The sequence below is a fragment of the Leucoraja erinacea genome, chromosome 3 (assembly GCF_028641065.1).
Source record: "Leucoraja erinacea ecotype New England chromosome 3, Leri_hhj_1, whole genome shotgun sequence".
NCBI classification, from domain to species: domain Eukaryota; kingdom Metazoa; phylum Chordata; class Chondrichthyes; order Rajiformes; family Rajidae; genus Leucoraja; species Leucoraja erinaceus.
The window spans coordinates 85,170,444-85,417,323 of NC_073379.1; the positions used below are offsets into that span (position 1 = coordinate 85,170,444).

General features: G+C 41.4%; 1 protein-coding gene across 2 annotated transcripts; it reads right to left on the bottom strand.

Moving 5' to 3' along the window:
* Nucleotides 1-22,735: 22,735 nt before the first annotated feature.
* prdm6 (PR domain containing 6) lies at nt 22,736-243,177 on the bottom strand. Of its 2 annotated transcripts, XM_055633124.1 has the most exons (8): nt 240,953-243,177; nt 239,841-240,328; nt 233,760-234,064; nt 120,890-121,017; nt 88,437-88,561; nt 62,973-63,309; nt 54,487-54,663; nt 22,736-25,807 (listed from the first exon to the last, which is right to left on the bottom strand). In XM_055633124.1, exons 2-8 carry the CDS (start codon nt 240,310-240,312, stop codon nt 25,693-25,695), a joined length of 1,659 nt encoding a protein of 552 aa, XP_055489099.1. In that variant the 5' UTR covers nt 240,313-240,328; nt 240,953-243,177; the 3' UTR covers nt 22,736-25,692. The 2 variants fall into 2 exon arrangements, with proteins under 2 accessions (XP_055489099.1, XP_055489100.1); XM_055633125.1 differs by lacking the exon at nt 240,953-243,177 and having other exon boundaries at nt 239,841-240,566.
* Between the last annotated feature and the right edge of the window lie 3,703 nt (nt 243,178-246,880).

A 246,880-nucleotide genomic window follows, 5' to 3' on the forward strand; every position in this document is an offset into this window, starting at 1 on the left:
ATTTTGGATCCAATTTGCCAACGAATCATGGATCTCAAATGACTTAATCTTCTGGACCAGTCTACCTTGAGTGAGTGTGTCAAATGCATTACTAAAGACCATGTAGACAACATCCACCATCATTAATTACCTTTGTCATTTGGATGAACAATTTATCACAAGGATGCACAATTCGAAGGTGAGGCATCCAAACATAATTGATTAGTTCTTTTGATTTCAAAATAGTTGTGGGAGGTTGTAAGTTAAACCATTATAAAGATGCGATTTATCGTCTTGATAGAATGTACTCAACACAAAGTAGAGATTGAGTAGCAGTTTAACATCATGTCATGTGTTTATAGGTTATAATAATATACTTTTTAATGGACCAGTGGGGAACGTTGCAACATGGCTGTGGCTGGGGGTTTGGTTCCAGTTAACCTGGAATTGATAATGACTTGTTAAAATGGTTTGTCATGGTTTTAACAGGCTTAATGATTGAAATCGCCTTAATGAAAGCTTGTCAGATTGGCCTGGCAACGTTTGTTCATTGTTCAAAACTTGCAGGAGGGAAAGAATGAGACTCCCTGAAAGCCACACACATACAGAAAATATCAGCACATTTGAATCCAGTTTGAGGGCTATAAATTTCATTAACTGACCTGGAGCTCAATGTAAACAGTCTGAAAGTCTGCTGGACCACAGACTCAGAATATTCACTCCTGGCAGTCCTATTCCAGGGTATGTTCTCTATCAGCTGACAAATCATAGCACTGTCAACCCAATGCATAAAGCAACGGTTGGCTGGGACTTCAGTGCTGGAATGCATCTTTCTTTGCAAAATTCTGTCACTTCTTCATATTCTCTACCCAAAACTTTTAATATTTTTAAATATTTTGATACCTTTTAAATTCTAAACACAACTGAACAGAAAACCTTGCCAGCAATCAACCTTCTTTAAAAAAATTGTGATCAAAGACAGTTAATAACTAAATGAGGAGCCTAATGTGTTTATTAGGAGCCTACATTATTCAGTGCTAGTAAATGTAGGAAAAGGACAAGAAGGTGCAAGAGTTTGATACAGTTACTGCTTTTGTGATTTTCAAATTTATGTAAACGAGCCAATAAAACCTCTTCATTTTTAGAATAAACTATTTTTTGTAGTACTTCTGAAGTACCGCATGCGCTTTAAAAAAAAAGTTTGTAAAACTTTATTTTGTTTTCATATCTATTGTGTGCGAGGCAGGTTAATTCAACATGTGAAGGGACAATGACTTTGCCAGACTAACATTACTTGATCACTTTCCTTTTTAATTCCTATTATGGCCATGATTCCAAGTGACATCTCATTGCAGTTTCTTTGATCCCAACAATATTTTACAAGACAAAGGGCTTGAGTACAGCCTAACCAAACACAAGTGGAGGAGATGGCAATCTTCTTATGGATTGAACAGTGCTTCTAATTTGTTATTTTTTTCTGACTGCTTTGGACACATCGTCTTTACTTTATTATTTGCCATAGTTCATTAAGTTATGAGTGTTATTCTGTATACCTGTTTCCATTACAATTTTAGATTAATACGTCTGATTAAAAAAAATATTGTTATATTCTGTATTTCTTCCCAAGCCGACCTTTTTAAACAAAAATATTGATTTTTTTTTGTTAAAACATTGTTTTTATCTGGCAAATATATTTTGTACTTAATGGCTGTTTACAGTAATAGTGATAATCATTGACAGTTAATGTATCTAATCCCTCCAGTCCCATTTGGTTTACAAGATAAACTGCAGACTAAAGTCCTCCCCACATCTGGGTATAAGAAATCCTTTGCAGGACAAACAGAGGAATTACTTCTGATAAACAGAACAAAGCTTTAGAGACTAGCGTTGGCCCCAGGACTGTAAGAATATTGATATAAATCACTTGATTCTTAAAGTCTGTGGTAAGGATAAATTCCATTACAACAGACATTGGAGGCTTTCTACTGTCTCTTTTCTTTGTCTACAGCAGAACAGGACCTTACAACTGAGTAAAATAAGATGTTTAATGTGTACATATTTCACCTTCCTTGCATTGACCAAGCATAAGCAATTAAATGTTTAGTTTTTGTATAATTTGTCAAAAAGCCTTGTAACTGATTTACATTAATATGTCTCAGTATCCACACTAGATTTCAGACCAAATGGTTTGATTTATTTGTTTCAGTTATTTTGTTAAATACAACATACCTCAAACTCTACAAAACCACTTTAAAATGATGGTAAACTTTAGGCAAAGATAAAAGATAACCTATATTGTATTTTTATCTCATTGGATTCTGCTGTTTTTGACTCTTCATCTTCATCAAAGCCTGCTGCCCTGCACAATGTATTTGCGTTCTCTCATTGAGATTCACAGAGGAGGCACACATGCAGTCGTTCACAGAGGGAATGTACCATTTACAGCCTTGGACAAGCTTTGAAACCTATTATTCTCTTCACTACAAGATTTTCTTTGTTTCGAGTTCAAATATTGCCGACAAGTCGAGTCTACGTTTTATCTGTGGGATCTTCCCGTTAATATAGTGAATTACAGTGTAATTGTTAATTACACTGAACAATATCAGTGTAATAACTGGTCACAATGAAGAAATGGAATCTCTTGCTCAGATCCATCTGGATTTGTTTATGTATTAAAATATGTAAATGGCGGCCAAAATATTGCCTTGTCACTTTTCAGGCCATTAACTGCCCGATACAAAGATAGATGGGAAAGCATGTTGCGAGAACGCAAAGAGATCTCGACAGGTTATGTGATGGGGCAAGAAATTTGCGAATAGAGTATAACATGAGGAAATGCAAGATTATCGACTTTGGAAAAGAGGTTCCGATTTGATTGCACTTGTATCTGGCTCAAGCAATGCAACTTGGCTAACACCAATTTTAGAGTATACTCATTATGTCTCATGAAATGGTAATGGAAAGATTTACTCTCCTCCCCTCCCCTTCCCCCCCCCCCCCCCCCCCCCCCCCCCCCCCCCCCCCCCCCCCATCCAATATCAAGAATTTGCAGCTTTAATGCCCTGTATTGTTACAAGAATACCAACTGGAGGAAATGAGAAGAAACTATTTGGCAACACATTTGTGATTACCTTCCAAAAGTCAGTAATGATGACAGACTATTGACCCGGAGACAGATGGAAAGCACCCTGGAGACGCCCCACTGGAGACAGATGGAAAGCCTAAAGGGAAAATAAGTTAAAATAACTATATTGTTGTGACATATCCGTCTAAACTCTTTGGAATTTTAGAGCAATTAAGTATCAGCCGCAGTTTTTTTTTACGCTATAGAATGCATAATTAGAGGAGCAGAGAATATGCATTTATATTCCCTCCTGGAATTTAATTAGAACCCTTTTCCCCCCCAAAGGTTGGGGATGCAAACAGAAACCATTATTTAACTTTGGCACAAAGAAGGATAAATCATCGAACTTTGATCTCGGAGAGCAAAAGGCAGATTTCTGCAAAATTCAGTAGTTTCATCTGGTACAGAAAAAAATAAATGAAACAGGTGCAAATATCCTAATAAACAATTAATTAAATCATTATCAAGATATGGTCACTTTCCAACATTTCACAGTACATGATTTCTCCTGGAAATGATACATTATACTATTGTATATGTTTGATGAGTGATTTTAAAAATATATTAAAGGAAAGTCCTGTACATTTTGAATTTAAAATCACATTTCATGTGCAGTAATTAATAAATATGTCTTCCAGTTAGTCATTTTGTTTTAATTTGAACTAATTTTTATTTTATAATAATAATAATAATTATAATAATATAATAATAACTTTCTTTTATTTACTTTTAAATCCCTAAGTGGTCTTGCCCCGTCCTACCTATCTGAGCTTCTTCACCCTTATTCGCCCTCCCGCTCTCTCAGGTCAGATGATCAGCTGCTCCTGATTGAGCCAAAGACTAAGCGGAAGCTCAGAGGGGACCGTGCCTTTGCTGTGTCGGCTCCGAGATTGTGGAATGAATTGCCTCTGCACGTTAAACAGGCCCCTTCTCTAGCTGTTTTTAAATCACTCCTGAAGACATATCTATTCTCCATGGCCTTTGTAGACCAGTGAGGTGTTGAATTGTTTATTAACTTTATTTGCTTGGTTTTGCTGTGTTGTTCGTACTCGTGTTTTATGTTTTTTAATTTATTGTTTGGATTTTTGTATGTAATTTATGCGCCTCGTGTTAGTTGTATGTTCTGCTGTTCTGCCTGTTTTATGATGTCTTGCTTGTTTTCTTTTTTCTGTACAGCACTTTGGTCAGCTTTGGTTGTTTTTAAGGTGCTTAACAAATAAAGTTATTATTATTATTATTATTATTAATTGTTATATCTTGGGGAAAGAAAACAGAATGTCTTGTAATACTACATTGAATTATGTAGATTGAAGAAAGCAAGATTGAATAGTTTGGTCTCATCAGAGATTCTTCCTTTGTTTCATCAACCGCTCTCTCACCTTCTCTCTTGCTGACAACCAACTTGTTTTATCTCTTTCCGATGAATGGTCCGGGACCTGAAACCTTAGCTATTTCTCTTTCCACTGCTATCACCTGACCTGTTGAGTATTTCTAGCACTTTTTGCTTTTACTTCAGAGTTCGCAGGAATTTTGCTTTTCATGGTTCAATGGTTATAAGGAAATTATAAGGGTTTTTATAAAGGAATGCCCAATTGCTTATCCAAATATTGCCTTCCCCTATGTTAGCACAGCTGATAGAACTGCTGCCTCACCGTACCAGAGCCGTGGGTTCGATACTGGCCTTTGTGTATGTCGTCTGCATGTTGCCCCCGTGATCATGTGGATTTCCTCCTACATCCCAGAGACATGTGAGTTTGCAGGGTAATTGGCTGCTGTGTGTTGGGGGTGGAACGAGAAGGTGGGATAACATGGATAACATAGAACTAGTATGAATGGGTGATTGATAGTCAGTGTGGACTAGGTGGGCTGAAGGGCCTGTTTCTATGCTGTATCACTAAACTAAATTAAAATAAAATAAACGACACTCTGTTGGATGGTGAAGCTTGTGATGTTGCATTCTTTAATTCTCCATATGGTCTGGTTGGTGCTTCTTGACTCTCCAGGTAACATAGCTCATGTCTATTCTTCCTCATGTACTGCTGGCTGTCATTTACTTGCAGGTTATGTGGTACACAATGCACTGCGATAAAATCCTCCCACCAGTTGGTTTTCTAAATCGGAGCACTTATGGACTGGGGAAGACACTGGAATCTCGTTTGCATGTCAATGTGGAGGCCAAGTCAATGGATATTTTTAATCAGAGATAGATTAGATGTGTCGGGGGTTATGGGGAGAAGGCAGGAGAATGGGGTTAGGAGAGAGAGAGATCAGCCATGATTGAATGGCGTAGTAGACTTGATGGGCTAAGTGGCTTCATTCTGCTCCTATCACTTATGAACTTATGAAAACTAAACTTCAGTGACTTTTTGCATGTGATTGAAGCACTTGCAGTTGAAATGTCAAGGCACGACTTTGATAATGCCAATTAAAATTGTCCCAAAACAATTCAATAAGATTGCATTTGCCTGATGCTATATCCAAATGTGGCACCTTAATATTGCATTTCATGTATTGGTTACTACAGCCGAAGATACAGTTTGACCACTTATTTGACTGGAAGAAAGAAGACAGAGTCTGACCCAGAGGGTAAAAAGAGGAATTGACAAAAAAAAAGTACTGGACTTTTCATTACATTCCCAAAGAGAGCAGTCTTTGAAGAGGTTAAATAAATATTTATATTTCTTTAAGAGCTTTTGAGTTGCATGTTTCCAATTATTCACTTATATATAACCAAGGAGTGGGTAGTTTCTAATTGCTTCTAATGCTTTGCTATTCCACCTTAAAAATTGCTGTACAGTTTTCCAAAAAGGAAATTCCATGTTTTAAACATTTCTTACAGACTATATTTGCACGTGAATTACATTTTATATTATTGTTATCATTTTAAGCCTGAGGGTAAAATTACAGTGCACAGTTTTTCTTTTCCCATGAAAGAGTTGAATGAGATTGATGGCAAAAGTCAAAATTGTGTTTGCATTACAAATGTATTATGTATCACATGGGAATTGTTCCAACAAGTCATTGGCGTTTGTTTCTTCATAAATTATTTGCAAGTTATATCTTAACTATTATTTTACATTGGCGGAAGGAAGACATTCCAAACTGGGACAAATTAATGCAATCACAAAGAATCACAGATGCTGGTTTATACCAAAGAAAGACACAAAATGCTGGAATAACTCAGCAGATCGGGTAGTATTCCTGGAGAAGATAGATAGGCAACATTTTGGGTCGGCACTTTTCTAAAGAATGATTTTGGACCCAAAATGTAACCTATCCATGTTCTCCAGGTATATGACCAGACCTGCTGAGTTACTGTCACATTTTGTGTCTTTTCTCAAGTTATTGTAATGTTGGCGTTCATAATCAAATGCCATCTGTACCCATCTGTGCCAAGCTTCATCATCCTAGTAATCTCTGCATATAAGCAACAGATATTTTGATTTTTATCAAAAAGATAGTGTGAAGGAATATATTTATTCATCCAAGAGACAATAAATCCATGAACTGGACAAATGGTAACCATAAATTACCAGATTTCCGTGGCTCTTCTCTGGATGAATGAGAGAGGAATGGGGGTGAACATACATTCCTACTTCCTGAATCAGTCTTAAATTGGCAGGAATTCAGGATTGTCAGACATTGGAGAAACATTAAGCAGAAGAAGACAGAGAAGATAGTAAATAAGGTGGATAGAAATGACCAGTATGTCTCTGAAGCAGCTTTGACATGTAATTGGCCATGGGTTGTCTTGATGCTTCATTGAGCTGCAAGGAATCAACACCAACTCAATGGCTGAACTTTCTGAGCATTTTTATTTCTCATTTCTACCCATATGTTTCTTTATTAAGATATTATCATAAGAGCTTATTTGATGCGTATCTCCCAGCCAAAAATGGCTAGGTCAAGATTTCTAAACAATTCCGTGAAACACTTACAGATGCTCTCAATTACCGTTTAATTTAAAAACTAATCTCTCTGAAAAGTGCCACAAAATGTGGCCTAGTTTTCTCCAGCATATGTGGAATAACTATTAAATTATTAGATTGGCTGCTTTTTATTAAAAAAAAATTAAAATCATTTGATAGACCAAAAACATTATAGTATCAAAAATTCTACATTTTATTAATTTTACTTTATATAGTGATTCATAGGGTTTCTTCATATTTATGTATACTTGCACAAAAGGGATCCTGAAAAAGTACTTGCACTAGTTAGTCGGCATGGAAAAACTCAAAGCATTCACTAATGAGTTGTGGTTGCCCATTTTACTGTCTCCCCACCCTAATTTCTCTTGTCCACGAATGCATTTGTAAATGTGTATGGGCTTGGTTTGGTTTATTATTGTCACGTGCACTGAGATTCATTGGAAAGCATTTCTTCCGGTGTCATTCAATTATGTCGGATAATACTATCATGAATATAGTCAAGTGTTTAATTGTCATATTTACTGAAATAGAACAATGAAATACCTGTAGCAGTAAAACAGGTTTGCAAACACAGTACTCAATATATAATAAACAAAGAAAAAGTTCTATAAATTAAAACAAATTTAAAATGTAAAAAACGCAAAGCAAAACTAAAGCCCGAAGCCATACACAAGTACAAGAGATAGAGCTAAGAGAAAACATACCAGTTTGCAGAGTATAATTTTCAGTATTGTAACTTTATAGTTCCAGAAAAAGTCCAATGTCTGCAAAGAGGTTGGAAAATTGAGGCAATCCCCTAGCTTATGGGCGAACTGTTCAGAAATCTGATCACGGAGGGGAAGAAGCTGTTCATGAATCTGGTGGTACTGGTTTTCAAGCTTTTGTATCTTCTTCCCAATGCAAGGGGGTATAAAAGGAAATAAAAAGGTCCTTGATCATGTTGGCTGTTTTTCTGAGGCAGCGTGAAGTAGAGATCGAGTCAGTGATGGGGAATCTAGTCTGCGTGATGCACTGGGCTGAATCCATAACTCTGCAAATTCTTGCGGAGTTTCTTCAGAGCATTTCATGTGATGCTCTTGTGAAGATATTCATAAAGCAGGAGCCGATGCACCTCAAGCTACATCATTAGGAATGAACCATGCCATGAGCAACTAATGGCATTTAAAGGCTTTTGGATGGAACCATGTATGGATGCAGAGAGTGGAAGCAGAGTAGGCAAGTTTAACGACATTGTGTTTGGTATGGTCATTGTGGGCTGAAGGGCCTGTTTCTGTGTTGTACTGAACTATGTATCTGATGGATTTACAATTAACGAGAATGGAGTTACAATGGGAAATTTGAAAATTAAATTCCACCATTTTTTTAAATATTACCTTTTGTTATTTAATTGTATGACAGCATTTCATGTCCTTCTGCTTTGTTCCTTGCCGTGACATGCCCCGAGTCTTTGCCACAACTCTCCTTCACACTTCAACCCTATTTTAAATAACAGTTTGCATTTTGCACCATTTTGTTTTGAATAGAGGTGTTCTTTATGTTTACCTATCAAGTTTTATAAGAAAAGGCGAATGTGTTCCTGCAATTTCTCGGTACGTCTTTTCAGTATCCAAAATGTTTCACGAAGTGACTGTTGCAAAATATGTGAGTAGAGATGACAGCTTCTCCCTGTAGATAGGATTTATCAAAGTGGAATTTGTTAACATGAAGTGGAGTAATCCTGCTTGCATGGTCTTTGAACTCCTGGCACCAACGCACATTATGTTTGACTTGTCATATGATCATTAGTCCGACCTGAAACACATCCAGACATTCAGAATTAACATTATTAATAATAAAACCCAGCCTCATAATAAACTGCAATTTCCTCCCTAAATATACCCGGTAGTAAATGTTGCAATCCAGTGACATGAAAAGACCTCTGTAGTCAGCTTAGAAGAGGAAGGTGTCCACTTTAATGATTTTCCTTATAGGAAAAATATGGGGTAGAATGTTGTCCTCTGTTGCATGCATTATTCATGCAAAGTAATATTGAATTCTGTTTGTAAGTTGCTGTTTCATTCATGTATCAACAACAAAATTCATGTATCAACAACATGAATTTGGTGCATGTGACCGAGGACAAATTTCTGTCCATCTAGTTGCTAGATGAACAGGATAAAATATATATATAATAGAGACCATATGTATTCATCTGAACTTCTTGAACTCGTGTTTTATAAATCAGAAATGTGAATGTTTTCAAGATAGTCTTGGCTGACCGTCTAAAAGCAATGCAACTGGAGTCAAACTAGCACAGTGGCACAGCGGTAGAGTTGCTGCGTCAAAGACCTGAGTTAAATCCTCACTATGGGTGCTGTCTGTACGGAGTATGTACTTTCCCCCTGTGACCACATGGGTTTTCTCCGGGTACTCCGGTTTCCTCACGCAATCCATAGACGTGAAACCTTAACCAAGAAGGTTCATGAGTGGAAGACTAAAGACAATAAGGACCAGCAAGGCCTTTGATAAGGTTCCACATGGAAGGCTGCTCTGGATGATTGGCATCGAGGGAGAACTAGCTAACTGCATTCACATTTGCTTCATGGTAGGAAGCAGACGGTGGTAGTGGAGAGTTGGTGCAGGGATCAATGCTGGGTCATTGCCATTTGTCTTCTATACCAAGGATCAACAGGGAGGTTGGTTATCAAGAATTACACAAGATCTTGATCAGCTAGGCAAGTGGCCAACTGAATGGCTAACATAATTTGATTCAGATAAATGTGTGGTGTTGCAATTTGTATGGGTACACAGGGTAAAGAACTTCACATTGAATGGTCGGGACCTGGGGCGTGATGTAGAGCAGTGGAATCTAGGGGTGCTGGTTCCCTGAAAGTGACATAGCAGATATATAGGGTAGTGCAGATGACTTTTGGCACACTGACCTTCTTCAGTTAGGGATTGAGTCCCGAAGATAGGACTGTTACAGTTGTACAAGACATTGGTGAAGCTGCACTTGGAGTATTGTATTCAATTTTGGTCACCCTGCTATAATTCTCTATACTCTATGATTTTATATACTGAGTCACTGATAATTATACTGAGACAAAAGGTTAAACTTAGGTATTCAGCAGTTTTAATTGAGTTATGAGTTCTTGGTCTTCTACAATTATGAGTCTACAGAGAGCTGGATATTTTTTGCCTTTGCTGCCTTCAGGAGCCGTCTATGAGAATTTAAACATTAATGTCAATACATATTGAACTTTAAAGCTAAATCTATCACCTGTGATTCAGCAGAATTAAAGGGAAGCAAACTGGAGCAAAGGTCCTCTCAAAACATATAAATATTTGTAAGGATATAAATACCTGTATCCTCTTCACATATATATCCATAATGCTGTTTATGGTAACCTAAAGGATTCAGTTGTTCCCACAGGTAACATCATGGCTATTAATTAATGGTGGATATAATGGTCAAATGTCACTTTATAAAATGTTTTCCGTGCTATTCTTTCTGGTGCTATAGTTTCACGAATATGTCTATATTCCTAGAAATATGTGAATACATTTTAAGCATATTCTACGTAATGCATTTGCCCTTTACCATTTTTTGGGAAACTGAAGAAGGTGTTTGAGGTGCAATAGGTGGAGGTGGGTGCATCACAGATACATCCTCACATTACCCTCACTTTACCCTCATGTTACCTTATGTTATGGCCATTTCAGTTATGGAAATTGACTCTTCCAAAATTCACAAATCAATAACCAGAAATTTGAGATGCGGAATAGAATTAACTCTCCTGAAATTTATGTTACAAAACGTAAATAAATAAGCACATAATTCCTTTGTTTTCAATTTGCATTTCTTCACACATTAGTTGTTGACGCATCACCCCATTATGGGATAAATTATGATAGAGACCTTTTTTTGTGTAAGACAACCACCATAATGTGTCGTTTGTTTGTGCTGGGCTGGGGAGTATCTCTGTCACTATTAGAGTGTGCCTGCTGCAGTCACAGCACGATGATTAATCCTTTGTTCTGGTAATACTGGGGACAATGATGCAAGCATATGATAGAGGTGTTGATCGAAAGTGCAGTGAGACTTCAGGTGCTGTCAGCTGTGAAGGAAAGGGAAGGCTTAGGCTATTCAGCATTGGTCAGACAAACCCATTTTCAACAACACAAGTATTATTTTTGTACATTTGGTTTGGTGATTTATTTTTCTTCACGAGGTTCCCTATGTTGCTTAATCTCTCCCACACAGCAATATTTCAGGTCCATTGCATGCTTGTTGGATGTAAAGATAGTATATTTCAGATGTTTACACATTTATGGTGCAAGTTGTGCCTAAAGGAATATTCTTAATATTAACACATGTATAAGTGTTTAAGAAAGAATTGCAGATGCTGGAAAAATCAAAGGTCGACAAAAAATGCTGGAGAAACTCAGCGGGTGAGGCAGCATCTATGGAGAGAAGGAATAGGTGACGTTTCGGGTCAAGACCCTTCTTCAGACTGATGTCGGGGGGGGGGGGGGGGGGGGGGGGCGAGAAAATGAAAGGAAGAGGCGGAGACAGTAGGCTTTGCGGGAGTGCTGGGATGGGGGTGGCGAAGGAGGGAGAAAGCAAGGGCTATCTAAAATTAGAGAGGTTAATGTTCATACCGCTGGGGTGCAAACTACCTAAGCGAAATATGAGGTGCTGTTCCTCCAATTTGCGCTGGGCCTCACTCTTCCAATGGAGGAGGCCCAGGACAGATTGGGAATGGGAGGGGAAGTTGAAGTTCTGAGCAAGTGGGAGATCACATTGGTTAATACGAACTGAGCGGAGGTGTTGGGCGAAGCGATTGCCGAGCCTGCGCTTGGTCTCGCCGATGTAGAGAAGTTAGCACCTGGAACAGCAGATGCAGTAGAGGAGGTTGGGGAGGTGCAGGTGAACCTCTGCCTCACCTGGAAAGACTGATTGGATCCTTGGATGGAGTTGAGGGGGGAGGTAAAGGGACAAGTGGAGCATTTCCTGTGGTTGCAGGGGAAAGTACCCAGGGAGGGGGTGGTTTGGGTATTGACCAGGGAGTTACGGAGGGAATGGTCTCTGCAGAAAGCAGAAAGGGGAGGAGATGGGAAGATGTGTAGTCAGATGCCATATTGCTAAGCGTATTAATGTAACTGCATTGCTGAGAATCTTACTACATGCATAAATACCAGAAGTAAGCAGAGGAGGCAAATAATGATCTTATTTGGCATACAACAGTAATTTTCCCACTAGCCCAGGTGTTTTGGAACTTAATAATTCAGTTACTGAAATCCCTTGGCCATCCACACTGGAAGCTGCTCAGCACTGTTACTATTTAAGGCATTATCAACTACTTGTATAATTTTTCTGACTGATTTCTACTGGTTGTTCCTACAATACTGTAGCAATTTGGTATTTTTTAAAGCTCCTTGGAACTATAACCCCTGACACCTGTACTAATCAAGAATCTCTCAATCTCTACCATAAATATATAGATTGACTTGGCCTCCACAGCCGTCTGTGGCAATGAATGCCACAGATTCACCGCCTTTCAATTTCAATATTCAATGGTAATTCCAAGACCAATGAGGGCAAGGCACATTTACAAAGAAAGGCACGATCCTTCTGTGAGTTTTCCTTTAGGACAGGAACCAAAGCCTCTTTGGGAGAGAGGAAGGATGTGGAGGTCCCTGGTCCCCTGTTAATAATAATTGAGAGTGATGCATAAAGTTGTGATGGAGGATCAGTGATGATTAGCAGCAACAAGAGAGAAGGTTTAGCAATTGTGTTCAAATAAAAAAGGTGAGAGAGTGAGCAAATGGTGGACACTGGGATGTCATGGAAAGGTAAAGGTATATTCGGGATAAAATTGAAATATTAATTATTGGCGAAGGAATGGGAAAGGAATGGATAAAGTTTGCATTCTCTCTAATCCTCTCACCAAGTCTCGGGGATTGCTCTTTTCCCACACATATCTTCTTGATATACCTGAAAGGAAAACAGAAAGGAGCAAGTGAAATGTTACAACAGGAATACCAAAGGTAAATGGCAGAGGAACAACAATACAAAAACAACAGACTCAAACCACTGTACAAGACATTCTTCAGCTAAAGATGTACAGTGACATTAATTTGCAATAACTAGGTACACTTGTCAATCTCACCCGGAGTAACCTCAATGGAGAAATGACTGTGTCCCTTTAATATGAGCTATGTTTGTTTCATCGTTGATCTTTATGCTGACAGACTCCACAAAGTTTGCAAAATGCAATGTGTTTAAATGTTGGAAACAGGCCATCACATAACCTGACAACCTTAATGCTGAAAAGCATACACTCTTACCATTCATTCATTCCAAAACTGTTTGAAAATAAAATGTGAGAAATCTTAAGATAAATAAGCAGGTGAAAGAAGAAACGGTTTTGACAGGGGAAAAATCCTAGACTCATTTAGCAAGTAATCTAGTTCGGAAGACATGCTGGTGGGAGGAAAATGAATAGTGAAATATTGAAACCTATTGTTGATGCATATTTATCTTTTATATCTTGGACCTAATCCAAGTTTATATATCTTGGACTTAATTATCAGAACATCTCTCAAAGTCTCAGTTTAATTTTTTATTTGCCTTGTACATTACACTGACATTTAATAACTATCTCTCAGTATATCGTTGATCTCAAGCAAGATAATGTGCACTTAAGATTTCTTCACTTTTCAGTTAAAATAATAAGAAATTATTTGTTGAAGCTGATTATATGTTGTGTATTACGCTTCATGTAAAATTGCAAGCAATGGATAACTACAGTCTTTTGAAGATTGGCCTTATCCCCTGCTGAAGTATTTTAATGAAAGAATTGATCTATAATAATAAATTGAGTGCAAATAAAATATAATTTGTCAATTCAGCCTGTATTGATATAATGAAGTGCTGCACTTGCATTTGGTCACAGCCTGTCAGATATTGATGCTCGTGCTATCAGGAAGCAAACGGTATCACTTGTATTAGGTGAAGAAAAAAGGTTGAAATCCCAATACAGCGCTGAGTAGATCAGACAGCATCTGATAATAATCTACATAAAACTCAAATACCCCAAGATGTTGCCTGGTGAAATCTGAATGTTGACGAGACATTTGAAACATAGAAGTAAAAAAGGCGCTTTATGCTCAACTCAAAATCCTAGAAATTCCAGATGAATGCAGTTTTCATGTGCATTATGAAAGGATTCCATCGGAAAATACTCTGATTACAAGGGCTCTGTGACTTCTCATCCACATTCTCTCTGCCTCAGACTTGAGAGCAGGCCTGAACATTACTTATCTTTTTTTTATATTACTTCAAAGGGCAATAATCAAATGTGCTCTTATTGTCACATGTACAAAGTGCAAACACAGAGTGAAATTATTTTCTTATAAACAGTCCAGTAGAGTATTGCCATACCCAAGCACGTCCCCGATTAGCAAATGTACAGAAATAGTCCATTGATCCTACATGCAAGAGGCACCATGATTGATCTTCAGGTTAGATGACTGATCTTCAGATAGTACAGGCCTTTTACAACCCACATGGTAACCTGAATGAGAAAAACATATTGGTTCTGAGACCTTCATCAGAATCTAAGGGAACCCATCTGAGAAGGCATGTGAAGTGTGTGGAACTCATACTCCATCGCTACTTACTTAAGGTAGCTCCTCTATGAATTAAAAATAAAAATCCCTTAGACTGCTGAAACCACCTCTACCTCTAATGGCAGTAATTATCCTGAAAAGTCCTCAACCTTCCTGAAATCAGTGAGTTGCGTCTTCCTTATCCTCTGAGTTAAATGTTAAGGTTTCAACTTCCTCTGCCCTTAAAACTTCCCCTTCTCCACATATCTTTCTCCCCAAACTCTGTACTGTCACTTCCAATCCCACTCTCCTTGCAAGGGTGGAGTGCAGGAAGGAAATGACCCTTAACATACTCATGTTGTCAGAGCTATTCTGGAGTGCTTTGAACTTCAGGTGGTATAGAATTTTGCAATAAATTAGATCTCAAAATAACCATTCATTGATCCACAGCACACTGCCAGAGGAGTAAAGAATATCTTGGTGAAGGTCATAGTCAGAGAGACATAGAGTCTTACAGCATGGAAAGGCACTTTGGCCTAACTTACTCACACCGGCCACCATGACACATCTACATGAGTCCCACCTGCCTGCCATATCCCTCTAAACCTATCTTATCCATGTACCTGTCTAAATGTTTCTTTAATGTTGCGACAGTACCTGCCTCAAACACCTCCTCCGGCAGCTCGTTCAATACACCCACCACCCTTTATGTAACAAGGTTATCCTCAGGTTCCTATTAAATCTCCCCCCACTCCCCCCCCCCCCCCCCCCCCCCCCCTCAGATTAAATCTATGCCCTTTGGTTCTCGATTCCCCTACTCTGGGACAAAATACTGTGTTTACCCAATCTATTACTCTCATGATTTTGTACACAAGTCTTATAATATATGATATTGCATTTTGAAATTCAAAGTAAATGTCAATATCAACATGTTTTATAAATAAATGCACAAGAAGAAGAGCAGCAAATGGATAATGTTGAGTTTTGGATCATACAGGCATCTGGCAACATTTTATGTGTATGGACTTCCAGAAAAAGCTAGATACAAAGAATATAGAGGGAAATAGGCCAGCTAACCTGCAACAGTTTATTTAATTGAACAGAAATAGTCACGAATCTATGGGGCTGAGTGCACAGTAGCACTGCCCATCACTGTCCATCTACTTCCATTCATTAGGTTTTACGTTTAGGTTTGTTATTGTCACGTGTACTGAGGTAAAGTGTAGAATATAGTTCTCATCAATTCCATAGACAAAGTGCAATTTTATCTGTACCTTCCTGCAAGATGTCACTGAAGTGTGGCAAATCATTTTATGCTCTTCCCAGAGAAGGATCTGCCATTCACTGATACAATCGCTTGAGGAAATTCAGAGTGTCTCCAAGGATCCTCCAGTGCTTCTACGCAGCGGCGGTGGAAAGCATCTTGTCCGGGAACATTACCATCTGGTTCGGGAATTGCTCTGCCAAGGACAAGAAGGCTCTGCAGAGAGTAGTGCGTTCGGCCGAACGCACTATGGGAACTTCACTCACCCCCCTGCAGGAACTATACAACAGGAGGTGCAACTCCAGAGCAAACAAAATCATGAGAGACCTCTTCCACCCCTGCAACAGACTGTTCCAGCCGCTACGGTCAGGCAAACGCCTCCGTTGCCATGCAGTGAGAACGGAGAGGTTGAGAAGGAGTTTCTTCCCAGAGGCAATTCGGACTGTAAACGCCTTTCTCACCAGGGACTAACTGTACAGAACGTTTTTCCTTCTATTATTTATTATGTAAAATAATATGTGTTATGATTGTGTTTATAATTTGTTTGGTTGTTTTGTTGTTCCGCGAGCATTGCCACTTTCATTTCACTGCACATCTCGTATGTGTATGTGACAAATAAACTTGACTTGACTTGACTTGACATTTCTGTAATTAGTATCCTTTCCATCCTTAATAATCTCCTTGTTGTTTCTGCACAATCAAATTGAAAACAGCATTGTCATGCAAATCCCCTGCAGGAAAAGCAGTAGCTCCAAGTAGAACAGTCAGCATTTATCAATGGAACAGCGAGGATGGCAGTGGCTGCCTCTGAAGTGTTTAGCCCAGTCATGGAGCATGGGCTTTTTCCGTTTCCCTGTTGTATTGAAGGGCTTGAAGGGGGAATGGTAGATTTCTGCAATTGACATTTTCTTGATTCCATTTCATTTTCTTTTCATATGTATCACATCATTTCCGTTCCCCCACATATTTCACTAATATGTCATTTAGCATCTCTTTGATATGCCGATCAATTGCCCTCTGATTTTCTGACCACCCATCAACAAGAGTAACTACAAATTACAAATTAAACTCCACCTTGTTGAGCTGTGGGGGAAACTTAAAGCATGTAAGGAAATCCTACTTGGTCACAGAGAGGCCGCACACACTGCACCCAGAGGTCTGTGTTAAACTTTGGTCGCTGGAGGTTTAATGCTGTAGTGCTAACCACTGTGCCACCTATTCGCTGAGTTAGATTATAGGCATTTAATTGCTTTAAGTTTAAAAAAAAAAGGTTTAGATCTTAATTAATTATCTCATAACTTTTAATAATAAGTGCAATGTTTATTTTTGGAAGGTTTTTGATTAGGTGTGAGTGCCTCTGTAAGTTTTGCCAATTGATTCAGCCCAAAGCCTCTACTTGACTATAAACAAAACACGTCTGTGGGATATGTAATTGAATGAGTCAGATTGAAGCCGGCTTCAGGAGCCAGTTTCCAGATGGAAGGTTCTATGAGGGTCTGAGTGGATTTAACTGGGACACGAGCAACAAGCATGGACAGCACGCTCTTCAGAGGAAATATTAAGCTCTTGTTTTGAATATTATCTCCATTTGGGAACAATGATTTAGGGATCTAATAAAATCTTCTAATGCTCTTCTTACAAGTTATTCCAAGAAATTGGACAAGGTGACACCAAGATACGTCATGCATAGTTTGCTTTTTACTTTTTGGGGGGGGATTTAGCCATCAAGGTGAACATTTAATCTTCAAACTTGTCTTAACCACTACTTGAATAACTGCAGTCCTCTAGTGAAGGTGTTATCTTTATTCTGTCATGTAGAACCATAAAGGTATACAGCATTGAAACAGGCCATCAGTCTGCAGAAGGGTCCCGACTCAAAACAACCCATCTATCCAAACATGCTGCCTGACCTGCTGACAACTCAGATACATGCTGAGTTATGCCAGTATGTTGTGTCTTTCAGTGGAAATAGGACCTTTGGTCCAACTCGTCCATAGCGACCAAGTCTACATTATCTAGACCCATTAGCTTGTGTTTGGCCTCTAAATCTTTTCTGTTTGTGTATCTATTCAATTACAAGATCTCAACTTAACAATAATGCAAAAAACAGCAAGTAAGCATTTTGTGTGACCTGGAGCAGTACCTAAAAATGGTGGCGGCCCCATCCACTGAGTGCTGGTGTTTGCTTCAAGTCAAGTCAAGTTTATTCGTCACATACACATACGAGATGTGCAGTGAAATGAAAAGTGGCAATGCTTGCAAATTGTGCAAAAAATAAAACAAACTACAAACAGAATGGAACAGAATCACATATTCATATATTACATATTTGTGGGAGGGAGGGAAGAGAAAGAAAAAAAACAGCAATTTTAAAAAGACACCACACAACAGTGAAATGGTACAGTAAAGTTAATCCCTGGAGAGATAGGAGTTTACAGTCCTAATGGCCTCTAGGAATAAACTCCTTCTCATCCTCTCCGTTCTCACAGCATGGCAACGGAGGCGTTTGCCTGACCGTAGCAGCTGGAACAGTCCGTTGCAGGGGTGGAAGGTGTCTCCCATGATCTTCTTGGCTCTGGAGTTGCACCTCCTGTTGTATAGTTCCTGCAGGGGGGCGAGTGTAGTTCCCATAGTGCGTTCGGCCGAACGCACTACTCTCTGCAGAGCCTTCTTGTCCTGGGCAGAGCAGTTCCCAAACCAAATCGTGATATTTCCGGACAAGATGTTTTCCACAGCCGCTGAGTAGAAGCACTGGAGGATCCTCGGAGACACTTTGAATTTCCTCAATTGCCTGAGGTGGTAAAGGCACTGCCTTGCCTTACTCATGAGTGCTGCAGCGTGTGATGCCCATGTCATATCCTCAGAGATGTGGACTCCCAGATATTTAAAACAGTTCACCCTATCCACAGTATCCCCATTTATCTTCAATGGTGTGTACGTCCTCGGATGATGTGCCCTCCTAAAGTCCACGATCAGCTCCATCGTTTTTTTGATATTCAAGAGGAGGCTGTTGTCCTGACACCAGAGTGCTAGATCAGCCACCTCCTCCCGGTAGGCCTTCTCATCGTTATCTGAGATCAGGCCCACCACCACAGTGTCATCAGCAAACTTGATTATCGAGTTGGAGCTGAACCTAACCACACAGTCATGTGTGTACAAGGAGTACAGCAGGGGGTTGAGGATGCAACCCTGAGGAATCCTGTGCTCAGGGTGAGGGACTTCGATGTATTTCCCCCCATCTTGACTACCTGGTGGTGAGAAAGTCCAGGACCCAGGCACACGGGGGTGTTGAGCCCCAATTCCAGCAGCTTCTCGGCCAGTCTGGTGGGGACAATCGTGTTGAAGGATGAACTGAAGTCTATGAACAGCACCCTCACGTAGCCCCCCTTCTGGCTGTCAAGATGAGAGAGAGCGGTGTGCAGAACCTGGGAGACAGGATCGTCCGTGGATCTGTTCGGACGATATGCGAATTGTCCAAACAGACTTGGTGGTGGAATTCAGAGTTTTAGGAGATGCTGCTGGCGTAGTCTGGGCTAATGCATGCAGTACATTATGTAGGTGGTAGGGACTGAAGACATGGTGGAAGTAATCAAAGTTTAGGAAAACCTGATAGAAGTATATAAAATTATGAGGGGAATGGATAGGGTAGACAGACAGAACCTTTTTCCCAGGATGGAAATATTAAATACTGGAGGGCATAAGTTTAAGGCAAGAGAGGGAAATTTAAAGGAAATGTGCAGTTCAAGGTTTTTTACACAGAGAATGGTGGGTGCCTAGAATGCGAGTTGGTGGTGGAAGCAGATACAACAGTGTTTAATAGGCTTTTAGGTTGGCAAATGGACATGTAGTGAATGAAGCGAGATGGATCTCATGCACGTAGAGGAGATAAGTTTAATTTTGCATCATGCTCGACACAGACATGTGGATCAAAGGGCATGTTCCTGCGCTGTACAATTCTATGTTGGGATATGTTTCTCTTGATTGCATAGATTGTTTCTATAGAAAATAAAGTGGCTGAATCTGATTGAAATGCACAAGATGGGTAATGGGGTACAAATTGTCCAACAGTTTTCCCTTCACTTTCACTGATCCGTTTTGAACTTGCATTGGAAGCTTCTGCTGTATGAGCCAAGTTTGCAGTTCAGCCATTCATAGAGATTTACAGCACAGAAACCGGTGGCAGCACACATGGAGCAAGTGCACATCACAATGCCAGCTGTTTCATCTCCTCTTTTGCACTTAAGAGGCAGCAGAAATAGGACTTGACTGTCACTGACACCACTGCTCCATTTTCCAATCCATCAATGTGTCAATGCATTTTGCAGATAGATTGCTAAAATGATTGTACATGTATATACAAAGACAGAGGCGGCACAGTGGTGCTGCTGTATAGTTGCTGCCTTGCAACGCCAGAGAGACCTGGGTTCGATCCTGACTCTGGCTGCTATCTCTGCGGAGTTTATACCTTCTCCATGGGATCGCGAGAGTTTTCTCTGGGTGCTCCGGTTTCCTCCCACACTCCAAAGACGTGTACTTTTGTAGGTTAATTGGCTTCTGTGAAAATTGTAAGTTGTTCCTAGTGTGCAGGATAGAACTGTGAAAGTTGCCTTGGTCATCTCCTTTCACCCCACCAGCCTCTGCATCCTGCATATTATCTGCCAGCCCCAACAATAACCCACCCACACTCATCCTTTCTGCTCTCCTCCTTTCTCCAAGGACTGTTCTTTGTGAAGCATTTTTCAGAATGCACTGCCACTTTTGCCAAATTCCCACTCAGTGAATCGTAGACTCATACAGCACAGGGATGGACCTTTTTCAACGTACCTCTCATCCAATGCCAACTATAATGTCTTTCACCAATAATCCCATTTGCCTGTATTAAGCCCAATCCCTCTGCTCTTTTTCTATCCAAGTACCTGTACAAATAAATGCCTTTCAAACGTTGTCCAGGGGTGGGAGATTGCAACCTCCACGTGGTCCACCCTGTTTCGACGAATGCAGTCAACCTGGCGTGCACAAACAGAAGATCAAACAGAACAAGTTGTTTTACAACTTTAAGCTGTGCACGCCATACGTAAGAAGAAGAAGAATGTTGTCCATAATGATCCCCAATAGAAACATGTCTGTCAGGGTATATCTACGACAGGAAAAACACTAAACATTCTATTTTAAACTAACACAGAGAAGATAGTGTGCCTTCGTAGCATAAACAGAACTATTATATTTGTAACAGTCAATTTAGTCAGGAGTATTGCACTATTTAATTCATTTTTTATAATTAAGCAATAAATCTAAAGGTTTTCAGTTAATGCTTCTGGTATAATCAGAAAATGTACTCTCTTACACAGAAAGTTAGAATCAATCTCATATAATAATGTACAGAGGTTACAATGGCACCAATATGGTATAATCATATGATATTGCATTTCTAAGTACTGCTCTCCCCATAAAAATCGTTTGTATCTATATGGTATGTTTTCATAAATTATTATATAAATGTTTTGATTGAATTTCATGTTTACATTAGCTAAAAAAAAAGCTTAAAAATAGCTTTCATGGCACACCTAATAAACTATCAGTTGTAGTTATCTACCTGATGGTGTAAAATGTCAACTGCAACTATATGTATATAGGAAAGACATTGTTGCCATAGAGGGAGTACAGAGAAGGTTCACCAGACTAATTCCTGGGAAGTCAGGACTTTCATATGAAGAAAGACTGGATAGACTCGGCTTGTACTCGCTAGAATTTAGAAGATTGAGGGGGGATCTTATAGAAACTTACAAATATTGTAAGGGGTTGGACAGGCTAGATGCAGGAAGATCGTTCCCAATGTTGGGGAAGTCCAGAACAAGGGGTCACAGTTTAAGGATAAGGGGAAAGTCTTTTAGGACCAAGATGAGAAAAACATTTTTCACACAGAGAGTGGTGAATCTGTGGAATTCTCTGCCACAGAAGGTAGTTGAGGCCAGTTAATTGGTTATATTTAAGAGGGAGTTAGATGTGACCCTTGTGGCTAAAGGGATGAGGGGCTATGGAGAGAAGGCAGGTACAGGATACTGAGTTGGATGATCAGCCATGATCATATTGAATGGCGGTGCAGGCTCGAAGGGCCGAATGGCCTACTCCTGCACCTAATTTCTATGTTTCTATGTTTCTATAAATAAAAATTATTTGTGCCTTTTTGCCTACCTAGTTCCAAGTTATTAATCAAAATGTCATTTCAGTAAAGCTACTGTGTAAAAGTTACTATCTTAAATAGATCTACATTAGTTTGATAGCCATCAGATTAATTGAACATTTACATTTTTGAATGCAAGCACCATTTTCTTTCTTGCAGTTTTCACCGTGCAAAATAAAGTAAAATCACAAAAAAAGAAAATTTGAGTGTTTTAAAAAGTGTTTACTGATCAATAATTTATGATTATTTTCCGTGCCCTTCCCTCCTTCCCACCCAGATTATTATCACTCTCAGACCCATTAAAATATCTCTTCCATTCTGCAGCTTGTCCTTCTGGTTTAGCATCTCAATCAATGACAATGTGCTGGCAGTAGTCAAGGATTCAAACTATTAGTTATTAGACCAGTAAACATTAAGCCTTGTTGTGATTTGTTCAAGAAAGGGTCTGTGTCATGGAGCCAACATAATGCATCGATAAATAGTCATCTTCAAGTCATTCAATTTTGTTCTACTTGGAGAGAGGTTTATCAAAAAAGAAAAATATATTTATCTCTGAAATGGTAACACCTACTCCATGTGTATATATTAAATTTAGTTTGTTCTTTATTCATCTACCCTTTCTATAGAGTGACATATTAAAACATATGTACATCATACAAATCATATTAAAAACACAAGACTTTTTGACAATAATTAGTACAGCAATTAGATTTTTTTCTTTCGGTGATGTATTTCCTATAGGGAACTCTGTTAAAACTATTTATGTTGTTTTGAGCTAGAATACTTCCTGGCCATGTAGAAAATGTACACAAATGAATTTTCCTTATATTCCATTAGAAAATACTCAGAAAATAGTTTGTAGTAATAAAATATATTCAGGAAAAGTAATAATCGAGTGAAAATTTATAATGTATCATAAACCAAAAAATAGTCCATAATAATACATATTGCATCTATTTAACTCTAGTGCAGCTATCATTGATAAAATATGTATGGTGTTATTTATTTGAATTGTACATTAAGATTATATCATATTTTTTAAATTATTTCTAGATAGGTCTTTGGATAACTTGTACATTGTAGGAGGTTGATGTCCATGCCACCTCATGTCACAGGAGGGTTTGGATAATTGCAAATGAGCATAATAACAAATAACACTATCCATCAAGTGTGGTATTATTGTTTGTCAGCTAAAAATGGCATTTTTCCAAATATTATTTTTTTCTGTGTCTTTTTTATTTGCAATACCCTTACATGTTAACAATCTTCATTCCAAGCTGGCTTGGGGGTTATTTAACATTTTAAGAGGTACATTCTGAAAATGGCATGCCTTTATTATTTTTGTCCACCATGGGTAGGTGGACAATTATTTCCAGATGGCCAAGTAGCATTCAAAATTCTGATTGACTTTTCCATAGTAATTAATTAATGGCACAAATTAACATAAAAATTGGAATAGAAAAAAAGAATAACATTATACGAGGCAGGGAAGGATTCCTGTCAACCAAAAAAAATTTGCAGGAATTAACTGTACGGAAGGATATAACCTGAATAATCAATGCAGTTCCCATTTTGCAATAATGAAATGGGTCAATAGGGTACTCAATAGTCATTGACATGCAGCATGGAAATAGGCTCTGTAGCCCGTTTTGTCCATGCTGAACTACATGCTTGTATTTGCTTGTATTTTGGAAAATAACTGAAACCATTTTGATTTTCGAAATATTGTACTTAGTTCCTGTATTGTTCTATTCATAGAAAGTACATTGATAATATTTTCTGTTCTTAATATTCATAATTGGCAATGTAAAATTGTATGTTACAAATGCTAGTATATTCAAAGTGAACTTAAAACAACGAGCCAAAGTGCAGTGGTAATTACCAAAGGGCAAAAACGAGTTGTGATTTTAAAACCTCATCCAGCTTTTATTCCAACATGGAGTGTCCTCAGTTATACAATATTGCTCAATGGTTATGTAAAAATGATATAGTCCAAAACATGTGGCCAGTGCAGAGGTAACTCAAGAACTCTGATGTGTGCCTTTATGCATCTTAATATCAAGTATTCAGAATATAACATTCACAATTTTAATTCCTCTATAAATTGTTGTGATTAAATTGTGTACAGGATGCTGAGTCCAACAGAATAACTGGAAGTAAATGGAAGTTCCATATTCGTAGATGTGTAACCATTTTGATGTGTATATGGCCCATTCAAGTAATGTAGTTGATGTAATGTAATGAATGTAATTAAGTTTGAGTTTAATGGTGGATAACATTAATGGATAACATGAATTGCATCTTTCTGCATAATGTTATGTACACCCTAATGATTCTTAAATATTCATAATGTCACTCAATATATTCTCTCTGAATGCAGTTATGCTGCAAAAGTTTGATAAGGAATGATGTGACAGACCCACAAGTTTTCTCCCACACCAGTGTGTTATGTATATCTGACTTACAGATGAAACCAGAGTGACCAGTCTGTGTAATTTAGTCCCCCACCCACACAAGCATCAACTTCAGCACGAGAAGCAGACTTATACCAGTTATCTGATTCATCAAATTGCATTCCCTTTTAGCTGATTGTAACTGTTCTGTTAGAACATGAAAACATAGCCAGGCTTTTGTGTTTGGACGGTATGAGTGGATGTCGGATTACAAACCCCCTTATGGCTTATCCCTACATATATGATGTATTTCTGCCAAATTGTGAGTTTAACATAGACCTTTCCCATTATTTTACATTAATTTTAGTGCTTAAAGTAATAGGTGTGTTTCAAAGAATTAATCATGCAGGAGAGAATGTAATCAAAAGAAGCATTTCACCATCAGCCCAAATTTAGGCTGAATTATTATTCTGCCTGAGAGTTTATGGACAAATGTTTGTTCAAACTTACTTAGATGCATTGGCTTTCATAGCTCTGCTGACAGACATGTTGCCAGCTGTACTGCAGCAAAACATTAACATTTAACATTGCTTTGATGCAGTTTTACATTTTGAACGATTGAACGGGCAAGATAAACAAATTGTATGTTTCATTTTTGTAAAGTCAGTAATACTGAATTGTATGGAGTCTTAATCCAGGAAGGAAATGGTACCTTTGCATTTTACAATAAATCTGCGATTTCTTGCTCTTCTTGTAGACATCACCGTTGTGGGAAAAAAAGGATAAAAGATCTGTGTCCCTAAAGTCATGCTTAAAAAGGTGCAATAAAACAATGTGCATTTTCAGTCACAATTGCAGGTTACTGAACCCACTGATTAATATTTTTTTCTCACTTTGGTATTAAATAACAATTAAAAGGTTCTTAGAAATGTAATATATTCTGGGCATAAGAATCTCTGCAAGTCTCCCATCGTTTTGACTTGGTCCATTGATATGATTCGTATCTCTAATCATAAATAAATAATCTGTTTTTTCTTGGTTGGTTTCTCTCTCTCTCTCTCCCATGCCAAGATCAATATCTTTTAACATCTTACTTATTTTATTACTGTTTTTTTTTGGTTTTCTGGGGCTGATTGAAAGTTGCTCAGAGGAAATCTTTGGTTTTGCTTAAGTGTCCGTGACATTTAATCATGACTTTCCTTGCAGTTTAATTCCAGCCAGTCAATCAGTTAATCCACTTCAATTGATTCTGTGCTTTCTGTTATTGGTTTGCACTCGTTGGGCATCCGTTGGTGGCGGCTCAGCTGCGTGGCTTGTGTGAAGCTCCGATCACATTTCTCGCACCTGTGGAGGCAATGAGAAAATTGAGACAGGGAGCTGCATGTAAAGGGTGATGGCCATTTTCTCATCCCGACTAATCGGAACAGACACTTAAAAGTGGCTGCGGATTTTACAAGGCTCCCAGGGTCTAATTGGTGGCTACTGCCCAGCCTTGATGTAAGTGATGGGACAAGGTCTGCTTGATTCAGAACAGAGGAATCTGTCAATTGGCAGAGAGTAAGGTGATTTCTCAAGAGATGCATGTTCTGTTATGGTCCTGATCACTGTCAGTTCAAATAGATAAAGAACAAAAAGAGATTTTCAGGAGCATGCCATCAAAGGAGCAGCCCTGTCGGATGCTCAAGAGCCCGAGGAGAAATTGATGACAGGCTAAATCTCACCTTTCACTAATTCAAAATCAGATGGAGGAGGCTGCAAATGGCAAATCATGTTCAGGGAACTACTTCGAGCTTAACTACAGAAAAGTGTTTCAGATATTTAGGTGTTCTTGGCAATCTGAACATCAGCAAATTCTGCAATGTTCAAGAATGTTTGAAAGTCAGATTTTCATACTACAATAGGATTGTCTGAAAACCAGCAATTACATTTAATTTATAACATACATTTCCAAGGAATTTCTAAATGGCACAGTTTAAAGACACTTTGTAACATTTTATTTGTCGTTTGAATACAAATATTCAATGGATATCCTATTATTATTTTTGCCACAATGTAAAGGCATATAGGGAATAATGAAACTGGTCAGTTTATAATGATATTTTAAAATAAAACACCTGCTCAACGTTGCATAGATTGAACGATCTGTCCTCAAAATAACAGAATATAATTTAACTTTATTGCATACATATATATCATGCACCTGTGTGTCTGCGTGTGCGTATGTGAATGTGTACACATGTATGACTAGTCTTTGATGCATTTACATAATATATAAATGTAAAAATCTTTGACTGCTAAAATATACTCCCAAGAAATTAAATGGTATTTTGCATGAAATTGAATTATCTCCTGTGAGTGTGCAAATTAAATGTGGAATATATAGGTGCAGATATTCAGAGTGGATAAACCAGCATCACTCAATGCCATCCACAGACTATTTAAAGCACTATTTTTTAAATGAATTATTGCAAGGCAAACCGTTTAAAATATCTCTTTATCCCTTAATATTTTGCTTTACCTGCTCTGTCAAATTCTGTTACAATGGTTCTTCCTATGATGAGCATTTGTCGGCACTGGGCATGTACACGCTGGAGTTTAGAAGAATGAGGAGGAACCTCATTGAAACATACAGAATAGTGAAAGGCTTGGATAGAGTGGATGTGGAGAGGATGTTTCCACTAGTGAGAGAGTCTAGGAGTAGAGGTCATAGCCTCAGCACGTTCTTTTAGGAAGGAGATGAGGAGAAATTTCTTTAGTCATAGGGTGGTGAATCTGTGGAATTCTTGCTGCAGATGGCTGTGGAGGCCACGTCAGTGCATATTTTCAAGGCAGAGATAGATAGATTGATAGATGGATAGATTTTTGATTAGTATAGGTGTCAGAGGTTATGGGGAGAAGGCAGGAGAATGGGGTTAGGAGGGAGAGGTAGATCAGCCATGATTGAATGGCGGAGTAGACTTGATGGACAGAATGGCCAAAATCTGCTCCTATTCCTTATGACCTTATGAAATCCTATTATAAATATGGTAGGCCGAATGTGCCTGTTTCTGTAGCAAAAGATATACTGCTGGAAAAACACATCTTGCCAAGCAGCATTTGTGGAGTCCAAAGGATGGTTTATATGTTGTAAATGCAACACAATATTATATAAAGGCTGCTCTGGAAGGTTAGATCCCATGGGATCCAAGGAGAGATAGCTGAATGGATAGTAAATTGGCTGCATGGAAAGAAGCAGGGAGTGATGGTGGAAGGTTGCTTCTCGAACTGGAGGCCTGTGACGAGTGGCATGCCTCAGGATTTGGTGCTGGGCCCGTTACTGTTTGTCATCTACATCAATGATTTGGATGAGAACATACAGGGGAAGATTAGTAAGTTTGCTGATGATGCAAAAGTGATTGGTTTTGCAGATAGTGAAGATGGTCGTGAAAGATTGCAGCAGGATCTGGATCGATTGGCCAGGTGGGTGGAGGAATGGTTGATGGAATTTAATACAGAGAAGTGTGAGGTGTTGCATTTTGGGACCGAACAAGGGCAGGACCTACACAGTAAATGGTAGGCCTCGGGATAGTGTTGTAGAGCAGAGGGATCTAGGAGTACATGGTTCCTTGAAGGCTGAGTTGCAGGAGCCTTCATCAGTCAGAGTATTGAGTATAGAAGTTGGGAGGTCATGTTGCAGTTGTATAAGACGTTGGTGAGACCGCATTTAGAATAATGTGTTCAGTTCTGGGCACCGAACTATAAGAACTATATTGTCAAACTTGAAAGGGTTCAGAAAAGATTGATGAGGATGTTGCCAGGACTGGAGGGTGTGAGCTACAGGGAGAGTTTGAGTTGGCTGGGTCTCTATTCCATGGAGCACAGGAGGATGAGGGGGAATCTTATAGAGGTGTACAAAATCATGAGAGGAATAGATCGGGTAGATGCACAGAGTCTCCTGCCCAGAGTAGGGGATTCGAGAACCAGAGGACACAGGTTCAAAGTGAAGGGGAAAAGATTTAATAGGAATCTAAGGGGTAACTTTTTCACACAAAGGGTGGTGGGTGTATGAAACAAGCTGCCGGAAGAGGTAGTTGAGGCTGGGACTATCCCATCGTTTAAGAAGCAGGTCCATGGATAAGACAGGTTTGGAGGGATGTGGACTATGCACAGGCAAGTGGGACTAGTCTTCTTCTTCTTCTTGCGTATGGTGTGCACAGCCTAAAGTTGTTGGACAACTTGTTCTATTTGATCTTATTTGTTTGTGCACACCAGGTCGATTCCTTTCGTCGAAACAGGGCGGACCACGTGAAGATTGCAATGTCCCATCTCAGTGGGACTAGTGTAGCTGGAACATTGTTGACCATTGTGTGCAAGTTGGGCCGAAGGGCCTGTTTCCATACTGTATCACTATAACTTTCTATTTTAAAATTTGTAAGTAAAATAAGAAAGAGTCAATGGGAGTGCAGGGCTGATTTTGCTCATGAATTAAGAACCACGTCATTGTATTTTATTGTTAGTTTATCATAACAGAAAAGCAAAATAAAACTCAATATCCTGCTTCCCCTCCTCTCTGAAATAAACACATTTTTGCAGTCATATTACTCACGATGTTACCTTTACAGCCAGGTTTCATGATTATGAACTATTGTGGTAAATCTGCTTGGATCATCACTGTCTATAGATTCCTCAAAACTTCAACTAAATACAAAAATCGCAAATTAATTATTTCTTATAGAAAGCTGCACTCACTTCCGTGTACTCTATTCCATACAATAGATACTAGATTCTCACTTGTTATAATATCCCATGATTTCTTGAGGTTGACATGCATTGGGTGTTCACTTAACTGGAGTATTTAGGTGTTCTAGTTTTGTTTTATGGACAGGCTGACAATGTTCTTGCAGGCTTTTCACATGAACTCAAGACCTTTTGTTTGCCGAGAGAGATCCATTTTTGTACGTGATTTTACTGCCCCTTCAACTGATGCTTAACTCTGCCAGGGATCAGTGTGAGATGGTGCAGATGGAGGAATCTGTATAATCAGATAAGTGGCATGTACTTTGTATTCACTGAGCCTGCACAGCACTATGGCTGATAGGTTGAGGAAAGCTCGATGTTAAATCGCTTCATGTTACATCTTTGTGCACATGAACTGTGTGTGTATATTACGACTTACAAAAGGAAAGTGTTTTATCGAGTAAAATCTTCGATCAACAAAATTCTGTGCTCTGATTGTCTTTTCAAATTCTGAGGAAACCCAGCATTTTCGTATTAGATCAGACCCATTTAAACAATCTCCTGTACAAAAAGTGCAACTTGTTGCAAAATATGACTGTTACAATCCATAAGTTGTGAAACGCACAAAAAATTCTGCTCATGTCACGGAACTGCTCCATATACAAAAGGGATGCCATCGAGGTAATGTCGGAGAAAACTCATAGAAAGATAGAGTGGCAGAAGCTTTCAGTGGAATTGATAATTCTGATTTGTTCTAATGACAACAAATTCAGAAAATTATTTGCACAATTTATTCCAAATAAACAAACAAAAAATCAAACAGCTAGAAAGGCCTTCTCACACTTACAGTCCATCAGAATGTACCTCAGACTAATAGGGTAGAAACCTGTTGCTGGCCTGAAGGAAGAGACATTAGAGAGCTATAAATCAGTTTGCCTTATCTCACTGTTGTTTAAGAGGCACTGTCAGACTAATTGGGAAGACAAAAGACTCAACGGCTTCATGAAAACAAGAAGACATTTGTTGAAGCTTGTATGGGAAGCAATGTTGGATAATAAACTTGGCAGAAACATTTGGTCCATTTTCTACTGCCCTTATCTCCTGAAAATAATTTTCCAACCAGAGGTACAATAGTAGGCTGCACATTGCACTTAAGAATGAGTAGAATTGTTGAATTATAGAACAGTGGAGAAAGCTACCTGGCCCCTTGAGTCTGTATTAATTGAATTATCCATCTAGTCCTATTACTTTCCTTACACCACATAGGACTTAGTAATTTTGCTTCCAAATATTTTAGCATTTTTTTCTTAAAACCTATTACAGATCAGTTACCAATAATAACTTGTCTTTTGTTGTTTAATCTCAAAAGATGCTTGTGTGCATTAACATTTAGCCATAGAATTCCCTGTCCCAACAAAAAGACCTCCCTTTTCTTTATTCTCCTGGAATATTGAATCTTAGTATCCCTGATATCATCTCAATAAAGAACCAAGAAACTGCAGATACTGGTTTATGCAAAAGGACACAGAGTGCTGGAGTAAATGAAGGAGGTCAGACAACATCCCTGGAGAACATTGTTAGGCTATGTTTCAGGTTCAGACTGTCCTAACCCAAAACATCACCTATCCATGTTCTCTAGAGATGTTATCTGACCTGCTGAGTTACTCCAGCACTTTGTGTCCCTTTTATCATCTTAATAAACCTTCTTTGTACATTTCCATAACTTTTTAAACAGATGAACTGGAAGTCAACTCCCTCATTCAATAAGATCACAGCTGGTTTGACTATAACTTCAACTTCTCTCCTAGTATAACTTATCTCCTAGTATGGTCATATTAATCCACAGAGAGTCTATTAACCTCCGCCTTCATTGAGCAAATGGACTATAAGGTGGGAAGATGTAAATCTGTGAAAATATGACATTTCAGAATATCACTTCCTTTTGAGGAAAAGAATTCCACAGATCCATGAGTTCCAGTGAATGAGAAAAAAACATCTCACCTCATTGCCATCTTAAAAGGGCAATTGTTTAGTGTTAAGAAAAAGTTTCCTCTCAATACCTACCTTGTCAAGTGCCCTCATATATCCTTTCTCATTCTCCTAAATATAGACAGATAAAAGCCTAAACTGTCCAAATTATTTTCATATATCACCCTGCTCATTCAATTTAGGCGTAGCAAAAACTTTTTCTGAAGTGTTTACAACATATTTACATTCTTTTAAAAATAAGGAGACCATTACTATTAACAGTTCCCCTGATGGGGACTCACCAATAGCTTATATAACTGAAGCCAAACCACCCTAATTTTACATTACATTCTCCAGAAAGCAACAATAACATTCCGTTTGCTTCCCTAATTATATGCTAATCATCCATTCTAGTTTTTTACATATATCAGAAGTTCTAAATCCCTCTTCAACTCAGAGCTCTGCATTCTTTCACCATTTACATAATATGTTTATTTTTTCCTGCTAACTTGGACAATTTCACACTTTCCCACCTTATTCTACATTTGTCAGATCTTTGCTCACTCACTAAACCTATCTATATCCCTTTGTGAGCTCCTTATATCCACTTCTCAACATATTTCTTCTACCTATAATTGTGGCATCAACAAATTTAGCAATCAAACTGTGGCGCTTTCATGCGTTATTATGTTGTAAAACATTGAGGCATCAGCATGTACAGTACCTGTAGCCACTTGCAAAACTTTGCCAACAAGGATAATCCTATTTATGCATACTGCTTGTTTCCTCAAGCAGGAGACAGCTATTCTTGTATCCACACCCATTTAATACCTCCTCTACTGTGAGCTTCTGTTTTCCACAATAAACTTGTATGAAGTTGAATAGGGACACATATCAATATTGTGTGTACTTGATCTTCATCTTACTGTGTTTTACGAAGCTGCCAAGTGCATGGTGCTAACTTTGAATGGCTGCAATTGGGAGATTACTCTTGAGCACTGGTACTCATCTCAGACAGAAAAGTAAATGAACAGGAAAGTGAAAAGAACATTGAAAATGAATCACGAGTAAACGACAAAAATGTGGTAAAATATATTGGGAGGTTGTACAATTTGAACTGCTTTCCAATTCTCTTCAGTTTTGCTCGTGAAAAGATCATCTTCCATGAACGAGCTCATATTTTCCATGAATCTAAATTTGATATGGAAGTTATATTACCTTTGGACAAAAGTCTAAAGTATCCAACATCAAACTAATTGCACATTATACTAATTACCATACTTTTGTTTCCAATGATTCAAACAAAGAAAACTTGTATGAGGCATATAAAAGAAAGCTCATTTTATAATCTCCATTTTAATAGATTGCCCAAAGTTAATGATATGTGCATTGTTGGTATAATGCAAGGGAGGTCAATATACCTAGGTACTGTTAGGCTATCAATTCTAATCAATCACAATCAAGTATTCAACTAACCCAGAGATTTAAATAATTAAACATTCCATGCTTAAGCTTTTAAGCTTCCAAATAGAGTGGCAAATGAGCAGTTGGCAAATGTATTATAGGAATAATGAATAATGGGCTGAGTTGTGTTTGATCTGGACGTTTCTGTACTCATGTCTCTTATCATCCAAAATTGCAAATGAGCTCCAAACTGATGGCCCTCTGACACTTGGCTGTTAAAGGATTTTTAACTTGTTTTTAAATACCTTCAACGAATAGAAGCATTTAAACAATTTCAATGGATTAAATAATTTTAAATATTTTTAATACATGGGGCGGCAGAGTGGTGCAGTGGAAGGGCTGCTGCCTTACAGCACCAGAGACCCAGGTTCAATCCAGACTACGGGTGATATCTGTGTGGAGTTTGTACGTTCTCCTTGTGACCACACAGGCTTTCTCCGATTGTTCTGGTTTCCTCCCACATTCCAAAGATGTGCAAGTTTGTAGGTTAATTGGCTTCTGAAAAATATTTCTAATGTGTAGGATGCAAAAGTGGTATAACATAGAACTAGTCTACGGGTGATCAATAGGTGGCAAGTACTCGGTGGGGAGAAAGGTCTGTTTTCACTCTCTATTGCTAAACTATAAAAACCAATACATGTATTACTTCAAAAAATAACAGTTAAGTTATAAAATTAAAAGCATTTAGTTTATGGATATAATCTTTTTTTAAATACCACTTATTTGCACTTACCTTTTTAATCAAATTTCAATGAACGCAATTGACATGAATGGGTTACACTAAACTGCCAGCCGTAGCTAATGTAATGGTGAGGTGTGGGTGCAAAGTGCATTCAGTTTCACAGTTCTGCATGTTTGTGCTCTGAGATGAACTAACCCAAGCACATCAGCTCAGTTGCTGTTCTCTACTCTATAGAATTAGCTCCACATCTCACCAGTCGGTTCCCGTATGCTAAACTATTAACATAGAAACAAAGAAAATAGGTGCAGGAGTAGGCCAGCACTGCCATTCAATATGAAAATGGCTGATCAAAGAAAATCAGTACCCCATTCTTGCTTTCTCCCCATATTCCGTAAACATCTCTTTGATCATGGGGAGAATGTCACAACTATGCCTCGTCACAAATAAAGAGCATAAATATAATCTACCCAACGACTGTCTGCTCTCAATCATCACACAATGATGGATGGTGCCAATGAGGGTATCTAGGACTACCTATTCACCAATGGCCCGCACATCCATGCTCAGATGGGATGTAGCCAGGACTACTCACCTGTAGACTTCATTACAATCTTGGTCCAAATATGGACTAAACAGATGACTTCTAAGGGATGGTGACTGTCCGTGGTTAACGGGAGAAGGCAGGAGAATTGGGATAAGAGGGAGAGATAGATCAGCTATGATTGAATGGTGGAGTAGACTTGATGGGCCGAATGGCCTAATACTGCTCCAATCACATGATCTTAAGACAGCTCTTAATGCCAAGGCAACATAGGGACCTGGTGAAATTTAGATCAATGAAAATCAAGGGTAAACTTTCCATTGCTGGACTTACATTTAACAGAAAGGAAGGTGCTTGGAAATATATTGCTGCTCCTTCATTGTCATTGGATTTAAATCCTGGAATTCTCTACTGAAGAGTATTGGTAAAATTCAGTGACATTGAAACATAGAAAATAGGTGCAGGAGGAGGCCATTTGGCCCTTCGAGCCAACACCGCCATTCATTGTGATCATGGCTGATTGTCCCCTATCAATAACCCGTGCCTGCCTTCTCCCCATATTCCTTGATTCCACTAGCCACTAGAGTTCTATCTAACTCTCTCTTAAATCCATCCAGTGACTTGGCCTCCACTACCCTCTGTGGCAGGGAATTCCACAAATTCACAACTCTCTGGGTGAAAAGGTTTTCTTCTCACCTCAGTCGTAAATGGCTTCCCCTTTATTCTGAGACTGTGGCCCCTGGTTCTGATCTCGCCCAACACTGGGAACATTTTTCCTGCATCTAGTCCAGTCCTTTTATAATTATATATTTTTCTATAAGATCCCCCCCATCCTTCTAAACTCCAGTTTGGAGTTTGGGCGAGATCTTACATTACCCTTAAAATGATAATCTGTCTCCTCATTTATCAACCTGTTAAAATGAATGATGTTTTGTGACATATTTTGTCTTTTAAGTCCTCCAGAGCTTGCCAAAGTTATTAATACATTTTCCTATCAGCCCAGTTCATATGAAATTTGGTTTGCTGCAATTAACATGAAGTTTTATTCTTCTTCTGAAAATATAATGTCATGTAGATACTTGTGAAATATTTTCCTTTTCTTTTACTCTGCAGATGAGAAAGATTTGTTGTTGGTTGGATTTACAGTAAAAACCGGAACACATAGAAACATAGAAAATAGGTGCAGGAGTAGGCCATTCGGCCCCTTGCGTCTACACCGCCATTTAATATGATCATGGCTGATCATCCAACTTAGTATCCTGTACCCGCCTTCTCTCCATACCGCATGATCCCTTTAGCCACAAGGGCCACATCTAACTCCCTCTTAAATATAGCCTTAAATATAGTATATAACACGTATGAATTTCAAAAGTTACTAAGCCATTGTGGAAAGTAAAGTAAGGACTCTTAGTGGGGGTGGGGTCTAGGATGACGGTTAATTAATTACTTATTGGAAACTGAATATCATTACCTACTTAGAACAACTGCTGTTTTGCAAAATCTAGTTCGGATGAGTTAACAGTCTAATCATCTTCAGAATTACAGCATTGTGGAATCGAATCTTGTCAAATGACATCTTGTCAAATGTATCAAATGAACCTGTTCAATGAAATGAGCCCAAGAGCATTGTTCGCACAAAGACTTGTGTTTTATTCATTAGTGCATGTGTGCAATGCTATCCCCTTGGAGGCGTTATCAAAGTGCTGATGACACATTAGTGCAGTGCTGAGCATTTATCTGAAAACTGATTAGGCACTGAAGCTGTTGTTAAAATCACTGCCTTCCATCACGCACTCTCCAAATTCTAAAATTGTAATCATTTATTAAATGCAACACAGCACCTGAAAATTCAATTAGTGCCAATCACAAATCAAGTATAAAGTGTGATTTGGACATAAAAGTACAGAAATGGGATCATACTTGATATTTTCTGCAGGCACCTTTGTGTTGCTACTTTCAACGGTAAATTACAAATGTAATGCTAACAACATAACATCCTTTGTTGAAGGCTGGAAACTCTCAACTAACTGCAATACCAAGTACAATGATCTATCAAAAGTCATATAACATGGCACTCTTACACTTAAATACCCATCATTAATACTCCTTCAATAACAAATAAACTAATACAAAACATTTACTGTTTTCATAGATAGAATTATAAAATTATAAATGAAATTATAGAACTCTCCAACTATATACAGATTCAGTTTGAACCATTAAACCATTAAAATGCAATTTTAGTTTCAACTTGATTATTTACATAATTCTGTAGACTGAATTGGTTATTCCAACACACCAAAACATTAACCTCAATAATGAGCAGCTACTCTAGTAGCTACTCTAGTAATAGGAATAATTTGGTACATCATGGATAACATGATTACAATGACACCAATCTCTACTTTGGTTGCTACTTAATCCACTCTATCTTTGTACCTCTGATTTCACACTGTCTTGACCTTGACTCCCGTTCTGAGTCCCTGAAGGCAATGGATCCGTCCTCGTTCCTGCCGTCCCTTTTAAGATCATAAAGTCACCCATTTGATTTTCCTTTTCTGATTCATATCCAAGATGTTAAATTCTGCCACAATTATTTTCAGTCGGTCTTTGGTTGCACCGTTTGGAGGTGATATTAGTAAGTCAATATCTCCTGTAATATCCCAAATAGGATCAGCTCCTCCCAACTTTATCTCCTGTTCAACTGCCTGGTTCTCTTTAGAGAATGCAATTGTGTATTGTGTTCTATTTATTTGTATGGCTGTATGGCAACTAAAATTTCACTGTACCAATTGGTGCACGTGACAATAATTGTGAACTTGAACATGAACTTGAACTTGAGGGTAACCATCACATTTCTTGTCAGATGGGCTGGTATCAAATTACTTCTGCAACAGTGCCGGGACATCACTGATCACCACCCCGACTTTGTAAAGTGATGGCTTCACTGCACCTCAGTCCCATGTTGTACCTTCTCTCACTATCCCATGTTGTTGTACAGTTGATATATATTGGATGAATATAAGGGTCAGGAAGCCATAGTGTAGGTTCATGGGACATTGCTTATGGCCACATTTGGAGTGTTGTATGCAGGTCTGGTTGCTCCATTACAGGAAGGATGTGGAGGCTTTAGAAAGCATGCAGAGGTGGTTTACCAGAATGATACCTGGTTTAGAAGGTATTAGCTAGAGAGACAAGTTGGACAGAATTGGATTGTTTCCTCTGGAACACCGAAGGTTGTGGGGAGTTGCGGGAAGGTTGCGGAGTGACTTGATAGAAGTATATACAATTATTAGAGGCATAGATAGTGTAGACAGTCAGAACCTATTTCGCAGGATGAAAATATCAAATACTAGAAGGCAAAGCTTTAATGAGAGTTTAAAGGAGATGTGCAGAATGTTTCTTTACACAGAGTGTGGTGAATGTCTGGAACATGCTGCCGGGTTGATGGTGGAGCTAGATACAACAGTGGTAATTAAGAGACTTTTTGAAAAGCACATGGTTATATGTAATGGAGGGATATGGATTACGTGCCGGCAGATAAGGATTGGCATTATGTTTGGCACAGACTTTGTGGGCTGAAGGACCAGTTTCTATGCTGTACTAATCCATGCTCTATGTTCTAGAGCTATAATTTTCCAGAGGAGTTTTATTATAGCTGTAGCCAGTAACCTTAACCCGCCAATGCCTGTTAGACAGAGATGGCTTTGCACTTCTCAAACCTGCCTGACCAGTGGACTGATTGGGAGGTGTTAATGCACCCTAAAGCATTATCTCCTCACTGTGCAATGATAAAACGTGGTCCCTAATATGTTTATCATAACTCAGAATATCCAAGCCATGCCCATGAAATAACAACAAATTAAAAGAGAAAATGTTGGTTACACTCAGTAGGATCAATGGAAAAATAAACTTTCTCTGTTTAACTGTTTTCCTTTCAACAGCTACTGCTGGTCTGCTGAATATTTATCAACTAAGCCATTGATAATTTAAGCATGTCCCTTAACTATGGGAGACAACCCGACATAGCTAGCTCCACTGGCAAACAAACTTTTCACTTCCATCATTACTCAGAATATCCTTCTAGCTCATTTGTTCAATACCATTTTGGTCTATCTCAACAGAAAATGGCTGACATAGACATAACTTACAGCAGAGGGACTTGTCATAGCATCAATGATTATGATTATAGTTACTTCCTCAGTCGGTAAAATGGCCTTAAATGTCCTACATTTTGCTCAGGTGTCCAAAAGATTCAATCCAGAGATGAGTAGGATTTGGTGAGCATGGTTTGCTGCAGAATTGGATACAGGGATAATTTTTCGGAGGCTGGTTTACTAACAGTAAAAGTTGGGAGGCCAAACATGAGAGTACGAGTCCAATCAAGTCTGGAGATAGCAAAGCAATGTAGGAGCAATTGGAAAGGCCAGGCAGAGTTGGTTTTGGAAGTAACGGGCGAGTTATTAAAGCTGGTGCGCACCAGGAGACCAGTCAAAGCTGACCTCCAGTGCACGAGTTGGGCACAGTGTTTACATTCTCAGCTGACAAGATTGCACAGAAACCTGATTAACAGTAAAACTAGGTGTTGATTCCAGAATGGAGGTCACAGAAAGACTTACAGGTAATTAGGTAACGAACTACATCTTGATTACAGAATAAAATGACTATCCACAAGTCTAACTTAGTTGACCGTGGATCCAATTTTCTAGTTATAATGATTGGTGCATTAAATTCCTGAAACTTGGGTGCTGTCACTGCTGCATTCCATGTCTCTACTTTAAAGCTTTGTCTGCGGTTCCCAGTCACCACAATGACACAATTCACATCCCTATTTACTAGTTATTTTCTAGTTATTAGCCCTCACTATTCTTTCTCCTACATCATTAATATGACAAAATGTCTTTGTAGCAGAGTAGTTCATAAGTGATAGGAGCAGAATTAGGCCATTCGGCCCATCAAGTCCACTCTGCCATTCAATCATAGCTGATTTATCTCTCCCTCTCAACCCCATTCTCCTACCTTCTCCCCATAACCCCTGACACCCATAGTAGAGGTGCATGCCACTTGTAACAGAAGGAGTCTAAGGTCAGATCTCCAGCTTTGTCAGGGCTGTGAGGGATCAAGCAGTCTGGTTCAGTTTTACACCAGGCCTGGAGAAATGCGTTCATATCAAGACCTCATAACAAATGTATCTGAACGGCAAGCTTTATGCAGCTGATTTAATACCAATATGGAAAGATGACCATTATTTGATGAAGTATCCTCTTCACCTGTTTCTATTTGTATATCCTGAGGCAGGGATCTAGGAAATGGCCAATCTTGCAGACAAATGTTTTCTTAATTGCCATGAAAACAGTAGAAAATTGATCTTCTTTGAATTTTTGGCAACAGCAACCGTTGCAAAGCTCAGTTTATTTATTTTTCCTGGATTTCTTTAGTCATTTGGCGGCCATATTTCAGTTGTTTCTCTTATATTGTAACAAATGGTAGACGATTAAACCACTACTCATTGGGAGGAAACTCAGTAACCGAGGCAGATATTTTCAGGAGAAGTGGTGAGTTGATTTATTTGGCTATAAACAGTCACGGCTTTTCACAGTTTTTCTGCGGCAAGCTATGAGTGTAAAAGATGGATTGTACTCTTGGTACAGGCCCTCAACGACAGGGATCATATATTCATAAACTACAGGCAGTCTCCCCACAAGTTTCCAATCCATTAAAAGATGGAGACTTGTGGTGAATGTTTCCCACGGTTTCAGCATGGGCACGCCCAACAAGACCTTGTGTTGTGAGTGCACACTCACAAAAGCAACCCTACATGTTTAATATGTCTGAAGAACATTTGGCAGAGCATGCAAAAAATGCAAACCAGAATGAAGTGCCAAGTAAATGATGATAAATAGATATCGCTGCTGAGAGATCTGGTCAATGAGTAAAGAACACATGTTGATTGAACCACAGCTGAGTTTAGTTGCCTTCATATTTTTGATTTATGATTCTGGACAACACATAACTGCCTCGAAAAGGCGCTGAGGTCATTTGGTTTAATTTGTACATATATTATTCATAAAACAAATGTTGTGAAATGTTGCTGGATTTAGATGGCCCACTACGTTATTAGAACCGCCTTGCTATATAGTTTGTCACCTTTGCCCACTCTAAAATCCCGGCGGCCCTGTTCATGTGAAGGAATGTGACTATCTGTTTGTATTGGCCCACAAAGACCATAATTTAAAACTCACTAACATTAAATATGTTAAACATAGCTTTTAACAAAGTCTTTTCAAAAGCTTCAGTATATTTTTAAGAAAACATTTCTTCAAGAGATTGATATAGTTCTGTGAAAGCGGTAATAATAGTGCATTGCTGACATTTACGGCTTTCTCACATTAAATTGATGAAAGGATTGAAGTAAAGCTAAACAAAGGGAATGACTTGAGATCTGGGGCTGTGGTTCCTGACATTCCATAGTCCGGGCTTCCAAATGGGCATGAAAGAAAATTATAGATTGCAGTTTTCCAAAGCCATTGAATACACTCAAACAATGATAAGAGATTTCTGGAAATTGTGTTAATAAAAGCAGTCCCAAGGGACAAGTCTACATGTGTTCCATGTGTTACTTAATAGGGGGGTAGACACACCAATGCTGGAGTAACTCACGGACAGGCAGCATCTCTACAGAGAAGGAACGGGTGATGTTTTGGGTCGAGACCCTTCTTCAGACTCTTAATAGTATCCTTTTAAGTAATTCATCTTGACTTACCACTTAGGATTGATTTATAGGACTAATGAGACTTTTTTTCTCTCTACTATAATCACAGTGCAATTTTAGTTCAAATTAAACTGGCATCTGATGATCTCCCAGAGTCATTGAGGTCCTGATGTCAAAAAATGTCAATTTGTCTTACTTCCGTCCTTTGATTCTCATTATCATTTATCCAGTCGGTTTTAATTAGTCCTTTTGCATAACTTTCATAGATTTTCTCTCTGTCCTTTTTCATATCTCTCGTTTCCCACTCCCCTGACTCTTAGCCTGAATATGGGTCTCGACCCGAAACGTCACCTGTTCCCTTTCTCCAGAGATGCTGCCTCACCTGTTCAGTTACTCCAGCTTTTTGTGTCTATCTTCACTTCTGAACAATTCCTGTTTGCAACCTAAGTCAATCCAGGTAGAAAGCCTTGAAGAAGATGGAAAGCTGGGACAGACAGTGGAAAGTTCCCCATCTTAATGATGCTTCTTTACATTTGCTTATTCACATTACAGAAAAGGAAATTTGATTCCAAGCTAATATGCATTAACCAAATAGTTCTGCATTGGAACATTATATTCTGTACTGAACCATTTTGTTGTATAATTTAAATTGGATTGAGATTCCTGGACATGGAGTTGAAGTTAAAAAAATAATAACTTAATGACATTTGCAACTGATAACAATTTCACATTTAAGGTGATAAGCACCTGCAAAATAAAAATGTAGACTTCAATTGTTGGCCTGTGCTGTATTAGGTAATCTCTGACAGCTGCTGTCAGTACTGCTAAATAATGAAGGGAAAAATTGCTCAGAATTTCCTGGTTCTGATCACTGTAATGTGCCCATGCAATATTGCATGTCAACAGTGATTGTTATTTTAAGGTTCTAAGAGTTGTCCGTATGATTAACTGCTCAATGGGTTACAACCATGTCTTGTTGAAGGCTTCAGGGAGACCTTATCAAGAGCCCTTCAACAGTCTATGTATATTATGCTTGAGCTCTCCATGTCTCATGTATATCAGCATATACATCCTGTAATGTACTCTGCCGGAGGTAAAGAAGACATTGACCACCCTAGGTTTAGTTAGCAACAAGTTCACAGTGAAGTTTCAATGCAGCAAGATGCAACAGAAAAATAGCAAAAGTATTTAATGCAGTGTTTACATTCTCAGCCAGTTATTTACTCTTACTGTTGTTATGATGTGAAAATATGATAGATAATGTGCACACATCATGATCACATTAAAAGCACTGGAACTAAAGGTTAATCGGTTATGGGTGATATAAGTTAGAGGTTAATTGTGAGCCAGGATATTAGGCTGCCCTGCCTTTTGTACAGGGAGACCGGTGCCAGTGGATGAGGCCTTTGTTGATTGTTCCTTCTAAAGTTTACATGCTATGGCAAAATTCTACTCTCTAATTTCTGCTCTAAAAAGCTGACCTGGATTGTGTTCTCAAGCAGCTCAGCAGTATAGCTGGACTCCTCAACTCCCGATCACAACCTATTAATTCAGGCAAATAGTGGATTAGTGTGAAACCCATCTAACTTTGAGTTTAACTGCTGGAATTTTGCAAGAACGTTTATTAAATGTCCTTTGAATGTCAATGTATATCATGTTGAGAGTTAACACCAGATGCTTCACATTTCACAGACAAAGAGGAACAAAGGTGGCATTATGGAGCAAGGGCAGCACACAGTGGTGCAGAGTTATTGTTGCTTTACAGCGCCAGAGATCTGGTGTTCAATCCTATGTACGAGTGCTATCTGTTATGAGGTTTGTACATTCTCCCTGTGATTGCATGCGTTTTCTCAGTCATAAGATGTGAGAGTTTGTGCGTGAATTGGAAAATGTAAAATTGTCCCTAGTGTGGAATATAGAACTAGTCATAAAGTCATGGAGTCATAGAGTGATACAGTGTGGAAACCCTTTGGCCCAACTTGCCCACACATTATTGCATCTATTGCATCCGTTGCTCTGGGTGTCAGCTGATCTACATCGGTGAGACCAAGCGTAGGCTTGGCGATCGTTTTGCCGAACACCTCCGCTCGGTCCGCAATAACCTACCTGATCTCCCTGTGGCTCAGCACTACAACTCCCCCTCCCATTCCGAATCCGACCTTTCTGTCCTGGGCCTCCTCCATGGCCAAAGTGAGCACCACCGGAAATTGGAGGAGCAGCACCTCATATCTCGCTTGGGCAGTTTATACCCCAGTGGCATGAACATTGACTTCTCCAATTTCCGCCCTTATTGTCTCCTCCTTTCTCAGCTCTCCCTCAGCCCTCAGGCTCCTCCTCTTCCTTTCTTCTTCCCGCCCCCACCCTACATCAGTCTAAAGAAGGGTTTTGGCCTGATACGCTCCCTATTTCCTTTGCTCCATAGATGCTGCCGCACCCACTGAGTTTCTCCAGCACTTTTGTCTACCTTCGATTTTCCAGCATCTGCGGTTCCTTCTTAAACATGTAACCTGGGGTCATTGGGTGTTTCGGGTGTTTCAACATCAGACACCCTCACCCAGGCAACCCTGCCATGGTTAATCAGACCATGACTTGTGTTCAGGTGGCATTCGCTCCTCCCCATGGACCTCTTCTCCTGATCCAGAGCCATCTCGAGGCCTTCTCCGCTGCCTCTGTGGTGTTCTTGATGGCTCTTCTCCTCTCCATTCCATTGATGCCCAGTGCACTCAAGGCTTTGTAGAGCGATTGCCCTGCAAAACCTCTGCAGCCAACCTCGATGGGCATACACCTTGCCTTCCAGCCCTGCTTACGGCAGTCTGTGATCAGCTCTTCATATTTGGCCATCTTCCTCTCGTGGGCCTCCTCCAGATGGTCCTCCCACGCCACTGTCAGTTCCAACAAGACGATGTTTTTGGTCGCCTCTGAGACCAGGAGGATATCTGGCCTCAGGGTGGTCGTGGCAATGTGCTGTGGGAACTTCAACTGTTTCACCAGGTCTACAGAAAGCTGCCAGTCCTGCGCAGTCGCCAGGATTCCTGACAGATTCCTGGCTGCTGTGGTTCTTGGCAGCTGCACTCCGGCCTTCACGAAGGTGATCATCTGGGTGGTGGGTTCGATGGGCTGGGCAGGACATCATACACTGCCTGGATCAGGAACTTGATGCGCTGTGGTTCAGCCTGCCAGAGCTCAGTCCATGTGACTTTTCGGTCCATGGCCTGTTCCCACCTTGTCCAGGCCCCCTGCTGCCTCAAGCCAACTACTCTGGTACACCTCTCCTTCTCCACCACTGCCCTCATTTCCTCCTGGACCAGCCTGCGCCTCTCCTTCCCCTTGGCCTTGTCAAACTGGGGAGTTGGGAAGATTCTCAGACCCGCTCTTCCCCGAGTCACTGCTCCCACTAGGACTCTGTGGCGTACAAAACTAAAAAACGAAAACTAAATAAACAAAGTCTCAATGCCAGAGAAGAAGGCTGATGTGAATCACTGTGCATCAAACAATGTAGAAGTGTAGCGCCATTAGACAAAAATGTCATGCTTGTGTTGTTACTCAGTGAAATGGTGATCAATGCATTAGTCGTGGCATTGAGATATTTCCGGGTCGCACATATATTGGATGTGACCATCATTTGGACCTCACTGTCCATCTTCAAATCCACCCTAAAAACTCATTTTTATTCTCTGGCTTTCGACACTGGCTGAGACATTGCTCCTGTTTTTAGTGCTTTTAATGTCTTTTAATTTTTACTGTTTTATAGTCCTTTGTTTTACGTTTTTTAATGGTTTGTAATAACTTCTTGTCCATGAGTTCTCATGTACAGCACTTTGTGGCAACTGCAGTTGTTTAAAGTGCTTTATAAATAAAGTTATTTATTATTATTATTATTATTATTTGGTTGAAAGAGTTTGAAAAACGATGACTTCAAAGCTAGTAATAATGCTGTCTCTATAATGTCTGTTGAAGTAGATGGAACAACTTTGCAGGAATTCAAGAGAGAGGCTTATACGATTGAAACAATTGCTCTTACTAATTGTCCTTGGTCTGATGGATATGGTTGCAACATTTCACCAGATACAGTCAACTCTACCTTCAAACACCCCTTAATTCATCTGTATACATTAGCATTAAAAGTGTGCACTTGTAACTGTGAATCAAAACCTATCTTTAATGTTAACTTAAAGTGCCAAATGGCATGAAATGTTAAAGTTTGCTGCTATAATGCTTCTTAATACCTGAGCTGGGTTACTGGTTGTATTGTAGGGGCCCTATTTTATTCATGAGCTAAAGGTGTTGTTTACTTTACATCATTATTTGCAAATGTAACATTTATAACAGAGCCCCATCCTGACAGGTATAAAACATGTTAAAATTCAACCATTATGCATTTTATGCAGAATTATTTTTGCCACCCAAGGAGAAATGTTACATTCTGAATCAAGTGGGGAACTGGCAATGGGATTTCCATTAACTGTAACAGCTGAACCAATTTTTCACAACTAAGTACAACTAACAGCAGGAAATGAAATAAATAACATATCTAATGATTCCTTTTCTTTGTGTCTGGATGGAAAATCCCACTGCGGTTAGTTATCGATTATTGAGAATTTTTTGTACATAAATAATTAAAGTTGTCTATAATCAATCAACCCAGCTCTTTTTATTCAACAGGAGACTAAAGTAATAATTTATATCGCCTGCTTACGATCCTCCAGATGAAACTGCTCTATAATCAAATGCAAGATGATGTTCTCTGATTTTCTTTCTCACTCCATTACACTTGAGCACGACATGGTATTTTGCTTGGTCAGTCAAAACTGGGAATGAATATGGAGGGAGTTAAGATGGCACATCCTTATTGTATTTCTCATTAGTATTTTTAACACTCCTGTGTGATCATAGATGCAGTAGAATTCAATATTTCAGTGATAAATGCGATCTCACTAAACTGCCATTGTATTAGTGCAAAAAGTCGGATCCCAATTGGTGAAAGTGGTGATTTAACCTATAGTGGCTGCTGTGACCCTTCGAAGGAATAACCAATTAATTCCACACTTTTGCTCTTTCTCCACTGTTCTGCAATTACCTCCTTTTCTATTTAACCAATTCCCTTTTGAGAGTTACCGTGAAAAGTCTCTTTATCCTTTCAGGCAGTCAATTTCAGGTCACGGTATATTAAAATAAATCTCTGAATCTCATTTCAGATTCTTTTGCCAGTCACCTTAAAGCTGTGCCCACCAAACACTGCCTCTTCTGACATGGAAACTTTTTTATTGATAATAACATATTCAAATTTTACGCATCTCTAAATTACATCTTCTATAATTCCTCCCTCGGTATGTTCAAATCCCCACCTCACTTTTCTCCTTTAAGCTCCCCTGTAAAACCTAATTTTTTGAATAAGCTTTTGGCCACCTGCCCTAATAACATTAGTATTTGGATCATTAAATATATATGCATATTTCTTGATGAAAGTACAGCATGGAAACAGGCCCTTCGGCCCAGCGAGTCCACATTGATCATTGATCATCAGTTCACACTAGTTCCATATTATCTACTTTCTTATCCCCTTACTGCATACTAAGGGTAATATACAGAGGGAAATTAACCTACAAATGCGCACATCTTTAGAATGTGGGTGGAAACCGGAGCACCCAGAGGAAACCCACATGGTCACAGGGAGAATGTGTAAACTCCACACAAACAGCACCTGAGGTCAGGATTGAACCCTGGTCTCTGGCACTGTGGGGTAGGGGCTGCACCGTTGTGCTGACAGTAGTGGTTTTTAACACACCCGTCCACTCATCCTACAAAGCACCATGAGATATTTTGTTACTTTAAAAATGCTGAATAACTCTAAGCTTTTGTTAATATTTTAAAGAATAGAATCCTTGCTTTCCAGAAGGCTAAGGATTCTGTGATATTTTTTTAATAAACTGTACTCATTGTCCTTCAAAGATTTCTATGTGTAACCCCCAGAAGTGACTTTTCTGAACTGCAGATTGTTTCTGGAACTGTGCATTAGTTTATATAAGTTAACCTCTTTTAAAAAAAAATCCAAATGCATATGTTTATGGTTATTCAGAGAAATTAAAAGTTAGGTTTAAAAGAGAGAAACTCGAGAAACATGATCATGTGAGCCTCAAAGGATTTACTAGGAAGCAGCCACAAGATACTAAATGGTGTAGATTAGACATCCCATAAAGGAAGACTCACAGTGTATATATTTAACTTGTTGTACATCTGCCTGTAGGTGGCTCCACCACTGTACTGACAGGTTTGGATCTGATCTGGTAAGTCTGGTTCGATGCAGGCCACTCATTGAATAGTCATAGAGCCTTACGGCATGGAAATAGGCTCTTCGGCCTAACATGTCCATGCCGACCAAGATGCCCCATCTAAGGTGGTCCCATTTGCCCATGCTTGACTATGAAATACCATAACACAACACAAACATAATCTACACACTATAGCTCAACTGCTGAGCTTTGAATAACTTAAGGGCCTGTCCCACTTACGCGACCTTGGATCGCAAATTACGCGACCTCGTGGTCGCTTGAGGCGTACGGGCACTGTATGGCCGCGGGGGGGCGGTCTCACTTAGATGCGCGGAGGGGTATGGAGTTGTGTGGGGCTGGTCCCAACATCGCGCAGGACTCCGAAATTCCTGCTGTGACCGAAATTTTCGCGCGCCAACGGCCTGTCGGCCCGCGTACGCATGCAGGCTCATTGTGGTCATACGCAGCGTCTTGACGTCGTACGCCTGGCATGGCGTTGTGTGATGACATCACCGCCCGACGCTGTGTGACGCCCAAATTCAGTTGGCCCGCCTCCTGCCCAGCTGATTTGTAAGCATGAGGGCTGCTGCTAACAGAAGTCTCTGTTGCTGTTGCAGCAATGCAGTCTGCATCTCTTCCATGATGATCATAGAATAGCAGCCAGCAACCGCCTTTTATATGCGTAAATGATGTCACGTGCGTGCGAACTTCGCATGCAAGTGGGACAGGCCCTTTAGTCATTGCCACAGGGTGTTAGTTTTATACTGGGGATAGTGCGTAACTCAAATCAGCAGAAAATATATTTAATTTGGCATTTTGTTTGGCACAGACATTGTGGGCTAAAGGGACTGTTCCTCTGTTGTACTATTCTGAGAAGGGTCCTATACTGAAACATTGGCTATCCATTCCCTCTACAGATGCTGCCCGGTTCGCTGAGTTACTCTAGCACTTTTGCTGTTTTGTTCCAGATTCGATAACAGAAAGTAGGGAAACAAATTACCATGTATGGATGGCATAAGAAAGAAAGACGACAAAAATATACGAGGAAGGGGGTGATAATGTGATAATGAATTCAATATGTATCATCTGATCTGGTTCAATGGTGCTTTCGTGGTTCTGAACCAAAAGGATGAGATTACATTAAATTTAAAAATTAGTCACTGATGAGTCAGTGGCAATTTATTACTGGGATTAGTGAGCAAGGTGTTGAATTTCAGTACAAGAAGTAAATGAAAATCTAATCAGGGTTAATTTCAAAGGAAAAAGTAGGTGTGGAAGTACAAAGCTATGGTAGCAATAAAATACACAATGTAATTTTTAGTTTAAAAAGATGTACAAAAACACTTTTTTTTAAGGATATTGGGATGAGGATAGGTGATTGTGAGTAGCATATTTGTTATACTGATTGTTTTGGTAAGGGTGATTATAGGGTGATGGGTTGTATATATGACTAAGATATTGTATAGTATATGAGGGTTTTTTCTTTTCTTTTTTTTCTCTCTTTTTTGTATGGCTTTGTAAATATTTGATTAGTGTATAAATGTAAATAATTTGGTGTACATAGAGCTGCTGGTGTACATATGGTCTACATATAGCTGCTAAATTTGTATAAGATAATTACAACCAGTTGAATAAGGGGTGGGAATTAATAAGCTTTGGCTTCTTCCTGCTCCTTTTCGGAGACATACGATTTCATTTATTTATAGATATTGTTTATGACACTTTATAAATATTCTTGTTTTATTTTTTGTATGCTGTTTCACACTTGCTTTTCATTCTTTTATTCTGTTTGAAATAAAGAATTAAATAAAAAAAATAAAAAATAATAATAATAATTTCTATTAAACCTTGAAAAAAATCCATGAAACCAACAAGCTATTTGTTCTCTGTGTGCATCAGCACCTCCATTGGTCTCTACAGCTCCATTTTTTTCATGTCATCTCCCAACAAATGGAATGAACAGAAATTTAAAAGGCAACAAAGGATGAGAGCAATAGAATTTAAAAAAAGATGAATATAACGCGGTCTAAGAAGAAAAATCTGCAGCTTGATATCAGTTGCACCACTTAATGTCCATAAGTTGCTTTAAGAAATATTGTGGTTTTATGTTTGAAAACCTTTAGATTTATACCATGTAGTTAGTTTTAAATTAGTACACTTCTGCTTTTCACTTGTAAATGTCAACATACAAAACCTATTGTCTTTTGGGTCTTAATAAGATTGTGAGCATTTGCAATTTCTGTTAAAAATTGGTCAAGAATTTTACTTTAATGCATATCGTATCTAAGATTAGAAGTAAAAAAATCATTGTCACTTTTAGCAAGATTACACTGACTTTGCCACATCTAAATTTCAGTTACATCACTATGCTTTCCTACAAATGACAAGAATAGTGTGTTGACAAAAATTAAATAGAGCCAACAAGGTCATTCGTAAGTAACGTTTTCAGATTAAAAGAAATCTATTTTCCACTCTGACCTCAAAACCTCTTCAATTAATTACAAAAATCTATTTACACAGTAACCTAGGTAAAATCAATCAGATTTGTTGAAGTGTTTCCATGAATCTTCTTAAGGTTTACAGCATAGGACCAGCAGATGTGTGAGAAGCATTAGTATTGCAAACAGGTTGTTTGCTGAATTCCTTAAGTAACTACTTTTGGATTATGTTGCTGGTGCCATATATAGTACTGGAGGATGCAGGTAACAAACCTAGGTCCATGTTGGCTATATTGCTGTATGTCATTAAGTCGGAAATATTTATAAGAATGTTACCAGGACTCAAGAGCCTGAGCTATAGGAAGAGTTTAGGCAGGCCAGAACTATTGGAATAGTTTGAAAACTCAAAATATTCCTTGGAGTGCAAGAGGCAAACAGGTGTTCTTGTTGATGAGTATAAAAAGGTGTTTGGGGGGAATTGATAGGGTGAATGCAGAGTCTTTTTACCCAGGGCAGGGGGATCAAGTACCAGTGGACTTAGGTTTAAGGAGGGGAAAGATTCAATAGCAACCTGAGAGCAACTTTTGCACTCAGAGGGTGGTAGGTATGTGAAAAGAACTGTCAGAGGAGGTAGTTGAGGTAGTCACTATAGCATTATTTGGACAGGTACATGCATTGGAAAGGTGTAGGGGAATGTGGGCTTTCTTAAATGAGACATCTTGGTTGGCATGGACGAGATGAGTTGAATGCTCAAGGACTATGACTTTATGTGGCCTCAACTAAAATGTAATTTAAAGTTTCTATGTTCCTGTGAGCATAAGGATGAATGTTCGAGGCTTGATATTGAAATACCAGGTCTCATGGCAGTGAGTATTGCACCAAAATGCACCACATTTTATAATCCAACTAATTATGCACATTGCTGGATGATTCATGTGATTTATTTTGGAACTATTGTAAATAGTATACACTTTGTAGTGTTATTAAGCTTGGGATACAGTGTACTTGGTCCACATCTGCTTCAGTGTTCTAGGGATACAAATTTAAAGAATGCATGTCACAGAAAGATATCATGCCCAGGTGGCCAGGTTGACTAAATATATCACAACGTCTTTCTTTTTTCACCATGTGGAATGCTACAATTCAACAAAATGTCACTTTCCAGATTTCACATGGACATCCATGTGACACCTTATCACTTCCAGTGGGAGATTGTAACCTTCACGTGGTTCGCCCTGTTTTGACGAATGCAATCAACCTGACGTGCACAATCAAATAAGATCAAGTAGAACAAGTTGTCCTACAACTTTAGGCTGTGCACGCTATACGCAAGAAGAAGAAGAATTCCAGTTCAACTGGGAGAATTGTCACAATGTCCTTTGGAAAGGTGAGCTAACAGCACAACGCACTAAGAAGAGGGCATGCATTTAATTACACACAAAGGCACTTCATTACACATCATGTACTCTTCAAACTTCCAATATCACAATTCTGTTTGAAGCACAAGGCAGCAGGTGACAGAAAGAAGAAACCAAAACAACAAAAGGATATTATGCTTTATGTTTGAATAGATTATATTTGGCATTAGAAGCATAGAGTCAATGGGGCCTACATTATAGAAACTGACCCTTCAGCCTGCCCAAACTGACCATCAAGTACACATCTATCCTACTCTCAATTAGAGCATGAATGCATTAAAGCTTGCATCCGAAAAAACTGCAGATGCTGGTTTAAATCGAAGCTGCACACAAAATGCTGGAGTAACCCAGTGGAACAGGCAGCATCTCTGGAGAGGAATGTGTGACGTTTCGGGTTGAGACTTCAGTCTGAAGAAGGGTCTCGACCCGAAACGTCATTCATTCCTTCTCTCCAGAGATGCTGCCTGTCCCGCTGAGTTACTCCAGCATTTTGTGTCAATGCATTAAAGCTTTCCTTGTCTTGGTGATTCAAGTGTTTGTGAGAATACTCTGTTGTGCTGCTGCAAGTAAGAATTACTTTGTTCCATTTTGCGACTTATGACAATGACTCTCTCACTCTCTTTCTCTCTCTGGGTGAAAAAAATCTTCATCAGTTCCCCTCTAAACCTTTTATCCTTTATCCTAAACATATGCCCTCATTTTGAACACTTCTACTAAGGTTTCCAACTATATTCATTACTTTGCGTACCTCTCAGCCCCCCTTCACTCCAAGGAAAATGAATCCTTGCATGTCCAGATTCCCCTCATCATAGATCTGCTCCATCTAGATGACAATCTGGTGAATGTCCACTGCAAAATAAAATGATGCAGGGAGCAGGTGATGATGAGACTGGAGGTCACCACACAACTCCTAACTGGTCTTCTAATTTGAGGAACGACATCCTTGTTATTGAGGCAGTGCAGCGTAGGTTCACGAGATTGATCCCTGGGATGGCGGGACTGTCATATGAGGAAAGATTGAAAAGACTAGGCTTGTATTCACTGGAGTTTAGAAGGATGAGGGGATATCTTATAGAAATATATAAAATTATAAAAGGACTGGACAAGCTAGATGCAGGAAAAATGGTCCCAATGTTGGGCGAGTCCAGAACCAGGGGCCACAGTCTTAGAATAAAGGGGAGGTAATTTAAGACTGAGGTGAGAAAAAACTTTTTCACCCAGAGAGTTGTGAATTTATGGAATTCCCTGCCACAGAGGGCAGTGGAGGCCAATCACTGGATGTATTTAAGAGAGAGTTAGATAAAGCTCTAGGGGCTAGAGGAATCAAGAGATATGGGGAGAAGGCAGGCACGGGTTATTGATAGGGGATGATCAGCCATGATCACAATGAATGGTGGTGCTGGCTCGAAGGGCCGAATGGCCTCCTCCTCCACCTATTGTCCATGTTTCTATGTGTCTAACTCGGCATTGGTAGCATGCGATTCTTGTCTTCAGACATTAGACTTTAGAGATACAGCGCAGAAACAGGCCCTTCGGCCCGCCGAGTCCACGCTGACCAGCGATCACCCTGTATACTAGCACTATCCCACATACTAGGGACAATTTACAATTTTTGCCAAAGCCAATTAGCCCACCAACTTGGACGTCTTTGGATTGTGGGAGGAAACTGGAGCACCCAGAGAACTCCCACGCAGTCACAAGGAGAATATACTAATTCTGTACAGACAGCACCAGGATCGAACCTGGGTCTCTGGCACTGTAAGGCAGCAACTCTTCCACTGCGCCACCCTTTCATTCTTTCTATTTACTGATTAAGTCAGTCATGAAACAACGTTTTTCACTGTACCTTAGTACACATTCCAATAATAAATCTAAACCTATATGTAGTTTCCAACTCATCAGACCATGGTGCACATTATTAGATGCAGTGTTTGAAGGGGCTCCTACTACCTTTGATTCAGCTACAGTGTGGCCTTTTTTATCTCCTCCACTCAAAAGAGAAGTGTTCAATAGTTAATTAAAAACCTGCTTGTAGTTAGCAAAAAGCTGGTACAGAACCTTGAAGTAGACAAAATGGAGAAGTATCCAATTGTTAGAAACTCAATGTTCAACTCCATTGAGCTACAAGAGAGCATCCATTTTAAGCAGCAAATCACTCAGGTCAAGTTATTCTGCTCTCAAATGCCAATGACAAAACCAATGACTCAAAAACCATGTTTTCTCTATTATCTAGTCATTATCTGGGTATTGATCTTATTACCATGTAAATGTAAAGTTTTCACCAATTTTAGTGAGAGCATTGTAGCCCGACCTAAGATTTGATCAGAGGTTTATATAGGAAGATGCAACACTGTCTGGTTTTCTAGCCCCTGTTTTTTTAATTCTTCTCTGGTACTCCCAACAATGAAGAATATAAAATTCATTCCAGTATAAAATTAAAACATTATGGGGAAATCCATGTGAAAATCTGCATCCGGCACAAAATAAATGAATGATGCATGTCCATCAAAAGTAATGTCCTAGCTTCTGATTGTCACTAACAACCCAGTTGTTTTTAGCAGGGGGGTAACATTATTAAAATAGCTAATGCTGGGCAGTTGGAGATTAGCATTTGATTCTGCATGCTAACATTTTCCAAATTAAATGAGCCAAAGAATGTGGCACAATGCCCATGGTGCTTGTTTTTGACTACCAATGCATATCAGCATGAGTTATTCTAAGACTACTGCAAAGCTAGAACTCTATTTTGAGCTGCCCGGCACTGACCCATTAATCGCACCAATCTGATCAGAACAAAAAAGTGAGGCAGGGTGTCCTGAAGTTCTGGTTCAGTTTCTAGACACTAAGAACTCCATGCTGCATCCAGACTGCTACGTGGCCCACATTAGAAAAAACTTAATGACAGTGACACGCTGTCTCACGGCATTAGAGACCCGGGATCGACCCTGACTTTGGGTGCCGTCTGTGTGGAGTTTGCACATTTCCCCTGTGACAGCAATGGTTTCCATGGTGCTCCGATTTCCTCCCACATCCCAAATGTGTGTAGGTTTGTTGGTTAATTGGCCTCTGTAAAGTGCCACAAGTGTGACAGCATTGAACTGTGCAAGTGTGACGAACATAGAACTAGTGTGAATGCGTAATCGATGGTCAAAAGGTGGGCCAAAAGTCATGTTTTCCACACTGAGTCTTTTAATTCAATGTATGGATGGTAATTTGATAGATCAGCAGTGTTGATTAATCATTCCCTTAAAACTTGAAAAAGCTTTATTTCATGGGGAAAAAAATCATGACCCAAAAGATATCGTATTACTAGTTTCAAAATGAGTGAATTTACGTTACATTAAAATGATTCTGATTCTAATGATTGAGGAATTATTACCCGCACCATCTCCCAACCCACAGGGGAATAATGGACATTTGTCACTGCCTGGGAATTTAGACATCTACATTACTACTGACAGGAAACCACACCGTTTATCAGTAAACATTTACACTCAAATACCAAAGTGATTTACAGATTAAAATAACATTCATTAGAACGTCCAGATACTTATTACTACAGAAAGAAAAAAAAGGTATATTATTCTTTATGGCATAATTAGTAAATTACTGTCGATTTAGTGAAAGTAAATAAACTGAAGCAAAAATATTTTCTCAAACATCTGACTTCTGTTTACCACATTTTCTGTAGTTTTCAACCACAAAAAGTAAATCTTGAAACACCAAATTTGCAACACAAAAACTATCTTCATAGGAACTTCTTGGCAATTTTGACCAAAAGCAAGTAATTGCATTAATTTATTTGGATTACTTACTTAAATGGTTTTTCCCCTGTATGTGTCCGAATATGATTGTTCAATGTTGTAGCTCCGGCAAAGGCACGTCCACAGTACCCACATTTAAAAGGTCTGTCACTAGAATGAGTTACTACGTGATTCCTCAACTCTGAAGGCTGGGAGAAGGACTGAGAGCAATGTCCACATTGGTAAGGCCTGAAAGACAACCAATCAGTTTTCAATAATATTGGAGTTAGAAGTGATCTCTGCCATGAGTTCTATGCAAATACAATTAAGAAAACATATAATCCATTAAATTTCAAATTCAATAAAGTGATCTTTTGCATTAAAGTAACTTTTATTTGTGGAATGTCTATTGTTATTTCGTTACCAAATTTATTAATAATATTCAGACTTAAAATTATCTCATTTATTCAGATGCGGTCCATGTTTTTTGTAATAATAATCAAGAAGGCTGTGATCTTCCCTTGGACAACTAGTTGAGATCCTGGTACATACTGCACCATCGAGAGCTGTGTGACTGATCACAGTATGGTATGAACTGTGACCGGAATTCTTGAGAGGGTTGTGTAAGTTGCCCATATTACTGGTTATCAAATCCATATGAGTCTGTCAAGCGCCGTCTGCAAGGTGCTCAGCTGCAAGGAAGGCATGGAGCCCTCCTCCATCCAGAAGAAAGTAGGAGGTCTCTCCGTTGACCAGTAGTCGAGGAACAGCTTCTTTATTGAGAAGTGCAACGTACCTCATTCCAAATGACACACCCCCCCCTAGACATTATAACGATTCACGAAGGGTGACTATGTCGCTCGGTGCAGAGGTAAAGCATTTCGTTGTCTCTGTACAACACTGACCATGACACCCAGATTTGTTCCTGACTCTGATCTTGGCTATTTAATTATACTACTGTCAACTACGGTTTGTACATTCTGCCCTGTGACTGTGATATGCATGGGTTTTCTCCAGGTGATACTGGTTTCAAATCCCATCCTTCAATCAACGTGATGGTTTGTAGGTTAGCCCTGGCTTCTGTAAATTGTAAACTAGTCATTGAAATAGTGTGTAGGATAGTGCTAATGTCCCACTGTGATCGCTGGTTGGAAGGGTGACACTCGGTGGCAGACCGAAGGGGGTGTTTCCACTGTATCTCCTGAAATCTAAAAGATTCTCCCTATTATGCATGGGTTTTTCCAGGTGTCCGGTTTTCCCATCCTTCAAAGACGTGCTGGTTTTTTCTGATTAAATTGTAAACTGTTCTTGTGTAGGAAGAAGTCCAGGTGTGGTGGCACAGACTCGGTGGACCGAAGGGGGTGTTTCCACTGTATCTCTAAAATCAAAAGACTATTATATGGCGTTTTAGTGTGTTTTCGGAAGTGCTGAATTTTTCTGATTCAATCTTCTTTTGGGAAGAAGTAGGTGGTGGGAGAGGTTGGAGGAAACATAGACCTGTCTCTTACTGAAAGGACTAGAAACTGGTGCCACACACTTGGCAGCTGCATTCAGCTGTTCCCTAGTGGTACAGATGCAGCAATTTTAAGGACTTGGATAGCAGGTTCTTAAGGCCAATTGTTACCTTAATTTTGCTTCTAAAAACAAAGCAATTGTATGATGTTTCACTTCTTCACATTGTCACTGGAGGGCAAGCTTACCCTGAAAACAGTTCTTAACATTTTAATATTTAAAAACATTTCCAGCCAATATTTTTGTATTATTTGTACAACTTTCACATCTGGTTTTAAGTACATTTCAGTAATGGAATATTCATACTACTCTTATTCAAATTATGTAATGCAGATGGAGTGTTGTGATTAACAGTTGGATCCATCCTTTATTATTATTGCATTGACTTTGACTATTACAGTTTACTTATAAAATTGCTTACAGCAATAAAGCTGCACAAGTTGAAGGAGTCTCAATGTAAATAGTCTGTGTATACTTTGGAGAACAAGCTCTTGTCATTCCTCTGTAAATCTTGTGGATTCGAATTCCACTTACATTTTGCAGAAAAGTGTTCATAATTTGGTTGTAATGTAAGCTGGTAATGTCTTTCAAGAAAACCTCTGTCCTGACAAGGTTTCACAAACAATAAGAAGAAAGATAGTTTAATGTTCAATTGACAGTCAAGCATTATGCACCACTTTAGCATTTGGATGCCACCACAAAACTGGAGACACATTTCAACTTTACTTGCTTTTGTTTAACATAACATTGCAAGCCACACTGTGGTAGACCTGGATAAAGGCACTAGATATTATTGAGCATTCTGAACTCATGCAGCTTCACATACATCTATATTTATTGCTTTGGTTTCGAAGGACATTAGGACTGTTCATATTTAGTTGCAAGTCTATTTCAGTAATGACAATATTTTACACAAAGATTATCTGTAAATCCCCATCACTGCTTTCCAACAGTCCATTGCCAGTGTAGAACCTTTCCACATTTTAAATGGTGCACACTTTCATCACCATGCAACATATCAAGAATGTGGCATATCAAGGGTTGGACTGAAGAATCCACATAAACAAAATAAAAAGTTTGAATCTGGTGTACCATCAACAAGACAAATTGACAAATTTGACAATGTTCTGTGCTATATCACGGGAGTGAAGGATTCTCTATATATCAATGCACTTGTTAGACCATTATGTCTAACGTTAAATGTCACCAATGCTGACAATGATCCATAACCTCATCTTGTTGGAATCAGCATGAGATAAATTGGTCAAATGTGTCAAACATATTAGAAATGTTTTGAGATTACTGTTTTACCACATTTATTAATTTGAATAATAGCATAAAATTTATAATTGAAATCTGTGTTTTCTTTCTTATATTACTGTATTATAGATCCCTTTTGTTTTCTTCTGTGAATGCACTAACAATAATTTGCTTTATAATGGATATGAAAATTTTGAATTTTCGCTGCAAATAGCTAATATACACGTTTATGTCACCTTCAGGACTGGTTGATCTTCATTGCTACGGAACCCTGTGGTATGTGTTCTATTGCTTTTAAACATCAGCAGGGACTTTATAGACAAAGACTGTGAGAACCTCCAGAGAAACAGGGTAAGTATTGTAGATAAATCTGATCATTAATCCATTTTCTCTGGGGATATCACCAATATCCATAAAGGTTCAGGCAAGGGATTAGAAGTAACACATGGAAATTCAGTAGTCACATAGCTTACCAGAGTTTCTGGTGTCGCAATAGCATTAGGACTGACAATTATAAAAAATAGCAATTCACATGGGAACAGAGAAAGAAAGGCAAATACAGACACAGCTAACGAATAAAAATAAACATCATTCAATGCAGGAGTGACTATCTAGTTCAGCTAAATCTCACTCGCATTTCAAAGCCATAAATATTTGATATTGACAAACATTCAGACCATCTTTATTCCCCATGGAATCCAAGGTATCAGGCAATATTTATCTTCCATATATATTTTAAAAGGATTATTTTTCTAAATCTGAAATAAATTATGCCTTTCGGATACACCTAAATGTTTTAAAGCTGTGGCTCTATCATATTAGTATTAAGAAAATAGTTATTTGTGTGTAATGATACCGCATTTTCCCTTTATTTCTTCTGCAGTCCTGGAATGAATGAATATTGATGTTACTTAGGTGTATGACAAATTCAAAGTGGCAGTATATTCAATCACTGTGTAATAATCAGAATAATTTGCTGATCAGTAAAAGTTAGAATTTTCCAGTTTCAAATTCAAAATGAACATCAGTCCAATAGATTTTATCTAAACTTATTTGATATAAAGGTGAAACTAAGGAAGAAATATTTTATTGACAGCTGTCTATGTTACAGTTAAATTAATTCTTCAGCACAAACAAATTAATTTTTTTTGGTACATGATCAATGTAGGTGCGCCAAAACTAATTAACTTTTCACAGTAAGATAGGATCCTTAAAGGTGTAATTATTTCAGATTCACTGAAACAATCCCTTCAACGCATTGAATGATTGGCAGCAATATTCCTCAATGTTATCGAGCAGTTATTTCCTCCTGACAGGCCCAATGGATTGATGATTGTATAAGCATTAAAAAAGAGACTGCTAAGCAAAATTCACAATTCATTACCTACTGGCAGTTAATTAGATCTGGATAGTGATTTGCACATCAGGCATATACAAACACAGATACGTTGGCTGTTTAGTACCTTTGTCCTTAGCAATTAAGACGACACAGAGTGGTGCAAAATCCTGGACTATTTAAATGGTACTTGAGTCTGAATCCCATCTAGGCAGTTAGGAAAATGAAATAAATCTAACACCAGCAGCGGTGATTAAAGAACTGCTAAACTGTGATTAATAAAACCCATCCGATTCGCTAGGTAGACACAAATGCTGGAGAAACTCAGCGGGTGAAGCAGCATCTATGGACCGAAGGAAAAAGGCAACGTTTCGGGTCGCGACCCTTCTTCAGACTGATGTAGAGGGTGGGTGGGGGGGGGGGGGGGGGGGGGGCGGGAAGTAGAAAGGAAGAGGAGGAGACAGTGGGCTGAGGGAGAGCTGGGAAGTGGAGGAGAGGAGAAAGCAGGGACTACCTGAAATTGGGGAAGTCAATGTTCAAACCGCTGGGGTGTAAACTGCCCAAGCAAAATATGAGGTGCTGCTCCTCCAACTCCCTGGTCAATTCTTCCATTCCGACCCAAACCACCACCTCTCCTGGCACTTTCCCTTGTAACCGCAGGAAATGCTACACTTGTCGCTTTACCTTCCCTCTTGACTCCATTCAAGGACCCAAGCCGTCTTTCCAGGTGCGGCAGAGGTTCACCTGCACCTCCTTCAACCTCATCTATTGCATTCGCTGCTCTAGGTGTCAGCTGCTCTACATCGGTGAGACCAAGCGTAGGCTTGGCGATCGCTTCACCCAACACCTCCGCTCAGTTCGCAATAACCAACCTGATCTCCCAGTGGCTCAGCACGTCAACTCCGCCTCCCATTCCGAATCCGACCTTTCTGTCCCGGGCCTCCTCCATGGCCATAAATTGTAGGAGCAGCACCTAATATTTCGCTTGGGTAGTTTACACCCCAGAGGTATGAACATTGACTTTTCCAATTTCAGGTAGTCCCTGCTTTCTCCTCTCCTCCCGTTCTCATCTCTCTCTCAGCCCACTGTCTCCGCATCTTCCTTTCTTCTTCCCGCCCCCTCCCCACCCTCACATCAGTTTGAAGAAGGGTCTTGACCCAAAATATTGCCTATTTCCTTCGCTCCATAGATGCTGCCTCACCCGCTGAGTTTCCCCAGAATTTTTGTCTACCTTCGATTTTCCAGCATCTGCAGTTCCTTCTTAAACATCTGATTCGCTAGTGTTCTTTCCGGGGAAAAAACGGATGACCTGGCATTTCATGTGATGAAAGCTTATTGATATGAATCGTTATAGCCCTGTCCCACGGTACAAGTTCATTCTAAGAGCTCTCCCGAGTTTTAAAAAAATCAAACTCGTGGTAAGCACGGAGAATGAACGTAGCGGGTACGTCGGAGCTCGGGGACGTCTCTTAGAAGACTCGCTAACGGCAGGTGAGCACGGGAAGACTCGTGAAGATTTTTCAACACGTTAAAAAAAAGTCCCGAGTACCGACGAGTGGCCATTACGTTAAATCTCCAAGTTCAAATCAGGGCAAACTCGGGAGAGCTCTTGGAATGAACTCTTACCTTGGGACAGGGCATTTAACTTTTTTTCTCAGCCCACAGTTGCTACCTGACCTGTTGAGTATTTTCAATATTTTCTTCTGATTTTACGATGTAACTGAAGTATAATTTCAGTCATAGAATCGTTCAGCACCGATACAGACCCTACATGGTAGCTCTCTTGTAGTATGATTAAAAAGACTGGTTGCAGGAATATGGTAAAACATCGAAATCAACAGAGAGAATTAAAAGTGCAAAGTTCCTTAAGCAGACTCCAGGCTTCTTAATTTCTAGAGAAATACAAGAAACGGCAGATGCTGGAATCTTGAGTAAAGCTGTGGAGAACATGGATAGGTTACACTTCGGTTCGGTTCCCTACCTAACTTCAAGCACTGTGAAATGAAAACTTTGTGATTCTATTACCACAATTTTGTTTTCCTTCAAAGTCCAGAGTTTGGCAGAGTTTGTATTGTCAGTTCTTCACTGCTTGCAAAAAGCTGACTCACTTTCATGTCAACCTACTTAACTGAAACAGAAGGAAGCAGGAAGTTGTCGCCCAAAAAAAATTCCACAAATAAAAATGAAGGCACAAGGAACTGTAGAAGCTGAAATCTTGAGCAAGACACAAAGAGCTGAAGGAACCTAAGGACCAGTCAGCATCTGAGGAGGGAATGGACAGGTGACGTTTTGGGTTGGACCCTTCTTCAGACTGATTGAAGTTAAGTTTAGCTTAGATTAGTTTAGATATACAGCGCAAAAACAGGTCCTTCGGCCCACCAAGTCTGCGCCAAGCAGCGATCCCCATACATTAGCACTATCCTACACATGAAGACCAATTGACAATCTTTTTACCGAAAGCCAATTAACCCACAAACCTGTTTGTCTTTGGAGTGTGGGAGGAAACCAGAGCACCCAGGGAAAGCTCACACGGTCATGGGGAGAACGTACAAACTCCAAACAGACAAGCACCCCATCAGGATTGAACCTGGGTCTCTGATGCTGTAAGGCAGCAACTCTAAGTGTATCATTTATGGTGCCTTCACGGTTTGCAGCTTTTTATAACATTTCTTTTTCTCACAATCAATCAGGATTACCCAAGATTATATTGAGATTTTATAGAAGCCAAGATACTGTATGTACATGAAATCTCAAACAAAATAGTATAGGGGTCCATTGCAACAAGGGACTCAAAAGGACTAGACATAGAGACCTAGTGGGCAGCACAGCGGTGCAACGGTAGAGTTGCTGCCTTACAGTGTCAGAGAGCTTGGTTCAATCCTGACTACAGGTGCTGTCTATACGGCCTTTGTACGTTCTCACTGTGACCACGTGGGTTTTCTCCAGGTGCTCTGGTTTCCACCCACACTCCAAAGACTTGCAGGATTGTAAGTTAATTGGCTTTGGTAAAAATAAATTATAAAGTGACCTTAGTTCGTAGGGTAGTGCTAGTATATGGGGTGATTGCTGGTCAGACTCGATGGGCCGAAAGGCCTGCTTCCATGCTGATTCTCTAAAAGCTAAAGTGTAAGATCTAAAATTGACAAATTTACCTCACTAACACCACTCCACACACCCTCCAGCATCACCGCTAGTCTCTACACATATTATCTTACCTCCATGGCAGCCTATGACACAGCAGTTTTGTATCTGGCATGGGATGAGTTCTTCGTAGACTCATAGAACTATATAGCCTGTAAACAGTCCCTTTGGCCCAACTTGTCCATGCTGACCAAGTTGACATGCTGGGCTAGACCCATTTTCTTGCATTTGGTCCATACCCCTCTAAATCTGCCCTATCCATAAACCTGTCCAAATGTCTGTGGAAGTTGTATCTGCTGCTATAGCTTCCTCTGGCAGCTTGTTCCAGATGCAGATTACCTTCTGAGTGAAATACGTTACCTCTGACACCCCTCTTAAAACTTTCCCCTTTCACTTTAAACCTATGACCTCTAGTTCTAGAATCCTTTACTCCAGGTTGAAACTTTGTGACTATTCATTAAATCCATGACCCTCATGATCTTCTATACCCCTCAGATTCCTAGGTTGCAAAGAATAAAGTCCCAAAGTAGCCATGCTCTCCCTATCACTCAAGCCTGCAAGTCCTGGTAACATCCTGATAAATCTCTCCTGCAATCTCTCCAAAGTAATGGCATCTTTTCTACAGCAGACGACCAGAACTGCACACAGTACTCCATGATCTGGGACACTTCCTAGAGATCAGAGTGACAATGACAGCAGCAAGCTATTCATATGGAATCGCACAAGTCCGGTTTTAACACACAAATCTACTGCACAAAAAGTGGGGCTTTTCCTAATTTTCCATATTTTTCTTAATTTCAATTTTTTTTGCACAGGACCCAATTAGCAATCTGTATTAGATGCGGCATAGGTTTAGTCTAGAAACCTTGTATAGTGTTGCTTCCGTCGGGTAAATACTGAACAATTGCAAGCCGAGAACTAATCTCTGTGGTGCTCCACTAGTTATCTCCTTCCATTCTGAAAAGGATTCATTTATCCTAACTCTCTGTTTTCTATAAGATAGACAGTTTTCAATCCATTCTGACAGGCTTGCTCTGTTACCAAGGGCTTTTAATTTATACATTGTATCCTAAAAATGCCGTTCATGAAGTCCTCATTGTTGCCCCACAGTTTCACCAACTGCTGCTCCAGCGCTGAAAACTATTCTGACTGCTGCAGCGGGAGACATTTCCTGCACTTGTGGGTGGGCTGGGAAGAGGGCTCTTTCATTTGATTCATAGAGATGATGCACGGGAGAAGCAGAATGATATGTTTAATATATCAGTTTAGTGTGTAATTGTGTTGCATGTATGTGTTTGATGAAAGTTACCTGTCTGGGTTCTGTGGACACACGTGCATCTGTAGCAGAATTCGTTGGGTGAAGGTCTTAAAGCACTGCCCACACTTCCAGAGGTGCCAATCACTGAATTCTCCACTTAAGTGGCTGGTGGAGGTTGGACTTGCCAGTACCCGCTGGTTCTTCACGTTGATGTGGTTGACCATGGAATCATGTGGCCCTGCTTTATCAGACAGCGCTTTGCTGCACGATGTCTCTGGGAACCTCAGTGAACGGTAGATTCCTGTCGGTGGAAGCTTGCCAGTCTTGTTGAATGATTGTAACGTCTCATGCCTGGTCATTACGTCAGCAAGAGTCGATGGGACATTCACTACGGAAATGAAAACAAAATATTTCGTTTCAAAATTGGAATTCAAATACCAAACCAGCAAATAATTATAAGGGTCCTTTGATCTAAATTACCCAAAGTTATTTGTATACCTGTTGGTGTGATTTCGTAAATCCTTTTAAAGAAGAAAATTATTTGAGAAGCATATCCCACAATTAAAATGGCAGGACCCAGCAGCAATATCTCATCTTGGCTCAGTTCGAAAATAAGTTCTGGTCTTTGTTATTTTGATTTAATGATTATAAAATAAATAAGATTAGCAGCAACTATACGTACATTATTAGTGACTGGAGATATATGTTATTGATTCTATTCCAGTTTTATATTAAAGTCACTTGTATTTGGGATACATTTATAAAGGAAGGAGGTTTCAATCTTACAACAAATTTAATTACATTTTTTGACATGCCATTATAAATTGTATTATCTCAAAATCTCACAATAGCTAGGGATAAGGAAGGGCAATCAAATCCATGATGATGATGTTCCTTAAAGATTTTGGACTTTCCAATGAATTTGTGCAAGAAACAGTGCAGTAAAATGGTGCTGCATGAAGGGCCCAATGATGCCTGCCAATTTGCACAGGTGCACGAAAGAAGGCACACTGTCTGGATGCATCAGAGCCCGCTATGGCAGCTGCTCTGTCCAAGACAACAAGACATTTCTGGGAGTTGTAAACACAGCCCAGTCCATCAAGTAAACCAGTCTTCCTCCCATCAACTCAAACTATACTTCACTCTGCCTCAGAAAAGCAACTGACATAATCAAGGACCTCTTAGACCTCAGTCACTCTCTCTTCTCCCCTCTCCTGTCAGGTAGAATTTACAGAATTCTAATTTACTGAAGCTTGAAAGCAGATACCACCAGATTCAAGAAAAGCTTTTTCCCTGCAATTATCCGACTCTTCAATGGACCGCACATCTGCTGATTAATTCCCAATCTTTCAATCTACTTTGTTGTGGACCTTACACCTTTTTAATTTGCATGTTCCCCGTAGCTGTAATGTTATATTCTGTTTATTTTCACATTGAACTACCTGATGTAGAGTATAATTTGCCCGGATAGCAGTCAAAACAAAGGTTTTCCACTGTACGTCAGTATGCATGATAATAATAAACCCATGCCAATATCAAGTCATATCATTTGTCCCAATGCTGTTAGTGTGTCTGCTTTGTGAGCCTATACTTCATACAAGGTCTTGGATGCTTTGTGATCATTAGTTACAATATCATTTGTCCCAATGCTGTTAGTGTGTCTGCTTTGTGACCCCTCAGTGCATATTAAGGAAAATAAATATAGACAGTCCCACACACAACTGAAATTAAAATTGGGAAACTCTGAAAATAATGATGGCTGAACAGCACTCTGCCGCTACCTTGGGATGGTACAAGAAAAGCAGTCAACTGGAGAACTGTCATATATGTTGGGTTTCCAGAAAGCTATCAAAGGCCAGAATTAAATATGTGGATTTAGGTGTCCATACAATGTCGGAAGTGATGTCCCAGCGACTTGTTCCCATGACTGGAAAAATCTTCATGAGGAAACCTTTGAGAGCTCCCATCTCTAGGAACTTGTTCCATCTCATAGAATGCCTTTTGGGTGGGACAGATAGGCTCAAATGGCCCTTTGTATCCAGATATATTCCATCCAGCCACATGGACACAGAGACAGAGTATGTAGAAGGGTCTCGTCCTGAAACATAACTCATTCCTTCTCTCCAGAGATGCTGCCTGTCCCGCTGAGTTACTCCTGCATTTTGTGTCTGTCCTTGGACAGAGAGGATGATGAGTTGAGGCAGTGTCCTAAGCAGCAGCATAAAGCCCATCATATCATAATACAAATGTTACGTTATTTATATTTCATCTCCATCAAGCTCGATTGAGTCTTGTAACAAGCACTCAGATGGGTGATCATTTTACAGAGTGTCTGTGTTCAGTCTACCAGAGTAACCATGAACTTTTTTGTTGCTTATCACTTTAATTCTCCATCTCTCTCCCACTTTTACTGATCTATCTGTGTTACAATAAGGCCCAAAGTTTATTTGAAGAACACAGGGCTACCAACATTGGGTGAGAGTTGAGAGTGAGAAGAGTGAGAAATTGCGAGGGTGCGCAGCGACCGAGAAAGGGGGGGGGAGCGTAGAGACTGTCCCCCCTCCTACGGTAGGAAGCTTTTGCATTTTTCAGCTTGAAATTGTGCAATCTGGTGCATACTGTAGCAAGTCTTTTAACTTACACTTGAATGCAACATTTATGTTTTAAATTGGATTAGGTATAAATAAGGTTAGGCTAAATTACATTCCTAATTACATTCCACAGCATATTCATGTATGGAATAGAGAAAGTAAAACATAGAAACAAGGCAAGAGGAGTCGGGCTTCCATCACTGTTCTGTGCAAATATATGAATCAACCTTACCCTTTGACTATAGAAACAATATGAAAATAATGCCATATATTCAATGATGGTATATGGTTCAATGAAATTAAGATATATATGTAAAACATATATATCTATCTATATATATATATATATATATATATATATATATATATATATATAGAAACAGGCCCTTCGACCCACCAATTCCACGCTGACCTGCAATCTACCATACACCAGTTCTATCCTATGGTCAGGGACAATTTACATAAGCCAATTAACCTTCTTTCGAATGCGGGCAAAACCGGAATATCCAGCGAAAATCCATGTGGTCATAGGGAGAATGTACAAATACTGTACAGGCAGCACCCGTATTCAGGATCAAATCTGGGTCTGTGGTGCTGTAAGGCAGCAACTCTACCGCTGCGCCACCGTGCCACTCCATTAAATTACTGTAATATATTCATTATGGTGTCACGTCAATGAACATGAACACTTGATTCTGATTTATGCCCTTAGTTAGATAAGATCTCCAGTCATTGTGTTTTACATCTATATGGCAGGTTTTCAACCTCTTCAGTCTGAAGGTTTTCGACCTGAAACATCACCATTCTTTCTCTCCAGAGATGCTGCCTGTCCTGCTGAGTTAGTCCAGCTTTTTGTGTCTATCTTCAGTTTAAACCAGCACCTGCAGTTCCTTCCTACACTCTTTGTTAAGTGAAACAGGTCCTATTCTCATAATATCATTCACCTCAACTAAATCTTTTCTTCACCTCCGTTGCTGCAGAGAATACAATCCCAGTTGTCAAATCTTTCTTTAAAGTTAAAAAAAATATTCCAGTCCTGCCAACATCTTCATAAATTGCCCCGGGTCCTCTCCAGAGCAATTGCACCCTTTCTACAATATGTCATAGTCTTACAGTATGGAAACAGGCCCTTCATCCGAACTTTTCCTGCACGTCAAGATGCCCCATCTAAACTAGTCCCATTTATCCGCATTTGGCCCATATCCCTTTAAACCTTTCCTGTCCACGTACCCGTCCAAATGTCTTTTAAACGCTGTCATTTTACCTGCCTACTTCCCTTGGCAGCTCTTTTCATTTACCCTCCATCCTCTGTGTGAAAATGTTGTCCCTCAGGTTCCTATTAAATCGTTCTTCTCTCACTTTAAACCAGGGGCGTCAAACTCATGTGAGAGTGTGTATCAGTATGTGTGAGGGTGTGTGTGAGGGTGTGTGTGAGGGTGTGTGAGAGAGTGTGAGTGAGAGTGTGTGTGAGAGTGTGTGTGTGAGTGTGAGTGAGAGTGTGTGTGAGTGTGTGTGTGAGAGTGTGTGTGAGGGTGTGTGTGAGAGTGTGTGTGTGTGTGTGTGTCAGTGTGTATGAGTGTGTGTGTGTGTGTGTGTGTGAGTGTGTGTGAGAGTGTGTGAGTGTGTGTGAGTGTGTGTCAGTGTGTGTGTGAGTGTGTATATGTGTGTGTGTGTGAGAGTGTGTGAGAGAGTGTGTGAGGGTGTGTGTGTGTGTGTGTGTGCAAGTGTGTGTCAGCATGTTGATTGTGTGTGAGTGTGTGTCAGTGAAGTCAGTGTGACATGAGTGTGTGTGTGTGTGGAAATTGTATGTGTGAGTGCGAGTGTGTGTGTGTGTTGTGTCCCCCCCACCACCCAGCATCTCTGAGATTCCCCGCCCCCTGGGAATGCAGGCCTGCCCAATTCCCTCTAGTTCTTGAATCACATATCCCGGGAAAAAGACTATGCATTCACCTTATATGGCATAGGGCAGTCGGTCCTCGCCATCATAAACAGTAGCTTGTCTTCTGTGGTTGTCCCCGTAAAATTTAAACATGCTGTAGTGCAGCCATTACTCAAGAAACCTGGCCTGGATACTTGACGACGTCCTGGCCAATTTTTACCCAACCTCCAACCCTGCCATTTATCTCGAAAATCCCCTGAGAAAGTAGGCCTGCCCAGGTGAAACTCTTGTGGTCCAGCACAACATCCGGGGGAGGTCTTTCAGTCTGGCTTCAAGGGCATCGGAGCCCGAGCATTCAGAGTCGGCTTTGCTACCGGGCCCCTCTAACGACATCCGCTCCTGGCAAACGTGCCTCTGGTAAAACTCCATGGGTTGCGGACAGAGTGGCCTGGGACACAGAGCCTGCCGCCTTCGAGGGTGGGAGGTGTGACCATGCCTTATTCATTTGCGATTACAGCAACAAGTGGTCTCACCTATGGCACACCATCTGCTGCACGGGAATGTGTTCAGGTCCTATCTAGACAGATAGATCTATGCTGTAAACATAAAAACATAAAAATTTTTGCAGGAGTAGGCCATTCGGCCCTTCGAGCCTGGACCCCCATTCGCGGGCTGGTGTTTGACATGGCTGACTTTCCAACTCAATATCCCTCTAGTACCTTGAATCACATATCTCCAGGAAAAAGACCCCATTCCCCTATATGGCATAGGGCCACATCGGTCCTCTCCCTCATAAACATAGCTTGTCTTCAATGTCTGGCCGTAAAATTTAACCTCTGTGTGCAGAGAGTTCAAGAAACCTGGCCTGGACCAGACTGTCCTGGCCAAAAAAGGCCAATCTTCTCATCTGCGGTTTTATCTTAAAGGATTTGGAGAAAGTCCTTAAGTGCCCACCCCTCTTCCTGGACTTCCACAACATCCGGGAACAATCTCAGTCCTGGCTTCAAGCCTGTGCATACCCCAGAGTCGGCTTTTCTAAGGGTCTCTAACGACATCCTCCTGGCAAACAACTCCGGTAAATGTGGTTCTTGTCTAGAGAGTATAAACTTCACAGGACCATGGAATAGTCTTTCTTCATTACAGCACAGTGGGCATCTGTGGCAATGCCCTGGGATGGTTCAGGTCCTATCTGGCACTCCCTCCATGCGCGTAAGCCTTGGTGGCTTTGAATCCTCCTCTGCTCCCTTGGCATATGGGGTTCCACAGGGCTCAATTTTAGGGCCCCTGTTTTTCTCCCTTTATCTACTTCCACTGGGCTCAATTTTAAGAAGGCATGGCATCTCCTTTCACTTTTACGCGGATGATAGCCAGTTGTATATGCCACTCAGGAAAGAAGATAATTATTCCCTAAAATCACTTCTGTCTTGTCTTGAGGACATTAAGTCCTGGATGGCCTTAAACTTTCTGGGACAACGAAAAAAAGACAGAAGTGATTTTGTTCGGCCCTAATGGCTGCCGTGAACCTCCCTCTGTTGACTTGGGTCCACTTGCAGTGTTCGTAAAGCCAACAGTTTTAAACCTGGGTTTTATGATGGACGGTGATTTTAAATTAGATAAACAAATAGGCGCAGTGGTTAAGTCCAGCTTCTTTCACCTAAGGAAGCTGGCAAAGGTGAAGCCCATTCTCGAGCGGCAGCATTTTGAAACAGTAATCCATGCCTTTATTTCATCTCGGCTGGATTACTGTAACGCACTCTACTCTGGAGTCTCACGAGCTTCGTTGGCTCGTCTCCAGTTGGTCCAAAATGCTGCCGCTCGCCTTTTAACCGGAACTCGAAAGAGGGAGCACATTACGCCAATTTTGGCCTCCCTTCACTGGCTCCCAGTGCACTTTCGAGTTCATTTTAAAATTATTTTATTTGTTTTTAAATCATTGAATGGCCTCGCCCCGCCTTACCTCTCTGAGCTGCTCCACCTATATGCTCCTACCCGGTGCCTCAGGTCAGCGGATCAGCTGCTCCTTGAGGTACCAAGGTCTAAGCGGAAGCTCAGAGGGGATAGAGCCTTTTCTGTTGCTGCCCCGGCACTCTGGAACACCTTGCCGCTGCAGATCAGACAGGCCCCTTCACTGTCCATCTTTAAATCCTCCCTAAAAACTCACTTTTATTCACTGGCTTTCGACACTGGCTGAGACATTGTTCCTGTTTTAGTGCTTTTAATGTCTTTTAATTTTTACTGTTTTTATAGTCCTGTCGTCTTAATGGTTTTAGTAGTTTGTAATAACTTTTTGTTGACTTCCCATGTACAGCACTTTGTGATAACTGATGTTGTCTAAAAGCGCTTTATAAATAAAGTTATTATTATTATTATTATTAGATATTCCCCTCATGGCTTTTACTCACCTCTAAAACAATTTGCTTTATTTGGAATTTCCAGCAGCTACAGATTTTGTTTTTTGTGCCATTTTAAATAGTGTGCGATGGGCTTAAGACAATCAAATTGTTCGTTCTTTACGGGAAACCCGCCGACGGAAAACTATTCTCATTGGTGAGCGTGGAGGAGATCTGGAAGCCTTGGGCGAATTGAACTGTTTGTGACTTTATTTATTTATTTACAAAAAATATATATATCTTTGAGCGTGAGAAATTCTGTGATTAGCATGAGCATTTCGCGAAATGTGTGAATCTCACGCTCAATGCGTGAGAGTTGGCAGCCCTGTGTTTCCACACTGTATGACTATGACTCTAAAGCCAGCAAGGATGATCAAGGAAAGGTGGAATCCATAATAGTCCTTTGATGATGGTCCTTTAATGGCTGTGGAGAAGGTTTTAATGAATGGATATGAACAGTGAAACTAAGCAGGGCAACAGTGAAACCAATCGGACGACTAGGGTGGGTGGCGGGACTGAGAGAGAGGGGATGTAAAGGCTAGTTAGACCATTCAGCCCATTGATTCTGCTCTGTCTTACAATCATGGGTTTAATGGATATGCAGGAAATGGAGCGATATGGATCACGTGCAGGGAGAGAAGATTAGTTTAACTTGGCATCATGATCAGCACGGACGTTGTGGGCCGAAGGGCCTGTTCTATGTTCTAAATTCTACCATAGTTTAATGATTCACACACTGAGTCACCCTGGCCACTCCCCTCTCCCCTCTCCCATAGGGCAAAAGGTATAGAAGTGTGAAAATGAACATATCTAGATTCAGGGACAGTTTCTTCCCAGCAGTTATCAGACAATTGAACCATCCTACCACAACCAGAAAGCAGTGCTGAACTACCATCTACCTCATTGGTGACCTTCGGACTATCTTTGATCGAACTTTGCTGGCTTCACCTTGCGCTAAACGTTATTCCCTTAACATGTATCAGTACACTATAAATGGCTAGATTGCAATCATGTATTGGCTTCCCACTGGCTGGTTAGCACGCAAGAAAAGCTTTTCACTGTACCTCAGTACACATGACAATAAACTAAACAGAACTGAACATAACTTGCACTTTATGGAGTTTTTTTCAGTTGGCGGATTGACTACATCTTCGGCATAAGGTACGTTTGGCCAGTTTTCCTCGGCACAACTTGGCCTGATAAATGGGAGCGAGGGAATTCCCAAATTTGGTCAGTTGGGATTTATTGGTCGTCTGAACTAACTTCAGGCAGCTCCAACATTCCCTCTCTTTCTATCCCTCGGTTTAAACAGCCTCTGCAGTTACTTCCTATATATACATATACACACACACACTTCCTATATATACATATACACACACACACTTCCTATATACATATACACACACACACTTCCTATATACATATATATACACACACACACACTGAACATTTTTTTCTTGTTTATTATATTATGGACAGTGCTGTGTTTACTCAGTACTGCAGCAAGTAGGAATTTCAGGATAGTGTTAGTGCGGGGATTGCTCACTTCAGGTAGCCCCGGCATCCCCCCCCCCTCTCTCTCTCACACTGAAGAAGGGTCTCGACTTGAATCTCTACTAATCAGATTATTATTATCAGAATAAGATAATATTATCTAATTTACATTTTGTGTGATCATCTTTTAAATGGTGAATTAGGGAAGGGCACCTGTAAAGGGTGAATTAGAGGAGGGCACCTGCAAATGGTGAATTAGAGGAGGGCACCTGCAAATGGTGAATTAGAGGAGGGCACCTATAAATGGGATTTAGAGGAGGGCACCTGTAAATGTGGGGGTTTAGGGGAGGGCATCTATAAATGGTGGAAGGGGAGGGCACCTGTTGTACGCTATATTTTGCCTCTGGAATGCTTGAAGTACCTCGTGCTAGTGAGGACAGGAACAGGGAGATAGGGGATCTGAAAGTGTGACTGAGGGCCTGAGGTGCAGGGAGCAAGGATTTAGATTTATAGACCACTGGGATCTCTTCTAGGGTAGGGGTGACCTGTACAAACGGGATGGGTTACACCTTAACTGGAGGGGGACCGACATTCTGGCAGCAGGTTTGCTAGGGCTACACGTGGGGGTTTAAACTAAATAGTGGGGGGGAGGGATTGACAAATTGGGAGAATAAAGATGGAGTTGAAGGGAAAGTGACTACAGGAAAAATTACAAAAGATTCTCGATTAATGGGAAGGAAAGCTCGAGAATGGACAACAGAGTAAGGTCAGGGCCAATTGCAGGCGGTGCGAGGGGGGAAGTGAATACGGAGGTCAAAGTGCTGTGTATGAATGTGCGAAGTATAAGGAATAAAGTGGATGAGCTTGAGGCTCAGTTAGAAATTGGCAAGTATGATGTTGTGGGAATTACTGAGACATGGCTGCAAGAGGGCCAGGGCTGGGAACTGAATATTCAAGGGTATACCTCCTATCGAAAAGACAGACAGGTGGGCAGAGGGGGCGGGGTTGCCCTGTTGGTGAGGAATTAAATTCAGTCCCTTGCAAGGGGTGATATTGAAACAGAAGATGTGGAGTCAGTATGGATAGAACTAAGGAATTGTAAGGGTAAAAATACCCTAATGGGACTAATCTACAGGCCCCCAAACAGTAGCCTGGACATAGGGCGCAAGTTGAATCGGGAATTAAAATTGGCATGTAGCAAAAGCAATGCTGTGGTTGTTATGGGAGATTTCAACATGCAGGTAGACAGTCAAAATCAGGTTGGTACTGGATCCCAAGAAAGGGACTTTGTAGAGTGCCTTTGTGATGGATTCTTTGAACAGCTTGTATTGGAGCCTACCAGAGATAAGGCAATTCTGGAATTACTGTTATGTAATAAACCAGATTTGATAAACAACCTCGAGGTTAATGAGACATTAGGAGGCAGTGACCATTACATGGTCAGGTTTAATCTACAATTGGAGAGGGAGAAGAGTAGATCGGAGGTGTCAGTGTTGCAGTTGAATAAAGGGGACTATGGGGCCATGAGGGAGGAGCTGGCCAAAGTTGACTGCAGGATCAGTTCATTCCTAGGAGGAAGAAAGATTCCAAGGGGACAAAGGGACGACCGTGACTGACAAGGGATGTCAGGGACAGTATAACAATTAAAGCGAAGAAGTGCAACGTAGCAAAGATGAGCGGGAAGCAAGAGGATTGGGTAATGTTTAAAGAACAACAGAAGATAACCAAAAAGACAATACGGGAAGAAAAGATGAGGTACGAAGGTAAGCTAGCTAAGAATATAAAGCAGAATAGCAAAAGCTTCTTTAGGTATGTGAAGAGGAAAAAAATAGTTAAGAACAAAGTTGGACCCTTGAAGACCGAAAAAGGTGAATTTATTATGGGGAACAAGGAAATGGCAGATGAGTTGAACAGGTACTTTGATCTGGCTTCACTAAGGAGGACACAAACAATCTTCCTGATATAGTAGTGGCCAGAGGATCTGCAGTGACAGGAGAACTGAAGGAAATCCACATTAGGCAGGAAATGGTGTTGGATAGACTGATGAGACAGAAGGCTGATAAATCCCCAGGGCCTGATGGTCTGCATCCCAGGGTACTTAAGGAAGTGGCTCTATGAAATCGTGGATGCATTGGTGATAGTTTTCCAATGTTCTATAGACTCAGGACAGGGGCCACAGTTTAAGAATGAGTAAGCCATTTAGAACGGAGATGAGGAAACACTTTTTCTCACAGAGAGCGGTGAGTCTGTGGAATTCTCTGCCTCGGAGGGCGGTGGAGGCAGGTTCTCTGGATGCTTTCAAGAGAGAACTAGATGGGGCTCTTAAAAATAGAAGAGTCAGGGGATATGGGGAGAAGGCAGGAACGGGGTACTGATTGGGGATGATCTGCCATGATCACATTGAATGGCAATGCTGGCTTGAAGGGCCAAATGGCCTACTCCTGCACCTATTGTCTATTGTCTATTGTCTACTGACTAATTCCCAGAATGTGGGAACTCCTCACGACCATGAAGGCGACTACCCGGCAACCTCCCGCGAACATGCGGCGACCATGTGGCAACCGCAAAGTCTCCTGCAGTTGCCAAAAATTTGCCTAAGTGGGACAGGCCCATAAGGCTCTAATATCATCAAACATAATTTGTTTTCAGCTAAAGCTCTGGTTTTCAAACCGGAGGCTTCCTTAGAAATCAGAATGAGTAGAAACCAAGCAGTGTGGCCCTTTCCCAACTGTTTCCATTCCAATTGTGGTCATTTTACATCTAAAAATTCTGAGAGTCCATGCAGCTGCAAGCATCCCATCAGGAATTCTCCTCTTAACTTCCCTCCCCTGTTTCCTGTCTTTGCTATCCTTATTTCTCCACACAGCCATTTGGTGGTAGCAATCTGTGAGCTGATTGAGAACATCCATATTGCACAAATGGGCAGGCCAAACAAGATTCTTGCACAGATTGCACTGGGAAAACAGCCAATATAATCAAGGACCACACACATCCTGATCATTCTCTCTTCTCCACTTTTCATAGGGAAGAACATATAAAAGCCTGAACACACCAGATTATAGAACAGTTTCTTCCTAGCTATTATTAAATTATTGAACCAGCCCCTCATTAGCTAGGTATAAATTCTCAATCTTCCAATCTACTTCATTGCAGTTCTTTCACTTTTTTATGAGCTGCACTTTTTCTGTAATTGCAACACGATATTCTGCATTGTATAGAAATAAAGAACTGCAGGTGCTGGTTTACACAAAAGGACTAAAGTGCTAGAAAGTTCAAAGGGTCGGGCAGCAACTAGAGAACATGGATAGGTTACATTTCGGATCGGGACTCTTCTTCAGAATAAAATTACCGTACATTGGTACATGAAACAATAACAGACCAGTATCAATGCAGAAAGCATTTCGGGGTTGATTGATATTCTCGAGTTTATAATGATGATCCATAATTTTCCAATGCTGGCATGCACAATTGACAATTGTTGGAAGGAATAAATAAGTAAGAGTTGTCATGAAAACCATTGGTAGGGAATAAATACTCTTTGGTTGGCTTGATCAGCACATAGAGATCAGTTCCGTGGCCTTTCATGTGCACTATTCAGATCAGTAGAGCATTGGATTTACCAGAGGGAGGGACCTGCAGAACCAGTGGGAGTTTGGTAAGAGCCTGGAATTGCTGTGGTTAATACAAGGAAAGAAGCCGAAGAATGGTGCAACAAATGTTCAAAGTTCCCACAACATTTTGGTACAATCTTGTTACCTCATCTAGGTCATCCCCTTCATGTGACTGGGGCTGACAAATGCTGTGTGTGATTTGAACCAGTCAGGTTTTGCTGGATTACCCCTTTATATGAATGATAGCCAACGTGCCAGTTAAACAGTGGACAGGCTGAATCATCATTATTTATTGGACCACAAGGTAATAATGTTGGGAGAATGATAGAGAACTGGAGACGTTTGTTCCAGTTGCAAGCAGTGTTGACAACCAGTTATCCCTCTGGAAAAGTAGGGTTGCATCACTAGATGTGAAAGTCTGAAGCAAATATCCAGCCAATACATCTATAATGCTAAGAGTCATAGCATGATGAAGTGCAAAAGCAAAGGCTGGAGTTTTGTTTGGAAACATAATGAAAGGTTATGCATTATTTTAATAGGGCAGCCAAATCAGGCACTGAGAAAGAACAGCCAGAAATTAATGTGTAAGTTTTGCCAGTAAGATTCTAATCAACAGGATTTCTACCATGTGGATGAATCTCACTCCTCATGGAGAACGATCAAGCAGGACACAGCTGGAGGGAAAATACATCAAAGCCAAATGGTTGTCATAGAATAGTACCAATAAATCATGGCAGCAGCTGGCAGAGCTGTCAGCTTGATGGCAAGAATCTGCGGTGTCCATGGAAAACTGATTGTGATGGCTCTTGAATTAGTATTTAGATTTTATATATAGACTAATGTTAGGCACTAAGTTGCAAAAAGGAAATATTATTATTATGAATAATATGCCTTTCATTTTTCTAGAAATTGGGTGGCACAGTGCCGCAGCGGCACAGTTGCTGCCTTACAGCGCCAGAGACCCGGGTTTGATCCTGGCTATGGGTGCTGTCTGTGTGGAGTTTGTACGTTCTCCCTGTGACCGTGTGGGTTTTCTCTGGGTACTCTGGTTTACCCCCACACTCCAAAGACATACAGATTTCTAGGTTAATTGGATTCGGTAAAATTGTAAAATTGTCCCTAGTGTGTAAGATAGTGCAAGTGTGCGGGGTGATCGTTGGTCGGCACGGACACGGTGGGCCAAAGAGCCTGCTTCCGCGCTGTATCCCTAAATTCTAATAATAGAACACACAAAGCTGGAAGCCTCTATAGCATTGCACCAGGAGGAAGCAGCTGTAAATAATGCTAAATATGCAACTCCATCCTCCAACTTGCACCTGCACACTACAACAGCTGTGGCATAAATATAATTGGGAAATCCAAATCAAGTTTGAGGAAATAGGACAATCTCCCCACGAAATCAATCCAAGCCGAGTTTCACCAGAGGCACCTATCAGCAAAGAAAAACATTGAATTATACAAATAGTGGTTCAACATCTGAATCAACAAACTGGAAGCGATAATTCAGGATTATTAATGCCAACATTTTACGTTCAGGCCAGTGATGAAGAAGTTGCTTGACTTCACTGCCCATACACACCATCTCTCACCAGTCACTGACCATCCCAGTGTCTGCTTCACCACATTACAAACTAGAAGTGATGACACGATTACAGTACCAAAGCAAATGACCAATTAGGTCGCTGTAGATAGATACAAAATGGTAGAGTAACTCAGCAGGTCAGGCAGCATCTCTGAAGAAAAGGAATAGATGACGTTTCGGGTCGAAACCCTTCTTCAGTCATGCCGTGTTACATACAAATGGAAATCAATCATTCCATTATTTCATCAGAGCTGCTTTTCGTTGACTTTTCTTGAATTAATAATCCCATGCAAACCACCCTCAAGATTGCTGAAGGCTGATTAATGGCAATGGAGAGGACTCCATGAACTTGAGCATCTCTGGATTTGGAGGTCTTGTGCAGCAAAAGGTCTTGAGCAGTTCTGGTCCTGTCTGAGCGTACATGGCTTCAGTCTGTGTTTGCTTGGCAGTAGGCTAGACTTGCACAATCTTATGCTAGACTTGCACTTCTGACACTCATGGCATTGCACCCCCTGTTTCCAATCTGTGCGGTTTCTCACCAAGTAAAGTAAAAGTAAAGTAAAGTAAAGTAGCCTTTATTGTCATTCAGAACTTTCGGTCTGAACAAAATTTCGTTGCCTTGCAGTCATACATATAATAAAAATGACAAAAACACACAATAAACACAAATTTAACGTCCACCACAGTGAGTTCACCAGGCACCTCCTCACTGTGATGGAAGGCAAAAATCTTAAAGTCCTTGTCTCTTCCCTCCTTGTTCGCCCTCTGCTCCGAAGCGACCTGTGAGCTCCCGACGCTGTCGTCCACCTCCGAGGCCAGGTCGCCGCTGCCGCCGGAACGCCACGGCTCCGTTGCTGGGTCGCCGTTGCCGCCACAACGCCACGGCTCCGTTGTCGGGTCGCCGCTGCCGCCGGAACGCCACGGCTCCGTTGTTGGGTCGCCGCTGCCGCCGCAACGCCACAGTCCGATCTCGGGTCGCCGCTGCCACTGCTGCCGGAATGCCACGGCTCCGTTGCCAGGTCGCCGCAACGCCGCAACGCCACGGCTCCGATGTTGCCGCTGGAACGCTGCCCCAGCTCCGAGGCCGCCAGCTCCGCCATTAGGCCTCGGCGCAGACGGAGACGGACACGGGGTATACGACAAGAGAAGTCGCATCCCCCCGAAGGAAGAGATCAAAAACACATTTCCCGCCCCCACCCCCACCACACCCATACACAACATAATAAAATAAAACCAAAAAATAACTAAAACAGGACAAAAGAACAAACAAAAAAAGAAAAAAACAACGGACTGCAGGCGAGCCGTAGCTGCTAAAGCAGCGCCGCCATCTTAACCCCTGCTAGGTGCATCCATTCTCTCAGTGTGTGAGCTGGGGGCTATACATGTGGAATAATCCTATCGCATATCTTCATCACAGAACTGCCAGCTTTCAGTTTTGGTGATGTGCCCAGACAATAAACAATATTGTACAGAAGCGAAACTCATTCAAATAGACATGCAGCACAAAGTCGGCACGTTCCGACTGTAATATCATGAACTGACGTAAGCTGCGTTTTTGCGCTTAAATTCAGTCATGGTAGAAAATACGCAATTCCAAAATTCCTTTCAAAATTATATAGACATAGAAACATAGAAAATAGGTGCAGGAGTAGGCCATTCAGCCTTTCATACCAGCCCTGCCATTCAATATCATCATGGCTGATCATCCAAAATCAGTACCCCGTTCCTGCTTTCTCCCCATACCCCTTGATTCCTTTAGCCCTAAAAACAAAATGTAACTCTTGAAAATATCTAGTGATTTGGCCTCTAATGCCTTCTGTGGCAAAGAATTCCATAGATTAACATAGAAACATAAAAAATAGGTGCAGGAGTAGGCCATTCGGCCCTTTGAGCCTGCCCCGCCATTCAATATGATCATGGCTGATCATCCAACTCAGTATCCTGTACCTGCCTTCTCTCCATACCCCCTGATCCCTTTAGCCACAAGGGCCACATCTAACTCCCTCTTAAATATAGCCAATGAACTGGCCTCAACTACCTTCTGTGGCAGAGAATTCCACAGATTTACCACTCTCTGTGAAAAAAATGTCTTTCTCATCTCGGTCCTAAAAGACTTCCTCCTTATCCTTAAACTGTGACCCCTTGTTCTGGACTTCCCCAACATCGGAAATAATCTTCCTGCATCTACCCTGTCTAACCCCTTAAGAATTTTGTAAGTTTCTATTAGATCCCCCTCAATCTTCTAAATTCTTGAGTACAAGAGTCTATCTAGTCTTTCTTCATATGAAAGTCCTGCCATCCCAGGAATCAGTCTGGTGAACCTTCTCTGTACTCCCTCTATGGCAAGAATGTCTTTCCTCCGATTAGGAGACCAAAACTATACGCAATACTCCAGGTGTGGTCTCACCAAGACCCTGCACAACTGCAGTAGAACCTCCTTGCTCTTAACTCAAATCCTTTTGCTATGAATGCTAATATACCATTCGCTTTCTTCACTGCCTGCTGCACCTGCATGCCTACTTTCAATGACTGGTGTACCATGAGGTCTCGTTGCATCCCTTTTCCTAATCGGCCACCATTCACAACTCTCTGGGTGAAAACGTTTTTCCTCATCTCAGTCCTAAATGGCCTACCCCTTATTCTTAAACTGTGGCCCCTGGTTGTGGACTCCCACAACATGGGGAACATTTTTTCTTCCTTGATTTTCCCTACATAATTCCATGCTGACTTTGACCGATCCTGTCACTGCTTTCCAAATGCGCTGCTATAACATCTTTAATAATCGACTCAAGCACCTTCCCCACTACTGATTTCAAGCTAACTGGTCTATAATTCCTTGTTTTCTCTCCCTGCTTTCTTAAAATGTGAGGTTACATTAGCTACCCTCCAGTCCACAGGAACTGATCCAGAGTCTATAGAACATTGGAAAATGATCGGCAAAGCATCCACGACCTAATCAAATTGTTTCTTGTTCTGTTACATCCGTACAGGTGCTGTCTTTACGGAGTTTTACGTTCTCCCCGTGACCTGCGTGGGTTTTTTCCAAGATCTTCACTTTCCTCCCACACTCCAAAAATGTACAGGTTTGTAGGTTAATTGGCTTGGTGGATCTAGAAATTGTCACTAGTGTGTGTAGAATCGGTTTAATGTGTGGGGATCGTTGATTGGTGCGGACCTGGTATGCTGAGGGGCCTGTTTCCGCGCTGTATCTCTAAACTAAACTAAAAATAGAAACAATGAAGGATATGGAATTGATGGCAGAACTGAAAACATTGAAAAATAAAAACAAAAGGGCAGTTAAACGGCACTCAGACTAACCTGCGTAAATGTTTATCCCTCCTAAAAATAGTTACTATCAACAGAACGATTAACATGACTTAGGTCAGTAACAATGAATTGAAGCCAAGCATAATATTATCTCCGACGTTGTGAGATGTAAGTACATATGGAATATCAGGCAGTGAGCATGTTTTTGCTGGAGGCACAGAGCATTTAAAGTCCCAGTGCCAGTACAGCACCATTACCCAGTAGAGTGGGATCTCACAGTAAAAGGGAACATTCAAATAGTCATTGTTCATAAGCGTCACAAAATGTGCCAGTTCTTAAATATATTTAAAATCAATCCATTAGTCTTGTGGTCATCCATTGACTATAATGTTTTTCAATACAGAATGAAATTTTAATGGCGAATCAGATATGAAAACTTAATTCTGTAATGAAAGTATAAATTTTAAATACAACTGAAATTCACACTCTTTCTTCCTGTTATGAAGCCAGAAAAACAGTGGAGTCAATTCCCTTCCAACAGCTTGGACATTAACAATGGTAAATTAGATGACCCTGAATATGCATGTTTCACTTCATCCAGAACCCCCAATATTTCATTTGATATATTTAGTTAACAAAGTTCTGTCCAGGTCTATCACAGACCTGAAACTCCACTAACCCACTTTGGTTGGGCTTATTTCCTGATGGCACCCATTAAGGAGCCTATTTCAGTTCATTGAATCTATGCAAGCTCAGAGATACCCGTAATTCCCCCACTATTTTTTGTTCTGTCACCTAGTCTTCCTACATTCCCATAAGTACACCCCGTATTCTACCCCTGACAAGGGACAACCTACAGCGGCCAATTGACCTCCAACCCGCATGACATTGAGATGTGGGAAGGAAATTGGAGAACCCAGGGATAACCCACCCAGTACACAAAGAAACACAGCAAGTAAACAGAGAATGGATGTGCAGGAACCACATAGAGAGCCTACATCATTGGTTGTGGGACTAGAGGAGCAGCAATCTTCCCAAAGCCCCACTATCTCTGCATCACGCCCAACTATCCTTATTTTCTCCATCAGTTGAGGGCACGTCGGCTGCCCTGCCAGCAGCATGTTCATTATTTCAACTTTTTGGGGGTGTTTTGGTGTGTCCAAATGTTAGTTTAGGTGTCTCTCGGTATGTCTTTTGTGGGGGAGGAAAAGGGGGAAATAACTTTTTGGTCGCCTCCTCGACAGAGAGGCGACTTTTCCCATGTCGCCTCTCTTGCGGCCTAACAGCTTGGATTGGAGCGGACTTTCCCGGAGTCGGGCCCGGAGCTTCAGCAGCGGGCGCATCATGGACTTTTCCATTGCGGAGCAGGCGGACCTTTGCCGAGGGTCGCCAGAGAGGAGTGCTCTGAATGGCCTGGTAACTTTGGCATCATGGGGCTGTGGTCTGCGGAGCTTCTAGCCACGGGTGTGGCATGGACACCATCCGGAGTCTGGATCCCTTGCTGGGGATCGCCGGAGAACAGCTCCGACCGCCGGCCTGTGGCCTATAACATCCTGAAGCCGCAGTCTCCGGTAGGAAAGTGCTAATTCAGGCGTTCCAAGCCACAGAGTGTGTTCGACTGTCCCAACGTCAGAGATTAGATCATCCTGACGAGAGGGCCTGTACATCCGGCCGTCCGTAGCAGTAACATTATGGCCCCGACCACGGATGAACAAAGGAGGAGGGCTGACTGAACTATGTTGCATTCCACCACAGTGAAGAATGCTGTGGTGGATGTTTGTGTTAAATTCTATTGTGTGTTGTGTGCTCTTTTTTTAAGTGTATTGCTGCTGGCAAATTCATTTCACTGCACCTTCGTTGGTGCATGTGACGAATAAATTTGACTTTGACTTTGACTTTGATCACTTCATACACCTATGATCCCTATGCCCAACAATCAAATTGTCCCCATATCTTCTTTGAAACTTACTGCATACATTAATGAAAGTCTGTTGTTGCATCCAATGTGCAGTAAATCTGCAGGAAGTAAAAGTTCCATGGTTCCTGTTCATATCTGGTGCATATGACAAACAAACCCTCTTGGCTCTTTAGTTTTAAAGTAAGTTTTTAAACTAGTCATTCAGCGAGAACATACAGTATCTGTGGAGTCAGCGCAGCCTCCTTTGATGTGCTTAGTGTCATTAAATTATCCTTGAGTTTGGCGAAAGAGCAATATTCAATGATTGCAACATTAGCTGATTGGACACACCCGCAAATGGGTTAGCATGAAGTGCCCAGCAACCCAGTTTGGCTTCCTGGCTCTTGGCATTGTGGCATTAATTCATTGGGATGATGTTTGAAACTAGTCCTGAGAATGTCCCTTTACTTTCACGGTTTTCCATGCTTTGTCCCAAAGGATATCTGGAGAAAAGATGTCCCAAAGGAAATCTGCGTTGGCACATATAATTAAATCTATTCATTACTTTATGGAGACATCCTGGGTTCAATCCTGACTATGTGTGCTGTCAGTACTGAGTTTGTACATTCTTCCTGTGATCGTGTCAGTTTTCTCCGGGTTCTCCGTCTTCCTCCCACATCCCAAAGACGTGCAGGTTTGTAGGTTAATTGGCTTCTGTAGATTGTCCTTAGTGTGTAGGATAGAACTAGTGTACAGATCGCTGGTCGGCACGGACTCGCTGGGCTGAAGGGCCCTTTCCACACTGTATCTCTAAATTAAACTAAAATGTCCTGATCCATCAGCACAACAATAGGAATTGCTAGCAGGTGGATTCAACGATAAAGAGGTATATAAGATGAAGATAGATGATGACAACTAGGTTTTATGTCACTAATTGTCAATGGATATGTCAAGGATTGATGATACCAAGGATGGGGATTTCAAGTGGAGATTTCCTCAAATGATGCACATGGTTGCATTTTGCTGTGTGCGTACAAGCGGTTGGTGTGACAGCTATTGCCAAGCAAGTGCAAGTGCTCTGCTGCTAAGTTTGACAGGAGAAGAGCAAAGATCCTGAATGTTTTTATCTCAGCTTCTACGGGTGACAAATCATTCCGAAGATACTAAGCGGCGACTGTGGGCTTGACGTAACTTATTTTCTCCTGTCGTAGGTGCTGTTGTAGGTTGTCACCAGGATGATGCAGGTTGTCGCCAGGTGACGTTGGCTCTTGCCGGCTGCTGACTTTGGTGAATTCCATTGGCGACTATCTACGTCAACCTACGTCAACCGGTGACAGGTACCGGCGACTGAATTGTCTTCAGCTGGCTTCAGTTGTCGCTGACACGGTCGTTGCTTGTCGTAGCTTATCACGGGTGAACGTAGGTTGACTTTGGTTGTCACAGGTTGTCGCCTATGTGGTCGCAGGTTGTCGTAGGTGTGATTGTAGGTGGACGTCCTAATGGGTCGCCAGTTGTCGGTAGCTTATCGTAGCTTGACGTCGACTAGGTGGTAGATTGTCATAGCTTGTCCTAGACATTGTCCAGTCACTGCTTTTTCAGCGACCTGCTACAACTGTGACAGTCACTTGCAGTGGCTGAAAAAATCGCCTAAGTGGGACATGGGCCCTATATTAACTGTAATTGTACTAGAAAGTTCACAGAAAATCTGCATTAGTTAGGGATATTAAATTTATCAAATGAATAACTTCAAATGTGTTTGCAGTAGTTAGCATTTGTAAATATGTTATAGTCAATTCTTAAATACTTGTACTCTCAAAAATCCAATGTTTTCTTCTTCCCACAAGAATAAAAATTCTAGTTAATTCAAAACACCGTATATTAATATTGCCTTTCTAATATTGCCATTTGAATATTATCTCCAGCAATGATCCATATATCCAGATACCGAAGATGGACATAAAATGCTGGAGTCACTCAGCGGGACAGACAACATCTCTGGATAGAAGGAATGGGTAACGTTTCGGGTCGGTCTGAAGAAGGGTATCAACCAGAAACGTCACCCATTCCTTCTCTCTAGAGATGCTGCCTGCCCTGCTGAGTTACTCCGGCATATTGTGTCTATCTTCGGTGTAAACAAACACCTGCAGTTCCTTCCAACACAATGATACATATCTACCTCAATACACTCCATTGAGGATAAATGGGGATCCTGTGGATAGGGTGAACTGTTTTAAATATCTGGGAGTCCACATCTCTGAGGTTATGGCATGGGCATCACACGCCTCAGCACTCGTGAGTAAGGCAAGGCAGCGCCTTTAGCACCTCAGGCATTTGAGGAAATTCAGAGTGTCTCCGAGGATCCTCCAGTGCTTCTACACAGCAGCGGTGGAAAGCATCTTGTCCGGGAACATTACCATCTGGTTCGGGAATTGCTCTGCCAAGGACAAGAAGGCTCTGCAGAGAGTAGTGCCTTCGGCCGAACGCACTATGGGAACTTCACTCGCCCCCCTGCAGGAACTATACAACAGGAGGTGCAACTCCAGAGCAAATAAAATCATGGGAGACCCCTTCCACCCCTGCAACGGACTGCTACGGTCAGGCAAACGCCTAGGGATATTAAATTTATCCATGCGGTGAGAACGTGTTTGAGGTTAGCATTTGAAATATGTTTCTTCCCAGAGGCAATTCGGACTGTCAAAAACGCAATGTTATCTTCTTCCCACAGGGACTAAAAATTCTCTACTGAACATATATTTTTTCCTTCTATTATTTTATTATCTGTATATAAAGACACCGAATGATGTGTAAAATGATTGTGTTTATAATTTGTTTGGTTGTTTTGTTGTTTGTCTTTTGCACAAAAGTCTGCGAGCATTGCCACTTTCATTTCACTGCACATCTCGTATGTGTATGTGACAAATAAACCTGACTTGACTTGACTGTTGTTGGATTACTGTCACACACATATTACAGGGTCAAATAAAAAACTAGCATATAAGAATGTAATGTTATTTATTTGGAATGATTTCATAGCGTTAGTGGTTCATCTCATCCCTTTTTTTGTTGATTTGCTGATAGGTAATGAAATCCTCTGCAGCAAACTCATTATGAAGTATATAGATAACCTACTTGTATCTTGGTTAGATCTTACTTTTTGTAAGGGTGCTGTAAAACTAAAGGGCTGAGTGAAATGAAAGTAGAAACATTATTTTATTAAAACCTCAGTCAAAAACAAGCTAGTGTTACATTTTGGGAAGTCTAACATGGACAGGACCTACAATGGTCATGTGCAGTTGTATAAGACGTTGGTGAGGCCGAATTTAGAGTATTGTGTTCAGTTCCGGGCACCATGTTATAGAAAATATGTTGGCCTGATGGAAAAGGTGCAGAGATTTACAAGGATGTTGCCAGATCTAGAGGGTCTGAGCTGGAGGGAGAGGTTGAGTAGGCTGGGATTCTATTCCTTGGAGCACAGGAGGATGAGGGGTGATCTGATTGAGGTGTATAAAATCATGAGAGGAATAGATTGGATAGATGCACAGTCTCTTGTTCAGAGTAGGTGAATCGAGGACCAGAGGACATAGGTTTAAGGTGAAGGAAAAAATATTGAGAAACATAGAAACATAGAAAATAGGTGCAGGAGTAGGCCATTCGGCCCTTCGAGCCTGCACCGCCATTCAATGTGATCATGGCTGATCATCCAACTCAGTATCCTGTACCTACCTTCTCTCCATACCCCCTGATCCCTTTAGCCACAAGGGCCACATCTAACTCCCTCTTAAATATAGCCAATGAACTGGCCTCAACTACATTCTGTGGCAGAGAATTCTAGAGATTCACCACTCTCTGTGTAAAAAATGTTTTTCTCATAATAATAATAATAACTTTATTTATAAAGCACTTTAAACAACTGCAGTTGCCACAAGTGCTGTACATGAGAACTCATGGACAAGAAGTTATTACAAACCATTAAAAAACGTAAAACAAAGGACTATAAAACAATAAAAATTAAAAGACATTAAAAGCACTAAAAACAGGAGCAATGTCTCAGCCAGTGTCGAAAGCCAGAGAATAAAAATTAGTTTTTAGGGTGGATTTGAAGATGGACAGTGAGGGGGCCTGTCTGATGTGCAACGGCAAGGTGTTCCAGAGTGCCGGAGCAGCAACAGAAAAGGCTCTATCCCCTCTGAGCTTCCGCTTAGACCTTGGACCTTAGACCAAGGAGCAGCTGATCAGCTGACCTGAGGCACCGGGCCTCATCTCAGTCCTAAAAGATTTCCCCTTTATCCTTAAACTGTGACCCCTTGTTCTGGACTTCCCCAACATCGGGAACAATCTTCCTGCATCTAGCCTGTCCAACCCCTTAAGAATTTTGTAAGTTTCTATAAGATCCCCCCTTAATCTTCTAAATTTTAGCGTGTACAAGCCGAGTCTATCCAGTCTTTCGTCATATGAAAGTCCTGACATCCCAGGAATCAGTCTGGTGAACCTTCTCTGTACTCCCTCTATAACAAGAATGTCCTTCCTCAGATTAGGAGACCAAAACTGTATGCAATACTCTAGGTGTGGTCTCACCAGGACCCTGTACAACTGCAGTAGAACCTCCTTGCTCCTATACTCAAATCCTTTTGCTATGAATGCTAACATACCATTCGCTTTCTTCGATTTAATATGAATCTGAGGGGTAACTGTTTCACACAAAGGGTGGTAGTTGTATGGAACAAGCTGCCCGAGGAGGTGGTTGAGGCAGGGACTATCCCAACATTTAAGAAACAGTTAGACAGGTACATGTAAAGGACAGGTTTGGAGGGATATGGACCAAACGCGGGCAGGTGGGACTAGTGTAGCTGGAACATGTTGGCCTATGTGAGCAAGTTGGGCCATAATGCCCCTTTCCACACTGTATCACTGTCGCTATGACTACTGGGCTAAATTTAACTAAGTTACCTGCCAATTTTCTTTTCTGGGCACCTGGTATCTGTTGGTAATGTCCCAGCACATTCTGTTTCAATGCACTAATTTCTATTTTAATACATAATATCTGAGGGGTGTAGCAAATTAAACTGATTAGTTTGTCTGCTTGCAATGATCACAGAATGATTATATCTTACCTCTATTGTTAGCAACCTCGCTATTATGAGTCTTCTGTTGATCATAATTCTTAAATGGTAATAGTGCCATTATACCATACTAAAAGACAAGTTTATCTTCTTTTATAATGATAGACACAAAATGCTGGAGTAACTCAGTAGGTCAGGCAGTATCCCTGTAGAAAATGGATAGATGATAGTTCGAGTCGGGACCCTTTGTCAGTCTGAAAAACCTCACCAATCCATTTTCTGCAAGGATGCTGCATGACCTGTTAACTTACTCCAGCATTTTGAATCTATCTTTGGTTTTATCCAGCAACTGCAGTTCCTTTTTATCAACCTTTTATAATGAGGTAGGCAATTCAATGGCATCAACTTGGCATCAATATCTAAATGGCATCAAGTTGGGAAAAGGGGAAATACAGCGGGATCTGGGGGTCCTTGTACATCAGTCTAGGAAAGTAAGCATGCAGGTACAGTAGGCAGTGAAGAAAGCGAATGGCATGTTGGCCTTTATAACAAGAGGAATCGAATATAGGAGCAAAGAGGTCCTTCTGCAGTTGTACAGAGCCCTAGTGAGACCACACCTGGAGTATTGTGTGCAGTTTTGGTCTCCTAATTTGAGGAAAGGACAATCTTGCTATTGAGGGAGTGCAGCGTAGGTTTACAAGGTTAATTCCCGGGATGGTGGGACTGTCATATGCTGAGAGAATGAAGCAGCTGGGCTTGTACACGCTGGAGTTTAGAAGGATGAGAGGCAATCTCATTGAAACATATAAGATTGTTAAGGGCTTGGACACGCTAGAGGCAAGCACCATGTTCCCATGTTGGGGGAGTCCAGAACCAGGGGCAACAATTTAAGAATAAGGAGTAAGCCATTTAGAACGGAGAAGAGGAAACAATTTTTCTCACAGTGGTGAGTCTGTGGAATTAGCTGCATCAGAGGGCGATGGAGGCAGGTTATCTGGATGCTTTCAAGAGCAAGCTAGATAGGGCTCTTAAAAATAGCGGAGTCAGGGGATATGGGGAGAAGGCAGGAACGGGGTACTGATTGGGGATGATCAGCCATGATCACATTGAATGGCAGTGCTGGCTCGAAGGGCCAAACGGCCACTCCTGCACCTATTGTCTATTGTATCTTGTCTATTGTCAACACTTTCAACTCATAGGTAAACCTGCTTGCAGGACGTCCGTCCAACCAATTATGAAGAATTGTAGCCCCACCAACTTGTTCTCCCTTGCCCACCCACATCTTATCCAGATGTTGTGATGAAGAATGAATCATACTCATCAGTTTACTCATTTTTCACCAGACCATTTATTGCTCTATGTTCTTTCACTAGTGCATAACTAGGAAAATCTGAGAAAATTATTGAAAATCTCATCATAATGGAGATCAGCAAAATAATGTGAAAAGCCACAGAACTACAAGTGTAACTGTGTATTCACAATCACAGTTCAATATATATATATTTTCTCAAATTAGCAAATTAAATCAAAATACCATGCAGCACTAAGAAAGAGCAGCAACAAGATAACTGCTATTTTTTTCAGTTCTAAAGAAAAGATCACCTCAATTGACAAAGAAGATCCCCAAACTAACCAGTAAAGTACATGATAGTTCTGCAGGAAAAGTTTGTTTGTAGATTAAATATGGCAACGAAAAGTTATTCTGTGTTAACATTCTTTTAAAGGCACTGAAAGAAATGCTTACGGTTGTCATCTTGTGCAACGCACTGAAATGGGATCCCAAAGAATGACGTATAGCTATCATTGTACCACACCAAAAGTTCCACTCCTCTCGGGATGTCATCACAGGCTCTGTAGAAGATGCAGGACCTAAAAACAAAAACGCATGAAGTGCTTTCAGCTTTGATAATCTTGCACCTTATTTTTGAATGACATTTGGTTTTCATAGCACATCACACTGGTGTCCACTTCAATATTAGAGTGGTAGGATACAGCCTGTCACTCACAACTATGTATAGGAAAGAACTGCAGATGCCAGTTTAAATCAAAGAATGACACACTTTATCTCCTCCTCCACTACCCACACTGAACTTTTAGGCCACCGTCTCCTCCATTGTCAGAGTGAGGCCCAATGCAAATTGGAGGAACAGCACCTCGTATTTCACTTGGGCAGCTTACACCCCAGCAGTATGAACATTGATTTCTCTAACTTCAAATAGCCCTTGCTTACCATCTCTCGATCCCCTCGCCCATCCCAGTTCTCCGACGAGTCTTACTGTCTCTGACTACAGTATCTCTGTACCGCCTACTCCCCTGACATCAGTCTGAAGAAGGGTCTGGACCCGAAATGTCACCCATTCCTTCTCTCCAGAGATGCTTGCTGCCGGCATGCCCCACTGAATTACTCCAGCATTTAGTGTCTATGCACAACTGTGCTTGGCTACTTTCAAAATAAAATGAGGGAAATTACATTAAAATTTAAATATTTGTAAACTGGTTAAATAATTACTTTGGAAAGAGCTGCTAGAGGAAGTAGTTAAGAGGGGTACAATGACATTTAAAAAAACATTTGTGTAAAGTTTAGAGGAATATGGGACAAATGGGAGGGAATGGGATTAGCTTTGATGGTTGGTATAGACAAATTGGGCTAACGTGCCTGATTTCTTGCTGGATGAGTCTAGCGTGAAACTTAGTAGGCATATAAGTTTACATCACGCCCAAGCTAAAGCATAAGGGTCCTAAATCATAAATGAGGATAAAACTGTTAAAAATAAAATACTGAGGAAAATATGATACAAAATAAAATATTTGAACATATACAGTTTTAAAGGTATTTATGAAATGAATATAAAGATATGGTAAGCAACATTTGGCTGATTTGTAATTTTTTGAAATGTTTATAAATTCAGTCCAATTGCCATATTGCTACACCAAATAACAAAGGAGTACTTAATCATACTTGTGTTCAAGGAGGAACTGCAGATGCTGGAAGATCGAAGGTACACAAAAATGCTGGAGAAACTCAGCGGGTGCAGCAGCATCTATGGAGCGAAGGAAATAGGCGACATTTCGGGCCGAAACCCTTCATCAGAATTTAATCATACTTAATCAGTCAATAATAATGCATTATTACAAATTGACATAAAAATAGCAACCTGACTTAGAAAGGCCCTGATAAAGTCAAGAAAAACTCACAGTGGTTTCATGAAAGTTCTAGAGAGGAATCCGGGGTAGCGGACCTGGTGGATTTGCTGCCTCGCAGAGCCACAGGTTCAATCCTAACCAAAGATCCTATAGCAGAGCTGCTATAAGATCTTTGATCCTAACCTCTGGTACCCTCAATGTGGATTTTACAAGTTCATAAGGTCAAACAGTGCCCTCTGTAATGTTTGGGACAAAAACCTATCATTTATTTATTTGCCCCTGTACTCCACAATTTGAGATTTCTCCCCATAACCTCTGACACCTGTTCATCTTATGGTGAGTTTCCTCCAAATACTCCAGTTTCCTCCCATACGCCAAAGACGTGCAGGTTTATAGTTTAACTGAACTTTATAAATTGCCTCCTAGTGTGTAGGGAATGGTTGTGAAAGTAGTAGTGTGAATGGATGGATGATTGCTGGTTAGCTTGGATGTGATGGGCTGAAGGGCCTATTTCCATGCTGTATCTTTCACTCAATCAATAAGCTCTACTTTACATCCCACTAAACCGCACTAGTGCCAGATTTACATTTTGTTAATAGAGATTATCTGTCACCCTCTCAATAATAATACTTTCTCTTTTGCAATAAACAGAAAGTTTAAAGGGAGTGAAGGTGCAGATTAATGAAAGGTTGATTATCTAAAACTTCCTTCAAAGTGGTCAGTAGATCCAGTCAGATGGTAAAATCAGATGGCCAGGTTGCACCATTTATTGCTAGAACATATGCTGATTCCTCAAACATATGATGAGCTAAACTAATGCAAATGCAGAGGAAAATACAGTGGAGACGACAAATTCTGCTGACAGAGAGATTAACAGCCAAATGTTATGCTCTGAATTTTGGTATTTTCCTCATGGTCCATCCCATAATAATAAAGAGAAGGATTATTTTATTCATTGCGAGTTTTCATTGCTCATGCTCCATCTACCCCATTGGAACACGCAGTCCTAAATGCAATAAAGATGCCTTTAATGCATTGTCGTTTCCAGAAACCTGTAGATTGAGAATTAAATAGACTCAAAAAATGAATTACCACTGTTAAGGGGCTGTCCCACTTGGGCAAACTAATTGGCGAGTTTAGAAGAGTTTGAAATAATTACATGTTGAAGACCTCCTTCGACCATGTAGAAGACCTCCTTTGACCTTCTTCGACTATGTTGAAGACCAGCTTCAACTAGGTACGACTAACTACGACTAACTTCGGGAAAATTGGACCGAGTAGTGGAGAGTGAAGACGACCTCTCTTCGACTATGATGAAGACTAATTATAACTACCTTCGACTGCCTTTGACTACCCTCGATTACCTATGACGACTTACTACGACCTACTACGACTAAACCTACGAGTAAAAAAAGTATACAATTTTTCCATGATGACCTTTTTTTAATCGCGGGCATTTTTCAACATGTTGAAAAATACGCCTCGACCTAGCTGAGGCCTTGAGTACACATTGACTACTCTCGAGCATGAAGGAGAGTTACAAAGACCACCTACGACTTCGTGTCGACCATGCTGCGAGTATGAGTCGAGGGTAAACTCGCCAGAACTCGCGGATTAGGTCGCCCAAGTGGGACAGCCCCTTTAGGATCATCATTTCTGACACCTCTCTCTATTTCCTGGATCTCTGTATCTCCATTTCCAAAGACAATCTATCCACTGGCATCTATAAACCCATTGATTCCCACAGCGACATTGACTACACATTCTCCCACCCTGTATCTTGTATGGATTCCATCTCTTCTTGTGTCACTGTGGCTGGCATGGTGAAACCATGAAGCTACGTTTTATTCTGGTGTAGAACTTTACCCCATTGTTTCAGCTGCTCAGACGTTCCTAAGGAAACGTATTTTTAGCCGGGCCTTTATCCAAGATGCTGACGGACTTTAGGTGTCTGTTTGTAGATCTCTCAGGTGACCCTATTATCTCCACTCAGCCTGCTCCTTCTACACGTCATGTGACAGCCTCGTTAATACAGAAAAAGAAGATTGTTGAAAGAATTTCAAAAAAAATCTGGCATTTTGGTTTTGAGTTATATAACCATATAACCATATAACAATTACAGCATGGAAACAGGCCATCTCAGCCCTACAAGTCCATGCCGAACAATTTTTTTTTTTTCCCCTTAGTCCCACCTGCCTGCACTCATACCATAACCCTCCATTCCCTTCTCATCCATATGCCTATCCAATTTATTTTTAAATGATACCAATGAACCTGCCTCCACCACAGCAGTTGAGGTCTTGGACACCATTCCTATGCACTTATGTCCATAAGTGGTCCAATTAATTATTTTAATAATCTGCTTCCTGGAATTCTGAGTTGGATTAGTGGAATAGAAAATTAATGGGCGGAAATTGTGCCTGTTCTGATTTCTGCGCCTGCTAAAGTTTTGTAGATTTTGTATGCTTATCTTCCACTTTCGAACAAGCAGAATTTCTGAGGCTAATCATAACATCCTTACAGCCAGCCCTCTGAGATCAGTGAGTTTAGCACAGACCACAAATCAAACACTGGGACTTTCTGGGTCCATTTGGCACAGGTTCCTGCTGGAAAGTGTACTAAAAAACAGTTTTGATTTGACAATCAGAGAGAGGTTTGAAAAAAAAAACTTTTAAGATGTGTGAGCGGCCATATTTGGCAGAAAGGAAAATGCACCACCCCTCTTGTCCAAGCCACATCACAGAAATGTACTAGTGCCAAAGCAGTTTGCTCCTTGCTAAACCCCACTTGCTAAAGGGAATCCAACAGCACATGTTCCTTAGTAGCGAGATGTGCACTTGTCAATGCATTTTGTCATTGCCAAGTGGCTCTTGGCAACAGATTTGTAAAGATCAATATAAACAAACAGAGGATTCTTAAATTTTAACTTGCAGCTGTGAAAATTCCATCTGTGTTATTTTTACTGAGCATTCTACCATCCTGTTCGACTGTAGTGCTGCTAGCTAAGCAGAGTGCTTTAGATCTTTCTATGAATATCAGACAAAAAATATGCCCTGGCTGATTCCTCTCTTTGCAGGAACCTGTAAAGCTTCAATAATTCTTCCCACAGCTTCACAGGCTCAATCAAGGCCTGTACTTTGCAAGTCACATGTCTGGTAACTTGGGAGACGGCGTGCAACGGACCATATTTGATCAAATTCACCTTTGCTTTTGACTTCTCGCCATAGAAACTTTGATCAAAGTGATGCACGCAATTAGATCGATGCTAAACATACATGTACCACTTCTGCTGAAAGGACGGGACTGTTTTAAAGCAATGGGTGGTCTCAGAGGCTCTTAGAAAGACTACAGAACTATAAGCATGCACTGTTTCTTATGAGAGGGCAACAGTTGCATGCCCTGCACAAATCACTGTGTGCTTAAGTACATCAAAGGCATTTTTCCCTCTCGGCTAATATTTCCTTTCCTGACATGTATTTAGTATTGTGTTTGGATGACTCATAAAGATAACTGCATGATGTCCTCTCTCTGTTGTAGCAGAACTCATGCCAATGAACATTATTGTCAGCACAATATAAAAACAAAATATTGGGGATGGGGTGGTCATAGTCATCAATCAATCTTAAAAATTCTTTGAAGAGAATTCCATTAAGACATCTCTAATCAAAACATATAGAATTCAAACCAGCTGCCTATCACGAGGGATAGATGTTTAAACATGACTTTTGTTGTATTCCTTTGGGCTGTACATGAAGCCTTTTCTTTTGCCCACATAAATTACATTTAAAACTTACAAAACACCAAATATTCTCCCTTATTTATCTCATTAGAAACTGATTTTTAGAAGGGGAAAGTATATTCAGACCCAGCTCCAGAAGGGCTCAAAGTAAGGCTGGTACATTTTAACTACCCTGTGAATAGCCAAGGCAATGCCATGAGTCCCTGGTTGGAGCCACACTCTCTGCCGCGTGCTCTGCTTGTAGATAGAAGGCAGTATCAAAGCTGAAGCAGGCTACAACATTCTCAACAACAAAGTTAATCAACCAGCATTCCTGCTCCTGATTTCCAACCAATTATTCCTGCTTGAAGGATTCGATTGTGATGGCCCTTTCTTCCTCCACGTTTAACAGTCTGCTGACTCTCACTTTTAGGCACACACATCCTGATGTCAAGAGTTGGAGGCAATCAGTGCTCACCGAAGCTGAACTAGCATGGAAATTCAGAAAGGAAGAAAAAAGATTTTGATTTATTTGGCACCTATTGCATACCTTTTAAGACTTCCCAAATCAGCGAACTACATATCCAGAAAAGACACAAAATGTTGGAGGGATTCATGGGATCAGGCAGCAACTCTGGAGAACATGGACAGGTGATGTTTTGAGTTGGGGCCCTTCTTCACTCTGATTACTTGAACTGACTGACTATATCTCGAGTCTGATCATTGCAGTGTTGCGGAAAATACAGTGGAAATTTGCACACATCATGCCCAAATAGTATATATTATTAATTAAAATAGAATATACTTACAAAAGTGCCGAAGGGGACATAAACATTGGCCATATTTTCTTTAACATTATACTGAGGACACTTCAATGTTACCTCGGCCCCTTTGTTTAATCTATCTATTTATCTATGTTATACTAAAACTCTTCCCTTTGTTCTTGTGTCGATGTGGGCCAGGGTTGTGTCAGCTTTCTGTCAATCTCCTTAATTCCTATCTCCTTCCAAATGCTAGGCCGCAGCCTACCCGTTTTCACACATGCTACTGACATTTTTACCGTGGACGCGATAAATATCTTCACGTCGCATTTCAACCTATATTTCCCAAGTTACGAATCTTTTAAAAACGGTTTCAAAAAATTAAAGTTCTTTATGTTCACCCAATTTGAAGTAAAAAATTCTAACTGATGTCACAATCCACTCGCACACTCCGGGCAGAGGGCCACTCCAGCACCAGCTCGGCCCCGCTGGAATCCCTCCATCCTCCCCCCCCCCACTCTACCCCCATCCCCTCCTCTCTACCTCTCTCTCTCTAATCCCCTCCCTCTCTGCCCCTCTCTCCCTTTGCATCCCCCTCCTCCTCCCTCTTCCCTACCTCTCTATCCCCCCCTCACCTCCCTCTCCCTCTCTCCCCCTCCCCCTCTCTACCCCCCTACGTGGGGCACTCCAGCACTCCAACCCATTCGGTTCCGCCCGCTTGGCCCTGCTCAGCCCCACTTGGCTCAGACACGCTTAGCCCTGCTCCATCGGCTCTGCTCGAAGAGGTGAGGGAGGGGTTGGGGGAAGTGGAGGAGAGGGAAAAAATCCTGAGGAGTTGAGGAGGGAGAGTGGTGGGATTGAGGGAGAGGAGTGGTAGGGCGAGTTGTTTCAAACGTCTACAATCCCTCTCACACCCCCTCCCTCTCTATCCCCTCCTTCTCTGCCTTCCCTCCCCCTTCTCTACCCACTTCCCTCTCTACCCCCCTCCCTCTCTACCTTCCATCAACACCACACTACCTCCCCCCCACTCCCCAACTCTAACCCCCTCCCTCTTGGCCCCTCTCCCTCTCTATCCCCTCCGCCTCCCTCTATACTCTCTTAGCATCTCCCACTCTACCCCTCCCCCTCCCTCTCTGCCCCTCTCTCTGGCCCCCTCACTCTATCCTCCCTCCCTCCCTACCCCCCCCTCCCCCTCTCCCTCTACCCCCCCCCCCCCCTCACCCTCTCTACCCCCTCCCTCTCCCTCTCTACCCCCTCCCCCTACCCTCCTTCTCTACCCCCCTCACTCCCCCTCTCTAACCCCCCCTCCACCTCCCTCTCTACCCCTCTCCCTCTCTAGCTGTGCCTGCGCAGTTGGGGGCTATGCATGAGTGGGTAGGGTGGGGATGGGGGATGGGGGAAAAGAAGCGAATGAAAGCGCTACTTGAAATTAAAGAAATCAACGTTCAAATCCTGGGTTGTAAGCTGCCCAAGAGAAATGAATGGTGCTGTTCCTCCAATTTGCGTTTAGCCTCACACTGACAATAGAGCAGGCCCGGGACAAAGAGGTCAGTTTTGGAATGGGAAGGGGAGTTAATTCATTGACCTGCTCCTTCATAATACATTTTACATCAACGCTACATTTGTAAAGGTACCAGAACCTGGCTGCTGTTAGACAAAGCTCCCAGGTTTGATATTAGAAGAATAGTCTGCAGACTTCAATTTGGATTTGTGTCATGATTATAAAACAAACAATGGAAAATCAGTTTGAAGAGAACCATAGACCAGGTTCCAGAATGTGAATGGAAGCAAGCAGATGGGTAACTGATCTCTTATGTTACAAACTTTGCAGCACCATCCACCTTTGACGCTGAGGATTCCAAGTGCCCTGTGGCCACTTTGTGCCAAAGCCACTCATTTACTGCAACAATTCAACATTGGATATTTTCCAAATTGGAATTGTCAGATTTACTCCACAGGTCAATGTTCCTGATCAGTAAACTACGTACTGGATAGTGCAGGCAACCAGAGAGGTGTTCAAATCCCTCTAAGGCATCTGTGGGATTTAAATCTAGCTAACTAAATAAATCTGAAGAAGGGTCTTGATCCAAAATGTCACATCCACGTCTTCCAGGGATGCTGTCTGACCCACTGAGTTGCAACACATTGTTTATTTTTTGGTAAACCAGCATCTGCAGTTCCTTCTGTCTCTCTCTTAATTAAATATTAATTAATATTAATATAATATCAAGGGGGGGGGGGGTTAGTGTGTGTGTGTGTGTGTGTGGGGGGGGGGGGGGGGTTTGGTGTGTGTGTGTGTGTGTGTGTGTGTGTGTGTGTGTGTGTGTGTGTGTGTGTGTGTGTGTGTGTGTGTGTGTGTGTGTGTGTGTGTGTGTGACTCCACAGGCTGCTCCCCCCCCCCCCCCTGGCCGCATGCGACTGAACTGTCCTCAATCTTACCATCTATAATCCTTCCACATGCTCCTGACTCAGCATAGTTTTTTTGCACATTCACTTTAGACTGTCAGCATAGTTTTGCGCATCCACATCTCTATGGTACGACTTGAACAACCATTTTGTGACTCAATGTGCTTATCCCTCCATTCCCTTCATATCCATGTACCTTTCTAAAAGCCTCTCAAATGCCAGTGCCTCCACCACCACTCCTGGAAGTTTTTCTCCAGGTATTCACCACCCTCTGCATAAAAAGACTTGCCCTGCACATCTTTAAATGTTGCCCCTCTCACCATAAAGTTATTCCCTCTAGTCTTTAACATTTCCACCCTGGGAAAAATGTTCAGACTATCTACCCTGTCTATGCCTCTCATAATGTTATACACTTCTATGAGGTCTCCCCTCAACATTCCTCGTTCCAGAGAAAACATTCCTTTGGCTGCCTTAAATTTGACAAAATTGTCTATAACTTTCCTCATCTGATCGGTATTTTCATCTGATGAATTTACAATTTTTTCAGAGATTTCCTTCAGTTGTAGGAAAACGAAACAAAAAAAATTTTTATCTTTTCAGAAAAATGGACTGGGGAAGGACTGAAATTGGTGATTTTATTGTTTTTGTAAGTTTTTAGTTTAGAGATACAACACAGAAGCAGGCCCTTCAGCCCACCAAGTCCACACCGACCAGCAATCCCCATACACCAGAACTATACCACACACTAGGGACAATTTACAATTCTTCCCAATGCAAATCAACCTACAAACCTGTACGTCTTTGGAGTGTTGGAGGAAACCGGAACACCAAAAGAAAGCGTACATGGTACACATGGAAAACACACAAATTCCGTACAAACAGCATCCATAATCGGGATCGAACCCCCAAGTCACTAGCGCTGTAAGGCAGCAACTCGACAACTGCGTCACAATGCCGTCTTCAAATTCTTCCTAAATAGTATAGGAATTCCTAGGCATTCATTTATATCAGTGATTTAATCTTACGTTAACAAAGCAACTGCTCCTTAGATGCAAGGGGCCTTTATTAATATAATTTTAATGATCGCCTATTACCCCTCTGTGAGCTCAAAACAATAAAAGGTGGCCCAGACTGTTTGTCACTTGGCTGGACATGTCAGCTACCTTCCAATGTAAAAAGAGTTCAGTAGAGCTTTTTGGTTCATGGGATCAATATTTCTCCATCATGACTATTTAAAAGTCAAAGAGGCCTGGGTTCTGCATTACTAACTCTGTGCCTTAATGAAAAAATCTGGTATTAAGTCACCCAAACTCACAAAATAAGTTTCATACAAATCAAGGGGGAATTTCATGAGTCTACTTCTGACACTGATGTGGATCAACGATGAACAATCACACTTCAGCCCTGATCTTCCAACCACAGTATGTTGTTGCCAAATCTCCACGTCCTTGTTCAATTATCCCTCAGAAATGTCTTTATGTGAAGACTTCTGACAAGCCAATCTTCTCAAATCTCCCATTTCCACTCAACCAAGACCTTTATTTCTAATGCCGTGCGAGCGATTTTGCAAAGACCCAAACATGGGTCAGAGACTTCTAATCCTACATCCCAATTATATAAGTATGTTCATCACTCGCTAGGATCTGTTCATGTAGCAGACCTTTTCAGAATTATATTTCATGGGTTACTGATTCCAAATAACAGGTATCACTAAACATAATTTAAACATCTCTAAAATCCATTTGTGTCATAGCAAATACAAATAATACATTTGTGCTTCTAATAACTTTCTCTTTTGTGCAAGGTCAAAGGGTACATATATAAAACCTATGTATTTAATTATTCACTGCTCTAGTTTGTTTCTGCTCTAATAAACTCTACTTGCAGAATAGAACAGTTGTGGTGGTGAGTGAGGATAACTTGTTAAAGATAAAGGTCCCAGCAATCCTACAATACAATAACACAATAGAGATTGATAAATGATGACAGGCAGTTTTGTTTCCACCATGCTATTCAGGACTTCAGTATATGTTTCTGAGTTCACATGTTCTGTTCTTTCTGGCGTTCAACATGCTTTCAACTGGTAAAAGCGCTTTCACCACTTCTGTGTGACTAATATCTGGAGGTTTATCAGTCCCATTGTTTTATGGTTTATAAGACAATTTTAATTGGAAAGTAAATCCTCTCCTGTGTCAATTCTGTGGAAGAACTATTCACTTTATCCTATGTGCTTGCTCCTTCCCAATACCTCAGTCTAATTGTTTTTAAATTCAATCTCCAATTGAAAAAGACTACAAAAATTAGTAAACACTGCCCAGTACATCATCGGCTCAGACCTTCCTTCCATCAAGGGGATTTATCGCAGTCGCTGCCTCAAAAAGGCTGGCAGAATCATCAAAGACCCACACCATCCTGGCCACACACTCATCTCCCTGCTACCTTCAGGTAGAAGGTACAGGAGCCTGAAGACTGCAACAACCAGGTTCAGGAATAGCTACTTCCCCACAGCCATCAGGCTATTAAACCTGGCTCGGACAAAACTCTGATTATTAATAACCACTTTCTGTTATTTGCACTTTACCAGTTTATTTATTCATGTGTGTATATATTTATATCATGGTATATGGACACATTTATCTGTTTTGTAGTAAATGCCTACTATTTTCTGTGTGCTTAAGCAAAGCAAGAATTTCATTGTCCAATACAGGGACACATGACAATAAACTCACTTGAACTTGAAATCTCTTGTGCATTTTGTTACCACCATTGTTTCCAGCTGGATGTATAAAGTCCTGAGGACTCTACAATATATACTTCTAACCTTTCCCTTTGATTATTGATTTGAGTTTTGTGCTCATTTATCTATCGGCAGCAGAGAGATTGCTTTCCTGTCTGTCACATCAAGAGCTTTTTACCTCAGATGTCCTCTCACTCTTCTACTTTAGTCCTTGCTGGAACACAAACAGTACAGCACTGGACAGGTCTTTCAACAAACATGATGCTAAGTCAAGCTAATCTACTCTGCCAGCATGTGATCTAGTTCCCTCCATTTCCTGTATATCCATTTGCCAATCTAAAGGTCTCTTAAATGCCACTAACGTATCTGCCTCCATCGCCATTTCGCACAGCGTGTTCTAGGTTCCCACTACTCCGTGTGCAAAAAAACTTGCTAGACACATCTCCCAAACACTTTACTTCTCTCACATTAAGTTGTCCCCTCTATCCTATATATCTGTCCTGAGAGAAAGGTTTTGACTGTCTACCCTATCTAGGCCTTTCATAATTTTATAAACAGTACTTCTATAAGGTCTCCCTCATAGAAACATAGGAACATAGAAAATAGGCGCAGGAGTCGGCCATTCGGCCCTTCGAGCCTGCACCGCCATTCAATATGACCATTGCTGATCATCCTACTCAGTATCCTGTACCTGCCTTCTCTCCATACCCCCTGATCCCTTTAGCCACAAGGGCCACATCTAACTCTAACATCTAACGATAGAACATTCAAGTACTATCGTACAATTGTCGTGGCCTGCGTTTGGGCCAGAGCGCAGGGGATAAAGCTCGCCGCTCAGTTGTTGACAACCTCCTGGAGAACTGTGACATACTATGTATGCAAGAGACATTCTTAGCGAAGCAAGACTTGGACTAACTCAATTCTCTCAATGACAACTTTCATGGGGCTGGGGAGTCTACAACTGACCTTGGCATGGGAATAGTCAGAGGTGGGATACCAGGTGGTGTGGCTATTCTATGGAACAAGAAGCTTGACTCATCAGTAAATGTGATTCGGCTTGATGTTGACTGGTGCATTGGCATACACTTTACTCACAACGACAAGGAATTTGTTATCCAGAATGTGTATACACCCTATGAATGCCATCAGAATGAGGATGAATATTTAGACTTGCTTTCATCTATTCATTCAAAACAATAATTATTGTAGTCATTGGGGATATGAATGCAGATATCTCAGATAGGAACTCATTATTTGCCAATCATATGGCTCAGTTCTGTCAAGATAATAATTTAATATTGTCAAGCAAAGTGCTTTTACCTGCAGATAGCTATACTTATATTAGTGAGGTCTGGCGCACCACATCATGGCTGGACCACTGTATTAGTACAGCTGATGCACATGCCTCATTGGGGTGTATGAGCATTCTGTACGGGGCAGCAATGACTGATCATATACCTGTTGCTATGACAATAAATGTTGAACACATACCTGTGCTATCCAGAGATAGAAATAGCTTTAATACAGAAAAACTGGACTGGTCAACGCTTACAAAGGAAGACATCCTAGCCTATTATGCCCATACAGATAAATCCTTAAGCAATATTCATCTACCTAAAGACGCAATAATATGTAGCAATGTTAATTGTAAAGATGTGAATCATAGGAGAGATATCTGCTCCATGCATAATGATATAGTAAGCACCTTATATGTAGGCAGTAAGCCCTACTGCAAGCATAAAAATAAGACATGCTGGATAGAATAAATGAGTTTGTTAACTCCACAGATAACCAGTTTGGCTTTAAAGCTAAACATGGCACTGACATGCATATATGCCCTAAAGGAGATTGTAAACAAATATAGAGGCAAAAACTCTTCAATCCTTATGTGCTTTATTGATGCTTCCAAAGCCTTTGACTGTGTTAATCACAGAAAGCGGTTTGGTAAAATGAGTCAAAGAGGGGTGCCTGAATACATTGTTAGAATCCTGGCCTACTGGTATGCCCACCAGATTATGCAAATAAAATGGGGCAATAGGGTCTCAGCCCCATTTGGGGTTAGCAATGGTGTTAGACAAGGAGGAATTTTGTCCCCAGTCCTTTTTAATCTATATATTGATGATCTGTCTAAACAATTGAAAGCCTGTAACACTGGGTGCGTGATTGGTAATATTTTAGTGAACCATATTATGTATGCAGATGATCTTGTGGTCTTTAGTCCATCTAGCGCTGGTCTTCAGCAGCTCCTTACTATATGTTCCATGTATGGTGTGGAACATGACATTTTACTTCGGAGTCACGTGAGTGATTCCGTGAAGACCCCAGCTCCAGTGCGCATGCGGCATTATCGCACAGCGTGCAGAACGCGGCAGCCAGCGGGAGTCGGGCTAGCTCCCGCATCCAGGGACGAGAGGTAAGTACTTACCTTAATCGGGCCTTGTGATTTTTGCTCCAGGGGGAGCAAAGTGAGGCATGGTGAGCGGGCCCCGTTTCGACTCCAGCGTGGGGCCGACAGTGACGGGGAAAAGGTGCCACCCGGACCGCTAACGCTGCGGACCGCTGCTAGGAGCTGCGCTATGCCGGTCCGCTGAACAGCTGTTCCGTACAGCCGCGGACCGGCGGGAAATTTTAAAAAACCCGACCGGCAGCCCTGCAGACTCCTGACCAGGAGAATCACCGCCCGGGAACCGCCACAACGCCGCCTGGAAAACGGCAGGCAGCCTCTACATACAGGTAAGGGGAAAATCTTACCAATTTACAGGTTCTACAACTTCCTCCAAAACTGGCACAGGTTGAAGACAGCAAGAATAGAGTATCTGTCTCCCCAAGCCAGAGGAGGTCATGAAGTTCACCTCCAGGAGAAGGACTGCCTGCCCAACTCCACACGAGGGTCCTTATCTGGGAGGCAGCCACCGGTAGCGGTGGAGCTATTTCAATGCTCCCGCTCACTCGACACCGAGCCGCTCCCTGTGCCGCCGGTGTAAAGGGGCACTGGCTGAATGCCAAGGGAGCTGACTCCTACCCCAGTGCTATTGCACTAGCCATCTCCCTTGTCGAGGGATTGATGCAACAGGGAGTGGAGTGCTTTGCCTCCTCCCATTCAGCGCATCCTTTATGCTCCTTTTTTAAGGGCTAAGGAGGCCAGGGCTGGGCTGGCTTAAGTGCTGGGCAGGCGGACGAGAACAGCAGTATGCCAGGGGAGCAGGATCAGGAAGAGCCACTGGGTGTCGTGGGCCACTACATGGCTCCTCCACGCGACCATCTTCCCAACAAAAGCCCTGCAGGAGCAGGCCTTTCCAGAGGCAAATCCGCAGGCAGCTGGGTCTCGTAGACTCACAGACAAGCAGCGAATTCTACAGAAGGTCAAGATGTTACCACCTTTGCTCGCCTTTGGTGCTGACGCCTAAGATGTTCCCATATTTGGGATACTCGACTGAACGATGGTGCATATAGACCTGCCCGCAACCCCGAATATATGGGACTATGCAAACCGCTGCTGCGGGGAAGAGGGAGCAGGCTATGGGACGAGCAGGACATCACATTCAACACCCAGCTGGCAGCACCCCTCGGCATCCACCAGCAATATCAAACAAGGCTGGTGAAAGCCTGGTGACCGCTGCAGATCCCCCATAGTTCTTTTTAGACGGGGCCCAGAGCGGAGCCGTGGGAAGATGCGCCGCCCCACCGACAGCACCAGCATTCCAGCAAACTACGCCTTCATGAAAAACAACAAGCATGGAGGTAGGTAGTCTGGTTCCTCCCAGTTTACACTAAAACAAGGGTGTTCTACTAAACTGCATGGGGAGTGGGCTAAGCATGGGATGCTGTCACAAATAACCAAAATATACTCAACAGCATTAGAGGATAAAAACGAATTCAAATTGGGCATTTTACTGCCAGTTCAGCAATGCGCCAAAAGGGCTGTTTCTCCCTCTAAGAAAAGAGAAGTGAGAAGGCAAGCTGAACTAAACAGGCTCATTACTAAACGGATTGGAATTTGTATCGAATATATTCACCAAAACTATAAAAGATGATGAATGTAGCATCATCATGGATCTAAATATCATTAAATAAATCTGTTGAGTATATCCACTTTAAGATGGAGGTGGAGTTTTGTCACTGCCAGACATCTGATCTCCCTAGGATACCTATGGGGAGCATTGATATGGGAGATGCTAACTATCTTATACCATACACTAGGATCATTATAGATACCTAAATATATTTACCTGGATCATGGATATCCCGGTTAGGGCAACCATGGGAGCATATAGCATTTCATATGGTCTAAACCTCAGCCCTAAACTATTATAAATGGCCATGAAAATATTAAGAAAACAAGCATAATCATGGCACATATTGGATGATATCCTCATATTAGGGGAACAAAGGAATTAGCTGTGGAGCAGTTCTAGCTACGAAACAGCTCCCTAAAGCTGAGGTTCATCCCACGCCCAGATAAACCAGAATTGAAGCGTTACTACCAAGGATTATCTGGGCTTCAATAATAATTCCGTCCATATGACTGTTACTTTGCCAAGATACTTGGGTCACTATAATCAAATCATGAATGTACCCACTGAAGCTATATCACAATTAAGGTGGTGGGCAGACATATATTTGGCATAGTTTTCAGCCCTATTATCATCACCAATCCCAACTTGGTTATTTTAAAAACCAATGCCAGTACTTTAGGCTGGGGAGCAACTAAACTCCATATCCAGCACAGGTAACAGATGGACCAAGTCACAAACATCGTTACTACACATACCGGGCATCAACTTCTTGGGATTGGTGATCGCCTATTGGGCTAAAAAGCATATGCATTTCAAATGCAGCACGTACATATGTGGTTACGGATTGATAATACTATGGTGGTGGCTTATATCAACCATATGGGGAGCATAATAATCATTATTGTGCAACAAATTGGTCAAACAAATCTGGCAATGGTGTGTCAAAAGACATTTTAACTATCAGCTGCCTATGTCCTAGGAAGCTAGAACACAGTGGGAGACACCATGTCACGGGGTAAAATTTATGATTACATTGAATAGATGTCATAACCCAAAATATCTGCTAAATTTATTAAGCAGTTTGAAAGCCAGATATCAATTTGGTTGCACAAGACGGAATCACCAGTAACCCATGTATGTGACTTAGGAACCAGATTAGAGGCAGCAGCAATAGATGCCTATACGCTGGAAGGGGGAATTTCTGCTTTGCCTTCCTCCCTTCTGCCTCATCAGTCGGGCACTTCGCAATACAGATGGGATCTGTCTCCGAGATATTGAACGTGCCCGACCGGCCTACAGCCATGGTTCCCAGTTCATCACGACACGGTGGGCGAGTCACCTATGGAGTCCCTAGTGGACCATGGTTGCTGACTCAACCCAGTATCAGGCATAAGCCACCCATGCCAGGGAAACATCAAACTCCTGGGTGCAGGTTTTGAATAGACCTTACCAGGGACTGGGATTATCCAAAGGAACCATTACCACCATGTCGGCATCCCTGCGAACAGTCACTAAAAGCTAACATGGGTAAAATACTGCCACGACGCAGGGACAACGAACTATTCAACCACTGACGTATTGGAGTTCCTGGAACATCTACACCATGACTAAAAGGTGAGTTACAGTGCCGTAAATACAGCATGGAGCGCCTTATCTGCTTATCTAAAACCGCATGTCAGCAGAGCATGGGATCCCATCCACTGAAGGTAAACTTATGAAGGGCAACTATAATATAAGCCCCAAACACCCAGGTATATACCCATGTATGGGATATTGGTGTGATATTGACATACCTCAGAGAATGGCACCAGCCAGATCCCTCAGCTTGCTTAATCTATGTTTTAAAAAAGGCTCATGCTTATGGCTCTCGTACACGCTCAAAGAGTCCGGTCACTCCATAAACTAGACTGGATACATGGTGATTACCCCAGACGCATCAAGTTCATATTTAGGTCTGGTAAAATCTAACTCGCAGGTATATGGATTCGGCACGAACTAGCAGGGTCGAGATCGCCTGTGTTTTTCCGTGCTGTAGTCGTTATATGGCTATATGGACCAGGAACGCCCGATTCACTGGTGGGATTCCGGGCCTACCCACCAGAGTCCAGGTTGAGTGTGGTGACCCATCTACTACTATATATAGACACAACCCACTATCTTAGAGGGAGAGGAAAGCCTATGGGTCAACCGCAGTAACCCAAAACGGGGTACGAGCCAAACCACTCCAAGGTGGCTCAAACAGGTACTGAAAGCTGCCGGAATAGATAATAATACATTTAATCCCATTCCACTAGGGCAGCATTGGTATCAGCGGCTGAACGAATGGACATCCCGGTTGACCACATTTTCAATACAGCAGAATGGTCAAGGGAACCGCGTTCAGGACATTTTTTATTATAAACCGTTGATAAACTTGATTTAATTGCAGGAGAATATTACAAACTGCAATATTAATTTAAGCTCAGAGGAGCTCTGTTATGTTGTTATTGTTAACAAATACCTTTCTGTTTCTTTTGAAAGCAGATCCACTGGTTGATTACGATAACACTTCCTCCCTCATAAACTTCGGCAGTGAGTGAAATAAAAACTGTTACACGGTTTGAAATCACAGACCTTTGAAGTCTTCACGGAATCACTCACGTGACTCCGAAGTAAAATAGTAAGATTAAACGAGTACTTACCAGTACGAAGTTTGATCTGTATTTTATGAGGAGTTACGGTGAGGGATTAAGTGCCCGCCGCTCCCACCCTCATTATACAGATCGAACTAGTAAACTGATGTCTCGTGATCTTTACTATCTTACTTCAAATATTGTGTCTATTCTGTGATTTCACACCGCTGCTTCGAAGTATGCCGCATGCGCACTGGAGCTGGGGTCTTCACTTAATCCCTCACCGTAACTCCTCATAAAATACAGATCAAACTTCGTACTGGTAAGTACTCGTTTAATCTTACTATTAAATATAATGCTAGTAAGAGTGCTGTTATGGTCTGTAGAACCAAAGAGGATAAATGCCTAAAATATCCTGTTTTTAAATTGTCTGACAACAATCTTAGTGTCTGTAATAAGATAAAATATCTAGGGCATATTATTACAGAACAAATGACAGATGATGAGGATATTTATAGGCAACGACGCATGCTGAATGTACAGGCAAATAACCTCTTGTGTAAATTTGGTGCGTGTGCAGATGTGGTGAAGATGTCGCTATTTAGAGCATACTGCACACCCCTCTACACTGCGCACCTGTGGTCGAACTATTTAAAGACAAGTATGCAGAGATTAAAGGTGGCATATAACGATGCCATGAGAACACTGCTAAGGCAACCTAGATGGTGTAGTGCCAGTAATATGTTTGTGGCTGCAGGAGTCAGTACTTTAGAAGCTATCCTAAGACAACACATGTATAAATTCATTTGCAGGATAAATGACTCTAAAAATGTGCTTATTGTGGCCTTGACAAACATAAGGGTTAGCACTACATGCTACGAATCCCAGCTGTGGAGACACTGGTATCGTTGTCTCGTTGTAGGACATTGATCATCTTTTAATCTGGATTTTTTTTAACTTAAGTATTGTGGGGTTTTGTTAAATATAAATTATGATGTTTTTATGTGATATACCATGATTTTATATATATTTATGATATTTAATATGCAATGCATTTTTAATGTAATGTTGTCCCTTGTCTGGACCTTGAGTCTGTAATAAAGCTTAATATTATTATTATTATTGTTTTTATTATTATTATTATTATTATTATTATTGTTATTGTTATTATTATTATTATTATTATTATTAACTCCCTCTTAAATATAGCCAATGAATTGGCCTCAACTACCTCTGTGGCAGAGAATTCCACAGTTTCACCACTCTTTGTGTGAAAAATGATTTTCTCATCTCGGTCCTAAAAGGTTTCCCCTTATCCTTAAACTGTGACCCCTTGTCCTGGACTTCCCCAACATCGGGAACAATCTTCCTGCATCCAGCCTGTCCAACCCCTTAAGAATTTTGTAAGTTTCTATAAGATCCCCCCTCAATCTTCTAAATTCTAGTGAGTACAAGCCGAGTCTATCCAATCTTTCTTCATATGAAAGTCCTGACATCCCAGGAATCAGTCTGGTGAACCTTCTCTGTACTCCCTCTATGCCAAGAATGTATTTCCTCAGATTAGGAGACCAAAACTGATCGCAATACTCCAGGTGTGGCCTCACCAAGACTCTGTGCAACTGCAGTAGAAACTCCCTGTTCCTATACTCAAATCCTTTTGCTATGCATGCTAACATACCATTCGCATTCTTCATTACCTGCTGCACCTGCATGCCTACTTTCAATGACTGGTGTACCATGACACCCAGGTCTCGTTGCATCTCCCCTTTTCCTAATCGGCCACCACTCAGATAATAGTCTACTTTCCCGTTTTTGCCACCAAAGTGGATAACCTCACCTTTATCCACATTATACTGTATCTGCCATGTGTTTTCCCACTCACCCAGCCTATCCAAGTCACCTTGCAGCCTCCTAGCATCCTCCTCACAGCTAACACTGCCCCCCCAGCTTAGTGTCATCCGCAATCTTGGAGATGTTGCATTCAATTCCATCGTCCAAATAATTAATATATATTGTAAATAGCTGGGGTCCCAGCACTGAGATTTGCGGTACCCCACTAGTCACTGCCTGCCATTCTGAAAAAGATCAGTTTACTCCTACTCTTTGCTTCCTGTTTGCCAGCCAGTTATCTATCCACATCAATACTGAACCCCCAATACCGTGTGCTTTAAGTTTGTATACTAATCTCTTATGTGGGACCTTGTCGAAAGCCTTCTGAAAGTCCAGATATAACATCCACTGGTTCTCCCCTATCCACTCTACTAGTTACATCCTCGAAAAATTCTATAAGATTCATCAGACATGATTTACCTTTCGTAAATCCATCCTGACTTTGTCGAATGATTTCACCACTTTCCAAATGTGCTGCTATCCCATCTTTAATAACTGACCCTAGCAGTTTCCCCACTACCGATGTTAGAGTAACTGGTCTGTAATTCCCCATTTTCTCTCTCCCTCCCTTTTTAAAAAAGTGGGTTTACATTAGCTACCCTCCAATCCTCAGGAACTACTCGAGAATCCAAGGAGTTCTGAAAAATTATCACTAATGCATCCACTATTTCTGGGGTTACTTCCTTAAGTACTGGGATGCAGTCTATCTGGCCCTAGGGATTTATCGGCCTTTAATCCATTCAATTTCCCTAACACCACTTCCCAGCTAACCTGGATTTCACTCAGTTCCTCCATCTCATTTGACCCGCAGTCCCCTGCTATTTCCGGCAGATTATTTATGTCTTCCTTAGTGAAGACAGAACCAAAGTCGTTATTCAATTGGTCTGCCATGTCCTTGTTCCCCATGATCAATTCACCTGTTTCTGACTGCAAGGGACCTACATTTGTTTTAACTAATCTTTTTCTCTTCACATATCTATAAAAGCTTTTGCAGTCAGTTTTTATGTTCCCTACCAGTTTTCTTTCATAATCTATTTTCCCTTTCCCAATTAAGCCCTTTGTCCTCCTCTGCTGGACTCTGAATTTCTCCCAGTCCTCTGGTAGGCTGCTTTTTGGCTCATCCGATGTGCCAGAGAAAACATTCTTGGTTTGTCCTTATAGGTAATATCCTCCAATTCAGGTGGCACACTGGTGTTTCAATTTTTGTGAATGTAGATTTAGTATCATTAATCTGGTAAGCAATGTATCATAATATTACCCTTCTGCCTTGCAATATGCCCTGTTCTGTACCTCATCCTCAACTCAGGAAATGCTTTGTGAATATTCCTGTGACAGACATGCTGTATCATGAATGACCAATTATGTGTCTAATCTGACTAATTTATGACAATTTAATGCACCAGAAATGCCAAAGTCCAATTTTCATGCATTAGTCTATTCTACTAAACATCTTAATGACAGCAAGTCAGTTACTTTTTGTTATTTAAATTTTAAAGAAATCTGCAGATGCTGGAAATCTGAAATAATTTTTTTCCCATGGGCGGCAGAGTGGTGCAGCGGTAGAGTTGCTGCCTTACAGCGCCAGGGGCCCGGTTCGATCCTGACCTCGGGTGCTGTCTGTATGAACGATTGTACATTCTCCCTGTGACTCCGGTTTCCTCCCACATTCCAAAGTCGTACAGGTTGGTAGGTTAATCAACTTCGGTATTGTAAATTGTCCCTGGTGTGTAGGATAGCTATTTACAATAAATATTAATGATCTGGATGAGGGAATTGAAGGCAATATCTCCAAGTTTGCGGATGACACTAAGCTGGGGGGCAGTGTTAGCTGTGAGGAGGATGCTAGGAGACTGCAAGGTGACTTGGATAGGCTGGGTGAGTGGGCAAATGTTTGGCAGATGCAGTATAATGTGGATAAATGTGAGGTTATCCATTTTGGTGGCAAAAACGGGAAAGCAGACTATTATCTAAATGGTGGCCGATTGGGAAAGGGGGAGATGCAGCGAGACCTGGGTGTCATGGTACACCAGTCATTGAAGGTAGGCATGCAGGTGCAGCAGGCAATAAAGAAAGCGAATGGTATGTTAGCTTTCATTGCAAAAGGATTTGAGTATAGGAGCAGGGAGGTTCCACTGCAGTTGTACAGGGTCTTGGTGAGACCACACCTGGAGTATTACGTACAATTTTGGTCTCCTAATCTGAGGAAGGACATTATTGCCATAGAGGGAGTGCAGAGAAGGTTCACCAGACTGATTCCTGGGATGTCAGGACTGTCTTATGAAGAAAGACTGGATAGACTTGGTTTATACTCTCTAGAATTTAGGAGATTGAGAGGGGATCTTATAGAAACTTACAAAATTCTTAAGGGGTTGGACAGGCTAGATGCAGGAAGAATTGTTCCCGATGTTGGGGAAGTCCAGGACAAGGAGTCACAGCTTAAGGATAAGGGGGAAATCCTTTAAAACCGAGATGAGAAGAACTTTTTTCACACAGAGAGTGGTGAATCTCTGGAACTCTCTGCCACAGAGGGTAGTTGAGGCCAGTTCATTGGCTATATTTAAGAGGGAGGTAGATGTGGCTCTTGTGGCTAAGGGGATCAGGGGGTATGGAGAGAAGGCAGGTACGGGATACTGAGTTGGATGATCAGCCATGATCATATTGAATGGCGGTGCAGGCTCGAAGGGCCGAATGGCCTACTCCTGCACCTAATTTCTATGTTTCTATGTTTCTATAGTGTTAGTGTACAGGGTGATCGCTGATCGATGCAGACTCGGTGGGCCGAAGGGCCTGTTTAAAGTCTGAAATATTCATCAATCTCCAGTCACAGTCAGAGTCTCAAAATGGTAGCTGTTTGTCTTTCCATAGATGCTGCCTGATCTGTTAAGATTTTCCAGCATTTACTGTTGTTATATTCTGTGACTTATTTCAAAGTAAAGTCAAGCATTATGAACAATGATTGCAATGTTTAAGTCCTGTTGCCACGATCCCATTGTGTGCAGACTCACAGTGACAGCTGACTTCCTGGAAACATTGAAGTCATCTAAAATAATACTTGAAGCACCTGTCAAAAGTTGCTTTGACTTCTCTTAAGTTTGTATATTGAGCATAATTAATAGCATATCGCTGGACCATTGCTTACATTCCAAGTTTGGTTTTTCTATACTCAGTAGTAAACATATCATTTAATGTTGTATTATGACATGCAGACCAGTAATGTTTTAACCTCAATCATTAGTCTTAATTAACCAAGTTGGTTTTTGGAGCAGTGCAATTGGCTACGAGAATAAAATATACCTACCAGAGTTCCTAGTTCCAGTCATTATCCATTTACTCATCAAAATTGGTACGCACATGGATAATATTTAGAATGAGGACTGAGCAGTATACATGTCACAACTTTTAACCACCTTTTATTTTTTATGTTTTAAGATCTTTCATCAAGCATGACACTGAAGCCAGCCATCCAGCACCCATGGAATCTACCCACATTTGCAGCCTGAGCAGCAGAATAAAATAAACGGAGCCTATTTGATGCCTCTGGATCTGACGTAATACTGAGTCACCAGTGAACATTTGGGGAACAAGCATGACATAGCAAGTCATATAAATATAATTTAGCTACTTCATAATGCTCATGGGTCATTGTTTCTTAATCAACAATGACTTTACCCTTACAAAGAAATCCCAACAAAACAAAATCCTGAATCACTTCTGATGATTAACAGATGGCATTTTCCAATGTTAGATGAAAAATGCTTGTTAGATTACTATTATTATTATTTTAACACAAGGTATTAATAAATACTTTTAAAGTTTGGACAGGATAATTTCCTAGTATTGGTTTCCGTTTTAGAGATACAGGATGGAAACAGGCCCTTCAGCCCACTGGGTCTACTTCAATATTCGAACACCCGTTCATACTAGTTTCATATATCATCCCACTTTCTCATCCACTCCCAACACACCAGGGGCTTTTTTTTTTACAGAGGCCTGTGGTATGTGGGAGGAAACTGGAACATCTGGAGTCACAAAGAGAATGAACTAACTCCATGCACACAGCACCCGAGGTCAAGATCAAATCAGGGTCTCTGGCGGTGTGAGGCAGCAGCTCTACCAACAGAGCCACTGTGCCACCCTTATAACCATATAACCATATAACCATATCACAATTACAGCACGGAAACAGGCCATCTCGGCCCTACAAGTCCATGCCGAACAAATTTTTTTCCCCTTAGTCCCACCTGCCTGCACTCGTACCATAACCCTCCATTCCCTTCTCATCCATATGCCTATCCAATTTATTTTTAAATGATACCAATGAACCTGCCTCCACCACTTCCACTGGGAGCTCATTCCACACCGCCACCACTCTCTGCGTAAAGAAGTTCCCCCTCATATTACCCCTAAACTTCTGTCCCTTAATTCTGAAGTCATGTCCTCTTGTTTGAATCTTCCCTATTCTCAAAGGGAAAAGCTTGTCCACATCAACTCTGTCTATCCCTCTCATCATTTTAAAGACCCCTATCAGGTCCCCCCTTAACCTTCTGCGCTCCAAAGAATAAAGCCCTAACTTGTTCAACCTTTCTCTGTAACTTAGTTGCTGAAACCCAGGCAACATTCTAGTAAATCTCCTCTGTACTCTCTCTATTTTGTTGACATCCTTACTATAATTTGGCGACCAAAATTGTACACCATACTCCAGATTTGGCCTCACCAATGCCTTGTACAATTTTAACATTACATCCCAGCTTCTATACTCAATGCTCTGATTTATAAAGGCTAGCATACCAAAAGCTTTCTTTACCACCCTATCTATATGAGATTCCACCTTCAAGGAACTATGCACGGTTATACCCAGATCCCTCTGTTCAACTGTATTCTTCAATTCCCTACCATTTACCATGTACGTCCTATTTTGATTTGTCCTGCCAAGGTGTAGCACCTCACATTTATCAGCATTAAACTCCATCTGCCATCTTTCAGCCCATTTTTCCAAATGGCCTAAATCACTCTGTAGACGTTGGAAATCCTCTTCATTATCCACAACACCCCCCTATCTTGGTATCATCTGCATACTTACTAATCCAATTTACCACACCTTCATCCAGATCATTGATGTACATGACAAACAACAAAGGACCCAACACAGATCCCTGAGGCACCCCACTAGTCACCTGCCTCCAACCCGATAAACAGCCATCCACCATTACCCTCTGGCTTCTCCCATTCAGCCACTGTTGAATCCATCTTGCTATTCCTGCATTTATACCCAACAGTTGAACCTTCTTAACCAACCTTCCATGAGGAACCTTGTCAAAGGCCTTACTAAAGTCCATATAGACAACATCCACTGCTTTACCCTCGTCAATTTCCCTAGTAACCGCTTCAAAAAATTCAAGAAGATTAGTCAAACATGACCTTCCAGGCACAAATCCATGTTGACTGTTCCTAATCAGACGCTGTTTATCTAGATGCTTATATATATTGTCTCTAAGTATCTTTTCCATTAATTTGCCCACCACTGAAGTCAAACTAACAGGTCTATAATTGCTAGGTTTACTCTTAGAACCCTTTTTAAACAATGGAACAACATGCGCAGTACGCCAATCCTCGGGGACTATTCCCGTTTCTAATGACATTTGAAATATTTCTGTCATAGCCCCGGCTATTTCTACACTAACTTCCCTCAATGTCCTAGGGAATATCCTGTCAGGACCTGGAGACTTATCCACTTTTATATTTTTCAAAAGTGTCAGTACTTCTTTTACTTTGAACCTCATAGTATCCATAGCTACTCTACTAGTTTCCCTTACCTCACATAATTCAATATCCTTCTCCTTGGTGAATACCGAAGAAAAAAAATTGTTCAATATCTCCCCCATCTCTTTTGGCTCTGCAGATAGCTGTCCACTCTGTCTCTCCAATGGACCAATTTTATCCCTCCTTATCCTTTTGCTATTAATATAGCTGTAGAAACCCTTTGGATTGACTTTCACCTTACTTGCCAAAGCAACCTCATATCTTCTTTTAACATACTTGATATTTCCCAATAATTAACTCCCTTCACATCTACACAGATGCTGATTTGTTGCTTTATTGTCCATGACACCTTATGAGAATAATAGGCATTAAGCCTCATCAATTTTATGGATAAACAAACTCAAATATGCTTAACCTATAATCATAACAAGTGAATGAGGGCAGGTATCTGAACATGAAAATTCACAACCAAACCTAACCTAGTCCTCACCTTGGGGCTCATTGGGGATGAGCAATAGGATAGCCCCTGGTTAATAATCCCCTCCATAAATCAAGAACATTTATTACACCCCTCTAGCCAATCTGCCTCGGATCATCACAGGCCTGAATGGGTCTGCTGTTCCTGACCATTCCTCACCAAAAGGAAATCACTTCAATATCTGATGCTTTACAAATACAAGTGGGCTTTACTGCTTCATGATATTCATTAAGAATGAATAGTATCAGCCCTGAGACAACACAGTTTTGAACGTTTTCTAACTGTATGCCTTCACACAATTTAATAATGCAATGTCAGAATTATTCCTTGTCGGCTAAATAAACATTTCCCTGATTAAAGGAGATATGGCTTTATAACACAACAGCCCCAGATGGAATTCAGTTAAGAACATTAATAGAAATTAGACAAATTAGTTGCTTACAAAAAAGTTCAATGGACACGAAAATTTATCAAAAAACAGGAAGTTGGTAATGTGATTCTGATATTCAAAAAAGACTGCCCTTAATTTAAGGACAAAGTAGAAAACATTTTGAAACTAAAAATGCTACTATATAGATCTTTCAATTTATTGAATTTATTTCTAAATGAGAGTTTATGTCAAGTGAGAATTTCACAGCACAAAATTTCATGGTCAGATTTACAGTGTGTTCTGCCTATGCCTTTTCAGTTTGCAACTTGCAAACCTTCTTCCAAATCCCCCAGATAGGCCTATTTATAAAGATACACTGTGCAACGTTGTTTTTTTCTCTTATTGGCTGAATCTTACAATATATATTAGGATAGTCATGCTAGAACCATATAAAACATTGGTAAGATGACAGATGGATCTAATGTTTAGGCCTAAATATCATGTTTTAGTAAACAGAAGGTTCTCAGAAGGTTTACAAAGATGTTGTCTGGGCTAGAGAATTTAGTTATGAGATGAGGTTGGCTGGATTGGGATTGGTTTCTTTCATGTACAGTTTGTGGAAAGTTAGAATACAGATGTGTAAAATTATGAGACGGCTAGATAGGATGAACTTGCTGAGCCTATTTCCCAGAGCTGAGAGGTCGATAGTTGAGGGAAATATTTTAAGGACCTTGTTTTAAGGATTTGGTAGGATTAATAGGAAGTTGCAGAAAAATACTTTATGCACCCAAAAGGAACTAGAGTTTAAGAACTTGCAGCAGAAACCATCATTGTACATGAAGATTACATGGCTGGGGACTGGGCGACAGGAAATGAGATTTCTCTAGATATCTCTTTTTTGGTTGTAATGGACAAGATGGGCCAAATAGTTTCCTTCTCAACTCTGAATTTCAATGATTTTGATTCCTTTAGTTTACAGTCTTGGATCACAACCAGGAATTACATACATGCCAATAATTGGGAATAGGATATGCTTAGTAAATTAAGCATATACAGTATATATATTTAGGAATTCCATACAGTGCTTAGCAATTAGCAATTTGGTCCACATTTCCCATGTAATGGAAAATGAATGAGTGGTGTGTGTTCATTTAAGAGTGAATACAATAAACTTATAGGTAAGCTGATGTAATAATAGCATTGATTAAACTAATGTAAACTTAAGCAATTATTTAAATTACTGAAGTTGTGCTGGGGCAACATGTAATAACTTACAAATAAAACTGATAAGTGGCAAAAATGAATTCATAGAGACCAACTATGAAATCTAACTAATCAATTCTGGTATTTTCAGTCATGTGCAATTCAAGTGTTTAAGAAAGAACTGCAGATGTTGGAAAAATTGAAGGTAGTCAAAAGTGCTGGAGAAACTCAGCAGGTGAGGCAGCATCTATGGAGCGAAGGAATAGGTGATGTTTCGAGTCGACCTTTCTTCAGACTGATGTAGGGGTGGGGGGCAGGGGGGGCGGGAAGAAGAAAGGAAGAGGTGGAGACAGTGGGCTGTGGGAGAGCTGGAAAGGGGAGGGGAAAGAGGGAGAAGCAAGGACCACCTGAAATTGGAGAAGTCAATGGTCATACTGCTGGGGTGTAAACTACCAAAGTGAAATATGAGGTGCTGCTCCTCCAATTAGTGGTGGGACTCACTCTGGCCATGGAGGAGGCCCAGGACATAAAGGTCAGATTCGGAATGGGAGGGGGAGTTGAAGTGCCGAGCCACCGGGAGACCAGGTTGGTTATTGCGAACTGAGCGGAGGTGTTGGGCTCTGTTCAATTCAAGTCATCCTTTTCCCATCCTGCCCCTATATTCCTCCAGTTCTATCATTCTGAATGTAATGTACACAAAAGGTTTAGAAAAGCTCAATAAATGAAAATTATTCCCATTAGTAGGTAGTTTGAGGACTGAGGATACACAATGGGCAAAAGTACAAGTGGTTTTGAATTAATACTATTTTTAATGCAGGGAGTAGTATTGTTCTGGGACTTCCTACATGTAAGAGTGAAGGAAACAAGAATTTTCAGGAAATAAATGATTTCCCTTCCCACCAATTATGGACCCGGGGAGGAAGGATTGACAAATTGGGAGTATAGGATGGACTAATGGGGAAGAGAGTACAGGGAAATTTACAAAAGACACCCGAATTAATGGTACGGAATGTTCAAGAAGGGATAAGAGAGCAAGGTCAGGTGAAAGAGGAATCGGTGTGAGAGGGGAGGTGAATACTGAATTTAAAGTGTTATATATGAATGCGCAAAGTATAAGAAATAAAGTGGATGAGCTTGAGGCTCAGTTAGAGATTGGTGAGTATGATGTTGTGAGAATTACAGAGACATGGCTGCAAGAGGATCAGAGCTGGGAACTGAATATTTAGGGGTATACATCCCTATCGAAAAGACAAACAGGTGGGCAGAAGGGGTGGGGTGGCTCTGTTGGTAAGGAATGAAATTCAGTCACATGCGAGGGGTGACATAGAGTCAGAAGATGTAGAGTCAGTGTGGATAGAACTGAGAAATTTTACGGGTAAAAAGACCCTAATAGGAATTATCCACAGGCCCCAAAACAGTAGCCTGGAGATAGGGTGCAAGTTGCATCAGGAGATACAATGAGCATGTAACAAAGGTAATGCTACAGTGGCTATGGGAGATTTCAACATGCAGATGGACTGGAAAAATTAGGTTGGTGCTGGACCCCAAGAAATGGAGTGCCTCCAAGATGGATTCTTAGAGCAGCTTGTACTGGAGCCTACCAGGGAGAAGGCAATTCTGGATTTAGTGTTATGTAATTAACCGGATTTGATAAGGAACTCAAAGTAAAGGAATCATTAGGAGATAGTGACCATAAAATCGGAAGTGTCAGTATTCCAGTTGAACAAATGGGACTATGGAGGCATGAGGGAGGAGCTGGCCAAAGTTGACTGGAAAGAGACCCTAGTAGGGATGATGGTGGAACAGCAATAGCAGGAATTTGTGGGAATAATCCAGAAAATGCAGGATAATTTCATTCCAAAGAGGAAGAAAGATTCTACGGGGAGTAAGAGGCGACCATGGCTGACAAGGGAAGTCAAGGACAGTATAAAAATAAAAGAGAAGATGTATAACATAGCAAAGATGAGCGGGAAGCCAGAGGATTGGGAAACTTTTAAAGATCAACAGGTAACTAAAAAGCCAATACGGGGAGAAAAAATGAAATACGAAAATATAACCAAAAATATAAAGGAGGACAGTAAAAGCTTCTTTAGGTATGTGAAGAGGAAAAAAATAGTTAAAACAAAAGTGGGTCCCTTGAAGACAGAAACAAGGTGAATTTATTATGGGGAAAAAAGAAATGGCAAACAAGTTGAACAGGTACCTTGGTTCTGTCTTCACTAAGGCAGACACAAACAATCTAGGGGACAGAGGACCTAAGGTGATGGAGGAACTGAAGGAAATTCACATCAGTCTTGAAATAGAGTTGGGTAGACTGATGGGACTGAAGACTGATAAATCCCCAGGGCCTGATGGTCTGTATCCCAGCGTACTCAAGGAGGTGGCTCTAGAAACCGCGGACGCATTGGTGATCATTTTCCAATGTTCTATAGATTCTGGATCAGTTCCTGTGGATTGGAGGGTAGCTAATGTTATCTCACTTTTCAAGAAAGGAGGGAGAGAGTAAAAAGGGAATTATAGACCAGTTAGCCTGACATCGGTGGTGGGGAAGATGCTGGAGTCAATTATCAAAGATGTAATAGCGACACATTTGGATAGCAGTAACAGGATCGGTCCAAAACAGCATGGATTTACAAAGGGGAAATCATGCTTGACAAATCTTCTGGAATTTTTTGAGGATGTAACAAGTAAAATGGACAAGGGAAAGCTGGGTGGAAGTGTGAACTGTGAAGAAGATGCTATGAGGATGCAGGGTGATTTGGGCAGGTTGGGTGAGTGGGCAGATGCATTATAATGTGGATAAATGTGAGGTTATCCACTTTGGTGGCAAGAACGGGATTATTATCTGAATGATGTCAGGTCAAGAAGAGGGGAAGTACAATGAGGCCTGGGAGTCCTTGTACATCAGTCACGAAAGTAAGCAGGCAGGTACAACAGGCCTTCATAACGAGAGGAGTTCAGTATAGGAGCAAAGAGTACCTTCTGCAGTTGTACAGGACCCTAGTGAGACCACACCTGGAGTATTGTGTGCCGTTTTGGTCTTGTAATGGACTGTTCGAACTACTTCCCTCCGGCTGACGTTACAAGGCCTTCTACGCCCGAACCTCCAGACTCAGAAACAGCTTCATTCCCAGAGCTATAGCGGCTCTGAACCAGCCCTGCTGAGTGCCCCCCATCCCCCCTGGACTGTCTCCCTCAGATGGTCACGTCGCACAGTTTATTTATTTTTTATTTTTTTGACATCGGTTGGAAGCTGCATACCAAATCCCATTGCACTGTGCAATGACAATAAAATATATTATTATTATATTATTATTAGTTTGAGGAAGGATATTCTTGCTCTTGAGGGAATGCAGCGTAGGTTCACAAGGTTAATTCCTGGGATGGTGAGTGTCATATGATGAAATAATGGAGCGACTGGGCTTGTATTCACTGGAATTTAGGATTAGAGGGCATCTTATAGAAACATGAAATTATTAAGGGATTGGACACGCTAGATGAAGGAAACATGTTCCTGATGTTGGGGGAGTCCAGAGCCAGGGGCCACAGTATATGAATAAGGGGTAGGCCATTTAGAACTGAGATGAGGTAACCATTTTCACAGAGAGTTGTGAATTTATGGAATTCTCTGCCTCAGAAGGCAGTGGAGGCCAATTGACTGGATGCATTCAAAAAAGAGTTAGATAGAGTTCTTGAGGCTAGCGGAATCAAGGGGTATAGGGGGAAGACAAGAACAGGGTACTGATTGTGGATGATTACCCATGATCACATTGAATGGCCGTGCTGGCTCAAAGGGCCGAATGGCCTACACCTGCACCTATTGTCCAAGTATCTATGTAGGAAGGAACTGCAAATGCTGCTTTATACCGAAGATAGACACAAAATGCTGAGGTTTGAAGAAGTTTGAAACGTCACCTATTCCTTTTCTCGAGAGATGCTGCCTGACTCGCTGAGTTACTCCAGCATTTTGTGTCTACCCAAACACTCCTTCCAGGTGAAGCAACTTGCAATAATTCTGAAGCAGTCAGTGATGAGATTTCTACCAGATACTGAAGTTGCACATTGCAGATGATTGAGAGGTTTTCAGGAATTAAGAGATCAGTCACTTACCATAGAATATCCAGCCTCTGTTGTGCGCTCTTAGCAATGACATTGATAAGGCTTATCTGGTGATTGCTAATGTGTTAATAGCAGAAGGCAATATACTAAAGAATCGGGGAACTGAGACGAGTGTTTCTCTTATAGAAAATAAAATCAGCATCCTATTCATTCAGTCTTTTGATTTCTATTTAAGGTCCTGTTCCACGAGCATGCGACTCCATGCGGCAAGCGCGGCCTAATGTGGTCGCTTGAGCCGTACGGCCTCGCGGGGACGGTCCCACTTCGATCGCGGGAGCCGTTTGGAGTTGTGCGGAGCTGGTCCCAACATCGCGCGGGGCTCTGAAAAACTGACCGTGTTCAAAAATTCTGCACGGCAACGGCCTGCCAGCCCGCAGCCGCATTGAGGCCTCGACGGGCGTGCGCAACGTCTCGACGCTGTACGCACTTTCTCTACGCCGTATGCAGCGTCTTGACGGCGTACGTCACGTGCGAACTTCCAGCGGACTTCGGTCGTACTTCACGTCACTCACTCGACCTCCACGCGGCCCCGCTTCCGGTTTGGTCGGGCTCGCCGCATGCAAGCGCGTGCTGGTGGGACTGGCCCTGTACGGGGATCACTCGACCTCCACGCGGCCCCCGCTTCCGGTTTGGTCGCACTTGCCGCATGCAGGTCACATGCTCGTGGGACAGGCCCTTTACTCGTGAATTTCTCTTGGCCTTTATAAGCCATTATCTTACACGTATGTGCCATGCAAATCTATCAACCCAAGCCTAATCCTAATAGAAGACTACCAAGACTTCATTCTTGATGGAGCTATTGAAGGAACTAAGCAATCATTTCAATTCTGACCTCTGAGAGATAAGTCCATTGATGAATTACCTGCATATTAATAAAGCTGAGGCCATTGTGCATGGTAGTTTTATTATTTTCAGTTCTGCAGTCAAACCAAATGTTCAGTCAAGCATCACATTGATAGGTCAAAATTGTAAGCATCGCCTACCTGTACTGGACAACTGTCATGTTCTGCTCCCCACAATGTCTTGCACATCGGATATACCTCATCCAATTTGACTTGTTGGGGTCACTGCCATCAATAAAATGTTGTAGGGATCCTTCCTGATCATATATCTGAGAAAGAGGTCAAAAGGTCAAACAGTTAATTGGATCAACAATGATCACTCTCTCTTTGCCTTGGTGGTATCTCTGCTGAATGTCTAAGCTAGAAATTTTTGATAATTTATTTTTGTCACTAGCATGAAGCATTTTCAGGAATCTGTCAAGTTATTACAAATAAATGAATGATACAGAAATATGAAAGAACCCACGTCAATTTTAATCAGCCCTTTATATTCAACTGGTAGTCACCATGCATAAACAATGAGAATGCAAGTGCCATTTTAGGCCATATTTTCTTCCTGATCTACTTAACATAAAAATAATTTGCTTCTCGATAAAATTAAACTTCTATCATGGTAAAATGGTCCCTGATAGATTAGCCGAAGGACTGCTTTTTTTTTTAAGCAAAACATGAGAAACAATGGCAGATTATATATTTACTTAAATTGAGTATTGCTTAAAAGGGCATAATTTGGAATGAACTTCAGTATTAGACTTTATTGTTTGAACAGAACCTAAATATTGAGCTGTTGCAGTGTGGCTAATTCTGATAGATTTTACTGAAATGTAATTTATTACCAAATCAAATGAATAAAAAATAGTTTATTGAACATCGCCTGCAATTTATATGCATCTGGCATTCAGTCAATATAGGTGTTGAAGGAAATGTCCTAAAACCACTTGCTGCAAAACGTCACATTAACTGCAAAACCACAGATGATTTAAATATAGATTGAATGGAAGCAGTTTAATGAGAACCTCAGAAAAAATCTAAAACCTTTCTTTTTTATAAATGTCAAACATTTCAAATAGCAGGTAATACATTGGAATGCATTGTGCGCCAACCTTTTGGGCTTCAAGAATTTGCACACTTCATTATGGAATTAAAGAAGCATTAAGGATTAAATTTCCTGTAGTGGAGTTCTGGCTGGAGTGTTTATATGAAGCTTTTTAAATAATATAGTTATAGCTGCAAGAGCTTTAAACAAAATTTTATAACCCTTTTTATTTTTTTAATTTGGTGTTCGTGGTGAATGTCTCAGTTTTGATTTGAAAGATTATTAGAGCAATCAGGAATAAAACTGAACCATGCAAAAACAACATGATCACAAATACCATGGATGAGGAGGACATAAGAACATTTAGCAATCCACCCTGAACAATCGTACGATTCCCTCTTTGTAGAAACTATTTTTTTGCAAATGCATTACTTTCCGCTCCATAGAAAAAGTATTCTTTATTTACTTTTTCTATATTATTTTGCATCATATATGGTAATTAGTGAGAACCTCATTTTGCTTTTAGGTATTTATATTTTTGTAACAACTCCAAGTTTGTGGATGACACAAAGCTGGGTGGCAGTGTGAGCTGCGATGAGGATGCTATGAGGCTGCAGGGTGACTAGGATAGGTTGGGTGAGTGGGCAGATGCTTGGCAGATGCAGTATAATGTGGATAAATCTGATCCACAAGAAGGCTGATTATTATCTGAATGGTGTCAGATTAGGAAAAGGGGATGTGTAATGAGACCTAGGTGTCCTTGTACATCAGTCACTGAAAGTAAGCATGTAGGTACAGCAGACAGTGAATAAAGCTAATGGCATGCTGGCCTTCATAACAAGAGGATTTGAGTATATGAGCAAGGAGGTCCTACTGCAGTTGTACAGGGCCCTGGTGAGACCACACCTGGAGTGGTCAGTTAAGGCAGTTTTGTTCTCCTAATTTGAGGAAGGACATTCTTAAGGGATTGGACAGGCTAGATGTAGGAAAAAAAATTCCGATGTTGGGGGAGTCCAGAACCAGGGGTCATAGTTTAAGAATAAGGGGTAGGCCATTTACGACTGAGATGAGGAGAAACTTTTTCAACCAGAGAGTTGTGAATCTGTGGAATCCTCTGCCACAGAGGTAGTGGATGCCAATTCACTGAATTGTATTCAAAGGATAGTTAGATATAGCTCTTAGGGCTGACGGAATCAAGGAACATGGGGAGAAAGCAGGAACAGGGTACTGTTTCTGGATGATCAGCCATGATCATATTGAATGGTCGTGCTGGCCCGAAGGGCCGAATGGCCTACTCCTGCACCTCTATGTTTTTCGGTTTCTATGTTTCTATCATCTTAAGGAAATGAAACATGTGACCACGTGGGTTTCCTCTGGGTGCTCTGGTTTCCTCCCACATCCAAAAGATTAGTATTTTTGTAGGTTAATTGGCCTCTATAAATTACCCCTGTGTGTAGGGAGAAGATGTGAATGTGGGATAACATTGGGAATCAGAAGAAAGGTTCTGACCCAAAATATCACCTATACATATCCAGGGATGCTCCCTGGCCCACTGAGTTATTCCAGCATTTTGTGTCTATATCTGGGGTAACATAGAACAAGTTTTAACGGGTTAACGATGGTCACCAAGGACTCGGTGGGATATAGGGCATGTTACCACACGATATCTTTCAACCAATTCAATCAAACTATTATTCTTCTTATTCAGGTGCAATGTCTTTCCTAGTTACATGATTCATTCCTAAAGGGAATTGGTCATCGCCCAATCTCACAGTGAAATCTCTTGTCTCTCTTTAAAAATCAGTCAAAATAACTCTCTGCCTCAGTGGAGGCCGGTTCTCTGGATAATTTCAAGAGAGAGCTAGATAGGGCTCGTAAAGATAGCGGAGTCAGGGGATATGGGGAGAGGGCAGGAACAGGGTACTGATTGGGGATGATCAGCCATAGAAACATAGAAACATAGAAATTAGGTGCAGGAGTAGGCTATTCGGCCCTTCGAGCCTGGATCGCCATTCAATATGATCATGACTGATCATCCAACCGCCATGATCTCATTTAATGGCGGTGCTGGCTTGAAGGGCCGAATGGCCTACTCCTGCACCTTTTGCCTATTGTCTATTGTCTGAATCATCAATATAAAAAGAAGCATGTTCTTTTGCTGCATATTGACGAAACATTTTCTATTTAGTATACACAGTTTCATCTGCAGTGTCAGTTGTAAGCCTTTTTCCATTTAACCTTTTTTTTTTGTAAGGATATAAAGCCCAAAGTGAGCTTCACTGAACACAAAAGAGAAGTTTACAGTTGAATGATCAAGACTGCAAGGGTCCAGTGAAAGGCTCCAGCCACAAAATCACATCATGAAAGTTAGCACATTGACATCCCATTAGGTTTTCATGATGACTTGGTACCAGGACCAATAAGACCCATGTCTTAAGGTAAAGCATTGATTTCAGTTTGAGTTCAGGTTCAGGGAAATGAACAAAATGTAGGATTACAAAATACTAAAAGAATCAAAAGGTTTAATACCTTTGTAATGAAGTTCACTTACAGCAATTTAATGGCCTTTCCTTCTTTTTTATTAAATTGGCTTGTTTAAGTATTCTCACTCTGTCTTTAACTGACAAGAGATTCTTACAACTGACTTCATTAAACCGCAATAAGCTCAATGGCATGATCAAGACATTTAGTTTTGTTAAAATTATATCAGTCCAATATGATATGCAACAACTTCTTAGCATAGGATAAGTATAATTGTTAAATATGACAAAATGTTTTTGATATTTTGAATGATATTTCATATGGTCATTTCTCAGAAACCTTGTTAAATTTTACCATTATTATAATATTTTCAACCTTATTTCACAAATGTCATTTTCAAGAAGTTAACTTAAAATTGTAGGGAATTCTATGATATCAAAATCAAATTCCCAAATTATTCAGTGCTGCAGTTGGTAGAGCTGCTGCCTCACAGCAACAGAGACCCAGGATCGATCTTGACCTTGGGTGCTGTCTGTGTGGAGTTTGCACGTTCTCCATGTAACTGTGTGTCATTCCTCAGGTGCTCTGGTTTTCTCCCACATCCCAAAGATACGTGGGTTTGTAAGGTAACTGGCCTCTATAAATTGTTCTTGGTGTGTAGGGAGTGGATGAGAAAGTGGAATAACATAGAACTAGCATGGACGGGTGATCGATGGTCAGCGTGGGGTCTGTGGGCATCTATTTCAATGCAGTGTCTCCAAACTATTTAAAATGTGAATATTAAGGCATTTATTTACAAGAATGAAAAGTGAAGGAGAACCTATATTTGCAGATTCCCTAAATTAATATTTGCAAAATTACATAAATCTTTGAATTTGTACTGAGACTGAATCAGTGGCATGTGTAAGGAACGGGCATGAGGAGGAATGCATGAACTTGACCAGTGCCTTCTGTGCCTGGAGTAAAGAGAACCGTCTCATCCTGAACACAACTAAGACTAAAGAGATGGTGGTTAACTTTGGCAGGTCCAAGCTCCCCCTTCAGCCAGTCAACGCTGCAGGGACTGACATTGAGGTGGTGCAGACATATAAACACCTTGGAGTGCACCTGGATAACAAACTGGACTGGTCTGTCAACTCTGACCCTCTACAAAAAAGGTCAGAGCAGACTCTTTTTCCTCAGAAAGCTCAAATCCTTCAATGTGTGTAATGACATGCTGCACATGTTTTACAACACTGTGGTTGCAAGTGTTATTTTCTACGCTGTTGTCTGCTGGGGCAACAGCATTAGTGAAAAAAATAACAGGAAGCTGGACACTGGTTAAACGAGCTAGCTCACTGCTGGAGGGGGGAGTAGACTCTGGGATGGATGTGCTTGAGAGGCGTATGAGGCACAAGGTGCAGGTCATCCTGAAAAACCCCGGGCATCCCCTCCATGTAATTCTGGAGAGTCAAAAGAACACTTGGAACAACAACCGGCTCCTCTCCCTGCCCTGTAGAACGGAGCGGTTCAGGAGATCCTTCACCCCTGCAGCCATTAGATTTTATAATTTGCTAGGCTGTAGGGGGTTGCATTTTTGCATTTTAAATTTTTTTATTGTTAATTATTGGTCTTTTTAAGTATTTATTGCTCTCAGGTAGTGTCCACAGTGTATTTTCTGTCTGTGTTCGTTCTGAATGTGTGAGTTTGTTGGTTGGGGGCTTCTGGACATCTGAATTTCCCGGAGGGGATCAATAAAGTATTTATTATTATTATTATTATTATTATTATTAAGGGTCGCCTTCCGGTAAGCTCCGGGGCACTGGGAACGCCGACTGCAACATCGCTGAGCTGCGGCTGCAGAACGTGCAGCCGCGGGCGGGCGGCACTGGATTTCAACACCGCGGGGCCTGGTGTCCGAGTTCGCCAGTGTCAGAGGTCCGTCCAGCGCGGCCTGAGAACTTTGGACATTGCAGTCTTCAGGGAGGAAGCGGCCGCTTCAGTCCAGGCCGCTCAAGAATGTTCACCCGACGCCGATGATCCAGCTTCGCGGCAGAGGGCCTGAGAACATCGAGTTGGCTGAGGAGGCCACATATAGACCCCGACCTAGGGTGGACTATGAGGGGGAGAACTGGATATTTTTAGTGCCTTCCCTCACAGTGAATTCTGCTGTGGGGGGACGTTTCATGTTGATTTCTATAGTGTACTGTTCTGTGTCTTTTTTTATTTTTCTCTTTTTTGTTTTGCATGGATTTATTGTCATTTGATCTGTTCAATTAATTTAATCAATCTCTGTAAAGCACTTTGGTCCAAATACTGGTTTTGGTGAAAAGTGCTATATAAATAAACATTATTATTATTATTATTATTATTATTATTATTATTATTATTAAGAATGGCATAAAATAGGCCACTTTGTATCTGTAAATTACTAATTTCCCAAGTTTCTGTGTCCGCTCTGACATGAGCATATTTTTCAGTTAGAGGGAGTACAGAGAAAGTTCACCAGACTGATTCCTGGGATGTCAGAACTTTAATATGATTAAAGACTGGATAGACTCGGTTTGTACTCGCTAAAATTTAGAAGATTGAGGGGGGATCTTATAGAAACTTACAAAATTCGTAAGGGGTTGGACAGGCTAGATGCAGGAAGATTGTTCCCGATGTTGGGGAAGTCCAGAACAAGGGGACACAGTTTAAGGATAAGGGGGAAATATTTTAGGACCGAGATGAGAAAGACATTTTTTTTCACACAGAGAGTGGTGAATCTCTGGAATTCTCTGCCACAGAGGTAGTTGAGGCCAGTTTATTGGCTATATTTAAGAGGGAGTTAGATGTGGCCCTTGTGGCTAAAGGTATCAGGGGGTATGGAGAGAAGGCAGGTACAGGATACCGAGTTGGATGATCAGCCATGATCATATTGAATGGCAGTGCAGGCTCGAAGGGCCACATGGCCTACTCCTGCACCTATTTTCTATGTTTTCTATGTTTCTAAAATGTGCGCATAATTAAGTGTTATCTTTATTCAATAATGTATAGCCATATTTACAATGAAATTAAAAACGAGTTCAAAATAATTACACATTTACAGCTGTTTTTGCACATAATGCTTCAGGAGGCATCAAATGCAGAATTGTTGATTTTTTCTAAAAATCCAAAGAAACTCATCTATTTTCCTATGTTCAACATATAGGCCAAGAAATTCCACAGAGGCTTTCCAGCCTGTGATATTCCATCATGTTCAAGGCCTGGGACTTTGTGGCGTTGGGTCTTACCTGAGAAGCATCTCATACAAAATCTTACCTTTTGAGCTCCCACCCTCGTGGGGAATGAAAATTGCTGAGGATGTGAGTTTGGAAAAAGATTAGAAGGCAAGTGAAAATAAAACGGGGATGGAAAATCACAGTGTGGAAGTCAATTGCAGGTAGGGAAAACTGGAAAAAAGAGGGTCCGGATTCCACAACTGTGCCCAAGTAATGTCAGGGACATTTCGATCAATCTTAAAGAAGATAGTAACCCTTTAGTTGAGATGTACACGAACAGAAGTGGTATAAAAACAAGCATGCTCACCAGCCTTCTTACCTGAAGATATCATATGCAACAAGGACCTATCTAATTTATAGAAACTGGCACATAAAGCATCCAGACACATTTTTTATTATTTCTACTGCACATGCGTAAAAATAAATACAATGGAATAGAATCCCTGCATTATTTCACTACATTTTTTAAGGTCATGACAACTCTAATCAAAGTGAGGACAGTACAGTTCTGTTGTTTTAGCATTCCAGTCTAGTTGAGTTTAGTTTAGTTTAGAGATACATCATGGAAACAGGCCCTTCGGCCCACTAAGTTCACACCGACCAACAATCCTGCGCCCTAACCCTATCCTACACACACCATGGACAATTTACAATTTTACCATGCCAATTAGCTTACAAACCTGTATTCAGAGAAAACCCACGTACATCACGGGGAGAATGTACAAACTCCGTACAGACAAGCACCCGTGGTCAGGATCGAACCCGGGTCTCTGGTGCTTTATGGCAGCAACTCTATTGCTTCACCACTGTGCCACCCTGTCAATTATATTCTCTGCTGCCTGTTGTTAGGAGTCAGCTGTGAAATTATTTTTAGGCAGAATTTATTCAGTTATTGCTGGCAGTCTTCTTCTTCTGAATTACGTGGGGATTCTAAATCAGAAAGGTCACAAAATAACTGGAGTTGGAAAAAGAGGTTTTAAGTGGGATGTACACAAAAATGCTGGAGAAACTCAGCGGGTGCAGCAGCATCTATGGAGCGAAGGAAATAGGCAACGTTTCGGGCCGAAACCCTTCTTCAGACTGATAGGGGGTGGCGGGGAGAAGGAAGGAATAAGGAAGAGGAAGAGCCCGAGGGCTGAGGGATGGGAGGAGACAGCCCGAGGGCTGGGAGGAGACAGCAAGGGCTAACAAAATTGGGAGAATTCAATGTTCATGCCCGCAGGATGCAGACTCCCCAAGCGGAATATGAGGTGCTGTTCCTCCAATTTCCGATGTTGCTCACTCTGGCCATGGAGGAGACCCAGGACAGAAAGGTCAGACGAGGAATGGGAGGGGGAGTTGAAGTGCTGAGCCACCGGGAGGTCAGGTAGGTTCTTGTGGACCGAGCGGAGGTGTTCAGTGAAACGATCGCCCAGCCTCCGCTTAGTCTCACCAATGTAGATCAGCTGACATCTAGAGCAGCGGATGCAATAGATGAGGTTGGAGGAGATGCAGGTGAACCTCTGTCGCACCTGGAACAACTGCTTGGATCCTTGAATGGAGTCGAGGGGGGAGGTAAAGGGACAGGTGTTGCATCTCTTGCGGTTGCAACGGAAAGTGCCCGGGCAGGGGGTGGTACGGGAGGGAAGGGAAGAATTGACAAGGGAGTTACGGAGGGAGCGGTCTTTGCTGAAGGCAGACATGGGGGGAGATGGGAAGATGTGGCGAGTGGTGGGGTCACGTTGGAGGTGGCAAAACTGACGGAGGATTACTTGTTGTATGTGACGGATGGTGGGGTGAAAGGTGAGGACTAGGGGGACTCTGCCCTTGTTGCGAGTGCAGGGATGGGGAGAGAGAGCAGTGTTGCGGGGCATGGAAGAGACCCTGGTGCGGGATAAATATATGAGATTGAGGTTAAGTGATGGACGATGACTGGACTTAAAGCTGACATTACATAAAGTATAAAATGTTCTATCCAAGTGTGCAACATTTCAAAATAAATATAATTTAAGCTGCATTCGGTCATTTACATACATCTCTCCACCCCGTGTGTACTCTAATTGAAAATACATACCATCCTTAGAGAGTGAGTGAGGGCTGGTAATATCATAGTCCATCCTTCTTGACAGAGTTATTGACTTGGACTTCAGCATACTGAACAAAATACATGATTTGTCTGTCTACTGTCCAATTATGTCAAAATCTGCCAGGAGTGACTCAATCACTGTGTGTCTTTTAGATGGGGTTGTGCAGAGGGTGGTGTAATCAGTAAAGAGATCAATGCAGGCTTTGATAAATCAACTCCAATAGCATCAATGAAGATGAGAAATAGCAAGGCCATGCATGAGTGATAACCACATACATGTTGAAATTGAAGCCAATGTCAGCACAACACTTTCTGTCCTCTGGGAAAGATGCATATTTATTTTGATACATGTAAGGAAAATGATGATAGGGCTGGTCTGGTATAGTTTATGAAAAGCACAGGATTTTTTTCTTTGAAGGGCGGCATGGTAGCGCAGCGGTAGAGTTGCTGCCTTTCAGCGCCAGAGACTCGAGTTCAATCCTGTCGACCAATGCTGTATGTACAGGATTTGTACGTTCTCTCCATGACCGGGTGGGTTTTTTCTGGGTGCTCCAGTTTCCTCCCGCATTCCAAAGATGTAGGTTAATTGGCTTTCTTCAAGAACATTTGTAAATTGTCCCTAGTGTGTGGGATAGTGCTAGTGTACAGGGCGATCGCTGGTTAGCCTGGACTCAGTGGGCCGAAGGGCCTGTTTCCACACTGGATCTCAGAACTAAACTAAACTAAATCCTAACGGGAAAATAGACACAAAAAGCTGGAATAACTCAGCAGGTCAGTGAGCATCTCTGGAGAAAAGGATTAGGTGATGTAAATGATTGAGAGTCTTCTTCAGACTCAGAGGAAAGGGAAATGAATGATATAGATGGTGACATAGAGAGATATAGAGTAAATGAATGAAAGATATGCAAAAAAGTAACAATGATAAAGGAAACAGGCCATTGTTAGCTGTGGGCTCGGTGAAAAGCAGGACGACAGTGAAACTAGTACAATGACTAGGGTGGGGGTTGGATGGAGAGAGAGGGGATGCAAAGGTTATTTGAAGTTAGAGAAATCAATATTCATACCGCAGGATTTTAAGCTGCCTAAGCAAAATATGAAGTGCTGCTCCCTTCAATTTGCATTTGACCTCACTCTGACAATGGAGGAGGCCCAGGGCAGAAAGTTCAGTGTGGGAATGGGAAGGGGAGTTAAAGTGTTTGGAAACCGGGAGACCACGTGGGCCCAGGCGAGCAGAGCAAAGGTCTTCCTTCCTACACTTTAATCCCAAAGGGTACTGTTTTAACATTATTAGGGCAACTTGGTGACACAGCAGTTAATATTGTCACCAAATTGTTACAGTGGCTTGGCTTTGATCCTGATCTCAGCTGCTGTCAAAGATTCATACAGCACAGAAATAGGCTCTTCAGCCCATCGGGTCTGTGCAAGCATCAGGCACCCATGTTAAACTATCCTTCATAAATCCCGTTTTACATTCCCCACTTTTCCATCAAAACCCACTGCTCCTACACACCCCCCAGGGCATTTAAGGTCACCAATGAACTTACCAAATTCCCTATCATTGTGTTGTAGGCAGAGACTGAAAGATTTGAAAGAAACATACAGGGCTATGGAGTACATGCAAACTGCACTGGAGAGCACTAGAGGTCAGGATTAAACTCAGGATGCTGGAACTGTGAAGTTGCGGCTCTACTAGTTGTGCCTGTTCTCATGCTCTCTCCGTGACTTAAGTGGATTTCATACAAGTGCTTCAGTTCCTCCCACATCCCAAAGACAAATTAATTGGCATGTTAATTGGCTTCTGCGAATTATCCCGAGTGTAGGTGAATGGTAGGAAAGAGAATGGGTTGTATGGAGATAGATGGGGGGAAGGGATAGATGAGATTGCTCTGACAGTAAGTGCAGATTTGATGAGCTGAATGGCTTCCTATGTCGCCACAATTATTTAAAGTGATTTTTAAGGCCCAGATTGACAGATTCTTAATTGGCAAGGGTGTCAGGTGTTATGGGGAGAAGGCAGGAGAATAGAAACATAGAAATTAGGTGCAGGAGTAGGCCATTCGGCCCTTCGAGCCTGCACCGCCATTCAATATGATCATGGCTGATCATCCAACTCAGTATCCCGTACCTGCCTTCTCTCCATACCCCCTGATCCCCTTAGCCACAAGGGCCACATCTAACTCCCTCTTAAATATAGCCAATTAACTGGCCTCAACTATGGGTTTTAAAGATTTCCCCCTTATCCTTAAGCTGTGACCCCTTGTCCTGGACTTCCCAACATCGGGAGCAATCTTCCTGCATCTAGCCTGTCCAACCCCTTAGGGAGGGATAGATCAGCTATATTCGAATGGCGGAGTAGGCTTGGTGGGCTGAATGGCTTAATTTTGCTCCTATAACTTATGAACTCATGGACATGATAATTGTTGGACACCAAAAGAACCAAATGAAATGGACAGCATTGGCAGAGAAGGCGTTGAGGCTTGATGGTCACAGTGGACGTGTGCTTTCGCCAAGGAATGCGGGCACAGATCCAGTTTAAACAAATAAAATGGAAGATACTTCTGGATGTGAACTGATCTGCTCAGTTGCTGAGAACAGGAGATAGTTTGCTTCTGAGCAGTTGCCTTCAATCTGTCCAAAGTATTTGATGTACATGTATAGTGAGTCGGCAGAGGAAGGTCAGGCACACTGTCAGTTAGCTGGTCAGTTACTTGGAATGGATTGTCTTGGCCAACAAAAACAATGGAAACTGTTGGATTCAGAGGAAAACTGCTTTTTTCATCAATACTATACTTTGGAACCCAAGGGATGAATAGCTCAGAGAGTTGTAATGGTGCTCTAACCAGCAGCTTACTTTAATTTCAGTTTTAGAGATAATAAGCTCTTCAGCCCTCTGAGTTCATGCTGACCATCGACCACAGTTCACATTAGTCCTATGCTATTCCACTTTCTCATCCATTCCCTACATACTAGGGGCAATTTACAGAGGCTAATAACCTACAAACATGCACGTCTTTGGGATGTGAGAGGAAACCAGAGCATCCAGTGGAAACCCATACGGTCACAGGGAGAACGTGCAAACTCCACACAGACAGCACCCGACGTGACTTGGACAGGTTGGGTGAGTGGGCAGATGCATGACAGACGCAGCTTTATGTGGATAAATGTGAGGTTATCCATGATAGCATTTCAGTCACAGTCACAGAGGCCAACATCAGAAGATCCTTCAGGGGAGTGAACCCCCGGAAAGCGCCTAGACCTGTTGGTATACCCGGTCGTGTTCTAAAAACCTGTGCGGACCAACTGACTGGAGTGTTTATGGACATTTTCAACCTCTCACTTCTGAGGTCTGAGGTTCCCACCTGCTTTAAAAGGACATCAATTATACCGGTGCCCAAGAAGAGTAAGGTGACGTGCCTCAATTACTATCGACCAGTGGCACTAACATCTGTGGTGATGAAGTGCTTTGAGAGGTTGATTATGGCGCATATCAACTCCTACCTCGACAAGAACATCGACCCACTGCAGTTCGCTTACCGCCACAACAGATCAACGGTGCAAGCGATCTCACTGGCTCTCCACTCCACTTGGACAACAAAAACTCATATGTCAGGCTGTTATTCATTGACTACAGCTTAATACCATCATCCCCTCCAAGCTGGTTACCAAGCTCTCAGATCTGGGTCTCCGCGCATCCTTCTGTAATTGGATCCTCAACTTCCTCATCCACAGACCAGTCTGTCCGTATTGGTGGAAATGTGTCTTCCTCGAAAACAATCAGCACAAGAGCACCTCAAGGCTGCGTGCTCAGCCCTCTGCTTTACTCATGACTGCGTAGCCGGACATAGAGTGAACCCCATCATCAAGTTCGCTGACGCCACCACTGTGGGACGAATCACTGATGGGGACGAGTCAGAGTATTGATGTTAGATTGACCAATTGACCAAATGGTGCCAGCACAATAACCTGGCTCTCAACACCAGCAAAACCAAGGAACTGATTGTGGACTTTGAAAGTGGTAGGATGGGGACCCACAATCCTGTTTATATCAAAGGGACGATGGTGGAAAGGGTCAAGGACTTCACATTCCTGGGCGGTACATTTCCAAAGATCTTTCCTGGTCCCAGCACACTGATGCAATTATAAAGAAAGCACATCAGCACCTCTACTCCTGAGAAGATTACAGAGAGTCAGTATGTCAAAGAGGACTCTCTCAAACTTCTACAGGTGCACAGTAGAGAGCAGGCTGACCGGTTGCATCGTGGCTTGGTTCGGCAACTTGAGCATCCAGGAGCGGAAAAGAATGCAGAAAGTTGTGACCACTGCCTGGTCCATCATCGGCTCTGAGCAGAGATACTAGGGGAGCAAGATAGACTACTAGGCGAAAAAGCCGTAGTTATTCATGGGCGTCATGGGTAATTTTTCTCGCGCCATTTTGGGAATCAAATATATGATTTTTTTTTTTGAATCGGCTTCAGTCATGGCGTCCACATCTACAAGCGTAGCGAGCTGTTCTGCTATAAAGTACACAAATAAGCGACCCGACCTGTCTTTCTTCAGGTTCCCCACCAAAGATGAAAGGTAAGAAAAAAACGATTAATTTCTGTCGTGTGGCCTGCCCGATCTCTTCCCCTATAACTCAGATCGCGGAGCCGGGGGTCACCAGATGAAGAGCTCTGATCGCTGGCCCGCGGACTATAACATGATGAAGCCGCGGTCTGCGGAGCTTCTAGTCGCGGGTGCATCGTGCACTTTCCCTCGCGGAGTCTGGGATTCCTCGCCAGAGAAGTGCTCCGACCGGTTACCCTCAGCCAATAACATCGTGAAGCCCCGGTCTCCAGTAGGAAGCGGCTGATTCAGGGCCTCCAAGCCATGGAGTTCCTGAATCGGCTTGTGTTTAAGCCACTTTGGAATGATGTTTAAAATATAGGTAACAAAGACATGCGACGAGGAGCACACATTAAAGTTTTAATCTCCTTCTCAATGTATGACGAGTGTAACATATACAATTCTATTCGTATGATCTCAACAATGTATTATATTATATGACATCATTTTTTGGTACATGAGCAAGTTATTAGAAAGTCTTCTTTTATAGATCTAGACTTACGATAATCAAGGTAAACAGAAATACTGGAGAATTTCTCCAGCAATTTTTGTCTACCTTCGATTTTCCAGCATCTGCAGTTCCTTCTTAAACAATGATAAATCTATCAATTTTTACACTGCTGTACATTTTTGGTTTTGTTCTTGTTGTAAGGCATGCATGCTAGTGTAAGCTCTTCTACATTTAAGATAAATTGACCTATTAGAGGAAAAATGCATCTTCAATATACATCTCTCCACACCCCTGAAAACAATTGCATTTAAGTGACATATCATCCATTGCGCAGGTATGTGGTTATAATCAGATTTGTTCTTATAAGTTAATTCTATATGATATTTTACTGTAATTTCAGATGTCGACAGGATCTCCCTGAAGAAAATACACTGGCTTACATCGCAGATCACATCTGTCGCAGAAACATCACTTTACATGAACTAGCCTCAAAAAACATCATTTTACATAAACCATCCTTTTTCCAAAATTTAGCAACTTAAATGGTGATGCGTCTTCATTGCCGAGAAATACGGTCTCATTTCCCTCAAATATATGTTAGATTTTCCTCAAATATATGTTAAATTAAAAACTAAACTATGGTAGCAATGCACAGTATTCATGTCTAAAGCTCACACTTCTGCATCAATATAGGTATGTATACATTTCATTACACTAATATAGAATGAAAAATATCTTGGCTTGTGTTAATTGATATTTTATTCACAATATTAGGATTAGAGAGAGAGAGAGAGAGAGCGAGCGAGAGCGAGAGCGAGAGCGAGAGAGAGAGAGAGAGAGAGAGAGAGAGAGAGAGAGAGAGAGAGAGAGAGAGAGAGAGAGAGAGAGAGAGAAATGAAAGAAAAAAAGGTTCAACAAATAAATAGAGATCACAAGAAAGAAACTAGAAAAATATGTATGTGTGTTATATAATTATATACATTAATATCACATTTATATATGTGTGTGCATCATATATATATGTATTATATATATACGTGTTTATAATATATAAATATAGACAAATATATTTGCCTTTATTGCCTTTATGGCTTATGTACCACCAGGGGCGCCGCATTGATGGCAGCCTCTGCCTACAGTCTGCCTGTGTTTCTATTTTTTTCAATTTTTAGTCTGTTTTAAAAGTGTGTATTGGAGGTTTCTTTAGTGTTTCCATGTGGGGGAGGGGGGTAGCGTAAGGGGGGAGCCGTTTCCCAGTCACTTCCTGGCGAGGATGTGACTATTCTCCGAGTCGCGTCCTCGCCCTCCTCCTGGATTGGCGCGGCCTATCCTGCCGGAGACCGGGGCCCGGACCAGAACTTCAGCAGCTGCGCAGCACTGGATTCACCACGGAGCGGGTGATGACTTACCTGGATCGCCGTTAGAAGCTCTGGAGTGTTGGACCTGCTGCTTCAACATCGCAGAGTCCTGGGACCCCTTTGCCGAGGGCCGCCAGCGTGAATCTCCGCCCAGCTCGGCTTGTGGACTTCAGGAGCCGCAGACTCCGGTAGGAAGTGGCCGATTCGGATGTCCAAGCCGTTGAGGTGGTTCTCCCGTTCCGACGTTGGAGTTCCATCATCCCGGCGAGAGGGCCTGAACATCGGGCCACACGTAGCGGCTACTGCAAGGGTTTCGGAAGCCCCCGGACCACGGGTGAACAACAGAGAACAACAGAGGAGGATGACTGAATTTTGGAGCCTTCCCTCACAGTGGGAAACTTTGATTCTGCTCTGTGGGGATGTCTATGCTAAAGACTATCATGTTCTGTGCCCTTTGTTATTCGTATGGCTGAATGGTGACCACACATTTCTTGTACCTTGTATCTTATGTACATCATGAGAATGGCTCATGTACATCATGAGTTGCTTTAAATCAAAGTTGCTTCTGATCCATGAGGAACTTTGAAATCTATTATCTCTATCTTGCCTCTCACATACAGAAACACACACATATCGTTCCCCCACCACACTGGTTAAACCAAAGATCATAGAATGCATATGGTCCAGAGTCCTTTCATTGCGCATTGTTGCTCATTTTATACGCAGTTTCCCTTTTTTTTTTAAAAGAAGCACCTTATTTATTATAAACAAAGATCATAATGGTCTATCATAGAAGGCTAAAATAGACCAAGATAAACTGCAAAATCCAATGGACTGCCGTGGATTAAACTGCGAGAGGCAAAACGAAGATCGGAGTTTTATTCCTAAAATGGCGGAAGTATTGTTCCGTTGCGTTCCGTTGCGTACTACACGTCAGTCCATTGGATTTCGTAGGAGTGGTCTATCTTGCTCCTCTAGTGTCTTTGGCTCTGACCTCCCCACCATCGAAGGTATCTATCGCAGTCGCTGCCTCAAAAAGGCTGACCCACACCATCCTGGCCACACACTCATCTCTCCACTATCATTGGGTAGAAGGTACAGGTGCCTGAAATCTGGTACATCCAGGTTCAGGAACAGCTTCTTCCCCACAGCCATCCGACTATTAACCTCGCCAACAAACAGAGTCTGAACTGTAACAGCCTATTGCACATTTATCTGTTTATTTATATGTATATGCGTGGTCTATGCTATATAGACACACTGAACTGTTCTGTATTTTTGCTTACAATATTCCGTTGTGCTGCAGCAAGCAAGAATCTCATTGTCCTATCTGGGACACATGACAATAAACTCTCTTGACTTGACTTGAGACCACACCTGGAGTATTGTGTGCAATTTAGGTCTCCAAATTTGAGGAAGGACATTCTTGCTGTAGAGGGAGTGCAGCGTAGGTTCACAAGGTTAATTCCCGGGATGGCGGGACTGTCATATGCTGAGAGAAAGGAGTGGCTGGGCTTGTATACTCTGGAATTTAGAAGGATGAGAGGTAATCTTATTGAAACATATAAGATTATTAAAGGTTTGGATACGCTAGAGGTAGGAAACATGTTCCCGATGTTGGGGTAGTCCAGAACCAGGGGCCACAGTTTAAAAATAAAGGGTCAGCCATTTTGAACAGAGATGAGGAAACACTTTTCCGCACAGAGAGTTGTGAATCTGTGGAACTCTTTGCCTCAGAGGGCGGTGGCGGCCGGTTCTCTGGATACTTTCAAGAGAGAGCTAGATAGGGCTCTTGAAGATAGCGGAGTCAGGGGATATGGGGAGAAGGCAGGAATGGGATACTGATTGTGGATGATCAGCCATGATCACATTGAATGGCAGTGCTGGCTTGAAGGGCCGAATGACCTACTCCTGCATCTATTGTCCATTGTCTATTGTCTATTGACGTTACGATCGAACCCAGGTCTCTGGCACTGGGAGGCAGCAGCTGTACCAGCTTCACCACTGTGCCGCTTAATTTTTATCCTGCTCTGTCTCCAAAGCACTGACCACTGACAGCCAGGACGAAACTAGAGGACACAGGTTTAAGGTGAGTTGGGCAAAATTTAATACAAACCTTTTTCACACAGAGGGTGGTGTGCATATGGATTGAGCTGAGAGAGCAGGTAGTTAAACCAGGTACTATAACAGCATTTAAAAACCAGAGAGTAGAAACAAAGAACTATAGACGCTGGTTTACAAAAACGCAAAGTGCTGGAGTTCCTCAGCGGGTCCAGCAGCCTCTCTAGAGAACATGGATAGGTGGTGTTTCAGGTCCGGACCTTTCATCCCAGGAGAACTTCTTCAAAGTAAGCATTCCTTGACGAGATTTTGCAATGGAGCATTAAAATATACAAACAAAGGAACTGGTTTACAAAGCCACAAAGATGCTGGTTTACAAACAAAGCCACAAAGTGCCGGAGTAACTCAGTGGGTCAGGCAGCATGTCTGAACAGGTAAGAGGCACTTGGACAGGTACTTAGACAGGAAAGATTTAGAAGATTACGGGAAAAACGCGGGCAAATGGGACTAGCTTTGATGGGACAAGATATAACCATATAACCATATAACAATTACAGCACGGAAACAGGCCATCTCGACCCTTCTAGTCCGTGCCGAACACGTAATCTCCCCTAGTCCCATATACCTGCGCTCAGACCATAACCCTCCATTCCCTTCCCATCCATATAACTATCCAATTTATTTTTAAATGATAAAAACGAACCTGCCTCCACCACCTTCACTGGAAGCTCATTCCACACAGCTACCACTCTCTGAGTAAAGAACTTCCCCCTCATGTTACCCCTAAACTTCAGTCCCTTAATTCTCATGTCATGTCCCCTTGTTTGAATCTTCCCTACTCTCAGTGGGAAAAGCTTTTCCACGTCAACTCTGTCTATCCCTCTCATCATTTAAAAACCTCTATCAAGTCCCCCCTTAACCTTCTGCGCTCCAAAGAATAAAGATGCACCTGCTTTTGTGCCCTATGACTCTATTTGGTATACTGTAATTTAATATATTGGCAGAGTAATAAGTTTTTCTTTGTATAGACCTTGGGTAGGCCTTGAATGTTGGCCAAACAATTTATGGCCTACACTGCAAATGTGGTTTTCATTTCTATGATCCAACAATTGAGAAACAAGATGCTGCTGCTTGGATCTGTGCTCCTTCATTGCCCCTAGTATGTGGGCAAGTGGTAGACTTTGGGTAGTTATTTTGTGTAGCGCAGAAAGTCCACTGGAGGACACATGAAGACTGCATGTTGAGTTACCTGCTATTGTGATTGTCTGTGATTAAAGAAAATTAAAGTATCCAACTGGAGCCCGATTATTACCCACAGTCCAGAGTGATTGGAGTAATCAAGGCAAAAATGATTAGGTGGCCACTGTGGGAAGAAGTTTTACCTTTCTTCTTTTTCAAAGTTTCAACATTTCTTTCTTTTTAAATGGCACAGTGGTAGAGTTGCTGTCTTGCAGGGCCAAAGACCCAGGTTCGATCCTGACTACGGGTGCTGTCTTTACGAGTTTGTAGGTTCTCCCCGTGACCTGCATGGGTTTTCTCCAGGATCTCCGGTTTCCTCCCAATTGTAAATTGTCCCTAGTATGTGTAGGATGGTGTCAGTATGTGGGGATCACTGGTCGGCACAGACTTGGAGGGCCAAAGGGCTTGTTTCCACTCTGTATCTCTAAACTAAACTAATCAAATTGGTTAGGGTCGGATTAGGGTAAAAATGGGCACGGAGGATTGGCATCGACTGGGTAGACCGAAGGGCCTGTTTCTGTGCTATATCTCTATGTGACCCTAAGACCACAGTTATAACTTAATAAATGTAACACTGCAATGAAATCTCAATTTGCAAATCAGCGAGACGTCTATATTTCACACAACTTTGACAATGTGATTCCATTGCAAATAGATTTTTTTATTGATGTTCATTGAGTCAATGGTAATAGCCCCGCTCCAAACAGAAGTGAAAACTTACCCCCTGATCAGATCCAAATTAACCTCTGTCAGACTGAAATACAAGAGGTGACAACACCTACATTCTGCCAAGTTGGTTTGAAGGTATTTACAACCTTGCAAAGGATATCAAAAATATCTTTGTGTGTACTGTTTATTTTCTTTCTTATCTTACTACTGTCTACTTAACATTATGTAGAATGGATGGCAGAATGTGATTACTTCAGTTGAATCACATCTATTTAGTTAACCTTGCAGCTCTCATTTTATTTAAGGTAAAAATCAGCTGGCACATCAAGCAATAAAATCAATTACTCTAACAGCGGGGACCAAAGCTGGGCTCTATCATCTTTGCAGACATATGCCCTTTCACCTTTGCAAACATGCACACTATCATCTTTGAAGACAAGTTCCCTATCTCCCAACTGTTTCTGGAGACTCTAACAAGTACTCTTTACCATGTCACGTAAACATTACAATGTGTTTACATTCTATCTACTCCAAAGATAGCAGAAACCCACATTTCAACAGTGGCAGTCTGCTGACTGCAGCTAATGTTCCATCACTCACAAAATACTGCTTTTGTGGCCGACTCCACTTGCGGTAAAAAAACGTTCAAAGGGAAAAAAATGTTCCAGATTTATGATGGGGAGAAAGAGATTTTGATAGGAGGGATGTCATCATGCTGTTGCTTCTGGCTTTCTTGATATCAGCTTGATTATTTTGGTTCTCGATTCAAAATGATTGTTCCATGTTATTTGTAACACATGTTGCCTATTTTTAATTATATCCTAATTAAAAAAAGTGTAGGGTGTCAGAAGTTGAATGACATTGATGTTCAAGATTCAAAATTAAAGAGAGTTTATTATCATGTGTCCCAGTTAGGACAATGAAATTCTTGCTTTGCTTCAGCACAACAGAATATTGTAGGCATAAATAAATACATAAATAAATAAGTACATAAGTTGCATCCCAATTCTTGTCCCCCTCAAACAAAAATGACCATTCATGGAAATCTATAGGTTTTTGGATAGCGACTATTAAAATAAATCAATAGAAAGGGAATGAAATTAACACAAATTACTTTAGAGATTCACACCTGCAGTACTACATCTTTGTCAAAAACTTTAGTATTCTAATAAAAGCATTTAAGTCTGACCCTTTACTAACCTCTTAGACACTCATTATAATTGCTCTCAATAACGTAAAAGGTTCTCAGGTCATCATTAGTAAACATTCAAGCATGTCAGAGCAGTGCAAACTGCAGCGGCTGCTTATTTTTAATATTGAAATTTAAACTTAGTAAAATTAATTAGTTACTTTTCTTCAACTGAATATCCTTGCATCAGGTACATGTAACTTTAAGCACAAAACTTAGAACAATACAGCACAGAAACAGGCCATTCAGCCCTGTGTCGAGCATGAAATCAAATTAAAGTACTCCCTTCTGCTGCCACATGATCCATATCCCTGTCTATCTCTGCATATTCATGTGCCTATCCAAAAGCCTCATAAATGTTATTGCCATATCTATGTCCACCACCACCCTTTTGGCAGCAAATTACCGACATCCACCACTCTGTGTAATAATCTAGTCCCTCATAGGGGCATCACTGTGGTACAGCGGTAGAATGTCTGTACAGAGTTTGTACATTCTCCCTCTGACCACATGGGTTTTCTCCGGGTGCCCCGGTTTCCTCCCACATTCCAAAGACATGTTGGTTTGTAGGTTAATTGACTTCTCTAAATTGTCCCTAGTGTGTAGGATAAAACTCGTATCCGGTTGGCGCAGTTGGCCGAAGGGCCTGGTTCCACGCTCTATTTCTAAACTAAAATACACAAAAATCTTCTTTAAACTTTCCTCTCTGACTTAAATCTGTTCCTTCTAGTACTCGACATTTCTACCTTGAGAAAAAGATTCTGTTTACACTATCCAGGCCTCTGGTAGTTTTATAAGCTTCTATCAGGTCACCCCTCAGCCTCCCACATTCTAGAGAAAGCAATCCAAGTGTGTCATACCTCTCCTTGCAGCTAATGTCCTCTAATCCAGCTATAATGCTTGTAAACCTCTTCTGCATCCTCTCCAAAGCCTCCCCAAATTTCATGCAATAACCATTCTCCACAATACTCCAAATGCAGCTTAAGCAAAGTCCTATAAACCTTTACCATGACACTCTTATACTCAATGCCCCAACTGGTGAAGGCAAGCATACCATCTGGATGCTTTCAAGAGACAGCTAGATAGGGCTCTTAAAGATAGCAGGGGATATGGGGAAAAGGCAGGAACTGATTGGGGATGATCAGCCATGATCACATTGAATGGCAGTGCTGGCTCGATGGGCCGAATGGCCTACTCCTGCACCTATTGTCCATTATCTATTGTCTATTGTCTATTGTCTATTGTATGAATGATTTGGTGAGGTCTAGTAATTATTGCAGTAATGTTCTAATTACAAGATAATGATCGGGAGTTACCTCAGGTTGTTCTGATTCACCTCCATAACCTTGGTAGTGGATCCTATAAATCTTTGTTAATGCATCAATTCAGAATTTCCACCAGTCTCATATCAAATTTGGCTATCAGAAGAAATTTAGACTTTAGACTTTAGAGATACAGCACGGAAACAAGCCTTTCAGCCCACCGAGTCCGTGTCGAACAGTAATCCCTGTATATGAACACAATCCTGTACATTAAGGACATTTTAACCAAAGCCAATTAACCTACAAACCCGTACGCCTTTGGAGTGTGGGAGGGATACCCAGAGAAAACTCTTGCGGTTACAGGGAAAACATACAAATTCCATACAGATAGCACCCGTAGCCAGGATCAAAGCCGGGTTCGCTGGCGCTGTGAGGCGGCAACTCTACTGCTGCTCAACTGTTGCAAAAATATTTCTGGTAATTCTTCTTAAACACATGTGCACATATTTCCTTATCTAATTCAGGGACTTCCAAGTGGCGTAGTAGTGAAATGTTCCCTCACTGGCAGACACATGTTCATCCAAAACAAGTCATTGTCTCCAGACATAAACTATGACGTCCCTCTTAAATGAGCTGCTGGTTAATCCTTGTGTAAGTCTACTATGAGAATTATCATTTTTGTGATAATAGTCAACTCAACGTTTAAGGCACAAAGTATGTTCCGAAACTAAACAAGTTAGTCAAAGTGAATTGAAATTAGGTCTGAAGAAGGGTCTCAACCCAAAACGTCACCCATTCCTTCTCTCCAGGGATGCCGAGTTACTCCAGCATATTGTGTCTATCTTGAAATGATGTCTGCCAGTTTTGGGAAACTGAGCCTCAGATGGTTTCAGCTTTTATTTTTCTTTCATCATTACTGTTCTTGCAGTAATCTTAAGATTACTGGAAGAATTAGCTCATGCCCCACTGAGAAAACTTAATTTTTTGAAACTTGAACCTTTTAAAAGAGGTTAGGGCCTATAAAAGTATGTCATTTTACAAAAAATATTGACTTCGATGCCTGAGGGCAAAGACGGCAGAAAATAAATTTATGCCCAAAGGAATATGGAACATGTGGTAGAACTTGTAGGAGCAATAAAGGCAAATCGTTCATCCATCCCAGTATTTCAAGACAGCACAGAGGGGGAGATCCTGGTTTTCCTGGAACTCTTCTCCTTTTATGCTCTTAGTGTTTCTCTGGAATTCATGACAATTCAAACTTGGCACAAGCCCCCTTGAGATCTCAGGAAGGTTCCACCTTTCTGATTTTATGGGATCCACAGTGAATTGGTCATTTTGATTTCGAACTGGATTATTCAAAGAGTGGTGGTGGTGGTGGTGCTATTCTGGCTGGAGGCCCCTGACCAATGGAGTTGTGAAGGGATCTGTGCTTAGACCTTTGCTGATTGTGATATATTTAAATAACTTGGATGTAAATGCAAATTGGTTTGTTTGGTAAGTTGCAAGATGCCACCAAATTTGGTCGAGTTGTGGACAGGGAGGAAAGCTGTCAAAGTATACAGCGGATACTAGATCAGCTACAGAAATGGGCGGAGAGACGTGCGATTGTTTAATCCAAGAAAGTTTAAGGTGTTGCACTTTGGGAGGCTGAATATAAAGGGAAAATATACACAACATCACCCCTCCCCCTATCTTTACCCCCCCAACCTTCCCTACCCTGGGACCCCATTGTACTCCCACCTAATTCCTCCCACCAGCCTGCAATAGTTTTAATAGATATGTGAAGAGAAAGAGATTAGTAAAAACAAATGTAGGTCCCTTGCAGTCAGAAACAGGTGAATTGATCATTGGGAACAAGGACATGGCAGACCAATTGAATAACTACTTTGGTTCTGTCTTCACTAAGGAAGACATAAATAATCTGCCAGAAATAGCAAGGGTCGGAGGTGAAGTGAGATGGAGGAACTGAGTGAAATCCAGGTTAGCCGGGAAGTGGTGTTAGGTAAATTGAATGGATTAAAGGCTGATAAATTCCCAGGGTCAGATAGGATGCATCCCAGAATACTTAAGGAAGTAGCCCCAGAAATAGTGGATGCATTTGTAATAAATTTTCAAACTCTTTAGATTCTGGAGTAGTTCCTGAGGATTGGAGGGTAGATAATGTAACTTTTTAAAAAGGGAGGGAGAGAGAAAACAGGGAATTACAGACCAGTTAGTCTAACATCGGTAGTGGGGAAAGTGCTAGAATCAGTTATTAAAGATGGGATTGCAGCACATTTGGAAAGTGGTGAAATCATTCGACAAAGTCATCATTGATTTATGAAAGGTAAATCATGTCTGATGAATGTTATAGAATTTTCCGAGGATGTAACTAGTAGAGTGGATAAGGGAGAACTAGTGGATCTGGACTTACAGAAGGCTTTCGACAAAGTCCCACATATGAGATTAGTATACAAACTTAAAGCACATGGTATTGGGGGTTCAGTATTGATGTGGATAGAGAACTGGCTGGCAGACAGGAAGCAAAGAGTAGGAGTAAACGGGTCCATTTCACAATGGCAGGCAGTGACTAGTGGGGTATCGCAAGGCTCAGTGCTGGGACCCCAGCTATTTACAATATATATTAATGATTTGGACGAGGGAATTGAATGCAACATCTAAAGGTTTGCGGATGACACGAAGCTGGGGGGCAGTGTTAGCTGTGAGGAGGATGCTAGGAGGCTGCAAGGTGACTTGGATAGGCTGGGTGAGTGGGCAAAAGCATGGCAGATGCAGTATAATGTGGATATATGTGAGGTTATCCACTTTGGTGGCAAAAACAGGAAAGTAGACTATTATCTGAATGGTGGCCGATTAGGAAAAGGGGGAGATGCAACGAGACCTGGGTGTCATGGTACACCAGTCATTTAAAAATAGGCATACAGGTGCAGCAGGTAGTGAAGAAAGTGAATGGTATGTTAGCATTCATAGCAAAAGGTTTTGAGTATAGGAGCAGGGAGGTTCTACTGCAGTTGTACAGGGTCTTGGTGAGACCACACCAGGAGTATTGCGTACAGTTTTGGTCTCCTAATCTGAGGAAATACATTCTTGCCATAGAGGGAGTACAGAGAAGGTTCATCAGGCTGATTCCTGGGATGTCAGGACTTTCATATGAAGAAAGACTGGATAGACTCGGCTTGTACTCGCTAGAATTTAGAAGATTGAGGGGGGATCTTATAGAAACTTACAAAATTCTTAAGGGGTTGGACAGGCTAGATACAGGAAGATTGTTCCCGATGTTGGGAAAGTCCAGAACAAGGAGTCACAGTTTAAGGATAAGGGGGAAATCTTTAAGGACCGAGATGAGGAAAACTTTTTTCACACAGAGAGTGGTGAATCGCTGGAAATCTCTGCCACAGAAGGTAGCTGAGGCCAGTTCATTGGCTATATTTAAGAGGGAGTTAGATGTGGCCCTTGTGGCTAAAGGGATCAGGGGGTATGGAGAGAAGGCAGGTACAGGATACCGAGTTGGATGATCAGCCATGATCATATTGAATGGCGGTGCAGACTCGAAGGGCCGAATGGCCTACCCCTGCACTTATTTTCTATGTTTCTATGTTTCCTTCTCAACCCTATTCTCCTGCATTCTCCCCGTAATCTTTGACACACTAATCAAGAACCTGTAAAGTTCCACGTTAAAAAGACAGGGGCTCCATAGCTGCCTATGGCATATGTTTCTAAGAGTTAAGCAAAATGCAGCATTTAATTGGTATCTTTAGTTTAAAGACGCAGCACGGAAACAGGTCCTTCAGCCCACCGGGTCTGTGCCGACCAGCGATCCCTGAATATTAACGCTCTCCTACACACACTAGGGACAATTTTTACATTTACTAAGCCAATTAACCTACATACCTGTACGTCTTTGGAGTGTGGGAGGAAACCAAAGATCTCTGAAAAAACCTACGCAGGTCACGGGAAGAACGTTTAAACGCTGTACAGACAGCACCCATAGTCGGGATCGAACCCGGGTCTCCGGCGCTGCATTCGCTGTAAGGCAGCAACTCTACCACTGTGCCACCGGCTTGCCTGATGAATTTTAATGAGGTCCAAGGAACACATCATCATCATTTCAACAAGCCATTGGAATTGAGTCTATGTTGTTGTGCAAGGTCAACAAGCTCCATTGCATCCGAGCAGTCTCATACTTGGACGTTGTTATCTTGGTGGTGTGGCTTGGGAACAGCAACATGATAATACAGCTGAACAAGGTAGATGGTATAATGACGGGGAATCCTATTGATTGGAAGGAAATATTAATGGCTGAATAACCCAAAAGCATTAACAGTATTGCTCCTGAGAGACTCTACATTAGCAAAGTCTCATTAACATCAGTGTTTAAGAGGGAACTGCAGATGCTGGAGAATCGAAGGTTACACAAAACAGCTGGAGAAACTCAGCGGGTGCAGCAGCATCTATGGAGCGAAGGAAATAGGCAACGTTTCGGGCCGAAATTCGGCCCGAAACGTTGCCTATTTCCTTCGCTCCATAGATGCTGCTGCACCCGCTGAGTTTCTCCAGCTTTTTTGTGTAACCCTCATTAACATCAAGAGGCTACACAACCACCAAAATAGTAACATGATCAAACCACCAATATCAGGAGGTACAGCAACAACAACAGGAACCAAGAGAATGAGGTTAGTCACTAAAGTATCTAAGAACAAAGAAAAGCTTACTGGCAACCAGATTTTTTTTTTTTACCATACTACCATTAAAACCATGAAACAACCCTAGTTGTCAACAAGGTTCATATATTTCTGTCGCTGCTTTAGAATTGTAGAATTGTAGAATTGCACAGTGCAGAAACGGGGCCTTTTACTCACTCCATCCATACCTTCTTTATCTACAGTAATAAAACATTCTGTGTTGTCTCACAGGAGAGGCAACTCATTTTAGTTGCTGACCCTGAGGATACCTGAGAACATACTAGGTAACCAAAGGACTGGTTAATGAGGTAGACTTTAAACAACATTTTAAAGAGATTTCAGGAGGGCATTTTAAAAAGCTGTTTTCTCAGCTAAGAGCGCACCCATGGATTGTGGAACAATTAAAATTGATGATGTGATCTGTATTGGTGCAGAGACAATTGTCAGGGCCTCTATGAAAGTATGGACAGTGGATTGCCAAATACAACATTAATGGGCTTAAGAGACAGAGGAAAGAACCCAGTCAATCAGGACAGGAATTTGATGCAGAATCTAGCCCCGGTGTGTTTTTGCTTCTTTAGCGCCTTTTAAAATTGTACGGAAGTAAGGGTGAATCCTCCATATAGAGTCATACAGCACAGAAACAGACCCTTTGGCCCAACTTGTCCATGCTGACCAAGATACCACTGCTGCACTTGAACCACATTTGGCCTACATCCCTCTAAGCTTTCCCTAGCCAGGTGCCTGTTCAGATCTGTTTTTAAATGGTGAGATAGTTTAAATCCTCAACTATCTCCCCTGGTAGTTTATTCCAAATATTCTTTGTGAAAAAGATGCTCCTCAAGTTTCTGTTACATTTTTCTATTAAAATAAAAAGACCAATGTGGCAAAAGTCTTTTTGATCACACTATCTACCTATGATGCCACTTTCAGGGAACTATGCATATGCACTCCTAGATCCCTTTTTGATACAACTCTCCCCTGGGCTCTCTCAGCCATTCAATGTGGCACCATGGCACAGAGATTAGTAACCTGAGGCACACCGCTAGACACAGGCCTCAAGTTCGAAAAACAAACCTTCCACCATCATTCTCTACTTCATTCCTTGAAGCCAATTCTCTATCCAGCTGGCTATTCCTCCATTTAAAACTGGATATACTGGGGGGAAGCTCTTGACTATCCTTTATTTTCACGTATTGTACTCTGATGTGTTCATCAGAGATATGATATTAATACTTGTCAGGCTCCATTTATCAACAATAATACAATTAAGAATACCAACCTAATGAGGATTAACACCAGATCTTTGGTGAATGATCCCACCCTCTAATTACCTATATCCAGTGGGGGGGTTCTGATGGTATTTGTACCAGCACCTATAAGAAATAAAATACTAGACTTTCAACTTTTTAGAGTTTTAATTTGATTTTATAGTTTTTAGTTATTAGCATATTAGCTTCAAAGTTGATTGGTCACAAAATATAAATAGACGTGCGGATTTTATTGTTGGAAAGAATTGTTGATGAATGAGGCCTAATTGAATTGGTATATACGCATGCTGGCTCAATTTTGGCTTAGAAAAATGCATCGTCATTATTTCATAATAATTTGGGATTACTTCCATTCTCCAGAAGCTTAGCTGGTTTAATTAGGAAGCAACACAAAACAAAATACTGGAAATCAAACAAACTGCATCTGCTGGAAATCTAAAGTAATTACATGATGGAAGTACTAAGCAGATCAGGCTGCATCGGTGGAAGGTAAAACAGAGTTGGCGTTTCAGGTTGAAGACCCTTTATCAGAACAGAAATACTGGTTTAGGTTTAAGTTTATTATTGTCAGGTGCACTAAGCTACAATGAAAAGTTTTTTTTTCATTCAGTCTAAACTGATTAGACTTCCTTAAGTGGGCTGGTAGGTCCATTTGAAGCTGCCCTTTTGCCTTAATTGAGGTATGGACCTACTCTGAATTTCAAGACCTCCACAAAAGGTTATTACTTTGAGAAGATCTCTCAGGATTTGACTATGGATGATGTTAGTTCATTTGAGTATTTGGAGTTTGTTTTGCAATTATCTACCAGCACCAAATATATGTAACAACACTGTCTGATAAGAACATTTGGGGTTTTTGGGTTAGAACGCCATCATGGCATGGAGAAAAATTGCATTAGTGCAGCATGCACAATTTTCTGAGTAAGTTAATATCAGTAGTTAATAAGACAAACAAAAACTGTTTTAGATAAAGAAATTGTACTGCTTTTATTGACTCTTTAGTTAAAAATATTTATTTTTGCAGAGTTCTTGAACGATTAATTTATAATTAATAAACAAAGTAATGATTATTTTTTTTCTCCAAACTGAGTCGTTTTTTTAACTAGTCAACAGGAAAACATATATTGAGGTTAAATATTGACCCATTAAATGAAAAACTGTTTTCTAAGTATAAATTTGTGCAAAGCTAGAATGTGCTAAGGTTTTGTCAAATGAAACCAGGTACCGTCACAGGATGGTTATATACACTGAATAGTATTATACCCTCTTTCAATATCTCCTTTATCACTAAGGCAAGCAGGGGTTATCAATAGATACAAGACTATCAATCAATCCATGGATGTTTCAGACATGAAATGCCTGCTGATCAGAGGAATGTTAGTTGGATCAGTTTTACACTATCAGGACACAAACAGTGATCAGAAAAATCCATTGAACCTTTTATTATTTACTTGGCCAAACTTTTCCACTGGAAAAAAAAGTACTGACAGTTCATTCATCGTGTGCAGTTTTGGAGTAAGATGGGATTTTTTCTGGTTGTGACCCACCCCATTGATGCTGCAAGATTTCTGGTCCCCTACTGTGAGAATCCTGTTATTGCTCTGTTTTCTGTGGAAGAATTTTAGCGCCCAGCTGCAAATGTTATTTTTAAGTTTATTGGAAAAATACCAGAGGAATATTTTGTCACGAATATATCCTTTTTGAAACTCTCAGGCTGTCCACAAACATTGCTTGATGCATTTAATTTGTTTTGACATAATTAAACTCAATTACTTATATTAAACAATGGTCTCCAAGTTATAAAGAAGAAAACAATTTGAGATAAATCCCCATCACAAATGATTGGTGCAAAATTGTACTGAATAGCATTTAATCATTGTAACATTTTTAAACTTCAGAGCAGGAGATGAATGAATTGATATAAAGATGGGCAGAGCTTACAAAATCTAGAAAGAGGCTATCAAAATCTGTTTTTAATCACAAAGAAAAGTAATGATTAATATTAAGGAAACTGGTCTCTTCTTATTCTACACTATTTGTTAAAGGAACAACTTTGACCATATTTTATGGACAAAATCCTTACTTTCAATTAAATACAACACTGATGCTTTTCATTACATCAGTCAAAAAGTAATGAAAAGCAATTCCTTTCAATCAAGATTGGGATAAAAAGCAATGAGCAAAATAATCTGGTTGACTTCAATGTTATTGTCTCCCCCCACAACTCTAAATGCTAACAAAAACAAAATCTACAAACCAATGGCATGAACATTGAATTTTCAAACTGCAGTTAAACCACACCCACATTCTCTCGCTTCATGTCTATCTTGCTCCTTAACTTCTGTTAACTGTCTCAGTGAGGTCCAGTGAGGTCCAGCTGCATTCGGGGGCACTTTCTCCACCGCCCAGCCTTCTGGGTAACCACCACCGCCATTGTTGTCTTGTTTCTGATGTAAACTTGAGTGATTGCACAGTGTTGTGAAAATTACAACCTGTCTTGATTGCACTAGGGATTGAGTACAGAATTGTTTGTGTGAGTTTACATAAGTTGCCTATTTACAAAATTCGGGGAGTGTTTGTATATCGTTTCTTATCAATTATTATCATTATATTTAACCCTAATCATTAAAAAATCAGTCATAAAAGTTTTAGTAATAAAAGTTCTATTAAATTCAACAAGCACAAAATTCTCTGCAGCATTTTAATATTCTAGTATTGTGATAAATTAATGGTTTCACCAGAATCTCACTGCATCAGTTCCTCATAATGCTTTCTACGGGAGCAAAGAGCCCCTTACCGATATACCAGTTAACATCACTCTAACTCAAGCTATCCCTGTTCTGTCAGTGGGATGGTCTTTATTCCATTTGCATGGACATTAGTTCCTCTGTTACAGGCATGGAGTCAGACACATGTTTAAAGCAGATGTGAAGATGCCTAACTAGATACTTTTAAAGTCCCACAGTAGAAACATGTCAGAGAACTGGTGACAGGCCAAGGATTTGCCCAGATCATTTACTTTCAACAGTCCCATGAGTCACCAAGCAAAGTTAGAACATGAAATAAAAATGAAACTGCTGGAAATACTCAGCAGCTCAGGAAGCATTCTGCAGTGAGAGATAAAGATGCAACAGTTTAAGTCAATGACTGATGAAAATTCATTGTCCTGAAATATAACTTGTTTTCTCTCTCCACAGAATACTGTCTAATTTGAGTATATACAGCACTTTCTGTTTTTATTTGAAACTTACAATATCTGTACTTTTGTGGATTTTCAAAGTTAGGATATGGTTTGGGTTTGTATGATCCCACAGTGTGTTCCAGGATCCAACAATGTATCCAGACTGCTCCTCCATCTTTGACACAGACAGCGAGCTTCTAGATTTGAAGCCATACTTAAGATTTGCAGGAAGTTCTCTGCTGTGACGTTCCTACCAATAATCATCTCTTCATTGATATCATTGGCAGAGGCATTTCTTAAGTGAGCTTCTTAAAAGAAAAGACTACATTATAAACATTTTAAAGTTTCGATTTTTTGAGAAAAAGATCTGTTTGTTATTTTGAACAGAAATTGCAATGCAAAACTGAGGAAGAGATACATTGTCAAGGACACTGTCAATGAAACTTTAAACCAAGGTCTTATCTGCTCTGCTGATTACCTGACTAATATAAATTCATCAATCAAGATTATTCATGAATTCTTGCTGTGTGCAAATGGGCATCCCCACTTACTGCATTATGACAGTGATTTGCTGCTCACTGACTGAAGGACCTGTCCCTCTTGCCGATTTTTTTGGCGACTGCCGGCATCATTGACTGGCATATCAGGTCACCGAAAAAGTCGTGGCTTGATGCGGCATGACGCGGCATGATGCGACGTAACGCGCGCGGCGTGATGACGTATTGACACACACGGTGTTTCCTCAAGTGTCCCACATTTATTTTGTCGCCGCTGGATTTTGAAATGTTCTAAATCTTTTGGCGACCCTGATATGACGCCGGCAGTCGCCGAATAAATCGCCAAGTGGGACAGGCCCTTGAAGAACTCCACTGGCATCCCAAAGTCACACAAAGCACCATTGAAATGCATATTCATCTCTTTTGTTATTTTGTTTCTCCAATCACCATAGAATTTAGCCAGATTGCATTTAAGACTTGTGAGGTGTACCAGTGTCCAAAGATCTGCTCTGCTCCTGACCGCCTTAACCTGCAGAGAGTAGTGAGTACAGCCCAGTTCATCACAAACTCCTTCCTCACTTCCTTTCCTTCGGTACATCATCATGGTTCATTGTACCAGGAAGACTGAGAGTATCATTAAAGATGCCTGCCAACCTATCCATTCCCTTTTCACTCCTCCTTGAAGAAGATTCCAGAGCTTGAAAGCCCAGACGTCCAGACTTAGTCATAGAGTTATAGAGTAATACAGTGTGGAAACAGGCCCTTTGGCCCAACTTGCCCACACCGGCGACATGTCCCAACTACACTAGTCAACTACACTTAAGAGCAGCTTCTTCCCCACTGCTATCACTCGCAAACCAATCTCCTGGTTGCCACATACTTTTACCTCCACCTCATTAAGTTATTCCTTTATTAAACATATTTTTGCAATACTTTGGATGGTACTACAATCTTGCACCACTGCTGCTAATTATTTGTTGTTGTTTTTATCATGACTTTGTCTATACTATTTACTCAATGTGTTTCATGTGAATACAGAACTTTATTGCACCCTGGTGTATAAGGCAATAAACCAGTCTGAATCTAAATCTGAATCTCCTAATTGGTTTCTCTTTAAAATGTGATGTTGTGACTGCTTTACCTTTAACTGATAAACAAATTTATAAAATTAAAGTGCCTGGCAAGGTCCTGCAATTTCCATAAAACTATTATTTTCTGCTGGAAAGACTTAAATCTCCCTTGTGCAGAAGGATTATAAATGATTTTCTTAAAGCTCTGAATGTCAAACTGAATACGATGTATTGGACAATTGCCCACAGGAATATCCAGCCAGTAAGTACTAAAGTAGATGTTTGTTTAAATTAAAATCTCGTACAAGACCTAACTTAATCCTTCCAGACAGAGGAAATATTTTATCCAAATGAGAAATGTTAGTGATGCCAGCATGTCACAGATCTGCATCTGTTGTGAAAAAATACTTGGTGTCCCAACAGTAAGAACTGGTACACTGTATTAGGGTCATAGAGTCATGCAGTGTGGAAATAGGCTCTTCGGCCCAACTTGCCCACACAGACCAACATATCCCATCTACACTTAGTGCCACCTGCCTGCATTCGGCCAATATCCCTCTAAACTTGTCGTCGACAGGAACCTGTCCAAATGTTTCTTAAACATTGAGATACTATCTGCCTCAACTACCTCCTCTGGCAGCTCATTCCATGCACCCATCACCCTTTGTGTGAAAAGGTTACCTCTGTTTCTTATTAAATCTTTCCCCCCTCACCTTAAACCTATGACCTCTGGTTCTATTATTTTGTTTTATTTGTTGAGTTCCAATTTGCGTATTTTTAGATAATCAAACCCATGCTCTTAGAGAAAGCCTTCAGGATTATTTATCTTTTTTCCACATGTCTTTGGCCTCGAGTTCCCAAAGCCTTCTTCTTGGTGATAGACTCGCAGGGATTGCATGCTTCATAAGCCAGGATTGCCATTGGAAATAAAAATAATAATTTGGGATAAAGTACAGTGTTGAAGTAATTTAGCAGGTCAGTCAGCATCTATGAAGGAAGTAGATAGATGACATTTCAAGTCAGGACACTTCCTCAGACTCGAGTTTGCAGACTGAGGAATGGTTTCTATCCAAAGCATCAACTATCCATTTTTTCACTAGTTGTTGCCTGATTCACTGAGTTACTCCAGCACATTGTGTTTTACTCAAGATTTCAGCATCTACAGTTTCTTATGACCCCAGAATCATTTTGGAGGAGAGCTGTCTTTAATTTTATCTATTTGGAGAATAGAGATTGATGATCTGAAATAAGGGAGTGGTTATTGACTGTTCACCACGACCGTGTTGCTGGCTGCTGCTTGTTCCACTTCCAGGCATGTTGAGTTGAGTCAGAGGGCCTGGAGTATTGTGTGCAGTTTTGGTCCCCTAATTTGAGGAAGGACATTCTTGCTATTGAAGGAGTGCAGCGTAGGTTTACAAGGTTAATTCCCGGGATGGCGAGACTGTCATATGCTGAGAGAATGGAGCAGCTGGGCTTGTACACTCTGGAGTTTAGAAGCATGAGAGGGAATCTCATTGAAACATATAAGATTGTTAAGGGCTTGGACACACTAGAGGCAGGAAACATGTTCCCGATGTTAGTGGAGTCCAGAACCAGGGGCCACAGTTTAAGAATAATGAGTAAGCCATTTAGAATGGAGACGAGGAAAGACTTTTTCTCACAGAGAGTGGTGAGTCTGTGGAATTCTCTGCCTCGGGCGGTGGAGGCAGGTTCTCTGGATGCTTTCAAGAGAGAGCTAGATAGGGCTCTTAAAAATAGCGGAGTCAGGGGATATGGGGAGAAGGCAGGAACGGGGTACTGATTGGGGATGATCAGCCATGATCACATTGAATGGCGGGCTCGAAGGGCCAAATGGCCTACTCCTGCACCTATTGTCTATTGTCTATTGACAATGGTTTAAGGTGAGGGGGGAAAGATTTAATAGGAACCTGAGGGGTAACCTTTTCACACAAAGGGTGGTGGGTGTATGGAATGAGCTGCCAGAGGAGGTAGTTGAGCGGTGGCTGCACAAGCCTGGAGCAGTTCCAGCGCAAGGAAGAACAGAAAGGTTGCCAAGAGTGGTGATCAGTCCGAGATTCCATATTGAAGGCGCATATTTGTTAGGGCATGATCCGGAAATAGAATGATAGTCATTTAGACCTAATTAGGTCCTTCAGCTCAATTCGTCTATGCCGACCAAGATGCGCCTTCTAAGCTAATCACGTTTACCCACATTTGGTCCATAATCATCGAAATCTTTCCTATCCACGTGCCTGTCCAAGTGTCTTTTAAATGCTGTTATATTATCTGCCTCAACTACCTCCTCTGGCATCTCGTTCCACATACCCACCACCCCCTGCGTAAAGGTTGGCATGGCAAGGCACAAGACAAGGCAATTACTTTCTGACTTTATCTCAATTCATTCGTTTTTTTGTGTGTTTTGGCATTCCACTAAAGATAAATCAACTGGGTCTGTAACAAGCAGTAACTGAGAAAAAAACATCAGGCGATAAAAACATTTTTTTTTTAATTTTTGTTAGTAATATAACAGCATGGAAAAGAAAGGATGCTTGATTGATCTTCAATGAATTGTGAATTGGTTCTGTAATAGAAGGCACTGGAGGGAAGGAGTTTGCATAGAAGGGAATCAACATTTGCTTTGATGTGATCGTACTTGTATCCAAATGAAGCTATAATTAAGTCTTCTACCTCCAGCCCATATATTCCTAGGTATATGCAACTAAAAGGAGAAAAAGAATCCTTAAAAGTAAGGGTCAGATTTCACTTCAAGATGACGTCAGAACTTGGCAACTCCTTGTGTAGTGGTCCCAGAGGAGGATCTATTATTTAACCCATATATCTGACCCCACTCTTTTAAATGGATTTTGTGTTTGGCTTGATTGCATTCAAGTTTAGTATTATCTGATTTAATTGGAGAGCGCACAAACAAAATCTTTCCACTATACCTCAGTACATATGACAATAATAAACCTAAAAATAAGAAAGAGAGAAATATTGATTTACTTGTGAGATTCCCTCAGCCTGCCAATGAAATTCCACATTTTCCTTTTCCGATCACTAGCCCTGGTGATCAGTCTCAGTTCCTTCTGACTTTTCGCTGTTTAGTTTAGTTTAGTTTGGAGATGCAGCGTGGAAACAGCTCCTTCAGCCCACTAAGTCCGTGCTGACCAAAGTTTACCCGTGCACTAGTTCTATCTTACACACTACGGACAATTTACAGAGACCAATCAACCTATAAAACTGTACGTCTTTGAAATGTTGGGGGAAACCGGAGCACCCAGAGAAAACCCACGTGTTCCCAGGGAGAACATACAAACTGTATAGCAGCTCTACCGCTGCGCCACCTTAGCTATATGCATTATCCTTCATTTAAGATTTGGGACAGGAACCAATCCTATCAGTGAGTGGGAGTCCCATTTTACTACACCTTGTGTAGGGTCCCCAAGTAGGGAATTTCAAACCAATGTATTATTGGCATTGTCATGGGTTTTGCTTGCTTTGGCTTCCTTCAATCACAAAGATAAGAAGGTAAATCTATTTATGCTCTATAACCCATTCTCCGCTGAGGCAATTGTGAAGTCATTAAAATATTTTTTTTTAGTTTTGGTCTGCTGAAATAGGAGAAAGTGAAATTAATCAACTGTGGCCATCGTGACGGGTTGTGATTTTTGATTGCTATTGGAATAATCAATTAATATTAAAATTATGCCATCTGCAGAAATGTGTGAGTGGGTCGGGGGTCTCTGATATACATTAAGCACATGGCAATCAAGAGTAAGATGCGATAAAATTATTTGCTTTGTACCGAGTGATACTACAAAGCCGTGGAGATAGTGCTGAAGTTATATAATGTCTCAATGAGAATACTGTTAACTCTGTTCACTATTCCTGTCACTAAGGAATAGAATAAAAAGCAATTGAAGGGCTACAATGTAGGATGGCCACAAGGTGTCTGGAATTGCGAGTTATTTTGCCCACACATTCACAATCCCCCAGATGCATCTGTGCTGGATGCAGATAGCCTATATTCCTGGTCTTCCACTCATTCTGATCAAGTGGAGTGCTCCAAACATCAAATGGGGCCAGTCCAGCATGATGTAGATGCTTGGCTCTTATAATCTCTTCACCAGCTTTCATGGCCAACAAAGCTGGGAATATCTATGAAACATGCAAGTGATTTTAATGGATTTTAAATGGCTTTGATATTTAAAAATAATGGAAATTGAGGTAAATAACTAATAAAATCATTCAAATAATATCACATAAATCTTTGGTTCCTTCTAGTCTTTCCCCAGACACTCATTGAAAAGCTACATAAACAAGAGAAATGAAAATACACTTTAAAGACTCACGGATATTCAAATTAATTTGAAGATTGAAAATAAGACATCCCTGACAAGCCTTTTATTCAGGATCTAAGCATCTCAGAATAGCGTAGCCTGGATGCAGAACATACCTGTACACCTCAAGTGTTTAAATATGGCTGCGAATTACAATCCTCTCTGCAATTTGCTACCCAAACATAAATATTTCAGCTTGGAACTGAAATATCTGTTCATATTCAGATATATGAATCTGTTAAGGTAGATCTAAACGTTGATTGAAGTGCAGTGTATATCATAGTGAAGTGTGGCTTGAATGAATTAATATTTTGAATGGTTGGAACTGAAACCAATTTGATTCATAAATTTATTGTGGGCCACCAAATATCACCTAATACCCTGCAGAAGGTTGCTAATGTCAAAAGCCTGACCTAAATGTTACTATTACTGATTATTAAAACAATTAAAACATTCATTCAGCATTTCTCTGTGAACTACTCATATAAATATTGAATCATTAATCTTCCATAAGCATTTTCTAATGCATTTACAGAAATTTCTGTAATATTTGTGAAAGGGCAGTTTTACAGGTACATGTATATCGAGCAGATTTCAATCCAGTTCATAATTTCATAAATTCATCAGACATAGGAGCAGAATTAGGCCATTCAAATCATTGTCTCTGTTCTGCAATTTGATCATGGCGGATCTACTTTTCCCTCCCAACGCCATTCTCCTCCCCTTGCTACCCTTTATCTTCTCGGACCGTCCCTCAGGATTGAGGATGACTTGCTTCCACTCACCCTTACAATTACTTTAAAAGTTCCACGAAGATGGTGACTTTCATTGCTAGGTTCCCAGAAAGGTATTGTTTGGGTTTCCCCATTTAAAGATGTGCAGTGTCAGTTTCAACTATGTTAGTCTACTGCAAGATTTCACAGCTGCAGGCACTTAAACCAACAGTCAGCCCTCAAAGGAACGTATACACTTTACAAGTGGAATACTTTCAGCTACTGGGGACTGCTGGTTCATCAATAATGGACACTGTAAAGATGGATAAGATGCTACTGGTTCAGCAACCTGGATAGGTGAACAGTACCTGGGGAGAAGGTGGGGAGGGGGGGAGGGGAGGGGGGAGGTGAGATAGGGTTTATTTGTGTTAATGGGCCACAGATAGTCTCTATAGTCACCAATAGCAAAGGATGCTGCAATTTCTCCATATGAAATACAAAATGCTGCAAATCTGAAATAAGAACAGAGAATGCTGGAAATGTTCAGTAAGCCGGGCTGCATCTGTGGAAAGAGAAACAGAGTTAACGTTTCAGGTCATGGTCCCTTTGTGGGCTCTGGAGTTGTTTACAGGGATAGCCCTGTAAGTAATAGTGCATGAGTGCCTGCACCTTGTATTAAGGTGCCTGTAATGCAGTTAAATGCTTGCGGTTTCTGTGAACTGCAGTAAAAATAGATGAAATATAGCTCCATAAATGTGGAGTGAGGGTAATTTCCCTAATTCAGTAGAGTGTAACAAAACAGATGTGCGGCAGAAATCAGCTACAGCAGCCTAATGTGACCATCAGGCTGGGAAAATAACACTAACCGTTTGCTTCAAAGAAAGTCAAAGGAAAGTTCACGTTCACAAGTTATAGGAGTAGAATTAGGCCATTCGGCCCATCGAGTCTACTCCTCCAATTCAATCATGACTGACCTCTGCCTCCTAATCCCATTATTTTGCCTTCTCCCCATAACTCTTGACACCCGTTCTAATCAAGAATTTGTCTATCTCTCCTTAAAAATGTCCACTGATTTGGCCTCCACAGCCTTCTGTGGCAATGAGTTCCACAGATTAACTACCCTCTGACTAAAGACGTTCCTCCTCACCTCCTTTCTAAAAGAGCGCCCTTTAATTCTGAGGCTATTACCTCTGGTCCTAGACTCTCCCACCAGTGGAAACATCCGTTCCACTTCCACCCTATTTATGCCTTTCATTATTCTGTAAATTTCGATGAGGTAATTTGGACATGCAAGGAAACATGTGTTTGTGGTGATGGAAGGATGTTAAAAGCTAATAGTTCTGCGGTTGAAAATCAAACTGGAAACAAATATTAGGCATTGCAGATGCTGTCTGGTGGATTGACACATGGAAGAATTTATTGTTCCTAAAAAAACATTGTCAGAAATTCAGGAATTAAATTTCCCATTGAGAACTAAATGGCCTAGGAATCATTGTACTGTTCCAAGTCATAGAGATGCTGTTTTGGAGTTGTGAAACATCACCCATTTCTTCTCTCCAGAGATGCTACCTGTTCCACTGAGTTACTCCAGCATTTTGTGTCTATCTTGCAGTTAAACCAGCACCTGCAGTTCTTTCCTATGCACATTGTGCATTGGTATTCAGAAATGAAGCAGACTGCAGAATCAGTGAAGGGAAAAAGTGACATTCTAGTGCAAGCCTTCATAAATAAAGAGGAGGTACTTGATCCCATAGTATGCTTAGAGCCCCACAAGATTTATCCCAGGCTGCAATGGGAAATAAAGGAAGCAATCGCTGGTGCTCTGACTAAGATTTCTAAATCTTCACTGATCAAATAACATATTAGATGACTGAATAACTAATTGACAAATGTGGTCCCCGTTTCAATCAGGAAAACTCCAGGTAATTATAGATGTAGGGAAATTAATCATAGAGAGCCATGCAGTCGTTTTGCATCCATGCTAACCAAAATGCCCCATCTACACCAGTCCCACCTGCCTGTATTTGGCCCATATTCCTCTAAACCTTTCCCATCCATGCACCTGTCTAAATGTCTTTTAATAATTATTAGAAAAAATTCTGACGAACAGAATTAATGATCAGTCGAAAACGTAAGGACTGATCGGACCAATGGAAATATCATACCATCAACGAGGGACTAGTCCTGAGCTATCATCTACCTCATTGGAGACCCTCGGACTATCTTTAATTGGACTTTATTGGACTTTATCTTGCACTCAATGTTATTCCCTTTATCCTCTACCTGTACATTGTGGATGGCATGATTGCAATCATGTATGGTCTTTCCATTGATTGGATCACACACAACAAAACGGCTTTTCACTGTACCTCAGTACACGTGACAATAAACAAAACAAGACAAAACTAAGGGGCAAATTCTGTCTGACCAATTTGATCGAATTCTTGGAAGAGGTAACAGGGTGTATTTTTGAGGGCAGTGCAGTTGATATGGCATACATGGATTTCACTTTGATAAGGATGTGTGGATAATCCCTATCATTCAACTATCTTTAGCTTCATTATGGTTGTTGTGCTGCAGGTGAAAACACCTTCACCTTAAAGATGTTCAAGAAGGAACTACAGATGCTGGAAAATCGAAGGGAGACAAAAATGCTGGAGAAACTCAGCGGGTGCAGCAGCATCTATCGAGCGAAGGAGATAGGCAATGTTTCGTAAGCTTGGCAATCTCTTCGCCCAACACCTACGCTCAGTTTGCAATAACCAACCTGATCTCCCGGTGGCTCAGCACTTCAACTCTCCCTCCCATTCCAAATCTGACCTTTCTGTCCTGGGCCTCCTCCATGGCCAGAATGAGGCCCACCGTAAATTGAAGGAGCAGCACCTCATATTGTGTTTGGGCAGTTTACACCCCAGCGGTATGAACAGTGACTTCTCCAATGTCAGGTAGTCCCTGCTTTCTCCTCCCCTTCCCAGCTCTCCCTCAGCCCACTGTATCCGTCTCTTCCTTTCTTCTTCCCGCTCCCCCCACCCTCACATCAGTCTGAAGAAGGGTCTCGACCTGAAACGTCACCTAATTCCTTCACTCCATAGATGCTGCCTCACCCGCTGAGTTTCTCCAGCGTTTTTGTCTACCAGCGCTTTAATTTGATTATTATCTAATTGTAACAAAAATGCATTACCCAATGTAGAAAGTAGAATCTTTTAAGAAGGGAAAAGCTCACATCTTGTCTTAAATAAAACAGAATGACTCCAGAGTCTGGGTCACATCTGTGGCAGATAGAGCTCCCTTTTAAAACAACACGCCTTTAGACTGTGGGATTGATGCCAGTGATAATAGGGCAAGGCTTGAGGGAGGTCAGTTATCACTGGCAATATTTCAACAGCGTTGCACTTTAGGATCCTTTTCTTCTGGATTCCATGAAAATGTAAAATTAAAAAGCAAGTTTTTGAGGCAAAACTTCAGTAATTCTGTTATCTAATGTGTTCATCAATTCATTCTGCCCACACAGCAATATTACTGACCACTTTAACTATGCAACTGGTATGGATGCAGAGGCTTCATCTCGACTCAGTATAGAAGTCAGATCAACCGATTGACCAAATGATGCCAGCACAATAACCTGGCTCTCAACATCAGCAAAACCAAGCAACTGATTGTGGCCTTTGGTAGGGGAAGGATGAGGATCCACAGTCCTGTTCACATCAATGGCAGGATGGTGGAGAGGGTCAGAAACTTCAAATTCCTGGGCATGCATGTTTCCAAAGATCTTTCCTAGACCCAGCACACCGTTGCAATTATAAAGAAGGCACATCAGCGACTGTACTTCCTGAGAAGATTACGGAGATTCGGCATGTCGAAGAGGATTCTCCAAAACTTCTACAGGTGCACGGTAGGGAGCATTCTGACTGGTTGCATCGTGGCCTGGTTCGGCAACTTGAACGTCCAGGAGCAGAATAGACTACAAAAAGTTGTGACATCAGCGGCTTTGACCTTCCCACCGTCGGAAGGGATTAATCGTAGTCGCTGCCTAAAGAAGGCAGCCAAAATCATCAAAGATCCACACCATCCTGGCCACACACTCATTTCACCACTGCCAACAGGAAGACGGTTCAGGAGCCTGAAAAGTGTAACGCCAAGGTTCAGGAACAGCTTCTTCCCTACAGCCATCATGCTATTAAACACAACAACAAATAAGCTCTGAGCTCTGAACTCTGAACTGCAAAAGACTATTATTATTATTATTGCACTAAATTTGTTATTTATTGAACTTTTTTTCTCTCTCCCCCCGTTAGGTACAATGTTTACATATTCACATATTTTGTTGAGCTGCAGCAAATAAGAATTTCATTGTCCCATCCGGGACATATGACAATAAAACACTCTTGACTCTTGACTCTAGGACCACATTTTATCAGGTTTTAAATGGGCATAAGGATCAACTTAAGGGAACATCATCTTGTGCCCAGAGGCAGAGTATTCTACATTGCATTTAGTGTATTCTACAGTAGCAATGTACAGCAAGAATATGTCCAGGTTTTCTTGCTGTTATCTTGAGGTAGATTTCTTTTTAAAAAATCACTTCTGTCATTATAAATTAATTCACATCAGGATCCATGGAAAATATATGGCCCAGATAAGTATAAAAACAGGTTACAATTGATTGTAAAATGGTGAATTGGTCTGGATTAATGATTGCATTGATAAACTAATGTTACAAAATATTGTAATGAATTTCTAAAAAACAGCTAAGATTGATTACTTCAGCAACTTCCTGTGTCAGATGATGTAACAGCTCGGAGGTCGGTCTGCCTGCTTCAATCTGTACTAAGTCCTTATCCCATTAGAGCATTTAAATAGTTCTAGTTACTTTGACAAGAAAACCATAGCAGTTCACATCACCTTTGACACGCAAGGACTATATCATCTTGTCAACATATAAACAAACAAATGGCAAGTTATATTTTCACAGATTCTTTAAATATCTGAAACAATTTATCACATGGTAGGTCAAGTGACAGCAGGATCCCTGGAAAATATTTTGCATGGTAACTGTTAATATATATGACACTAAATATTTACAAGTGGCATTAAGAGATGTAATCAGTCAGCTAGAGTGATTCTTTGTATGTCTTTCCAAAGTGTAACATATAGGCAGGCTTATTGGTGTAAAGAGAACAAGTTAGCTATATCAACAAGTCATACATTAAGAAACGGTGCATCCCATGCCAACGAGAACACCTCCTGTCAGATCTTTGGATAGTGTAATTTCCTGGTGTTTGCAAGAGGCCCGTTACTCCAACCAGGATTACTCTCTAACTTGAATGTTGTAGATAATGATTTCACTTTTGCTCTGGCAGTTCCTCGCTCTCTTTCTCAAATGATTGGTTTTGGATCACGATCCAGGGGCATGTGGAAGAGCAACAACAGGAGTGTAAAGCAGTGAGCAAGGATAGAAGATATGTGATACAAAGCCACGCCATGGGTATTGAAGTCCTGGAGCAACCCTATCATTTTGCCATTATGTCATGTAGGCAATATGGGGGCATAAATTCATAAGTAGAATTAGGCCATTTGGCCCATTGAATCTACCTTGTCATTCAATCATGGCTGATCTATCCCTCCCTTCTAACCCCATTCTCCTGCCTTCTCCCCATGTCCTCTGACACCCTTTGAGTTGTATTGTGCTAAATGTCTGTGGGAGATTTGAACTGAAATGCAGTGTGTTCAGAGAATAGGTTGGCTTCCAGGTTTTGCCCACAACTGTTATTAATAGCTTTAATAGATAGAACATAACACGCTTTAGAGCAACCAAACAGAATATTTAGGTTTAGATTTATTATTGTCACATGTACCCAAATACAGTGTAAAGATTTGTTTTGCTCGATTTGAATTGGACAGTACCCTTGCTTATGGAAGAACCATTCAGGTGCCTGAGAACAGAGGGGAATAAGCTGTTCCTGAGACTGGTGGTGCATGGTTTCACACTTCTGTACCTTCTCCTAGACAGGAGCGGGGAAAAGTAGGAATGACAAGGGTGGGATAAGTCTTTGATTAGGTTGGCTGTTTTTCTAGGCATTGTGGTCTAGATGGGCAATGTTGGGGAGTCTGATCTGTTGATGGACTAGACTACATTTACAACTTCTTGCAGTCGTTGACAGAGCTGTTCCTAAACCAAGCTGTGATGCAACTCGACAGCATCTGTAGAATTTGGTAAGAATCATTGGAGACATGCCAAATGTTCTCAATCTCTTCAGGACATAGAAGTAGTTCACAACAGATCATCAGTAACATTGCTGCCAAGTAGCATGAAGCCCTCAACCATTTCCACTTCCACACCATTAAAGCTGATTGGGGCATGTATTTCATGTTGCTTCCCAAAGTCGATAACTAGTCCCGTTGCCCTGCTGACATTGAGGGAGAGATTATTGTCCTCACCCCAAGTTACTAAGTTCTCTATCCCCTTCCTGTACTCCACCTTGTCATTGTTTGTGATTCACCCCACCACGGTTGTGTCATCTGCAAACCTGTAGACCTGAATTCAGTTATACAGTTGTGAGTGTATAGAGAGTGGAGCAGGGGGCTGAGAACACATTCTTGCCGCATGCCAGTGATGAGAATTTATTTATCTGATCTATTTCAATCTTAGTTACGTCACAATAATATGAACGTTTATCTGTGTTGGTTATTAAAACGTAACAGGCTAATGAATTTATTTTACAAAATTCAATTGAAAAATAACCCTTTGCCACAACCTGTTGATTCCATATCCATATGATTACTTTTAATCAATATGCTCTGTTTCTCCAAGAGTTGTCTATCCACATTGCAGGATGGGAACAATGTTATTGGTCCTTACTGGGAGTCACTGAACTGGTTCGAAGTAATCGGTTATGCACATGATTGCTATAATCAGGGAACTGCCTAATGTATGAATCCTTGTATACAATATTTTAATTGACCTCCACTATTAATGCTTGTTATTCCCAAGGATTTATTTTCCCAGCTGTCATTTTGATGTAGAATATTCTTGTTCTCTTTTGTTTTAAAGTTAAGCTTCCATGTACTTTGGAATCAAGAACTGTCTGGAATGTTAATGTGCTTCTCGTTAAAGTATTGCTCAGCTAGCTTTGGGTGGTACTACAATCTGGCTCAACACTGCTGATTTTGAGACAAAATTAGTTTTGGCCAAAATGTTCATTTATGTCAGTTCTGCTGGCCTGATCAGTGTGCAAGATTACAACAAATGGCTCATAATTCATATGTCATTCATTTTAAATGCCTTGCTAATTACTATTCATTTGTCTTACGCATATCTGGAGCAAGTACTAATAAAAATGTACATGTGGCAAAAAGTGAGGTTCTTGATGATGAGGATACATGAAATCTGACTCTCATAGGGTTTTTCTGAGCTCACCTGAAGACTGGATTGTTATATGTCCAGATTGAATCAGATGTTCTAGTTTATGACCAGACTGACTAGATACATAGACTGATGCTTCTCCATGCTTAATATTGGGGTGCTTTTCCAACAAGGAAGATAATCTATCTGCTTTGCGATGGCTTCTGACCCTGGCTGTATATCTAATTCACTGTGTTTTACTGAAAAATTGGAAGTTTAACTGGGGAATTGCACCCATGTGTGGACAGAATTTTACTGTGGATAGAGAGTTAGCCCTCATGCCTCAGATTTGCCTCAAATCATCCAAACATTGATGCAGAAAAATACAGAGCTTGAACCACCCATCAATTCTGACTCCAAACTGTAAGCAAGTCATTAATGACTTGATTCCTCTTTAAAAACTAAAAAAAAAGTTTCGAAGATGCATCAACATCAGCTGGGGTATCATGTATGTCCATTGAATTATTAGGTGTTTACCGATAGCTGAACGTTAACTGTTGAAACATAAGTGAATAACAGAGTTTTAGCATTGGAAATCTGTCATGAACTTTGATTGAAATCTGAAAGAAAGAAGGGATCTTCTTGAGAGCAATAGACAACATTTCAAATCTTGTATTTCTAGATAGGATGAATGAACTATTGTATTAAACAGCTATTGCTGACTCTTGAAATGTTGTTGTCAATGGAATTTATACCTACAAAGAGTAAATATCCTTGCTTTGTGTTAGCTAATAGCTTAAATAACGTGGCGTTTGGCTGCTTTATCTTTCCCTTCGTTTATATGGAACCTTCATAAAAATTGTTAATATGAAACCATGTTTAACTCTTAAATGATTTATAGACATTTACAGAGGGTCTCTTGGCATGCCAAGGGTGGTGAGGAGGTCTCCTGGTGTACCCAAACAGTGGACCTGGCTCGCCCACCGCGTAACTTGCTCGGAGAGGGAATCCCAATGAGCCACAACTCATCCGAGCCAATGAAGAACAGAAGTCAGAGAGGAGTATAGAGGAAGTCGACAATGGCAGCAGATGCTGGACAAAAAGCCTGATAAGAAGATGCTTCATGCCTATGGGTCTTTTTTTTTTGATCACTTTTCCACACACTCACTATCCTATCTCACTCTCTTTCCTTTTTTTTCTTTTTAAAGCTTAAAAAATGAAGTGGTACAAGAAATGTATTATGTTATCTTTGGCTTATATTATTGTAATGTACACTTCTTCTAATAAATAAAATAAAATAAAAAAAAGAAGATGCGATGGGCGGAATCTTACCTTCCTCTCCCTCAAGGATGGCTGCAAAAGGGGAACGAGGGCTGAAGAGGGCTGTGCAAGGAGAGGGACGATGGTTCGCAGGACGACCATAATAGAGGCTTCAACTGCAATGGGCCTTTATGGTCACCTGTAGCTGGAACTGTGAAATAGCGCCTCTTGCATATAGACCTAGTGTGCTGTTCTGTACATTCTGTACTAACCAGGGGATTGTGCTTATGCATGGTGGTGGTCTTGCTGATCTGTATGCAAAAAATGTATTTCACTGGTACACGTGATAATAAAGAAACCATTGAACTATTGAGAAACAGAGAGACTGGTGGAGGATTTTAGTTTAAAGGTATTATTGAGGGAGCTGTTTCAGAGGGTCAAATTATCCTCTGCTTCTATTCCTAATGCTCTGATTCAACTAGAAAAGAGATACAGAATGACTCGGACAGTTTGAAACAAAAGGGTTTGTGTAATGAAAAATAATTTGGACATATTATTGATCATTCATATTAACCATATAACCATATAACAATTACAACACGGAAACAGGCCATCTCGGCCCTACAAGTCCGTGCCGAACAACTTTTTTTCCCCTTAGTCCCACCTGCCTGCACTCATTTATTTTTAAATGATACCAATGAACCAGCCTCCACCACTTCCACTGGAAGCTCATTCCACACCGCTACCACTCTATATTCATTGTGATTGAGTTCAGCCAGGGTCGTTTCCAGCTCTCATAAGTTGAGAGTTTAATTCCCGAGTCAGAATAGCTGAATGAAAAATATCTAAATTCTGGTAACTCAAGTGGTTAAATAGGCTATTATAAATCTGTTACAGTACTATCCATGGATGGAAATGAATGTGGAGCAAATCCATTTTCTCAGTCGATGCATAACTGAAAGAGAAAACAGACTGAATTTACCGATCATTATTCAGGATGGTGTTTTTTCGTGGAATTCTGCAGGAAAAATCAGTAGAAGTCTTGGGGGAGGGAGAAGCATTATTTTTCCTGTTCCATAATTCACAGCCGAGATTTTGTGCTTGTGTTCTGCTCACTTGGTTAACACTTGCCCTGATAGGGATCTTTACATGGTCTGACCACCCACCTGCCATTAGCAAAGGAGCCACAGGAGCTGTCTGTCGTGGCATATAGTATACTGTATCCTGATACTGGACTCTGCCCCCGCACTACAATCATAGTATTCCAGTTAATATGTATAATGTTGTATGAATGGTATTCCAGTCAATATGTTCAACACTTATATAGTCAAACCTTCAGCAACTGATCCTAGCCAATAGTGTGCTGTCAGTACTTTACTTACTGCTCAATCTCACTAACCTGACATTTATGGTGCACTGATTGGTCTCTGTCAGTACGGCTGGTTGTAAATTCACTTTGAAAAGCCTCATGTTAACAGCCTCGAACCAGCTCCAAACGGAGAATGTACAGGCAGGCTGACAATTGCTTGACCTTCCGGCCTTATTACAGTGAGTAAATCAGACTTTAAGCCATTAGCCTTCAGCCCGAGGCCTAAGCAAAACGCACTGACATGACAAAAGGTCAACCTCTGTCACACATTTCCAACAACTTGGATAATGGAATTCTGTAACTTATCTGACAAACATAGTAAAAAAAAAACCTTAAACACTTTCAGCCGAGAGACTCCTGCAACATTAATCGCTGCAGTGAAAGTGTTTTGAAATGGATGTATCATCTTGTGTTCTTATCTTGCAAGACAACATGAGTTACAAAGCCTCACAGGGGGCAGAAAGAAATTCCACACTGTTGCTCAACACAGTCTCCAGCTCCTCCGCTCAAAGGTGGTTCTCAAAACAAAGAACTGTAGGAAATATTCCTTCTTTTAATGAACAAATAAAACTGCAGGGAGTCCACCCAGGTTGGAAGAAAGGAAGGAATAATCAAAATAGGTGGGAGAATTAGATTGTGTTTTAAAAGCCTTTGGATTATAACCTGAAACAATGTTAAAAGATAAAGTATTCCACAGTTTTGAGGTCCTGATAAAGATGAAAGTGTACCAATTGCAACAATAAACAAGAGTTTGGAGTGTTTTTGAAGAACCCAATTTAAATCAATGCTGTATTGGCAGTGGACTATGTAAAGAGTGGGTAGGAAACTCCGAAGAGAAGCACATTTTGTTACTGGTTTTTTAACTTAGCCATCTCATTATAATTTTACGTCTAATGCCCAATGTGGAGTAATGTGGATTCCCATCAAGGGCCTGTCCCACTGCGACAACCTAATTTGCGAGTTTAGAAGAGTTTGCTCTCGACTCAAACTCACAACGTGGTCCTAGGAGGTCCTAGGAGGTTACTGGAACTCTCCTTCATGCTCGAGGGAAGTTACCGCATACTCACGGCCTCAGTTTGGTTGAGGAAAATTTTTCAGCATGCTGAAAAAATTTCCGCGAGTACAAATTGGTCGGCATGGTTCTTTTTTAACGTAGTGCAGTGGAGTGGGGTCACTATGTAGTTATAGGCAGTCGAGGACAGCCATAGGCAATCTCCTTTGCTGACCGGGCATTTTAATTGGCTCATTGGAGTTTTCAGGACCAAGGAAAACCGACCAGTAATGTTAAATTCCCACTAAACTTTATTAAAATTTGTTTGGCTTCTTAAAAGTGTCTCCACTCCTTCTCCCCACCTCCCCCTTTCTCTCCCCTTCCTCTCCCCTTCTCTCCCCTTCTCTCCCCCCTCCGCGCTGTCTAAAGGACTTACCGTACACTTTGGCAGCGCGGTCTTTTACCTTCAGACAGCGCTCCCCCGCTTTCCCTGGCCCCCACCTTTGCGATGTGGTTGAGTGTGTGTGTCTGTGTGTGTGTGTTGACGTTCGATCGAGCTCACAGTTTCATCGCTGACAGTCGATCCAGCATGAGGTTTTTCAGGCGAGTTCAGGTCGAAGACAGTCGCTGAAAAGTCGCGTTAGTGGGACAGGCCCTTCATTCATTCTTAACCGTAGGACCTGTGCAAATATTGGTGGCACAGGAGACATAGCAGGTGCTGGATTCTGAATGAAGGGTCTCAACCCAAAACATTCACTGCCGGTTTCCTTCCACAGATGCTGCTTGCTTCACTGAGTTCCTCCAGCTGCTCGCCATTTATTGCCACTGTAACTATTGTTGAGGCCGCTTGGAGTTGAGATATAACAAGAAGCTCATGAGGCCAAGCATTGTGCCTCGCTCCACTGATGCTTCCTCAGATATGTTGTGAATCGTTGGAGAGAAAGTGTTTATTTTCTACCAAAGTGAGGAAGAGGTCAGCAGTCGATACTAAAGGTTGGAGGAGGGGCCATGTTCCTGCTTTCAGTTAGTAAGTGTTACTGACCTAAGTAGGTTGGGTAAGCGGAGTACAGATGTACACTTTAACCATGTCCTGCTGTGCACATCTTAATGACTGCACACACGATCTCCTCAAACTTGTACAAACACACTCCTCACATACACTTAACTTGCAGCATGCCCGTTCTTCACTGTTCATCCACTTTCGCACATCCAGCTATTTCCCTTTGCTCACACTCACCTCTTGTTTATGCAATGTCATGCAGTGCACTCCTTCACTGTTATCCTGACAAGACACATTCCATGCACAAGATATATGCATGTCTACACACGCACTCATTTATTTCTTCTTTGCCTTCTTGCAGAAGAGAGAATGGAATGGCAGGGAGATGAAAGGAACCACTTTGTCCTTACAGCAGCTGCTTGGCGTCCTGTGTTGTTACCAATCTATGACACGATGATAAAGGGAATCACCCTGAACAAGACTGCAGAAGTTAAGGTACACAAAAACGCTGGAGAAACTCAGCGGGTGCAGCAGCATCTATGGAGCGAAGGAAATAGGCAACGTTTCGTGCAGAAGTGAAGATCTTGCACAATATGCTTCACACACCCTGGCCCTCAGACAATGCTCCACATGTGGCTTGCATCCCTGTGGTCAAGTTCCTCCTGCACAGATACAGGTGAAACAGTTGGCAGGAGTATGGCAAGGGATCCAGAACCCAGAGCACATTGCTAAAGTACTTCTCAGCAGTCAGCACAGGCATTTGGGCTGCCTCCCTCTGCACCTCAGTGAAGCATCACATGACAGTGCTTGGAAATGAAAAGAGTAAAGGCATAGATTTTTTTCATATAATGCTAAAAGTAGCAAGTGACTAAATTTGATTCTGATTACGGATTGACATTTGGAACTATTATTCTGCACTACTTTTACAACTCCCCATTCTTTGTTGGTTATGTGATAATAAATGGGATGATATTAATTGTCAAGTCAAGTCAAGCCAAGTCATGTTTATTAGTCACATACACATACGAGATGTGCAGTGAAATGAAAAGTGGCAATGCTCGCGGACTTTGTGCAAAAAGACAAACAAACAAACTACCAAACAGAACTACAAACAGAATCACATATTCTGTGAATTGCTGCCATGCTATTAGGGTGTGTGGGTTTAGGGGGAGAAGGGGGGGGATTGTCATCTGTGTTACTTGCAGATGACTGTGAGATATGGCAAGCACTTGGAGTCATAGTCATAGACTTATACAGCTTGGAAACAGAACCCTTTGGCTCAACGTCCACACCGACCAACATGTCCATCTACATTAGTCCCACCTGCCTGCATTTGGTCCATACCCCTCCAAACCTATCCCATGTATCAGTCTAAATGTTTCTAAAACATAATAATAATAATAATAATAATAATAATAATAATAATAATAATAATAATAATAATAATATCTTTTATTGTCATTGCACGTCAGTGCAACGAGATTTAGTATGCAGCTCCAACCGATGAAAAAGAAAAGTAAAATAAATAAATAAGCTGTGTGACGTGACCATCCGAGGGAGACAGTCCAGGGGGGGTGGGGGGCACTCAGCAGGGCCGGTTCAGAGCCGCTATAGCTCTTGGAATAAAGCTGTTTCTGAGTCTGGAGGTTCGGGCGTAGAAGGCCTTATAACGTCTGCCGGAGGGAAGTAGTTCAAACAGTCCGTTACAGGGGTGTGATGAGTCTTTATGGATGCTGACGGCCTTCCTGAGGCACCGTGTGTGGTAGATGCCCTCCAAGGCTGGTAGCTCTGTCCCTGTGATCCTCTGCGCTCTGTGGACGACGCGCTGACGATTGTGCCATCCTCAACTACCTCCTCCAGCACTTTGTTCCATACACCCACCACCCTTTGTGTAAACAAGTTACCCCATTAGTGGACTATTAAATCTCTCCCCCTCCATCTTAAACGTATTTCATCAGGTTCTTGATTACCTTAGTTTGGGCAAGAGACACTGTGCATTTACACAATCTGTTCCTCTCATGATTTTCTACATCTCAATAAGATCATCCCTCTTTTGTGCACTTCTATAAGATCGCCCGTCTGTGGGATCCCTGGAAGGAACCAAAGTCAAAGTTTTAAGGTGTACTAGACCAAGTGCAGACCCATTGGGTCTGCTCCCCCAACGCAGCCGTTCCCTACCCGTAGCCCCCACGGGAGACGTGGTCGTCCAAGTTAAGCCGTTCAGGACTCGGCAGTGCGGCTGTTTTTAAATGGCGTCTTTGAGGCGAGATGCGGGCGCCAGCAGTCGTTATGGGCGCTGGCCAGCAGGAGGCGACAAAATGAGTGAGTGGGGTGGGGGGGAGAAGGATTTCATTTAAAATGTGTACATAAACACGACAACATTTAATTAGGAGTGGATACTTGGAATGAAAAGTGAAATCTCTACCGAAATGGAAAAATTCTGGTCGTTTGTGGGTCTGGTGTTGGCGTAGCAACGAATCAAAGGCTGGCAGCCACAAGTCAGGCAGAAACACAAACACAGCCAGCCAGCCAGCAGCCACAGAGTTTTAATATTATATAGATAGATAAAGAACCCTCTAAAGTGTGTAGGTGTTGTCTGTTTAGCATCATCAAATGCTTTCACACAAACAGGCAAGGAACCAACAGAGAGGAGGGTGGACATGTCGGCAGAGTTTCCTATCATGGATTTGGCCCCCTAATTGCTCCTCTGTTCCTGTCTTGCTTCCTTGAGTACATTTTAGAAAGCCTGTGGAAACCCTTGACAACAAAGTTAACCTTCAAAGATCAAGTGTTGCTTTGCCATGAACTGCTAAATAGGACTGACAATAACCTTAATACAAGCACCAAATATTTTGATCGTACTCTGCCTTGGTTCAAATAATACATGCTGGTAAAGGCTTTCATTCGGACAATGCATAAAGTTGCCAACTGTCCGTGGACTTGCAGCCAAGAAAACCTATGAAACATTTTAATTTTGCAACTATTTATAAGAAGATCAAAATTAATTGACCCATATCTTAGCATTTTTGAAATAAGGCAAATCTATAAAAGTTATGGATGGGCTCTAAAGTTATTATCAAAAGCAATTATCATTGACTTACAAGCATACTTCAAATAAAGATCTTGCTCTGATCAACTACTGGAAGTCTTAAGTGGTGTCTGAGGGTTCAGTGAGACCTCTGGGTCTGCTGGGTACGGGTTGAAGTGCCTTCTGAACAAGGAGGCTTCTTAAATTAAATGTTTTGCTGCTGAGGAGATTTACTAGAATGTTGCCTGGGTTTCAGCACCTAAGTTACAGAGAAAGGTTGAACAAGTTAGGTCTTTATTCTTTGGAGTGCAGAAGGTTAAGGGGGGACTTGATAGAGGTCTTTAAAATGATGAGAGCTATAGACAGAGTTGGCGTGGATAAGCTTTTCCCACTGAGAGTAGGGAAGATTCAAACAAGGGGACATGATTTGAGAATTAAGGGACAGAAGTTTAGGGGTAACATGAGGGAGAACTTCTTTACTCAGAGAGTGGTAGCTGTGTGGAATGAGCTTCCAGTGGAAGTAGTGGAGGCAATTTCGATTTTATCATTTAAAAATAAATTGGATAGGTATATGGACGGGAAAGGAATGGAGGGTTATGGTCTGAGTGCAGGTAGATGGGACTAGATGAGAGTAAGTGTTCAGCATGGACTAGACGGGCCGAGATGGCCTGTTTCCATGCTGTAATTGTTAAATGTTTTAAATAAAGTTATTTCTAAAACAAACAAAAAAAAATACACCAAATGGTAGCTTGGTCATGAAGGCGGAAAAAGTTTTTAAAAATTGCTACAAAATTAAAAATATCTTTTTCAATTTATTCATATAATGCTCACCTTTATTTTTCATTGCACTTTAATGGAAATGTTAAAAAATGTCATAACTGGTTTGCTATCAACTACTAATAACCGCAGTACTGAATATTTTACATAGTTTAACTATACGTGTACTATATCCAAGCTGGATTTTGTTTGCCTAATGAATTGAGTTTAGGATTAGTTGGGAAATTTGTCTCTAGTATTTTTATGAGCAATAACATACAATTTTAGTTTAGTTTAATTTAGTTTAGTTTAGTTTAGAGATGCAACGTGGAAACAAACCCTTCAGCCCACCGAGTCCACACCGACCAGCGATCCCCACACATTAACACTATCCTACACACACAAGGGACAATTTGCATTTTTATACCAAGCCAATTAACCTACACACCTATACGTCTTTGGAGTGTGGGAGAAACCGAAGGAAGATCTTGGAGGAAACCCATGGTCACGGGGAGAACATACAAACTCCATACAGACATGCACTCGCAATCACGATTGAACCCGGGTCTGGCGCTGTAAGGCAGCAAAACTACCACTGTGTTCATGTGTCCATTGCAGAGTGGATAAGGGAGAACCAGTGTGTGTGTTATATCCGGACTTTCAGAAGGCTTTCGACAAGGTCCCACAAGAGAGATTAGTATACAAACTTAAAGCACACGGTATTGGGGGTTCAGTATTGATGTGGATAGAGAACTGGCTTGCAGACAGAAAGCAAAGAGTAGGAGTAAACGGGTCCTTTTCAGAATGGCAGGCAGTGACTAGTGGGGTACCGCAAGGCTCAGTGCTGGGACCTCAGCTATTTACGATATATATTAATGATTTGGACGAGGGAATTGAATGCAACATCTCCAAATTTGCAGATGACACGAAGCTGGGGGGAAGTGTTAGCTGTGTGGAGGATGCTAGGAGGAGGCTGTAAAGTGACTTGGATAGGCTGGGTGAGTGGGCAAATGCATGGCAGATGCAGTATAATATGGATAAATGTGAGGTTATCCACTTTGGTGGCAAAAACAGGAAAGTAGACTATTATCTGAATGGTGGCCGATTAGGAAAGGGGGAGATGCAACGAGACCTGGGTGTCATGGTACACCAGTCATTAAAAGTAGGCATGCAGGTGCAGCAGGCAGTGAAGAAGGCAAATGGTATGTTAGCATTCATAGCAAAAGGATTTGAGTATAGGAGCAGGGAGGTTCTACTGCAGTTGTCAGGGTCTTGGTGAGACCACACCTGGAGTATTGCGTACAGTTTTGGTCTCCTAATCTGAGGAAAGACATTCTTGCCATAGAGGGAGTACAGAGAAGGTTCACCAGACTGATTCCTGGGATGTTAGGAATTTCATATGAAGAAAGACTGGATAGACTTGGCTTGTACTCGCTAGAATTTAGAAGATTGAGGGGGGATCTTATAGAAGCTTACAAAATTCTTAAGGGGTTGGACAAGCTAGATGCAGGAAGATTGTTCCCGATGTTGGGGAAGTCCAGAACAAGGGGTCACAGTTTAAGGATAAGGGGGAAATATTTTTGGACCGAGATGAGAAAAACATTTTTCACACAGAGAGTGGTGAATCTCTGGAATTCTCTGCCACAGAAAGTAGTTGAGGCCAGTTAATTGGCTATATTTAAGAGGGAGTTAGATGTGGCCCTTGTGGCTATAGGGATCAGAGGGTATGGAGAGAAGGCAGGTACAGGATACTGAGTTGGATGATCAGCCATGATCATATTGAATGGCAGTGCAGGCTCGAAGGGCCGAATGGCCTACTCCTACACCTATTTTCTATGTTTCTATGTTTCTATGCATGTGTAGGAAAGAACTGCAGATGCTGGTTTAAATCAAAGATAGACTCAAAATGCTGGAGTAACTCAGCGGGACAGGCAGCATCTCCGGACTGAAGGAATGGGGTGACGCATGTGTTCCTTTTCAAAAAGCAGTGAAAAATAGTAATATTCGAGAGCACTATTTAAAAACAACACTGTCAGTCCCCCTCATGCCACTAGTGGAAAAGTCTGGTTGAATTTCTTCAGCTGATAGTACTTGGGTGATTTGGTGTGCTGAGGAGCCCATCAAAACTTGCCCTTAAAGCACAAGCACGCCAAATCAGAAATATTCATCCAGCTATGTAGAGTGCTGCCCCTGTCAATATTTAGATGTTACACACATGCTACATTGAACAAGAGATTCCTTGAGAAATTGGTGGATCGCACCAACTGCAGACGCAATGTTCTCTGATCAAAAGGGTGGAGAAGACACTTCAGGGTCTAACAAGAGGCTGTCAGGGAAGTTTCTGCAAGAGCATCAGTGCAACATAAAAGTGATACCCCTCCAAGGAGGCCAGCAAGGTGAATGAAGAAGTAGGTGACGTCTGCTTTGTGGAGTAGAATGTGTCACTGGCCTCCCAAAGGCAGCAGTGAGCAGCAGGCTGTGGGGTTTGCTATGAATCGGCTGCTGTGACTGCAATGATCCTGAGTGGGAAGGTAAGAGCAATGATTATCTTGGCTCCTACCATGAGTGAAGTCCAGGCGTGTACGTACTCAATGTTTTATGTGGTATCGGACATAGATGAGTATTACCTTGTGCAACTGTATCCCATGTGGAAATTGCGCCTCAAAATGGTGTAGATATGAGCATGGCTCATTATGATGCCTATGTAGATAAAGTGCTGCATACTGGATCTCTGCTTGTCTCTTGACACTTGTGAATGTCTCTGGTTTCTGGGAGGTGCCTTTTGCAAGCCTACGTTATCCATGAATTGAAGATAAAGGTGAGGTTGCAAGGAAGTACAGACCTGTTCACAGAGCAACCAGTCAGCCTGGAGGATGTCTGTGCATAGATTTTGTGAGATTAGCTCTTCACTTACACTGTTTCTGAGCTTTCAAGATTAGTAAGAACTTTTCTTTTCTGCGATTGATTTGTGACCAATATTACTAAGGTTGAAAATCATGCCAATGACAAATTTTGGGTGTCACACCTTTGTCGTGAGTGTAAGATGGAAAAACAGTGCCAGGAAAGAATATATGCATCCATTAGCCTTTATCTTTAAGACTCATATAAAGATGTGCAAAAGTGTATCATCTTCAGTTAATGTGATTTTCACATTGCTGTACATTTGTTGGCGTTGCACAAATATATTTCAAACTCTTTGTTTTCAAAAGTCCACCTTATTTATAATGCAACCACAACCCATATGATATAATCTAACTTGGAACGTTACAGTAAGATGATAGCCATTGATTCATTCTTTAAAGAAAATCAAATGAAGACGGGATGTCCATTTGGAGAACAGATGAAAGATGAAAATAAAATAATTGAATGCAAAAGGTAAATAATAAAATGAACCTGTATAATACAAGAAGCTTCAATGCAGACATACTGAATTGCAACTTAAGTGATAATCTACTGGAACCCTTGTGTAAATGAACCTTTGAACCTTTTGAACCTTTAAATATACTTTTTAATTAAATACTTTTACAAACTTCAAAAAAGCACAAAAGTAATGTTAACCACTAATATAATTTTTCAGATAACATTTCAATTTGTGTTGGATGACACAAAATGCTCAAGTAAATTACATCAACCCCTGACATCAGTCTGAAGAAGGGTCTCGACCCGAAACGTCACCCATTCCTTCTCTCCAGAGATGCTGCCTGTCTCGCTGAATTACTCCAGCATTTTGTGTCTACTTTTGATTTAAACCAGCATCTGCGGTTCTCTCCTACACCTTTCAAATTTCACTGCACCAATTGGTGTATGTGACAATAAATGTCCTGTGTCCTATGTCAATTAGTGTTAATACCTATAGAAAGTAGAATCACATTTGAGGCAGATTAAACTGATTAAATGTCAGCTTGCATTTTTAGAAATCAAAATAGCTTAAAATGTTTTAAAAAGAGGGTGATGGATTGTTTGAGAAGCACAATTTTGCATTTAATGGATGTGAGCCATGTGCATATTTGTTTCCCCCAGTGCTTTGCTAAATTTGTTCTAATTTAAACTGAAGTTACTGGTTAAAATGTTGGAAATGAACTCTAAAGATTATGGTTGGCAGGGTAAATGCTTTTGAATGTTTTTAAAAAACTGAAAAGTATGTTTGGGTTGTTCTTTTTAGTATAAAATGTAGCAGTGTCATTTATCATCATTTACATTGAAGAGGAATTGGAGCTGAAACAATAATAGCACAGTTTTAGACCATTACTGCATCTAAGTCTGTATGTTTCAATTTGTGGATGAAATCATTTGGCTGGCCATGTATTCAAGGCAAACCATTGCTATATTATTAGGGCAGATTCAAAGTATCTTTGTTTTGAAAGGTGTGGAATTGCTAAGCACACATTAATAACAGCTTTGACTGTCATTTATATTTCCACATCTCCTGCAAATGAGTTTTGTTACCTACTGGGTGAGTTGTGGACCAGCACTCTTATAAAAAGTTAATATGAAGCTCTGGTCCCATTTCAATGAGGCACTGGGAAGACTAAAAAATAGGCCACAGAAATATCGAACGCCCAGTTCAAAACCTTGGGACATCTAGAGGTAATTTGGAATGGGAGGGTTTAAGTGATGAAAATAACATCTTAATAAGCTGATAAGATCAATGAAAAATCATGGAAAGATGATGTAGAGATTGGACTGAAGTATTGACTTAAGACAAATAAGCCGAACTGTGAGTCCAGTTCCCCCACGTAGTCAGTCAGAGCTGTAGCCAGACCTACTTCCCAGAGGTGTAGTCCTCAGGGTCGCTGGAAGTTGACCCAAATTCCCACATCCTGTAAAAGGAGCATACTGCCATCCGCCTAGCCTCCTCACTGAAGCCTCTCCAGTCAAAGCTTCCACTCTTCGCCTCAATGACAGCACACTACCTCAGAACACAGACACTCCCAATAGCAGGGCTGCCAACTCTCATGCATTGAGCGTGAGAATCTAGCCTTTGACCAATTCTCACTCTCTCACACTGATCACAAATTTCTCACATTCTGTCGTGAGAAATTCTGTGGTCAACGAAAATTTCAAACCTCATATCAAGTGCATGGGCCACGGGTGCTGGAGAGCCAGGGCTGAGGGAGGGATGGAAGCAGAAGCAGTGGCAGGGACAGATGTGAACGGGAGCTGGGACTGGCAAGTGTTTGCCGGGCTGGCGAGTGTTTGCTGGGCTGGCGAGTCGCTCGCTGCAGCTCCGGCCATGGAGCAGCCTCAGTGCAAGAGTCCCGGGCCATCGGAGGCGTCGGAAGCACCGTGAGAATCTCTTTGCCGAATTTGCCCTGATGATCAGCATGGACCAGGCTGTGGCTTGGTGCATCCTGGAGGACAACGACTGGCTGCTGTAAGTAGGTACCAAGCACTCGGTAGAAACGGTGGAAGATAGTGGACTTCAAATGGGGGTGGTTGGAGAAAGCATCCTGCTTGCCTGCTAGAATTTCACTTCCTGTAACTGCAGGAAAAATGTTCCCGATGTTGGGGGAGTTCAGAACCAGGGATCACAGTTTAAGAATAAGGGGTAGGCCATTTAGGACTGAGATGAGGACACACTTTCTTCACGCAGAGAGTTGTGAATCTGTGGAATTCTCTGCCACAGAAGGCAGTGGCGGCCAATTCACTGGATGTTTTCAAGAGAGTTACATTTAGTTCTTGGGGCTAGCGAAATCAAGGGATATGGGGGAAAAACATGAAAGAGGTACTGATTTTAGATGAACAGCAATGATCATATTGAATGGCTTGAAGGGCCGAATGGCCTATTCCTGCACCTATTTTCTATGTTTCTTTGCTTGAGTATATGCCAATAAAAATGTTGAGAATCTCTCTCCTGTCAATCATGCTGTGAAAGCCACGCCCCTTCTGGTGGGAGGGGGGAGGGATTATAAAACCCGGAAGTGTGGGTGTGGCTCAGTCTCTGCAAGTTGGGGGAGGGAGAGGTCACGACTCGGTCTGAGCTGTGAATCAACTGAACTCACTGAATATCTACTGAACTGTGAGTGTGGTGCTTATGTGGTGTTTAAGTGGTGTTTAAGTGGTGTTTTATGGTGGTTTCACCCTGCTTGAAATGGTATGAAACTGCATTTGAATGTGGTGGCCTTGCACCCTGCTTGAAGTGGTAAGAAACTGCACTTGAATTTGGTGGCTTTGCACCCTGCTTGAAATGGAATTTCAAGGAATAGCCGTGAGTCAACTGCCAGCCCACCAGCTGTGAGGGAGCTGCCAGCACATCAGGCTTGAGGGACTGAGCTGCCACCCCAAGAATCCATTTGGCCGACAATGTCCATACTAGCCCTCTGGAAACCTGTCCCTTCGACCCACATCACCCTTATTAGATCTCCAGAAGCCCCCCCACTGGCCACCAAAATTGTAATTGGTGGAGAGGTGGAATATTGTGTTGGGGACCAGCCCTCCCGTGTGAACATGGGACCCAACGGGTCCCACTTAGTCTAGTATAATATATTATGTGTGTGTGTGTGTGTGTATATATATTTATATACTGCCGAGCACAAATCTTTCTGATGTTCAATCAGATAGTTATTTAACCTAATGCGCCTACTAACTCTCTTGCCCATTTAAAACTTTCCCAGACTTCTGTATTTTTATTACATTTCTGATTTAGATTTCTCCAGTCTGAGCTTATTACATTTTGACAAGAAACAGGAATGGGAACCTTTCTATAGCTGCATAATCTCTCTGGAGAATAACTTCATTAATGAGCTAGGTAATTTCTCATTTATGTTCTAATCACAACCACATCAAGGAAGAAAACTAGCTTGCTGACATAATATGGATTAATTATTCAGAAAGTGTTCTGCTTTCCTTGTAAAAACAGTTGAAAGAGATTGTTTTTAGAACTCTGGTCCGTGTAAATTTCTACATTTATTTATAATCGGTTTTCACTTTTGGAAAAAAAAACTTTTGCTAAATGGAATGTTTTGATAAAAAATACCAGGATCTATTTCAAAAACAAATTGGCCAACTGTTGGACATACAAAAGCCTGGGATCCAACATGAATTGGAACATGAAATAACTGAAATAACTAATCATGTATCTCTCGAATTCAGTGAACCAGTGCTAAACTTGTCACCTTTCCACTGATTCATGTTGCGGGAAGAATTAGCATGGTCTTTGTTTCAGACAGTTTATCATTTCCATGAAAGCACACAGGTGACAAGACATGGTGTGAGGTAATGGAATGCTATCTGATCCAGTCTGAACTGTACTATAGTGTAGCACATGGATCAAACACAAGACAAACCGTGCACAACAGCGGGCTGAGGACAGACCCGTGATTATTTGTATAACAATGCGGCACTACAAGTTAGAAGACCTCTGTCACTATCCAGTTAAAATAATGATTTAAAACAAATGATAAAAATCATTCACAAACAAAAAATGTGCTTGTGCTCAGAATGTTATATTTAGACACTGTGTATTTAATAAAGAAAAGTATCCAGAGGTGAAAGGAAATTAATGAAAGTACACCAACCGTAGATTTAACACAGCTTTTACTTAACACCTTGTATCATTTACTGCCCTGATGTTTGTTCAGAATTTCATTGAGCCTATTTTTATTTTAGTACTCTGAAGGCTTTGTCAATGATGTTTAAAATAACAAATGAATGATAATCTGAACTAAATCCCAGAAAAATGGCTTTCCTTTATATTAATTACCTCTCAAAATACCAAGATAAAAATATTAATCACTGAGTATATTTTTAATAAACTTTTATGAAACAGAGTTTACATTATTCAACTCGGAATGTTATTCTTCAATCTTATAACAGACACCCAGCCATCACATAATGAACAAAACCTCAACCTAAGATTTTGCAAAGAGGAATTCACTCTCATCCCGTCTTGTTTTTGTACATTGATACAAATACATTTTGAACGTTGCAGTTAAGTAGATGAGACAGAGTGATTACGTACCTTCAGTTTGGATGTTATCCTACAAAGTTTATAACACTTCTTGAGTGCCTCTTTAGCAGACTGCCACGCTACATTTAATAATAGCTGACATGACTTGGACTGGGTAATTTTAAACTGTCTGTCACCCAGCACAAAGGCAGTTCCAACTGAAAGTAGGGGTGCAGCCCATTTAGTACCTTCTGATCCCCTGAAGTCTATTGTACAGATAGGGCAGTAAAGGAATAAACAGATGCATGGCAGATGAAGTTTAATGCGGAAATATGTGAGGTTATCCACTTTGGTAGCAAAAAACAGGAAGGCAGATTATTACTATCAAGTTGGGAAAAGGGGAAGTACAACGGAATCTAGGGGTCCTTGTACATCAGTCTATGAAAGTAAATATGCAGGTACAGCAGGCAGTGAAGAAAGCAAATTGCATGTTGGCCTTTATAACAAGAGAAATCGAATATAGGAGCAAAGAGGTCCTTCTGCAGTTGTACAGAGCCATAGTAAGACCACACCTGGAGTATTGTGTACAGTTTTGTTCCCCTAATTTGAGGAAGGACATTCTTGCTATTGAGGGAGTGCAGCGTAGGTTTACAAGGTTAATTCCCGGGATGATGGGACTGTCATATGCTGAGAGAATGGAGCAGCTGCGCTTGTACACTATGGAGTTTAGAAGGATGAGAGGAAATCTCATTGAAACATATAAGATTGTTAAGGGCTTGGACGCGCTAGAGGCAGGAAACATGTTCCCGATGTTGGGGGAGTCCAGAACCAGGGGCCACAGTTGAAGAGTAAGCTATTTAGAACGGAGACAAGGAAACACATTTTCTCATAGAGTGGTGAGTCTGTGGAATTCTCTGCCACAGAGGGCGGTGGAGGCAGGTTCTCTGGATGCTTTCAAGAGAGAGCTAGATAGGACTCTTAAAAAATAGCGGAGTCGGGGGATATGGGGAAAAGGCAGGAACGTGGTACTGATTGGGGATGATCAGCCATGATCACATTGAATGGCCGTGCTGGCTCGAAGGGCCAAATGGCCTACCTATTGTCTATTGACATGAACGTTGAAACTAACAATGTTGCAATGGCCAAGGTATTAGAGTGGATTTGGCTATATTAAGATATGGGATAAAATACTTGCACGTGAGTAAATTTTAGGGTTTATCTACAGGGGCAACTGGATCCAGAGGGCATGTTGCATTCCACCACTAAGACATGGAGAAGTTTAAACAATGATGTTCTGGGCAGGGTAAATAGGGAAAATCCTTTAATATGAACATAATAGATACACACATTGTGCAGTTTGAATAGCTAAAGAAGATAGCACTTAGGTTGAATGAAAGATGAAATTAATGCATTAAGATGGGATAGTGGCTAGGCGCCCCAGTTGCTACATACCTACTGGAGGAGTTATGGGTGGTATGGGTGGAAAGTCTTGCTGAGGCTATGAATTGACTGAAGTTTGGGAACAGACCAAAACAATGAATGGGAAATACCTATGCCACACATACTGCCAGTGGGCAGTGGGATGTAACTTGGCTTGAGTCCAATACAGTGTAATATCCTATTGGATCAATAGTTCCTTCCTCAACAATCCCTATCATGGACACTGAACAAACCTATCCACCAGGCTTGGTGAGTGCCTGATCTTTCACCGGATGACCAAGGTTTAGCTGGTGGACAAAAGCTTCATAACAAGTCCTACCCCAGTGGTAGAGGCAATACTTATTAACTCAGCAGTCAAATTGGTTCACAACCATATCCTCAGCATCAGGTGAAAAACATAGAAACATAGAAAATAGGTGCAGGAGGAGGCCCTTCAATATGATCATGGCTGATCATCCAACTCAGTATCCTGTACCTGCCTTCTCTCCATACCCCTGATCCCTTTAGCCACAAGGGCCACATCTAACTCCCTCTTAAATATAGCTAATGAACTGGCCTCAACTACCTTCTGTGGCAGAGAATTCCACAGATTCACCACTCTCTGTATGAAAAAATGTTTTTCTCATCTCGGTCCTAAAGGATTTCCCCCTTATCCTTAAACTGTGACCCCTTGTTCTGGACTTCCCCAACATCGGGAACAATCTTCCTGCATCTAGCCTGTCCAAACCCTTAAGAATTTTGTAAGTTTCTATAAGATCCCCCCTCAATCTTCTAAATTCTAGCGAGTACAAACCGAGTCTATCCAGTCTTTCTTCATATGAAAGTCCTGACATCCCAGGAATCAGTCTGGTGAACCTTCTCTGTACTCCCTCTTTGGCAAGAATGTCTTTCCTCAGATTAGGAGACCAAAACTACGCAATACTCCAGGTGTGGTCTCACCAAGACCCTTTACAACTGCAGTAGAACCTCCTTGCTCCTATACTCAAATCCTTTTGCTATGAATGCTAACATACCATTCGCTTTCTTCACTGCCTGCTGCACCTGCATGCCTACTTTCAATGACTGGTGTACCATGACACCCAGGTCTCGTTGCATCTCCCCTTTTCCTAATCGGCCACCTTCAGATAATAGTCTACTTTCCTGTTTTTGCCATCAAAGTGGATAACCTCACATGTATCCACATTATACTGCATCTGCCATGCATTTGCCCACTCACCCAGCCTATCCGTCACCTTGCAGCCTCCTAGCATCCTCCTCATCGACCTATTCAAAGGGAAACCTATCGCAGGTATCACCCAAGGGACATCAATTCCACAATGGAGTGTAGCACACTTAGGGGGATGTTCCTGAGCAGCTGTTTGCAAATGGGCAGCATCAAACTAAATGCCTCATCCTGTGGCCAAAGGCACAAAGGATGAATATGATCAAAGCAGATCAGAGGATATTTTGCTGGAAGTATTGTTCGATGAACCTCACTACATTTGATCAGGATGCAGAGGCCAGGGAGCGTACTGTGTTGCTGCTGACTCCCTCTGTCCAGTTACTTGATCAAAAACATGGGGCACGAAAACCAGGACATGTCAATATTCACTGACTTGGAATAATTTGCAAAGTATTAAAAAGATGGCTGGAAGAGTTAAAATTACTAATCAAAATCACGTTGCAAATGGAGACAAATCAAAAACAGCATCTGTGATGGGAAAGGGGTGCTGGGAAATAGTTAAGCCCAGTGTAAAACACTGAACAGATAATTACCACGGTACCGAGGGATAAGAATTTGAGCTGTCACAGCAGCGTGTCTGTTCTGGATGGCTGAGTGTAAGCTTAACAAGGTCAAGGGGCTCAGGCCAGAGTTAACGAAGTCTTAGGCACAAACAACCCAAGTACATGTGTACATCAAGATAATATGACTCCCAGACAGAATAAACTACCTCAAGAGTTGGCAGATCAGAGGGAATGTAATTACTGCTTGTAATGTAACAAAGGGGAACAATTGGGGAAGTGTGCAGTGCTCTGGGTGGTTGTTGATTTCATGGGGGGATGTAATGTACCTTGAAGAAGCAGTCTCTCGGAGTTCCAGAGAGATTGTCTAACCATTAGTGTAACCTAAGGACTGATTGAAGTTTGACCAAATGACCCATATTGAGTGTTGGTGCAATATACTCCATAACCACAGATATAACACTTAAATCCTATACAGAAATAGTTACCCTGCTCGTGCTTAAATGTACATCAAGGAATAATTGACTCAGAATTACAAAAGGATAGAAAGAGGCCATTTGGTCCATCACATCAATGCCAATTTCTTGTGCAATAATCCATTTAGTCATATTCACATGCACGCACCCCTCCAACCCAAATTATTTAGAAACATAGAAAATAGGTGCAGGAGGAGGCCATTTGGCCCTTCGAGCCAGCACCGCCATTCATTGTGATCATGGCTGATCGTCCCCAATCAATAACCCGTGCCTGCCTTCTCCCTATATCCCTTGATTCCACTAGCCCCTTGAGCTCTATCTCTCTCTTAAATCCATCCAGTGATTTGGTCTCCACGGCCCACTGTGGCAGGGAATTCCACAAATTCACAACTCTCTGGGTGAAAAAGTTTTTTTTCTCACCTATTTCTCCCAAGGACTGGTCCAATTCTCTTTTGAAAGCCCAGTCTCTTTCGATCAACCATACAGAAAACACTCCCTTTCTGAATACTAATTGTTGCCTCATTGTAAATATCATTGCTGCTGTTTTGACAAGCAACAACATTCCTCAGTTGTTCTGCATAAATCCAACTGCTTTGTGGTCATTTTGCAAAATAATATTGAGTTCAAATGTTGTGATGATGATTTTAATTAATTGGCTCAGATTTGTCCCAATACATTAGAGTACAGTGTAATCATTATTGTCTGTGCAAGATCAATGTAGTTCAAGTGCACGCAACTTAACGCTAGCTTTTTTACACTATTCCAGAATTTTCTTTTCTTTGCCACAAGTTCCATAAACCTTCCGCCAAAAGATGGTCTTGCTAATTAACATTGTTGTCTGGAAGTGAACAGAGAATAGAATTATGATATATTTAGCCTCATTTTTCATCATAGAAACATAGAAAATAGGTGCAGGAGTAGGCCATTCGGCCCTTTGAGCCTGCACCACCATTCAATGTGATCATGGCTGATCATCCAACTCAGTATCCTGTACCTGCCTTCTCTCCATACCCCCTGATCCCTTTAGCCACAAGGGCCACATCTAACTCCCTCTTAAATATAGCCAATGAACTGGCCTCAACTACCTTCTGTGGCAGAGAATTCCACAGATTCACCACTCTCTGTGTGAAAAATGATTTTCTCATCTCGGTCCTAAAAGACTTCCCCCTATGTAGTTTAGATGCAACATGATGTGAAATCATCCAACACTTGGGAGGATCTGTTACTCTGAGGGGGTGAGGCAAACTCTTTGCTTCGTCTTTGAAGTTCAGATGTAGTTCCTTTCCCACATCTACATTTTTTTTTCTCTCGGCAACATTTCCAGTTCTCGGAACAAAAGCCTTGTGAGTCTTTGAATCTGGAGAATGTTTTCAAGCCCATAATTCTCTCAAGCCATTTAAGGTATATAAAAAGGAGCAACAATGGCTCAGTCAATGGGATGTTTCACATTTTATGGAGGAGCAGCAGATGGATTGATGTCAGACAGCAGCAGCACATACATCCAGATTTACAACCCACCCCCACAGGGCAAAGAGTGCAAAGGTTGCGCCAGGATCTGTTAGAGCAGCAGTGCATTTGGAGACCACATTGATCTTGCGCAATTGTCAGCCTCTGTGAACTTCTGAAGGGAGGCTGTGAATTGGTTGGGAAATTGAGAGGTCCAGGGTAGAGACAAAGTTTAGTTTATCCAAGGTCCAGTGAAAAGTTTTTTTGGTGCATGCTAACTAGTCAATGGAAAGACTATATATGATTACAATCTAACGACCACAGTGTTCAGATGCAGGACAAAGAGAATAATATGTGGAGCAAGATCAGTGGCGGACTGGCCAGGGTGTCAGCTTGCCCAATGGCAAGTGGGCCCCTGATGAAGTGGGCCCCCTTTGTCTCCTGGCAACCAATATTTTTAGACCCAGTCCGCCACTGTGCAAGATAAAGTTCATAAATCCGATTAAAGATATTCCGAAGGTCTCCAATGAGGTAGATGGTCTCAGGACCGCTCTCTAGTTGGTGATAGGATGGTTCAGTTGCCTGATAACAGCTGGGAAGAAACTGTCCCTGAATCTGGAGGTGTGCGTTTTAATACTTCTGTGCCTCGTGTCTGATGGGAGAGGGAAGAAAAGGGAATGATTGGGGTGAGACTTGTCCTTGATTTTGCCGAGGCAGCGTGAAGTGTAAATGGAGTCAATGGAAGGAGGTTGGTCCACTAATTTACTGCAATTTCTCGCAGTCTTAAATGCTATCCCCAAACCATGCTGTCATGCATCCTGATAAAATGCTTTTACAGCAAGTGGATCAAATGTTGGCAAACCAGCAGGATTCGCCGCTAGACTTGTGGGAGTGCAGTTGTTCCAAGATATGTAGTCAGCTGTGTGAAGTTCAGGGAATTCAACCTTCCCTCTGAAGTTTATTACACAAGCAAAGCCTGGTCAGGTTGGATTCCACAGGCAAAAACAGTTGATTTCTTCTGCAAAAAATCAAAAACGGTCACTCTTCATAGGCAAAGTGTAGAACACCAACTGAGACAAGCTGAGTTTGAGAATAGGGAGGTTCTGTTGCTGTTAGTTTAGGTTTAGGTTTAGTTGAGAGATACAGCATGGAAACAGGCCCTTCGGCCCACCGAGTCTGCACTGACCAGCAATCACCCCATAGACTAACACTATCCTACACACACTAGGACCAATTTACAATTTTACCGAAGCCAATTAACCTACAAACCTGTACGTCTATGGAGTGTGGGAGGAAACTGGAGCTCCCAGAGAAAACCTAAGTGGTCACAGGGAGAATGTGCAAACTCCGTACAGAGAGCACCCATGGTCAGGATCAAACCTGGCTCTCGTAACTCTACTGCTGCACCACTGTGCCACCCACCATGCTAGAGGAGTTGGTAAAGACACACCTGGAATACCATGCACAGTTTGATCTCTTTAAAAACAGATATAATAGCACTGGATAGACATAAAATGTTGGGGTAACTCAGCAGGACGGGCAGCAACTCTGGAGAGAAGGAATAGGTGACGTTTCGGTTTGAGATTCTTCGTCAGGCAGAGAGTCAGTGTAGAGGGTGTCTAGAGATATGGACGGGTAAGGTATGAAAACGACAGATCGAAGCAGACGATGATAAGAAAATGTAGAATGGTTCATTGTTAGTTGAGGGGAAGGTGACAAGGAGGCATATTATCAGCAACATTAATCAGGACAGTGAAACTAGTCAGTGAACTAGGATGGGGAAATGAATGAGAGAGAGGGAAAACAAGGGTTACTTGAAGTTAGAGAAATCAATTTTCATACCGCTGGGTGTTAAATTGCCCAAGCAAAATATGAGGTGATGTTCCTTCGATTTGCATTGGGCCTCACTCTGATAGTTACGGAGGCCTAGGGCAGAAAGTCCTCCACTGTCCCCTCTCCCATTCTCATGCCGACCTTTCTGACGAAAAAAAACGCATTGCTGAAGGAATAGCGGAAGGTTTGTGTTGTAGGCTTCCTTAGCAATGTTGCTTCATGTTCTAAAATGCTAAAGCTCACTCTAGTCCTATTCACTGATACACTCATCGGAGAGGAAGTTTTAATGACAAAATTGTAACTTTGAAGTATTGTTTTAAACTTTGTAAACTGGATGCTACAATAATGCTACAACGTCAAATCGTTTAAGAAAACATAGAAACATAGAAAATAGGTGCAGGAGTAGGCCATTCGGCCCTTCGAGCCTGCACCGCCATTCAATATGATCATGGCTGATCATCCAACTCAGTATCCCATCCCTGCCTTCTCTCCATACCCCCTGATCCCTTTAGCCACAAGGGCCACATCTAACTCCCTCTTAAATATAGCCACTGAACTGACCCCACCTACCTTCTGTGGCAGAGAATTCCACAGTTTCACCACTCTCTGTGTGAAAAATGATTTTCTCATCTCGGTCCTAAAAGACTTCTCTCTTATCCTTAAACTGTGACCCCTAGTTCTGGACTTTCCCAACATCGGGAATAATCTTCCTGCATCTAGCCTGTCCAACCCCTTAAGAATTTTATAAGTTTCTATAAGATCCCCTCTCAATCTTCTAAATTCTAACGAGTACAAGCCGAGTCTATCCAGTCTTTCTTCATATGAAAGTCCTGCCATCCCAGGAATCAGTCTGGTGAACCTTCTCTGTACTCCCTCTATGGCAAGACATTCACAACCTTTTTCCATTGCATTCCACAAGCAAAGTATCAAACTAAAAATTAATGTCTACTATCCAAAATATTTTAAGGAGGTGATGTATCTATCATATGACTTGTTGTCAGGCTGGATCGGAAGGTTATGCTGTAATATGTCCAGCAGCATGTCAATGTGCTGCATTGCTGATCCCAGGTACAGTGTCATGAATTGAAAGAAGACAGAGTTGCAGCAGCTTGTTTCTAACAGTGCTGTTATGTACGGGCAGAGGAATCAGACTTCTTCCCAAGGAAAGTAGGAGGACAATTCACACAGGTCACTGAGAACATCCGTTGCACATCCCCCAATATCCAAGTGAAGAACACCAGTCAAGAACAGTACTCCAAACAATCCTTTCCATTTTGGCAAGGACGTACATCAGAATTGTGTCATGAATGTGTCAGCTTTTGTAGATGAAAACGATAAACAATTTCTGATTTGAGTGTCTAAGGTGCAGGGTCTGCACTAGAGGAGCACTTAGAATAAAAATAACAAGCCATTATACTGTAGATTAACAATTATTAAGTTTCAAAGGCACTGATTTTATTTTTTGTCAATTAAATTCTTGCATTAAAAAATGCTCATTGGCTGTTAAATGGACACATGAAGATTAAGGTTGATTTTGATTTTTAAGAGTAACATTTTCAAAGGTAGCTTTTCATATCAGAAACACTTCAATTTATTTTGCAGACCAGGGTTGCAAGGAAGAACCCAAAGAAAAGAGATTCAAAATACTAGAGATAATTGTTTATTTACACTGACTAACAAGTTAAGATATGAATTTAGAGTCATAGAGCTATACAGCATGAAAGCAGGCCCTTCATGTCATCTTGCCTATGCTGACCAAGTTTGTATTCTGGGCTAGTCCTGTTTGCCTGCATTTGGTTCATGTTGCTCTAAGCCCTTCCTATCCATATACTGTATCAGTCCAAATGTCTTTTGAAAGTCGCAATTGTTCCGCTTCTATAGGTTCCTCTGGCAGCTGATTCCAGATACGGACTACTTACTGACTGAAAAAGTTGCCCCTAAAGTCTTTCTTAAATCTCCCCTTCTCAGCTTCAACCTATTGCCTCAGTTTTAGAAACCCCTACCCTGGGAAAAGAACTGAGTTTTCACTTTATCCATGCCCCTCTTGATTTTCTATACTTTAACAAGGTCCCACCCCAGCCAAAGAAAAAAGCTCCAGCTTATCCAAAGATTTCCCTACACCTCATGCCTGCAAATCCAGGTGAATTTCTTCTGCATCATTTCCGGCTTAAAGTCATTGTGAATTTGTTCAGCTTTGCAGTGATATGATCGGCAAAGTATTAATTTTGCTTATAAATTTCAAATTTTCTGCCATCCTGACCCTATTAGATTAGCTCCAATGTCATGCATGCATTCCATCCCCTCACATAAATGACTCTTCTTCCTGTCAAATTTAGGTAATTAAATTCAGCGTAGAATGCATCACAATGAGTCTAATAATGGAGTTGCATAATATCCTACATATTCTGATAGCAACGCACATGAAATAATTTCTCCCTACCTCCCTCTTCATGACAATTTCCCCTGCATCTCCAGCCAGAAGAAAAAATCTATTTGGTCTTTAATTTGTCAAAACCGATCATAAATTGGAAAATTTGTTAGTTCTCCTCTCAGTTGTCACTGTTTCAACAGAAATAGCCACAGCATCTCAAATTTCCCTTCCAAACAACAGTGCTTCATCTTTCTCCCCATGTCTTTTCACTTGTTTCCCCATTTCCATTTCTGTTCTTGAACTCCATTCCCAATCTTCTTCTCTTGTCACTCTTTCTCTTCCAAAGCTCCAATTCCTAGTCACCAGTTATTTCCTCAAATCTACTATCCCTGTTTTCCTTTAATATATACAGTCTGTTTTTAATTCTCGTTACCGCTCACATTCTCAGTCTCCACCCATTTCCCTGAGCTTCCATCCTTCAGACTTCCTCGCTCTCTGTTCCAGCTTTCATTCCAGGTTAAATCCCTCTCACTGAGCCGCCATACCTCATTCCTGCCTGGCCTCCCTCCAAAACATCTTTGTCAACCACACCTTTGCCATGAAAACCGTGGCCTCAGCCATGCTCTTCCCATTGACCACATGCAATAATTGCCCTGATTCAGATGCTCAGCACTCCAAGGCTGCGTCATAGTTATGGAATCATACAGTGAGGAAACAGGCACTTCGGCTCATGCCAACCAATATGCGGTATCTACACTAGTCCCACCTCCCTGCATTTGGCCCATTTCCCTTTAAACATATCTTCATACACATACATATACTCATACTCATAATTACTTTAATAACCAAGTATGTTTGGCAACATATGAGGAATTTGATTTGCCATACAGTCATACTAATAAAAAAAAAAAGAACACACAAAATACATTTTAACATAAACATCCACAACAGTGACTTCTCCACATTCCTCACTGTGATGGAAGGCAAAAAAAAGTTCCATTTCTTCCCTTCTTAGTTCTCCCGCGGTCGGGAGACTCGAGCCTTCCGTTGACAGGACGATCTTGACTCCCGTAGCCGGCGGTGGGCCCACCACGTCGGGGGGGATCAAGCTCCTGCATCGGGAGGATGTCAGTTCATCGCGCCATATGATTGGACCCCAAGTCAGGGCTTCTCGGACGCCATGCGGTTTTGGAGCTCCCGACTCAGTCTTTCCCGAGGCTGTGAGCCCTTGATGTTAAAAGTCTGCAGGCCGCAGATGGAGCGTCAATCCCAGGCAAGGAATCGGCTCCGATGGTAAGTCCACGCCCCGCAGTGGGGCTCAAAGTCAGTCCCGAGCAAGACCTCCAGCTCCATGATGTTAGGCTGCAGAATGATCGGAGATACGACCCAGAAACCAATCGCATCTCCGGCAAGGTTTGAATTTGAAATAAAGTTTCCCCTGACCCTCTCCCCACCCCCCACATAAAACAAATCAGAGAACAATACCACAAACTTTTAAAACACACTGAAAATAACAAAAAAAACACACAAAAGGACAGACAGACTGTTGGCGAGGCTGCCATCACAGCGCCACCCAGTGGTAATATCCATGTATCTGTCAAAATGCTTCTTAAAAGCTGTGATAGTACCTGCTTCAACCACCTCCTCTGGCAGCTCGTTCAATACTTCCACCACCCTCTGTGTAAAAAAGTTACCCTTCAGTTTCCTATTAAATCGGTTCCCCACCCTCACCTTAAACCTATGTCCTCTGGTTCTCGATTGCCCATTGGTTTACCAAATCTGTTCCTCTTATGATTGTGTACACCTCTATAATATCACCCCTTATCCTTCTGTGCTCCAAGGAATAAAGCCCTAGCCTGCTCAACCTTTCCCTATAGCTCAGGCCCTCAAGTCCTGGCAACATCCTCGTAAATCCTCTCTGCACCTTTTCCAGCATGACAACATCTGTTCTATAACATTGTGCCCAAAACTGAATACAATACTCTAAATGTAGCCTCACCAATGTCTTGTATAGCTGCAGCATGACCTCCCAGTACCAGAACCATGACTTCCCACTTCCCTCCAGTGCTGACTTTTCAAGGTCCGACAAGCAGCAGTATTTGGTGGGTTCAGGAGGGGAGTGTCACTGGTTTAATGCAGCATCACCGTACATGTGCAAATTAACAATTACACCAAGCTTTTCACTGAATGAGAAGAACAGAGCAGGAAGAAAAAACTTTGGTTGAAATTCACATTTTCAGCTCCTGACAATCATCCATGATCAAACTGTTCATGTTGAGACCGTAGTGGGCAATTAGCGCTCCAGGGCAACCACATAATTCATCTTAAAACTGAGTTTGAGACACATGGACTTGCCGTATTTCGTCAACTAAGATTGGAGCTTTATTCTAAGCCCAATGATCCACAGTAAAATGATCCCCGCTGTAAGCTCCCGAGTATAATTTCCTCTCGAAAAGAAACTAGCAGGTCAGAGACCTGCACTCAAATTATGCTGAGAAAAACTTTAACAAAAAAAAAGAAAAACTATTTCACTCACTTCAGAACCAGACCTTCTTACTTCCATGCCCCGCTAATGAAATGGTGGGTTGAAATTTGAGTCTGCAATATTGATCAAAAATAATACTTTATAAGAAATGTCTTTAATTGCCACATAAACAGCACTGAATGGATTAATTGTTTAACTATTTGGGATTATAGTAGAACCTTTTCATCAGGATAGGGGAATCTAAAATAAGAGGCCATGGTTTTAAGGTATGAAGGGCAGGATTTAAAAGTGACCTGAGGGGCAACTTTTTCCACAAAGTGTTTGGTGCGTACATGGAACAAGCTACTAGAGGAATTAGTAGCGATGGATGCAGCTATGAAATTTATAAGACATTTGCACAAGTACATGGACGGGAAAGGGTTGGAGGAAATGGGCCACACACAGGCAAGTAAGACTTGGCAACTTGGTTGGATTGGACAGGTTGAACAGAAGGGCCTGTATCTGTGCTGTTTAGATCCATGACTAGTTGAGGCAGGAACTAACCCAACGCTTAAGAAACAGTTAGACAGGTACATGGATAGGACAAGTTTGGAGGGATATGGGCCAAACGTGGGCAGGTGGGACTAGTGTAGCTGAGACATGTTGGCCGGTGTGAGCAAGTTGAGCCGAAGGGCCTGTTTCCACTCTGTATCACTCCATGACTATGATTAATATTAAGTAGATATTTTGCCTATAATTATCATACTAATGCATAAAATGTAAAATATCACTATGTAGTTAAATATTCTGTTTGTGTCTATTGGAATCTTGATTGGCTAATATACTATTTAAATAGTGCCCATATGAAACAATGAATGACTGACCAGACAAAATGAGATCATTGCATGATGCATTACTTGATCAAAAGTCAAGTCTAAAGATGTTGTGTTTATGTACTGGCTGCAGTGCAATTGAAAGAAACCAGGCTGTTCTTTGGCTTGGGAATTGGAAACCTTCTCAATTTATGATAGAACTCAAATTAACAAAAGGCACAAAAGTGCAAGACTGCTCTAAATACCAATTTCCTGGAGGTGAGCACTCCAATTTGCAAGCAAGCCCACTGCAGCAACTCTTTGCAGATGGGTGTCTAAGAAATTATTTTCAGAAATTAATAGGATAGTTAATGTTTGGCACAAAATATATCTAGGAAACCACTGGCCAGAAAAAAAATGAATTCAAATGTTGTCAGTAAATTCCTTGCATTGCAATATGTTTAATGGATGTCTGGTTGATGTAGCAGTAGACTTGGATACACTGAAGAAACATTTAGATGGTTCAATGGATGGAGCTTACAGACCTAAAAAAGGCTTAAAATAATTAAATAGCCTTCTGCAACATCCTGCAATGTTGCAAATGATATAAATCCATTTAGGTTTATAAATGATATCAAACTAATATGTTTTTGAAATGTATTTTCTCAATATAAAACATAACATAGTCCAAGGGTCCAATAAACTGCATTATATTCAAATCTAAAAGGAGGATGGTAGAAGCACCAGTTAGATTGGGGCCAAGATCTTTTTGAACTGCTATAAGAACGGGCTAAGCAGCATCTGTGGAGGCAAAAAGATATTCAGCACTTTTGACCAAGACCCTGTATCAGGACTGAGACCGTGGAGGGAAGATAGCCACTATAGAATTGAGAGGAGGTGTTACCAATCATAAGCCTTTTCTACCACTTTCCACAGGATGGTGTAGAAACAAGGAACTGCAGATGCTGGTTGCACAAAATTACACAAAGTGCTGGAGTAACTCAATGGGACAGGCAGCATCTCTGAACAACATGGACAGGTGATGTTTTGTGTCAGGACATTCATCAGACAATGACCCAAAAGGTCACCTATCCATGGTCTCCAGTGATGCTGCCTGACACACTTGAGTTACTCCAGCACTTTGTGTCCTTACAAACGGGTATTGGTTTGAACCACAACTGCTAACTGTACGAAACAATAGTGGCTTGGGAGGAAGCACTGTGGATGGCTTGATTGAAATCATGTATTGTCTTTCCGCTAACTGGTTAGCACGCATGAAAAGCTTTTCACTGTACCTCGGTGCATGTGACAATTTGAACTCAAATTGAACTCGAGTTCCATGAATGTTGGTATATTTGGTCCTAACCTGAGATATTACCAATTGGACAAATGGCAACCAATATTGGCTGAATGACAACATATGTAGAATTGGATTCTGAAGATCCTTAAAGAATTTTCTTAAGTGGTCAGAGTGTTTTGAACTTCCTTATAAAGATCACCCACAGGTTCTATTCAATGTACCTGGGAGTCCCTGACAAGCAATCTCCAGTAGACTTATTGTCAGTCTTTGACTGCAAGGTGCCACTGATGTAATGCAGACACACTGGCATCCTTCAGGATTATTATTATGAAGGAATCCTGCCCAACTCTGGATTTTTTGCTACAGTTGTGTGTACACGGTCCCGGCATGAGTAACTGATACAGCATTAAAGACTCGCGTATGTCTGAGCCCTGTGTTGGTGGCAATGAAAGATCAAATTTCACCAGTTTTGAATCTCTCCTTCTGTTCAGCTGATCATCTAAGTGTGCCCGCTCATGTTGACATACCATAAATGAAGTGATGGCGTAGAAATATATTTTTACTTCTTTCTGTTGCCCTTTTTAACCTGATGGTGGCAACTGCTTTTGAAGTACTTCACCCCTGTCGTCATCCTTTATGTATAACCCTGGCAGTGAGCATTGGCAGGTTATTCAACTGTGCAGTGCATCAAAACCAATCTCATCCTGTCATTACATGCCCAGAATTCAGAGCAAGAAATCCTTACTAAGGTCAGCAAACTGGTCACAAACCAGGAACTTAGAATTTGCCTCATCTCCACATCTCAGAGCCTTTCACACATCATACCATTGATGTCAATGTCAGGATTGCAGTGAATATTTTAAAATACAATCAAAGAGATTATTATATTCTTTTACCAGACCAAACTTGACACTTTCAATGCCTATTACCCATTTACTTTGGAATAAAAGACACAAATATCTGGCAAAACAGTTGATGTTGTGGTGTCGCGGCGCTTAACGGCAGCGGCTCGACTGCAGTCCGTCTGTCTTTTTTTAATTTTGTCTCGTTAAATGTATGTTTGATTCTAGTTTTATTATTTTTTTTTAGCTGTGTATATGTTGGGGGGGGGTACCGTTAATCTCTTCCCCGTTCGGGGACCCGAATTTTTCCCTGTCGGGTCTCCGGTGTCATTGAGACTAACATCGTGGAGTCGGCAACGACCTCCGACTGGAACCAACCTGAGGGCTTCAGTTGCGGAGCCTGCGGACCTGCCATCACGAAGCTGGCCGACTTCGGAGCTTCGGAGCTTCGGAGGCTCCGGCTGCAGGTCCTGTGGACGGGAACATCGGGAGCTCACAGGTCCCTGGTGGGAGACCGCTTTTCGGAGCTCCCGCAATGGCAACTTCTCCCGCTGGAATCACGGGGTGAAATGACTTGGAGCAGGGCCTAAAATCGTCCGGCACGGCTTAACGGCCGCGGGATCACCCATGAGGGGCTTTAACATCGGGAGCCCCAGTTTGCCTCGACATTGCAGTTGGACTGCTGGACCGCGGGAGAAGAACAAGGGAAGAGATAAGACTTTTGTCTTCCATCACAGTGAGGAGGTGTTGGAGATTCACTGTGATGGATGTTTGTGTTAAGTGTTGGTCTTGGGTTTTTTTGTAATTGTTACAATTGTAGAAAATACAATTTCGTTCAAAGCAAGCTGTTTGAATGACAATAAAAGCCATTCTATTCTATTCTATATTTTCGAAAGAGTTTTTTTTTCCTACTTAGAGATCACATCCAGCAATTTTTTTTAAAAACTGCATAAGAAGGAGTCCAAGTTTCTCTCTGGTTTAAAAAAAGTGTTGAAAGTTAATGGGCTATTGAGTTGAGAGCGGAGAGGCAAATGCATGACATTTCTGGCCCCTTCCTTGTTGCATCAGAAAATTTCAGTGTGAGAAGATGCTTCTTCCATTTCAACTCCTCTGCATTTGACATATTGCAATTGGCAAGGTACTGGTCTCCTCTACAAATGTTGCCAAAACACAACGGCTGTAATGAACATGCTGGATGTGGCTAGCTTTCTTACTGTCAGGTTTTAATTTTAATGATTTAATAATAATTTCAAAAGAAATCGATCCCCTATTGAAATTTGAACCCATCAGAAAGAAAATGGAAGCCATGAAAAACTGAAGGGATTAACTGGCTGCTCACCCACCTCCTAAAAATGGGAAATATGTTGCTCTGAAATCTAAACAACTGCTTGAGATGGGCTGTGTAGGAAGGAACTGCAGATGCTGGTTTTTACCAAAGATAGACACAGAATGCTGGAGTAACTTAGCGGGTCAGGCAGCATCTCTGGAGAAAAGGAACAGATGGCATTTTGCTTCCTTTTCTCCTTGAGATGGGCTTCTCAGGGGCAATATTAATGACATGGGTACTGACATAAGTTGCAGTCTACTGCTCTTCGTGTGCATAGGAGAACATATCAGAATTTCTAGACTGCTCTTTGCTCCTGAAAATTAATTCCATTCATTCTTATTCAAATACAATCTACATGTAGTGAGACCAAACCTGCAGGCAAGGCAGGGAAGAGTGACTTCATGCTCACATGAAGGAGAGGCTTACACTGACATTGGCAGCACAGGGTTCAGATGAAGCACATCCCTAAAACCTGCAGGTTTGTAGGTTAATTGTCCCTGGTGTGGGAGTGGATGCGAAAGTGGGATAACATAGAACTAGTGTGAACGGGTGATTGATGGCTAGCATGGGCTCGGTGGGTCGAAGGGCCTATTTTGTATTTGTTATTTTACAGTCAGGATCTATTTCATGGCCTTGATTTTCCTTGTAATCTGTGAGGAATAACAGCACAAATGCTGCAGATATATAAAGTGCAGATGTGGGCCATCGCCAAATCTTCTCATTTTGCACCCAATTGCTCGGGTACATTGGGGAGAGAACGTCCGATTGTTCCGGGTGTGATTGTTGACAGGGGTAGATAGTGCATAGTGCATATCAACCATGGTATACCATTTAACTGTCAGAAGAGCTGTGAATAGGCTCAAAGCACAGGATTTAAGGGCCTGTCCCACTGTACGAGGTAATTCAAGAGCTCTCCCGAGTTAAAAAAAAAAACAAACTCGTGGTAAGCACGTAGAATGTACACTGCGGGTACGTCGGAGCTCGGGACGTCTCTTAGCGGCTCGTAACGCTAACGGCACATACTCGGGAAACGCGGTAAGCTCGTGAAGACTCGTGAAGACTTTTCAACATGTTGAAAAATGTCCACGAATGCCTCGAGTACCTACGAGCAGCTATTACCGCAATTCTCCGAGTTTGAATCCGGGGAAACTCGGGAGAACTCTTGAATTAGCTCGTACAATGGGACAGACCCTTAACTCAGCAGGTCAGGCAGCATCTCCGGAGAAAAGGAATAGGTGACATTTGGGGTTGAGAGCCTTCTTCAGACTTCAGTTCTGAAGAAAGGCTGAGATCCGAAATGTAAAACCAGCATAGAAACAAAGAAAATAGATGCAGGAGTAGGCCATTTGGCCCTTCGAGTTAGCACCGCCATTCATGGCTGATCATCCAAAATCAGCACCCCGCTCCTGCTTTTCTCCTCATATCTCTTGATTCCGTTAGTGCGTGTGTGTGTGTCTTTAGAATCGTTTAGAATCGTTCCGTTGGGGCTGCAACGTGGAGCGGCCTCCAGCAGGAACGTCCTGGGGCTCCAGTCATGGAGCTGCGGAGCTACTCACCATCATGGAGCTGGTCGAGTCCGGAGCGGGTGCAGCGGTGGTGGTGCGCTGCTGTGACCCGACCCCCGGAGATTCGGAGGCTTACCGCAAGTCTGGCAGACAGTAATATCGGGAGCCCGTGGGTCCCTGGTGGGAGACCGCTTTTCGAGGCTTCTGCAACGGCGACTTCTCCCACCCGAGTAACGGGGTCGAGGAGTGCCTGGAGCGGGGCCTTACATCATCGCCCGGCGTGGCTTGAACGGCTGCGGGACTTTGCTAGCGCTCGCCGGGGGCTCGAACAACAAGACCCGGAGCGTGGCCTTGCATCGCCCAGCGTGGCTTTAATGGCCGCGGGACAGTTGCCATCGCCCGCCGGGGGCTTTGACTCTGACATCGGGAGGGGAATGGGGAGTGCAGGGGGAGAGAAGTTTTTTTTGCCTTCCATCACAGCGAGGAGGAGATGCGCTGTGATGGATGTATGTGTAAATTGGGTTGTGTCTTGGGTCTTTTTTTTCATGTGTGTATGACTGCAGAAACAACATTTCATTTGAGCCTCTATGAGGTTCAAGTGACAAATAAATTGTATTGTGTATTTTGTGTATTGTGAATTCCATAGATTCACAACTCTCTGGGTGAAAACGTTTTTCCTCATCTCAGTCCTAAATGGCCTACCCTTTATTCTTAAATCTGCAGTTCGTTCCTACACTGAAGAGCAGTGGTACATTTAAGCTATTTGATGGTCAGCATTGACAGGGTAGGCTGAAGGGCCTCTTGCCCATTTGCACTTTCCCATTTTCGGGGTGAACCGCCAGTTATTTCCTCAAGTTCTTCATAGCTTCTACTTCCTTCCAATTTTTGTCCCATATGATTCTATGACCCAATGACTCTAACACTAAGGTCCTCTTGTGTGTTCACAGTACATGCACAAAAACATGATTATCCCCTACAAAGCCTTAAAGACCATTTATTCATGTTAATATGCACATTCAAACATTTATGTACCCAAAGGGAAATTATATTAGCCAACACAATCGTGTAAGAATGCACATATTCTTGAGGGCCACATCATCTTGATATTGTTGTACAAATCTTTCTCAGACAGTGATGGGGGCAGTAGCTTGTTTTTCTTGTCGGCCAACAGCAGTTGACCTAGGAAGCAGAGCCCGGGAAAGAGGGAGGGCTGGGGCAGAGGCATGGGGTGGTGAAAATCCCATTTACTTTTTGGCTGGCCTGGCCTTTGTTAAGGACACTCGCACAAGGAAAATATTTGTACGTATTCTAATCCTTTTGAGATGTTTCTAATCTTTATGGTATGGCTCAAAGCCTCATAAGATCATGTCATATGTGATAGGAGTAGAATCAGGCCAATCGGCCCATCAAGTCTACTCCACCATTCAATCATGGCTGATCTATCTCTCCCTCCTAACCCCATTCTCATGCTTTCTCCCCATAACCTCTGATACCTCTGATAGGGAATTGAAGAATGTAGGTGAACAGAGGGATCTGGGAATAACTGTGCACAGTTCCCTGAAAGTGGAATCTCATGTAGATAGGGTGGTAATGAAAGCTTTTGGTGTGCTGGCCATTATCAGAGCATTGAGTATAGAAGTTGGGATGTAATGTTAAAATTGTACAAGGCATTGGTGAGGCCAATTCTGAAGTATGGTGTACAATTTTGGTCGCCTAATTATAGGAAGGATGTCAACAAAATAGAGAGAGTACAGAGGAGATTTACTAGAATGTTGCCTGGGTTTCAGCAACTAAGTTACAGAGAAAGGTTGAACAAGTTAGGGCTTTATTCTTTGGAGCGCAGAAGGTTAAGGGGGGACTTGATAGAGGTTTTTTAAATGATGAGAGGGATAGACAGAGTTGACGTGGAAAAGCTTTTCCCACTGAGAGTAGGGAAGATTCAAACAAGGGGACATGACTTGAGAATTAAGGGACTGAAGTTTAGGGGTAACATGAGGGGGAACTTCTTTACTCAGAGAGTGGTAGCTGTGTGGAATGAGCTTCCAGTGAAGGTGGTGGAGGCAGGTTCGTTTTTATCATTTAAAAATAAATTGGATAGTTATATGGATGGGAAGGGAATGGAGGGTTATGGTCTGAGCGCAGGTATATGGGACTAGGGGAGATTATGTGTTCGGCACGGACTAGAAGGGTCGAGAGGGCCTGTTTCCGTGCTATAATTGTTATATGGTTATATGGTTACCTGTACTAATCAACAATCTATCTCTCTCTACCTTAAGTACATCCACTGATCCTCTAAAAACATTCAAATTGTGGTCTGGTGAATACACAGATCCGTGGTAGCTCAGAGAGTAAATAATAGTACATTCTAGATGCCTCTGTCATTTACAGGACAATAACCTTGGTAATGGTTTTTGATATAATATGCAACAAGAATGATTTATGTATGTTATCATTTAAGAGCTGAGATTGACTTTAATTCATTGCTTAATTAGGCTCTGTACTCTGCTCCAATGATAACAGCCTCCCCTGTCCCCAGACGAATATCAATCTTTTCCACTTCACATTTATGATCTCTTGAAGTTAATATGACCATTTAGTATCAATAAGCACTAAGCTTGAAGCAATATTGTCTTCTTAGGCAGTCCCTTGGGGTTTGGGTTGACTTACCTCCACTCCAGTCTCATAGGTTAAGGGACAACCATTGAGACCAATGTGGGATTGGTGGATTCTGCTAGAGATGAGGTGGGAGCTGTTTGATGGAAAGTTTGTGAGGTATTGGGAAGTTTGTGAGGTGGTGCTCACCTTTTACCATTTACACGTGGCTGCTATCTTCTCACAATGAATGGACTCGTGGGACATGAATTTCCATGTGTATGAGGACCTATGCTTTTTCAAGAAGACTTTGAGAATCGTTATTAAAAACATCTGTCTTTCTTTAACAACCCTCATTTTACTTTTGTTCCATTTTCTTAAAACATTTGCAGCTCACCAAATAATTTTCCCTGTCACCTGAGAATCTCCTAGTATGATGAAGCTCAGAACAGGGTATCTGTTTGGTGTTGGACATGTTAAACACGTGGCCTGCACATTGGAATAAAGATTTCACGGCAACATCTTGATCCAAATATTAGTAGCTGTTAGACGACATCATCATCCAAGCTGGAGATCCAAGGATATCCACATCACTCGTGCTGTAACTGGTGCCAATGATGGCTGGACTGACCACAACGTGAATCCACTCTGTTATATCCATCAACATGTCACATGTCACTTGCAAACGATCTGCTCATAACTGATATCTTCCAAAACTATAATATATAATAATCCATAGGGATTCCAACATTAATCCCTGTGTATTACCATTGGTCACAGTCTTCCAATCATTAAAGCTAGTCCACATGCTCACATCTACCTATTATCTAACCAATTTTGGATTCAGTTTGCTAACTTGTGCTGGATCCCAAAGGCTTTAATCCAGTTGGGTTAGTGCCGAGAAATTCATCTGTCATGGATCATGCTCCATACCAGCACCAACCTACCAGACTCTGCCTTCAGACTTGTTCCATTAAATAGTTGCTGTATTATGTAACATGCCATGGCCAGCAATAAATTTCCAGGAACACATATCCATCATATCTTGAGATTAAATTCATTCCCTGCTGACAACTGATGAATGATAATATTGGTAACAAAATCTGACTGATTTGAAGACCCGGTGGGTGAATTTGTTTCCAAATTCTACGCAATGTATGCGCATACATTTGATTTTCAAGTCACCCTGATCTTCAGAGTTTAGATGTCAGCAGGTCTGTCAGAAATACATAGGATAAGAAGATCATGCTAAAATAGAACAATGCTGAATTAATAGCTAATATGCCAATGTGGGCCGGCTAATACTATGAATTCAACTCACATGAAGCATCAAGCAAGTGCATCAAGTGACAAGGTGCTGATGTTACTTCACAAAATTGCCCTTTTTGTTTACTTGTTAGCTATTGATTGATTTCAAGTAAAATAATGTTTGGTGTTTCAAACTGCCTTCAGAATTTGTAAATTCTGTTGGTCGTTGTCTGCCAGAAGTAATAGTTCATAGTCTTCAAGGTTTCTACAATAACACTGCTCGTGGAATTAATATTCTGATGAAGAATGAGAAGAATGAACTGGTCAAAGTGTTTAGAAGATGACCTGGATAGACAGATAGACAGATGCCTTTGGTCCACCAGATCCTTGCTGACCATCAACCACCCATCTACACTAATCTTGTACAAATTTGTTTTCACATATTGTTATCAACTCCCCCCAGATTCTACAACTCAACTACACACAAGGGATAATTTACAATGGCCAAAAGGATGTACACTCAAAATAAAGTTGCATCTGCCTAGGTTCCTCACTGCATCCACCTCAAGGGACAATGCAAATGATTCAGTAAAGACATTTGTATGAAATATGTTGCATGCTTTAGCTACAATTCAATCACAGTTGACTGTTCAAGTTCAAGTTACATTTATTGTCACATGCACCAATCGGTACAGTGAGATTTGAGTTACCGTACAGCCATAGAATAAAAAGAACACAATACACGATAGAGTTTAACATAAACATCCACCACAGCGGAATCAACGTTCCCACTGTGAGGGAAGGCAATAAATTTCAGTCATCTTCCTCTTTGTTCACCCGTGGTCAGGGTCTTTGAACCCTCAGCAGTCGCCACTATGGAGGCCCTCTTGCCGGGATGATGAAACTCTGACGTTGGAATGGAAGAACCCTCTCAGCGGCTTGGGGTTTCCAAATCGGCCGCTTCCTACCGGAGACCGCGGCTCCCTAAGTCCACAGGCAAAGGTTCCCAGGACTCCGCGATGTTGAAGTCAGTGCCGCCCGCGACTGGAAGCTCCGCAAACCACAGTTCCACGTCAGCTGGCCCAACACTCCGGTGCTCCACACGGCGATCCTCGGCAAGGCATCGCCTGCTCCGCGATGGTAATTCAGTGCTGCGCCGGCACTGATGCTCCGGACGGTCTCCGGCAGGGAAGGCATCGCCAATCCAGAGAGTAGGCCATGGGGGGGGGGGGTGAAAATGCGACTCGGAGAATAGACGCATCCCGACCAGGAAGTGACTGGGAAATGGAAAAGAGCAAAATATCACTTTTGCTAGTACATGACCTTGCAGTGATAGTGATTTGCCCAGCAGAGCAGGATGCCACTCTCTCAATTCAAGCCATTCTGTGTGTTTTATGTCTGAACTCTGAGATGTACAGAGGCTGGAAGGCATAGTTTGTCCAGGAGACTTGTGATGTTACATCAAGCTTGTATGTTATGTTTGTGCAGCAGTTGTGCCGTATTAATTTTGCGACAGTTGGCAATGTCATTGAAATATAACTTTGCTGACAAGGTACACGATAGCGACATCTCTTAATGTTTTTGGTCTCTGACTCCCTTGTGCAACCATAATAAATGATAGTAAAGGGCCTGGCCCACTAACAGGACTTTTCAGCGACTGTCTTCAACCTTCAGGTTCGAGGCCACTCGCCTGAAAAACCTCGAGCTGGATCGACCATCAGCGATGAAACCGCAAGCCGGATCGCCCGTCTGCGCGGACACACACACATACATCGCAAAGGCGGGGGCCAGGGAAAGCGGGGGGAGTGCTGTCTCAAATTCACACCCATGATGAACAGGAAGGTAAAAGGCGGCTGGCACAGTTACTGTATGTCCTTTATAGAGCGCGGAGGGGGGGGGGGAGGAAAGAAGGGGGAGAGAAGGTGTGGAGTCACTTTTAACAAGCCAGACAACTTTTAATAAAGTTTAGCGAGCATTTAACATTACCGGTCGGTTTTCCTTGGTTCTGAAAACTCCAATGAGCCAGTTAAAATGCCCGGTCAGCAAAGGAGATTGCCTATGGCTACCACGACTGCCTAGTGACTCCACTACAAGTTCAAAAGAACTGTGCCGACCAATTTTTACTTGCGGAAGATTTTTCAACATGCTGAAAAATTTTCCTCGACCAAACTGAGGCCGCGAGTATGCGGGAACTTCCCTCGAGCATGAAGGAGAGTTCCAGTGACCTCAAACTTTAGTCTCTGGCTCTGAAAGGACCACGTGCTGCACCATGCACCGAGTTTGAGTCAAGCCCTAAAACTATTCTAAACTCACAAGATTAGGTCTCCGCGGTTCTCAGGGGCAGGCCCAGTTGAACATTCCTTGTATACAGCATCCAATTTTCTATTCCATTTGCCATCTTATCTTTTGATGGTACTTTCTCTTTGGAGATATGCATTATGTGGAAACAGACACTGAAATCATATCGCTCCATGTGGCACTCTCTTTTGGCCCCGTGCACTAGCACTAAATCCTACTGCATTTGAAGGGAATATTTTACTGAAGCCAATTAACCTACAAACCTGCAAGTCTTTGGCGTGTTGGAGGAAACCGGAGCACCGGGAAAAACCCGTGCAGACACGGGGAGAATGGGCAAACTCCACCCAGACAGCACCCGCAGCCAGAATCAAACTTTAGTCTCTGGCGCTGCAAGGCAGCAACTCCACCGCTCCACCGCTGCACCATCGTGCCGTGACCAGAACACTAATAGACACAATCTGCCCTAGCGTTGTCCTTACTCACAAGATGCCCAGGAGAAGCCAACAGTTCTCAGCAGAGCCAGTCACCAGTTGAACATTCCTTGTACAAAGAAACAATAATCCAATTTCCAATTCCATGCCAGGTGCCATCTTATCTTTTGATGGTACTTAATCCTCTCTGGAGAGTACTGCATTATGTACCGGAGTGCTACAGACACTGAAATCATATCGCTGAGATCCTGGTGGCACTCTCTTTTGGCTCCGTGGAAATTACTATAAAGGTGCTCTGCTGCATTAGCTGAAGCATGGAAAAGAGGTAGAAAGCAAGGAAGACGAGGAAATCCTCCAAGAGCCATCCTCTGTGCGCAGCAGTGGCTAAAATAGGACAGAAAACTCTGGATATCTAACAATAAATATCATATAAACTGCCCACATGCATGGCACCAACCATGCAGCAGCCGGTCGGCATCCAGAGTTCAGTGCAGCAGACTCCAAATGTAAGTGTTAAATAGATGAGCAGTCCTTTAATTCGCCCAGCTGCAGTGAACAGCTATAAAAGCATGCTCTGTGAGTGGACAATGTTTTGCCATCTGATTTTTTTTTTTTGCAAAAGCAGGAATATATGACTGGATTTCAGCTGCAAATACTTTGTATGAACATTGCCTGACAAACAATGCCAATCTTTGCCAAATATCCTACAGTGTCTGTGATTGGCAGGTCAAATCTCACGGATTATGCAATTTGTGCAGAATAACCATGTTTGCACAATTTATGGCTAAAACATATTGAGATTCAAATACTCAGCACCAAATTCAGTTTCAAGCGAACATGATTGATTAAAAGTATGGTCTTTGCCTCCATTCCTGGTTTCTTCTTTTGAACTGTGAGTGATCATTGTAATGAGCATCATAATAGCCGACAACTGATCAAAGAGGCTTTCTCGTGCATTATCTGGATTACACAATCCTTTGGTTCCATTGCATTTTGTTAAATATAGGAAGTATTTTATAGTGAAATAAATACCATCAGGAATATGATTCCCAAAAGCTCCATAAATTATCCATCACTCTGTAAACTGGTGACTACAAATCTCTGTAATAAATCATGACTTTGTCTCCATTTTACATGGTAGAGGTCTTAGCCAACAAAAACAGGAGCTGGGGTTTTCCTATAAATTGCATCTTTATTGCACATAGTACTCATGATAGAGCATTGGATCATATTTCCTGGAATATTTAAAAGCTAGCAACAGCAAAAGTGGACATATTTCAATGTCCCTCATGCTTTGAAGATTTTAATACCTTTGACCATCGGAGAAAAAAAACAAACATATCCTCATTGTTCATATGTTACAAAGCCCAAACATCTTCATGAAAAGCATTTGCATATTTATCTGATCAGACTTTTGGTTCCTAAGACTAATGCTTGTATTGGGTTTAATAACAACATGTACTCATAAAAAAAAAGTCCTGATTACAATCAGATGAAAATGATAATCAAGGCAAAGCAAATGTAAATTGAAACATGTTTTGGGATTCATAAATATTTTACAAGGAGGGCAACAATACATTGAATGAAACGAAATTTCACAATTAAACATTTGTTATCCATTTTCCTCTGCTTTCTTTCACCTCCTCCAGAAGGCAGTGAACCTGACAGCTTGCAGAGTGCAAGTTGTTCCCTGGCATGCCATCTGATTATCCACTTTTCACTTGTGTCCTCAATAAGGAGGATAGATTGTATTGTTCACCGCTGTATGGTAAACTCATCGTGTTAAATCAACCACCCAACTCTTTTAATTTGCATAGGAACGAACTGCAGATGCTAGTTTAAACCGAAGATCTCTGGAAAAATCTATGCATTTGGATAGGACAGGTTTGGAATGATATGGACCAAATGCTGCCAGGTGGGACTAGTGTAGCTGGGACATGTTGGCTGGTGTGGGCAGATTAGGTTGAAGGGCCTTTTTCCATGCTGTTCGCACCATGACTATGACTAAAAGGAATAGGTGATGTTTCGGGTCTGAAGAAGTGTCTCGGCACGAAACGTCACCTATTCCTTTTCTCCGGAAATGCTGCCTGACCCACTAAGTTATTCCAGCTTTTTGTGTCTATCTTCATTTCATTTGCATGTTTTCAGTGGAATTGAGTAAGGTGTATAGCAGAAACCAATTCCCATTTCTGAATCTATTTACTATTAGCAAAGTTTAAAATATATCTTAGAGTGCTATTCGATTTAAGGGCAGTCCCTTTCTCTATAAAGATCTCTATATAAATAATTTCAAACAAGGCACACTGGATTACAAAAGGAAGAGAAACCATGCTAAATTATACCTTCCCTAGCCTATTACGGCAGTTCTGTCAATACTCTGGCAGAAATTAGAATAGATTGAAGATCAAATCTGAGAGGTTCTGCGTTTTAAAGGTCCAGTTTCACACATGCCAATGCATTTAGCAATTGGATCTCGTGGGAATATAATCTAAATTTAAGTGCAAAACACCAGCTGATGTAGTTTTGTTCTTTAGGAAAAATTGTATTGACAATATGACAAACATCACAAAGAAATACATTGTAAATAACTATGCTGCCTGAAAGTCATATTTAACAGATAGGTATTACTCTCTCTTACACAATGCTTTTACATTTTATAAATACATCAAAATAAATCCAATTATAGCCATTTTTTTTGTGCAAACATTGTGATCAAAAATAATTCTATCAGTGGACTTCCAATATTGCAATTTCAATGCTGTATATGTTGGTAAACCTATTAACACAAGCCTTACAGGAGCGAATCATTTGTGATAGCCACTGTATCAGCACACAAAAAATATATTTTCACAGCAATTTAAATGTGGGTACAAAATTAATGGTAGCAAAAACGCAATACATAATCACACATAATTGACCTATTAATGTATACATGCTTGTATTTGATGATGATGATGATTATTATTATTATTATGTGACTGCTACTTACTAATCTAATTTCCTAATTTTAATTGTGATAATTTGAAAAAATGAAATAATTACAATGATACTTTGTCAAATTGCAAACATTTTTTGAAGCTAAATTATTCCCAATTGTCTAAGTTCTTGGGGTGAAAATACCATAAGGCAGTTCCAGGAAGGTGACGGGGAAAGGAGAATTGTTGACCAAAGCAGATTATATTCTCCACAGATGCTGCATGTCCCGCTGAGTTACTCCAGCATTTTGTGTCTATCTTCAAATGATATTTAATGTTGCTAAATGTAGTGTATTGTGAGTGGACACATCTAGTTTCAAGCATGAGTTAAAAACAAACTGCTGCAGGAATTGAGCAGGTCAGGAAAATCTGTGGAGGGAAATAGACAGACAACATTTCACGTGGAAATCCTTTAAATTAGTTTCAAGCATGTACACCCCATGCTGGATTTGGCTATGATACGAGAATATATGATATAATAGAACTTTATTTTATTTCTTATATTTGACTCCGGGAAGTTCATTCAGGTTTACATTTGCACATGGACCAAGAGGAAATGTGTGCAAGGGTCCCAACTATATTTGGATGGCACATTATGCTCCCTGGTCCCAATACCATTGGATCTTGAAGCCACTTGGTAATGCTTGGTCCAATCATCAAGGGCTTGAGCATCTCCTTTTGAATGACTTTTAATAGATCAGCGGGTCTAGGTGATATCAAGTGCAGTTGAGTGGGAAATGATTAAGATTCTGGGCTCAATTTATTCATCATTTCTTGAAACTGCTTTCTCATACGATGAATCTGGAACTAACTAAATGTAAGCCGATGTAACTTTTTTCCCAAGAACTGATAGCTGGTAATGCTTTTCAATGTTGAAATATCCTGCATCCTCAATAGCTCTGGATGTACAATTTGAGTATTGATTGATGTGTCTGCATTTTCCTATTGTAATTTAGGTAGCATGTCAATCAATGCCATCAGCAGTAGGTTGTATCTTCAGGTTAATTGATCACATTCTCAACCTCTCAGAACACATTGGTAAGTAAACTTTCATTGAACATTGAATCTGTACAAAATATGCTGTTTTTCCCAAACATTTAGCCCAGAAACCACAACATAACAATACCTTCACATCATTGTATGATTCCTGCACTATAATAATTATGAGGAAAATGTTAGGTCATAAGGTTATAGGATTTGAATTAGGCCATTCGGCCCATTGTCTATTCTGCCATTCAATCATGGCTGATCTATGTCACCCTCCTAACCCCATTCTCCTGCCTTCTTCCCATAACCTCATGACACCCGTATTAATCAAGAATCTATCTATCTCTGCCTTAAAAATATCCACTGTTGCATTATCCACAATGTTGTTTTCCTTTCTGGAATCACCATTTTATCCTGCTTGCATGGTACACAAGTGGTCAGTTCGCAGATTAATTATTAATTTTGTAATGGAAGAGCATTTGTGCACTTAGCACTTGACAATGAATAAATAACCTTGACTAAATAATTTGAGGTCTACTTAGTCATATTTCCCTGTTGCTGCATCTTGACACAGCTTGTAGATAAATGATGCAACCTGCAAGTTCAAGTCATGCAATACGTTTCCCTACTAATGTTAATAGAGTTAAAACTGACCCAAGTTTCCCAACCAATTTTCCATCTCCTGTGCTCAGGCAACAATATATTCAGATGCACAAAGAGTAAAATCTGTCCTAACCTGCTCTACACTGACACGGATGCATTTGGCAAGTATACATTGGTATTCCAGTGTATGCCATGTCTGGAGGGGTTTCTGCTGAGGAGGCATGTGAAATTGATGAGACAAAGATTGGGAAGGATGGAATTTCCAGGTCATGCAGCAGAAACAGGTGACAGTTTCTAAAGAGATGTGCAAACTGTATGAATAGGGTCCAGTGGACATGAATCATAAGGGGAGGGTGGACACCAATTAGGTGTGTTGACTGAGGAATATTTAATGTAACAATGGAGCATTTCAATCAGATTCAAGTACTACAGGTTCACTCACTTAAAAGCTCTAATTATCACCTTCCTATCTCATCAGATAAAATAATGGAATAATACAGCATTAAAGCAGGCCCTTCAGCCCTACTCAACCATGCTGACCAAGCTGCCTTACTAAGATAGTCCCATTTTCCCACAATTGGCCCATATACCTCTAAACCTTCCCAATCCCTATAACTCCCAAGGGTCTTTTGAATACTGTTATACCATCTGCCACAACTGACTCCCCTGGCAGCTCATTCATTATACAACCACCCTCTGAGTGAAAGAGTTGCTCTTCAGATTCATATTAAATCTTGCCCCTCTCACCTTAAACACATCCTCTTGCTTTTGATTTCCCTACCCTGGGTAAAAGACTCAGTACATTTACCCCATCTATTCTCTTCATGATTTTATACACCTCTACAATATCACCCTCCTGCACTCCAATGAATAAGGTCCTCGCCTGCCCAACCTCTCCCTGTGGCTCAGCCCCTCTAGTCCTGGCAATGTCCTCATAAATGTTCTCTGCACTCCTTCCAAGAGCAGGGTGACCAAAGCTGTACACATTTCTCCAATTGTGGGCCTCACCAACGTCTTGCACAACTAGAACATAACATCCCAACCTCTATACTCGATACCCCAACTGATGGCTAATACATCAGAATCCTTCTTGACCACCCTATCTACATGTGCCACCACTTTCAGTTGGCCAATATTAATTCAGTCATCTCAACAAAAGTTTCCGCAGTTAGTATGTAAATGGATTGAAGTGACTTAAGAATCATTATTTGTTTTTAACTTTTGTTGCTTTGATTGCTAGAATCGAATGTCAATGAATCAGCCCTAACATGTAATTAAATACTGCATAATACTTTTTTTTCACATTCTCATTTTTGAGTTAAAATAGATATAAAATGGTTACCTTGTCTATTTCTGAGCCTAACTGTCCAATCTCAATTGCCCTTTTACGAATCAGCTCCCTGTGTTAATTTAATCAATAAAACAGCTTTAAGACACCCGAGATACCATCAGAGAAACAGAGGTTCTAGAGATTTTCAATCCATTCAAGGTCAATAGATGAAAACTAATATCGTCATGTGGACTTCAAAACAAATATGTTGCAAGTAAACGTTTGAACAAGTCTTTGAGATTCTTTCTCTAAACAGTTTTGCTTATTTCATGTTTATGAATCATAGGAACTGAAGTAGGCCCTTCAGCCCATCAAGTCTACTCTGCCATTAATTTGTGGTTGATCTATCAACCCCATTCTCTCCCCACAACTTTACTAATCAAGACAATCTCTAATTTAAAAATACCCAATGACTTGGCCTCCACAACCATCTGTTGCAATGAATTTCACAGATTTACCACCCCCTGGCTAACAAAATTCCTCCTCGTCTCCTCTCTAAAGACACGTCTAAATGCAAACATAGTTGTTAAATAAATCAAGTACTCCAAAAAAAAAAAGCACATTATCAGGATTGATTTTGCAATGTAACACCTGCACTGGGTACAGTGAACCCAAACTGGGCTAGGGGAAAGAGGCAGCTTGCTGTCATGTTCTGGGGGATGTACAGTAGAGGACTCAGTTGAGGTCTTGCTGTGACAGGCTGAAGTGTGTGGCTGATGACTGGAACAGTGAGATGCCTGGGGAAGCAGTTGGCCCATTTTAAAGTATGCATGCAATGGAATGAACCTTTTAGAGTCCAACCCTAATTTTGCACAAGCTTTGCACAAGGCCTGGGACCTGTCATATCCATCATGGAATCTGAGGTGGTCAGCTACATTTCAATACTGGTGGAGCTTATTCAGTAAGCAGCGTTTGCCTAACAATGTCTAAATGCAGACATAGTCATTTAATAAATCAAAGTACTGCAAAAAAAAAAGGCAGCACCGTGGCACAGTGGTAGTAGAGTTGCTTTCCTACAGCACCAGAGACCCGGGTTCGATCCGCAAGAGTCACAACAAGTCCATAATTGCAGTGACTCTTACAGTCGTACCTCCTTTGTAAATAGGACAGTTAAACAAAACGCAATGTACAGTCAACACAACAACAATTGTAATGATCATTAGAGGCTTGTGATTACTGGAAAAGGCAGATTGTACACATATGTACAGATAGATGTAACTTGCTAAAGGAACAGAGATATTGGCTAAGTTTAATGCACAGATTTTGAATGTCAATATAAGTATTCATCAAAAGTTAATCAGTAACATTATGTACAATATATTACATTAATTCAAAAATTGCTCCATAAACTCAAAACTAAGGAACCTTGTATTTGTTTGACAAATGTGGTTAGTGTTTGAATATATATTTAATATTAAGCTGCTGACTTTTCATTCTTCACCCTCAGCAATACGCTAATAGTCTCTTTCTCAGCAGCACAATCATTTATCTGTTCCTATGATACATTGTACGAGGTGATTTTTTACTTTTTAAAATGTGAGGATGACCTGAGCAGCTGTGAGCTCAGACCAAACTGCTTTGAACAGCATCATCCTATGACAAGCATCATCCTATGACAAGCTCTGTGATGACTAACTTCAACTAGTGAAAGTTACAGTTCGCAGATGGCTGCAATTTCCTCAGTCAGCATGACAAGTGCACTAGTTAAGTTGCATGAGTTCACTAAGGCTGACGACCTGAAAGATGACACTATGGAGACACTGTCACTTCCCTGGGCTTGCCCTCACACTTTGCAGTGGTGCAGTGACATACTCCACTGCTATTGGAGTCTTATTGATCTGCAATGGAAGCTGAGACTTTAGACTTTAGAGATGCATCGCAGAAACACAGAGTCCGTGCCGACCAACGATCAACCATACACTAGTTCTATCCACTACTATCCTACACACTAGCGACAATTTACAGAAGCCAATTAACCTACAAACCCCTACGTTTTTGGAGCGTGGAAGGAAACCAGAGCACTTGGAGAAAACCCATGTGGTCACAGGGACAACAAAATTGAATCTGAATCTGAATTTGAATCTGAAAAGGCACAGCCCAAAAGAAGGCAGCATCTTGCATCAACGATACCCACCATCGAGGTCATGCCCTCTTCTCGCTGCAACCATTGGGCTAGAAGTACAGAAGGCTGAATCCCACACTGCCAGGCTCAAAAACAGCTACTTTTCTACAATCACCAGGTTCTTGACCTGAGCTACAAAACTGAACAAAACTGATCCTACCTCAACAACAGGACACTGTGGACCAGCTCTTGCATGACTTGTTTATCTAATTGTGTTTTGCATTAACGTCTTGCATTGGCACAGACATTTTTTTTCATTGTCGTGCAGAATTTATTGATTATGTGTGTATAGTTTATGTTTATGTGTGTTGCACAAGTCTATGTGCCTGTTAAGCTGCTGGAAGAAAGATTTTCATTGCACCCGTCCCTCAATGTACTTGTGCATATGACAATAAGCTAGTGTGTAGGAAGGAACAGCAGATGCTGGCTTACATCAAAGATAGCCACAAAATGCTGTAAAAACTCAGCGGCTCAGGCAGCATCTCTGGAAAAAAGGGAATAGGTGACATTTCGGGTCGAGACCCTTCTTCACACTCATCAATTAACTCAACTTGATTTGGCATTCACCTATTTTGGGAATTGGCCTGGAAAACCAGTTTTTCGTATACAATTACCAAAAAGGTGATTGAGCAGATCTTGTGAGTGATCATTTCCAGATAACATAGCAGCCATCGGGAAATTGGATTGAGTTCTTCAAGCTTCAGGCATGCACCTAAAGATTCACCATTCACACTAGACATTTTTTTCACTTGCAAACATAAAGTGGTTCAAAGATAACCTTCATTCAATAGTCAGAAAATGGAGCAGTTTTTATTGGAATACCCAATGAGATGCAAATTAAATGACCTGCCTTCTGACATTGATGTATTGAACGAACCATGCACTATACTTGTCAGAATATTTTCTCATTCATTTTTCCTTGTTCCTTCATTGTTATGCACTTCAGTTTGATCTTTGTCATACCGGTCACCCCCCCCCCCCCCCCCCGCACCACACCCCACTTTGGGTCTAGGATGATTCAAGGCAGATAACTCCATCAGGGCATTGGATCACAAGCGGACTGTCGACAGGCACTGATTATCACCATGTCCTATTGTTTCCCTTGAATTCTATGGTAGCTTTCATGCAGGTTGTCTTTGGCTGCATTAGTTTGAGACCCTGGAGGTCAGCAAAACTTGGCTGATCATTGCGCAGCAGAAAAACAAAGCAATGGCCCGGTGTCTGTTGGGACACAAGCAGGTCCTACTTTCACAATGTCATCAAGCCTTGCACTGTTTCAAGCATGGATTTGCCCAAATGTGTGATTTTTTTCTTTTGCACGATGAACGATTTAAAAAGGAAAATTATAACGATTTTCCACACCAAAAAGGTAAAATCCAATTTCCTTCATTGTGCAAGAGAAACCACAATGAGCCGGAGTAACTCGTCTGGTCAGGTAGCATCGCTGGAGAACATGTATAGGTGGCTTTTGGGGTCAGGTCCATTTTTCAGACTGATTGTGTGTGTGTGTGTGTGTGTGTGTGTGTGTGTGTGTGTGTGTGTGTGTGGTGTGTGTGTGTGTGTGTGTGTGTGTGTGTGTGTGTGTGTGTGTGTGTGTGTGTGTGTGTGTGTGTGTGTGTGTGTGTGTGTGTGTGTGTGTGTGTGGGGGGGGGGGGGTATAAAAATTGGAATGGAGGAGCAAAGTCTGGCAGGTAATAGGTTGATACGAGTGAGGAGGATTTTATGATGGGCAGATAGAAAGACAAAGGCCAGAGATGAAAAAACAGAAGGTGTGAGGAAATGGATTGAAGAGTTACGAATTGTGAAGCTAGGGAAATGAATGTAGGTGGAAGGGGAGGGAGTGGGAGAAATAGGTGTGATTCCAGTGAGGCACCAGGGGTGGGGAGAGTTATGTGGGGGTAGAAGGGGGGAGGGGTTACATAATTATCTAAAATTGGATAATTCAGTTCATACCAACATTAGAAACATAGAAACATAGAAAATAGGTGCAGGAGGAGGCTATTCGGCCCTTCGAGCCAGCACCACCATTCATTGTGATCATGGCTGATCGTCCCCCTGTCAATAACCCGTGCCTGCCTTCTCGAAATATCCCTTTGACTCCACTAGCCCCTAGAGCTCTATCCAACTCTCTCTTAAATCCATCCAGTGACTTGGCCTCCACTGCCCTCTGTGGCAGAGAATTCCATAAATTCACAACTCTCTGCGTGAAAAAATGTTTTCTCACATTCTTAAATGACCTCCCCTTTATTCTAAGACTGTGGCCCCTAGTTCTGGATTCGCCCAACATTGGGAACATTTTTCCTGCATCTAGCTTGTCCAGTCCTTTTATAATTCTATATGTTTCTATTAGATCCACCTCATCCTTCTAAACTCCAGTGAATACAAGCCTAGTCTTTTCAATCTTTTGTTCACTAAATCTCGTTGCACTGATGTGCAACGACAATAAAAGATATTATTATCTTTCCTCATATGACAGTGCCGCCATCCCAGGAATCAATCCCATGAACATACGCAGCACTGCCTCAATCATAAGGATGTCCTTCCTCAAATTAGGAGACCAAAACTGTACGCAATACTCCAGATGTGGTCTCACTGCAGAAAAATCCTCTTTACTCCTATACTGAAATCCTTTTGTTATGAAGGCCAACATTCCATTAGCTTTCTTCACTGCCTGCTGTACCTGTAAGCCAACTTTCAGTGACCGGTGTACAAGGACGCCCAGGTCTTGCTGCACCTCCCCCTTACCTAACCTAACCCCATTGAGATAATAATCAGCCCCCTTGTTTTTGCCGCCAAAGTGGATAACCTCACATTTATTTATATTTTACTTCGGAGTCATGTGAGTGATTCCGTGAAGAACCCGCTCAGCACGCATGCGTGGCATTACGCCAGCAGTGCAACAAGCGGCTACAGCGGGTGTCAGGCGCTCCCGCTGCAATTTAAAAGACGGACCGTCAGGTAAGTGAACTGAGGTCGGCTTTACTTACCAAAGAAGAGCCGTCTGATTTCTCTTTCAGAAATGAATACACCAAAGACAAGACTCTCAAAGAAATCTGTCCCGTTCGACTCCACCAGAGGAGCGTTCCATCAGGGGGGGGGCAGCAACAGGCGGTAGGAACGCTAACCGAGCGCTCCGCTATCCCCGACACCGTGCCGAGCCCAGCTCCGCTAGCGCCTGAGCAGCAGGCTGGAGGGAAAGCTACCAGGAAGAGCGTCCGGCCGGTGGTGTCCGACACGTCGGACAGGGACGTCTCTCCACCCGGGCGGGGGAGAGACAGCTGCCTGAGCCGCATGGAGCGGCTCTTGGAGCAGGTGCTCCAGCGAGGTGCGCCTCGTGAGGGGCGCTCTCGCAGAGGGGGGTCAGGCACTTCCTCCACAGTGCCTTGTGCACTGTCCATTGCTTCCTCCTTTCCAGAGGATAGCTTTGGTGACCAGGACTGGGCTGGTCAAGAAGAGGGGACGATGGCTGAAGATCTCGGGAGTATGCAAGGGGTGCAGGAACAGGAAGAGCTGCTTGGTGTAGTGGACCGCTACGTGGCAACCCCACGTGCAGGAAGACCGTTAGAAGCCAAACTAGCGGCCAGCATCAACCACCTCTCCAACAGGGCTCTACAGGAGCAGGTGGTCAATGATACTTTGGGAAACTGTGAGTCCCTCAAAGTGCCATCTGTAAACAGCCAAATCTGGGGGCACGTTGGGGCAAACATCCGACACCACGAGCTAAAACTGCAGCGGTTCCTCAGGCTCCTGACGTCGGCCATCACTTTATTTGCTCGTTCCGTGGACAACACCGAGATGACCACCACTCAACAGGATACTCTCACGCTGTTGTGCAATATGCAATTTGAGATTAACAACCTGCGTAAAGATATAATAAAACCTGCCCTCAATCCTAAATTTGCGGGGTTGTGCAAAATCCCAGCCTCTGAGCCAGACATACTGCTCTTTGGCAATGACCTACCTAAGCGAATGAAGGATATGGCCAAGGCCTCAAAAACTCACGGTCTCATGAAGGCAGGGCACGGGACGAGCAAACCTAGAGCACTAAACACCAAGTGGCAGCACCCCGTCGCGTCCACCAGTCGACGTCCACCATATAGGACTGGTGAAAGCTCGGGGTCCGCGTTTTATCACCGTAAGTCTTTTTTAGACCAGGGCCCAGAGCGGACCCCATGGAAACTGCGCCACACCCCAACGTCAACCCACATCATACAACACGCAAGCCTCGTGGGACCGGCGGGAACCAGAGGAAATACCCATAACCATGGAGGTAGGTGGGTCGGGTTCCTACTAGCAAATAGAAAGAAGGGGCTAATACTAACAAGGGGGAGATTACACCAGTTTAAAGCAGCATGGGAGTCTATCACGAGTGATCAGTATATACTCAATGGCATTAGTGGATACAAAATACAATTCATAACAGGTGAATTGCCACCAGTTCAACATTTACCCCAAAGGGTATTTTCCCTCTCAGTGAAAGAAAAACGAGAAGACATGTTGAACTGATGAGACTAATTACAAAGGGTATCATTGAAAAAACAAAATATGAACCTGTGGCGGCTCCTAAGGGTCGTGCCATTATACTGCCGAACCCCTCGTCACAGGAGTGGTGCAGTCCAGAGGCGGCCCTCAGCTGGAGGGTTTAAAAGGCAGGGTTTGGGTGCCATCTTTCTCTGGTTTCGTCTTCCCTTCAACCGGGAGGAATAAAATAAAGGTGCTTCTCAAACACTGGACTTCGTGCCTCCTTCTTGAGACCCACGCACTACAAACCCTTGGAATTTGTATCAAATATATTCACTAAAACCAAAAAAGATGGTGGATATCGCATCATCATTGACTTAACATCACTAAATATGTTTGTTAAGTATATACATTTCAAAATGGAAACGTTTGTTACTGCCACACAATTAATTTCCAAAGGATACTACATGGCAAGCATTGATCTTAAAGATGCTTACTATTCAGTACCTATTCACAAGGATCATCGCAGATACCTGAAGTTTACCTGGATGGGGCAATAATGGCAGTTTAAAGCGTTACCCAATGGATTAACATCAGCCCCAAGATTATTCACCAAGATACTAAAACCAGCCTTGGCAATATTAAGAAGACAAAAACATATTGTCATGGCATATCTTGATGATATCTTAATAGTAGGCAAAACCATGGAATTGACTATGTCAGCTGGATCAGCTACCAAACAGTTGTTCGAAACCTTGGGATTTGTCTTACATCCAGATAAATCTAAGTTGAAGCCATCCACTATGGACTACTTGGACTTCACAATTAATTCAGTCCATATGACTGTAACTTTGCCAAGAGACAAAACAGTTGCATTGGCACAATCATGCAACAATCTAATGGTCAACAAAAGACCAACTATTCGACAAGTAGCAAGAGTAATTGGGAAAATGGTAGCAGCATTTCCGGCTACGCAATTCGGACTTTTGCACTATCAAAACTTACAAAGAGCAAAGGTATAGGCACTAAAATGACATGCAGGTCATTATGATCGTGTCATGAAGTTACCCACTGAAGCAATATCAGAACTACAGTGGTGGGCAGAAAACGTTTGGCATAGTTTCAGCCCTATTATCATCACTAACCCTACGCTAGTTATCCAAACAGATGCCAGTGCTCAAGGCTGGGGAGCAACTAATGCCATATCCAGCACAGGTGGTAGATGGACTAACCCTGAGTCGTCATTACCACTTACACTGGGCATAAATTATCTAGAGATGTTGGGTGCCTTCTATGGTTTAAAAGCATATGCATCAAATATGCATCACTTGCATGTTCGGTTACAAATAGATAATACTACGGTGGTGGCCTACATTAACCATATGGGCAGCATAAAATCGTTATCATGCGACAAGTTGGTTAACACAATTTGGCAATGGTGTGTCGAAAGACATATTTGGCTATCAGCAACTTACCTACCAGGTAAGCTAAATACAGTGGCAGACACCAGGTCACGTAAATTTAATGACAACATCGAATGGATGTTAAACCCCAAAATATTTGCAAAAATTGTCAAGCAATATGGCATGCCAGATATCGATTTATTCGTATCAAGACTAAATCACCAGGTATCTATGTATGTCGCCTGGGAACCAGACCCTGAGGCAGCAGCGGTAGATGCGTTCGCGCTGGATTGGGGACATTTCTTCTTCTATGCATTTCCTCCCTTCTGCCTCATTAGTCGGGGACTACGCAAAATACAAATGGACTCTGCTTCAGGTATTTTGATAGTACCCGACTGGCCTACGCAAGCCATGGTTCCCGATACTCCATGACATGGTTGTTGGAACTCCGATGACATTTCCCAGTGACCCAGAATTATTACAACACCCAGTGTCTGGCATAAGCCACCCATGCCATGAAAAAATCAAACTCCTGGGTTGCAGATTCTGAACAGACCATTGCTGGGACTGGGATTATCAGAACAAACTGTCGACACCATGTCAGCATCCCTCCGAACATCCACCAAAAAACAGTACTTGACCAATATCAAAAAATGGGAAAAGTACTGCCTGGATACAGGGACCACCTACACAACTGCATCAGTCACCAACGTACTGGAATTCCTGGCCAAACTTCACTACGAAGAAGGACTCAGCTACAGTGCCATCAACACAGCGAGAAGTGCCTTGTCTGCCTACTTAACACTAGCACCAGGACAACAGGCCATGGGATCTCACCCGCTGGTGGTAAAATTAATGAAAGGCATTTACAATACCAACCCCCCTAGACCAAGGTACACCCATATATGGGATGTCAGTGAGGTCCTGACTTACCTCAGGGGATGGCCACCAGTCAGATCCCTCAGCCTGGAACAATTTACACTCAAAACGCTCATATTAATGGTACTTGTATCCGCACAGAGGGTGCAGTCTCTACATCGGTTACGACTGGACCACATGATTACAGATCCAGACCAGATCTCGTTTATGATCCAGGGACTGATCAAACAGAGCAGGCCAGGAACGCCTAGTCCAGTCGTGATATTCCGGGCATAAATTCCAAACCATTTCGAGATGGCTCAAGCAGGTGCTAAAAGCTGCCGGGATTGACACTAACCTGTATAAATCTCACTCCACCAGGGCAGCATCCACGTCAATGGCAGAAAGAATGAACGTGCCGATGGACCACATCCTGGCTACAGCAGGATGGGCAAGGGAAACCACGTTCAGGACTTTTTATCACAAGCCGTTGGCAAAACCTGTGTTATATGCAGAAACAATTTTACAGTCTGCAAATATTTAATTTAAGCCTGGGGGAGCAATTTTCATTTTGTTGTTATTGTTAATAAATACAGTTTTTGTTTTTCATAAAACAGAATCATTGGTTGATTACGATAACACACTTCCTCCCTCAAAGACTTCGGCAGTGATATAGTAATAATTGTTACACGGTTTGAAATCACGGAGCTTTGAAATCTTCACGGAATTACTCACGTGATTCCGAAGTAAAATAGTAAGATTAAACGAGAACTTACCAGTTTGAAGTTTGATCTGTATTTTATGAGGAGTTACGATGAGGGATTACGTGCCCTCCGCTCCCACCCTCAATAATATGGGTCAAATTCATAAACTGATGTCTCCTTATCTTTACTATGTTTACTTCAATAACTGTATCTATCTGTGATTCCACACCGCTGCTTTGAAGTATGCCGCGCATGCGTGCTGAGCGGGTTCTTCACGTAGTCCCTCATCGTAACTCCTCATAAAATACAGATCAAACTTCAAACTGGTAAGTTCTCGTTTAATCGTACTATTATACTGCATCTACCACGCATCTGCCCACTCACTCAACCTGTCCAGGTCACCCTGCAACCTCCTAACATCCTATTCACAGTTCGCACTGCCACTCAGCTTTGTGTCATCGGCAAACTTGCTAGTGTTGCTCCCTCTTCCAAATCATTAATATATATGATAAACAGTTGCGGCCCCAACACAGAGCCTTGCAGCACTCCACTCGCCACTGCCTGCCATTCTGAAAAGGACGCGTTCACTCCTACTCTTTGCCAACCAATTTTCTATCCATGTCAACACCCTACCCCCAATACCATGTGCTCTAATTTTAGTCACCAGTCTCCCGTGCGGGAACTTATCAAAGGCTTTCTGAAAGTCTAGATACACTACATCCACTGGCACCTCTTCATCCATTTTACTTGTCACATCCTCAAAAAATTCCAGAAGATTAGTCAAGCATGATTTCCCTTTCATAAATCCATGTTCACTTGGACTAATCCTTTTACTGCTATCCAAATGCCCCATTATTACCTCTTTAATAATTGACTACAGCATCTTTCCCACCACCGAAGTCAGGCTAACTGGTCTGTAATTCCTCGTTTTCTCTCTCGCTCCTTTCTTGAAAAGTGGGTTAACATTAGCTATCCTCCAATCCACAGGAATTGATCCTGAATCTATTGAACATTGGAAAACTATTTCTAGAGCCACCTCCCTGAGGACCCTGGGATGCAGAACATCAAGTCCAGGGGATTTATTATCCTTCAGTCCCATTAGCCTACCCAATACTATTTCTCGCCTATTGTAAATTTATTTTAGTTCTTCTACCCCCTTTGATCCTCTGTCCCCCAGTACATCTGGGAGATTGTTTGTGTCTTGCTTAGTGAAAACAGATCCAAAGTACCTGTTCAACTCTTCTGCCATTTGCTTGTTGCCATTAATAATTTCACCCGTGTCTGCCTTCAAGGGACCCACATTTGACTTTGCTACTCTTTTACCTTTAACATATCTAAAGAAGCTTTTACTGTCCTTCTTTATATTCCTGGCCAGCTTCCCTTCGTAATTCATCTTTTCAGCCCGTATTACCCATTTTGTTTCCTTCTGTTGTCCTATGAAAGTCTCCCAATCCTCTGGCTTCCGGCTACTCTTTGCTGTGTTATACATCTTTTCTTTTAGTTTTATTCTATCCCTAACTTTTCTTCGGTATTCACCAAGGATAAGGATATTAAATTATGTGAGGTAAGGGAAACTAGTAGAGTAGCTATGGATACTATGAGTTTCAAAGTAAAAGAAGTACTGACACTTTTGAAAAATATAAAAGTGGATAAGTCACCAGGTCCTGACAGGATATTCCCTAGGACATTGAGGGAAGTTAGTGTAGAAATAGCCGGGGCTATGACAGAAATATTTCAAATGTCATTAGAAATGCGAATAGTCCCCGAGGATTGGCGTACTGCGCATGTTGTTCCATTGTTTAAAAAGGGTTCTAAGAGTAAACCTAACAATTATAGACCTGTTAGTTTGACTTCAGTGGTGGGCAAATTAATTGAAAAGATACTTAGAGATAATATATATAAGCATCTGGATAAACAGGGTCTGATTAGGAACAGTCAGCATGGATTTGTGCCTGGAAGGTCATGTTTGACTAATCTTCTTGAATTTTTTGAAGAGGTTACTAGGGAAATTGATGAGGGTAAAGTAGTGGATGTTGTCTATATGGACTTTAGTAAGGCCTTTGACAAGGTTCCTCATGGAAGGTTGGTTAAGAAGGTTCAACTGTTGGGTATAAATGCAGGAGTAGCAAGATGGATTCAACAGTGGCTGAATGGGAGACGCCAGAGGGTAATGGTGGATGGCTGTTTGTCGGGTTGGAGGCAGGTGACTAGTGGGGTGCCTCAGGGATCTGTGTTGGGTCCTTTGTTGTTTGTCATGTACATCAATGATCTGGATGAAGGTGTGGTAAATTGGATTAGTAAGTATGCAGATGATACCAAGATAGGGGGTGTTGTGGATAATGAAGAGGATTTCCAAAACCTACAGAGTGATTTAGGCCATTTGGAATAATGGGCTGAAAGATGGCAGATGGAGTTTAATGCTGATAAATGTGAGGTGCTACACCTTGGAAGGACAAATCAAAATAGGACGTACATGGTAAATGGTAGGGAATTGAAGAATACAGTTGAACAGAGGGATCTGGGAATAACCGTGCATAGTTCCTTGAAAGTGGAATCTCATATAGATAGGGTGGTAAAGAAAGCTGTTGGTATGCTAGCCTTTATAAATCAGAGCATTGAATATAGAAGCTGGGATGTAATGTTAAAATTGTACAAGGCATTGGTGAGACCAAATCTGGAGTATGGTGTACAATTTTGGTCGCCCAATTATAGGAAGGATGTCAACAAAATATAGAGAGTACAGAGGAGATTTACTAGAATGTTGCCTGGGTTTCAAAAAACTAAGTTACAGAGAAAGGTTGAATAAGTTAGGTCTTTATTCTCTGGAGCGCAGAAGGTTAAGGGGGGACTTGATAGAGGTCTTTAAAATGATGAGTGGGATAGACAGAGTTGATGTGGACAAGCTTTTCCCTTTGAGAATAGGGAAGATTCAAACAAGAGGACATGACTTCAGAATTAAGGGACAGAAGTTTAGGGGTAACATGAGGGGGAACTTCTTTACTCAGAGAGTGGTAGCGGTGTGGAATGAGCTTCCAGTGGAAGTGGTGGAGGCAGGTTCGTTGGTATCATTTAAAAATAAATTGGATAGGCATATGGATGAGAAGGGAATGGAGGGTTATGGTATGAATGCAGGCAGGTGGGACTAAGGGAAAAAAGTTGTTCGGCACGGACTTATAAGGCCGAGATGGCCTGTTTCCGTGCTGTAATTGTTATATGGTTATATGGTTAACTTCTCTTGTCAGCCACAGTTGCCTCCTGCTCCCCTTAGAATCTTTCTCCCTTTTTGGAATGAAATGATCCTGCGTCTTCCGAATTATGCCCAGAAATTCCTGCCATTGCTGTTCCACCGTCATTCCAGCAAGGATCCCTTTCCAGTCTACCTTGGCCTGCTCCCCTCTCATGCCTTCATTGTCCCCTTTGTTCAACTGCATAATTGACACTTCAGATTTAACCTTCTCCTTCTCAAATTGCAGATTAAAACTAATCATATTATGATCACTACCTCCAAGCAGTTCCTTTACCCCGAGTTCTCTTATCATATCTGGTTCATTGGACAACACTAAATCCAGAATTGCCTTTTCTCTGGTTGACTCCATTACAAGCTGCTCTAAGAATCCATATCGGAGGCATTCTCCAAACTCTCTTTCTTGGGGTCCTGAACCAACCTGATTTTCCCAGTCTAACTGCATATTGAAATCCCCCATCACCACAGTGTCATTATCTTTGTTACACGCCAGTTTTAACTCCTGCTGCAACTTACACCCTACATCCGGGCTATCATTTGGGGGTCTGTAGATAGCACTAATTAGTGTCTTCTTGCCTTTACAATTCCTCAACTCAATCCACAGTGACTCTACCTCGTCAGTCCCTATATCTTCCCTCGCAAGGGACTGAATTCCATCCCTCACCAGCAGAGCTACTCCCCCTCCACTGCCCATCTGCCTGTCCTTTCTATAGGATGTATAACCCTGAATATTAAGTTCCCAGGCCCGATCCTCCTGCAGCCACGTCTCAGTAATCCCCACAATGTCATATCTACCAATCTATAACTGAGCCTCAAGCTCATCTACTTTACTTCTTATACTTTGCGCATTCATATACAATACTTTTAATTCCTTACGCATCTCACTTTTCACATCGATCCCTATTACACTTGGGTATACGCTCCTATCCCTTTGTGAACTTCCTTTCCCGTTAATTCTGGGGTCATTAACCAACCCTTTACTCGCTTTCCATTTAACTCCGTCCTCGATTATCCCATTTGACACCCCACCCCACTTATTCAGTTTAAAACCACCCGTGTAGCAGTGGCAAACCTGCCTGCCAGAATGCTGGTCCCCCACCTGTTAAGATGCAATCTGTCCCTTTTGTACAGTTCCCCCTTACTCCAAAACAGATCCCAGTGATCCAAGAATCTAAATCCCTGCCCCCTGCACCAGTTCCTCAGCCATACATTCAGGTCCCGTATCTCCCTGTTCCTGTTCTCGCCCGCACGAGGAACTGGAAGCAAACCGGAGATAACAACCCTGGAGGTCCTGCTTTTCAGCATTTTTCCGAGCTCTCTAAAGTCACGCTGCAGAATATTCATCCCCTTCTTTCCGACATCGTTTGTGCCGACATGCACTACCACTTCCGCCTGTTCACCTTCGCCCTTGAGGATTTTCTGCACTCTGTCCATGACATCCTGGATCCTGGCACCAGGAAGGCAGCACACCATCCTCGAATCCCGTCTGTTCCTGCAGAAACCCCTGTCCGTACCTCTCACAATGGAGTCTCCAATTACAATGGTGGTGTCTGATGTTGGCCTCTTTGGTGTTGGCTCAACAGCCCTTTTTGCTTCGCTAGCCAGTCCGCCGCTCATTGTGATAACGTCTTCTGTCCCGACAGCTTCTAAGTGGGTGAACCTGTTCACAAGAGGTACAACACCCGGGGACCTTTGCATTCCATGTTTCCCTCCCTTTCTCACCGTCACCCACCTTCTCTCTTCCAGTACTTTGTGAACCAAGGAGATGCAGAGATGCAGAGTGGGCTCTGTGGAAGGTGGAAAGGGGTGGAGATGGGAAGATGTGACTGGTAGTGGGATCATCATGGAGGTGACAGAAGTTTTGGAGAATGATATGTTGGATCCAAAGACTGGTGGGGTGAAAGGTGAGGACCAGGGACCTCTATCCTTGTCCTGTCTGGGGAGAGGGGAACCAAGTTTCCACTCCTAAAGCGTTCAACCATATCCGTCAGCCTCCAACTATTAACTTTGTGCTATTGTGTGGGAAAGAACTGCAGATGCTGGTTTAAATCAAAGGTAGACACAAAATGCTGGAGTAACTCAGCGGGACAGACAGAATTTCTGGAGAGAAGGTGTTGCTTCGGGTCAAGACCCTTCTTCAGACTGATCATTTTATACTCTTTCTTGCTTTATCCTTCCAAAGAGCTTCCCAAAACTATCTATTGTCCATATGCTCATGTCATTTATTAGTCTTTGCTAATGCTTTGTTTTTATTTTGGTGTTATTCACCCTATTCTTGGCTATAAATCCCTACTCAATCGCATGATCTCAAGAATTCAATACTGGATGCTTTCTACTACTACTAGAATATGAGATTTGCTCCATTTCTTGGCTGGATTATACATGGAACCCCATTGACATTTTAATTAACTTGCACACTAGATGAAGTTGGCAGAAAGCAATCAAGGGCACTTAAAATGTAAAGGTTTCCTAATTGATATCACAAAGAGACAACCATGGCTTTCCAGGTTCTTATAGTCATAACAGACCCTTCAGCCCATCAGGTGCCATCAATGTTCTATCCACACCCCATCCACCTTGCTTCCAGAATATCTTCACAATCCATCCAAACTTCACCTTCCTACCTACCCATTCAGGAACAACTGTATTTAAAGAAAAGTAACATAAGCAAATTTGCAGATGATACAAAGCTGGGTGGCAGTGTGAACTGTGAGGAGGATGTAATGAGGGTGCAGGGTGACTTGGACAGGTTGGGTGAGTGGGCAGATGCATGGCAGATGCAGTATAATGTGGATAAATGCAAGGAATTCGACTTTGATGGCAAAAAAAGGAAGGCAGATTATTGTCTGAATGGTGTCAAGTTGGGAAAAGGGGAAGGACAATGGGATCTGGGGGTCCTTGTTCATCAGTCAATGAAAGTAAACATGCATGCACAGCAGGCAGTGAAGAAAGCTAATGGCATGTTGGCCTTCATAACAAAAGGAGTTGAGTATAGGGGCAAAGGGGTCCTACCGCAGTTACACAGGACCCTAGTGAGACCACACCTGGAGTATTGTGTGCAGTTTTAGTCTCCAAATTTGAGGAAGGACATTCTTGCTGTTGGGGGAGTGCAGCGTAGGTTCACGAGGTTAATTCCCTGGATGGCGGGAGTGTCATCTGTTGATAGATGGAGCGGCTGGACTTGTATACTCTGGAATTTAGAAGAATGAGAGGGGATCTTATTGAGACATATAAGATTATTAAGGGTTTGGACACACTAGAGGCTGGAAACATGTTCCCGATGTTGGGGGTAGTCCCGAACCAGGGGCCACAGTTTAAGAATAAGGGGTAGGCCATTTAGAACAGAGATGATGAAAAACTTTTTCACCCAAAGGGTTGTGAATCTGTGGAATTCTCTTCCTCAGAATGCAGTGGATGCCAATTCTCTAGATGCCTTCAAGAGAGAGTTAGATAGAGCTCTTAAAGATAGGGGGATATGGTGAGAAGACAGGAACGGGGCACTGATTGTGGATGATCAGTCATGATCCCAGTAAATGGCAGTGCTGGCTCGAAGGGCCAAATGGCCTACTCCTGCACCTATTGTCTATTGTCTATGGCCTTAGTAGTTTATACCCAACAGAACGCCAGATCCCAAAATACCAAGGCTTCCTTTGAGAATTAAAATTAACCTCTAATTTTTTTCTGAATTAATATTAGTTTACAGTTACTACGAATGCCTTTTCCTATCTCTTCTTGACTTCAAGCATTATATCAGAAATCTACCAGTAAGAATTATTAGAAAAATAATAAAAACAGGATCCTACACTGCCATTCAGACCATTTATGGATGATCCAATGTTGGTCTCAATGCTACTCGCTCTCTCCACATAACCTTTGACTCCCTTCTAGTTCAAAAGTTGTCCGTCTCCACCTTGAATATATTCAATGTATCCACCTCCTCAGCTCTTTGGTGCAACAAAATAGTAAGATTAAACGAGAACTTACCAGTTTGAAGTTTGATCTGTATTTTATGAGGAGTTACGATGAGGGATTACGTGAAGAACCCGTCCAGCACGCATGCGCGACATACTTCAAAGCAGCGGTGTGGAATCGCAGACAGACACAGTAATTGAAATAAATATAGTAAAGAAAAGGAGAGCTTAGATACCAGTTTGATCTCTATTATTGAGGGTGGGAGCGGAGGACACGTAATCCCTCATCGTAACTCCTCATAAAATACAGATCAAACTTCAAACTGGTATGTTCTCGTTTAATCTTACTATTTTACTTCGGAGTCACATGAGTGACTACGTGAAGATTTTAAAGCTCTGTGATTTCAAACCGTGTAACAGTTCATACTTCACTCGCTGCCGAAGTCATTCGAGGGAGGAAGTATGTTATCGTAATCAACCATGAATCTGTTTGTAAAACAAAAATGGTGTTATCAACAATAACAAGACAAATGCTCCCCCGGGCTTAAATTATATATTTGCAGATTCTAATGTTATTTCTGCAACCGATACAGGTTCTGCCAGCGGCGTATTACAAAGTTTGGAACGTATACTCCCTAGACCATCCCGCTGTAGCCAGGATGTGGTCCATAGGCACGTCCATCCTCTTAGTCACTAACGTGGAAGTTGCCATGGTGGAATAAGATTTATACACGTCAGTATTTACTCCAGCAACTCCCAGTACCTGCTTGAGCCACTAGAGGTAGTTTAGCTCGTCACCCGACAATGAGGTTTCTTGTGACCGACCCACAAGGCTTTTTCCTCTCCCTCGGGTATTTCTTATTGTGTCAATGTAGTTCATTAAGTGGGTCATGACACATAACCGTGGTTCAGGTGGGTATGCCCGGAATTCCATGACTGGGCCTGATGTTCCTGGTCTGCTCTGTTTGGCCAGCCCCTGAATGGAAAATGTGACACTATCTGGTGTTATCACCATGTTGTCCAATCGCAGTAGATGGAAGAACTGGGTCTTTGTGCTGAGGTAAGGCCGTCAGCATATCCATCTTCAGCGTAGGCTGTTCCAGGGTGAGGGACCTGGCTGGTGATCATCCCCTAAGGTACGTCAGGACCTCACTGACTTCCCAATTTGGGTGTACCTAGTTCTGGGGAATGGGAATTGAATATACCTCTCCTGAATTTGATCACCAATGGGTGGTACCCTTGCCCTGTTGTCGTGGTGCCTGAGTTGAGTAGGCTTACAGAGTACATCTGGCTATATTGATGGCGCAGTAGCTGAGTCCTTCATTGTGGTGAAGGCCTGCCAGGAACTCCAGTACAGGTTTTGTTGTAGTTGAATGTGTAGTTCCTGAGTTTGACCAGTTTCTTCCCAGGTATGTTCCGTAGTGGATATGCGTAGAAAGAAGGGGAGAACATAGAGATTAGTTCCCCCCCCCCCCCCCACCTCAATACGCGGAAATGTATCCATGCAGCTGCCTTGAGTTGGTTTCAAGCGACATACATTGGTACGTGGCGATTCAATTGGAATATAAGGTAATCGATATCTGGTGTCCATATTGCTTTGTAATCTCAGCAAATACTTTTGGTTTAAATGTTCGTTTACAGTATTTAGCTCACTTGATAGGTAAGTTACTGTTGGTCAAACATGTTTGACGACATACGGTTACCAATTGTTAAATAAATTGTCACATAATATCGATTTTATTCCGCCCAAGTGGTTTGGTATATGCCACCACTGTGATGTTGTTAATTTATAAATGAACATGCAAAATGGTGCACTAATGAGCAATATGCTTGCCCAATAGTAAGTAAGTTTTATTTATATAGCACGTTTTAAGTCAACTCGCATTGACACCAAAGTGCTTTACAAAAATAGATAATACGTTTGCATACCATACAAAGAGGTTAACAAATAAAGAAAATTGACTTAACACATATAGAGTTCTACACAAACGTCTCCCCTTTGGGGTGCAAACTGAACTGGAGGCAAGATATTAATTCTATTCCCCTTGAATATTATTTGGTATATAACTACCAAGAGTGATAGCTTCCCAACCACGTGTGATTTCCCCCCCAAGCCCCCCCCCCCCCCCCCCCCCCCCCCCCCCCCCTTTGTTAATACAAACCCTTCACCTTTATGTGATGGTAGGAACCATACTTATCTGTCTTCTCTGTTGTTTGGTGGTGTGTTCATTTCTTCGGTTTCTAGTTCCTTGTCATAGAAACATAGAAATTAGGTGCAGGAGTAGGCCATTCGGCCCTTCGAGCCTGCACCGCCATTCAATATGATCATGGCTGATCATCCAACTCAGTATCCCGTACCTGCCTTCTCTCCATACCCCCTGATCCCCTTAGCCACAAGGGCCACATCTAACTCCCTCTTAAATATAGCCAATGAACTGGCCTCAACTACCCTCTGTGGCAGAGTTCCAGAGATTCACCACTCTCTGTGTGAAAAAAGTTCTTCTCATCTCGGTTGTAAGTTTCTATAAGATCCCCTCTCAATCTCCTAAATTCTAGAGAGTATAAACCAAGTCTATCCAGTCTTTCTTCATAAGACAGTCCTGATATCCCAGGAATCAGTCTGGTGAACCGTCTCTGCACTCCCTCTATGGCAATAATGTCCTTCCTCAGATTTGGAGACCAAAACTGTACGCAATACTCCAGGTGTGGTCTCACCAAGACCCTGTACAACTGCAGTAGAACCTCCCTGCTCCTATACTCAAATCCTTTTGCAATGAAAGCTAACTGTAGACTTAGATGTAGAATTTTGACTGTTATTTTTAGTGAAATTCTGAAACTAGTCTTTTAATTTTTCTACAATATTTCCACAAATTGAATTACCAACCAGCATTTTCCATTGTTAATCCAAAGTAAAAAGCTCTTAATGTTACTATAAATTATTACAAAATAATAATTTTGTAAATTATTACAAAATAATTTATGCTAACAGGAGATTATTAAAAATGGAAAATGTCTTCCATTATACAACATTGCTACTCTCACATTAATTTCTATAGCAATATCAAAAGGTATGAACTTAAAAAAAAAATGTAAAGCAAAATTCTAAACAGCTTTGAGAGCACAGGTACAATTTCCCATTAAGACAATACACCTAGAGCATGAAAATAATATTCAACTGTAACATATAATTCTTTCATAAGCCTATATTGGCTATTACACATTATATATATCGAAATGACCTCCATATCTAAGAAAAGTACACTATTTCGGACTTTACCATGCAATTAAAGGCCATGTGGGAATTAAAGAAACTAATACACCCCAGGAAATGTGGAATCATTAAGAAAACTGCACTGAGATTTTCAAACAGGTTTCAAAATGGCATAATGGAACTATTTAAATTATAGAAATAATTGACAATTGACAATAATTTGTAATTGACAAATTTATCAAAGCAAAAACTTTATTTCCACTTCATAAGAAAAGAAAAGCTATTCCAACTTTAGAAACTGGCCTAGGTCCTCTAGTTCTTCAATCATAGTCAGTTAAATAGACTGTTGACGTCTATATTATTCATGCAATTTAACCAGTTACACTATGCAATGTTCCTGCTACATAATCTAAAAATGTAGAACCAAAACTGCAATTACAAAACAATACATAAATATTGCAGATTGTAACTCCAAATTGAGTAAAAGGTTATTGATAATAAGTATTGTTTTACAATCTGTATTATTATATGCCTGAGACAAGTTACAGAATAATATACAACAACAACAACACCAACAACAACATAAATGTATGTCTCTATAATGGTAGCCACTAATTAATTTCCGGGAAATACACGTGGCTATATTTTAATGAAATTAAACATCTTGACATATTGGGGTTTTTCAATAGTTACAATAGCTCATTAGGCCTTTTGGTTTTGCCATCAAAATTGGTGGACATGTAGGCTGATAAAGATGCAATGGGGATAACTAACACCATTCTGAGAACTGAAAATCAAATATTTATAAGATCTTCTAAATCAATTCATAACAAAAGGAATTAAGCTCCAAAGATAGGGTTGTGAGTTTGATGAGCACTTAACATGCAAGTGCATTCTTTTCATGAAATTTATGAACAGGCTAAGCTAGAATCCTTTTTTCATAACCCTAATGGCAGAAAGGCACAAATTGGCCGCCAGCTAGGGGTTTTGTTGTAATTCTGCCTTGCTACAAATCACTGGCAAGTTTGAGCATTAATAACATCATTGCTTGGTGTTGGTAACTGTAACATTAATCTGCTGTAGTTTTATTGTAGCCACCATTCTACATAATAGTTTTAGAATCTGACTTTGGAACTTTGTTAACAGGGTTTTTAGAATAATCGAATCATAGAACCAGGTGCTTTCCTCATTTGTAATTTTTTTTTTACTTGCAAAATTTGTCCCAATATCTTTTACAGCTACCTCTGACTGCATGTTTCATTGATTCTAAATGCCTGTATTAATGTTACAGATTCATAAAGCAGAACTACCATTCATAGAGCACAACACATGTGAGAACATATCAACATTTCAGTTGTGTGGTCAAATGTATGTGGAAGAATTAAAGAAACTGTACAAAAGCAATAACATTAAGAAACATTCTCTAACAGCATTTACTATAAATAAAAATGTATACAGTCTCAAACAGCATCAAAATACACAGTACTGTTTTCAGTACAACGTTTACAGCAATCCTATATTTTATTAGGCTGTGTTCTTATGTTCTTAAATCAACAAGAACTCGGTGATTTGAGTTATCTAACTCAGTTTGTACAGTGTATGATTGTGTAAGCTTAATGTGATGTCACATGTATTGTAAGTAGACTGAAGAAGTTAATGAAGTTCCAAAAGTTGTGTTATAAATTATTATGTGGAAAATGTGCTCCAAAATAGTTACAGCAAATTGAATCAAAATTATTTGCTGCTGTCTTTTGTGACTTTTTAAAATAGATACTCCTTGAATGTTATCTTTAAAGTGGATTTCAATAAATACAGTTATCCTACTGAATGGAATTGATGATAACTACAAGGGAATCTATATAATACAAGTGAGTTTATGTTGTTATGATATCACATTATTCTATAAAATACTCCCTTCTGATCATCTTGCAACCTGTAGCATTTATGTGTTTAGAGTTTAGAGATATAGAGTGTAGAGATACAAATGTCACAAATAAATTAATGAGGGTTTCGTCATGTTCACATAGTTTAAGGGCAGCTGCTTCTTACCTCCCAGAGATGGCGGCTGTTCCTGAGACCTCCCATATGCACCTTTTCCCTTGAGAGGGTAACTCCCTGGTAAGGTCCAAGCCAGGTTCCCTGCGGGATGCGTTGGGCTGCACAGATGCCATAACCCAGGCCTGGCACAGTGCTGGTACACAGGCACACCTCTCGTGGCAGCTCCCGCAGTCCACAGGGCACATCAGGCGGTGCGGTGCCTGCACTGCTGCTTGTGCCGACAAGACGGCGCAGTGAGTGGAGTGGTCCATGCATTGGGCATTCACCATTCCGATTGTCAGCACACATATCACAGCCTGAGGAGAGGAGAACAATTTGTATTACATGACACGAGAAGGACTCCAATCATTTGACAATTAGGCAGGCATGGATTAAACTGACGACAGAAGCAGAATGTTAGTGTGAGAGGCAAGAGAATAAATCAGGTTAATCTGAAGAAGGGGCACGACACAAAACATCACCCATCCTTTTTCTGCAGAGATGCTGTCGGGCTCACTGAGCTACTCTAGCACTTTGTGTCTATATTAGGTTAGTCCAAAGTTGTTAATGAAAATGTTAAAAAAAAAGACACAATGTGCTGAAGTAACTCAGCGGGTTCTCTCTGGAGAACATGGATAAGAGACATTTTAGGTCAAGGCCCTTCTTCTACGCTCCAATGACAATGCAAATTAGGTTGAGTGGAAGGGGCATGAGCATGTTTTTGTTACAAAGCAGCAAGGAAGGCAGGCAGGTTGCATCATACAAGAAAGTTGCACTGGTAAATGCCAGTAAACAACCACAATGTTAATAACAGCAATCATACAATTCTTTTCACGTTAAAGGTTTCAAAATGTACCTCCCAAGTGGAATGAAACTTGGCCTGACAGAAAGGTCATCCAAGTGAAAGGGTTCAGACTGGAACAGTTTAAGAAGATAGGGCAATTGACAAGGTAAAATGGGCATGATTGAGTTAAGACTGAATACCAGTGCCAATGGGGAGGGACAGGTTGGAATGAAGAGGGAGAATGAAGGAGAGATTAGAGTGGTAAGAAGAAAATATTGCCAGAGAATAGAAAGGGTCAACGGAACGGCTGGGTGGGGGGGGGGGGGGGGGGGGGGGGGGGACAGTCTACTTGACTGAGGAGACTACAAGAAACGGCACGTGTCAGAATACTCATGTGACCAGTTTATTATAACTTACAAAAAGCCTAATTTGCTGTAAAGGCTTTATCAATGCAAACATAAGGTGGGGGGGGAGAAGGTGGATCTATAAAACTACAAATTGGCGCCATTGCACATTTTGTTGTGTTTTCTTAATGTGATTACATTTATTTTTTTTACAAATTTGCTTTGTCCCCCCTCCCCCGTTCAGCGCCAGTGGGAAAGGAAATCGGATAAATAGAAAAAAACATGACTCCTTTACATTCGCGTCTAGGTGTAAACGTGAACAAGTTGCGAACGCCATAGTTTAATAAAGTGGATTTTAATTGACTGCTGATCCACCGACTAGAGTTTAAAACTTGGATTCAAAGACCATTTTGTTATTTTGCTTTATAAACTGCAAGTAACCTGCTTGTGTATCATAATCACGTGGTAGATTTTTAGGCAGATGTGTATTAATTTGACCACTCACCCTAACTGTTCACGCCTCTATGTTTATCCTAATAACTCTCTATATATCAATGTCATGTACACCTCTCTGTGTATTAGCTGTATTTTGTGTTCTACCCGTTTTTCACTTTCCCATTTTTTTATATTCCAGGCCATCCTCTTGAATTATTTTAAAGGCAGTTACTGCTGCCAACCTGGTACAGGCCAAAGTGCCCTATCCGGGTTTTATATGCCGTATAATCTACAATTCCCGAGTCACTTCTGTGTTTTCTGCTTTGTTTAAAAACTCGGGCGTAAGTACAAAAATATTAGTAAATACACTTCCCCCCCATCTGTCGCAATGTTTGGGCGGTGGATATCTTAATCCAAACAATTATTAAAAGTAGCAAGAATTTTGCATTACAGTAATAAATGTACCGGTAAAAGAACAGCAGACCGAACAAGTCAACAACAGCTGCGGGCGAAGAAAGCGAATGTGATATGGTTGAGAAATCATTCAGGACGTCCCATTACATGGGTTTGAGTCCCGGAACCACGGTTAATTACAAATACATGTTATTCTTGCCGCTGAGTGTAATTAATTTCCAAAATATAGTTACCAATTAAGAGCTGGCTATATTAGAATAGAATCCACTTCACACGCTTAGAACTATTATAACCCGCTCAGTCATGATTCTCGGTGGGAATGTTAGCAATAAGCAAATACGACAATATATCCATCGAACGCGACAACCTGGAGATCCCTCAGTATACAAATAGTAATTGTATATATAGATGACATATTTGTAGTTGAGAAGTACAAGGTAGCTCAAAAGACACCTCAAACGCTGTAAGGTGCTAATCTTGAAGGACGGCATCCATGCAAAGCGGCCCGTGTACTAACTATCTCAATCCGCGCTGCAACAAAACTTGCCATTTATTTTCGCCTCTGAAGATGTGTTGCTCCCTAGGCAGCGCGTCGGATGGAGGAAAATTCATTGTAGTGGTTGTATCGAGTTATCGTGGTTGTTTTTATGAATGGGAGAAGGAGGTCGGGTATTGGAATTAAATGAAGCCCCCGCGACCATTCCTATTCTTCCTCCCACCCAGTTAATTTCTAGAGAACAGGGTCGCTTTCCCAAACCGCTCGGCCCCTTCACGACAAACAATAGTCGTCAGATCATTCCTTCACATCTCATTCAAAACTTCACAACTGGGCCACTTTCAATTTATTTAAAGCTGCCCGGCAAACTATGGTTATCGGGTAATTTGATTTCGAGATGCGAATCAAACCTCGCTGAGCAAATTTATGGTTGACTTTCCATTTCGGAAGACCAGATATGGTAATCTTTCAATATCAAAGAGTTGTTAATGTTACATGTTTTGCACCAAATTACATATTTATGATGTGACATTTGCATTTACAAATGGAGATAAGAAATAAGGAGCTAATTGGACTGGTTTTGTTTGTTACGTTCATATTAATATATATGCAAATTTTGATCATACAGTGATTATATTATATCTGAAAGCACACATGATACACTGTCATGTTTAAGAAAGAACTGTAGATGCTGGAAAAATCGAAGGTAGACAAAAAAAGCTGGAGAAACTCAGCGGGTGAGGCAGCATCTATGGAGAGAAGGAAATAGGCGACGTTTCGGGTCGAGACCCCTCAACCCGAAACGTCACCTATTCCTTGTCTCCATAGATGATATTGAGGGAACCTATGATACACCGTCAAATACCATCTTTGAAGTTGAAAGTTAAACAGGCCTACACATAATCTCTCCGTCTTGATTCATTCCTTGAACAGCGTTTGAAACGATGACATTTCTAGAAGTGTCATAGATCTATGACAGTTCTATCTATGACTGTTCTAGCTCTGTACAGCGGGATTATCCGGGGGGGAATTCTGATAATTATTCTATGGCGTTTGGTTTTAATGTTATCCAAGTCGCTTCAACGTTCTAATACATGGAAGTTGGAGAGAGTAAGGAAATCTGTTATCTATTTCATTTTAAATAAATTCCACGATTGCATATCGTTGCATAAACTTCTTGTTCAACTTTTTAAAATAAATCTTTTTTTCACTCATTACTTGGACAAAGGGTAATCTGGCAATTATCTCATCTGCTCAAACAAAGTGCATTTACGCCGATAGATTGTGTGCCTCACATTGAACATCGTTTATAGTTTCTGTCAGCTTGCTTTCTAAAACATTCCCTATACCAATTTTAAGTTCATAAATAATATCAAGACCAGTTCGTATTTACATTTAATCATTGGTTGCCGTTATTGTCACCCACTGTTCAACTTTCAGCGTATATTAAATTGGGGCGATTCAATAGCCGTCTTTCTTACATACATTATGGTTTATGGGAACCACCAAGAAAAATATCAAGAATAATTGCCCATACCATAAAATGTCCAGTCCACATAACATACACGTACCTGAATTAATCAATATTGGAGACACTTTCAATTATATACTCTTTTTGTTTTGATGAAAAAAAAATAGAAATGTGAATTTGCAACCTATTTCTGTGCACACGAAGCAAATATGCATCTGTCTTACAGAATATAAATTGTCCGTTGTTTGGCAAGTGTTCAATGGGATATAAATACATCTGTTTGGAAAGCCCCATTAGTTATTTAACGCCGGGATCATCAAACGTATTAAAAATATTCCCATGAATTGCAATACAGCTAAAGAAATGGGTTGCACGTGAGTATAAATAACTACCTCACTCGGCAACGCCTGGCTGTTATATTTCTCTACTCGGGGTATTCCTTGATATAAAGATGAAGGCTGGGCTGGATGGCGCCGTTGGGCAGCTGATTGGATTTTGCCAGGCTGACGGAGTTTGGGGGGAAGACAGATAGGATTTTTAGATAAAACTGCGGCTGGTCCCTAAGAGACCCAAACAATACCGAGATGATGAATAGCATCTCTGAGGCGATCGATCGGTGCCCTGATATAGTCGATTCGGCCAGCTTTCTCCAGAAAACTAGTGGCAATTAATTGTGTCTTGTCCGCTCATCGCTCATCTTTGTCTGGCAGTTATCGATGGAGATTAGTGCTGATGGACCATTTTATCACGTTAAATAAACATTCACCACCTTTCAACCAAAGGAAATATGGATAATAAAGCTATAGTTAGAAGTGCTCCTCACTCTTCAAATGACGGTTTAGATTATGGAGAATATGTGCTAATTTGACATATTTGATCTTTTGGGATATTTTATTTGGATATTTTGAAAGAATACAGGATCGGAAAATTGGTTGACGTTTATCAGTTAATTCTATCCAGAATCTATCTGTCTTACAGTGAAATCTTTCACTGGTTTCTGTTTATCTCAGCATCTATAAAGACCTTTCCCATTCATCCAAGCCGCTCTATATATGAAATGAGTTATCTCAGCTTAGCTGTTGAAAAAAATATCGATCATACAAAAAAGTATCTATGGATTCTTGAAAACAAATGTTTGGTCTGAGTCTGTCGATGATAGATTTATACTTCTGCAGCACGGCCTTGTCAACTAGTTTAAATGTTTACCTGCTTTAAGTTTTAAAAAAAGTTACAGTGCCATTAATAGGCGTCTTTCACTGCGAGTGATTTCAAGTCTATGCCTCTACATAAGTCGCTACTCACGTTCAGGGCTGCAGTGTTTTGAAGTTTATATTTTAACTATTACTGTAATTACGATATTGATTAGGATGAATATAAATGTGTGTTGATCCCTTCGCTGAGGTGTTGCTTTCACATCAACGGCACCAAATTGAACCATATTCGGAACCAAGTTTTGCCTCTTTTACATATTTGCAATCGTCTAAAATCATCTATTTTTTTAGTTTGCTGGAGATATCTCCAGCCATTATTCTAATGTTTGACTATCGATAAGATATTTTTAGTTGGAAATGCTTTTTAAATGATTGGTGATAACTGTTCGCCGCGAGAATTTCAAGGGAAATTTAGGCGCAGTAGTACCGAGGACAGGATGCAATCGCTACCAATTGAGACAGTTCTCTGACACAACTTCTGCTGCTTAGGAATTCTTTACTATTGATCCCGACAAGGGGAAGGGTTTGTTTCACCGTCACAATGCAAGGCGAATCTCGCTCTCCGAGTCTCAGACACTGCCGTGTTTCGTTCTTTAAAAGTCATGCACTCGTGCAACATGTTTGGCTGTTTCACTTCAATCCGGTCGCCTTTGAAATGGGGGGTGGGGTGAAAGCTTAATGTGTCGAACTTGTTTATATCTGCAAAGGAGGCGAGTGGACAGGAAACAGTGATTCCACTTGCGAGTGTTCTTATAAGGGAAAACAAGTTAGCGAGCACTCTCTCTTGGGTCGTCGCAATTCACACGTTAACCACACAATATAATCTGTCTGCACGACAATTGAAATGTTTCCTGCGTTAAAGTTACGTTGCGGGAAATGTTATATTTAGCGACAATTCACCGACAAACTATCGGAGAAGGAGGGAGTGATTCACTCACGGTTATTGGTGTCGGTTCCGTGGTTGTTAAGAGGGATGATCTCCATTCTCTGCTGTCCGTACAAATAATAGTCCAGATCCTCCGTAGAGAAGGAGAATCTCGGCGTCCTCTCTGTCCCGTGTGAACACAGCTCACTGCCCGGATTGCCGTTGAGCGCCGGGGGTGGATCGGAAGCCGCTAGCTGCCCCAACACGGAAATCTGCGGCACAGAAACTGGGGTGAGGCCGGACAGAGACAGGGAACACGCCGAAGAAGAGGCCGAGGAAGCGGTGGAGGACGCCGAGGAGGCGAGAGGTCCCGAGTGGTGGCGGAGGCTGTCGCTCGCCGGGCCAGCTCTGTCGAGCTGGTTGGGAATCACTGTGAGCGAACCGACTTTCAGCTGGGTCTGGGGGAAGAGCTGCTTCCAGTGTTGGATATAGGCGGGATCGACCTTCAGGAAAGCAGATCCACTGGGTTCGCTGGGTTTCATCATCTCTAAAGATTTCCAACTTAAATAATTAAAGAAAAATGCCGTTAGCTATTGACTGAATATATAGTACATAAAAGTAATCTCTCAATTTATTCAAAGTTTAGCTTTTAATCACGTGCAGTGATTTATTTTACTTTATGAGCAATATTGAACATGAAATGTTTATAACACATATTTAACACTGACATTTTATCTTCGAGCAAAGGTATGCTTTAACTGCACCAGTTATGGACTGAGAACAGTGCAGTAGGCAGGTAGTCAACCTGACTAAACTGCGCTCTGTCCGAATATAATACTCTCTGTAATTGATGGCAATTAAAATGACAGACTATATAATTACAAATTAATGTTTTTTCCTCAATTCTGGAACACACAAATATCGTACATAAATATCTACAGTGAATTAAAGTTTTAAAATGTGCATCTTTACGCACGGTACGTGGACATCTGAATCGTTTTAATGTTACCAATAAGCTTCCAAACACCGCGTCAATGTAACACGGCACCAACTATCGCTTCTCACCAGAACCTTGAAAGAAGTACATTTTAAAAAAAACTTGCAAAACTCCGCGATCAGCTGCCAACTTGGAGCTGACGTCGGTTTGCGCAATTAAGGACAAACAGTAGATTAGACACGACTTACCCACGATGTTATTCCAATCAGACAGCAGGTTTTAAGAAAACCGACTTGTTGATGGCTTTATATTTCTCTGCTCATTTGTCCGAGATGCATGTTTCTTGTGTGGGAGGTCGGCGTGTGTTAGATCCGAGCCACTGGATCCCGTTCATCTATGAGGTTCCTAGAAGCGGACTTGGAGCTGGACACGTGGTTTTTACGACAACACACATTAGAGTAGTCGGGGGGAGGGGTGGCGGTGGGTGGTAGTTGGTGATATAACATTGATCAAAACTAGAAAGCAACCACACCCTACTATATACGCCCTCCAGCCATGTTCATGGTACAATATCATTCCCATAAAGATAAAACTTAAACTTAACAGGGCAGCAGTCATGGTCAGCAGCGTGTCTGTTTCAACTGTATTTCTTATTGTACAGCGTATTTCATTTTCTGTTCTGCGGCCCGGACAATATATTTTAATAATGTGTATATAGGATCTATTTTCCAAATTGTTGGAGGCACTTTTAGTATTCTGAAAAGTACGATGAGGCCACTTGAGCGAAGCAATAGAGATTTGATGTGACGGGTAAGCGAATGCACATTATAAAATGGTTTAAATAGCCGTGACCGCCTTTTAACTGATAAGAGTTTTATCTTAACGTGTGAATGATTTCATTCTCTCTAGACATTAACGCGTTACCGTCGCCGCTGTTCGTGCTTCTGTCTCTATGTCTCTCTTCTCCGTCATGACTATGTTTACGCCCCGTTCCCTTCATCCCTAACTTTCCGGAGTCCACGCTTCATTGTCCTTTCCCTAACACCTTTTGTTCGCCAGTTGACCCGAAAGTCCTAACAACCATATGTTGTTTTCTATGCGCGATTGTCTGCAGGAAATTGGGATAACCAGGTTTGATATTCAGTGCCCAGTCAATTAATCAACAGCCCCGGCTCCACTACCCCCTCCCTCCGCAAAACCCTCTTCAATCCGAGCAGGTTCTGAGAAACTCGCTGCTCTGTTTGGATTGCGTCTCTATCAAATGCGGTGCATATTCTACTAACTCCAGTGGGGCAGCGGCGGAAATGTTTAGACTGGCGTCATTTTGACAAGGTCGTCCGTCATCTAGTCTATAGATTGATAACATACAGCGAAAAGACAAACACAATCACGCGGAAAGGAATTTTGCTGCGAAATAAAGTTGACGGTGAAATATTTGCTTCACTTAAAGAGAATGCATTATGCCAATGTGCTTTCAAACACTCTGAACTTCAGATGACTAAAGCGACGACTGATGGCGCGTACTGTATTAATACACTGTGCTAGGCACCATTAAGATTTACAGTGCTGGCGGTATTGGCAGTTCACTGTGAACCGATCTTTAAACTTCTCAAGGTCTATTTCTCACTAGTATTATAAGATGGGCGCTAGAACCATGTTTGAGGGGTATAAATCACCCTGCAAAGGTGAAACAGAGTGGGACTTGGTAATCACTAGACTCATTAGGACCTTGCCATATCATATTTTCATGTTCAATGAGTATTTATGGAAGTCAAATTGTCTGAATAATCAGACTAGACGGGACTTCGATGAAATGCTACGGACACCGATTGTTTTGGTGCCTCTATTTACAATATTTGCCATTGATTTGGATATTAACTGCCAATTTGGATACTGAAATATCATGAGTGTGTGATATGTGCAATATCATACGTGTGAATATATACTTATAAAGAAGCAGCGGGTCGACTACTTTCTTTCATCTGAGGAATTCGAGACACATAACACAAGGATTATTTCATTAATTCCCGGTAATTCAATGACTCGTGCAAATACTCAAGCCCTTTCTATGTTAAAAAAGTGTAATTTAATTGTCAGTCTGCTGCCCGTAACGTTCAGTTTTGTCACCTTTACAAATCTGATTTCAATTAAAGAAAATAAAAGAAGAATATAGTGGGGTGGGAAATAAAAGCTCTTTCCACCGGGGAATGTTTGAACTTGGGAGGCAAAGTGCAATAAAGGAGCTCACTAGCTGTCTGATTAAGAAGAGTCCTCTGGGAGAAATGGCAAAGTCTTACATGTCCGTCTGTTTGTCAAAGTGTCCAACAGCAGCTAGGTCAGTTCGTTAATGCATTCTGTCGATTATAGCAACAAAAATGTAAATTTATTTAAGCAAAGTCTAATTGCCGCAATACATCGTATTCTTCGTGTTGTGCAACACGCTGACATTTACTTGATTGATGAATTCTGCTCATATGCGATGTGTTTAACCGATCTGATAACAACGTGAAATTAATATTCAGGTTATATTTCGTTTATTGTACCTGGCTGTTTTGTGCAAGCCACTTTGCAAAAAAAAAGGGGGGGAATGAACATTTCTCACACTGTTACGCATTATGAATTCCGCAAACGAGTCAAAAACAGACTACGCTTTCAAAATAAACACATCCTACAAAGCAATTAGATTATCAGTTCTGTGTATCTGTATGCATGTGTGTATGTAAAAAACTGATCCAGCAATCGATGGGGATATTCCGAGCAAATTTGTTAGACTGAAATAAGGCGAACTGTATTAAATGCAAAGAGCACACTCGTGTTTTTCTTCATTGATTAATGACTTCTAAAATAAAACATGCGGGAATGGGAGCTACGATCGATAAATTAACTACCGAAATTCATCATTTTCTCGCGTAAAATATCCAGAGCTAGACACAATTTTTTGACATGTCCCACAAGGTAGAAGCGAGGCAAGGTTCGATCTGGAATGCTGGTTATTAGAAAATCTGATTCCATTTGACACCCAATTAAAAGTTTGCATTTCTTGTTAATTAATTCTCTTGATCGGGCAAGACAAATAGAGGGTTCATTTTGACAGGAGTCCGATAAAGAATTCAACAGCGTTTCTTTGCCGGCCGTCTCCTGATTATAGTTTTAAGGTCACGGCTTCATGGGTTTATAATTCATTAATACAGACATTTATTCAGACGGAATTAATGAAGATCGCACTCTCTTGCATCATCTACACTTATTTTCGGACACAGAAAAATAAAGAGAAATTCTAACAGATTGTAAACTTGCCACCCGATAGTCCGGGATTAAAATTACTGTCCACATATAAATCTGATCAGACTGCTTTATCTGATGATCCAATCTAAAAGGTGGCGGATTTCTGATTTAAATCATTTTATTTGAATTGCACAGTAATTTGCATACATACAATGATAACAGACAGTGACAGTCAAGGCATAATTGTGCAACAGTATGTAAGCGACCCTCAAAGCCCTTACCCCTACCCACCTTCAACCCACCCGAATCAGGTCGGAACCAAACGGGGAGAAACAACACACACATAAATACACATCCACACAAATATGGTAAGATAAACGAAACAAAAAGTACTAAAAAGGTTAAAAGGGGAGAGCAGCTGCAGTGGAGCAGAACAATGGTGGAGAGCACTCAGTCCTCTTCCGAGTCCGGGGACAAGTTGAGAGAGTTAACAAGTTCCAAGAAAGGGTTCCATGTATCTAGGAATGTCTTGGTAGAGCCTTTGAGAGAGAACCTAAGTTTTTCAAGCTATAAATTGTAAAGCACCTCCTTAGTGGCGGATTTCTAAACTATTTTACAAACATTCATTTCCATGAACAGGAAACGTTAAAACGTGCGGACTTTGTGAACTTCATATTCACGACTTGAATGAAATCTTTCCAACCTTAACTAACGAGGAAGGGGTGGGGAAATATGGGCAGAGGGATTGAATGAGTGGGCAGGGGGCTGGTATTACAGGATAGTACCGATATCGATATTCTTTAGCGTTCAGCCTAGTGTGCCTGAAAATATATATTCTCTTACTGTTTATGTGCACTCAAAAGTTGCTGCGGTGAATTTTTTGGCGTCTGTTTATTTGAAGTGTTGGACAGGATCTGGGGATGGTGCTGTCTTCCATCTAGTTCAGTTTGGCTTTCTGGAGACGGGCTTCACTTAATTCTGAACCGCTTGAGCACACTTGGTGCAAAGTGTTTGAAACTTTTTTTCTCTCTCCTTCTAGTCGATGGATAGTTCAACGTCGGCTGGAAACATTGGCAACAACATTTCACTTCAACGTCATCTCTACATAATTAGCAGGCTGTGAGATGTTAGAAGCCATGTTCACAAACAAAACTAAAAGCGTTGCATTAATCGTCTTTCAGGTATGTATGTCTTTATTATACCTTCCGAGGTTTTCTTCCAAAATAATTCATACTTGTAGTTCCCCCATTCTTAGTTTTAAAAATATATACATTTTATGACCTTCCGATCACACAGAACGCTTAGAATGAATGTTAAAATACTGCAAAACTCCAGTGCCTGTGAATGATGTGTTGTAGTAGACGCACGATCAATAGCGGCAGTGGAGTGATTCGTCACTCTGGGATTTATAACCCTTTCACGTGTAACGATACTAACTATAAATGGTATCACAATTATCGCGTGTGACTCCCTCTGTGTTCTTCCTTTGGACTTTCACAGCACACAAACGCTATTTATTACAAATCTCAGAAAGCCTTATAACCAACGTGTGAAAACACAAGGGATTGTAAAGAAATCCAGCAAATTACACAGTGCAGCAAAGAAATCGTTCAAAGACAATTAATAAAACTCGTAACAAACTTCGCAGTTCGAAAACTGTTTGGAAAGTTTTTTTTTGGATGAACAGCGAGGTATCCAGTTCATGAACTCAGTGATTTTCACCAGAAGTCGGAACAAACCCAAGGGGGCGCAGCTGCTCCTCACACTTTCAGGTTTTCGTCCGACCGACCGACCGACCGACGGCTTTAAGACACAGCAACAGCCTTTGACCACAGGGCTGTCTCGGACTGTACTTCAAAACCGAAGACAACGTCACCTGATCAGAATCTGTGTTCTATTTAATTAAAACAAAATCTGATTTCTGCATGGCTCCATTTGAATGTCGATCTGCATTGACTTGTGAGTAACAAAACGGCCGATTGGAAAGTACTTCAGCTGCGCGACTGAGCTTTGTGGACTGAAGAAGTCCCATTAGAAGTTTAAGAGGGAACTGCAGATGCTGGAGAATCGAAGGTTACACAGAAAAGCTTGCACCCGCTGAGTTTCTCCAGCTTTTCTGTGTAAGTCCCATTAGAAGTTTTGTTTACCTGAGATTAGTATTGGCGCAGTCACGGTTTTGAATACACGGGCTCAGTAGAAACGTTAATTTGCCACAGGTACACGTTGCTGGCAACTGTGTGGTCCACCACGCAAAGTTAAATTGTCGATGCCATTGATGAAAGTATTATCAAGAGTCAATTGATACTGTGAATGCTTCCATTATATTGTCCCGAGTGCTACCGAGTTCTCCGTACATTTATTCCCACGCAATCCATCTTCTCATGATCAAATACCTGGTTTAAAGAGGTTGGATGTGGTGGCTCCCTGCCGCAATACCTCTTGTATACTTAATTGTAAATGCTAAACTTGCATTTACGAGCGGGTATTCATTACACACGCTGGATAAGAATTGGTGACGAGAATATTTATAGGTCGATAAAGCAACTTGCAGGTGGTCGGCCGACATGATTAGATAAAAACAATATAGTAAGTGAAATTGATATTCCTACCATTAGCTCGGGATAAAAGTCGACAGGACCTACTGCTGGATGACAATCTATGTCCAAAACATTGGCTGACTCAACTCGAGCACGTTCTTTCCACACCATTCCACAATTACATAGCGTTTAGTACAACTACAATGGGCTAATTGCGAAAGGTCTGTAGGTAACGATGTTTAGTATCAATAAATATTTTAATTGTTATTTATGTCGCGAGTGATTAATTATAACACACATTTAAAAAAAATGATCTATAGAACAGGAAAAGTCCGGCGGTTGTCAATTTAAGAATGTCATTGGAACCAATGGGTCTTATCGCACATTATATTTTTAATACTAATGTTGGACGGA

Coding starts and splice junctions, on each gene's coding strand:
- prdm6 (XM_055633124.1), bottom strand. CDS start 240,312: ATGATGAAACCCAGCGAACCCAGTGGATCTGCTTTCCTGAAGGTCGAT. Junction 121,018..233,759: donor ACAGCCGCCATCTCTGGGAG/GTAAGAAGCAGC, acceptor CCTCTTTCTCAG/ATATATGATCAGGAAGGATC. Junction 54,664..62,972: donor TGTCCACAGAACCCAGACAG/GTAACTTTCATC, acceptor GTTGTCTTTCAG/GCCTTACCAATGTGGACATT.